The following is a 288,358-nucleotide window of genomic DNA, read 5'->3' as shown; positions in this document are numbered from 1 at the left end:
TTAATTTTTAATTATTAATCACTTCCTCTCCACCTAGAAGCAATGTTATTACCAAAAATAAATAAATTAATTAAATATCTCTAAATAGAGACAGATGGAAGAGCTATATGAAATATATCACTTAGGTTTAAAAAAGTTCATAAATTTTATGTTCTCAAAAACCCTGTATGGTCCCAGGGTCCTGGGATCGAGCCCCGCATCTGGCTCCCTGCTCCACGGGAAGCCTGTTTCTCCCTCTCCCACTCCCCCTGCTTGTGTTCCTGCTCTCGCTATCTCTCGCTCTGTCAAATAAATAAATAAAATCTTAAAAAAAAACCCCACACATTTTGTGTTCTCAAATAGCATTGTAATCTGGTATCCATTTCTTAGGAAGTCAACCTCGTAAAAGCCTGGTGTTTTATTGTTTTGAGGATTGATATATTTAATTTGAAAGATGAGTTATTTGTTTGGGTTTTGAAGAGATAGAAAAATGCATTTAAGGACTATGTTATTTGCACAAAAAACATGGGTGTGGGAGCAATAGGAAAGGACTCAAGACTTAGATCTCATTTTTTATATATGGTTGACAATCTTATTCCCTACAAAATGCTAACGTTTAGAGTGATATGCATATATACAAGTGTTTCTAGTAGTTTGATTTTTTTTTTTTAATTTTACTCAGTTAACATACAGTGCAATATTGGTTTCTGGAGTAGAATTCAGTGATTTATCACTTACATACAGTACCCTGTGCTCATCACAAAAAGTTTCCCTCCTTAATAGTTTGATTCTTTAAAAAAATAAAAAGATTTCATTTATTTATTTGAGCGAGAGAGTGAGTGAGAGCGAGCATGAGAAGGGGGAGCTGCAGAGGGAGAGGGAGAAGCAGACTTCCGGCTGAGCAAGGAGCCCGATGCGGGGCTCAACCCCAGGACCCTGGGATCATGACCTGAGCCAAAGGCGGACGCTTAACTGACTGAGCCACCCAGTGATTCTTAATAGCAGCATTTTCTTATACAATTCCTTTCATTCAGTCAAAAAATAGGTGTTTCATGATGCAATAGACCAAGTTCTCTCCTATGCATTGGAGCTAGAGCAGTGAATAAAGAGGACAAAGTCCCTACCTTCATGGACCACCTTCATGGACCTCATTCTCGCAAGAAAGAGGGGCACTATAAAATATATATATATCCAAATGTCAGTGACTGCTAAATATACCCAAGAGAGATGAAACAAGATGAGATGATAACATGATTAGGGCTATTTTTGATAGGCTGATTAGATAAGAGCTCTCTAAGAATTTACCATTTAGGAAAAGACCTAGCAAAAGTAACTGGGAGAAGAGGGCTTCTGTGGAGGGCACAGCAGCAGCAACACCAAAGTACAGTCAATCTGCGGATTCTGGAAACTTCAGGTAGGCCAATACAATTGGAGTACGAGAGGATAGGTGAGGATGTACTAGCCAATGTACTAAAGACTTACTACACATCTTACTTAAAGCTCAGTACCATCACATGTGATATACATTATTTTCCTCATTTTAAAAAAACAAAACATAACATTAAGATCAGAAATATGAAATAACTTGCCCATGATTGAGGAAGATCAACCAATCACTTAATTCCAGGAGCCCAAATCAATGTTTTTAGTTCCTATGCTATTTCGCTTCCAGCAAGGAACAACACAGACACAACCTATAGTCCTGGAAAAAGGAATCAGGCTGCAGATATTAGAACAGGCTGGTGGTGTAGGGTACAGAAAGCTTAAATTCAAGAGGCCTGACATTATTGCTACCCTACTGCAAGCAATCATTTAATCCTTCAATATTCCATCTGAACATTAAAATCCCTATATAATCATTCCTTTCTTTATTAATTCACTCTAAACATATCTATTAAAGGTCTAATATAGAGTAGGCCATGTGATTAAGAATTATAATGAATAATAATTGAATGTGCCTTCATAGATCCCTCATTCAAGTGGAAAGCAAACCTACGGACATATCATTCAAGATAATATAAGTTCAATAAATAAGCAGAAAAAGTGCTATGAAAATATAAAGCCAGGAAAATTCGGGAATGAAGATGCATGATCACACTGGGCCTCTAATATTTTATTCTGTCAGTCACTGCATAACATTCTATGCATCCTGTGAGAAAACAATATTGCAAAAATTCCCATCATAAAGTCTAAAAATATTTTGGCAGACATAAGGTTATACTGGGTTCTTCTGTCTCTCTTTCCTGTAACAATCCCTGTAATTTTAAATTATTTTTCTAATAATAAGTCATATGCTCAGAAATCTTCATAGGTCATGAATTTCTTCATTGATAACAATAATAATGGATGGAAATAATTTAACCTAGGTATATAAGCATGGCCTAGTACTCAAAAATGAAACATATGCATAGGGAAATTATGCATATTCTTCTTTCTTTTAACATTTAAAAAAAAAGTCAGGTTTTTACAGTATGATTGGAGGAAAGAAACTTGAAAAGCTCAAACTTAGATAAATGGCGACATGTGTCTTCATTAACAACTCCTCTGGATACTTTACAGCTGCACATTTAGCTTTCCAAGGTTTGAATAAGCCCAAGAATAGGAAAGGAGCCTGACCAGTGATAAGCTACGTGCTGAGGCTCACATGATGAAACTCTAGATAAGAGACTAATTGTAGGAGCAGGTCATTGAACTCAGGGGCAAATTAAGCTGAACCCAATAACCACCTTGAAGCAGCTTGGTCATTCTCTATACAGTATATGCCATCCCTTGTAAGGAATTAAAATCCTATTTCTCTATACAGTGCTGGTGAAACCAAGAAAACATGCAGAACTCAAGGAAATGAGTAATTCTGAGTCAAAAAATAAAAATTTTTGATGAATTCAAAAGTAAAATGTTGAATTTTAGGTTGCATCTATGATGTAAACAAACTTACCAATGTTCCAAATGGAAACAAGAAGTTGGTTCCCACAGGCTCCACCCTCCTCCACCTGAGATAATGTATCATAAAGACGGAAACAATGTCATTACCATTCTAATACAGGGAATCCGTAAAATCAAATGTTTTAACATAAATGCTTTGTTAAAAGGAGTTTATGATTACTTTATAATTACTGAATAACAAATCTTCCATTTGAACATTAAAATTCCATTTGACTGGTCATAGTTTAACCCTTGTTACAGTGACCAGTAGCCCAAATTTGCACAGGAGAATGACAATCTGACTGTTGCCCAAGCATAATTAATAATACCTTCCGTTGCTACTCTCAAAAGTTTCCTGATTTGGAAGATAAGTTATGTTTGGAATACTGTCACCTTTCTCAAGACTTAAAATAGTGTGATGGGGCGCCTGGCTGGCTCAGTTGGTAGAGCATGTGACTCTTGATCTTGGGGTTGAGTTCAAGCCTCAGGTTGGGCAAAGAGCTTACATTAAAAAAATATACATATTGTGACAATAACTAAATTTAATATCAGAGAGAAAAAGGGTAAAAAGTTAGAATTTATTTCTTTTGAAATAACATTTGATGAACCATTTCGAATGCTTTTTGTATCACTGATCCATTCTACTGTCAACCAAAACTGAACATTCAATTAATTAAGCTGAAATCTTATTGGTACTATGCTACACACTAAAATAAAAAGGACTTCAGAAATATGCCCTTCCTGGCAGAAATTAAAACCAAAAAGAAAATAAAGTGGCCTACCAATGGGCATATAGGACTAAAAGCGAACAGACCAGAAATATAAAAGCAACTACATGAAAAGACATACATATGCTAGGAAAATGCACTCATTATTTAAGTAACATGTCTATATAGAGAATAAATTCTATCTAAATTTAATTTAATCAGTTTTTCTTAAAATGTTAGTTCTTGTTTGGTTAACATGTTAGGCATTATTATTAACACTAGAAAATTAGAGGTTTAATAGTTAGAAAGTATAGTTTTTAATATTAACTTGATATTTGAATATAAACAAAAATATATGCCCAAACAAAATATATACTAATTATTGAAAATTTTGTAAAATATAGAAAACTATAAAAAAGCCCTATAATGTTATCATCCAAAGTACCATTTTGAATATATTCTTGTATTAGGTAGTTACAAATGTATGTATGTGTATATACATTATATATGTATACATGTGTATGCTTATATATACATATATTAAACGTGTAATATGCATTATTCTATGTAGTTTATTCTCTATTTGGAGTGTTTTCAATCTTTTATTTTTACACAGTATTATGTCCTGAGCATTGTCCTATACCATTATTATTTGAAAACATTATTTTAATGGTTGGATAATACATAAACTGTACTGACTTTGATTATATCGCTAATTATTTTAAAAGAGAAAAAAATCCTAGAAGTGGGATAATTTAGTCAGATGATATGAATACCTTTATAGATTTTGGCCCACAGTGTCAATGCACTCTCCACAAAAGTGGTCTTATTTTCATTATCCACTAGTGAAGAGCGTAGGCTTTGGAAGAGGAGTGCCTACAATGGAATCATGGCTCAAACACTAATTGCATACTGTAGTCTTTAAACTCTTTAAAACTTAGATATTCATGTGGAAAGTGGTGACAATAAATGCTCTGAGGTTGTATTAGAACCCAAGGATGTTGGACATATTAAAACTGCAACAATTATTACTGCACCCACTAGTAATGGTATAATGCCACCAGTGGATATTATATTTTTGTTCTTTGGTAATAATTATTTATATCATTTATTATAAAACTTAAAGTAATTTTGAACTTATTTGACTACAGTTTGGCAGAGACAACTAGCAGTTCCCTTAGATATGTTCCTCCTTCCATGGCAAGAGATAAGTAATTGGGCACTTTGGAATTGGGAGGTCATATTTCTCAGCCACCCTTGCAGCTGGATGTAGCCATATATCTACCTTTTCACCAATGGAATGTGATCATAAGTGATGCTTGCTACTGATGGGCCTAGGCTTAATATTGTGCATGAAATCCTCCATGCTCCCTCCTTCCTGCAAGCTGGAATACAGATGTGCTTCTGAGCAAGACAATGCCCTAGGGCAAGGGTCATAAAATGACAGAGCTGACTGTTTTGCAAATAAAGTTTTTTTGGAACACAGTCATACCCATTTGTTTATGTATTGTCTATGGCCACTTTCACCCTATAACTGCAGAGTTGAGTAACTGCAACAGACATGATATGACCCCAAATCCTACAATACTTGCTATCTGGCCCTTTACAGAAAAAACTGCCAACAGCTGCTCCAGGAGGCAGCAAAGCCATACAAGAGAAACAACCTGAGTCCCCAGAGGACCATGTGAAAAACAAATAATCATCATCCTAGACCAGGGACTTAGGGATTGTTAAGTGGGAAGGAAATAAACTTCTACTTTATCGCAGCAACCCTTTTGGGCCATTTAGTTCTAGCAGCATAATTTTCATCCTGACTAATACCACAGGAAAGCTGAGTTTTTATGAAGTTATGCTGTATAAGCATGTCATTTTTATTGAAGCTGGAGAATTTTTCTTCTTCATTTATGAAGTTTTGGTATGTTAGAGATTTAAAGCTATGTCTGTAATATTTACGGAAAATAATGTCCATAGATTATTTGATTTTTAGGTTAATGATGTTTCTATGTAATTTAAAAAATATTTCTCTTCTAACACATCTATCATTACTTCCTCATATGGTTTCTTATGTTGTTTTACAGTTATAGTTTTCCTTTTTCCAAGACCAGGTAGATATTTGTCTTTTTCGTTTTTGTTTTTTTTTTTGTTATTATATTTATATTTCACCCATCTTTTTTCATTCCAAATAGCATCTAGCAGTACTTATTGAATAGTTTCCCCTATAGATGTGTTATAATTACTTACATAATATAATTATATTCAGAATTATATTATATAATCATATATTATAAATTTATAAACATTACGATTTCAGAGCTTTTATATTGTTCCATTCTTCTATTCTTCTTTTCTGAAAGCAGTATCATAGAGCTTTAATTAGTATAGTTTTAGAATTCAATTAATATTCAGTATGTCAAGTCATTCTTATTCATTCATATTTAGTCTCTAACTTTTGGGGGAATGGGGGTGCTTTTTAAAAATTCTATTTTGTCATGTGAGAAATATAAAATAAATTATAATTTATTTAATTTATTTATCATAACTACAGAGAAAGATTGACATAGATGCATATTCACAATACAGATGGAAAAAAATCACAGTACAACATTACATATACCATATGTTCTCATTTACAAAGTAAACCTGAAAATAATCTAATGTCATAGAGTTCTTCATTACAGTAAGGCTAAGACAAGTAATTCTTATCTTAGTTACTAATACTATTGGTATTTTCATTTTAGATACTAGAAAATTGGAGAATACAGTTAAAATTATGAGGTCAATAGGTAGGAGAGCCTGAAATTCAGTACCCCTGCTGTCTGTCATGATTTCCAGTTACAGTGATCTGAGTATTAATTCTACAGTGGTCCTGGCCAACTCACTGAATGCAGGCATTTTATTGTATATTTTATCCTAGAACACCTTAAAAACCAAATTTTTATGTTGTCATGATCAAATCCTTATATTGAAACTAAGTATGCAATAATGACCTCCTATCCTTCGAGACCTTAAGATATGGATATTAATTTTTGAATTTTATTTTATTTTTCTGACTGGAATTGGAACAAATGTATAGAATTCATGTGAACTAGAAGCTTTATAATTCTGAGCCTTTCCATGCCTTTCCTTTCTTCCTATTTATTCACATCTCTTTACAAGTCTTTCAAAAAGTCCTATTTTTAGTCTTGCATATTTATAATTTTAATAATTTATTATGAAACCTCTGATATATACAAAATAACATCTAGTATCTGTTCAGTTTAATAATAATGAAACAAATATCCATATGACCGGTACTTAGTTTATGAAGTAGAACAGGAACCGTGACTTTGAAGGCCGCTGGATATCATTCCTTGATTGAATCCCACTTCTAGAGTTAATTACTATCCTATGCTGATAATTCCTTATAGTACTTTGAGTTTTACCACATATCTATAAACTAATAACAATATATTAGTTGTTTCTGTATGGGTCTTTATATAAATGAAAATATTACTATAATGTATTCTTCTTTTATTTTTTTTCAACTGAACTTTGTGTTTATGAGATTTATTTAAGTTGATGGATAGAGGAGTGATTTCTCTGTTTTATAATAAATCACCACGTGAACATACCACAATGCATTTATCAATTCCACTATTGATAGACATTTGGGGTATTTCCAATATTTGCTTTTACAAACAGTGCTGCCATAAATATTCTAGTATATGTTTCCAGGTGCACATATCAACATGTGGTTTGTGTACCCATGCCAGTCCCATGAATTGTTTGTTATAAGTCCATGATGGGATAAGTACAGAAATGGAGAGTAAGTATTTAGAAGCTTTAATAGTAAATGGATTTTGCTGTAATATCCGAGCTCAGAATCAGCCAACTCATCTCATTTAATAGGGCTTCACTGGTCTGATGGTGTTGAACTCATATAAGTCACACTACGGCAAAAACCACATATGAGTCACGTACAGTTACAATAGTGATATTTTTAGGATTACACTGGCAACTGTAATCCAAAACTGTATGAAAGTTGGATAAAATTTAAATACATATTTATTTTATAAATATCTGTACGTTCCTTTCATTTGTAAAGAAGCCTGTTTTTAAAATTAATCATTTAACATTATAGCTAAATTAGAGAAGTAAAATTTGTGTAATTTATTTTTAATGCCTAATTTATTGAGCGCAATATAAGCTTCAATCGATTTTTTGCTGTTAAGACAAAACATACCTTCAAAAATGTAGTAGTACCAGTAAGCAAAATAAAGACAAAAGACGTGATTTCAAATAAACGGAAACTAAAATATTGAAACTACCTATGTATTCAACCTAAGATGTTGAATATACTGTGATGCATTCACACAGTGGAGAACTATGTAAAAAAAGAATGAGGAAGGGCTTTGAGAAATGAACGAAAATCTCAAGAGATATCATGGGGGCTGGGAGGGGAGGAGAATAAAAATGCAGAAAGCATATATAATAACCCCATTTGTGAAAGAAGGAAAAATAAATTAATATACATATATCTTCTAATCATAGCAAAAAAAAAATCTCAGTGAAGTTGGTTACATGAGAAGGGTATAGAGTGGAAGGAATACAGGAGGGGGCATGGCTTCTGTAAGGAATCTCTTTTTATATATAGTTTTTACTTTTGAAAGCATAACATACATATTGGAAAAATAAAATAATTAAGAACAAGAAGCAGAAAAACAAAAAACAAACAAAAACCTACAAAACAAAAAATCCCTGAAAGCAAGGTGAAACAAATGTAGTTAAATTTTATTTCAAAGGAGCATCATAACCATATTGGAGGAGAAAGAAAGAAGGAAGGGAAGGGGGGGCGGGGAGAAAAAGGAACAAAGAGGGAAGGAGGGAAGGAGGAAAATTTCAAAACTAGGATTCCTTTGTCCTGGATCATTCAAGAAGCCCTGCTCTGAGGTACACTTGGCAGTGGAACTGCTTGCTCACAGTTCTTGCTGAATTTTACCATTAATTCCAAACAGTTTTCTGAAGCGTGGTACATCTACAGTATCTGCCAGTTCTAGTTGCTCAGTAATGCTAATATTGCCTTTTATTCCTGGAAATAAGGTGAGATATAACATTCATTGTGGTTTAAATTTGCCTTTCCAGTGATGCAGAGGAGTGTCAGCATATTTACAAAATTTTCTTGCCTATTTTGATTTCTTTTCTATGAAATGACTATGTTTTATCCCCACTTTTTTATTGGTTGCTTGTCTTTTTCTTATTAACTTACCAAGTGTTTATATATTTTAGATTCTAAATTCTGTTGATCATGGGCAATGCAAACATTTTATTCCAGCTTTTGGAACTGTCATTTCACTACTCTCCCAGTGCCTTTGGATGGAGGAAGCCCTGATTTTGAATGAAGTGAAATTTATCCAACTATCTCTAAGGTTGTGCTTCTTTTCAAACGTAATCCATTCATAGGAAGAGATCAGAAACATTCTATTATGTCCCCTTTCAAATTTAATTTATTAGTCCAATTGGAATTGATTTTTATGTTATGTGTGAGGTGGGGTCCAGTTTTATCTTTTTCATATTAATTGCTAATTTTCCCAATACTTTTTGCCAGAGGACTAAGCTCCCTCTACTGATCTACAATGCTAAGAGAACAAGTTTCCATATATGTGTGGGTTGTTTATAAGCTAAGCACTCTGTTCCAGCAATCTATTCCTGAACTAACACAGGTAATAATTGTAATAGGTTTAAAATAGATCTTGATATCTGATAGGCCAAGAGGTGCTTCCTTGTACTACTTTTTCAGCAGTGAATTAGCAATTCTTGTCCTTTTGATCTACCACATGAATGTTAAAATGAGGTAGTTAGATTTCATGAAAAGTCTTGTTGAGACTTGATAGGAATTGCATTAAATCATGCAACAACTTGAGGAAAACGGTCATTTTAAAAATAGCGTCTTCTTATCTACAGTGTGATTCTCCATTTATTTGGATGTATTTTAATGTCTTTCAATACAATTTTATTTCCATAAAAAATTTGCATGATTTTCATTTTTCTTACAAACCTTATAATTCATGTTGCTATTAAAACAAAACATTTTCCAAGTTAAAATATTAACTAAATATTAGTATTAATATATGGAATTGTACATGAATTTTGTTGGGGCGCTTGGATGGGTTGGGTCATGATCTTAGGGGTCATTAGATTGAGCACCATGGAGACGTGACAGGCTCCACACTCAGCAGGGAGTCTGCCTGAAATTCTCTCTCTCTCCTTCTGACCCTCCCCCCCACTCATTCTCTCTCTCCCTCTAAAAAAAATAAATAAATCTTTAAAAAAATGACTAATAATTTGTAGATTTTTTCCCTAAATGGGAAATCATGTCATCTACATAACAAATCAAAATTTGTTTATTTCCTCTCAAAGCTTAGTAACTTTCTTTCCTTCCCTTCCCTCCCTCCCTCTCTCTCACATTATCATTTCTGGAATATCTTATTGGTTATACAGGTCATGCTTATTCATTGGGAGAAGAGACTACACAAAGCCATGACTACCAGGAAACAAGGATCACTAGGGGGTCATCTCAGAAGCTGGCTACCACATGGACCAACATTTTTTAGAATTTTCTTTATCTGTTATTTAAAAAGTAAACTTCTTATATTTTTTTTGGTTATCAATTATTTGGTATATCTTTCCCAATTTTTATTTTCAACATTTTCTGTATTCTTCAGTTTAGGAGTTTTTCTATTAACAATAGAAACTGGGATTTGTTTTGTTTTGTTTTCTGCCCAATAATCTCTTTTAATTGGAAATTTTAATCCATCTATATTTATAATGATTACTGCTGTGTTTGGATTTGTTTCTACCATCTACTACTAACCTCTGTTCTTTGTTAACTTTTTTTTTGTCTTTCTTTGTTTTGATCAATGTTCAGTGATTTTGCTATAATATATTAAAGTGTTCTGTTGATTATACTATACTGTATTATTGGCTTGAGATTTGTTTTGCTTTGTGAATATGAAGATCGGTGTCTTTCATCAGTTTGAATATTGTCTCACCTCTATTTTCTCTCTTCCCTCTATCTGGCTGTCCAATTAGGTATATGTGACATTTTACCTTTTTATCCTCCACATCTCTTAAAGTCTCTTTCATATCTCCTAGCTGTCTCTCTGTTCTATATTCTCTGTATTTTCTTCAGATCTTTTATTTCAAAAAAATTCCCATTTCAGCTGTGTTTCCTCTGTTGTATAACCCATAAAAGGAATTTCAACTATCATTTGTTATTTTTTTTTAATCTCTCAAACTACTGTTTGGTTCTTTTTTCAAATGTACACTTGCTTTCAGTCTTTTGTCAAAAAAATATTAAATATAATTAATTTATATTTTATAAATGAAAGTTCCAGTAGTTACAATCTTTTTGGATTTGCTTCTTGTGTTTGTTTTTCCGAATAAATTTATGCTTTGTTCTACCTTATTTAGTGCTGATTTTTAATACGATCTCATGCCCTTTGAAATTTTATCTGTAAGAATTATTTAAGGCCTTGACTTAAGTGCTTTTCTTTTTGTGGGATTTTTGCTTGCTTCTGCAAAGTACTTGGGGAAATTATCAACCTTAAAACTGATTTTTATTTTTAGATGTGACTTTGAATTACATGAGGGTGAAGTTAGGAATTTTCTTCAATTTTCCTTTGCTTACACTGCACACAGAACCAAGACCAAGAAAAGTAATTATTCTTACTCTCCTTTAAGAGCATATTCATCCTCTCTCTCCCACCTCTTTCATATCTGTTTTATTTGTTTAATTGAACTCACAATAAGAGTTGCTTCCAGAGATCCTATTTATACAGAGGGTTTTCCAGTATAATCTAATCAATTTTTGCCAGCCAAAGCTGTTTTTCATTTATCAAAAATGTTCTCAAATCCTAAACTGTATACCACGAGGAACTGCCAAATATCCCAGAAAAAAAGTCTGTCTCGGTGCCTGCTAACTTCTCCTGATTTGTGATTTCATGGTGTTCGTGTACTCTTAAAATTCCCTTTACTTTCCCACCAACTCAGCTATATAATTAAATAATCTTTTTAAAAAAATAGATTTTTCAAAAACTATATTCTGTTGGCATTTTTTAGTTTTTACTAATGGGACGATTTCTCTAGATAGACAGTCCACCATATCGTCAGAAATTAAAAGGAAGAATGACTATGGGATTTCTGGTTTGAAGAAAACAATGAGACGTTATGATTCTAGCCTTAACGTCTTAGACTCAGGAAGGCCCTAATCAGCCTTCCCTATCCAAAGGGGACAGCACAGAGCTACTTTTCAAATCATTACACATATATGAAATGTCAAGATCTTCACTAATTCTGGAACAAGCCTAACACTAGACACCACTTGCTTCATTATTGAGAGAGGGTATTATTTTAACCATGGTAAGCAGCAAAGAACCAATAATCCTCCACTATGTTAAATCAAAAGTCAGAGATTCCTACGGTAGAAGGGAGAGGTGATGACTGGAAATTGAAATGCAAGAGAGAAAGAGACAAAAAGACTTCCTTTATATTCATATGTCTGTCTGTTGTCTAAAAAAGGAGGGAGAAAAAATTGGTCTTATACCATATTGAATATTCAGTTCAAGACAATGCAAACTGTATAGAAATACACTTTTGAAAGATGGTCTAAATTAGATCAGTATCTGCACTCAGAGGTCTAATATGCACACATTTAATATGTACAAATATGAACAGACAATGTAGAGTCTCTTTAACCTATGGTCTTCTTCCTCTATTCCCAATCTCAGTTAAGAGTACCACCAGCCATTCATTTAGGCAAGCTAGAAACTTAGACATCATTCTTGAGGTATCTCTTACTCTCTCCCCAAATCTACTTCATTACCAAATCTCCTACACTTTGTCTTCAAAATTTTTCTGAAATCAATCTATATTTTCTCATCCCCTCTACCAGTACCTTCATCCAAGCTTTCATAATGTGTTACCTGGACTACTAAAATAGTCACTCCTCCGGTCTCCCCATATCTACCTTTGTCCCTACCCAGCTGCAGCCAGAGTGATATATTCAAAATGTAAATCTGTTCGCATCATCTCCCTACTTCAAACATCTCTATAGTTTCTCATCACTCTGGGAAAAGACAAAAGTCTTAATATTAACTACCAGATCCATGTTTTGATCCCACCTACCTCTCGAATAATATTCTTCCCAATACTCGTTTCTCTCTTTGCACCAATACATTGTCCTTCTTTCTTTTCTTCATATTCACAGTGCTCCTTCCTGCACCACAAAGCCTAGATCAGTTTCCCTGTAAGAAATTCTCTTACCTTTCTTCTTTCTTCTCCAAGTTAGTTTCCACTCATTATTTAGATATTAGCTCAATTCCCACTTTCTCAGTGAAACTCCTTCTGCACTTCCTTGATTAGATCATATCGCCTACTGCAAAGCCTTATGGAACCACGTACTTCTCATTCAATAAGCCTAGAGTAATTGCAATTATTGAATTAATCTCTACCTTTACTCTAGCTGAAAGCTCCATGAATACAAGGATATTACCTAACATACTCGTGCCTCTAAGAAGCAGTTTATTTCGTTAAATTGTAAAATATATCAGAAAAGGAAGCATCTATATAATGTACTTGTACAGGTTAAATATTAATAATAAATGAAACACTGAATAACATTACCCAAGTAAAGAAAGAGCAAATTGAGAGCCTGTGGAAGTCTCATTTGTGCCTTTCTACAATCATACATCCACTTGCCAGGTATATGCCCAAATAATTAAGCATTAACATGAAATTTTGATCATTATTCCCACTCTTCCCTTCACAGAATATTATTAAGTGCATTAATATTTACATATTATGTAAAAAAAGTGTTTAGATTTTCTAGTTTTTGAAAATATATAAAAGAAATCATACTAAAAATATTCTTCTTTGATTTGCTTCTTTCACTCAATGATATGTGTCTGAGCTTCAACCACGTTGATGGCATACCTCAGGTTCATTCATTCTTACTCCCATATAATGTCCTATTGCGTGAGTGGAAAGCAATGTCTTATTTCTGTTCTAATGATAGACCTGGGGATAGTTTGTTGACTTCTGCTACTAGGTATTGCTGTACATGACTCCTCACACATACGTGCAAGTGCTTGGCTAAGGTATACTGCTAGGAAAAGAACTGCTGGCTTAAAGTGCTACCCAAACTTTCAGAGATCATCTAAATTAATAAATTGTGAATTATATTTTTTGCTATACATATGTATTTATTGAAGTATTATATAAATTTTCTTCATTCTCTACATTTTTTTCAATATACCTGTTACCTAAATCAAAGGATACGCTTTTTAAAAATTTTACCTCTTTCATTAATATATTCATTTATTCAACAAATACTTATTGAGACACTCACTATGTGTCAGGTACTATACTAGATGCCACAGTATTCTTAATTTTTTTTATAGTTATTCCAACAGTTAGAGTCTGGATGCTTGTTAGATGCTCAACACCACAGCCTACTCACGGTCTTCAGAAGGTAAGGTTCATTCTGATACCAAGAACCACAGTGAGAACATGAGTGAAAATACACCTGCAAAGAGCCAGTATGGGTATGTTGTCATTTGTTGCTAAAACTGTCCTAAAGAAATCATGTATTATTGCTTCACTTCCAATGTAATAGCAGTATCTTTAAACATTACCTCCCAAACTTCTTTTTTTCCAAAAGTAAAGTCACTTACATAACAATATGGAACGGAACACACAAATTTAAAATGTTGAAATCTGATGTTTGTCTTGCTTTTAAAATAAATCATTCTATTTCTCTCCCACCTCATCATGACCCCCAGGCCTGGAAATGGCTTTACATGATGGAGTTTTAACAGGTGACTATTACTCCTGAGGACTAAAATAAACATTAACATAGTTTGATCAGTGGCAGGGAGTTTCACAGTACTTAGCCAATCATTATCACTTCCCAACTACTCTTTTCACTTTACACCCTTTTATCTTCCAATAAATAAGAATTGCAATAATGGAAACATTGTCTGGTCTGCAGTTCAATGATATAATTAAGCTTCAACACGGGGCTATAATTTGGGTGTCCCAGAGAGAAGATATTTATTGCCAACACACCCTAACAAATATAAAAGCTGCTTAATGACTATGCATGAAAGCCAGTGTTAAAGGAATTTTTTGTGCTTACTTCCTGGTTGAGAGGTATAAGAGAAGATATAAAAGAATCATCCGATTTATTTAGAGAAATTTTTGCCATAATATGAGCAGAAGATCTAATTTATAAGAATAGCTTAAATTCTTTAAAACTCGTTGTTTTCATAACCTTACTTAAATAAAAAGCATGTTTTCAAAATCATATTCACCAACACACAGTAAAGCTCAGGATTTGTGTGTATGGTGTTTGTATGTGCTGTGCTTACCTAAACTATTTACATGATCTTTTTTTTTTTTAATGGATCAGTTATTTAATTACATTCTTTGTAAGAAATTTAGAACACCAATTTGTGAGGGTAAACTCCATTTGTGAGAGAAAACACAGAGCGGAGGTAGCCCTGAAGCTGAGGAACAGCTTTGATCTTTGGCAGAATTTGCGAGTCCACAGCTTTCTGATCAACCTTGCGCTGCTCTGTAATCTCGTATTTCTCTTTCTCGGTGTGGAAGATCTCACCCTCCTGGTGTCTGGGCTTGCGCAGCTTCTTCTTGAAGTAAGCATCAGTGAGATGTTTGGGGATTTTCACACTGCTGATATCAATTTTGGTAGAAGTAGCAATGACGAATGTCTGGTGTGTTCTATGCAGAGTTACTCGATTGAGGGACAGAGGTCTGGTCACAAGTAGCAAGCCACTGCTCAGTTGCTTCAGGAAAACTACCCTCTGCCTCTGTGGTGCCCAGTGAGGATGATCAAAATGGTCCCGGGAGTGGTACTAGCTCGCAGCTTTCTCACGTGCTGACTGAAAGGTTTTTTGCCGTGGCTCAACAGCTTTCGAGGCACATCTTCAGTAGGGTAATACCTAGGCATTTTGCGAAGTTTAACCACTCGGGTACCGCCGTTCTTGTCACCACCAACTGGTTTTGTGACAGTAGCAAGAACTTTCTCCTTCTTCTTTTCAACCCTGGATTTAGCTGCCGAATACTTCCTCTTGTACGTGGCCTTTCTGGAATACATAGCCGATCGGGAATATCTGCCAATTCCTCTGACAGGGACAGGGTTTCGGCTGCAGTGGGGCTTCCCCTTCTTTGGCGTTTTAGCCTTGGGGTTACCCTTCTTAGCCTTGCCACCGGCATCAGCCTTCTTAGCTTCAGGTTTCTTCTCTTTAGCATCCAGCTTCTCAGCTTTTTCGCCTGCCATCTTGCAAGATGGGAAAGAGAACTAAGATCCCCTACATGAACTCTATCTTAAACACAGTGCAAGGGTATGGTTTCATGAGGTTCATTAACATAAACAAATACCTACCTGTCAGTTGGTAGTGTGTATTCAGTATTTACTAAATGTGAGGTGATACACATGAGCAAATTCCATGAAAAGTAGAAGTACAAGGTGTCTACAGCCAAAGCAGTTACAATAGTTGTATGCCAATTACATCTCAATTTAGAAAATAGTTACTGCTATTTTTATTGTTATAAGAAAAGTTTAACAGTTTAGGAATATATTTATGGGGACTAATACTTACATAGCTCCATGTATGATAAATTTGTACAGAAAGAAAGGGGATCATCTAAGGCAGATGTAACTTGTTAGGTTTTGCCACGAATGAAACACAGTTTCTAAATACAACTTTGTTACTGCTTTCCTAAACTATTTAGTCTCTCCCCTTTTGTTTGAGGAGTATAATATTCTTACCAATATACAATATAGAAATATTTGTACTGGTATTTTAAATTGATTTTAAACCATAAAAAATTAATATTAGCTAAATATATGTATCCTCTATGATCCAGTAATCCTGTTCTTGGGAATATACCCATTAGAAATGAGGGCTCAGGTCCAATAAAAGACATGCAAAATATGTTCAAGGCAGCTTTATTTATAATAGCCCCTAACTGAAAACAACCCAAATGTCCATGGACAGTAGACTTAGTAAATTAATTGTTGTTTATTCATTCAATGGCATACTGCAGAACAATGAAAAAGAATTAGTTACTAATATATACAGCAACACAGTTAATAGGCAAATTTAACCTATGTGTGAGTAGGAGCATAATGGTTTTTTTAGGAAACTGGAAATACTCTGGGTGTCAATGGTTACATTTTACATATGTAAACCTTTGAGTGTATGCTTAATATTAGTTAAAACTCAATAAAAAAAACTTCAGTTAAAAGCAAAAGCAATACAACAATATGTGTCAAAAGCTAAAGAAGGCTGACTTGTTGACTTACTAAATTAAATTAGTAGGGAAAAATCAATTTTTTTGAAAAAAGCTGTGTTCATGTACAAACATTCATTACAAAATTATGAATAGGAAAAAAAATTAAAATCAACCTGTACAACAACAGGAAAATAGTTAGGTGGATTGTGTTATTTCAATTTAGTGGAATTTTACATGATATTACAAAAATAATTCTAAAAATGTCTCTAATAAAAAAATTTTAATTAAATAATCAGTGAAAAAATCCAAATACAAATTATTCATGGTGAATAAATATAAAACATATAAACATATAAACATGCCTATAAACACACTTACATAAAAGACTAGGTAGAAATGTTCAAAGAAGAAATGTGTGTGTGCTGAATAATGGAAGATTCAATTTTCATTTTAAAAAATTCTTTGAAGTTGTTATAACTCTGCTCTAATAACAGTAAGAACATGCATAAATATATTCAATATTTCAAGAACTAATTAATGTAAAATGTTACTAAGGGGCAGAAAAGGGATTATACTTCAGATAAAGTAAATGGCATAGAGAGGACATAGAGGAAAGCACAAGGACTAAATTATGCAAAAGGAAAAAATTCTAGGCAAAAAATTCAAATTCATGTGTAGCTGGGTGTAGATTTGTAGAATCGAAAATCAAGGAAGAGAGAATCCTGCCTTAAAAGAACAAACTAAGGCTGCGGAATATCAGATAAGAGTTTGAGATGATAAGTGTTTCAGAATACCACCTCTGCTATTAACTAGCTGGATAATGTCCCTCTAAAAATAAGAATAATGATAGAATCATTGGGTTGTTATCCTCATAACGAAATGAGTTAAAGCAGGTGAAACATTTAGAACAATGCCTGCCAATAATAAGTACTCAATAAATATTAGATAATGCAATAGGAAAATCAAAGCTGACAGAAGAAATAAAGATTAATTTCATTTGATTTTTTTCTAAATTTAGCCTTCAAAAATTTATCAACCTCACAGCTTTATCAAAGTTATATTTAGTTTGGTAATTATTTTTGTCATTACTCAGAAATTTAATATTAATTTTTGCAAATAGTGTTCGCAGAGGCCTGGTTCACACAATGGCAGCTTTGTAGAAATTCAACATGACACAGTAGGTACACAAGCATTACTCTTTTCATATAAACAATGGTACTTGTTTCCACGTGAGCCTCAAAGCTAATTTTAAGAATTGGAATGTAGTGGTTATTAAATGGCTGGAAAAACAGATAAATTACAGCAGGGGACATATTAGACTTGTGGATGAGTATTCAACAGAGCTATTACTGCTTCAGTACAAATCTATCACCTAGACCCAGAATATAGACTCTGTTCCCCACCCCTCAAAGCAAAAGTGATAAAACATAAAACACAGTCACCAGGGAGCTTGTATTGCCCCCCCCCCCATCTCTGTGGCATTTCTTCAACAATTTCCTGTTCTGAAATTTGTTATATGGTTCTCTCTTTCCTCCTCCTCTATGGTTCTTTTGCTCCTCTATTCTCCATATGAAATATAGCACCATAATGAGTGGACAGGTAATGTCCTCTATCTATCATCACCACCCCCCAACAAACAAACAAGCAAACAAACAAACAAACACAAACAAAAGTAGTGGTTTCCAAGGCCTCCATCAAGAACCACAGGAAGAAATGAAAGGTGCTGCTCAGGACAATCCTGACAAGCACGGTGCCTGAGGGCAGACGAGATGCTCTGCACCAGTAACAGTCCTCACCGGCTGCAGTAGCAGCACCTGGAGGCGTACTGGAAATGCAGATTCTCAGCTCCACCCCAGGATCACAATCTCTGGTGGTCCCAATAATCTGCATGGTTATGAGCTCTCAGGTGATTCTGATGCCCACTCAATTTTGAGAATCACTTGTAAATGCCATTCGGTATAAACTGCCTCACAACTAATTCTTACAAGTAGCGGAAAGCCTAGCAGAACCATTAACTCTTTGGTGTAAACTAACCCTTGTTAACTCTACTTATCCACAAACATAATTAAGAGAGAAATGATAGGTTTTTCATTTTCATACATGTGAGAAAATATTTTTCCACAAATCAATTAAAAAGTCTTTGAAAACAGAAATCTGACCTATCTAATCTGAAAAATCAATTCAAAGTTAGAGTGTCCCAAAATTAAATCAAAAAACATCCCAGACAATGAAAGAGTGTTATACTGAACCTCATGTGAATCACCAGTGGATTCTCACGCACTGAACAACACGATAGCCTCTGGCCACGTGTGGCTACTGAGCACTTGAACTGTGACTAGTGGGAATTGAGATGCGCTGTAAACATAAAAATGTACTAGATTTTGAAGGCTTACTAAGAAAAACAATGTAAACTATATCCTTAATAATTTTTATGTTTATATTGATTCACATGAAAATGATTACATTTTTGACATATTGGGTTAAATAAAATAGGTAATGACAATTACTTTCCCTTGTTTCAACCTTCTTGCCATGTGGCTATGTAAAAATATAAAGAAGTACACATGGGGTTGCACTGTATTTCTATTGCAGAGTTCGGCTGTAGAGTCCTAAACCAGCAGTTAGTAATAATCATAAAAAAAATTATGTCATGACATATAAGTTTTCAAGTTATTAAAGAAGTTTTCAAGTAGATTAAAGAATGTGTCAGACCTTCTTTACTTTATTAAATATTTAGTATTTCCTTTCTTCTCTTGCTCTCCTGGCCTTTTGTTTTATCCCTTTTTACAATGTCCACTCAAGTTTCTGCTGCTGAGACCTCTCAGCCAGCTGGGCTGACGTGATTATCTCCAAACAACAATAACTACATAAGAACGCACAAATCAGAAGAAACTCCTAGAACCCTCTCTGTGGAGGTGACATTTAAACTGAAGAGGAAAGGATGAAGACATTCAGGTCATGTTTATGTGTGGGAGGTAAGGGTGAGTTTGGAAGGAGTTCTGAATGAAAAGGGCAAAGTTGTGAAAAATAACTTGGCTTTTTTTTTGAGAACTGAGAAAACGTGGATGTGACCAGAGGTAAGAGAGTGACCAGGGGAGGCCAGAACATCAAATGCCTCAGAGGCTGCAACAAAGGGTCTGGCCTTTATTCCTGGCACAATGGGCAACCAACTGGATGGATTTCGACAGGGGGTGATAGGTTCTTATTTATGTTTTAAGATCACCATTGAAGGGAACACTATGGAAACTGAAAGAACAGTTAATGGACAGCTGGAGTTGTCCAGGTATGCAATTACTGTGGCTTGGAGGACACAACAGCAGAGAGGGGAAGGGGTGTGGAAACTGCAAGGCTCATTTGGAATAATATTGGCAGATCTCTAATTCACTGACAAATTAGATCGGGTGGGTAAGGAAAAGGCAGATATGAAGAATAACTCCTAGCTTATGGTTTAAGCAAAAAAAAATGAGGGTTTTTTTTCTTTTAAATATCTATTTCCAGGATCATAAGAGGAAATTAAAAATCATGGAGATGAAAAGAAAGGGTATTTCCATTTATTAAGTAACTGCCAAGTACTAGAAAATGATGCTGGGTGGTTTCTTCTACTGGTGTTGTCCAATTTAAGTTTTTCAGGAACCCTATGAAAGTAGGTAGCATTCCTCTAGATTAGAGATGGGCAAACTAAAGCACAAACAAGTTAAATAACTTGTCAAGGGTAACTCAGTAGCTTAGTCTACTGTCTAATTCCCTCTGTCTTAAATGCTTTACACATACCACCCCATACCAAGACTGATAATTTTCTCTAAATCAATGAACTACTGTTCCTAAGATATTTATTGCAAGATGGCTGAAGACATAATGCACCCAATCTTCCACAATTTTAAAACAGACCCACTGGAGTGAGCACACTGCTCCAAACACGTGTGATTTGCAATTATATTGTTAGTAAAACAAAAGTGTTTGTGAGAATGAATCGTGGCGCTTTTATTGCAAGCTGAGTTGTCAGGATTCTACCTGAGAAACTCTGAAACAATCTGTTTAATGCATAACTTCAAATACAGAAACTGCCCTTTGTACCTTAAAGGCCTTGTGTGTTTATCTTTCTCAACCAGGGAAGAGAGGATGCAGCCATGGATAGCGTCCCTCACAACTGGCCTGGCATTTGGGCACTTTCTCTACCAGCATCAATGGTGCTTTGCTATATGTCTCTTTCCCATTAATTCAAGAAATACACAGTTTAGCAGCCCTTGCATTATTGTATAGATTCCTTTGTACATCCAACGCTTCTTAAACTCAGCGCTTCTAAATTAAAGTGAGGCATATATGTCTTATATGAGGTCTTGGACACATTAGAGAGTGAAATCTGAAAGAAAGACGTATTTAAAATGTTTCTCCAAAATGCAAACACAGTACCTGCCCTATTTTGGAGTTCAGCTTAATTTGGCATTGCTCTTTAACTTCTCATAGTCTCAGTGATACACATATACATACCCACTGACTTTCCCTCTACTGGTACTTAATCAAAACACTGCACCAGTTACTCAAAGGCCAAGATGGGGAAATAGTAGTATGTACATATGTAGCATATAGAAATATTTAAAAAAGGATAATAGACTTATTATTAATAGTCTAGATTATTTATAGAAGATTCATCTTTCTATGCATTATTCAGTGATTCCAGATGGTATCCTCAAGCCACATCAATTTTTGCCATTTGTCCTAACCAGACAGGCTGGTCAAAAGGGAGGATGCATGAAGGCAAGAATGACAGTGTGGATTGGGGGGGTATTAAGAGAGAAGAAGGCTTTCTAGGTGTCAGCATGAATGGTTTGGTTGCGGACTGAACTGATTTAATTTATAGTCTAAAACAAATAGATGCATGAGCCATAAGGAGGATTTGAACATATATGTAGTAAGACTAACTCACTTTATGGTTACCCTGCTGTTTGTTATGTGATGAATTGTGTCCTCCCCCTACCCTAACTCCCAACCCTAACCCCCAATACCTCAAAATATGACTGTACTTAGAGATATGGTCTTTAAAGAGTAATCAAGGTAAAATGAGGTCATATGGATGGGCCTTAACATAAAACTGGTGTTCTTAGAAGAGGAGATTAGGATACAGACACTCATGAAAGGACGACCAAGACACAAGGAGAAGATAGCCATCTCTAAGCCAAGAGGTCTCAGAAGAAACCAAACCCACCATCTTTATCTTGAACATGTAGGCCCCACAACTGTGAGAAAATCAATTTCTGTTGATAAAACACCCAGTATTTTGTGAAGACAGCCCCAGCATACTAGCGCATCTACCTTAAAAAATATTTTATTCATTAATTTTCTTCAAGCAGAAAAAAAATTTTTTTGAGATAAGTTCTGCATACTTTCCCTATATCTGGAATACATTATATCAAAAAGAGGAGCTATACAATCTCTTTGGTGTATATATCTCTATAGAAATGGATTCATGTAATTCATTCATAATTCATATATATATATATGATAAATGAATTATATATATATATCATATATATATCATATATATATATATATATATCAGATCCAGGAATAAGCGATTTGTATATTACAACATTTACCATAAACCAACTTGAATGAGAATTATTTTTGTATTTATTTCTCCAATTATTTTGCTAGTTCCTAAACTCTAGGGATTCTATTTATTCCTTTTACCATTTAAGCCACTACATGTTTTGCACATAATATTCACTCAAAAACTCTTGCCTAATTGAATTAAAACCCTTTTTAATGAAGGATACATTTTTATCATAGCTACTTGTTTCAAATATACAAGTTATCAATTCAATTTCACCAAATGAAATGTCAGGTTTTGGACTCACTTGTAAGAAAAAATATGTGCTTTATATAGGTAGAAAATGACAACGTTATTCAAAATTGTTTTAGGCTTAAATAAAAGAACTACATGTTATGCATGCATTTTGTTTGTTCTCCTTTATAATTTAAGTGTTTAATGCAGTTTGAGGACATATATCAAAAATACTCTCTACTTAGATAACAATTACTCTGCGAGTTGTATAAGTTTCAACTTTCTGGGAATCAATGCATAAATAGGAGAAAAATATGACCGTTAAAATTCATAAGCCATGACAGGTAACAGAAAGTAGTTCTGTATATACTATATATGCTAGGTATAAATATCCTTACATTTCCCATTTAACGGATCCATAATTTCAGGTAGCAGGATTCTTTGTCCCGAAAGAAGTTGATGAACTAAACTAAGAAAGGAAAATCATCTTTTAAACACTCTAGGCCTTTTAAATTGTAAGCGTTCCTTCCTAAGAAGTTTCATTATCAAATAATCACACGTTAAGAGATTTTTCAACTAATACTTATCCCTGACTCCTGAAGAGAAGATAATAATGTACACACAATTACAATTAAGTTAATATTCAAAATGCTTCCATTCATTGTGCAAAACTAGTTAAAATTCTGAAAGTCCACCCCTTATGCCTCAGGTTTTACATCATCAAACATGTGCCTATTATAATTGTTATCCCTGATTTTAATAAATTAAATTTAAATATTCAATTAAAAGCTCCAGTTCAGTGCTTTTCGATCTATTCTAACCTGTCTCAGGCATCAGTCCACCATGGTGTTTGTTTACATATGAAGCATCAGGTAAGTTACTTTAACCTGATAGATGCTCAAATGGGCCCAGGGAAATCAGTTACATGCTTCATATAAATAATGATGGGACACAGAATATGAGGAAAATAAAATTACTTTATTTCATTTTTAGTCTTAAAAGATACTGTGAAAACTGAGAGGAAATTAATTGTGTAGCATCTCTATTAGAAGAGGAAACGAAGCTCTGGAGGCGAAGGGTCTCCATTCACCCCTGCCGCTTCCATTTAACTAGCTGTGCAGTTTCAGCTAGGTCTTTACCTCTTTGCCTCAGTTTCCTCATCTGCACAACAGAGATAATAATAGTTTATACCTTATGGTGTTAGTGTAAAGACTAAATGATTTATGTGAAGCACTGAGAGCCCAGCACACAGAAAGTGTTTAATAAATGGTAACTAGTCATAGTTGTTAATGGTGGTAATAAGTTATGTGTATGTGTTTATATCTATATTATGTATATGAAACCTACAGAAATAGGGATATATAGAAATATTAACTTGATATAGAGAGGATGCAAACGAGCACTTGATCTCAATATTTGCCTTGTGTCTGACTCTATACTGAACACTTTAAATGTCATCTCATTTAGCTTTTTTTTTGAGTAGTCTCTCTATGCCCAACATAGGACTTGAATTCATGACCCCAAGATCAACAGTAGCATGCTCTACCAAATGAGCCAGCCAGGCGCCCCTCATTTAACCAACACATTGTGCCCATGAGCAAAGCAGGGCTAACATGCTCATAGCCCCACAGGTTTGAATCAAGTCTGTTTGACTCCAAAGCCTGCATCTTCTTCCCATTGCCCCAAACTATCTAAATCATATACATTTGATGAGAAGGATTTTACAAATATGCTTTAAAAGACCCTCTGCCATTCCAGATTAATTGGTGAGAAAATAGCAGTCCCATGCTAAATCTGCATAGACATATTTCACAGTATTTGAGCAGTTCTTAAAGTGATTTTGAAATGATTACACAGAAGATATACAGATAACATACAGCAATGTGTATGGACACATTAAACATAAATTATTAATTTGTTTTTATGTACTTGGTAAGAGAGTATTTTGAATATGAATAAATCCCTCACTTGAGAGTATGAGTATTTCAGTTACTCTGGATTACCATCCCCTTATTTCTTTACCATGAAAAGAAGCCACAGAAATTAAAGATGGATGAAATTTGCAAAAAAGGAGCAAATGAGGAAATGTCAAAACTTCCAAGAGAAAAAAGAAAGAGAAAGAAAGAAAGGAAGGAAGGAAAGAAGGAAGGAAGGAAGAAAGAAAGTCCTAAATGGTAAGCTTGTTCAGCATGTAATTTTTTTCATGTTTCTGAAATTGATAAGTGGTGCATGTCAGTGGTATGGGGAAACAAGTCAGGGCCCTGAACAGCACAAAAGAAACAGAATATACTGAACCAAAGGATTATGTTTAAAAACTTCCTGTTATCTTTTAATTTCTCAAGAGAAACTAAAAAAAAAAAATTGAAATTAAAAAATAAAAAACTGGGTCATCCTATGTTTCCTTAGCAAATTAACTAACAAATACATATAATTTTACTTTATTCATCTAGAATCAGTTTACAAATAGAAGGACAATTAAAAACATTCAGAGTCTAGAAAACCCTCTGAGATTCTGGAATTTTTGTGAAATGTTCCACATTAACCGTAAATTGTCATTTTCAAAGTATAACTATACTCCCCAACCTTTACCAGGGTCTACTATGCCATTTCCCAGAACTCAGCAGGACACTATCCCCTGCCCTGCTGGGAGAGTGTACTCCCCAGCCTTGCAGACCAACCCAACTATCACTCTTGCATCACACATTAAACTTACACACACACACACACACGCACACACACACACACAAACTAAAAAGACATTGGCTCAAAATCCAAAAACCCATATTTAATACTGACTGCACGTGCCTCCAAGTCTTTGTCTTCCCATGGTTGTCAAAGGACTTAAATAAAATAATGTACAGGAAAGCACTATAAATCGTGCATATAAAAGAATTCTATAAACTGTAAAGCTCAATTATTAGTATCATCATTGTTACTAGACTGGTATTTATTAATGTTAGTGCTCACAAAAAAAGGCTAAATTCCATAACATGACATAAAAAACGTCTCTATCTTCAGACCTCTTCCTATTTTTGTAAACTCACTTTCCACCATCTTTTCCTATTTTACCACACATTGGGGTCTCATAAAGCCATAAAACTAACTTTATTTTTTTCATTTGCGTATGCTATTCTTTTTTTAAGACGGAAATATCATTTACTGTCTTCTTCTTTTGGTCAAATCCTAGCCCTTGTATAAAAATAAATTCATATGGGGGGAAATAAACTTCTGATAAAGGACTTGTAGCTATAGTATATATAGAACTCTTACAACTCAATAATAAGAAAACAACCCAATTTTTAAAAGGTGGGTGGAGATGCACAGGTTTTGAACAAAACTTCACCAAAGAAAATACATGCATATACATAAGCTCATGAAAAGATGCTCAGATTCATCAGTCATCAGGGAAATGCAAATTAAAACCACAATGAGATCTCATCACATACCTTTTAGAATGTCTACAATTAAAAGACTGGGCATACCAAGTGTTGGTAAGAATGTAAAGAAACTAGTACTGGTGAGAACGTAAAGTGGTACAAACAGGAAACCAGTTTGACAGTTTCTTCCATAGAATCCAGCCATTATACTTCTCAGTAATTACAGTTGACCTTTGAACAACACAGGGGTTAGGGACACTGACCTCACACACACATGCAGTTGAAAATCCACATCTGACTTTTGACTTCCCAAAATCTTAACTACTAATAGCCAACTGTTGACTGGAAGTCTTACCAATAGCATAAACCGTCGATTAACGCATAGTTTGTATGTTATACACTTTATATATTGTATTCTTACAATTAAGGAAGCTAGAGAAAAGAAAACGTTATTAAGAAAGTCATAACGAGGAGAAAATATATTCATAGTACTGTACTGTATTTATCAAAAAATCCACAAAAAAAGTGGGTCTGCGCAGTTCAAACCCATGTTGTTCACAGGTCAACTGTACACAAAACAAATGAAAGGATATGTCCACAAAGAGACTTTGTACAAGAATGTTCACAGTCCCTTTATTTGCAAAAGCCAAAACTGAAACAAAAATGACACAATCCAAATGCTCATCAACAGGTCAATGAATAAACAAACTGTAGCATATCCTTGCAGTGTCATGCTATTCCCAAAGCAAGCAAACAAAGAAGCATTGACAGATGCAACAAAATGAATGAATCTTAAAATAGTTATGCTGAGTGAGAGAAGCCAGACACAAAATAATACTGTGTGATCCCAAAGATATTAACTTCTAGAAAATACAAACTAATTTGCAGGAGCAGAAAGTATATCAGTGGTTATCTGAGGCAGGACCAGGAGGCAGGGTTTACAAAGGGCCTGAAGAAACCTTTAGGGGGGTTGGCTATATTCTACCTTTATGATGACTGTTTCACTGGTATAAACATATGTCAAAACTTTTTAAATCATGCACTTTAAATATGTGTAATTTATTGTATGTCGACTGCACCTCATATATCTGTTGTTTTAAAAAAGAAATAAGCTACTGATACATAAACAAGACATCGGAATCTCAAAATTATTATGCTGAGAAAAAGGAGGACACAAAAAGGAATATATGACACTATTCTATTTATATATCATTCTGGAAAAGTCAACACCGGAAACACAAATCACATCAGTGGTTGCTACAGAGCGGTGGAAGGGGCTGCCTGCTAAAGGGCAGAAGGGAATTTGGGGTAAAGTGGGCACAGAAATGTTCTACATTTTCATCATGGTACTGGTTGTATGACTACATACATCTGTCAAAACTCACTGAAGGGCCACCTGGGTGGCTCAGTCGGTTAAGCGGCTGCCTTCAGCTCAGGTCATGATCCCAGGGTCCTGTGATCAAGTCCTGTATCAGGCTCCTTGCTCAGCAGGGAGCCTGCTTCTCCCTCTCCCTCTCCCTGCCGCTCCCCCTGCTTGTGCTCTCTCCCTCTCTGACAAATAAATAAATAAAATCTTTAAAAAAAAAACCTCACTGAAATGTATGCTTAAAAAGGATGGATTTTATGCAATGTAAATTCTATCTCAATATAATTATCTCAATGTAATTATATCTCAATATCAATAAATTATATCCCTCTTGACTTAAAAATAAAGAATTCATATGTCATCTCTTGTAAAATCTACTCCAGGAAAAGTTAGCAGGCCTTCTGGTAGGTTTCTATAATCCTCCAGTACTCAACATTTGCACTTACCACAGTAATAGTTTTTTTATTCATAACTCCAACCAGACATGAAAAATTTAGGAGAGAATCATTTCTAGTCACTGTTTTACCCCCAATAGAGAATATAGTGCTTGAAAATTAGGTTTTTAACAAGCATTTTAATTCCATTGTTGGTATTTCACCTTCCTCTATTATAGTTGTTGGATTCAGCAAACACATTTTCATTAAGCTTCAGCTAAATGCCCAACTAAAGAAGTGGGCAAGAACAATGCAGTTCCTACCCTCAGAGGCCCAACAGTCAGCCTGGGAGAATGATCATCAAATATCCAACCACAATGTGTGATGAAGTTGGTAACTGTTATGTCAGGGAAGGAACAAGATATAAGGAAATTGATATATTGGATCAGGAGTCAGGAAAGATTTCAAAGGTGTTTTTTTGAGCAAAGACCTGCAAGGTAAGTGGAAGTTGGCTAGAATGATGGGGGGGGGGGGGGGGAAATGATGGTGATGGTGGGTAAGAGTGTCCGAAGGAACAGAAACAGTACTTTGAAGGCACACAGCAGGGTGCATTTGAGGAACTAAGAGATTTATTCCAGCTGAAGACTAAAATAAGGGATCTCAAGAAAAGAGAGATGAAGCTTTAATGGAAATCATGGACCAATTCACCTGGCACTTCATGCTAAGGGCATTAAGAAGTTAACAAATTATTTTAAATGGAGGGGGAAAAAACAAAAACAAACAAACAAAAAAACAATGATCCAATCTGTCTTCTCTACATCTGCCTACCTGCTCTCTGGGAAACTGACTAGAGGCTTGTAAGACTAGGAAAGGAGAACAGTTGGTTGTTGCAAAAATTCAGGTTAGAAATACTAATTATTTTGCTGAAAATTAGCCCAAAATGGGAAACAATATTCTCCCTATCTCCCCTCCTAACAATCTGACTCAAATGCTGCCAGTCAATCTTAGGGGGAAAAAAAGAGAACTTTCATAACCCAACCTATTTGTAGACTTTTGGTGGCTCTCCATTGCCTAGAAGACATAGGTCAATCTTTGGCACCCAGTCACAATCTGGCCCAGTGTTCCTTTTCCACGTCATCCCTTGCCATACCACCTACTCCAACTGTAACCTCTCCTTTCAGATGTAGGAAAGATCCCTACTCAACAACTTCTAATCTAAAGATCCCTACTCAACAACTCAAACATTAATTCTCTCTAAGCTACTCAAGCCAAATGTATCTTTTGTGTTTCCATTTTCCATGGTATTTCTACGTACTATACTAATAGAATAGTTGTCACCTTACATTATAGATGATTATATGTATTTGTCTTCTAAGTAGATTATTTGTGTTTGAGGGCAAGGACACTACTTTATTTATATTTGTATTCTAGGCACCTAGTACAATTTTAATTCCTGCTAAATTAATATATATCAACTTTATGTGCAACTTATAGCCATGATGTCTGAAACAAGAAAGCACAAAACAAATGAACAAATAGTGGGTCAGATGTCATAATCTTAAGTAAGCTAAGAGCACAAGCAAAACACAACACGGTTATGTGACCTAGAGGAACAATGCTCAAAGATTCAAAATATTAAAAAATACTAAATTACTGGGCCCAGATGATGTTATTAGCCAATACTTTAAATGAGATGGGGACATACTACCTAGATGTTTATGTTGACTTTTTGCTATCACAGATAAATGTGATTCTTCTATACTGAAATAGAGTATAGAAAAGTATCAAACATTCAACAGATAAAATGCTTAATATAAATAATATAAGAATCAATACACATATACTTTGTGAGTAATGACTATTATTCTCATTTTACAAGTTTTTAAACTCAGGCAAGAAACAATAACTTACTCAGGGATACACAGCTGGTAGAGAGCAAGGCTGAGATTTGTGCCCAGATCTTGATGATCCAAAGCCCATGTTCTAACCACTGAACATATTCCGGGCCATCTTTGTACACTGCTTAGCTAAAGAGCACCATGAAGTCAGGAGCTCTGTCTATCTTATTCATCATCTATCTTTGAGGCCCATTAGAGGGCTTTGCCAGGTCTCTAGAGCTCCATAAACTCTTGAAGACATACGTAATTTGTTTGTGTATGTAAATATAATTTCTCTAGAGAGAGGGTCAATAAAAACAGGTGACACTTATTAACAATTTACTATAAATCAAGTAGTGTTTTAGATGCATTATCTCATTCTATCAAAACAATAGCAGCAACACAGAATACGTATTGGGTACTTAATATATGCCAAATCATTGTTCTAATGTTTTCATGTATTAACATATATAATCAGCATACCAATTCTATGAGATATATATTATAATTCCATACACTTCAAAAATGAGGAGGGTTGGCTTGCCCAAGTCCCTTAACCCCTGCTCCCTTTTTAGTAAATGGTTGGGAAGGGATATAAACGTCTCCATGTGACAACAAAGCCTTCTTTCTTGGCTTATATGCCGTGTGTTGGTCATCCTCAAAGACCTTTATGTCCTTCAAAATGCTAAGAAAAATGACCAAAAAAAAGAAAAAAACGAACTCCTTATGCATTTTCCAGAAAACCATCTTGATAAAACCAATGGTTTTCATGGCAACACATCAGAGGCTATGAGCTAATTTTCCCATGCACAGATCATGTTTTAAATATATGTATTATTATAATATCATGTATTATATATGTATTAAAGATAAGATAAGGAGTATAGGCAATAAGGCAGATCTGTTCTTGAAGGTGTACCCATAATGAATGGGCAAGATAGTATTGAGCTGCAAAGGTACTTACTTACAAAAGCAAATGTGTATATATACAGATCCTGATACATCAGGAGCAGGGGTGCTGTGAGCCCTTACAGACAATTTGTGACCAAGAAAAACCAAGCCCTTACAGACAAGAGCAAGGGAACATAGCTTGGTCCGCACATGGGGGATCAAGGTTTCAGTTCTCACTTCCCCCTCAGTTTGTCACCCTTGTGCAGTGAGCAACCCGATGACCATGTAGAGTAGCCATGGTTACTCTCCTGGCCTAGAGCCATGGTGCCTAAATTTGAATCTCCAGTTTTTCACCCATAGATGTGTAACTTCAGTAGAGTTTTTAAATTTCTCTATGCTTCATTTTTCCCCATCTGAAAATTGGGAAAATATTAGTATGAACTATAGAAATTTGTTTAAAGAATCTAGAAGAAAAAAATGCATGTAAATGGCTTAGAACAGTTCAGGACGTATTAAGAATTCAGTAAGTATTAGCTAAATATATATATATATACACACACAAACACACACATATGTGTGTATATACATATATAATTAATATTCCTAAATAGGTTGTCTAGCTGTAAGAGTAAGTCATACTTGAAGAATTTCTTGTGTCTGTGTATGAGCTGATTACTAGCAATAGGTGACAGTTCCTACGCGGAGGGTGAAACAGAAGTGATTCTACATGAAGGTATCATTGTACACCAGGTTATTTTGTTTGCATCTATAGCTTAAGGATCCAAAGCTATGATATCTCATTTAAAATTGTGTTTTCATTCCCAGGAGGGTGAATCCTCTTTTATGAAGGTGGCAAACATGTAAGTCAAGAGCCAAAAATCACAACAGCAACTACTAGGCACACACATGTTTATAACATAGAAATTCTCACTTACCATGAACCAGTACCTCTAGCCATTTAGTAAATGGATAGATAGTAACTAATGCAATGGCATCCCTTACAAGCTCAAAATGAGACGGTATTTTGAAATGCATGTAATTCCCTTTCTACTTTATTATTTATTTTTTTGAATCTATTTATTTGAGAGAGAGTGCTTGTGAGTGGGCGGAGGGGCAGAGGGAGAGGGAGAGAGAATTGTAAGCAGGCTCCACACCCAGTGAAAGAGCCCAACATGGAGCTCAATCTCACAACCCTGAGATCATGACCTAAGCTGCAAACAAGCGTCTGGGCTTAACCAAGTGAGCCACCCAGGCGCCCCTCTACTTTATTATATTTTTAAAACAAAATTCTCAAGCTCTCTAAGTCAGATGTTCCGAGACTGTTCTACATAATTTCTAAATTATAAAACTCCAACAATAAGAAATCACTTTTTCAATCAGATTGGCAACACTTTAAACACATCAATATTATCCAGTGTTGGCAAGAGCATGGTAAATACACTGTGGGTACTTAAGAAGGTTCCTTGCAGTATCTATCGAATTTAAAGAGAACATCCCCCTAGAGCCAGCAATTCTCTTCTCAGAATAAATCTATCTCCTTGGAAAGATAATGTACACAGACATTTACTACATCACTACTTGTAAGGTCCAGGTTTCAGTCCTCACTTCTGCCTCAGCTGGCCACCCCTGTGCAGTGAGCCACCCTATGACCAAGTGAATATTCTGGGGGATACTGGCTGGCTACGTTGGGTAGATATAGTTAAAAAAAAAAATCTTCATATACTGACAGAGAAATATTTGATAAATACTAAATGAAAAATAAATTTCAGAACACTGGTATGATATGAACCATTATCCAATCTTTTGAAATAATGACAGAAAAATTCCTGTGGTTACACACATGAAGGGACACAAACCCAACCATCAGTGGTGTTTACACATATGAAGTGGAATAGGGAAGGGGGTTCACTTTAGATTTACTATAGTATTCACGCTGCTTTATTACTTTTGGAATTCACAGAAATAACAAAAATTTTCAAAGAAATGGGGCACTCAAAAACAAAATTATTTGCATGTGGGTATTAAAAAAAATCTTAGCAATCCCCAAAATTAATTTGCGCTGTTCCATATGCTTCGAATCACAGCAGCAGAATAAAAGGCTTATGAGATCTTAATAGACATATGTAGTAAGCGTTGTGCTACCTTCATAAAGCATGTTGAGAAAAATTCCATATTCGTAGGCCATAAATGGAGCTTAGGAGAAATGGAAAGAAGAGAACAATGGCTCTCAATTTCCATTCCACTTTTGTTTTTAAGATTTTTTTTAAAGTAATCTCTACACCCAACGTGGGGCTCCAACTCATGAACCCCAAGATCAAGATTCACGTCCTCTATGGACTTAGCCAGCCAGGTGACCCTTTATTCCATTTTGAAAAGAGAAAAATAGGTAGTTCACCACCACTCATACCACTTTCTCCCTCCACTCCCTCCTACAAATGGAACCAGGGAGCCGCCAACTCTCCTTGGCCACTGACTTCAAACACACAATAAATACATCAGGTGGCTTCATGATGTGTCCACAGAAGAGGAAAAGAGGAAGGTGTGGCGAGAGGGTGGGACAGCAGGATTATTATGTAAAAGTAGTGATAGCTGGAGAGGAAGAATATTTTACTGATGAATAAATGTTTGTGGAGAGAGAGACGATACATGTAAAACGAATGGAAAAGTGGGAAAAGGAACAAAACAAAAACAGGAAATGTTGCTATCAATGAGGTGGTTAGCTTTCAGGACATCCCTTTAGGTTTAGAGCTTCTGCATTCTGTACCCTCTAGCCCTTGGTGTCAAATCAAAGTTTACTGAAGACGGCATGTTGGAGAGGGGTCCTTCGACTCTGTTGTGGGCAAGCCTTAGAAACAGGCCCATCAGGTAGGAAGCACATATATTCAATTCAAAGATCTTATCAGGTGCTGGCTTAGTCCCCTTAGACATGGAATGATTATTGCTTAACTGGCGCATTGTTCAAACAAGCTTCCAAAGGACATCTCTTTCCAAAGGAAGCTAAAATGGTTTAAATAGAATTTTATATATTTATGTAACTATTATACACACACACACACACACACACACACACATATATATAGTTTGCTTCTCAAATAATCTCCCAGCAGCGTCACCGGAAGATGCCCACTCCCAAAATGTCTCTATGAGAGAACTGACAGAAGCTGAGACTGGAGCAAGGCGTCGGGGTGATGCTCCAGGACCAAGCATCTCCCCACAAACCTCCTTGGCCCGTAGATATCCATATGCCATGGCCTTGCCCCAGGCCACAAACAAAACAAAACAAAACCAAACTCCCCCAAAGCCCCCAGAAACCTGGCAACCACGTGACCCACCGACGGCACCAAAGCTTTCTCTCCCAAACAAATCCAACTTTTATTTTACTTTTCCTGGGGGAACGGCCTGCGCATGCCCCCCACTGCCGCTCCTGCAGCCCTTTCTTCTTCGCCCCACCGCAGGCTGTGGGAGGCCTCGAGGTATCTACTTTCATCCCTGCCTGGCGTAGGAATCCTAAGGCTCAGCCCGTCGCGGCCGGGCGGGGGCCCCTCCTTCAGCAGCCCAGGGGGCACCGAGACTCCTCCTGCCCGACACCAGCCGGGAGCCGTGCACTCCGGCTCAGCCCCGGATTCGGGCGCGGGCAGGAGAAACTTACCTGCGCGGAGGCGCTCCCGGAGCTCCCGCGTCGCAGTCAGCTGCGCCGCAGCCGCCGCATCTCCCAGCAGCAGGTTCCCCCCACCCACCCCAGCAGCGGTGTCCTGTGCCGCACTTTTCCGAGCTTGGGAAGTTGGCTGAAAGCGCGGAGGTGGGAGGTGGGGGTGGGGCTGGGTGATCTGGGAGAGGAGGCTTAAGGATTTTGTTGTTTGTTTGTTTGTTTGTTTGTCTGGGTCTCTAGCAAAGACTTTTGACCATATGCTGAAGAATATTAGTTTTGCTCAATGGCGACAAGGCAGCGGCCTGACTCTCACAGAACGATCGATTTACTAAACAAACTGAAACGTGGGTGGGGATGTTAAACAGTAACCAGCAGCCTCAATGAAAACTGAAAGCGGCGAGGCCGCCACCGCCTCAGCGCGCTCATTTCCCTGTTCCCAAGGCCCCAGGGCGACCGGCGGGCTGGCCAGCGAGTCCCAAACCCCGGGCCTCCCGTTGACCGGAGTGGCTCTCCAGGGCCTCCCCGAGGCCGCCAGGCGGTAACTGCCACACGCCACATGCCTAAATTCCCACCGTCAGGGCGAGGCCCTTTGAGGCTTGACCAGAGGGGCCCCGCCAGGTTCCGTGCCCGCGGCCTGAGGCCACCAGCGGCCCGCAACGCGGGCACCGTCCTCTTCTCCCGGTCACGCCTAGGCTAGGGCGGTCTCCACCCTGAGGCAGGACGTTTGTACCAGCCTTGGTGGAGAAAAGCCGCCTGACCCCAGAATGCAGATACAATTCCGAGCCAATGCGGTCCAGAAAAGGGCCGGAAGTATTATTAAAGGGAATTGAATCGGTTCCTAGGGACAGCGCTGCGGCCACACCGCTAGGGGAAGCCGCAACCATTTCATTAAACTGCACCTTGGCCGCTGGGGTTAACTCCTTCCCTGATGCTTGTGACCACCGAGAGTTAAGGGAAGAAGTGGTAGACTAGTTTCCCTTTCCCGGCCAACCATCCACCTGTGGCTTCAGTCATTAAGTACCTCTTTACATATGTATCTGATGGAAAGCTTGTTTCTCCCTCCCAGACCCTAGGCGCCTGCTCAAGCTTTAGACTTCAAGATATGATGCTCAGACCCGTTCCCGACGCACTGGTCATCTGGATCAGACTTTTGTTAACCAGGCAATATAGCCCAGAAGCTGTAGCTTTTAAAAACATCTCAACAATTTAACTTGGTGGTTTCGGGAATGAATGACTTCAGGTCAAACAAGTAATTATCCTCATGAGATAAATAGTTACTTAATCCTTAAGGTTTTTCTTTTCCGACCAGGGGTTGGCGGGTATTTTAAGACTGTAATAACAATGCCAGGGAGATCAAAGAGCTAGGTGTTTTTTCTTTTTCTTTTTAGATCGGGCTTACTAAACTTTCTGTTTCCTCCTTCTGAGTCTCTTGCTGAAAAGCTCTTTTAAAAACAAGTTGTTGGTCGTTCTCGAAATCAGAACAAAGGAGAGAAATAACATACTATTTTCTTTAAATCGACCTTCTTGAGCAAAACACATTCTTTGGGTCCTTGTTGCCCACGCGGTCTGCAAACCGAGTCAGGGAAGCGGCCTGTCTACGTGGGCTCCAGGAAACCGTCCAGAGATTTGAGGCTGAAGAGTAACGATTAACGGGTTATGCTTATTCAACAGATCTTCCATAGGTGTATTGTTTAAAGATCACCTGTGGACATTCTCCTTAAAAGTATTTCCAGATCCTTAGATAGTGAAGGTTGTCATATTATACACCGAAATATAGATATAATTCCCATAAAAAGTTAAAAGTCTGAAGACAAATTTTCCATCCCCATTCACGGAAGCTTTAATGCTACCTGACATCTGTTGTTCCCAGCACAGAAACCGCATTTTAGTTCAAGAGACTCAGTTTACTTCACTGTTAACAATTTACAATGTCAATGGGCTCGGTTTTTGGGTGATCAATTCATCATCGATGCGTGATAGAGTCACTGATCTACCAGGAAATGATCATCAACATGTTCTGTGTTCAAAATTATTTCAAAACCATATGTAGAACCTTTGCCAGAGAATTTTTTGTCACCACAAGGATTTTGACTAACGATGAGAGAAATGGTAGTGCAATCAAGGAAGTATAAACTCTGTTAAGACTTAGTTATTATCTAAAGGAATCACTGCATTTGTTTAATTTAGAAAAATCTCCAAGAGTTTATGTAACACCGCCAAACCTTCCTCTTCCATGGCAAGGAGGGGGTGGTTTCAGATGACTAAACAAACAAACAAACAAAAAAGGGACATTAAGAACTAAAGGAAGGTATGAGGAGTTGGATCGGCAGTTTTGTTTTTTTTTTTACTAGATCAACCAATGCCAACTGACAAAGCTTTAGACAATCACTTATATTTTTTTTTGAAGCTAATTTATTACAGTTCATCATGGCATGGGTTTATGATGCTGAAAATGAAAAATGTGTTCTACAGAGATTGTCCCCTGATGCACTGAGCAGGGAGGTGTGTGTGAGGGGGAACACAACGAGAAAGAAGAGATAAGGATAAATTTTTAGGGAAAGGTTCTCAATAAGAAAGTTCTGTTTCAATATTTAGTGTTTAAGGGGAAACTATATACATGCGTATTTGTCATATCAACTCTTTAAACCTAAAACTAAACAGAAAATGTAGAGTCAAAACCCCTTTACTTCACTTTCCTGTTAAATGTCTCATTTAGCCCGTTCTTTTCCTTTCTGATTTGATCATCTTTTTTACACCGTTTTTTTTTTCTTCTTCCCCACGCACCTGATCATCTTGATAAGAGCTCCGTTTTTCCCACGAGCGGTTCTGATACTATTAATTAAAGTAGAAGCCATGGGCAGAGCTCTCAGGAGGTGGGGAGGGTGCTGGCAGAAGCGGGGAAACTCGAGCGGAAAAATCTTCCAGATTTAAACACTCAGGGACCCCATTTCCGAGGGCAACTCCACGCCCCTGGCCCTGTACATAAAACCATCACAAGACGCAAACGGGAACTGTCCTTCTCCTGCTGAGGCGCTCCACCTCTGCTGACCTGGTCGAGCACCAGATAGTCCGCGATCGCCGGCGCACCCACACTGCGGCGGCCACCGCACGCGCGGGCGCAATCAGTGGGGATTACCAACCACCCTCACGAGCGTTTACACTCGGGGGGGGGGGGAGAAAGAAAAGAAAAGGAGAAATCAAAAACTCATCCAGTTCTCCACCTGCCAGTCCTTCTGGATTTAGGCAAAGCCCAGTGACCCCTTCCAAGGTCCTCGTAATGTCAAGGACCGCCGGCGGGAGGTGACCACGGGGACTCAGGTGAAATTAAGGTTCTGGAGCGGCGCTAAACGCGTCCCCCGACTCAACCGTTGGGGTTGTATATGACCCTAGGGGCTAAACAACGGATAAAGCAGCCTACGCCAGAATTTCAAAAACTCCCTGGAGGCCACTGAATGTTTTATGCATCAGAAGGGAAGGCCGGGATTCCGGTCACTAGGACTGGGAGAGGGGGAAGGGCTTTGCCAGCAAGGTTGGGGGTGGGGATGGAGGCGGGAACAGCCTGAAGCCTTCCAGGCCTCGCGTGCAGGGCCGCGGGCTTTTTCCTCCCACCGCCGCTCACTACCTCGCTGTCCTCGTCTCTTTTAATGAAAGAAGTCTTTTTGCTCCCTAGCGCAGCCCAAAGCAAGGGCACAGATTGCCAGAGCTATAAAGCTGCAGGCTGCCGCCCCTTGGAAGGGGGATGCCGAGTCATTTCATCTCCTCTGACCCTGCACAGTTAGCCTCCAGCTAGGTCTGCGCCTTGGGCTTGGCGCAGTAGCGGTCTGTGACTGCGATTCCAGGGCTTTGGTACCCCCGTCTGTTATCTGATTTGCCGGACTTTTCACGGAACACCCACCTTTAATGCCTGGAATTTAACGTGGTAAAACAAACAAAACCAGTAGAACAGGCAGATTGAATAAGGAGGAGGGACTGATTAGCATCCCCCCCACCCACCCACCCAGCACCACTACCAACACCGTGGAAATCCTCAAAAGCAACGTCCAGAACCTGGTCTGGCCCTTTTGGGGAATCAGGTGCTTAAAAACAGTTGGGAAAAGGCATGGTCTCCAGGACTAGGCACTCTGCTTCGTCACACACTGCTCCAGATTTATTTTATGCTCAAGTCACAGATTAGTAGTACCGGGAGTAATCTCAAGTTAAGGCCACAGGAATGTCTCCAGACTACTTACCTGTTAATATAAATAAAGCCAAAATTTCAGATTTAATGTCTAAATTGAAACTGCTCTTCATGTTACCAATCTGGCTGAGACACTATGAAAATCGAACATTAAATGATTCTCAGTGTCAGCGTGCAGTTCCTGTGCCAAAAAAAAAAAAAAAAAAAAAAAAAGCAAACTGCTCGGCTGGATCTCTTTTTCCCACCCCCTCTTTGTAGATTTCCTACTGAAGTATTGATTGCCAAGGTCTCTGCAAGATTTGCAAACTTTTACAGTCATTTATGGTGCATGCAATAAAAAAAGAAATGATATGAACATGCTAGTTCAAGGTGTAATGCAAAGATGTATTTTGTGCCCTTGGCAACTATCTATGGGACTTGTTTGTCTTTGCAGAACACACCCTTCTCTGCAATGAACCCCTCTGTGACAAAGATTGGCCCTTTACATTTCCAAGGCCTTGGCCCCTCAATGGAAAGGCACATGTGTTCAAATCAAAATATTCGATTATTTCGACCTCATTTTAAACAAGGAAAAAAAAATTCTAATCAAAACTGTGGAGACAAAAAGAAAAAGAATCTTTTTAAAGTTTCCTACATCCCTACTACCTCTTATCATAAAGGGAAAAAAAAGGAAATCAATTACTAAGTTATAATATAATCTCTAACTGCCCCTTGCCTAACAGGGATCCACTTCCACTGTGAGAAAATAAAAAGATTGAGATTATACAGAAACAACACACTATTTCAGGTTTTATATGCCCAAAGGAGAAAGAAAAAAAAAAAAAATCTCAAACGTTTTACATGAAAATACATGTCAAGTTAAATATAGATTTATTGTTAGATTTTAGTTTTATAATTTTTCAATAAAGAAAACAAACATGCAAGAGGGCTGTGTAACTGTAGATAGAAACTAAAAGCCTTATTAGAAACTTTATACCCCTTTACCAGTTTTACCAGTTTTTTTAAGGCTATGTGTAGGGATGGGGGTGGGGAGAGAAATAGAAAAAAAGGGACTAATTTCTAAAATTTCCTACTTTGAACCAAATCGGTTTTCTCATCTAGTGCTGCAAATAAGAATAGCTGATACATAGCTTCTGAAAGGTATTCAGAATCCTATACCTGCCATCTAGTGGTCATAAAAGAAAATGCTGATTCTAAACATCCTTTAAAGACTCCGTCTCTGTTTTCTTATTTATAAGCAAAACAAGTCTAAGAAATGAACAACAAAATTTAACTTTAAATCTGAAGGAAATGAAATAAACAATTGTGTTAGGGACTGTATAACAATCATTCAACTGAACTCCATTTTCTTTTGTTTTTAGTAATCATTAAGACTACTGAGCTTTGCTAAGATATCTTATTATTATACTCGTTTTTCTTCTGCATAGATTTTCACATAGGTTTTATGTTGTTTGGTTTTGTTTTGGATTAAACTCATTATCAGTTTGGGTTCCAGGTGACATTCAGATTTTAAGAAAATTGTAAAGGAAGCTAATATCTTTCCTATTTGGACTGGTAAATAAACATCTTCCATTTTGCAAGACAATGAGAAAGAGAGAAGAAAGGAACAAATAAAGGAAAAAATAAGGAAAGAGGAAAGAAGAGAGAGAAGATGCAGTTAATTATACACTTGATTTTGATGCCTTGTTACAAGTGTTTTACTCCTTTCAAAACTGACTTCATCGAGTATCAAAAAAAAAAGGATAAGTTAAAATCTATTTAGTTATGGCAATTTAAACTATATTTTCTTGAGGTTCACATTATAAAATTTTTTTTTTTTAAGATTTTATTTAGTTATTTATTTGACAGAGAGAGACACAGCGAGAGAGGGAACACAAGCAGGGGGAGTGGGAGAGGGAGAAGCAGGCTTCCCGCGGAGCGGGGAGCCTGATGCGGGGCTCGATCCCAGGACCCTGGGATCATGACCTGAGGTGAAGGCAGACGCTTAACGACTGAGCCACCCAGGCGCCCCACACATTATAAAATATTGAGCATATGCAGAAAGTTTGCTGAATGGAATAGTCATTAAATTTATTGATAGCTGATTTTTTTTTTTTTAGTGCTTACATTGTGCCAGGCATAGTTTTATGGGCTTTTAATCAGTTAACACATGAATATTTACAACAACCCTAGAAGATCTGTGTTATTAACACCCTTTTATAAGTGAGAAAGCTGAGGATCAGATTTATGAAGCTGGTAAGTTCCAGATCTGGTTCCAGAGTTAGGGCTAACATCTTCTATATCATACTGCTTCCCATAGGGAAAAGAGGGAAAAAGAGACCACTGAAATTCATGTTACGGGATACAATAGATATGAGATACATCCAAAAGTAACATTTGTTTGAATGTTAAAATTTGGCCTTCAAAATATCAGACATCCAAATGAAAAGAAAAAAATGACCATTCATAAAAATCAAGGACTAAAAAACATATGAGTAAATGATGTATTCCTTTACCTCATCTGCTTAGTATAATTTTTGACAGATATCATGTAAACCTTTTCCATAGGTTTGTCCTACAATTTATGTTCACTTGTACTTTCATTTTAAGTAATGAAGTTACCAATGCTGAGCAACAGAGTTCTTGAAAAGCCCTCCAACATACTGCCAAAGATTTATCCCTGAATTTTACTGGTGCTGTCAGCTCAATTATCTTCCCTCCTTGCCTCATTCTAATTTCAAATTTCATTTCCTAAACAAAATGTATATACATTCTGAACATATTTTTCTCTTTTCTAATTATGCAAAATATTTTCCTCTTTTCAGGGCAGCTACTTTATAAATATGATTTGTTCAGGAGTCAAGAATCTTAAATCATCACAATTAGATGTATTCAAATTCTCTGCATAAGGCTGTGCCATAAGAATAAGGCTTTCTCAGGCTCCTGGGTGGCTCAGTTGGTTAAGAGACTGCCTTCGGCTCAGGTCATGATCCTCGAGTCCCAGGATCGAGTCCCACATCGGGCTCCCTGCTCAGCAGGGAGTCTGCTTCTCCCTCTGACCCTCTTCCCTCTCGTGCTCTCTATCTCTCATTCTCTCTCTCTCAAATAAATAAATAAAATCTTTTTAAAAAAAAAAAGAATAAGGCTTTCTCTTCTGGAGGCATATTGGTAATTTTAGAAACTGTAGGGGAATGATTAGTCTTTGACCCAAAGTGTTTTTTGTTTTGTTTTGTTTTAATCCACAATATTTGAAATTTTAATTATTTAGTGGCACCGTATCACCTAGGTATGAATTTAAGAGTAGTTAGTGTTTTCCAAAGCTGATAGCAGCTGGCTTGGGATTCCTGCCACGGTTTAATACTCACAAATGAAGTTACCAGTTCTGCCTTCCTGATAGCTTACATACCTCCAATAAAGATCAGACATCAGATAAAAGCTAGAGACTACAGCAGTCAGGCCCTTTGTATCTCTCCTGTGTATCCATGTAGATCTAAGTGCACCTTCCCCTTCCCAGGTAGAAATACTGACACACTCACAGGAAGAAGAGATTCAGCCCCCGTTTAAGGTTAATCCCATCACCTGTGTTCATGATCCCATCCCTTCCTGCCTATGCCTGGCTTTGTTCTATCAATTATTTCTTTTTCTTATATCTTCAAACTCTCCCTCTCTAGTGGCTTCTTCCCTGCAGGCTATAAATATATTTGTCTTATCAACAAACTAAAAATTTCAAAAAGAAAGAAAGAAAGAAAAAATTAAAGGAAGGAAGGAAGGAGGGAGGGAGGAAAGAAGGAAGAGAGAAAGAATCTACTTGCTCTACTCTGTCCCCTTCTCACGTTGCCCTATTTTTTTGTCATTTGCAGACAAAAATCACTAGTCAAGGAAATCTATGGTCTGTTTATCAGCACCTTCTATTCACTCCTCCACACACCAACTCTGGCTTGCATTGGTTCCACTCCACAGATTCTGCTCTTTGGAAGGGCTGCAGTGGCCCCCTGGTTGGTATTCAGTTCATCTGCTCCTGTAGGTTAAAGTAATGGTTTTATTTTTCTCGTATAACCAAAAGTCTGGAGGTAAGCAATTCCTACCTGTTAGGGCAATTAAACAATGTTGCCAGGGCTCAAGCTCTTTCTGTGTTCCTGTCCTACCATCCTTACTGTGGGACTCACTTCCTCCTGGTTACAATATGCTTCCTTCATTTTATCTGCATTCCTGGAAGTAAGGAGAAGGAAGAGCAAAGAGCCAAAGGATCATGCAGACTATCAAAATCATCTCCTTTTAAACTGCTTCACTCTTTAAATGTCAGTTCATGTTTATACCCCATTGGCCAAAACTGGATCGCTAAGACAGTTTACAACTATACATTATAGGAAGGTATCTTTGGTAGCCAGATTACCAAGCAAAATACATCTGGGGTTTTGCTAGTAAGTATTAGTAAATTAAAGTTCACTGTATAATAAGCTACTTCAGAACTTAGTGGTTTAAAATAACAATGATTATTATGTCTCACAATTCTTTGGGGGTGGTTGGGCAGTTCTGACATGGTTCAGCTAAGGCTGGAGGATCTACACTGGTCTCACGCTCTTACCTAGGACCTCAGCTGGGTTGGCTGGGTCTTCTTCTCTTCCCATATGACCTCTCGTCCTTCAGGAGGTTAGGCCTTTTTCCCATGGTGGTCTGAGAGTTCCCAGAGGCAAATGAAGGCAAGCCCCAATGCACTTGTACTTTTGAAGCATCTGTTGTTATCATATTTGTTAATGTCCCATCAGCCAAAGCCATTCACATGGTTAAGCCAAGCTTTAAGAGGTAGAGAGAGTCTACCTCCTGATAGGAAGATGGTACAGTCACAGTGCTTTTAGGAATGGAAGGAACCTGTGGTCATTTTTTCCCAATCTACCACAGTAAGAAAGTACAAGAGAATAGGTACTGGGTGGGCCACAGTAGTGACTGCCTCATCTTACATATTTAAACCCTGTTTAATTTGTCAGTATCTTAATTAATACTACTTAAAAAAAGGTCTGTCCATTCTGTGTACCCTTTAACTTTCTAACTCTCTACCTCCAATTCTTTTTTAAAGATTTTATTTATTTATTTGAGAGAGCAGGCTTCCTACCGAGCAGGGAGCCCTGTGATCATGACCTGAGCCGAAGGCAGATGCCCAACTGACTGAGCCACCAGGCGCCCTTCCCCTTCTACCTCCAATTCTTAATTAACTTTCACACCCATTATTGTTAAATTGTCTTGGTTTTGGGTCACTGAAAATCTGATCAAAATTATGGTCTGTTATGGGCTGTTTGTGCCCCACCCCCACCAAGCCAAATTTATATATTGAAGCCCTAACCCCCAGTGTGGCTGTATTTGGAGACGGGATGTCTAAAGAAGTAACAAAGGTTGAAATAGGTCATAAGGGTGGGGTGCTGGTCCAATAGGATTAATGTTCTTATAAGAAGAGACACCCGAGGGCTTGTTCTCTCTCTTCATGTGCACTCATCAAAGAAATGCCATGTGAGGACAAAGCAAGAAGGTGGCTGTCTACAAGGAAGGAAGAGAGCTCTACCATAAACCACATTTTCTGACACCATGATCATAGACTTCAAGCCTCCAGAACTGTGTGAAAATAAATTTCTGATTTTTAAACCATCCAGTCTGTGGTTTTGTGTTATGAAAGCCTGAGTACACTGGTACATGGTATCTCTCCCAGAGGAAGTAAACAACTGTGCAATACACAGAACTTTATATGTAATGTCAGAGTGACTCTGGACACCTGGAATGCCACCTAGGAACCTTTGAGGCACTCATGCATCCTAGGCTACAAATCCCTGTTCCCAACAATATCAAGATAACTTTCAAAAATATTAACTTACTTGGATACCTGTTTTAAAGCTTTTAATAGGTTCCCATCAGCTCCAAACTGCTTAGTGTGGTCTATAAGGTCCTTACTAATGCGGCTTGGTTCTTCTCTGGTGCACTGATTGTCACAGTCACTCATACCTTCTTTCTCCTCCAGCAAATGACAGTAGTGAATTGGCTTCTATTCCTGAAGTACGCAAGCCTCCTTCTGTACTTTTATACCTGTTGTAACATCCATGTGGAATATCCCCCCTTTTCTATCTTTCTGGTGAACATTCACTCATTTTATGAACACTGCTTTTTCTGTAAATGAATCTTTAGCTATAGTCCCCCCAGGCCCCTCCAAAAGAGTTTCAGTTTTCCCTTCTGTGCTATATATATATACCATACGTGTCTTACTTCATCCTTTGAAGTTAATTGTTTTTATGTCTATAATTCTTGATAACAGGTTTTGTGAAGATGAACTAATAAATTTGGCTTTCACCTCAGAATGTTTTATTCTTCTATGATTATGCAATTTGAAGTTCTTTTTACATTTTCTTTCAATAAAATTTTGAGGTTGTAATAGAAGTTGTCTGCCTTTTGGCTGCCAAAGCCTTACTTCAGAAAGCACCTTATGCTCTCAATTTATTTATTCCTCTTAGTCCATAGAGATAAGCTGTTGATGGAATATGAAAAATAAATTTATAATTACTGATAGCTTAATGCTTTATTTCTTCCAAGGACATCTGCATTTTAATAGTGCCAGGCAAAGATTTTAAATCAAGGAAATAAATCTTGAATGGTGGAATTTCAGCCAAAACCAAGAGTCAGGGCAGTGGGATTTCTCAATGTGGCCCTTAAATTTTACCACATTTCTGTCTAACTCTTTCTTGTATGCCTAAGGTTATCAATATTCCAATTTATACATTGCAGACATAGTATATTAAAAAAATTAAGCAATCAGTGAATTTCTGTGGGGCTATTTGTCATTTTGTAGATGCATTTGTGATACTCTAAATATCATACTACTGCTATTACTACCTCTACACAATTACTAATAATGGTAACAATCATCAATTAAAAATGTTCATGTGCCAGGCACTATGCTAAGCACTTTACATATTATTCCATTTAATCCTCATAAGAGCCCTATGTGGAAGTTTTACAGATGTAAAAACAGAAGTATCAAGCAAGAGTTAAGTGAGAGGCACAAAAAAATGTAGTAAAGGTTTGAACCCAGAAATCTCACTTTTGTTTCTTTTAAACAATGATGTTATGTGACTTGCTCAAAACTGCCCTTTCTGCCAAACTTGGATTTGACTGTGCAACGTGGTGAAACACAAATCAGCTCCCCCCTGTCCCATGCCTATGGACTGAGGCAATGTTCTAGAATTCTCATCATGCTTAGCCAGCATTTTAATGTAGTTCAGAAGGATCTTCAAGCTGGTAGAGTCTCAGTTCTACCATGGCCTTCAGATACCTGATGTTCCTGTCTCTCAATTAACCAGCCTATTTTGCCTCAGTGGAATTCTTGCCAACCTGATCCACGGTGAGCTGTCAGGACTGCTCTCACCAACACCCTAGTCTTCTTAACTTCTTGGCCTTCGGCATGATGTTCACACCAGCTCACACAAAGTCCCTTCCACTCTCAGAACATCTCTTCCCCAGCCTCAGAGTTGGAAACACAGTCACAAAAGCAAGCTTCCCTTTCACACCAAAAACTGAAGCTTCAACAAAACCTTTGCAGGTGTGAATGTTTGTATTCTTTCTTTATATCTCTTGTTATTTAAAATGGCCATTCCAAATCCCCTCCAATCTTCTGAAATGTACGACCTCAGTGTGTGACTCAGTGATTCACCCCTGCAAGTATTTTTTTACTTATCATTTGTGCCTCACTCACCTTTAATCATGCTCCAAATCTCTTTGGCCTGACTTTCTTGAATTCCAACTTTGTATTTCTATCTGCTTAGAAACATCTTCATCTGATTGCACCCTACCATCACCTCAACTGAACTCATTGAAATATCCTCTCCCCCCAAAATTCTGATTTCTGAGAAAGTTGCCATCATTTTCTGTATCACTTTCACATGACACCTCAGAGTAATTTCCCTATTTCTTGTTTTGCATGGCCACTTAGTCACAGACTGCTGGTGTTTTTCTTTACAAAAGCTCTTGTATCTGTCTTTTCCCTTCCATTATATCAATGCAATAATACATTAACCGGTTTCTTTGCCTTTAGTTTCTTCCTTTCCCAAACCAACCAACGTGCTGTTAGTTTCATTTTTTTTTTCCTAAAACGAAATATACTTTGTTTATTAAACTTTGTGTGTCCAGTATTTTAAATGACATCAGAATAACTAAAGAGAACTATTAGAGCTTCTAACAGGAGCAACATTGATGTTCACATCTAGTCCCAACTTATTTCTACAGCTTTTTCCCCCCTATATTAATTAGATTAGGCTAGGCTGTGTGGCAGCAACACAAAAGTCCAAAATCTCAGTGGTATAGTTAAAAAAAAAAAGTAGTATACTTCTCTGGTAAAGGCTCCTTCAGTGAAGTTGTACTCTAACAAGTGACAATTATCAGTGCTACTTAGAACTTGTGGTTCTACGCTTCAGCAAGGCACCTCCGTATTCACTGCAGCATGAACTGGGAGAGACTGGAGAATCACCCAGGAGCTTTTCACTGCCTCAGCCTCAGACAGATACATGTCCCTTTGGATCAGACTTAATTGTCCAGAAATAGCTACACGGCCCCACCAAACAGTGAATAACAAGGAAGTGTAATTGTTGTGTGCCTAGAAAAGAAGAATATGAAATGGAACTTAGTAAACGTATAGCATTTGTCACTTCTTAAAAATAAGGCTTGGGACCATCCCTCCATTTATATTGGTTGTCTCACTCTCCTGGAGTATTCATTCCACTTCTATTTTAAGGCGTGACAATCAAAGCTCCATACATTCAGGAAAAACAAAAAGTGTTCTGATCATCATAATTCAGATAGCTTTCTATTTTCCTTAAATTCTTATAAAAACATTTTTTTTCCTCTGTCATTCTTTTGGTGCTGTGATAGTTCTTAATGATATCCTCTGAATATTTCCGATTCTCTGTCTTCTGTACTTCCTGATGGCTTCAGGTAGGTGGGACCGTGTGACTGGCTGGGAGCAGAAGCGGGGCCACATGTGGGCTGAAGCATTTAACTGATGCTACGACAATCTTAAGAGCTTTCTTTGTCTCTATCTTGGTCATTAGGCATGATGCAGATAGTGGATGCTAGGCTACAAAAGTGAGTGCAGTACGGAATACAATCTGCAGCTGTTCCACTAGGGATATTTGTGTAAGTGAGACAAAAATCCTTGTTTTTAAGCTGAGATCTGTGGGTTTGTTTGTTAATGTAGTATAATCTAGCCAATTTTAACTGAAATAAATTGGTACCAGTAGTAGGATGCTACATTACAGAGATATTAAGACTCTGTAAAATATGTGGCAATAGTTAAAGGGTTAATCATACATATGTGGTGAGCAAACTGGTTTCAAAAACTGGGATTGGGGGTGTCTTGGTGGCTTAGTCGGTTAAACGCCTGCCTTTTTGGCTCAGGTTATGATCCCAGGGTCCTGCCCTTGGGCTCCCTACTCAGTGGGGAGTCTGCTTCTCCTTCCCCTTGCTCTTGCACTCTTGTGTGCACTCTCTCTCTCTCTCCCTCTCAAATAAATAAATAAAATCTTAAAAAAACAAACAAACTGGGATCCATGAAATGTGTCAGTGAAGCATTTGGTAAACTGTAAGATTGTAATTAACTTGGAAGAGAGATTATATGCCTAGTTAACTTGAGTGCTAGGAAACACAATTGGAAAGTAGTCATTAGATACGATTCTTGTTGCTATTGGGTATGTTTGACAAATATTATAAGAAAAAGATGATTAAAAGGTGATTTTTCTGATTTAAAAGTGGAAGTGAAGGACAACAGAAAGGCTTAGGGAACTTGTAGACTCGGAAAATTCAAATATTTCTTAACTGCAAAGAGTAAAAGATAAACCTATTACACCCAGCACCTGGTAGGTGAGGAGGACACCATATTGTTGGTGGATGGAATAGAGATAATCACTGGCACAAAACGGCTGAACAACTGCCCAAGATTTCACCAAAGGTGACCTGGAAAAAGGTTTCAGTGGAGGGGAATGTTATGGAATAGATGATAATGATACAGGTATTTGTAAAAATATGGGGGGAGCAATGCCTACAAGGACAGCCAAGTTCACTTATTTCTGTATGACACAGGTTGTAGATTATGGTGGCCATGAGAATGTGCCTTACAGACCTCTGGCTACAACAGGGAACTTAATTGATTAAGCTGCTGCACTTTGATATCTATTACCATGTTTACCCTTGTATCACTCTTCCCATATGTTCTCACAGTTGGTGACTGACTCTACTAAGGTAGCCCATTTCTAGGAGATAAAGGATTACTCTGATAGCTGACTTTGGCTACAGAAACTCCTTTGACAGCATGGACATCTAGGATGCTTCTACCCAACCCTCCTTTCCTTTCTCCTTCACTCGGGGTCAGATTTACATCACACGCTGCTATCTCTCTTACCCTTCTTTGGATCCTTCCCCATTCTCTCTCATAGGTTTTTCCCCTTATAAAATAATTACACATTTATTCCCATCTTGGCATCTGTTTCTTGGAGGACCCGAAGGAACACACTATTCTTAGGGCATGGGGTCCTAATCACCATTGGTATTGGGGTGAAAATAACTCGTCTTTTTTTCACAGATGTCCAGATCAGGAAGAGCTACATCCAGACCTGCTATAAAGACTATCATACATCACCCCCAACTTTAAAAATTCTGATGCATCACCCAAAGAATGTGGACTTTGAGCTTGATGCCCTATTGGATGGGACTTTTGTTTTATTTCCCTTGGTTAGAGGGTGAGTATGTTTTGACCACATAAAGAAGAATGAGCCAAATATTTGATCATCAGATTCTGAGTTGTGGTCATCATAAAAGCTTTTCACTAACTATTTCTGAATCTAAACTTCCAGGGATATGTTAGATAGCATTTCCTGATGCTCTTGTCATGGGGTGGGACCAAGTGACAAGATCTGGCTTGTGAGTTCTAAGTAGGTGATAGCAAGTGTATATATTTAGGCCAGGACATACATTTAAAAAAAAAGTATCCTGCATGGGCAAGAAATAAACCTTTGGTGTTTTAAGTTATAAGAAGTTTATTATCTGAACATAATTTATCCTGGAGTTTCTCCAACTAAGTGTGCATCAGAATTACCTGGAAGATTTGTTAAAATACAGATTTTGGGGCCTTACCCTTTGAGTTTCTGATTTAGTAGATGTGGGGTGGTACCCAAGAATCTGCATTTCTGAGAATTTCCCAGGTGGTGGTGGTGCTGCTCCAATGATCACATTTTGAGAACCTGATCTAACCAACCCTGATGTATACAAGTATTAAACCTAACATTCTTTTGCAGCCTATGTAACTATGAGCATGAAGCTGTTTAAGGACAAGCTTAATGGAGGTCACTTTTCTACACAATGGGGATTCTATTCAACTCCTAAACAATTGGAAAATTGCTTTTCCCATCAATGGAAATGGGCAATAATCCCATATGTACTCTACAGTGTGGGCAATATACTGAGTCAGCAGTCAAAGCATATTCAGTGAAAGACAGAAAACTTTGGGACCATGCAAATATAAAAGAAAGCATTAGGGGTTGTACTGGTCAGCACTCAGAGAACAGAATCTACTCTAGTCAGTTTAAGTGGGAGTTGTTTTAGTACATAGTATCGAATGGCTTATAAAAATGTTAAGAAGGATGAAAAAACAAATTATAGGCACTGTGTCTGTCCTGTTCACTACTGTATATCTCTACTTTCTACGAGTAGCCCATACTTAATGTGCATGTTTGATTGAATAATGCCAAGAATTTATAACTTTTATTCCAGCCTCTTATCATCCTGCTCATTGTGCTTCATTATCAACAAACATGTGTAGATTATAGTTGGGTATAACTGAAAACTGTTTAACATGACATTATTTGACAGAAAATTTACTCTTATATTTACTCTTCATCTGTATGGCTATAGGTAAGATATGGACTCTGCTTAGTGCTCAGAGTAAAATTTCTCAAGAGGTGAGTTTAGAGATGTCACGGATCATTTTATAGAAGCAATCAACTCCTAGCTTTTACTGAAGCCACCTTTCAGAGGTTCACCAAATAAACCTTACTTTAAAATTGGTGTATTTTTGCTGAATTGTACCCTTCAAATAAATTCCATCATATGCCAATAAAGTTGATTAAAAAAGAAAACACATACAAAGATCCTGAAAATTAGGTGGAAGTGAACTAACCAAATACTAGAAAAAGAGATTTACTGACATCTAACAAAAGTGGTTTTTTATGATTTTTTTTCTGTTATGGAAACTGAGTCCATGTAGCCCAATCTATTTCTACCTTCTATGCATCTTATTTATCATATTACACCTCTCTTACAGAAAAACAAAGTTGAATTGAAGCTGGTATTCAGGAGTGAAACAACTATTTTGTTGCAGAATATTAATCTTTTAAGCTAGCAGCCAGGTATTTGAAATCTGAATGATTTGGAAGGAAACAGTTAAAAGAAAGATTATTATTATGAGGTCCATTTTTAAGCGGCTCTAGAACAATGATATGGGAAAGCATACATTTTCTTAATCTTCTTTATTTATGTGAGTAAACCTGTTCATGCAAACATTACATGTTACCAAGCACTGTTCTTATATCAGGCAGTATTCAGTACACATAATGTTAGCTCCTTCCATTCTCTGTTAACATCTGCAGAGCATAAATTGGTAATTGTGTGGTATCTATGCAATTAACTCATGACACCACTGTACCTTTTCATTAGCGTCACCAAGAGTAGTATTACCCTCTCAGTGACCTCGGTGTAAGTGATAACATCCTTAGCTGTTAAAGTGAAAAAAAAAAATTAAGAGAATTTAGTGTTGTGAAGGGTGATGGAGTGACAGCCTTGGAGACTGGATCCCTTTTTATCTACCTTGGCACAAATAGTGAAAATGCAAACCTCTCTAAGCAGCCTCATTAGTACATCTCACCTCTTTTCTCCAAGAACAGCGGATTTCTTACTTATTCTTTTACTTGCTAAGATGACTTGCAGAGTTATTATTGAGTTCACAATTTTTTTCATGAAGGTTAATGGCTGAGAGAGCCCTCCCAGTGTTACTGGTTTATTTGTCCTGCTTCCAGACAGTACTCAAGCTAACAAATACATTCACTGTATCTGTTCTTACAGCATGACTTTGGAAATCCTTACCATTAATTCTCATTTATTAAGTGTCTACTTCAGGTGTAAACAAAAACTATTAACCATCAAATTACTTTTACATTAAAAAAAGAAAAAAGGGGAGGTCTGGCTGGCTCAGTAGGTAGAGCATGTGACTCTTGATCTCATGTGAGTTTGAGCCCCATGTTGGGCATAGAGATTACTTAAAAAATTACTTTTACAGAAAATTCATTCAACGTTGGTCAGGTTTTTGCGCTTTCATGTTCTTACTGAAAATAAAATTTAAAACTGATGATATATTTAATAGTGTAGCCTTTCTTGAACTATGGGATAATGGAGAAGGGAACTTATGCTGGAGGGGGTTGTATTTCTTAGTGATTAAGAGTAAGGGCTTAGGGGGCGCCTGGGTGGCTCAGTCGTTAAGCATCTGCCTTCGGCTCAGGTCATGATTCCAGGTCCTGGAATCGAGCCCCGCATCGGGCTCCCTGCTCAGTGGGAAGCCTGCTTCTCCCTCTCCCACTCCCCCTGCTTGTATTCCCTCTCTCGCTGTGTCTCTCTAGGTCAAATAAATAAATAAAATCTTAAAAAAAAAAAAAAAGAGTAAGGGCTTAGAAATCAGATTCACCTGGATTTGGATCTAGATGTCCACATTTATGTTTAATGAGAGCATATAAGAAAAAACAAAGTATTAGGAAATGTTTCTCTGAGTTATCTGGATATGAAGGAGAATTAGAGTGATCTAGGCATAAGGAAGAATATTCTAGAAAGAAAGACTAAGAAACTGCCATATGAAATGACTCTATCATGAGAGAGGGCCCAGCATACCCACCATGACTTCTAAATGTGTGTATGGTGTGTGTGTGTGTGTGTTGTGTGTGTGTTGTGTGTGAATGTGAAGAAGAGAAGGTGGGAAATGCAAGGTAAAATAGAAGGATTTTCATAAAATATGCACTTTTGAAAAATCATACCAGTTGCAGTATAAATAACAGACAGGTCAAGAATCTATGTGAGTGATTAGCTAAAAGGTTATTGCAAGATTTCAGGCAAGAAATGAAAGTAGTCTTCAGTAGGGCGCTGGCAGTGGGGATAAGAAAGATGGATACAGATTAAAGAGCTATTTAGGAGACAAAGCTGAAGGGACTTGGATATTGGGAAGTGAGGAGAGGGAATATCATGGATGACTCCTAGGTTTTGGCTTGAAGAAGTAGATGGTCATTTCCTTACATGGAGGATGCTAAAGAAAACCAGATTTGTGTGAGAAGACCAGAGATTGATCAAGGTGACCTTCAAATCTCCAAGAGATCAGGAGTCCATAGCATTTCATATCTACCTTTTTAGTAACTTGCATCTACTTTTGTGTCTTCCCATACATTTTCCACAGTGAAGCCAAAACCATCTTATAAAATCCCAAATTTGATTACCACACTTCTCTTCTGCTTAAAACCCTTAAATTACTTTTCACTACACTTAAGATTTAAAACAAAAAAAAGTTAATAATCTAAAAAGCCTGTCTGATCTGTTCCCGCTTCTTCCGTGAGTATTAGATTATGGCACTCTTCCCCTTACTCATTATATTTCCTTTACCTTGGCCTTCTTTCATTTCTTGAAAGCATCATGATCTACAGTGACATGCTAAACGATCTTGGCTTATCTATCTTCCACCCATCCTTCAGTTATCAGCTCAAACTCTTTCAAGGAAATCTTTTCTGCTATATGTTCTTCCAGTCCTCCTGATTTTCTTTTATAACACTCATTACTGTTTGTAAATTTGTAACTGTGAGACTATTAAACTTCAGAGTCTTTATGGAAGCTTATATTTGGGTTGGTAGGATATCACAGTTTATTTGGATGCTGTGGTAGGCAAAATATTGCCCTTCTCCAAAGATTTCCATGCCCTAATCTGGAACCTGTGAACATGTTATTTTATATAGTAAAAGGGATTTTGTAGATTGATCAAGTTAAGGGCCTTGAGATGGGGAGATTATCCTGGATTATTTGAGTGGACCTCATCTAATCTCATGGGTCCTAAAAGTGGATAACATTTTCTGCTATGGTCGGAGAAAGAGGTGTGATGGCAGAAGCAGGTTCAAGGGATGCTACTTTACTAATGTAGGAAGAGGGGACACAAACCAAGAATATAGGCAGCCTCTAGAAGCTAGAAAAGACAACAAAATAGATTCTCCTCTAGAGCGTCCATGAAAGAATGTATTCCTGCTGCACCTTAATTGTGAGACCTGTGTTGGACCTGTGATCTAGTGAACTATAAGGTAGTAAATCTGTGTTGTTTAAGTCAGTGAGTTTGTGGTAATTTGTTACAGCAGGAATAGAAAACTAATGCAGATGCAACTATGAATTATGTTTGCACTACAACTAATTCCAAGTATAGTTCTGGTCCATAGGTTTCTAATTGAGAAATTACATTGTTTTATCATGATGCCAAATCTCATGAAAATATAGTAGTCTAAATTATCAATACAAAAAATTATCTTTAACTTTGATCTTCTTAATTGAATTCACAGTAGCATTCATAATAACATCAAATGTTTCACTTCAGAAAAAATAAACTTTCAAAGCTCTACATTGATCCCATAAATTGCATGAAGTAATTATTGTTATTATTAAAATTGGCTTATATAATTATTGCCCATAGCTCTGATATAAGAGAGTAAAATTAATTCAGAATAATGGTTTTTTGATCTATATGAAAAGTCACACATCACAGTGTGATAGGTAAATGTACCTTCTGCCAGCCAAGCTTGTTCAGTCTTTGTCTTCAAGCACCATCTTTTTAATGTAACTGCTGCTTTTTGAAATAGTTGTTAATGCTTCTTCATCAGGTTTGTTTCTTCTATTTTTTAATGTGGATAGTGATATTATTATACCCCCACAGTGGATGTGAGGGTCCGCAAATATTTTAAATCAGTTATATAGTCATTACCAACCCCCTTGAGAAACAAATTTCAGTACAACTATTTTTTACAAATATGATTGTTTTTGCTTTCTTGTTGCTATAAGTGTTTATTGAAAAAAATAGTATATTTTATGACATATTTTATAACATGATTGTTCATCTTCCATTTCACATTTCACGTAGGCCTAACCTTTAAGTTCCCTTGTTTCCCACTGGCCTATGGAACAACTGGCTGGAACACCAAGTGGCCACCAGAGAGAGCAGGGGTCAAATAAGTGAACCGATGGCCCCATCATCACTAAGACCAGAGGATTGACTGTCCCTAGCCACATGTGTGTATCTGTATGTCATGCAGAAGTTATACTCAAATTTCCCTGGACCGCTGTCCCTCAACCATCCTTTTACCAAGTTTGTGTGACGCTATTTTCTTTAGGATGAATTTCTGAGGAGTCTTTGTCCTTTGTCTCCTTTAAAACTGAGGAGTTTTGTCACAAAATACCACTTCATCAATATTCACTTCCTCTCAAGAAACATTTCCACTCCTGGGGTGCCTGGGTGGCTCAGTCATTAAGCGTCTGCCTTCGGCTCAGGTCATGATCCCAGGGTCCTGGGATCGAGCCCCAGGTCTGGTTCTCTGCTCAGCGGGAAGCCTGCTTCTCCCTCTCCCACTCCCCCTGCTTATGTTCCCTCTCTCGCTGTGTCTCTGTCAAATAAATAAATAAAATCTTAAAAAAAAAGAAAAGAAAAGAAACATTTCCACTCCTGATGCAAATACACCTCTAGCTGTTCCCTCTTGCCTGCAGTCCATACAGTGCTGGGCATGTCTGCTTTCACAATTTGAAGAGCTTAGGGCCTTGCTCTGGAACGCCTGCCATCTGCTTTTCTTCAACTCTCTGTGTTCTTAGATCAATTCCCATAGTAATAGAAACTCACAAAAGAAAAGTTTAAAGCCTGGAGTAACTGCCATCATTGTCTGTTTTCTTGAAACAAATTTGCTTTGCAAATGTATCAGATATGACTCTCAGTCCACAAAACCAGTTGTACTGGAAATGGAAATTTATATTTTGATATCAAACTTAAAGTTTATTTTAAGTTTCCAATTTCCATGACAGAAAATTAACCTTAGTGAACTCCAGGTGATCTTAGTTAATTCAGGATCCCTCTTCAGTCCTCTACTTTCACCTCATAAAAATTCTCAGTGGCTTTCTTAATGCCAAACACTAAGCAATAAAGACTCCCTAGTATCCATCTGTCCCTGCTGGCTTCTCCTAAGTTGCATACGGTACTGGAAGATTCTTGGTCCTTGGTCTACCAGCTGTTGTGTCATTGTTCCTGGATCCTGACTGCAGGCCTTCTCAAGATTCACCCTTCTTAGCTACTTCTACGCTTCTCTCAGGGGCACAAGGTCCATTTGGATCTCACTCTATGCCACTCTCAGGCAGCCTTAGGGCCAAATGCATAGACACACAGACCTTTTCTTCTGCCTCTACTCCCTACTGGTCAAGGGGAGTTCTGGGTTTAAGTCTCCCTGAAAAGAGTCAGATATGGCCAGTCACTATACCCCACCCAAAGAACTTGTGGTCTAAATGGTGCCAAGTAGAATCAGCCACTACCAGAGGCCATGCTTGGGCCTTAAGAGGAACCATACTTCTAAGTCAGAAAGCAGGCTAAATTTTACTAGTCTGCATTACAATAAAAAGAGCTGCTAACTATCTGTGTGTCTTTATTTTTAGTAATTAAATGTTTTCTGAGCTGGGATTTAAGATTAAGGCCAACTGTGTTCTTTCATCACTGTTATATTATTTTGTGTTCTTTCTCCTCTATACTTGGAACAAAAATATTATCTTTTTTTAATTAGTTTTAGTTCTTACAGAAGTGATTTACAGAACAAAGAATTATGTGATCTGAATTTTTTTTTTTATTTAAAGTTTTTATTTTTAATAATTTCTACACCCAACATGGGGCTCGAACTCATGACCCCAAGATCAAGAGTCTCAAGCTCTTCTGACTGAGCCAGCCAGGTGCCCCATGCGACCTGAATTTGAAATCATCTGAGGTGTAGAAGAAAATGATGCATGGTAGTTAGTGGGACATGGATTTGTTTGACTTAGTTATGTAAATTTAGAAATTTATCCAGTGTATTAGCAAGGCCACAGATGCAGGGTAGAGCTTTTATGAGAAAGAAAACCTATGCCTCCACCTTCATCTGAGTAAGGACAGACCAGTTAAAACCTCTTTACATAGGGCTAGTATTTGGGTTCCAGTCTCTACTATGTACTGCTGTTCCAATAATTGGGGCCAGCTCTCCTGCCCTGTAACTTTCATGGACTCTGGTAATAAATTCAACTGAGAAAAGGACCCTAACACAGATGCTTTCTCCGGGAAATATATATATTCTTTGTTCTACTTCAGGTAAGACAGGCAAAGTAGACTTTGGTCATATTTTGAAAGAATCCTTTTATTTTCAATTATTTATATCCTGTCGTTTTCTCCAAAGAATTTAAGATGAAGTCTAGAAGGATCTAAATTGTTGTTCCAGTCTGAATGGTGTAATAAGAGAAATATCTGGTCCCCTTATTATGTTGAAGACATATTTACAGAAGCCAGCAGAACTTCCCATCCTTTCCTCTACCCTGATTATACACTTATAGTGGCATAAATTCACCTGTCTATTAAGAAGACAGGGTTATGACATTAATCCTCTTCTTTTCCAGATCTCTATGAGGATGGTAAACATCTGGCATCCATAACAGTAAATATAAGAATGCATATTTTGCAGACATTATGCTTTTTTCTTAAACTACCTTCAAAGCAACAACAACATACATCCTACTGAAAGTTCTTGACATACCATTCTGATTCTTTACTGTTCACAAACATTACTATATAGACTTAAAGAGAAGCAGAAGGCATGCCATTTTCAATAGAAAAATCTAGAACCTAATTGAGACAGCCAAGACATATTTATAAGAAATGACTAAAGGAACTAAGCATCCCATTATTCTGTGATTTCAAATGAACGATCAAATTTCTATTTTGTGGCAATACAAAAATAAATAAGCAGAGTAGGATCAGTCAAAGGGTGGAATTCCACAGATTACCAAGATTGAAATGAGGGGCATAACTTATGCCTAGAATTACACATAAGATCTGGGGAGACAGAGAAAAAAATGTTATTCCAACTCTACAACTAACATAAATATATTTTCCTATTCTCTTCCACTGACTAATACAAATCTTAAACTGTCTGAATTCAACTTTTTTACATCACCCTCTAAACATTCTATCATTCTCTGATTTTTTTAAATACGATATCTAGCTCACCAATGTTTAAATAAAAAACAACATCATTTCAGTTCAGTTCAAATACAATTCCAAAACAAAACAAAATTTTTTATGAATATATTTTAAAACTCTACAGCTTTAATCAATAAACTTAGCCCACAGATATTTCCTATGATCAGAGGACCTCTGAAACCACTTTCTCTATTCACAAGAGAAGTAGAAAAAAATAAGACCCTAAAGGATAAGCTATAGTTCCTGCTTTCCAGGAGCCTGTTGTTTTCATCTGCCCAGAAATCCTCTTCTTTTCTGGGTAATATCAGAATATCCCCACATCTAACTCCCACACACTCATATAGACTTTGGGGCCTACTTCACAAAGCCCTAAGTATTCTCATAGGTTATGATGGGTTGCCAATCATAGTACTCAGCCCCAGCCTATACCATTCTCCAGCCAAAGAGAGGAACATATCTCAGGCTGAACTAATGATAGTTTCATATCCTCTTGGTCATAGTGTCCAAGAGGTAGATATGTGACCCAAACTGGGACAATCAGAGTCCTTCCTTGAATTTTTGAAGTGGATGGAAAATGGCTCTTTCCTCTAGAATCATAAACTGTTAAGATATAAACTCAGACAAGTTCCCCACTACACTGAAGTACCTAAGTCAAAAATACATTACTGGAAGTCAAGACTAGTGATGATTGTTGTGGCTGAAGAGAGAAAGCTGGAGGAAAAGGTATGAGAGACTGTTAATGCTATTTGAATTACAAACTCCAGCTTGTGTTACTGAAATATGCTCTACTCCTATCTTTCTACGGTTTGGTTATGTGAGATAATACATTTATATTTAAGCATTTGAGTTGGATTTCTGTCACTTGCAACTGGAAGTTTCATAATATAGAATTCAGGATGTGTGAATGAATTATAGAACAAGAGAATAATACATAACAAAATTATATAATTAAAATTCAATAAATAAGGGATATGTGTGGGACAGAGGGATATGTGTGGGACAGAGCCATAAAAGAAGGAAGCATGGAGTACTAAATCTTAATAATTTTGAATGGAAGATAAGATTTTAATGGCAAAAGGAAAGAGAATTCTTTACTTATGTAAGTACATAAGCAAAGGAATGGAGGCAGAAAGACTATCTAAAATACACATATAAATTTCAACTATATACATAACCTTTGACTGAGAAGCATTAGTTCATTTTGTCAAATAACTGAAAATTCATTAATAGGAGTCTAATCTGGGATAATAGGTCTTTTGAAAAAGATATTAAGGCGTTTAGAAGGTTATTAGTCACTATACTATGGCATAAATTAATGTGGTTATTTCATTTCTTCTTCTTTTAATTAATTAATTAATTAATTTTTTAATGTAGTGTTCCATGATTCATTGTCTGCATATAACACCCAGTGCTCCATGCAATACATGCCCTCCTTAATACCCATCACTGGGCTAACCCATCCCCCCACCTCCCTCCCCTCTAAAACCCTCAGTTTGTTTCTCAGGGTCCATAGTCTCTCATGGTTCGTCTCCCCCTCTGATTTCCCCCCCTTCATTAGCACTCACCATAGCACATACCCTACCCAATGTCTATCACCCAGCCACCCCATCCCTCTCACCCCCACCTCCAGCAACACTCACTTTGTTTCCTGAGATTAAGAATTCCTCCTATCAGTGAGATCATATGATACTTGTCTTTCTCTGATTGCCTTATTTTGCTTAGCATAATACCCTCTAGTTCCATCCACATCATTGCAAATGGCAAGATTTCGTTTTTTTGATGGCTGCATAATATTCCATTGTGTGTGTGTGTGTGTGTGTGTGTGTGTGTGTGTGTGTGTGCCACATCTTCTTTATCCCTTCAATTCTTCTTAAAATACAATTGTTATCAACCAAATTGAAGGAATGGGTGTTTTGATAAAGAGTCAAGAAGCCAAGAGAAACCATGACAGTGTTGAGGAAGAAAAAGGATGGAAAATTTGTCCTAACAATTATCAATACTTATCCTAAAGCTACACTGAGAGAGTGAAATATTTGTGCAGCAAAAGAAAGATAGGCACACACTAGGAATTATGTGTTGATTTAAGATATGTATTCTTTTTAAACTTTTATAAATGGAATTCTCTAAATTTTTATTGTACTTCACTTAAACTTGGATCTACATTATGCTGTGTCAAATATGGACTGCAGATAAATGGCAGTCCTCCTAGGATGCAGAGCTGTGAAAAAACCATTGCTTCTATAACAACAACAAGAAGAAAAACACAAAATTAAAAAAAATATATCCTATGCAACTAGTAAAGAACACTGAATACAAGGAGAGCTCAATGAATTGAATTCCAGACCAAACAGCCCTCCATATGTGAGCAGAGAACCACTACTGGAAGTGGGAAGCTAGTCTAGATAATGGTGAACAGAGGAAAGTCCTGCAATAGAAAGAGAATAAATAGGAAGAGAAGGAATCATCTAGGCCTTAGACAAGAGGGTGGACTGGAGAGATGAAATAGAATCTGAAAGAATCCCAAATATAAAACAAATTGCACTAACAACTGTCCCCTGCCTGCTCCCAATGTAAACTTAAATTTCACCCCTCACAAAAAAAAAGCTGGGTGGGCGGGGGGAGAAAGAAAGAAGAGAAAGAATGAAAGAAAGAAAGAAGAAAAAAGTGGTTTTGGCAAAAAGCAGAATGAAATCACAGAGAATCACATTTAATCATGGGTTGTCACGTGTATACCCAAGTTTTGGTTCAAAAATATCTGAAACTTCAATCCAGCCTCAAATAATAATATGATCAAAATGGTAGTAACATGGAAGATTGGGGATTACTCTGATCATGGGCAAATTCAATTGAATTTAAAGCTATAACCCAGCTCCCACTCAACTCAATTTTAGGAGGTACTAAATAATTAGCCCTTCACCCTAAATGCCAGGCAGAGAAAACAGCTTGAATTTTCTGAGAAATAAATAAAACTAAATAAAAGAAAATTATATCTTAATCTCCACTGTTTATACAATGTTTAATAACTATTAAAAGTAACAAAAGAGGGACACCTGGGTGGTTCAGTCAGTTAAATATCTGACTCTTGATTTCGGCTCAGGTCATGATCTCAGGGTTGTAAGATTGAGCCCCGCATTGGGATCCGTGCTGGGCATGGAGCCTGCTTAAGATTCTCTCTCTCCTTCACTCTCTGCCCCTCTCTGAGGAAGAAGAAGAAGAAGAAGAAGAAGAAGAAGAAGAAGAAGAAGAAGAAGAAGAAGAAGAAGAAGAAGAAGAAGAAGAAGAAGAAGAAGAACTAGAAAACATTCACGCATTCCTTATTTCACAATGAAAAAAAATATTACCAATATTACCTTACTACTAGACATTTTTCAATAAGAGATATTCATTAAGCAGTACAGTTCACATTTAGATTAGGAATATCTGACTCCAGAATCTTCATTCTTATCCATTTATTTTAAAAAGCACACAGCAGGGGTGCCTGGGTGGCTCAGTCATTAAGCGTCTGCCTTGGGCTCAGGTCATGATCCCAGGGTCCTGGGATCCAGCCCCACATTGGGCTCCCTGCTCAGCAGGAAGCCTGCTTCTCCCTCTCCCACTCCCCCTGCTTGTGTTCCCTCTCTCACTGTGTCTCTCTCTGTCAAATAAATAAATAAATAATCTAAAAAAAATTTAAAAAGCACACAGCATACACAAAAACAAATACAACCCATGGTTCTGAGTATAGTAATAAAGGCATAAACCTTTTGATATAGAACATTCACACCAATATTTTGGACAAAAAACTTAGGTAGGTGTAGGAAAATCTGTTTCATACATATGATTTCAGTTTTTCCCACACATATTTGCCTAATTTTTGGATCTTCAAAATTTGATGCTTCCAAAGGAGAAATCTAAAGAGAAATTAAAAATATTTTGAATTATTTAAAAGTGAAAACACAAATTATCAAAATTTGTGGGATGCAATAAAAGCAGTGCTTAGAGGGAACTTTATAGCATTTAATGAATATATTAGGAAAATAAGAGATCTAAAATCAATAATCTAACCCTCCATCTTTGAAGCTAGAAAAAGAGGGAAATGTTAAATCCCAAGTATGTAGAAGAAAATAAATAATATGAATTAGAGCAGAAAACAATGAAATTAAAAACAGGAAATCAATAGAGAAAATAAGTGAAACCAAAGCTTGTTCTTTGAAAAGATCAATTAAATTGATAATCCTCTAACAAGGCTAAGAAAGAAGAGGACATAGATATTAATATCAGTATTAATGAGAGAGGATAATACTATAGATCCTATGGATATTAAAAATAATAAAGGAATATTATGAATAACTATGTCCACAAATTTGTTAACCTAGATGAAATGGAACAATTTCTTGAAAGACACAATCTGCCAAAACTCACACCAGAAATAGACAATTTGAATAGGTCTATACCCATTAAAGGAATTGAATCAATTATTAATAACCTTCCAAAACACAAAGCACCAGGCCCTGATGAGTTCACTGGTGAATTCTACCTCATATTTAAGGAAGAAATTATAAAAATTCTCTATATTCTCTTGCATAAGATAGAAGCAAAAGGAATACTTCTTAAGTCATTTTCTGAGGCAAGCATTACCCTAATACCAAAACTGGACCAAGACGTTACAAGAAGAGAAAACTACAGACCAATGTCTCTCATAAACATAGATGCAAAAATCCTCAACAAAATATTAACAAATTGAATCCATTAATGTATAAAATAATTATACACCATGACCAAATGGGATTTATCCCAGGTATGCAAGGCTGGTTCAACATTAAAAAATCAATAAATGTAATCCACCACAGCAACAGGATAAAGGAAAAAAAAAATCCCACGATCATATCAACAGCTGCAGAAAAAGCATTTGACAAAATCCAATAGCCATTCATGTTAAATACTCTCAGCAAACTAGCAATAGAGGGGAAGTTCCTCAACTTGATAAACAATATATACAAAGACCCTACAGCTAATATCATACTTAACGGTAGAAAATAAAAGTTTCCTGTTAAGATCAGGAACAACGCAAGGATATCCCTTCACACCACTCCTTTCCAACATTGTAATGTAAATCTTAGATAAAGCAATAAAACAAAAAGGGAAATAAAAGGTATGCAGATTGGGAAGGAAGACATAAAAGTACCTTTGTTTACAAATAACATGATCATTTTTGTAGAAAATCCTAAGGAATTAACAGTAACAACAACAAACCCCTGGAACTAATAATCAAGTATAGCAAAGTTGCAGGTAACAAGGATAATATACAAAAGTCAATCACTTTCATATATTCCAGCAATGAACAAATGAAATAAAATAAAGTTAAAATAAAAGCATGGTACTATTCACATTAGCACCTAAAAAAAAAAAATGCTTAGACATTAACCTAACAAAACATGGACAAGATCAATATGAAGAAAACTACAGAATCCTGATGAAGAGAATAGAAAAACTGAATAAATGGAGAAAAATTCCACATTCTTGGATAGGAACACTCAATATTGTCAAGATGTCAGTTTTTCCCAACTTGAACGATAGACTCAATGCAATTCCAGCTAAAATCTCAGCAAGTTATTTTGTAGATATCAACAAATTGATTCTAAATTGTAGATGGAGAGGCAAAAGACCCAGAATAGCAAACAACAATATTGAAAGAAAAGACCAAATTTGGAGGACCAACAGTACTCAATTTCAAGACTTTAAAGTTACAGAATCAAGACAGTGTACTCTTGGTAAAATGGACAAATACATCAATAAAACACAATAGAGAGCTTAGAAATAGGCCCACATAAATATAGCAACTACTTTTTGAAAAAGAAGCAAAGGAACAATGATAGTGTTTTCAACAAATGGTTCTGGATAACTGGATACCCATATGCAAAAAAAAAAAAGAAAGGAAAAAAAAAAGATATAGACACAGACCTCCCATCCTTCACAAAAATTAACTCAAAATGGATCATAGACCTAAATATAAAATGCAAAACTATAAAACTAGAAGAGAACATACGAGAAAACCTCGATGGCCTTGGATATGACGATGACTTTAGATATAACAGCAAAGGTACAATCCATGAAAGAAATAATTGATAAGATGGACTTTATTGAAATTAAAAGCTCTCATTATGTGAAAGACATTGTCAAGAAAATGAGAAGATAAGCCACAAATAGGAGAAAATATTTGCAAAAGACATGTTTGATATAAGACTATTGTCCAAAGACTTTTTAAAACTCAACAATAAGAAAACCAATAACCCAATTAAAAAATAGACCAAAGACACATCACCAAGAAAGACACCCAGATAGCATTATAAGCATAGGGAAAGATATTCCATGTTGTACGTCATTGGGGAAATGCAAACTAAAACAACAAGATACCACTACACACCCATTAGAATGGCCAAAATCAAAAACAGGGAATGAATTAAATGATGGTGCGTCCAGACAATGGAATAGATTTCAGCTGTGAAAAGCAATGAACTATCAAGCTATGAAAGACACAGAGGAAACTTAAATGCATATTACTAAGTGGAAGAAGCTAATCTGAAAAGACTGCATACTATATGACATTCTGTAAAGGACAAAACTTGTGGAGACAGTAAAAAGATCAGTGGTTGCCAGTTGTTGAGGGTGTGGGGTGGGAAGATGAATAGGTGGGGCACAGAGGATATTATGGTAATAAAAATACTTGGTATGATATTATCACGATGGATACATGTCTTTATACATTTGTCAGAACCCATAAAATGTACAATATCAAAAGTGAACCCTTAGGTAAACTGTAGACTTTGAATGATTTGGTGTGTCAATCTAAGTTCATCAGTTGTAACAAATGTACCACTCTGGTGGAATATGTGGATAATGGGGAAGCTATGCATGTGTGAGGGCAGGGGGTTATGAGAAATCTCTGTACCTTCATCTCAACTTTTCTGTGACCTAAAATGCCTCTAAAAATAAAGTCTAAAAAAATTAATATTTCCATGTTTTTCTTGGCTTGAGAAGGAGAGGACAAACTACACTGAGAAGTCAGACACCGAGGAAACTAATCTTGATCAGTTTAGCTATGTGCTACTCCAACTAGAATGATTTTAAAAGTCACAAGTTTTAACTTACTCACATTATTCACATTAACATTTCTAGATTGAAATGTTAAAGTTGAAAAATAAGTGTTGTTGATTGTTTTAATGTTTTCCTTAGTTATCACTGTGATTGTATTCTAAATTTGCATCCTCACTGGACTAAGACTTTGTATATTGCTTCTCTAAGTTATATTGACTGAAAAACTCACTATTCATAAAATTGGCAATAAAATCATACAGAATAAATATATTATGCATTTGAAAATCAATCCTAAGCAGTTTTCACCTCAGTTATATGTGTAGATGAGCCTCCATATTTAAGTGAACATTACATTAAATTTCATATGGAATGATGCCACAAAAGCCTAGCAAAACACTCTGTTACCAATAAAATTATTGTATTATGCAAATGCACTGATAACCACATATACTTGTTTTATTGAACAATCTTTACATTTTAATATATTGAGAATATTGTTGTCTTTTGGAAAAATATACTACATGGATTATTTTTCATAATTTTAAGTTTATTTTTCATTCTTTTCTTTTTTTATATAGACATGAAACAAAACATTCCTTTAGTAAATTTACACATTTGTTTTGTCTCTGTGTACAAAACCTCACTTATCTATAATTTTTCTTCATTTCATCATGTTCATGTTAAGTTATAAACTTGTTTTTATTTCACTGCTTAGAAACAGCTACATTGAAAAGAAAGTCTTTTTCTAAAAGACATATTCAGAATTTTTGTAAAATTATGTAAATGATATATAGTATATGAAAGCATACATAGGTAGGCTTTTTTTGTGCAATTTTCTTTAGAATGGTATAAAGTCTCTCTGATTTTTTCTACTTTAGTGAAGCTTAACAGTGTTAGCATAGGCTTATCTATTACTACACAGATACTTTTTCATGTTATTTATAAAACGGGCTATGCTTTCCATATGATTATGAAACCTGGCATTTAATAGTATATATATACTTATAATATATATAGTAAATATATAATAGCATAAACATAGTGTATATATAATAGTATGTTATAAAAAGATAATCCATACAGTTATCCAACTTTAAGTCCTTAGTCTATGTGGGGATGATGTTTTAGAAAAGCTGTTATCTTAAAAATGTAACAATGAACTAATTTAGAATAGCAAAGAACAATGATATTAAAATGGGAAAAGTTTCATGCTTTGAAGAAAAATATGAAAGCAAATATAAATTCAGAAGTAATGAAAATGTTTTAGAGATCTTTAGAATCATACAAATACTAACTTAGTGTAAGAATAATTTATTTTCTTTAATATACCAATTTTCAAATATTGATGGGAAAAATCAGATGTATTTCCCTAAAAAGCCACCAGATGGCTATATGGGGCCTTTCTTGATTTTGAAGTTTAGTGGGGTTTTTTTTGTTGTTGTTGTTCTTTTTTTTTTTTTTTTTTTGCTTTTTTCCCCCTTCCTACAAAACTAAAGATTAAGCAATTCCTTACATAATTTTTATGGAGTTTTAAAATAACTGAAGTGTGATGCTATGATGGATATGAACGCAATGACGTGTGCGTGTAATTGTTTCTTCTGATTTTATTATAAGTATTAAAGAATACTGTGATGAATTTTAAGGAATGTCCAAATCATAAAACTTTAAACATTTAAATATTTAGCTCTTTTCTAGTCCAAACTCTTGATTTTATCAGTTGAGAACTTGAGATCTAAAAGATATGCATTTCTCCATCTTTTGGGCTTTATTTTCACTGGCAGGGTAGAGTCTAAGTGCATTCTCCAGATAATTAAAATACAGGATTGGGGAAAGGAAATCAGAAATACCTGTAACACTACTCTACAAATAAAAAAATAAAAAATAATAGGATAATTTCTTTAAATTACTCAAGAAATTATATTTATCCAAATTTTCACTTTGCTTTCATTCTGTCAATGCATTTTAAGGAAAATTAGGCAAAATAGAAGGAAGTCTACAAAATTTTTATGATTAAATCTTATCAGTATATTTTGCTCTGGAATATTATCTTAAAAATAATTAGCTTTATGTTACCATAAAAATAACTAAACTAAGAGTACTACAACCATGTCAAGTGGGCACGTACTGCATGGAGCACTGGGTGTTATACGCAAACAATGAATCATGGAACACTATATCAAAAACTAATGATGTACTGTATGGTGACTAACATAACATAATAAAATAAAATAAAATTTAATTAAATTTAAAAAAAGAAACAATTGATACTACAGCTCTAAAATAATAATAATAATAATAATATAATCAATTCTTAGAAAGCTTTGTAAAGGTACATTAGTTTAGCATATCTTTATTTTCCAAAAATAACATTCATCTTGATATAATTTTTCTGAACTATTTCTAAACCATTTTCACTAGTTTGTTTTGGTTATGATTTTAAGTATACCTTACATTTTTTTTTTTTTTTAAGATTTTATTTATTTATTTGACAGAGAGAGACACAGCGAGAGAGGGAACACAAGCAGGGGGAGTGGGGGAGGGAGAAGCAGGCTTCCCGCGGAGCAGGGTGCCCAATGCGGGACTCGATCCCAGGACCCTGGGATCATGACCTGAGCCAAAGGCAGACGCTTAACGACGGAGCCACCCAGGCGCCCCATGTATACCTTACATTTTTATAAAATTATATTTAAAATTGTATCCAATGATACTGAAATGGTTAGCATAATCAGCCTTTACTATCCTTTCTGTGTGAGAGCATAATTGTACATCACAATCATGGGATTTTACTCAGAATGACCAAGTTGCCCTCACCTCCCAAAATGCAACTGTTAATCTGAGAATGTTAATACTACCTTGCCACAGTCCCGCAGCCAAGAATGGAAGCCGAGCTTGGGAAATTCCAAGGAAAGTCTGAGTAATGCCATTTTAGTGGGGTCAGAATTTATATACTACAACTCAGACATGTTAAAATGCAGCATGATTTATTTTCTGTATCTGATCTCATTTTACTCTGAAGCACCCTTTCTCACTGATTAAGGAGAAGAAAAAAGAGAAAAACAAAATCAAACCTCAATATTAGTATGCCAATATTTATTCCTGTTGTTAGTGTCATTTGGATGGTCATTTCAAATTTCTTCCCATCTGAAAGGGTCTTCCCCTTTTCTTTACTAATATGGTATGACACAATGGAGGACAAAGAGCACCTGTCCTCCTGGTTGGGAAATAAAAGTCTTCTGGCTGGCCTGTTTTCTCAGTCTACGCTGTCTCATGATGATGTCCCTGGTGCCTTCATAGAACTGGTATCCTGTAATAGCGTCACTCTGGAAGTCATGGTCCACCAGATTCTCATCATTTCCATATCCTCCCTCCAATCCCTCTATGTATGCCAAATAGACTATGGGGAATTGGCCCACACTTGAAATTTCTATTTTCATCCTGCTTTGACAGAACCATGATGTTATGATGTGCCCTTAATATAGTCTTTGTTCAGCTTTCTAAATAGGAAGCCAGGCACAAAAAGAGCCTTTGTTTTTAGTTTCCCTATCACCTTCTTTGGGCTTTATTATTTCTTATCAGAACATCTTATCTTCTCTTTCAGGGTTTAGTTGAGTGGTTGAGTAAAGGGAAAGTTGATTCTGCAGCATGATGCCATCTCCTCCAAATCTTTCCAACCCCATCCCAACACCAAAAGACTATCCTTTCCCCTTTGATTTGCAGGGACTTTCCTTACATTGTTCCATCCTCTCTTCTATGTCTTTTTAGAAAAACTCTAAGCTCAGACTCTCAAGTTTTGCTCTGGCTTTGCAATGGGAAGTTTTGTGAATTGAAAACAATTTTTTTCTCTCTCTCTTTTTGAAACAAGATTTTATTTTTCAAGAAAGCCTAATGTTCAAAACTTTCATTCCTCTATGAAAGTATATTTTAAAAGTATGATACTCAAATTGTTGTCTTATTGAAGAATAATCACTTTAAGTTCTGTTCACCTTACCTCTATAAAATAAGAAATTAAAGAATTAAATGGATAGGGAGTCATGGAAAACCAGAATCTATAGTGAAAAAGAAACATACTGATTTCATATCTCAAATATATTGTAACAAATAACCCTAAATTTTGTGCAGAACTACACACACACACACACACACACACACACACACAACCCAAATAACAAAATTGATCTTGAGAAAGAAGAACAAAGCTGGAGGAATCACAATCCCGGATTTCAAAATATATTACAAAGCTATAGCAATCAAACTAGTATGGTACTGGCATAAAAACAGACATATAGATCAATAGACAAGGAAAGAGACCCCAGAAATAAGTCCATGCTTATATGGTCAATTAATGTAAAACAGAGGAGACATGAATATACAATGGAGAAAAAGACAGTCTCCTCAACAAATGGTTTTGAGAAACTGGACAGCTACATGCACAAGAATGAAACTAGACCACTTTCTTACACCATACACAAAAACAAACTGAAAATGGACTAAAGATCAAAATGTGAGACCTAAAGCCATAAGGCTCCTTAAAGAAAACATAGACAGTAATCTTTTGGACATTGGCCTTAGCAACATTTTTCTAGATATGTCTCCTTAGGCAAAAGAAACAAAAGCAAAAATAAGCTTTTGGGACTACACCAAAATAAAAAGCTTTTGCATAGCAGAGAAAACCATCAACAAACTAAAAGACAACCTACTGAACGGGAGAAGATATTTGCAAACAATATATCCAATAAGGGGTTAATATAAAAAATATATAGAGAACTTATATAACTCAACACCAAAAAAAACCCCCAAATAATCCAATTAATGTCTCAAATATACTATCACTGTTTCATTATTTACTAAATGATAAAAATTCTCATGCTTAGTCACTGTATTACTGATATTGCTCCATAATTCTCAGCAATAAACACTAAAGTGGCATAAAATTCGTATTTGACTGCCACTGTATTTTGTTCCTTGCCCATCTGGCAAGCCATGAGAAAATAAAAGAATGTCTCATATAAAAGCTCATTCACATACTCATTCATATATTCATTTATTCATTCATTGAGTGCCAGATGACTATGAAAAAGAACTACAACAAAAATAACAATAACAATACAACACTACTTTTAGCCCAAACGTAGTCTCTCTGTACCACAATGTAGCATTTAAAGAAGTCTTCAAGACATTAGAAGGGCAGAATCAGGGCATCAGTTTGTGGTTAATTTTTTTTATCGTGCAGTTAACTTGAGAGAATCCTCTGGGAAAGAAATTGGTTCTGTTGCACTTGTTATTACTTTTATAATCAGGAAAAAGAGCATCATAAAAAGATGATTTTGACCTCACCCTGGCCTAGAGTTTGGCAGCTCTAATTAAAAAGTGAATGTACCCAATGTCTTACAGAATAAAGCCCTTTTATAACAAATAACCTTTTGATGGAGAAACCACACTGTTTGTACACCAAAAAGCAATTTTAAGGCTTATCTTGAGTTAATGCCAGGGTAAATAGAAGTTGAAGCTTCTTGCCCTTCTTTTCTCTTTACCAAGGAATCAAAGCAGATCTATTTCAGCATTCTGCTTTTACAAATATACTACTGTAAATTTTATGCAGTTTGTAAGGACAAAATCCCTCCCAGTGACATTCTGGAACAAAAATGAAAATCCTGGATCTATGGCTGTGTGGTGACTAGAGTTTAACAATCTGTGCAGAAGAAGCCTTATTGTGAGGGAAGCCAAATTTCATAGTGAAATGTTCCAAAGAGTTGTCAACAGTTCATTTAAGGAAACATTAAGGAAACATCTCACTCTTGAAATTTAATTTTGACCCAGTTTATAAAAGTTGGAAAGCCAGAGTATTTATGCTTTAGTTAAGGAAGATTTTTTGGGAATCCAAGTTTAACTCCATAACTTAATGTATGGAACTGTGACTACATTAAAGGTAGGTTTGTTTGTATAGGAATTTCAAATTGGCTAGTTCTTAAAAATCCTCCAGTGAAAAGTTAACAGATAGAAGGAATTTCAACAATCACCAGAAAATCAGTTCTAAAAGGGCAGACTCTAAACTTCTAAACATTGATCATTCTCTTGTGATAATTAAATGCCAAACAAGATGGGCAATTTATAGCTACACTTCTTGTCCCAATAAACACTTGCAAACAAACTATCACCAATGAGTATGTATAGAGTACTAAGCTCAAGAGAACTTAAGCAGTTCTTCATATGGTACTTTGTTTAATAATGTCATATAATATCCCCATGCCCTTTATAATATATAAAATACTTTCATGCATGTTATCTTATTTGGTCTTCTTATAACGTGGGCTGGCTAGCCTTTTAAGATTTTTGTTTCCTATCATATTACAGATAAATAAATCATGAGAACTGAGTACCTTGGAAAAGGTTATGTAACTAAACAGAGGAAGAACTGGGATATAATCAAATGTAAGATTTCTGATTCAAAATTCTTTGCATTGGTATAAACATATCATTCTTAACTATAAATGTGTCTTCTTTATTTTCACTCAACATTTACAACACCGAGACATTACAATGGCTTGATTTGGTTAGTTGTTTCTAATGCACCTCTTCTTAGCCCTTAACCACTCCCATCAATCTCCCATTAGTCTTCTCCCATAAAAGGTATCTAGCTAGGAAGAGCAAACAAGATAGGGCATCTATCTAGAAGATTTCCAGCTTATGTTCCACATGTAAAAAGCCTAGAAGACACCACTCCATCCTAACAATAGGTCAATAGATGAACAAAATGAAAAATCAATAACTTTTCTGGATCCATATTAGAGTAGAGGACACAGGGCAAGTCACCGTTCCCAATATTGGAGAGACAGACAAGTGACCACAGGGAGTAAAAACTTAACCAGGATAGAGAATCACAAGCAGAAACTGCTTCTTGGACCAATACCAGGGTAAGAAAACCCAAACTGTAACTGAAAGTTTTTTGGAGGCTCAATGTGGACAACTCCGATAGTTAAAAAATCCAGGGGGATCCAGTTATAACAGGCCCATACTTTTGTAAGTTTTTGCTTAGGGAACCTGACCAGGCTCCCACAGTAATCCAAGAAAATCACCTCATGCTTCAGGTAAGAAGAGAAGAAAAGGAATCATTTTGTTGTATGCCAGAGTACTTTGTTTTTACCAAAGCCTGCCCTCAGGGGAAACTAGTTAGCCAGAGTCTAACCTGCTGAGATATTATCAGTCTAACTGACCTGAGGGAAGGGAAATATTCAATTATGGCCTATTCTAGCCATCCTATTCTACATAAAGGAAGGAGAAAAAGCCTGAGAAACTCTTGTGAAGTTCATAGCCCAGAGGCATAGACTTTAAAAGACTGAGACCTAATCACAAGGCTATAGAACTTCTCCCCTCACACACCTCACCTCTGCATTACTAAAGGCCTATTTACAGCAGTTCCTTTCAACCAGTACAGCCTGTGTGTCTACCAAGAAAAAATTAAAAGTCATACTAAAAGGCAAAAAACACAATTTAAAGAGACAGAGCAAGCATCAGAACCAGACATGACAGGGATATTGGAATTATCAGACCAGGAATATAAAATAATTATGATATACATGCTAAGTGCTCTAATGGATAAAGTAGACAGCATGCAGAAACAGAAAGGCAATATAAGCAGAGAGATGGAAATCATAAGTATAAAAAAGAAATGTTAGAGATCAAAAACATTGTAAAAAAAATAAAGAATGCCTTCAATGAGTTTATTAGTAGACTGCACATGGCTTAGGAAAGAATCTCTGAGCTTGAGGATATCTAGTTAGAAACCCCCAAAACTGAAAAGCAAAGAGAATAAAGACTAACAAAAACAGAACAGAATATCCAAGAAATGTGGGACAACCACAAAAGGCATAACATATGCATAATGGGAGACCAGAAGAAGAAAGAAAAGAATGTTAGATATATTTGAAACAATAATGACTGAGAATGTCCCCAAATTAATGTCAGACACCAAACTACAGATCCAGAAACCTCAAGGAAAAATCAAGTAGAATAAATGCCCAAGAAAACTAGATCTAGGCATATCATTTTCAAACTACAGAAAATCAAAGATAAGGAAAAAGTCCTGAAGGAAGCTAGAAGAAGAAATCTTCTTACCTACAGAGGAACAAAGATAAGGATTACATCCAACTTCTCCTCAGAAACTATGGAGACAAAAGAGCAGGGTGTAATATTTAAAGCATTAAGAGAAAAAAAACCCCACCAACCTAGAATCTGTACCCTGTAAAATTATCCTTAAAAGGTAAAGGATATTAAAGACTTTCTCAGATAAGAATTGGAATTTGTTGCAACTAGACCTATTTTGTAAGAAATAGCAAAAAAAAAAAAAAAATTCTTCAGAAAGAAAAAGATCTAAACTTAGATCTAAAGAAGGGAAGAGCATCAGGGAAGGAACAGTGAAGATAAAATAAAAACTTTTATTTTTCTTATTCTTAATTGATATAACAGATAATTTACTTGAAATAATAATATCAACAATGGTTTATATATAATCTGAATCTTACGTGCATATATTATGTGTAAATATGTATCTATGTTTAGCTTATATGTAAGTGAAATGAATGATAGCAATGCTAGCAAAAGATAGGCAGCAGGAATTGGAATTATTTTATCACTGTAAAGTACTCACACTTCCAGTGAAGTGGTATTATGTTATTTGAATGTGGACTTGGATCAGTTGTAAATGTATATTGCAAATTCTAGGGAAACCAGTAAAAAACATATGTTAAGAAAAGAGAAAAAATGGAATCATATAAAATGCTCAGCCTAAAACCACAAAAGGCAGAAAAAGAGTGGAAGTCAAAAATAGGAACAAAGAATGAGGCAACAAATAGAAAACAGTAACAAAAATGATAAATATTAATCCAACTATATTAATAATCAGTTTGAATGTTAATATTCTAAATCCACCAGTTAAAAGACAGATTCTGATGAATGGATCAAAAAAACAAGACCCAATAACATGTTGCTTCTAAGAAACCCTCTTTAAATATAAAGATGCATACAGATTAAAAGTAAATGGATGGAGAAAAATATACCATGCTAACACTAATCAAAAGAAAGCAAGAATAGGTATATTAATTTTAGACAGCAGACTTCAAAGCAAGGGAAGTTATCAGGGATAAAGAAAGACATTAAATAATGATGAAAGGGTTAATTTTCCAAAAAGACCTAATAATCCCTAATTTATATGCTCATAGCAAGAGCATCAAAATATGTGAGGGAAAAACTGATAAAACAAAAGGAAGAAATACGAATCCACTACCATAGTTGGAGACTTCAACACTCCTGTATCAGAAATGGATAGAGCTAGAAGGCAGAAAATCAGTAAAGACACAGTGGAACTCAGTAGTTTACCGTCAATCAATTGGATATAATTGACATCTGTAGATTACTTCATCCAACAGGACAATACAAACTGTTCTCAAGCTCACAAGGACTGTTCACCAAGAAAGACCAAATTCTGAGCCATAAAACACATCTTAACAAATTTGAAAGAACAGAAATCATACAATGTCTGTTGTCAGACCACAATGGAATTAAACCAGAAATTAATAACAGAAAGATAACTGGAAAATCCCCAAATACATGGAGTTTAATCAGTGCATTCCTAAATAACACATGGGTCAGAGAAGAAATCTCAAGAGGAATTTTTTAAAAACTTGAACTGAACGAAAATGAAGATACAACTTATCAGAATTTGTGAATTGCAGTGTAAATGGTGCTTAGAGGGAAATTTATAGCATTTAAAGCATATACTAGAAAGTTTTTAAAAAATCTGAAATCAATAATCTAACTCTCCAACTTAGAAACTTGGAAGAGCAAAGTTAAATTTAGAGTAAGCACAAGATAAGAAATAAGAATTAGAGCAGAAATCAGTGAAATTGAAAACATAAAATTAATAGAGAAAATCAAAGAAAGCAAAAGCTGATTCTTTGAAAGGACAGTAAAATTGATAAGCCATTTTTTGATAGGTAAAAGAGAGAGAGATCGAGAACATAAATTACTAATATCAGAAATTAAAGAGGGAACATTACTACAGATCACATAGACATTAAAAGGATAATAAAGGAACATTATGAGTAATTCTATGCCCACAAATTTGATAACCTAGATGAAAAGAACCAATTCTTTGAAAGACACAATTTGCCAAAACTTATAGAAGATGACACAGATAATCTGAAAATGCCTATATGTATGAAAGAATTGAATCAGTAATTAACTTTCCAAAACAAAAAGTACAAGGCCCAGACATGTTCACTGGTGAATTCTACCAAACATTTAAGGAAGAAATTATACCAATTCTCTATAATCTCTTTCCAAAGATAGAAGCAGAAGGAACACTTGCATACCTATTCTATGAGGTCAGCATTACTCTAATACCAAAACCAAACAGACATTCCAAGGAAATGTATCTAGTTTTGCTCACATTGAATCTCTGCACTAGTGAAATGACTGGCATATAGAAGATCCTCAATAAATTGCAGCTGAATAAATAAATATAGGCCACTTTTCATATAAAAGAAATAAATAGTACTTGTTTTCTCTGATGTTTGCTCTCAGCTCTAGTAGTGAATTATTGAACATTGGAAGACATCACAATATCCTCACAAAAGAACAGCAATTTTTTACTATAAAATTGTGGCTTCTCTGACTTTTTAACATGTTCATAGTAAGGTCCAAGGGAGCTGGCCTGGAAACTGGGGCTGTGGGAGCCAGTCTGAAACTGATGTTAGCCTGGAGCCTGCATCCATAAGAGCCCAACAGGAACCTAAGGTCATGGGTCCTGCTTGGTGCTGGGGTAGGCCTGGAACCTGATCGACAGGAGCATGCCTAGAGACTGGGGCACTTGGGTCAGCCTGGTGCTGGGGCAGCCTGGGATCCTGAGTTATATGAGCCAGTCTAGAGGCTAGGTCCATAGAGGTTGCCCTGGCACTGGGGTGGGCTGGGAGCCTGGGTCCCAGATTCCAGATCTGTGGGGGCTAGCCTTGGTGCTGATGCAGCCTGTGATCCTGGGTTCGTGGGAGTTCACCTGGAGCCTGGGCCACATGGGCAGGCCTGGTGCTAAGGTGAGCCAGGAGCCTTGGTCCATAAGAGCCATTCTGGATTTTAGATCCATGGGAGCCAGGCTGGCACTGGCAGAGGCCTGGTGTTGGTACAGGGGTTTGCAGTGAAATTGGGTGCTCACTTCACTCTTCTTCCTCTATTCGGTTAGGGAGAGTATTTCTCTTTGTGCTGGGCTGCCTGGGCTTGGGGAAAGGAAACAGGGATAATGTGAAACTGTCTTTCCTACCCTCCTCGATGTATCTTTTCTTACTTTTGTGCTCTACCCAGGTGCTATAATTCCTTACCTGCAATCTTTAGCTTTTGTGAAGGTACTTTTGTGCATGGATAGTTGTACAAATTGATGCTTCTGGGAAGGGACCAGCACTAAAAATTCCAATACCGTCATCTTGCTGATGTCACTCCCACATTACAGTTGTATTTTTTAATTCATTTTTATTTTTATTTTTTAACTAAAATCCATACTTTATTCACATTTCCTTAGTTTTTAGAACTTTTTTGAGTATAGTTGACACACAATATTACCTTAGTTTCAGGTGTACAACATAGTGATACTTCCCTACACCATGCTCAACTCAAGTGTAGCTAGCATCTGTCACCATACAACACTATTACAATAACATTGACTATATTCCCTATGCTGCACATTTTACTCCCACGACTAATTCATTCCATAACTGGAGGCCTGTATCTCCCACTCCTCTTCACTCATTTTGCCCATCTCCCCACTCCCCTTTCTTCTGGTAACCATCAGTTTGTTCTCTGAATCTATAAGTTTGATTCTGCTTTTTGTTTGATTATTCATTTTTCAGATTCCACATAGGAGTGAAATCATATGATGTTTGTCAGTCTGACTTATTTCACTTAGCATAATACCCTCCAAGTCCATCCATGTTGTTTCAAATGGCAAGATCTCACTCCTTTTATGGCTGCATAATATTCCATTGTATAGACTTTTACCACTCCTTCCTTATCCATTTGTCTATCAGTGGACAGTTAGGTTACTTCCATATCTTGGCTACTGTAAATAATACTGCAATAAACATAGGGGTGCACTTATCTTTTCAAATCAGTGTTTTCATTTTCTTTGGGGAAATACACAGTAGTGGAATTATTGGATCAAATGATATTTTTACTTTTAATTTTTTGAGGAACCTCCATACTGTTTTCCATAGTAGCTGTACCAATTTACATTCCCACCATCAGTGTACAAGAGTTCCTTTCTCTCCATATTCTCTCCAACATTTGTTATTTCTTATCTTTTTGATTTTAGCCATTCTGACAGGTGTCAGCTGATATCTCATTGTGGTTTTGGTTTGCATTTCCCTGATAGTGATGTTAAGCATCTATTCATGTATATGTTGCCATCTATATGTCTTTGAAAAAATTTCTGTTCAGGTCTTCTGCCCACTTTTTAATTGGATTGTGTTTTTGGTGTTGAGTTGTATAAGTTTTTCATATATTTTGGATATTAACCCCTTATCAGACATATCATTTACAAGTATCTTCTCTCATTAAGTAGGTTGCCTTTTCGTTCTGTCAATCGTTTCCTTTGTTGTGCAAAAGCTTTTCATTTTGATGTGGTCCCAATAGTTTACTTTTGCTTTTCTTCCCTCGCCTTAGGAGACATATCTAGAAAAATGTTGCTATATCTGATGTCAGAGAAATTACTACCTGTGTTCTCTTTTAGGATTTTTATGATTTCAGATCTCACATTTTGGTCTTCAATCCATTTTTAATTTTTGTGTATGATATAAGAAAGTGGTCCAGTTTCATTCTTTTGCATGTAGCTGTCCAGTTTTCCCAACACCATTTATTGAAGAGACTGTCTTTTCCTCATTGTATATTCTTGCCTTCTTGGTATAAATTAACTGACCATCTAAGAGTGGGTTTATTTCTGACTCCCTATTCTGTTCTATTGATCTATGTGTATATTTTTGTACCAGTATCATACTGTTTTGATTACTACAGCTTTGTCGTGTATCTTGAAATTTGAAACTGTGATACCTCCAGCTTTGTTGTGTTGGGTTTTTTCTTTCCCCTCAAGAGTGCTTTGGCTATTTGGGGTATTTGCGGTTCTACACAAATTTTAGTAGTATTTGTTCTAGTTCTGTGACAAATGCTGTTGGTATTTTTATAGTGATTGCATTGAATCTGTAAATTGCTTTGGGTAGTATGGACACTTTAACAATATTAATTTTTCCAATCCATGAGCATGGAATATCTTTTCATTTGTTTGTGTCAACTTCAATTTCTTTCATCAGTGTTTTATGGTTTTCAAAGTACAGGTCTTTCACCTCCTTGGTTACAATTGCATTTTTTAACAGTCTCACCAGATTTTTGAAACACATGGATGTTTAAGAACCATTGCTTTAAAGAGTAACATCCATAATCCAAGCAGGGTATTCCATGTTCTTAGACATTTGGATCCATCTATCATCTCATCTCTGCTCTACCTTTTATTTCTTTTCATGTGACCTCTATTCCAGTCAAACCAAATTGCTTGCCATCTCTCAAGTTCACCAAATTCTTCCCTCTCTTGAATCTTTTTCTTTGTTCATGCAGTTCAGTGTGCCTGAAATGCCTTACATACTGCACAGATTTCTTTCAATTAAGTAGATAAATCAGCCTTTCCCCAGTACTTAGTACATCCTAAAGGAGACATAGTAGAAATGTAACTATTGAGTTTGAGTCATTTCTCTCACTATGCAGACTTCATACATGTTTTTCTTTTTGAAATTAAGTGAATTGTGGAACTTATATCAAATAGTTGCACTTAATTATATACTTTAATGTATACATGTCACTTCCAGACACAAAATATTTAATACAAGAGGTATTTAAAATAAGAAAATTTATTCTTTATTCTTTAATTCAACAATTATTTTTCAATATTTATATGTGCTTAAAAGATATGAGTGCTTTGCTTCTGCCATAAAAAAAGAGCTGAGTACTATAATTATATCAGAGAATAGCCAATGATGTTTATATTGATGATGCTCATTATTAAGAACCATTTACTTATATTAAATTTCTTCTTTTTATGGAATCAGGAAATTGTTCAATAAATTTAAGAAAGATATATAATTGAAGTTGTTTAATTAATAGTGAATACTGAAATTCCTCTGTCAGTTTAGACTTTTCATATTTGTTTTATGTGTGTAATGGTCTTATCCACCCAATTACCTAAACAGTCCCTGATGGTGTCTATTAGACTTCTGAAAGACCAGCAAGGGCTGGGGACATATTAGGCAACCAATATATACTTTTCACTGATTGCTGGATTATTAGGGGCTCTGAGCATTCAAAGGTACATTGAAAATATTTTTAGAATGTTAGTTGGATCAAGAGAATAACCCAAATATACTATTCTGCTCAACCCTTTTAAATGAATGGGTAAGATGTAGTCATGTCCTAAATGATTTGAACCAATATCTACATTAAAAAAATATACAAGCAAAAAAGCAAACAATCAACACCCAGAGCAAACCCATGTATCCCTGGTATTATTATGGGGTTAATTCTCATTTTTCCACTTTAGTCTTCTTTTCAATTGACCGGATTTGTCAGATCATATTTTGCTTCTGTGATTTATCTCCTTTGATTTCTAACTTGTTCTAGACTTTGACTTTCTGCATCTTTTCCAAATACGGCCTTTATCCCCTGTATAGATCAGAAGCAGTTCACTCCTAAACCTCATGGAACCTACAGCAGCCTCCTACCTCCTTCATTGCTCACTGCAAGCTTCCTCATTTCCCCACCTCCTAAATGACCAAGAAGAAAGACTGAGGAATGAAGAGTTTTGGCTCTGTCTGTTAACCAGAATATCCCTTAAATATACTTTATGTAGTAGTCACTTAGTGGTGTAATTATTATATTTAAATAACAATAAGAGCAAAACTAAAATAAAGAAAAAATAACCCAAATTATCTATTTACAGCATACCATTTGCTTGACACACTGTGCACCTGTAATAATTTTTGTGCATTTCTCAATTTCTTCTTCACAACCCTATGAGATATATATACTATGTCCACTCCCCAAAGAAGTGTCTGAGGTGTAGAAAAATTAAGTAATTTCCCAAAACTCTCAAGTGTCAGTGACAGTTTTGAATCTGGGTTTGTTAACTGTAGGACTGTCCTCTATCATTACTCATTGCAAGTTCTATTAGCACCAAGTGAATCAATTTTCTGTTCATTTTTCTATTCTATTCATTATGTACTCAGTAGTAAGCACTGTGGATATAAAAAGCAAAAGAAAGCATAGCTTTCCAAAAAAGGTACAAGTTGTGATATAGATATACATGTAAATAAGCAAATATAATGTGGGTGACAAAGACTAATGGAAGTTACCGAGGATCTTAGAACATGCTGTGGGAATATGGAGAGGAAAGGCTCGAGCCTTTTCCTGAAGATAAGGATCTAAGTGATGATATCAAACATTCCAGAAGAAGTCGAATCTTCAGCTAAGCTTAAGGTTGAGGATGAGATTGTGAGGTGATGCCTGATGTCAAAGATGATGCATACTTGTAAGGACATTTCAACCTCAAGCTTAAAAATTGAATTAATTTTAAGAAGGATTAAGAATAAAAAAGCTTAAGTATGTGTTACGCAGTCTAATTACGTGAAAGTTAATTTTGCATTTAGTATGTTAATGGTAAAATTCCTTTAAGAACTATTTTTGTGATTATAAAGAGACTGGATCTACCAACAGCAAATTTTGGAATAAGGAAAACTTTTCACAATGTAAAAGATTATCCTAAACATACCAGAGTTTCAAAGTAATGAGATTTTGTTTTATAATATATCTAAATGTTATATTTTAAAAATAGGGATTGGGAATTCTTAAGCATGATGCCAGTAAAAATAATAAAAGAATTAAGACGCAGATGAGATTTTTTTTAAAGATTTTATTTATTTGACAGAGAGAGACGGAACACAAGCAGGGGGAGTGGGAGAGGGAGAAGCAGGCTTCCCACAGAGCAGGTAGCCCGATGCGGGCCTCGATGCCAGGATCCTGGGATCATGAGCTGAGCTGAAGGCAAATGCTCAACAACTGAGCCACCCAGGCGTCCCGATGCAGATGAGATTTTATGACAAAGTTTAATTTTGAAAAGTTTTAACTTGAAATTAGTTTTACAAAATAAAACACATTTATAGTAGAATAAATACTGTAGTAATATGTAAAACTGTATGAACTTACATACTCATTTTTTTCATTTTTTTAAATTTAAATTCAATTAGCCAACACATAGCTCATTATTAGTTTCAGGTGTAGTGGTCAACAATTCATCAGCTGCACATTTCACATCACGTGCACCCCTTAATCAAGAAATGGGCAGAAGATGTGAACAGACTTACATACTCATTTTAAAAAACTTACTGCTGATGGAACACCTGGGTGGCACAGTCGTTAAGCATGGTATTCTTGGTTTTGGCTCAGGTTGTGTTCTCAGGGTCATGATATCAAGCTCTGCATGAGACTCCGCGCTCAGCAAGCAGTCTGCTTAAGACTCTCTCCTTCGCCCTCTGCCCCTCCCCCACACGCTCCCTCCATCTCTCTCTCTCTAAAATAATCTTTAAAAAATTTAACAAAAAATAAAAATCTACTGCTGATAATTAACTTCAAAAGAGAACACACCAGTGTACTGATACAGAAAGCTGCCTTGATTAGTTTTACATATAAAACTTTATCTTTCAATTGGTATACAATGAGATTTTACATGTGTGGAATTATAAATAATATAGAAAGAAAAACAACAAAATGCAGACTTTGTTCTTGAGAGATTACAATCTCATAGTTTAGAAAAGACATTAAGTACATAATTAACAACATCAACAAAGAAATTAGGCAAACATACATACCTAGAAAGGTGTGATCATTTAGGATTAATGGTTATGAAAGCTATTATAGAAGAGATAGCATGTGTTCTAGGTCTTAAAGATTTGCTGACATTTAGATAAGTATAAAGAAGGGAGAAACAATTGTAGACAAAGAAGATTTTAATATAAGGAAATACATGAATTAAGGCTGCCTCAAACTAATAACTCTACCCTTTGCCAACATTGCTGACAGCATTCGTCCTCTTTCAGAGAAGTCTTTGCAATCCTCAACATAGCTAATATCGATCAATCATCATTGCCAAAAGGGGTGAAGCCAATTTGCTACTGTTAGAAAAATATGTGCAAAAGTAAAATAGGGGTGCAAAGGTAAAATAGGGAAAAGAGGAAAGGTAATTTATAATAAAGGAAATTTGTAATAAAAATAGAGCAGCTTAGTTAAAACAAGTTTTTATAATAACAGTAAGGGGTGGGAAGATATGTAGGGGTCCCAAATGGCTCATAAGATTTTCTATTTTTTATATTATACAGGCATACCTCAGAGATATTGTGGGTTCCACTGTAGACCACCACAATAAAGTGAATATCACAAAGCAAGCCAAATGAATTTTTTGGTTTTTCAGTGCATGTAAAAGTTATGTTCACACTAAAAATTATGTATACATTACAGTAAATAGTGTGCAACAGCACTATGTCTAAAAAAAGAATGTATATACCTTAATTAAAAAATACTTTATTGCTAAAAAATACTAACCATGATCTGAGCTTCCAATAAGTCATAATCACTGATCACAGATCACTGTAACAAATATAATAATAATAATGGAAAAGTTTAAAACATTGTGTGAATTACCAAAATGTGAGCAAATGCTGTTGGAGAAATGGCACTGGTAGACTTGCTCTATGCAGGGTTGCCACACAACCTTCAATTTTGTCAAATATATAATTATCTGTGAAGCACAATAAAGTGAAGTACAATAAGATAACATATGCCTGTATTTATATTTTTGTATTATCTATATATTATTTTTTCTTTGCCTCAATATTTGACACAATAATGCTGGCATTCTTATTACTTTTGGAACCTATGAATATTTCTATAGTCTCCACTCAGTTTTCTTTATTGGATATTCAAGATAAATACAAGTTTAGCAAACATGTATTAAGTGTCCACCATGTGTTGAACACAGTACCAGAGACTGGGGATAGAGCCATGCAGTACATATAGGGTTTCTATTCTCCTGAAGCTAATGATGTAACATACAACAGAATTAACTAAATGATTACATTCTGAGAAGCTTTGTTTTGTTTTGTTTTGAGAGAGAAAGCGTGGACGAAGGGGGGAGGAAGAGGCAGAGGGAGGGAAAGAGAGAATCTTAAGCAGGTTCCACGCCTAGCATGGAACACCACGTGGATCTCATGACCCTGAGATCATGACCTGAGCCAAAATCAAGAGTCAGATACTTATAATAGAGAAAGTACAAGGTATTTTGCTCATATCCAAACTTCTTAAGATTGTTTTATCCTGACATTTACTTATTCCTTTATTTATTTATGATTCCAAAGAGTTCTTAAAATCTTCATAATTTTCCTGCTTTTTTTACTCATTTTTTGACATTCCTCTAGTCCCAAAATATATAACCACATAATTATGATGGACATAAATACATCTTTTTGATCTTTATGATAGTTCTTAAGATCCCTATTCTTGTTTAAAAAATACTAGTATGGGGGCGCCTGGGTGGCTCAGTCGTTAAGCGTCTGCCTTCGGCTCAGGTCATGATCCCAGCATCCTGGGATCGAGCCTCGCATCGGGCTCCCTGCTCGGAGGGAAGCCTGCTTCTCCCTCTCCCACTCCCCTGCTTGTGTTCCCTCTCTCGCTGTGTCTCTCTCTGTCAAATAAATAAATAAAATCTTTAAAAAAAAAAAAAATACTAGTATGCTCCATTCCAATTGTATTCTCCTAATAGGGTGATAATTCCAGCACTTGTGCATTACAGTCTTGCTCAGACTGACGGGAAAATTACATATCAAAACCAGGTCCTTGTAACCATGACTTATGTGTGGGAGTACTTTAGGAAACAATAGTAAGACAGCAAGTGACCTGACTACATGAAAACATTCATGTTCCTTTGAAAAAAATTGTGTGACAATATACTGCCTTTTTCCATCCTATTCATGAATTGGCTATGGGTATAAGATAAACTTTTGGGCATTTCTGAATGTAGAAAAAAAATTTCACCTCTAAGAAATGAATGTGAGATTGGGGATTACTATCTTATTTCCATCCATATTTCAGACCATGGTTTAATTTTTATGTATTACTAGACAGAGCAGGCAGTACCTTGAGAAATATGAATGTAAGTGAAATCTACAAGTAAACATAGGTAGCAAGTGTTTTAGTACCCTACACAACTTTATATGAAATTGCATTTCAGAATATATTTAATACAAAAAACCTGATCCCTTATTATCATGATGAGACAAGAATAGAAAATGGCAGGGACTACAGGCAATTTATTTTCATGACAAGCCTGCAATCATGAAGAATTGTAAACATAAACCATTCTCATTGCCATTTCAAGACTATAATCTTGTCCACCAAAGATGTCACACCTGGGCCTCAGTTGTTTTAAATGACTCATTTCATATTTCTAGATATTCTTGACCAGTCCAGTTATCAGATACAACCACTTCTAAAACAAATGTGTATTATTCTTGTCTACTCTATTGAATAAAATTATGCCAACGCAGAATGCGAGGTTTAGATATTTATGAACCATCTAAGCAACTTGATAAGAATTAAAGTGATTTTGTTAAAAGTATACTTTTTGAGTTCACATTTTGATGTGAATATAAATAAGTAAATTCTAGAGAAGATGTTATTAAATGTGCTTCTTAAAAAATGAATCAGACATTAGAGATGTTTGTGTGTGGGCATGTATGTGTTCGCGTGTGTTTGTGCCTGTGTCATAATTAGAGCTCTTATGACTGCAAGTGCCTAAATTACATTTGCTGACATGCCAACATAAGGCCAAGTAAGTGTTAAGAAAAGGATCATATAACCCCACATCAGAGACTTAAATACATTTCGTAATTCAAAACAAATACATACTCATTATCATATGTATTCTATAGGAATTACAGAAAAAAAAATTTCAATTTTAACGAGGTGGAGGATCATCCTGGATTTCAGTAAACCTATTGTTATGATATACTGGCTAAACATACTGACCTTGATCTAATAACACATATTTTTGTTGTGTTACATTCTTTGAGGTATATAATTTTAATATTATATTGAGATAAATACTGCTATATGCCTATACATTTCTAGATTCCATTTATTATTACAACTTAGTGGGGATGATTAATGAATGAATTATGATTTCATTTATTTCTGATTGGTGAATTTACTTATTCTCTTATTACCAATTCAAACACTTCTCAGTTAAGACAGATGCTTTGTCAAATCAAAAATATTTATCGGATTCCTAACGTACAACGAGAAGAATTACAAAAAAGTACACTTTTAGGTAACTTAGAGAACAACACTTGAAACTCTTTAGAATAGTTTGTAACCATTTTTTTGAAACACAGACTACTTTCAAAATCTGATGTAAAGATGGAGATGTTCTACCTTGAAAAATCTAACCAGATTCTTCATGGAATTTCATGGGGTTCAGAGATCTCTTGAAATTGAAGTTATATCCTGGTTATAAAATCCTACAAAAATTATGTTGAACTAGCTGTATAACTATGGGAATGTTAATTAAACTCACCATGCTTGTGTCCTCATCTGTATGTTCTGAAAAATTTTAGTACTTATCTTTTGGGATTGTTGCAAGGATTAAGTGGATTAATATATGTTAAGTATTAAGTTCAGTGCTTGGTTTCAAGTTGTATTATATGCATGCTTGTTTTTATTGTAATTATTGTAAAATATTTTAGGTAGGCCAAAGGGAAAGTAAAACTCAATTTTTTAAACCTCATTTTATGAATATATTGAACTTTGGCTAAGTTTTCAGATTATTTTGGATTGGCAGAGAGGGAAGCCAGTTGTTTTCAAAAACTGTGAATATACCTTTAAAAGTAGAAAAATTATATGGTATGAATCACTGAAATACATTCAAAAGCAGATGGCTCTGTTAATGGAAGCCAGGGGCAGCTGGCAGAAAAGGTGAGAGGCCCTCATCTTTTGATCCCGTGCTAAGGAAGTTTGACTGGATAAGTCAAAGAGGATCTATGTCTCTATCACATGCCTTCCCATCTTCAACCCCCTTTATTTTTGCTTTGTACATGTCAAACAATGGTAACAAGGACAAACAATACTTAAGCACAAACAGCTAAAATTAAATGGCAAAGAAAAATTAATATTTTCAAAGCAGCATCAATGAACAATTTTACAAAAACATTAAGACATGACAGAGAAGCAATGGTGGATTCAAGAAAGAAAAAATAAATAAAAGATAAAAAATAGAAAAATTATTTGGCCTTAAAGGTGGAAATATGTAAAGTATAGGAAAGTACTCTCTGATGCTAATGGAATGCATTAAATTCCTATGAATTTCATTGACATGAGGTGACATTTTGAAAAACATTAAGTCTATTTCTCTTTTTCCTTTGAGGTGACCTTCAGCTTGGCAAGCCAGAGGTGTTTGTCCATCTATTTGGTAGAGGTAAGTGAAAATGGAGAAGCATTATACTTTGCTACATAAGGAATGAAGTTATGTTCAGGTTTTGATATGCAAAATAGAATTCTCTAGCAAGACTACAGCTTAGAAAGAGGATTTCTCATGGTTCCTGTAATCCTTCTCCCTGTTTAGCATGTTTTAGGGAAGTCAGAAGGAAGCAGCTCTTAAGAGTTGCCCTGCAAGGTGGAGATAAGGTAAGGGACGTAGTGAGAGTAGAGATCCTGTCCTAGCTTCTTCTTCTTCAGTTCCTTTTGAAGTGGCCATATTTTAAGTTTCTTCAGGTACATATCAATGGACTAGGGGCTGTTCATTTCTTGGGGGAGAGTGAACTCTTCCTAGTATTGTTCTAATGATCAGATGAGAGTAGGATTTAGATTAGATTGGCCTTTTATTTTCTTCCCGTTAGCAAGTGAGTAGAATCATAGGAAGAAAGCCTAATTACTTAAAGATTAAATAAAAGTGATTACATTAATTTCCTGCATATTTGATTATTTATGTGAGTTAAACCCTTTACTCGATATATTTTATATGCTTGATCTTCACACTTACCCTCTGCTATGCTCCAGTGTACCAATGTCTCTAGGGTTGGGAATGGGGAGGTTTTACACATCTGGTGCCCTGGTTTTTGTGTCTGGTTACTGTGGTTTTTGCAGCTGTTGCTCAGGGGACATCCCTTGATTGCCTGGCTCTGGTGGCTCATGGGGGCTTTCATTCTTGGGTCCCACAGGACTGTGGAAATTGGAGAGACAGTTCTTGGCAGGCTGCCACCCCCAGGCACTGTGCAGACAATGGGCTAAGGCACACTCCCCAGTCTTTCTGTGAAGGAAGCCACTTTGTCCCAGAACTTTGGCCTCAGGGGCAGACTTTAGGTTTGGCACATGTTTAGTGGTCTATGGAGCTGCTCTCAAGGAATATAGGGTATGGATGCCATCTTGGTGCTCCCCCTCTGCCTTGCTCCAGTTCACCAGTATCACTCAAAAAAGAGTTTATACCCTAGCTTCTCCAGCCCCAATTTCTGCAACTGCTGCTCAGGGGACACCTCCAGATCACCACACTCTGGGGGCCAGTGAGGCTTATGCTTGTGGTTCCACAGGACTGTATGTATTTGTATACTTTTAAAAGCTGATGCCTTTTAAAAGCTGAGGCTGCTTCCAGTCACCCAGAATCTAGATGCTAGGTCCTCCCCCATGATGAGTCTTGGCACATCCTCAACTACTAGGAGTTATTAATAATATAATATTCTGCTTGCACAAGCACAGAAGTTTGAGAGAGAACCAGGAACTGAGGCAGGGTTGAAGGACACTCCTTCAAGAGTGAGAGAGAGACTGGTTATTTCACCTACTGTAAAGGAACCAAGGTAGAGAGTCAAACAAAATGAACAAACAGAGGAATATGTTCCAAATGAAAGAAAAAAATAAAACCTCAGAAAAAAAAACCTTAATAAAATGAAGATAAGTAATTTACATGATAAAAAGTTCAAAGTCATAGTCATAAAGATGCTCACTGAATTGGGGAGAAGAATGCATGAACATAGTGAGAACTTCAACAAAGAGATAGATAATATAAGACAGTACCAAATAGAAGTCACAGAGCTGAAGAATATGATAACTGAACTGAAAAATACATTAGAGGGGTTCAATATCAGATTAGATGAAGCAGAAGAAAGGATCAGTCCATTCAAAGACAGGGCAATGGAACTCATCCAATCAGAGCAGCAGAAAGAAGAAAAGAATAAATGATGTGCCTAAGGATTTGCCCTCCAGGACATTTATCACAGTATTATTATTTTTTTAAACATGAAGTTGAGGAATGTCAAAGAAAAAATGTTTAATTATACTTGTTAAAGTTTACAGTAAGGAAGGTTTTATTTAAAGGGGTGGAGTGCCACTGTGATAGGTATAGGGACTACTACAATGTGATTTTGCAGTGGGGAAGAGAGTTTGAGCTCAACTCTGAATACTGCATAGGCAAACAGGAATTTATAACCAAGGAACAGGGTGGAGGTCAGTGGACAGAAAATTACTAAGAGAAAATATTAGGGGTAAGGGGGATTCTGGCTTACCAAAAAGACAGATCAGTATAATCAGACATCACCTGGGGGATAATGGAAGATGAGGAACCCAATCAGATATTGAGGGTGATCAGATACTGAGGTGGGGGGGTTCCTGATAAATTGAGTTAGCAAAGTTCACACTAAAACTGGATTTTATAAGAAAATGCACAAATGAGCCTAGGAGAGGGTTCAGGAGCCTGACTAAAGTTTGGTCAAACAAAGAATCTTTGTCTGAAGCTTTATCCATATATATTACAATTATGAAGTTACTACATTATGTTCCACTTCCAAGACAATAAAATGAAACTGAAGTTCTAAAAGATAAATGCCTTCTGTCAGAAGAATTTTCTTTCAATACAATATGCTTAAGCAAAAAGCAAGTAATAATAATAAATATCTTCAGTTGTTTTAATTTCAAACCAATTCTATTTCAGCATTAATTATCTTCCTGTAGTCACAAAGAATTGAGGACAAAGAATAATACTATGTTCTATGGTTTTATTTTATCCAGATCTTCTACTTCAGGAAACAATGAAATTTTCTCTTAGTACTCATAATGTGCTCTACTTTCTCTAGGTAAAATCTGGAAAATTCTCTGTAGAAAACAATAAAGTCAAAAGCATTTTAAACATGGAATTTTTCACAAAAGAATACCAGAGTAAATTTAGTTCAGGTTATTGGGGGAGAGGGAGAGAAAAACCTCTGAGGTAAAATATAGATTGTGAATAGAAAGACTGCATATTAACCTCCCAGTTCCTTAATGAATAATTACACTGGAGAAAATTATGATTTTGTAAATGTATGAAAATAAAATAAAGACTGATGATTTGGATGTGGGAAGAATTCCAGAAATGATTGAAGGCTGTTCACACATTCTTTTTTTATAGCATTGCTTTTCACATAGTAGGTACTTAAAAAATGTTTTCTGAATGGATCAATTATCCTTTAAAACACCTGGAATCAGTTAACCTAATACATTTACCTGGAATACAGAGTGCATTTTTCCAGAGCTGAAGACTTGTCTGCAGCACATTTGAATAATACAGCCATTTCATTTCCTCCATCTCATTTCCCTTCACCTTCAATCTTGGCTTTCCCATAAATGCCTTCAACTGTGCTGAAAATTTCACCACTGACTATTCTGTGCCAGTGTAGGGTCTGAGCGGTGGTCCAGACCCAGACCAATGGCCCCTGGGTATTTCCCTTAAGTAGCTCGAACATTCAGTTCTGGAGTTTGTATTTTAAAATACCTGCCAACAATATGCCAGCAGTACAATGAGCCTTTGGATTTTTCTTTCTTTTTTATTGAAGTGTTTTTTTTTCATACACTAGTTAATATTTTTTAAGAGTTTGCACTCTTTTCAAAATGTTTCCTAAATGAAATTATTTTATTTGACACGACTTAGAAGGAACTCAATGACAGGGTGGTTATAACATTTTATTTTATTTTATTTTAGCTCCTGTTGTTTCTAAGGAAGAGCTCCTAATTTAGTTGTATATGTGTGAATTATCATACTGAAATTTTAATTAGGGTGTGTGCATACAAAAATGTCTTCTCTCAGTTCCTCTATTTATTAGTTATAGACAGTTTACAGTTTAGGAGTCAAAAAACAGTTTAGGGGTCAAAAAAAAAAAACAAACAAACCTAATTCTGAATCCTAGCACTCTTCTATAAAAGCTGTGGCTTGGGCAAGTCACCAGACCTCTCCAAGTTTTTGTTTCCTTATCTTTATAATGAGAATAATATGATTAAATGAGGTGCTGTGTCCAGCATACCTTGAATATCTATAAAGATGAGTTTTACTCTATCTTCTCACTTCCAACTGGGAGACCCCAGGTTACTCTTTGTGCTTCTCACAAATTACTCTATCATCTTTATATAGTTCAGCAGATCTACTGTCCTAGACCATTTCCTAGTGTAGAGAATCAGAGGCAAGGATGCTAGTGGTGATGCTTTACTTGGGGGGAAGTACAAAACCAGAAGAGCAAGAATGAATGTCAAGGGGAGTGAGGCAAGGAAAGATGTAAAGCCATGTGAAGCACATTACTGTGCTTACTACTGTTTCATTATGAGCTGTGAAGAGTCACAATGTCATTCTGTGTGCAGGATTTTCTGGATGGGTTGCACAGACATACTATCTCAGAGTAATTCATGGGAGGTAGGATAAAGGTGGAATTTATCTGCCTGGCTCCACTAACTCTTGCCTTCCCATCAGTCAAAGTTCAACCCATGAGGAATTAGCACTCTTACCTCACTCTTGGATGAGGCATTTGGAGGCTCCTTGAAATCCGATCTCAAGACCTGTAGTTGTTTCCTTCTAGTTCAGAAGTGGTGACAGGGGCTGGTTGACTGGGTGACAGGTGACTCTGAAGGACAGAAGGTCCAGCACCCCAACAGCAAAAATGGATTGATCCCAAGTAGGCCCAAGATTATCTCTTAAGAATATGCATATGGGGCACCTGGTTGGCTCAGTCGTTAAGCGGCTACCTTCGGCTCAGGTCATGATCCCAGCATCCTGGGATCGAGTCCCGCATCGGGCTCCCTGCTCGGCGGAGAGCCTGCTTCTCCCTCTCCCTCTGTCTGCCGCTCTGCCTACTTGTGCTCTCTATCTCTGTTAAATAATTTTTTTAAAAAATCTTTATATTAGATGCAAAATTCAAGAGAGATCCAAGGTCACCTGTTTATAACTTGTCAGCAACAGTTTTCATCTGAAGGGCAAGGAAGGTGTACACCTTCATTCCCTTTCGCTATTGCCTTCCTTATGGGATGGTTCTGCATCACCTCCACAATCCCCACACAGAGTGCTCAGTTATTGCAAATTCAATTCCCCTTAATCTCCATTATTATAAGAGAAATCAATTATCTGCAGACATACTTTAGCATCTGAAAATAACTGTGGGCATGTCCTACTGTAAGTAGACTCAGCTGAGTGTGCCAACAGCACAGGTAGTCACTTTCTGGTTTTCAGGGTTTGCATCTTCACAGCAATGTTGTTACATCCTTCCTGAAACTGAGGGACACATGCCTTTGTACATCACTCTATCAATGGGCAGCCCTTCAGTGATGATTTCCTTCTACTGTATGTTGCAGGAGTTTTTTGTTGTTTCCTCAGGAAAATCAAGTGGAATTAATGCCTCTGTTTCTTCTATTTTTTACAAAGATTAATAAAGTTCAGTACAAAAATGGGCATGAGATAGTATTAGTCAAAGATAATAGTTATCACGATAGAAATGGAATAAATTGGGTTTTTGAGACTGAAAGGCAGGTCCAAATCCTGATTCTACAATTAATTAACTAACCATGAATACACTGTTTAATCTTTCTGAACTTCTAGCTTTTCATCTGTAAATGATAGTACTATCTCCCTTACAAATTGTTACATACAAAATGAAAAGGTTTATACATTGTTTAGCATGTGTTAAGCTCTTTCCATGTAGTTCTTAATATTAGCAGAAAACTTAAGAGTTATTATATGTAACTCTCTCATTTTCTAGTTAGGAAACTGAAATCTGGCAAAACTAGATGACTATCCTCAGATTGTATGATTACTTAATGACAAAGACTGTTGTATAATCCATTTCTCTTAACAAAATCTAATGTCCTTTTTAATTTAAAACAATGCCATCTTCATTATGAGTACTACCAAGATTATATTTCTGACCTGGAGAAATGATTGCATTTCTCATCGTGATAAGAGCATATTTTGGTAATCTTGTTTTATATTAGGTATTTATATTAGCATCTTCTTTTGTCTAAAACAAAATTTTGTACAAAAGCAAATGCATTAGTAAAGCATAATTTATTTAATGACCATATAACTAAGTTCAGAACAACTTGATTTCCCTAGTGTACACTCTGAACTTTAGCAATCAAGGATAATATATTTAAATCATGATTTAACAGTACATAGTTGATATATTATTTAATGTATTGCATCGTGTTCCTCCACAATTTCACCATTATACTGAAAAAGCAAGTGTAATGCATAAATGCTATGGTTTCAACTACTTCTTTAGTAGTAGAATACAGTTTTCTCATTATTCATATCTATTTCATTTTATACCATGCTAATTTTGAAATAAAATGCCATCCCTTATTTTCCTGTATATAAATGTATATTTGTATCATGTCCAAAGTAGTCAAGATGAAATGGTGCTTACTATAAAAGTCCTTTCACGATCAGAAGAAATGGTTTTGTAGAATGAAGGTCCAAACTGAAACCATAGCACTATACATGTGATGGCCTAATGGCTTTCTTAAAAATATTTCTGACAGGGTCAATTTTGTTAAAAATAACCCTGCAAAACTAACTTCACTTCTGAAAAAAAAAAAAAAAAAGAATAATAGTTCTAAGGTACAGAACCCATGGTAAATGAAGCTTTTTGGCATAATGTTTCTGTGGTTAAATATTTAAAATCAAATTATGATAGTCATTGGTGTACTTGGTACATTAGGATCTTCTTACACTAATTCGCCATTGTAACTTTGAGCAAGTCACTTAAACTCTCTGAACCTATGGTTCCTTTCTCACTAATCGTAAACAGTAATTGCTGCCTAGGAATAACGAGATATTTAAATTTCTGTCATCCTTGGAAGAAAGCTATGTCAAATTCATTTTCATCTCTGGGTCTTGCTCCATCACTTACATTCTCTTTGCCTAGCAACTTCAAAATTGCTCTTTGCCTTGTCCCCTTTAATCAGTGCATCAAACCATGACCCTAGTCTCAGCAACACTCCTCCACTAACCATAACAATCTTTTCCACAAAAAGCTAATTTTCTTCAGAGAGTTTTCTCACTTTCGATGTAATCATATTTGAGAACAAAGAACATTAGTAAAACTAAAACTTGGCTAGTGTGCCTGGAGTAGAAGTACAGACAGATAAAGTGAAGTTAAAAGCATAATCAGAGGGATTTCCAGATTCCAGTCTAGCATGGAAGGAACTTAGAAATCATCACTCTATCTTAACACCAAGTAAAAAGCTGAAAAACACTGAAAAAGCAACAGCTCTTCTTAGATCTTCTTAGACGTGAGGTCACAGGACAAATTGCTGCCCTCATAACTGGAAAGACAGGTTAATACAGAGAATCACAACTTACCAGAGCAGTAACTCTCTGGGCAAAAACCTGGGCAAGAACCACTGCTGGGGTAGGAAAATGTGAATTGTAATTCTACAAATTGCTAGAAGCTCGGAATGAACAAATCTGAGAGTTAAAAACTCCAAGGTTGAGCACTCACAAGGGGCTCCCATATTTACGTGAGTTTGACCTCCAGAAATTTAACCAGATTTTTACAATGAATATCAGAGAAGAATCCCTTCCTGCTTCCAGCAGAAGGAGGAGCAAAAGAACCATCTGGAAATATTCTGTAGCAGTCTGTTCTTTAAAAAAAGAAAAAGATAGAGGTTTATTTCTTATTCACAAAATAGCCCAGATGTCAGTGGCCCAGGGCTGACAGGGAAGCTCTGTCACTATCACCCTTGGCTTCTGTGTCTGTTACCGAAGTGGTTACTCCAGCTCCCACCATCACATTTGTATCCTAATTTAGCAAAGACCATGCATACTCATTCTTTTTTTTTTTTTTTTACTGAGGTATAATTGACAAATAAAAATTGTATGTATTTAAGGTAGATAACATGATGTTTTGATATATGTATACTTTATGAAATGATTACTACAACCAGCCAATTAACATATCCATCACCTGATATAGTCACCTATTTTTTTGTTTTGTTTTGTGGTGAGAACACTTGAGATCTACTCTCTCAGCAATTTTTGACTGTATAATACATTATTATTATTGAATAAAGTATATTATTTATGATATAGTATATAAAATATTGTATTTTCTTTCTTTTTTTAAAAGATTTTATTTATTTATTTGACAGAGAGAACACAGCAAGAGAGGGAACACAAGCAGGGGGAGTGGGAGAGAGAGAAGCAGGCTTCCCGCCCAGCAGGGAGCCCGATGCGGGGCTCGATCCCAGGACCCCGTGATCATGACTTGAGCCGAAGGCAGACGCTTAACGACTGAGCCACCCAGGTTCCCCAATATTGTATTTTCTTGTGTGTGGTGAGAGCTCTTGAGATTTACTCTTAGCAAATTTCAAATGCACATTATTATTAATATAGTATATTGTACATAGTACATCCTATAATATATTGTGTATTGTATATAATCACCATGCTGTACATAAGGTCTCCAGAATTTATTCATGTTATAACTGAAAGTTTGTACCCTTTGACCAATATATCCCCATTTCCTTTATCCTCAACCCTTAGAAATCACTGTTCTACTCTCTGTTGCTATGAGTTCAACTTTTTAAGATTCCACATATAAGTGAGATCATACAGTTTGTCTTTCTGTGTTTGGCTTTTCTCACTTGGCATGTCTTCCAGGTTCTTAACAAGGCTTTCACTCAAGAGAAACTATTTTATCATGGTCTAAACTACTGGGGTTTCATCACAGCCTAATCTACCTTGGGGAAGAGAAATACACAATTCCAGCACACTGTAGCCATCATGTCCCATATATAATGGTAAGGAGAAGAGGGAAGTTCACAGTTGAGGGGCACAGGTTCATTAAAAGACTGAGATCTAATTGTAGGACTGTAAAATGCTTCCCCCATACACACACCTTATCACCACTTTGTTAAAGGCCTATTTATCATAGTTCTTTTTAGCCTGTACCTTATGTGTGACTATCAAGAAAAAATTACAAGGCATACTAAAAAGCAAAATATTTATACAGTTTGAAGAGACAAAACAAGTACCAGAATCAGATTTAGGTTTGGCAGGGCTATTGGAATTATGGGACCAGAAATATAAAACAACATTTAATATAAGAACTCTAATGGATAGACAGCATGCAAGAATAGATGTGCAATGTAAGCAGAGAGATGGAAATTCTAAAACAAATCAAAAACCAATTCTAGAGATCAAAAACATTGTCACTGTAACAGGAATGAAGATCTTTTGATAGGCTCATTTGTAGACTGGACATGGTTGAAGAAGGAATTTCTGAGTCTGAGGGTCTCTCAATAAAAACCCTCAAAACTGAAAAACAAAGAGAACAAAAACTGAAAAATAAGAACAAAATACACAAGAACTGTGGGACAACTACAAAAGGTGTAACATATGAAAAATGGAATAGCAGAAGGATAAGAAAGAGAGAAATGAAAAACAAACTATTTGAAGCAATAATGACAGAGAATATCCCCAAATTAATGTCAGACATCAAACTGCAGATCCAGGAAGCTTAGAGAAAACCAAACAGGATAAATGCCAAGAAAACTATACCTGGGCATATCATTTTCAAACTACGGTAAATCAAAAATGAGGAAAATATCCTGAAAGAAGCCGGGGGCCAGGGGGGGGAGCACCTTACCTACAGAGGAGCAAAGATAAGAATTATGTCCAACTTTTCAGAAACCATGCAAACAAGAAGACAGTGGAGTGAAGTATTTAAAGTGTCGAGAGAAAAAAATCACCAACCTAGAATCTGTACCCTACAAAATTATCCTTCAAAAGTGAAGGAGAAATTAAGACTTTCTCAAACAAACAAAACTTAAGGGAATTTCTTACCAGTAGACCTACCTTTCAAGATACATTAAAAGACAGTCATTAGAAAGAGAGAAAATAATATAGGTCAGAAACTTGATGTATATAAGGAAGAACATCAGAAAAGGAGTAAGTGAAGATAAAATAAAGATTTTTACTTATTGATCTTATTGATCTAACAGCTAACAGTTTATCTAAATTTTTAAAATTGTATTTATTTTTATTGAGATATAATCAGCATAACATTGGGTAAGCTTCAAGTTTACAACTTGTTGATTTGATATATTTATATATTGCAATATGGTTACCACCATACTATTAGCTACCACTTTTTTGTGTCACATTATTATTATTATTATTTTTATTTTTTGCAGTGAAAACAACTGAGATGTAGTCTCTCAGCAACTTTGAAGTTTATAGTATACTATATATATGTATATAGTATATGCTATATATATAGTATTATTGACTATAAGCTGTGCTGTGATTAGATCATCAGAACTAATTTATCTTCTAGTTACAAATTTGTACCCTTTAACAAAATCTCCCTAGTTCTCCCACCCTAATATATAAACATAAATTCTTCCATACATAAGAAATAAATATGCATCTGGAATCTTCCTGCACTGTATTCAAAGAAACCTTCCTTGCCTTTCTGGAAGAGAAATTTGACATATGTCTGTGTTGAATTATCTGGTTAAGAACAATTATTGGGTTGAGAACGGTGGACTATATGAATAAACACATTTAAAAAGAATGGCTTCCTCATGAGCTGCCATTCAGTAATAAGGAATAGAGATATTAAAAGGTCTTAGAGAAATAACTAAAAAAGATTATCACAGCCTCCAATGATTGGGAATACCTAGTCTTCCTAGCATCTCCTTTGTGGTGAAGCTTTCTATTTCTAATTTAAAAAAAATAAGATACTCTATAGTTAAGAGTCTGCTTCTTGGTTTGTCTCTCTCTCTTTTTCCCTATGCTTGTTTTGTTTCCTAAGTTCCACATAAGGTGAAATTATATGTTATTTGTCTTTCTCTGACTTATTTCACTTAGGATAATACTCTCTAGCTCCATCCATGTCATTGCAAATGACAAGATTTAATTCTTTTTTTATGGCTGAGTAATATTCTATTGTGTATACATACCACTTCTTTATCCATTCATCAATCAATGGACATTTGGGCTGTTTCCATAATTTGGTTATTGTTGATAATGCTGCTATAAACATCTGGGTGCTTGTATCTCTTTGAATTAGTATTTTTTTATTCTTTGGGTAAATACCTAGTAGTACAATTGCTGGATTGTAGGGTAGTTTTATTTTTAACTTTTTTTTTTTTTTTTTAAGATTTTATTTATTTATTTGACAGAGAGAGACACAGCGAGAGAGGGAACACAAGCAGGGGGAGTGGGAGAAGGAGAAGCAGCCTTCCCGCAGAGCAGGGAGCCTGATGTGGGGCTCGATCCCAGGACCCTGGGATCATGACCTGAGCCGAAGGCAGACGCTTAACGACTGAGCCACCCAGGCGTCCCTATTTTTAACTTTTTAAGGAACCTCCATACTGTTTTCCACAATGGCTGTACCAGTTTGCATTGCCACCAACAGTGCAAGAGGGTTCCCCTTTCTCCACATCCTTGCCAATACCTATCGTTTCTTGTGTTGTTGATTTTGGGCATTCTGTTGATTTTAGCCATCTGACAGGTATGAGGTGGTATCTCATTATAGCTTTGATTTGTATTTCTCTGATGATGAGTGATGTTGAGCATTTCTTCATGTGTCTGTTGCCCATCTGGATGTCTTCTTTGGAAAAATGTCTATTCATGTCTTCTGCCCATTTTTAATTGGATTATTCATTTTTTGGGTGTGGAGTTTTATAAGTTCTTTATATATTTTGGATACTAACCTTTTATCAGATATGACATTTGCAAATATCTTCTCCCATTCCATAGACTGCCTTTTAGTTTTGTTGATTGTTTCCTTCATTGTGCAGAAGCTTTTTATTTTGGTGGGGGGATGGGTTAAATAGGTGATGGGAGATTAAGGAGTGCACTTGTGATGAGTACTGGGTGTTGTATGGAAGTGTTGAATCACTGAAACTAATATTACATTGTATGTTAACTAACTGGAATTTAAATAAAACTTTAAAAAATAAAATTATAATATAAAAGAATTAAAGCAGATTATTTTGAGACAAGTGAATAAATTATTCACAAAGACAGATAGTTAAGATAAAAAAATCTAATTGTGGGAGATATGGTTGAAATTTGAAGAATAGGACATAGGATGTTTTTAAGTTTACCTCTATGTTATAAACAAATTGAAACTAACTGGAGATTCATTTTTCTCTCTTCATTTTTCTTTGTTTAAAAAATGATCAATTCACTCTTGTTATTAAGTTAAAAGAATTTAGAAGTATATATAATAAAATATGAAAGGTTCCTTTCATTTTCACTTTCCTCACAACTTAACTCTACAACAAAAGTAGTGAAATGTTTGGTTTGAATTATTCCAGAATGTTTTCCTATAAGTCCATTTGTAATTTATTTGGTATATACATGGCTTATACACATTACTCCACAGCTTTTTTTTTTTAATTTGAAAGAATTTCATCAACATCTTTTCATGTCTGTGTATTTAGGTCTCCTCTGTGCTTTTTAAATGCAGTGTTAATACTCCACGGGGTAGATAGGCCATAATTGTTCTATGTACAATTAAGTTGATTCCACTATTTTGTACAGTTTTTAACTTTTAATTTTGAAATAATATCAGAGTCCAACAAATTTATAAAGCTTCCATAAATTTTAACATCTTAAATAACCATAGTAGATTAATCATAATTAAGTCAATATAATACTTATAACCCATCAAGGAACTTCACTCAAATGTTTCCAAATTGAATTTGAATTTGGATTTGAATTGAATTAGTGGAATTCTTCTAATGCCCTTTTTACTAATTCATACCTAAATCTCAAATCAATCATTGTGTTTAGTTGTCATGTCTCCTTAGTCTCCTCCATTGTGGGACAGTTCTGCAATCTTCTTTGTCTTTCAGACCTTAAACACTTTTGAAGATTACTGGCCATTCATGCTGTAGAATGTTCCTCAACCTAGCTTTATGGCGTTTCTCCATAATTTAATCCAAGTTATGTATTTTTGGCAAGAACACTACAGAAGCAATGTTGTGTCCTTCTTAATATATCATTTCCAGAGGTATATGATGTCAGTTTGTCTCATTGCTGGTGATTTTAAATTGGTCACTTGGTTAAGTTGGAATTTTAAAAATAGCTTTTAAAATATTTTTTAGAGGTTTTACCACTGTAAAATTACTCTTTTTTCCTTTATAATTATTAAGTAACTAAGAGAGAATATTTTGAGAATAAGAAAAATCCTAGTTCTTATCCAACTTTTGCCCACTAAGTTTAGCATCCATTGATGATTCTTGTCTGCAACAATTATTAGTGGTTTATTTATTGATAATTTTCTTTTTTTCTTTTTTTTTTTTTTTTTTTTTTTTTAAAGATTTTATTTATTTATTTGAGAGAGAGAGAGAATGAGAGACAGAGAGCATGAGAGGGAGGAGGGTCAGAGGGAGAAGCAGACTCCCTGCCAAGCAGGGAGCCCGATGCGGGACTCGATCCCGGGACTCCAGGATCATGACCTGAGCCGAAGGCAGTCGCTTAACCGACTGAGCCACCCAGGCGCCCTATTTATTGATAATTTTCTATTTTTATCATTCTGTTTACTAATTGAAATTCTATTGTAATAGAAGGTTATCCATTCTCCTTCAGTTATTTATTTATTCTTTGAATATTATATAGGTTATAGTCCATTACTATCAATATTTATCTCTTTGCTCAACTTGCGCCATATTTTTACATTGGGAGCTCCTTCAGGTTCTTGTCTTCTGGGTCTTTTTGACATGACTTCATCATTTTTGAGTACTTTCTTACTTCCTGCACTTCCCATGACCCAGAACTAGAATCAGCCATTTCACCAAGGAGCCCCAGTATATATTTATTTACTCACACATCCACACACATCTGTTTCTATTTCTATATTATTTGTGTATGTGGGTATATATGTTACACACACACAGACACACAGACACACACACACATACACATATATTAAAAGTTCATACTTATATCTTCAATTTCTACCCAGGAACATAGTGTTCACTCTAGCCTTCTACTTTCTCCAGCAGTGGGTACCCTGGTTCTCATTATTCACATTATATTTACTTATTTGTTTAATCCTAGAATATACATGAAGGGTTTTCAGAATTGCTAACATATAATCCTGTGAAACAAATTTACTAACTAGAACTATATTTGTATATTTTTGTTTTAGTCTTATAGAGTTGAAATATTATTTTCCAAAATTACTTAAGTTAGTGTTTTTCTTTATCACTCCCTTCAGTGTGGTGTGTTACTCATTCATATTGCAGTTACCTTCTATTTTACTGTTTGCATCCCATTTTGGGTTTTCTCACATTGGGTTGATTTTATGATCCCACTATTTTGATATTACAAACAATGCTGCCAAAATACCTTTGTTCTAACATCTTCATGTGCATCTGTAAGTATTTCTACAGATAGATTCCTAAAAATGGAACTTATAAGTCAAACACATGCACATTTAAAATTTCTATATACATTGGCAATTTTTTTCATAAATGTTAATACTATTTGTACAATCCAATTACTTCTAACACTTCTCTGTTGCTCATACAGATCAACACTGAATTTTATAAATCTTTTTAAATTTTGCTAATTTCATTAGCAAAAACTGTATCACTTGTTATTTTAATTTGTTTTTATTTGCATAATGTTAGAGTGCAATATCTCTTAATATATTTTATTTGAATAATTCTAGAGTGGAGTATCTCTTAATAGTATATAATTTGTTTTTATTTGAATAATGCTAGAGTGGAGTATATTTTAATATATTTAATATCTCAATATATTTATATTTTTCTGTGAGTTGCTTATTCATTTACTTTGCCTATATTACTACACATTTTTCTGTACTTTTCTTATTAATTTTTAGAGGGTTTTTTTGCTTGTTTGTTTAATATAATGGATGTTAACCCTGCTATTTGTTACATATGTTGCAAATATTTTTTCCCAGATGATCACTTAACTTCCCGGTTTTTGGGTGGCTTTTGCCATTCCAATGTTTTTACTTTTTATGGCGTGAAATCTATCAATATATTCCTTTATGAATTCTTGTTTTCTTATGTGGCTTAGGACAGCTCTCTCTACAGTAAGATAATAAAAATACACACAAAATGTGTAAAATAATTCCTCCTCACTGATTTGAAAACATTTATACCATATTCTAAATTCTTATAAAAACTTGAACCTGTGCCTGCATGCAGAATTCTGATAGTTTTCAAAGATGGCCTGTGGACCCCTAAAGTCCATAAGACCTTTTAGCAGATCCATAGATCAAAACTATTTTCAAAATAATACTTCAATGCTATTTATGTCTTTCACTCTAATTGTTTCATGAGTGTTCAGTGTTTTCCAGAAACATCAAATATCACATGTAATATGTCAACAGATTGAATGCAGAGGCAGATATGAGAAACTAGTTGTCTTCTACTAAACCAGTGGTATGTGTAGTGCTACTCCTTTAACTGAAAGAGGTTTCAGTTTAATAAATATAATTTCTATGAGTCAGAGAAATATTTTAAGAGTATATAACATATATGATTTAATGACAATATGCTCATTGACAAAACATTTAGTGGACTGGGCAAAATTCCATTTTTCAAAATGCAACCACAGATTAGCTACAGAAACAAGAGTTCCATAAAAATCACCAAAACAGTCTGTAAAAATCAATTGCCTATATATAATTTAGTTTTTAATTTTTAATTTTTATTTGTAAATTGTATACAATATATCCTTTATATTAGCGAAGTTTATATTTAATGTATATGTATATATTTACTACACATTTTTTTTAATTTTTATTTTATTTATTTTAGAGAGAGAGAGAGAGTACATGCAGGAGCAGGGGGAGGGGCAGAGGGAGAGAAGAGAGGAAGCAGACTCCCTGCTGAGCTTGGAGCCTGACTCAGGCTCCATCCCAAGACCCTGAGATCACCTGAGCTGAAATCAAGAATTTGACGCTTAACCGACTGGACCTCCCAGGCACCTCCACACAAACATTTTTTTAAATTAAATGTCGGGGAGAGGGTCACCTGAGTGGCTGAGTCAGTTAAGTGTTTGCCTTTGGCTCAGGTCATGATCCCAGGGTCCTGGGATCAAGCTCTGCATGGAGCCCTGCATGGAGCCCCACATTGAGCCCCATATGGGGGGGGCTCCCTGCTACTCCCTCCCCTGCCCCTCACACCCTCGCATATGTGCTCTCCCCCTCTTTCTCTCAAATAAATAAAGTCTTTTTAAAAAATTAAGCGTCAGGGAGATATAAACTAAAATTATAACAAATTCTACTATGCATACATAGAAATAAAATTTTAAAATATAAAAAACAGTTTATATCAAGGACTGGTGAGGATGTGAAGCAACTGGAACTTTCATATGCTTATGGAAGGACCATAATTTGGTAAAATCAATTGAGAAAAATATTTGGAAATACCTTTCAAATTAGACATAATCATACCTCTGACTCAGCAGTTTCACTCTAATTATGAGCTTTATAGAACTGTAAGCATCTGTACACCAAATACATGTATAAAAATTATTATAGTTACATTCTTTATAATAGCTACAAACTGAAAATAACCTAAATGAACATTAACAGCTAAAATATAAATATTTTCATGTAATCATATAGTCTAATTATATAAGGCAATGAAGGCAAATAACCACTTCTATATGAAACCACATGGCTGAAACTCATAAAATTGAGCAAAAGTAGCTAAGAACGAAAGAGTGTTTACTCTATGATTTTATTTATGTACCTTTTTTAAAAGAAAGGCAGGAAAAACTAAACTACAATGTTGAAAGTCAGAATAATGGTTCCCTTTGTGGAAGTAGTTACTCAGATGGGGCCTGGAGGAGATTTCTGGGTGTTAGTAATGTCCCACTTCTTGATATGTGTGTTAGTCACATAGATATATACATTTGTCAAATTTCAAGATTTGTATGCTTTACTATGCATATGTTATACATTATTTTATTTTATTTTATTTTAGAATGCATCTTTTTTTTTTTTTTTTTTTGGATGTCATTACTGAATATATTCATTTATTAGGACTGCCATAAAAAAGTAACAAAGACTCAGTGGCTTAAATAATACAAATTATTTTCTCCCATTTCTAGAAATTATAAATCCAGGATCAAGGTGTCCAAGTCCAAGATTTAAAGCTTCTCTCCTTGGCTCGTAAATGGTCATTTTCTCCCTCTGTCTTTGCATTGTCTTTCTTTCTTCCACGTGTGTCTGTGTTCTAATATCCTCTTCTTTTTTTTATTTAAATTCAATTAGCCAACATATACTACATCATTAGTTTTTGATGTAGTGTTCAATGATTTATTAGTTGCATATAACACCCAGTGCTCATCACATCACCTGCCCTTCTTAATGCCCATCACTCAGTTACCCCATCCCCCCACCCACCTCCCTTTCCACAACCCTCAGTTTGTTTCCCGGAGTCAAGAGTCTCTCATGGTTTGTCTCCCTCCCTGATTTCTTCCCAGTTTTCCCTCCCTTCCCCTATGATCCTCTGCGTTATTTCTTATATTCCAAATATGAGTGAAACCATATGATAATCGCCTTTCTCTGATTGACTTATTTCACTTAGCATAATACCCTCCAGTTCCATCCATGTCGATGTAAATGGTAGGTACTCATCCTTTCTGATGGCTGAGTAATATTATTTTAAAATAAAAATGAGACTATAGAAGATTTGAGTAATACAAATAAAAAGCTTGAGCTAATGTGTATTTATAACACCATATCCAGCAACAGTAGAATACACATTTTTTAAAAGCATATATAATAGCCAACTTACAAAATGTCCACCAATTATCATTACCTCCTGATATTCACTGCCCTTGTGTAGTACCTCCCATATGTAATAAAGCTGTCATATGTAACAAATAGAATATTATGAAAAAAACAGAGTATGACTTTCAAGGCTAGGGCATAACAACACTGGGGTTTCTCTCTCTCTCTCTCTCTGTTAGATAATTTACTCTGGAGGAAGCCAGCTGACACTTTGAAAGGACACCCAAGGAGTCCTATAGAGAGGTTCATGAGGCAAGACAATGAGGTCTCCTATCAACAACCAGCATTAACTTGCCACGCATATGGGTGAGCTTTGGAAGTGGTTCTTCAGCTTTACCAGTCTGGATTACTGTAACCCCAGTCAACATTTTGTCTGTAATCATTAAAGACAAGCCTTGAAATTTTTGCAAGTTTTTATAACAAAATATATTTAACTTAAAAGTTTTAAAACTAATCTTCATTCTTTCTCCTTCTGATTAATACAGAATATAGTATGCTTTAACTCTAATCAACCTGTCCCATTTTATATTACGCTTTTGTCCAGTATTTTAGTTCTGTCTTGTTTAATTTTAATCCAACAATTTAGATATAGCCCATTTATTTAGATTCACCCATATATTTACATTTAACCCCTTCTTGCATCTAATTCCTTATGATGGTTAGCAAATGCTAATTTTACACTTCCATCATTCCTTCTACGATTTATGAGTTGGCATTCCACTTCAAGGAAGAACATTCCCTATTCATTCATCCATTTATTCATTCACTTATATCAATGTTGACTCATTGATTCTTAATTTGTTCAATATATCATAATCTCCAAATATCATATTTATTTTGATGTATAAATTATCCCAAATTTGGCTAGTGGTAACCCCTTCAAGATGACTTCTATGGGGCACCTGGGTGGCTCAGTCATTAAGCGTCTGCCTTCGGCTCAGGTCATGATCCCAGGGTCCTGGGATCGAGCCCCGCATTGGGCTCCCTGCTCTGCGGGAAGCCTGCTTCTCCCTCTCCCACTCCCCCTGCTTGTGTTCCCTCTCTCGCTATGTCTTTCTCTCTGTCAAATAGATAAATAAAATCTTTAAAAAAAAAAAAAAAGATGACTTCTATGACCTTTTCACATGTCCCCATCATTCTTTGGGTACTTCTCATATTTTTGCAGAAAAGATGTTTCAGGCTTATGTTTTTTTTTTTCTTTCTTCTTTTCATGTGCCAGCTATATAATTGACCAAGGAGCTCTGATTCTTTTGAGTCTAACTTACTTTTAATACCATCTTTGATGTATACTAAGATACCAGGTATATTTGTGTTTGTTTCTTGGTTTTTTGCTCTTTGGCTACTCTCCACAATTACTACACTGACTTAAAGACAATAGATCTATAATTAGTTTATTCCACAAATATTAATAAAGTGTTATCATGTGCAAGGGATATAGCAATGGGGTGGGGAGACAATACTTCATCCGGAAACATATATTTTGTTTGTAAAAGAAAGAGGAAAAATAACATAAAATATAGGTATAGCAGATGGTGATAGGTGTACCTTATAAGGATAGCTCTTTATCCTTATTTTCATTTCTGAACTACCTAGAATATGTCTGAGCCCACCCCATTCTATAAAAATTTTAGAATTAGTTTTTAAGCTCCATAATATGTTGAAAGAATATCTTTAGAGTTTCTGTGACTATATACAATAATTTGTAGATAATTGGCAATATGATGGTATCTAGTTTTCATTTCCATATCAAGGCATACAGCTAGATTATTTAAAAGAAGCATTATTTCTCAGTCATTAATAAACCTCATTTGAATTATTTTATAAACTCTGCGGGGAGCCTGCTTCTCCCTCTCCCACTGCCCCCCTGCTTGTGTTCCCTCTCTCACTGTGTCTCTCTCTGTCAAATAAATAAATAAAATCATTGAAATAAATAAATAAATAAATAAATGATCATACCTTTAAAAAAAATTGTTTTGCTGAAAGCCTCCTGTGCTATATAACTTTCTAAAATATTAATATATGTATAGTCATTTTCTCACACATACACACAAAATTTGTCTTGCCCAATGATTGCGGAAAAGTATGACTGAGCATATGGTTAAATAATGAGGCAGGTAACAGAGAAACTGTTATATTGATGGGAAGAAGAAGAAATGAGAGAAATGAGAAAAGATCAACCAGCAGGATGAATTAATGAACTCTAGCAGTCTGGTGTGGGATAAGAATTTAGGAATTTTCATCTGGCATTGTAAAGAGTTTTTGAGACAGTTATGATGCATGAGATACTAAGGAAAAGAGGAATAAAAATGTTGAATTTCAATCATTTTGGCATGGTTAATGGAAACCGTAGTTTTTTTTAGAATGATTTCAATTCCATTACCTTTAAAAAATAAAACTTTATTTTAAAGTTTATTTATTTAATTTTTTGAGAGAAAGTATGTGTGAGTAAGTGTTGGGGGGAGGGCAGAGGGAGAGGGAGAGAGAATTTTAAGCAGGCTCCGTGCCCAGTGCTGAGCCCTACATAGGGCTTGATCTCACAACCCTGAGATCATGACCTGAACCAAAATCAAAAGTCAGAAGCTTAACCAACTGAGCCACCCAGGCACCCCCAAATTTTATTTTAAAGTATCACAGGGTCACTTGTTTAAAATTGGTTCTCCTTAAATTGCAGTGAATCTTCTTTCTGTACAACTCTTTTTTCCATTCTAATTTCCTACCAAACTTAAACAAACTGACCAAAAATACTAAATATTATATATACCATTTTTATTATTCAAGGTAATCTATCTTTATTAATGTACATATAAGCATTCTGTATAGTTATAATTAACCAATGTATTACTTGGTCTTAAAAATATCATTTTATGTTCCATTTTTCTTCTTTAATGTAATTTTATGTAAACTATGTTATTTTATATCAATCAAGATGAGTCACAGAGCTGTGGTTTCAGTAAGTTTTTAGTACTGAATTTCCTTTTTTTCTTTTAATCTTCTGATCACCTTCACCCATTTCTCCCCCATCTCCCCACTCCCTGCTCCTGACAACCACCAATCTTCTCTCCGTATCTATGAGTTTGGTTTTGTCTTGTTTTGTTTTAGATTCCACATATAAGAGAAATCATGTGGTATTTGTCTTTCTTTGTCTGACTTATATCACTTAGCATAATGCCCTTGAGGCCTGCTCACGTTGTCACAAAAGGCAAAATGTCATTCTTTTTTATGGCTGAATATTTCATTATATATTTTGCCCAGGGCCATTCATTTGGAACATTATTGCTTCCTTCTTTATTTTAAAAAGCTCCTTTTTAGGTAAGCATAGACCCTGCTGTCTGTAGATCTTTTGAGACACACTACATAAACTGATATTTAGTTGATTTAGCTATAGTAGCACAATGATTAGGAATGTAAAAATATTAACCTAAGGAACATAGGGTGGGTTTATCAAAATATCAAGTAGAATTTTTTTCTAAAGCATATTTAATTAATATGGATAACCTAAAGAATGCATTATCCATCCTATCCATCCTATCCATCTTGTTAAAAACAAGATAAAACAGGCACACTTGGGTGGCTCTGTTGTTAAGTGTCTGCCTTCCGCTCAGGTCATGATCCTGGAATTGGGCCCCACATCGGGCTCTCTGCTCAGCGGGAGGCCTGCTTCTCCCTCTCCCACTCCCCTGCTTGTGTTCCCTCTCTCGCTGTCTCTCTCTCTGTCAAATAAATAAATAAAATATTTTTAAAAAAAGAAGATAAAACAGATTACCAGCTTTCCCATTCCACACCCATTTATTGTTAAACTTTGGGTAGAGGATGGCTCACTCCTTTTGGACTAAATTATAGTTGTTATGGTGAGTATGTATTTACTGCAGTTTTGCCTAATCTCAATCATTGTACCTCCCTCAATTATTTTTTTCTAAAGTCACAAATACATACACACACACACACAACACACACACACACAACTTATTTACCATTTATCCATCAATGAACACTCAGTTTGTTTCCCTATCTTGGCTATGTAAATAATGCTGCAATAAACCTAGAAGTACATATATCTTTTTGAATTAGTGCTTCTGTTTTCTTCAGGTAAAGACACAGAAGTGGAATTACTGGATTGTATGGTACTTCTATTTTTCGTTTTTTAAGGAAATTCCAGACTGTTTTTCAGAGTGGCTGTATCAATTTACATTCCCACCAACAGTGTGCAAGGATTGTCTTTTCACCACATCCTTGCCAACACCAGTTATTTTTTGTCTTTTTGATATTACCCGTTCTAACATGTATGAGGTGATTTCTTATTGTGGTTTTGATTTACATTTCCCATAACTAATAATGTTGAGCATCTTTTCATGTGTCTGTTGGCCATTTGTATGTCTTCTTTGGAAAAATATCTGTTCAGATCTGCCCATCTATAATAGGATTGTTTGGGTTTTTTGCTATTGAGTTGTGGGAGTTCTCTATATATTTTGGATATTAGCTCTTTATCAGATATATGATGCCCAAATATTTTCTCCCATTTAGTAAGTTGCCTTTTCATTTTGTAGATGGTTTCCTTTGCTGTGAAGACATTTTCAGTTTGATGTAGTTTCACTTGTTTATTTTTGCTTTTGTTGCTCTTACTTTGGGTGACAGATTTTTAAAAAAATCATCGCTAAGATCTATGTCAAGGAACTTACCTAGAAGAAACCTATGTTTTCTTCTAGAAGTTTTATGGTTTTAGATCTTACGTTCAAGTCTTTAATCCAAGTTTAGATTTAAAAAATAGTTATAATAATAGTACAGAAAGGTGCTATATGGCCCACATCCAGTTTCCCCTCCTGTTGACATCTTATATTACTATAGTATACTAATCACACCTAATTAATCCATATTGATACATTATTAGTAACTAAACTCCAAACAACTCAAAATTCATTAGTTTCTTCATAATGTCCTTTTTCTGTTCCAGAATCCCATGTAGGACTACTAGACAGTTTGCTTTAAATTACTCTGTTGCTAATGCCAGACTCATAGTTCTTTTGATAAAACTCTATCTTAAGGCTGACTTCCAGACATAAGCAAACCAGTCTGGCTGCATGTAGATTATACTATGACCTTACAATCAAATCCCCTTTATGATTCTTTTGCTTTATGGTCAGACTAAATATCCATTAAATTTAGATTTTAGCTAATTTTCCTAGAAGACAACAAATTTTTTTAAAGGCGTTAGGATGTGGGACACCTGGATGACTCAGTCGGTTAAGTGTCTGCCTTTGGCTCAGATCATGATCCCAGAGTCCCAGGATCGAGTCCCACATTGGGCTCCCTGCTCAGCAGGGAGGCTGCTTCTCCCTCTCCCTGCTGCTTTCCCTGCTTGTGCTCTCTTTCTCTCTGACAAATTAAAAAAAAAAAAAAAAAAAAGGTGTTAAGATGTACCTAAAGCTATTGAACATGAGCAATGAATGTGAGTGCAGTCAGAAAATTTACCAGGAAAGCCACTTCTGTTGACCTGTGATGCCACTCTGCTTTCTTTCATTCTGTAGTTGCTCAAGGGTTTTGGATAGATCTCTAAGTATGAGTGTAACTTCTGTTACTCCTGAATTTTTGGTGAATAATGTGAGGGGCTCATGAATATCAAGTATCATGGTTTGAGTGCTAAAACTAAGAATCAGAAAAATCTGAAAACTGCCTTGGGACAGTGAATCATGACTCATCTATATGGCTGCACTCAACAGTAGGGAACTAGAAGTACTAGCCCTGAAACCCATGACTGACTGAGCTGTTCAAGTAGTTTTTCAAAACTGGTCCAATACACCTGTGGTCATGTGCCCAGAGCCTAGGAAAACATTTCCCTGAGGATGGATGTTCAGGGTAATAGAATATTTAAAAATAGAAAGATAATAAATAAATTTCCCCAGACTTTTCTTTCAACAGTCTCCAAATGTTTAACTAATTTTAATTCTAACTATATATGTATGATTTTACTTATTAAATAAATAATTATTTAAATATTAAATATTTGGAAAATTAAATATATATTTAAGATTTTATTTATTTATTTGAGAGAGAGAAAGAGACATAGCAAGAGAGAAAACATGAGTAAGGGAGAGAAGGAGAAGCAGGCTCCCCACTGAGTAGGGAGCCCGAGATGGGTTCCAGGACCCTGGGATCATGATCTGAGCTGAAGGGAGACACCACACTAACTGAGCCACCCAGGCACCCCATATTTTGGAATATGATAGAAAGTATGCTTTGCCGGTATTAAAATGTTTGATGATTCATAAGATTTATTCTATTCATTCAAATATGTATTGAGCCCCTAATATGGGCCAACTACTGTACTAAGTCTTGGGGATACAATGGATGAATTACCATAAGGAAAAAAAAGATAGTATCTACCCTTATGGAGCATATTTTCTGGTGAGGGAGGGTTTTTAGTTAAATAGAGAGATGCACATAGCATTTGTATGCCTAAGAAGAGCATAAAAGTCGGGCATCTGGGTGGCTCAGTTGGTTAAGTATCCGACTCATGATTTTAGCTCAGGTCATGATCTCAGGGTCCTAGGATGGAGTCACATGTCGGGCTCTGCATTCAGCAGGGAGTTTGCTTGGGATTCTCATTCTCCCTCTCCCTCTGCACCTCCCCCCAACTCTCTCACTCAAATAAATAAATAAATCTTAAAAAAAATAAAATAAGAGCATCAAAGAATTTTCAGAAGGGATGGTTGCCCTTCTTGATTTAAATCCAAGTAATTATGGTCATTCTCAGTATATTATAGATTTTATTTAAAAATACATTATGAATTCAGTACTCATTTATATTTCATTCTTTTTGTAGCCATATATACTTACAACATTTACAAAAACTTTTCTTGTGACAATGAGCTTCTTTATAATCTAATTATATTAACTGCCATAAGTTCTCAAAGAGTGCTTCATAGTTATACTGTAAGGGAGTTTAATGAGCAAGTCATTGTTTACCCTATAGACAAGTATTATATCCTGGCAGTATGTGTTTCTAAACTTCAGAATATGGTGAGGAAATATTAGGTGATATTACAGGTCATACAGCAGATAAGTAGATAATTAGACTAGTTTAAAAATCATAACCAAGCAAGCAAAATCTTGCATATTTGTGCTGGTTATGTGCATACTGGCATGCTATTTAGATTCTTCCATTGATAAAGAAAGTACTTTTAAAAGCATTGTAAGGCTGGATTACAAGTTGAGTACATTTTTGAAGAGTGCATTTTTTTTTCACTGTATAAAATTCTGTTCATGGAAAAATGGGGCCAATGGATTTACAGTATAAGTATACTATTTTGGAGATGGTTGAACCCATAATAATATGTGAGAGTACCGTGATTTCAGAAATTTAGAGGTTTTATAATGTTTTTAAAAATCTGTAGATGTATTTAATACTGCTTCCTATCAACATTTCTTAATTGTATCCCTCTTTAAAAAATTGTATATTCTCAATCTGTAAAAGGAAAATTTCATTTTATTTGTTAAATTTTATTTTGAAGAAGTTGAAATGATATAAAGGAGAAAATTAAAAATATTAGTGCCACATTTAAAATACTAAAATCTCAGAATTTAGTAGCCTCAAATACTCAGAATTTAATATGAAAAGAAAAAACTAAAGGACACCTGAGAAATAACCCAGGGGTTTATACAGATGCAAACTAAAACTCCACTCGTTTTTTGGCATACCCAACATTACATTAATCTACTTGCATATTATCCCAGACCTCAAGAGTTCAAGCACTTTAATAACATTTGTAAATATTTTAAAACCTTAGTTTGAAAACGACCAATCAGCATATGACCACAGAAATCGTATGCTTTAAATAATGGAAATCTTACTCTCAAAACCAAGTAATTTTAACAGGCTGGTGTCTTGGCATTGTCCCTTGAGTTCTACAGAATCAGTGGTTTGCCTCACAAGGTGAATTGAGCAGTGAGTGTAAGGAATACTAAGACATTCAGAATAAACATGAATAAACCTAAGAACACCACAATGAACAAATACATTATCTGAATACATTGCTCTGAGATCATCTTTTTTCCTAAATTCCCTCGACTACTCACAACAGATTTGCTTTCTTCATCATTGTGACCTCAATCACCGCCCCATCTCCACTCTGTCCAATTTTCATTCTCTTTTGCCAGTCTTGTTTCCAACTCCCCTTACAGGCCAGCTATCTATCTCTTTTCACTGTGTGCTTGGGTGGTATGACTTGGCTTAAGTTGAAGGGCACTCTCTTACATTATTAATGTTGCTGCAAATGTTCTTTGTACTCACTATGTTAAATGAAAGGTAGACCTTCTTCACCACACATCCTACATTCCTCAAAAACCTAAGCAAATGACACTTACTCTTTTTCCTTCCTCTCCACTTCCTACTTGCCAAGTCCTGGAGAGAAGCTCAAATCAACACTGGCCTGCTTCTATCAGTTATTCTCAGACCATTGCCATTTTTTCAATTAAGAAGCAATGCCAACAAATGTCAGTATCCTTCCACTAATCCTGTGCTTGTTCTGTGAAATGCAGAGACAGCTAGTTGAGGAGCCATGTGAAGCACTCCATCATGGCCTCATAGAGCAAGACAGGTATTCTGGGCACTTGTGATTCTCTCCCTCTATCTCTCTGTCTGGAGGTCCTCTTGCTGCTGCCGCAGAGAACTTGTCCCTTCCTGTTCTGAGCACATGGTATAATTTTCTAATTCATTCAAAGGCTTTCTGCAACTCCCCTTTTTTCTTCAGAAAAAAAAAATTATTACCTTCACATTTTTGCTTTTCCTCTAGTCACAGAGGAGAATTGGTATTTATTTTTAAGCTTAATCATGCTACTTATGCTCACAATCAATTGCTTCCTTTTCCTTCAAAAATATGTTCTAAAAGCTATCAAATTCTTGTTTTGTGTTACTGCTCAGCCTAAAAATAGTCCCAATATCTTTTCTATAAAAAAATATTTTTTGGCTAATTGAATTTAAATTAAAAATAAATAAATAAAATCACAAAAAAAGTTATTTACTTTTTTCTTTCCATGTCTTTCTGTACATTCAAGGAATAATATCTTTAAAAAGAAAGTTTGAATTCATTACCTTAACAGTCACTACCTATTCATACTTTTAAAATTTGGTTTCTATTTCCTGTTAAAACTACCTCTTGAGAGTCACCACTGACTTCAGTCACCAAATCTACCACCTCTTTTTTAAAAGCTCCCATGTTTCATTACTTTTCTTCAGCAGCTAACATTTTTCAGTATCTTCGTTCTCTGCAATGTCTTATTCAGTCCCAGCTCATTGATTCAATAATATTTTCTGAGACCTAGCATGCAGCTGACCCTGTGCAGGTGCTGTGGACAAACAGTAAACAAAACAGACCAAAAGCTTGCCTTCATTGAGCAGATGTTATGAGATAAGTGAGTTATATAATATGCTGGAAAGTGATAAGGACTATGTAGAAAAGTAAAACAAGGAAAGGGATAGAGAGTGAGGGGCGAACGAGTTTGCAGTCTACAATTTCCTTAACAATGGTTAAGAAAACCTCCTCAGGAAGATGCTATTTGAACAAAGATTTAAAAGAAACAAGGGGATGAGCCAGATGGAAATCTGGCAAAAGCATCCTCCAAGGAGGGAACAAGTCAGTGTCAAAGCCTAAGACAAGAACATAAGGGCAAGTGTGGCCGATATAAAGTGAGCCAGGGAGAAGGAAACATGACGTGAGGTCAGAAAAATAAAGAGTGATACAGATCATTTATTAGAAATCTTGACTACACAGACAGGGCTCACCTGGAGGAGACAGTTCAATTTTGTTCTGAATGATAAATAGGAGCATACTGGAAAGAGAGAACAGTATGTGCGATGTGTCAACATGTCACATTTGGGGGACTGCAAATGGTTTTAGGTAACTGGAGCAAGGGTCCTTTAGAGGATGAGAAGATGAGATGAGAAAGCAAGGAGCCAGATCATAAAGGGATATGAGCACAAGGGTAAGGCAGCTGAATTCCGGTCTACAGCCAATAAGGAGTCAAGGCATGATGAGGTAAGGAGAGTAGCATCCATGATATGAAGAAAGAAATGTGAACCAGGTACCAAGGCTCTCCTAAAGGCAACAAATCTCCTGACCTCTTGGATTTCCTTAGCACCCTTTTCCAGCCTCCTTACCACATTTCCCAATCCTTGCACACACCCAGATGGTCTGCCCCAGTCATGCAGCATGTCTTTCTTATTCAGTTGGTTCCCTCTAACTTTTTTTGCATTGGTTATTAAGCTATCGTCTCCCATAGTCTCCCATATTCTGTTCTGTGATTCTGTAGTTAAAACTCAGCAAACTACATTTTTGCTTAGCCAGCGCTTTCCTATTAGATCCTGCCAATGAAGAGAGATTGGAAGGCTGGAGGAAGAAGGGAAATGCTCTGTTCTTTTTGCTTGCTCTTCCCATCTGTGTCACCTGAGGAATGACTCTTAATCCCTCTCAGACAACAGCAGTTGGCTCAGTGGTAATGGGTTTACAATTTTCACTTTCCTTATTTGTTTTACAACCTAAATAGCCTTATCAGAGACACTAGCACCAGTGGCCTGGTGCTCAGCTTCTCAGAGGTGTAGACTCAGCTCCTTGGGGTTCCTCTTCAGAAGTTCTGAGTTACCAGCGTCAACAGGATAGCACTTCTCCTTAGAAGCTGTGGGTGTCAACCCCATGGGAAGCCTACTCCAAGCTTTTAGAGTCTAATGACCAATTCCTCCCTTTTGTTCCATTAGCCCTACAGATGAAAGCTTCCCATTTAAATTACTATCTGTTATCTCAATTGTGTTTGTTTGTTGTCTTTGTAGTCCTCCAGTCCTCTATTAAATTTTCTCCACTAAAATAGGTGGTGCTAAAAGCTGTTTTCTTGACTAGATGCTCACTGATACATTTCTTTATTTTCCTTCTCACTCCAAACATTCAGCTGAAAACACTTCATAGGCCTTTGTTCCTATTGAATCTTCAAGAGATTCTTCTGTTTTATATGTTTTTACTTAAAAACTCACTTCAAACTACTGAACAAGAATCTGAAAGCCTGCAATGTTCAAGATCTTGTTCTAGACACCATAAGGGGTACATAATATTAGTAGGAGCAGTGGTGTTCTCTTGATAGATGACAGCGAGAAAGAATGACTGAAAGACAGATATTTATATATATATATGTATATATATATATATACATACAGATACAGATATATAGATAGATATCTGAGCTAAATAATAACAAAAGAACATATTGTATTCTACTCTGTCAACAACAACAACAACAAAAAAGCCACCATTTATATTGTTTCAATAATTGGTAAATTTTAAAGAACACCATTCTTCTTGGTATATTTGTCTTATTTCTTAAGATTGAAATAATATAATCTTTGCACTTATTTTACATGGATAGTTCAATTTCCTCACATATACACTGGAATAGCAAGAACTTAATATTAAACCGGTTCAATTATAACCACTCTCCTCATGCAAATGTACTTTAGAATCCATAGTTTTCTCTACCTCTTTCCTCCATGCCTTCCCTTATTGACTAGACTGTGCAGGGGGAAGGGGGGGAGGTAAGAGAAGGAGAGTTGGTAAGGGATTGTTCATTTGTGTAAACAAAGCAGCAGCCGTTTAAAAATTGGATGAGAAAAATTTGCAGGCCCAGAAGGTGGAAAGAGAGGCAGCTAAAACGGAGGAGTCAGCAACATTGTAAAGAAGGAACATTGGCTCTAGTTAGAAGCCTAGAAAATCAAATAGCAGTTTAAAGGCAGTTGGTACATTGGGCCTCTTAAGAAGTAAAGAAGACACATTTCATAACCTTTGTTTGAGATGAATGAAATCTCAAGCTGCTAAATTTCAATGAACTGAAGGATACATTATTTGTGGAATATGTTTAAGAATTCCTAAGAGTGCTAGATCAACAGGAACTGGCATAATTTATTATATTCCAGCTGACAGAGTGAAGAATAAAGACAATTCTGTGTAGGGGTCACATGAAAAAGGAAGTCAAGTGTAAAAGAAATCGGATCTTATTTTTTTCCTGATCTCTAGCCAAACATTCAGTTAAGAGGTGAACTTTTCTTCCAGCAAAGAAATGTCGCTTGGCAAGAATGTGGAGGTAAGCTATCTTATTCCAGGCCAAGCTGGGAATGAATTATGAAAGCGAAACTTATATCTTTTGGGAAACCAGATCAACGAAAGATCTGATGCAAAATGTTAAAAGGAATTGAATTCAGGAAGATCTGGATTCTAACTTAATCTCAGAGGGAATTCAAGGATTTTGTGGTTTCCTCCTCCTTGCCCCCCCCAGCCCCCAAATCAAATTTTATAGCTCTTATACTTATAGAAAAAATATATAATGTTTTCTGAAGTTTGTGTATGCTTTGTGGGGCCTTTAAATTGCTAGTTCATTTAAACAGCAGCAGAATGTGCATTTAATTTATGACACTTCTGTATATCATGTGGGGCAATGTTGTCCTTTAAATGTTTCTCTAGCATCACCAACAATTCCTCTGGCCTGCCAAACAACATGTCCTTGAGGAAAAATTATCAATGATTAAAATCAAGCAAAATGGTGCTATCTTTTGATAGTAAAAAATTACAGAAATAATGACATACTCATAATTTGCATGCATTAACTATTCAAAGTTACTTTTATTATTTATGTTCAAAGGAGAAAATAAATCACTACATTTGACACTTGTTTACAATATACATTCATTTGTAATTGGCCAGTACTGGATTCTCTTGAAGCAAATAAAGCAAATAAAGGAAACGTCATGTTTCCTTCTCCCTGAGAAAGAGCATAATCTAATGTAGACAATATATTTGTAAAATATTTAAAAAGGCATAAAGAATTTTATAGCATAATTTATAATAATAAATAATGTGGAGTGTTGTTTAATTAATATAATGTATGACAAATAATTATTACTTCCCCTACATTTTGTAAGGTAAAGATACTATATCCATTCACTGTTAGACTATGTTTTACAAAATTATTGTCTGGATCTAGGTTTCAATAAGAAAGAACGGGTATCACCTTATAAACCAATCTTCTTTAATATGAGTTTTAGATACATTTTTCAGTGTACAAAGTTTGCATCTATATGGCAGAAGGCAGAAACTCTGTGGTGTATTTATTTCAAGACCATGTGCAAATCAACAATTTCTAAGTGGTTTTTTGTGTGTGTGTGTGTGGAAAGTAATGCAAATACAGATGAAATGCCATTAGAACTGTTTCTTGATTTCAAGAATATTTTGTTGTAGTAGAACTTTGTTTAAAACATTCCACTGTTAAAAACCACAATGGCATATCATGAGTCCAGCAAGAAAAAAATAAATTTGGATCATTTTAGCAATTTTCTTCACTGGGTATGTTTTGCTTTTTTCTGGTTAGAGTGTTCATGATATTTGAGATAAGAGTTTGAATAAAAAAGTACAAGACACTGATTCTCCTGTTGAGAGAGATTATCACAGAGATAGAAACCATTCAGCAATATTTAGTCAAAAATACTGTATATAAAATATAGTGGTAGATACAAATATATCGAGAATTAAATATATTTTGCTCAATAGTATGTAGGGAAGTACTCTAATAAAAAAGAAGAGTGATTAAGTGGCACAAAAAGGAAGCCAATCAACTAGGATAGCCATTCAAATACCAACAAAGAAAGGTTTGTATTTCCTAAGAGAAACAAGAAAAGGGTGACAGTTAAGGAGGGTAAGGGGAGATAGCATCTAATGATTCTTGCCTCTAAATATTCATATCCTTATGTAATCCCCTCCCTGTGAGTGACATTCTACTAAGGGACAGAATACCATAAATGGATGTCACTTCTGAGATTACATTACAAAATGACACTGGCTTCCATCTTGCTCAGTCTCTCCAGCTCTCTCACTTGCTTGCTCTGATGAGCAGAGAGGCAAAGAACTGAAGGCAGCCTCCACTCAAAAGCCAGTAATAACCCCAGGCCCTCAGTCAACAGTCCACAGTGGACTGAACTTTGCCAACAACCACATGAGTGAGTTTGAAAGTGATTCCCTTCCTAATCAAGCCTTGAGATAACTGCAGCCCTGGTTGACACCTTGATTACAGCTTAGTGAGAGACACTGAGACACAGGCATCCATTAAATTATGCCCAGAGTCCTGATGCAAAGAAATTATGAGATAATAATTATTAGCTGTTTCAAGCTGCTAAGTTTTGGAGTAATTTGTTACACAACCATAATTACTACAATAAGGAAAGCCATGAAAAAAGAAGAAAATTTCAGGTAAATAGACTTAAATGAAGGGAGATTAAAGTGTATTCCTTTTTTGGGGTGCCTGAGTGGCTCACTCAGTTGAGCATCTGACTCTTGGTTTCAGCTCAGGTCATGATCTCAGGGTCATGAGACTGAGCCCTGCTATGGGTTCTGCACTCAGCGGGGAGTTTGCTTGAGGATTCTCTCCCTCTATCCCTCTCATGAGCTCTCTTTCTCTCTCTCAAATAAATATTTTAAAAAGTGTGTTCTTTTTTTAAAATGATTTTATTTATTTAGAGACAGAGAGAGAGAGAAAGAGAGTGTGTGTGTGAGCAGGGGGAGGGTCAGAGGGAGAGAGAGAATCTCAAGCAGACTCTCTGCAGAGCACGGAGCCCAACATGGGGCCCAATCTCACGACCCAGGTGTTCCTAAAGTGTATTCCTAATGGAAGGAATAGCATAAGAAATGCAGAGAGGTAGGAAATTTCATGCTGTGTTTGAGGAAAAGCAATTATTTAAATTTTCTGGAGGATAATGTGCATAAAGATTTTGCAAAGGTTAGAATTTAGAACAGTACATTGGAGTCTCAACATCATAGATGGTCTGGAAAGTCAAGTTTAGGATTTATATTTTATTTAGTTGAGTTAGGTACATGAAGGGAGCCAAGCAGTACTTTTGGAAGTTTTGCTGAGAGTAATGTATAAGATGAATTAAACGGGAAAGACTTCTAAAATGTGCTATTGGAAGACTATATAAAAGTACAGGAGAAAAATAATGAGGAAAGGTGATCGAATAAAGATGTGAGAAATTAAGGTAAAGGGATAAGTGACAGAATTTTTCTTCTTTTGTCAACTGACTTTATTTGGGAATCTTGAGGAGAGAAATAAGATACTTGCATGGATTCAATCTTGGAATACTGGGAAAATAGTGAAACAACATCAGAAATATTGAATTCAAGAGGAGAAGCATGCAAAGACAAGTATTGTTTTTTGACCTTTTGAGTCAAGACAGGAAGAAAACACTGTGGTGACAAATCAAAGCCAGCGGTGAACATTTTAGGATAAAATTTGTATATAAGTTATATTTAAAAATGTGTGAAATGATCCAAGTCAGAGTCTAGGGAGAACCTTGGAAAAGGCCCACATTTATACATGAATGAAAAAGCATAAAAGAGCCAGAGAAAACAGGGCATTAGTAGAAGAAAGCATTTGGTATCATCGTAGATGCAGGTAAGTTCTTATACAAATAGGAGATCAAAAGCCAGTGTTTTAGGGCAAAAACTGTAATCAAACTTACTTCTCATCCATTCAAAAATAAATTTCAGAAAAGCTGCCATATAATCCCTACATTTTGATATGGAATTTGCATGTGTGTTATAGCTAATTTTTATTGTGCTTTTCTTTTTTTCTTTTTTTCTTTATTTTTTATTGTGCTTTTCAAAACAAACCAGTTATAAATGAACCTAAGTAACTGTACTACTTGCTACACGGTATTTTGAAAAGTAAGTATCTTTTCAAAACAATTACTTAGATTTTAGGTCCTTCTTTATGGCAAATAAATAAAAGCATCAGCTGTGGACTTATTTACTTACTTAACAAACCTGCATCTCCTACCTTCTACAGGCAAAGCAGCATTCTAGGTGTTGGGGGCGTAACAGTAAATAAGATGAATATAATTCTTACCCACATGGAGCTTACATTTTTAACAGGTCACTTCAAGTTTCTAAATAGAATGATGACTTCCATAAAAGGGGATGCTTAACTGTATATTCACTTGTGAAAAGGGCATGCAGTGACTTGTAGCAATTACAATAGCAGGAGTGCTACCATGTAAGAGTCACTTTACTATCATGTATTTGTTGGGAAACGACTGGGATTGTTTTCAGTCCACTTTAGCATTATCCACTTGATAGCTGCTGCTCTTGAGTTGTTAGCACTTCCTATTTCACTGTTTACTTCACTTATGGCTGGTCTGGGATTGGAACTCATGAACTCATGTTCCCCTTGGTACTATGATAATCCACATCCCACTCACGGGATTTGGCTTCGATCTTAATCCAACTCTCTTCTTCCCCTTACCCCGCCAGGAAGACCAAAGGACATAGGACTGTTTAGCAGTACATTTCTACACACATGCCTTACTAAGTCAAGAATAGCCCCATGACAATGGTAGTCATAGTGAGGCAGGGGGGTAGTCAAAGATGGAGTGCTGATCTGAGCAGGCCAAACCAAGTTCTCAGAGTTAGCATTCCAAGGTCAGGAACTGTCCAGTTTTGTTACTGACACTCTTAGTACCTGCCAACAATTGAGATGTGATAAATAGCACCCCAAGTCCAATCCCCGGGTAAGATTTCCCATCTGCATATAAGCAAAACAAAGTCTGGGATATTAACCTGTTTAGTAATGTATCTAATCTTTTAAAACAATATGTAGCATAAGCAAACAATAACTATTGTTGAATGAATGAGTATGTGAGGATATAACTTTATCCATTTTTTTCTGAAAGTCTCACTATTTCACTGTTAATTCTTTTTCTTATGCATACACATACACAAAACCCAGAGGCACACCTTAATTTTTCTAAGATACCACAGTATAAACCTATAAGAAGGAAGAGAAATATTTTCCTGTCTTATATTTTGGAAGAATATTCCTTTTTATGATGGGTTCCATATTTGTATCATTATGCAACACAATGGTACTTCTTTCTTATGAAATTTTATATAAAAATCCATCTCTCTTTTAAAAGATGACTCTGGAAAAAAGGAAAGTATCTTCTTAGGCTCATCATTCAGAGTGCTTTTTCAAAAAGTGGCCTCCTCAGAATTATGAATTCTACCCCTGCTCAAGAGTGTTTTATAATCCCCTAAACACAGAGATTTCAATTCTTACTTGTCTTGAAAGGAAGGGATAAGATATTAAATAACTACTATGGACTGAATGTTATGTGTCCCCCACCCCACTTCATATGTTGAAGCCCTAATACCCAATGTGATAGTATTTGGAAGTGGGATCTTTGGCAGGTAATTAGGTTTAGATGAGATAATGAGGGTAGAGCCCCCATAATGGGATTAGTGCCTTTATAAGGAGAGGAAGAGACCAGAACTCTTTCTCTTTCTCTGCCCTGTGAGGACGCAGCAAAATGTTCATCTGTAAGCCAGAAAGAGTGCCCTCATCAGACATGGGATCTGCCAGTCCCACAACCTTGGACCTCCCAGCCTCCAGAATTGGGAGAAATAAATTGCTATTTAAGCTACCTAGTTGATGATATCATTTTTTTTTCCCCAGAGCCCAAGCTAACATAATAGTATAGATAGATATTCTATTTACTTAAATATATCCTAACATGATTGTTGGTTGGATGATACATAAGTACATGTTTATGCTACTCAACATTACATATTTAGAAAAAGAGGCCAAATGGAATTGTGCTTTTTGTCTTTCTCTTGTGAAGGTCAGTGCATCTATATATTTGTGGTAATCAAGTAGTTTTCTATGGAACTTGGTGATAGTTAAAAATTCCATTACTGTCATAAAAAAAGTGTAACACTCCCTAATAATAACTATATTTGCTCAAATGAGTAGAACTAATTGATATTTAGTGTATCTGATGATAATTTATCTGTATAATATTTTTCATTTATTGGCTTAGAGCATCTTATAAGAACTTGAAGACATGAGATTGAGAATAGCTGAATGATGTTGGTCAACATCCCCAAGAATTAATATTTCCTTCATTTTTGTGGGAATTCTTTAAGATTCTTACATGACAATACAGTTGAATAGCAAGTAAAGGTTTTTTTTTTTTTAAAGATTTTATTTACTTACTTGAGAGAGAGCACAGAGAGAGAGAGAGAGAAGCCGGCTCCCTGCTGAGAGAGAGTCTGACACGGGGCTCAATCCCCAGACCCAAGATCATGACCTGAGCCCAAAGGCAAACACTTAACCACCTGAGCCACCCAGGCGCCCCACAAGGAAAGGGTTTTATTAAACCTTCTTTTTCCTTGTAAATCTACAAACTTACAGAAAATGTGAATTTACATTTCTGAAAATCTATAGAAAAAGATAAGAAATAATATTATCAATGCCATGTATCCAAGTACATACAGTATTATTTGTCCCATGATTTATAGTGGGGGCTTCTGGCTTTGATTTTAATTTGAAATATTTTAGGTTAATATACACTTCCTCATATTAGACCACATTGAGCTTAGAAGCTCCAAAAAACGTAATTAACACAGGGCCACCTGGGTGGCTCAGTTGGTTGGGCGACTGCCTTCGGCTCAGGTCATGATCCTGGAGTCTCGGGATCAAGTCCCGCATCGGGCTCCCTGCTTGGCGGGGAGTCTGCTTCTCCCTCTGACCCTCCCCCCTCTCATGCTCGCTCTCTCAAATAAATAAATAAAATCTTAAAAAAAAAAAAAACGTAATTAACACAATAACTGTTCTTAGTCAACTTACCTACTGAAGTTATTTATTTAGTGTGCTTTATTTTTGGTGAGTCCTCTTAATTTGTGCTGCAATTGGTTGTCTGGTTAACTTAGTTCTAGAAAAGTGATACCAAAGGGTAAGTCCTAAGTTTTTTCCACATTTGAACTGATTTGCTTTATTCAGTTCTATAGCTCCAAACCATAACTCCAGCCATGGCCAGGATGCCAACAATTAATCAATCAACTAGCAGACCCTTGCTGAAGACCTACTACCATGTGTTCAAAATTGAGGAAGTTTCAATAGGCCTTAATACAATACACTTCCTGATGAATCCATGCCAGAAGGGACAAAGAAGACAAAGAGTCAAGCAAAATACTAATTTAGCAGGATTAAACTGGAGAAAACTGGAAAACCAAGGAGTCAGAAATTCCATCTTTATTAAATGAGGTCATTATCTTTTATAGGTAATTCTACCCAAGTGGTAAACATCTGAACTTTATAATGATCGACATTTAAGTGAAGCAGAGCATTGGACAATTTCCAGCAAGTTGGGAAATTGGGAAGGGTGGGCAGCACACTGTGGACTACTTTGGTTCAATTAGGAAATTTTCCTTTTCTATTCTTACTTTGTCTCTTCGACATATTGGTAAAAACTGCTGTAAAGGTATAATTTTACATAGTGACAAGGTCATTGGTTTTACTCTTGCTGCTGCCATCTACTCTACATTTTTTAAAAAGTTAACAGTGATGATAGGGGAAAAAAAGCCCTATAAGCTTCTCTCTCTCTTTCTCTCTCTGACTCATAAGTAATCACCTTTCTCCATCTGAAACAAATTAACTCCTGGGGAGGAGATGTTCCAAGAGCTTTCACATAGTCGTTTCCAAGGAAACAGCTTCTTTTGTCCACATGCGTCCTGCAGTTCAGACAGTAGATTGCTTTGTATCATCAGACAAGAGTCTAGAGAAGCCAGCTAGTTTACATATATCTTAAAGTGTCAAAATCAAACTAATGATCCCATTGTAATCAGTACTGGATTACCATTTTAAAAAGTCTATTGAGACTGTAGGGGGTTGTAGAAAATGCTATGGGTGGAGTTTCAAAATATTGTTTACTATGTTGGGCATAATCATAAAATGGCTTCATAAGAGGAACCTCCTCTTATCTGTGGAATGTAACATCCTTCAGTCTTGTGGAGCCCTCTACTGGAAAGCTCTGTGTATCAAACTCAGAAAAAAGGTATTTTGTTTTCCAAAATCAACCAACTGAGCCACCCAGGCGGCTGTTAATTACGTTTTATGGAGCTTCTAAGCTCAATGTGGTCTAATATGAGGAAGTGTATATTAACCTAAAATATTTCAAATTAAAATCAAAGCCAGAAGCCCCCACTATAAATCATGGGACAAATAATACTGTATGTACTTGGATACATGGCATTGATAATATAATTTCTTATTTTTTTCTATAGATTTTCAGAAATGATTTCCAAAATCCATCCATCCTATCATCACTGTTAACTTTTTAAAAAATGTAGAGTAGATGGCAGCAGCAAGAGTAAAACCAGTGACCTTGTCACTATGTAAAATTACACCTTTACAGCAGTTTTTACCAATATGTCGAAGAGACAAAGTAAGAATAGAAAAGAAAAATTTCCTAATTGAACCAAATATAATAATTGGTAAATATTATTTTACTTTTTCTTATGAATTTATCTATATTTAAGCAGTTCAAAGTTACTTTATCTAAACAGCTGCTCTTAATTTGCTTGCTATTGTTTTCTGTCTGGAGCAGACAGTGTTGTTGAAGGCCCTTGATCTACATTCTTCCACATTGACAAAAAAGATTATTCTAACTGAATCTTTTTAACCTGAGGAATTGAGTAAGCTCTTTTTGACTGGAAAGTCTTCAAAAAACAAGCAAAATTCAAATTATGTGTTTCATTTTTTTGTTAATTATCTTGAGTTCTACTTTTAAAAACCTTATATCAATATATTTAAAATATATGAAAATAATAGAATAAGAAAAGATAATACTATCTTTAAAGTGACATGATGAAACTTTAAGTGTTACAAGATAAGAACTGTATTGACTTAGGCAAGAGGGATTACAATATCACCATGTAAAGAACAATGCCAAGGGAAAGTTCAAAATTCAGTATAAAGTCAAACAAAGAGTAATTTTCTGATTGTGAAAATTTTAAAAATATAAGATTTTATTTTATAAAATGTATCACTAGGGATAGGTTACCATAGGTAACTCCATATTAACTATGTAGTACAAAATTTACGGTAATGACATTTGAATAAAAATATACTACATTTAAATCATATTTATATAAGAATATAGGGATGTGAATTAGAGTTCTTTATAATTTATGGTTTCTGACTTTTTTCTGGTGTAAATTAACCTAGGTACCTACTAGAAGAGTTGTAGAATACAGGAAACACTTTGTAAATGTTTCATCACATTCAGAGGATGGCTATCTCAAAGATTGACTTTGAGACTGCGATATTTGTATGAGTGCAAGCAGAGTCTGTCACTGGTAGCAGCAACGGTAGGATCCAGCTTCTAGGTTTAGTGAGAAACATTAAAGTAGGGTGTTCATATCATTCATTGTCCAAATGAGAGTAAAAAGTATTGAGTATGCCATGGCAATAGCACAAATCAAAACTGTCTTGGGCTGACACCTATAGTCACACAATACGCAACTCCAAATGTGTCTGTTGAGTGAAGGCTTAGTTATTTGGGGCTGAAATAAAAGATAATATTGGAAATAATGATTATCCTAGGTGTAACAATATTTTTCCATTTTTTCACTAAATGGTTTATATATAAGCCACATATCTAGGGGCTCCATATTTTGAAATATGACTATACCAAAGGGCTATAATAATTCTGCTTACTGTTATGTAGCACTGATGATTACCCAAAGTATTCATTAATATTAAGAGAATAGTATATATTAAGAACATTACCTTGAAGTCAAATTGGATTTGAATCCCACCTCCATGACTTAATGTTTGTCATTTAAGCACACTTTTCTCCACATATAAAGTAGATGTACTGTCATATTCATGTCAAAAGATTGTTATGAGGATTTAATGAGATAATAAGTATAAATAACAATAAAATGCTGGATATATCACAAGCACTCCAAATGTGAAAGATATTATTATTTATTAACAGGAGCAACATTTATTCATTTAGTGCTTTTGAGTTTTCCAATAATCTTCATACACATGTTTTGAGATTTTCCCTTATGACTCTGATGTTTATATTATCTATTTGTATTTTACAAGTGAGGGCACTAATGTTCACAGAGATCATGTGATTTAACCAGTCTAGGGTCATATCATGAGATTTAAAACCTGGCAGCTATTTAAGGAAAGGAAGAGCAGGAAAGGTAAGTTGACTAGTTAGATGCACAACTAGACTAGAGTTCTTTCAAAGGTGTTTCAATATTTAAACTCATCTTTGGAGAAGGGATCAGAGCCTCTCTTTAAAAGAGGGTAAAGGTTCCTTAAGCAACTAATTGTGCCACTTACATACTTGGACTAGAATTAGGCTTCCCTACCCCTTCCCCTCTGAAGTATAGAACACCTGCTCACCAAAGGTTTCTATGAAATCCTGAGTAAAGTCTGCAGCCTGCACATTTGGAGGTGCAGTTGCACCTCTTAAACTGGCATTGACATTTGTTGGGGAACATTTAAACCACATAAACCTGCTATGCCTGGTACTGCTGTAATCTTGTGCAGTAACAAATTGCAAGCCAAAACGCAAGTCCTTCCGGTCTTTATCTTGCTTGCATAACTGAGTTCCTAAATTTGTCATCATCTTCTCTCTCCTGACCTGCATCTTTCCATCATTATAACATAGCGGTTAAGAGTATGCTCAGGTACCAGACTTTCTGGCTTGAATCATTGGTTTTGCCTCTAACTGCCTTCACAAGTTTGGGCAAGTTGCTTAACCCTTTTGCGCCTCTCTTCTCTTATCTGTAAAACAGGCAAAATAGTATATACTCCATGGGTTCTTGTGATGATTTAAAATGAGATAACATTACATTTATGATTCTTGCAAGTATCTGGGTGATAGGAAGGATGTAAAACACTAAGTTTCATTATTATTGATACTCTTTCCACCTCCTAACAATTTCCTGATTTGATCCCCTTCCATCTGAGCCAGATATAATTTAATTTCATGATAAAGAAACCAACTATTCTAAACCAGTTCAGTCTTTTGTTAAGGTCAAAATCTGACCATGTGAAGAATTCTGCTTCCCCTATTATATTTTTAAATGGGGATTTACTTATTGTCCAAAATTCTGTACTTTGCACGCTAGGAGGAAAGAGTGTTAGAATTCTACTTCTTTCCTCCAAAGACAGTATTCCAACCCACTCATAGAAAAATGTCTTCTTTCGGTTTTTGGTGTTCTGCTGTTCTATCTTCCATCTCAATGCTGGGATCTAAGGCTTCCGGGTCAGATGCTATTGGTTGTACCTGGCTCGTCTTCTTTCACCTCTAAATACACTATCATCCAAGTTAGCTTCAATATCTATGCCGATCTATCCAGTATTCTTGTATCACAATTTATTGCCTTTCTTAATGTCAATCACCTGCACCTCAATTCTACTGTAGCCAACCACACGCATTGTCATAACTTGGAACTGGTCACTGCTAAGAATTAGCCAACATTCCAAAATATACTCTACCACAACTTCCACCAAGCTCTTTCACATTTTTATGCTTACACATCTTTTACCTTTTGGAGATACTTAGTTCATGATTTCCTCTCTTCTCCCCACTTTCTTCTTCTCTCTCTCTCTCTCCCTCTTTCAGTCCCCTAAACCCTCATTACATAAACCACTAGATTGCTAATATCTCACTGCCTTGTCTATTTTTCTTCTAAACAAACTTAAAATTCTGTATTACCCCCTGAAAACTTTCTAACTCTGAATTAGTCTACTTATTCAGCCTCTCTCTTACACCCTGTCTGCCAAGAATTTCTATACAGACAATAATTTGAATTGGCATCAGGATAGATTCATGGTCTTTAGTCTCAGCTGGAAACCCAATGCTGTCTTACTGAAATTTCTTAGGCCACAATAGAAATCCAGCTTCCATTTCTCAAAAGAGCCACTTTTAACCTTCATTACTCTCATTAAAATTCTTTTGTATAACACTGCCACAATCACACTAAGCAGAAAATTCTGCCTCCTAACTCAATAACTAAGTAAAGGCTGACAGGAATTCTTTCAATTCTTGGCCTTCCCTCACTAATAAACTCATCTACCTGGTAATAAATAATTTGAGTCAAGAATAGGAGTTTCTCGTGCAGGCTCAGAGCTTGCAGAGATGGGTTCTTTGTTGCTGAGGGGTTCTTTTTGTTCAATAACACAACTCTTACTGTTCCCTGACCACAGATGACTGTATCAGCGTATAACTCAAGTTGGGCCAATTAGATTATCTTTTCTGGGAATTTGAAATTTGGTTTCAGAGATCATAGGCAGTCTTGGATGAATGTTTGAACTGCCATATGTAAATTCAGGAGCCATATGCACACAGAAAGGCAGAGAAAGTAACATTGAAGCAGAGATACCAAAGGAAGCAGAGATGAGAGAACTACAATCCTGAAAAGAGTGATTTTGGTTCTTGATGAGATTCTGATTTCTCTTTCCAGTCCCTAGTGAGGTGGGTCTCCTGCTTTGAGATTCTAGCAGATACCTCTGAAGCTTCTATCACCCTCCAGCCCCCTTTGTTTAAACTAGTTTGAATGGGTTGCAGTTACTTGCAACCAAAAAAATTTCTACTTAAGCAAATGTTCACATCAATTCATTCTCCTTCTCTCCAATTTCATAGAATAGTTTTTCTTCTATCATAGGTGAGTCCCTCTATATGTGCTCTGGATCCACTCTTCTCTTATGCCACTGTTCATCAACACTCTCTCCCCTATGTCTTCAGCCTCACCTTTTATCTCTTTCCACTCAGAATATAAACATCCTTCACCACTACAGCCTTGAAAACAAGAAGCATGCACATGCATAGGGGGAGGGGCAGAGGGAGAGGGAGAGAAAGAATCTCCAGCAGACTCATTGAGAGCTCCCCCTATGTGGGGCTCGATCTCACGATCCTGAGATCATGACCTGCCCCGAAATCAAGAGTTGGATGCTTAACTGACTGAGCCACCCAGATGCCCCAACAACATATCTTTCTTGAACTCTTGCTTCTCACAAACACTGCCATATTGTCACAATTACATTCAGTAGAAAACCTTTTTCCCTCCACTGCCAAACTTCTGGGAAAAGCAGTCTAATCTCACAGTTTCCAATTACTTATCTTCTATTTATGTCTCAGCCACTGGCAATTTTTTTTCTGTTCTCAATGCTCTTCACTGGCAATTTTTAATTCTTAATTTTTTTTCTGATATTTTACAGCATTTGACATCGGTTAACTCCCCTTCTCTTAAAACCAGCTCTTTCCTTGTTTCTGACATATTATAGTCTATACTACACACATTCTTCTTTGTGAAACTGATCCTTACTAATTTTAATGACACAGAATTGTAAATGTAGAGCTCAGATCTCTCTTCTAAATTCTAGTCACATATATAAATATACACATACATATATTTCTCGCATACAAGCCAGAAATCTCAATGTCTTCCAGGAGCTTGGGATTGCTAAAAATTCTTCTTAATTGATCTCTCTACCTTTTGTTTAATTCTCCTCTAATCCAGGATTTAAACTGTTGGCAGATAACCTTTCCATATTACATATCTAATCACCTGTGCTCAGACCTGCTGCTAACAGTATTAGGTTCGGAACAAGAGTGCAAATGGGGGCTCACATACTACATGTCTAAATATTTAAAAGTGATTGACAACTATAACAAAATGTTAAATAGAATAAACTATATCCTCCTACCTTAAAAAATATGCTTTCATTGCAACAAAATCACAATATATAGTTCAAAGCTATTTTTTCTATCTAATGTTTGGCAGATTATCAGAAAACTGAATGAATCATTACTGCCTGTGTCTAGGTTTTCTGATGTTGGGATGATAATTTTTATGTAAGAAATAAAAGCATACAAAATTATTGTATATTTTTTTCAATAAATTTTATGTTTCTTGACTTTATTTTGGCAAAATCACAAATTATATTATTAGCAGGATTTTCTCATAATTTGTGTGCTATTGATAGTAATACCAAATTAGAAAGCTTCCTTTGAATTGCTATAGCTCTTAAATAGCTTTTTATTAATGATTGGAGAAATTTCTCTCCTGAAACAATAGCAACTGGAACTGTCAATAAAATTCTGAAAGAAATACTTAAATCAGAGATGAACAATGAATTTTGCATATAATATTCAAACTCTGAAGTGGGATTACACATGATAAATTATTATTATTGCAGTAACTATTACAAAAATCTTAATTTTATTTTATAAATATTAATCATATCACATTTTTGCCTTCTTTTAAAGCAATATCTACACATTAATATAAAACTTTGTATCACATGCATACCTCTTTTATGGTGTATCACTTACTTCTTAGCCAATTTTAAAAGTTATAAATTGCTTAATAATGCAAAATGCTCCTCTGTTGCTATATGCAACTATTGCATATATCATATTATTTTGTGAGTACTTCCATACCTTGAATTGAAATACAATAAGCAAGAAAATGGATGCTTAGCACAACTGGAAAGCAACAAAATAATTCCAAGTATTCATTATATTTATGATACCTGAAGGGAAGGATTTGACAAGTTGATGAAAATTTGCTTTTTTTTTTACCTAAATATTTTTACAGCTCCAATTCTGGTCATACTTCAAAGTAGTGTCTACCTACAACATTAATAATAGCACAACCTATAATCCTCCATGGCTTTTAGATGTGGTCACCTTTCATTTTGAGAATGTGTGGGAAAAAAAATATGTAAAGAAGCACTTTCCTGGAGCCTGAATGGGTGTAGTCACAAGAGTAGAAGTTCAGTTCAGATTACAAATAACAGAAGTTAAGGTGACCAAACTTTCTGATTTGCCCGGAACAGAGGGGAATTCCTGGGATATAGGAATTTCAGTGCTGAAATGAGAAAGTTCCAGGCAAATTAGGATGAGTTGATGACTCTACTAGAAGGTCCATATATTTTAAAATAAAATTTGTGTATGTTTGTAATACGTGTTGCTCCAGGTTAGCGATCCATCTTGCCCATGTCTAAGAGTGGTACTGTCTATGTCACTCCTTTGCTGGAACTCTTTGGTCCTTCCTCATTTACAACAGGATGAAATCCAAACACCTAAGACATTAGGCATGACTCTTCCCGCTCCTTCTCATCTTTCTAGAGTTATGTCATTGCTCCTTCAATCCATACCTTTGCTGTATGCTAAACTTCTCATACTTCCTAAACCAGTTACGTATTCTCATACTCCCATATCTCTGCACATGGTCTTGTCTTCTGGGAATGTTCTTTCTCCAATTTATTGCTTGGGCCATTTCTACTTACTCTTGAAATCCCTTATCAAACATCACCTCTTCTCAGGAAACAATCTATAATCACCCCCCTGGTCTCAGTATAGCATAGTGCTTAAGAACATGGGTTCTGAAATCAGCCTGCCCACATTCAGATCCTAGCCCTACCACTAACTAGGTATGTAACCTTTGGCAAATAATTTAACCTCCCTGTGCCTCAAGCCCCTTGTCTGTAAAATAGAAATTGGAATAATACCTACTCATGCAGTTGTTGTGAGGATGAAAAAAAAAAAAAAAAACCCTGAGAATAATCCTCCTAATACATAACACATATTAAATAAATGTTAATTCATTATAATGCCATCCAGACACTATGATTGACTCATAGTGGATAATCAATACCTATTTTTGAATGCCTGGGAGAAGTTTCTGCTTTCTAGAAGATTCACATGTCACAATGGAATAGAAACAAGGGAACTGATCTAGATGTAAAATTTTACCCCAGAGTCTCCAGTGATCAGGCCATTGGTGTCCAGATGACCTGAAAGTTAAAATTAGGACTCCGGAAATAGTCTAAAAATACAAATATTTCCATTTAGAATTTGGAGTACAACTTTAGAGAATTCAGGAACAGTTATCAGACGAATGAATGGGTGTCATTTAAAGGATACATCCTGTAAGTTAGGAACTCAGACCCTAATTTATGAGGGAAAGGAGTCAGTTTTAGGGAGGAAGACAGAAAAAAAAAAAAAAAAAAAAAAAACAGGGTAGAGAGTCCCATTATCATTCACAAATGTTGATTGCTATTGTATTTTAGAAACTATGCCAGAGTTGAAGTTTCATTAGATGGAAACTGTAGTACTCATTCAGAGGGTTGGTTCAAGTTTAGAAGCACTGTGACTTGAAGCATATCTGCCCTGGCTATGATAACTGGTAATGCTATTTACTAGACCTCATTTGCAAGGAGGTAGACAAACTGAACAATGTAGGAGCCCAGCAGATGTCTGTGAGTCACTGGATTTGAGGAATAAGAATCTGCTTTTGGCTGTTAGACTGTTCCACATCTCAGCCAAGATTGTCTCTTAAATTGGATTGTGCTAAGTATAAGACGGAAGGGCATTACTAAGCCCACATGTATGGAGCTAGGTATTGGCAAAGTCTCTGGAAATGAAGCAGAGACCTTTTAAGTAGCTATGTCAGGACTTCAATCCAGTTCTGAATTTTGAATCTTGTGCTTTTACCATTTTAAAACATACCAGGCATCATTATTTACTGGAATAAATGTGTTCCAGGGAATAAAAGTGGAGTAAATTGTGTTTCTACTAAACCCATTTTCAACATTTTGTCTTATAAATGTGGTGACATGTTTCTACCAGCACAGAAAGGGAGGACATTTCAGCATCTACATTTAAATGTAGATAACAGTTATTTCATTTTAACCTTACAAAATCCTGAAAGATAGGGAAGGAAGCTATATATTTTTTCCTCCTGTTCTCTGGGTAGAAAGGAAAATGAAGCACATTGGGGTCAAGTAATTTGTCAAAGGTCACCAAGTGAGTTGGTGAGACTAACACTCTTCCAATATGCTTTCCACCAGACCATGTTAGACCTAAAAGGTCATGGATACACACTTGTTTCCAAGTCTGAATTGCATTTTGGAGTGTGGATCCAGGTGACTAATGGAGAAATAGTGTTTGGATACCATGTTGTTGAGCTTGGAAGAAACAGTCCTATTTAAGCCAATGACTGAAACTGAGGGAATAACCTGATGGAAGACTTAATGTTCCAAAGCCAAGTGTTGCCCGCCTATGTCAAGATACATGCAGTTTTACCTCTGCACTAAAGAGAGAAACATCTGTTACAATGGAGCTACTCCAGTGCAAGGGAGATGAGAAAAATGTTGATTAGAACACTGACAATAGGCAGCTAATTTCATAAAAACGCACTATTGCATAAAAACAATTTGCCAGGTTATAAAAACTGCTGGATTAACCAGGTGGCATTGTTGGATGCAAATCTTGCTTTTCCCTTTGCACAGTAGATATTTAAATGTCAACAGATGATTCTTCCAAGTCCCTTTCACTTCCGTGGTTTATGGAAATCTTTAATTAGCTTTATTGACATTCCATCACCAAACCTGCTAAAGTTGGAACTCCAAACATAGTAAATTTACAGAGGGATATTTATTATATATATATATATATATATATATATATATATATATATAGTATCTTTATGAAGAGTGATAATGAATATACCCTTTCAATTTTCACCTCTTAATCTAAGTGCATTTTTCTATCTACTTGCTTGGATCAGCAGGTAAACTTGTTTTGGGAAGACTTCTTTGTTGACTAACCCAAGAATCCTGAATAATTTATCTATGTAAAGAGGTAGAGTTCACAGGAATGCCACCTCTCTTTCCCCACTTGATGTCTTGTTCCTCACTCATGCCTGCACTAGTGTCTGCCTCACGAGGATGGTGAGCACTGTGACTGCACTGACTTAATATGTGCACTTTGCTCCCTTCCTCTCCACAATGAGATGCTATATCCTGTCAGGGGACTTGGTCCATGTCCAGCATCAGAGTGTGGCACTTGAGCTCCATCCCAAGTTTTCTCTGAATTAGGTCTTCATAGTTACTTTTTAAAAATAAGTTTGAAATAAAGTACTATGACATCTCAGTCTTTTAAAAAAATGTATATTTGCACATTAAGTAAAAAAAGTGGGTTCCAAACCCAAAAATAAATTACTTTTGTATTTTCATATCATTATAGACTTCCATTTTTGTAAATGGTTGAGAGATGATTTAGGTATTCATATGTATTTGTGGTCTAATCTAGTAAATTATGCTTTTTACTGAACCTCAAGTCAACTACTAGGATCCATCAAAATAGATTATGTATATATAGGAAGGAAATGAGATTAGATGAAAATGTTTTCATTAAAGCTCATAGCCAATAGTGACATATTTGACATCATTAAGGTTATATACACAGAGATTTAAACAAGCAAATGTTTGCACAACCAATGCATGTAAGAATATGCATACATACTGGAGAAAATAGGCTGAGAACCTGGAAGAAGACATGCTATTCAGGATTACTTGGGCACTGATTCTTATTCCCTTTCCCACCCAGTAATGACAAGATTTTTTGATGCTGTGCTTGTCTCAAAACCTAAAAGAACTCAGAATAAATGTTTCCCTAAACAGAAGCACTCAATTATTATAGTCTTTCACAACAGTGGTATAGGCTCATAATAAGCAAGGATAATACAGTGGCAAGTACTGAGGTATGTTCTGGATGTTGTTAGACCTCACCTCCATGAGACAATGACTGGCAATGGAGTGCTCCCATTAAGGACTCTAGGGACTGAAGGAAGCTCTCTTGATCTTAATTAAATTCTTTTTTCTTGGCTAAATGAATTTTATCTCAATCTGATATTCTACAGAAATGTTGTATACATCACACTGAGATATATAGGTCAACAACTGTGGGTAGGTTGCTTATAACAGTAAATGAAACAGCACAGAAAAGTTTCTCCCACTGCCTCACATTCATATTGTAAAAGGCTGAAGGCACACCTGTTTCCAGTTATCTGTTGGCTAAACACTAAAAGGAAAACCACATAGTTTTTCTCATCTTTATTACCTACCTTTTGCCAATCAATTAATAATAAATAAATCAAACCTGCAAAAGATTATCAGTTTTAGACCATCAATAAGATACATTCTTTCAGTAGAACATAAAGAGGATTTGTGCTTTAATTTAGTTGTTTACATATCAGATAGGCACATCACTATAGTAATGAGAATTTCTATAGACTGGTTCACCTTATACAACATTTTCACTCCCATCAATACTATGAGATCATTTTCACTATCATCACTTTACAGATGAGAAAACCAAAGCTCTGAAAGTTAACTGATTTTTCAGAAGTAAACAGCTTCTTGAAACTGAACAAAGTGGGACGTGAACCCCGGTACACTGATGCCATATTCCATATGCCCTCCACTATACTATATGCTTATTATATACTTACTAATTTTTTTTAAAAAGATTTATTTATTTATTTGAGAGAAAGAGAGCGCAGGCACACTTGAGAGTGGGGGGAGGGGCAGAGGGAGAGAATCTCAAGCAGACTCCCTGCTGAGCACAGAGCCTGACACAGGTTCGATCTTGCCACCCTGAGATCATGACCCCAGCCCAAATCTGAGGTCAGTCCCAAGAGTCAGTCGCTCATCCGACTGAGCCACCCAGGCACCCCCCTACTCATTAATTTTTGTATCTGTATTCTCAGCTACAAAAGATGTGTCATAGGGTGCCTGGGTGGCTCAGTCATTAAGTATCTGCCTTCGGCTCAGGCCATGATCCCAGGGTCCTGGGATCGAGCCCCATATCAGGCTCCCTGCTCCAAGGGAAGCCTGCTTCTCCCTCTCCCATTCCCTCTGCTTGTGTTCCCTCTCTCACTGTGTCTCTCTCTGTCAAATAAATAAATAAAACCTTAAAACAAAAACAAACAAACAAAAAAAGATGTGTCATACTGTGTATTGGTGGTGATATAACTTCTAAGAGAAAGAAACACCCAAAATAGTGGTTTCAAAGACTGGCAAAAACAGTTCATGGCCACACAAGCTATTTATGAATATAGCTTTCATTTGGGGGGCCATATGCTATGGTCAATAACAGATTAATAAAAAAAGACATAAAAATAGATATTTGCCATATAATGGGAAATAATTTTTGATTCTTTGAAGGGTGCCTTAAGAGTCCCCAGTTGTGTATTTAATACAATTTCCAATAAAAGGTCTTAAAACAAAGATGGAAAGAAAAAAAGATTTGCAAAGTCTATTTTAAAATTAAATTATTTTAAACAATAATTTCAACACGGGCTATTTTTAGTCCCCTGGAGTTTACTTTGTTTTTCCTTATATATTGCATGAGTTTAATGGGCAGAGGGTTATTTATAACATCTATTTTAATTTTTATATGGTTTTTAGTTGAAATTCATGATTATCTGAAATTTAAGTAAATAATTTTAGTGCTGCTAAATGTGCAGATGTGAAAAAACAAAAAATGATAGTGGCAATTTTATATTCTGCAAATGTATTGATAATTGGCTTCAAAAAAAGTAGTGAAGATAGGTCTTTGTTCATTTAACTGGAATATCTAAATGAGTTATACTCTTGGAATATCTCTCAACCATCAGAAAATATTTATGGTTGGAAAGGAATGCCTTGTCAATGGGCCATAACCAGGTTAACTGGACATGCATTCTTTTGGGATTCCTACATTTTTCTCTTCAATGAAAATACAGAGGCAGAATAGTATATCGATGTCAAATGTAAGGTATTTTACATTCCTCCATCTCAAATTTGTCTTCACATGATTAGTCAGAAAACAGATTGAATTTTTAAGTAATAAATTCCTCTGAACCACACATTTTCTGTTTTTGTTTTTGTTTTTATGGCACAAGCCAGTTTTCTCTGCATGTGTTTTTCTTTTTGTATCAGTCCAAAACCTTACTTTTTAGCATCACTTTAACATCAAACTACAGGGATTTTCTGACATAGACCATGGGCAAGATTCTGAGGGAGCAAGTTCAATATTAATGTTAAGATTTAAATTACATTTATTCCAGTTCTAGTTTTCTTCTCTTAAAAATTAGCAGTTATCATAATTGCCTCAGAATGTATATACTTTAATTTCCTCTAATGATTCCTACTCTCTCCCAGTGCATCTTGCTCAATTATTTATGGTAGAATGATATTGGATATAATTGTCACTTAGACTGAAAATTGTACAGGGGATGCAGGCATCATGTGATCTGTAAATTGGGATTTGAATTTAAGGGATGTTATTAGAATGTTTTGTCTTACTATAAGTTTATTTGAGGCCATACATCCTGTTCCAGGCTTATTAAATTTCTAGAGTAGTCAAACTTAGAGAGAAGGGGTAGCTTGTCTTGGACTGATCTCTAGTTAGATGGAATAGGGAGAAGGTGAAGAAGAAGAGAAAACAGAAAGAGTTCCAGGTCCCTAACACCTCTGGAATTGGTGTTTCCAGAATTGTCTAGTTGTGTTTTTAGCTGCTGTGTATTTATATTATTAAACATACTAATACTTAAATGTAAACACAAAACTGTATTCTAAAGCCATATTTTCCCCCTCTAGTCTATTCTCAATGCAGCTGCAGAGAATCTGTTTAGAATTTGTCCTGCCATTCATCTGCTCAGAACTCTGCAACAACTCCTCACTTCACTCAGATAAAAAGCCAAGATTCTTATGATGGCCGAACATCCTTCTCCCGCATATGAACGCCACCACCTCCTGACCTCACGTCCTTTCTTCTCCTTTACTGACTCAACCCCAGCTACATTCACCTCTTTGCTATTATTTGAACATAGCCAGCATCTTTCCATTTTTGGGCCCTTGTTTTAGCTCTTCTCAGCTTAAAAAAGGTTTTCCCTCAAGTAAATTTACTTATTTCACTCTTCATTCTCTTCCTCTTCCTCAAGTTCCTGCTAACTATCACCTTCATAATGTGGCCTTCTCTGATCACCTATTTAATTTACTCTCCACCCAGGCCCCTGACAACCTCTTTACCTTGCCTTTGTTTTTTAAATAGTACTTACCATCTTCTAAAATGCTGTATAATTTACTTTTTTACTCTATTTATTAATTTATGTGTTTATTGTCTTTTTCTTTCCTATAATATAAGTTCCATGAGGACAAGGATCTTTGGCTTGTCCTCTCTGTATCAAAAAGGCCTTAAATGGTGCCTGACATATTGTGGATGCTCAATATAAATGAGCTGAATGAATATAACCACTTTCCACTCCTAAATACCCTGCTCACTCTCTTTGTTTCTTTATTACTACCTATTTCTTCCTTTCTCTGTCTCACACATGCACACTCACACACATTAACTCAAAAACATAGCAGCTCTTCCATTCAATATCTCAGATCCTAATTAAATGGATATATGGCTAGAAGTAGCAAATGGATACCGAGCTCCACAACAGAACTCTCCACTATAGAGAGTCTACTGTGGAAATAAATGAAGACCAACCAAATGAGCAGAAGCAAAAGTTTTTCAGAGTTATAGCAAGGAAATCAGCCATCATCACTCATCACTTATGGGGTTGGCAGATTCAAAGGCAGGCAGAGGAGTAGAAAGAAGGGAAGGCTTCCATCCTGAGTGGAAGCTGTTGGCAGGGAGAAGCTGTAGATGGGCTAACTAGAAGTGGGGCATTTTATGTGATTGCTTAGGGTAGGGGGGAGTACACATTTGCTTTCTCTGGTTGGTAGAAAGTCAGACAAAAATTATGAAAGCTTTGAGTTACTAATTCAGTCTAGTCTTTTTTGTTTAATTGTTACTATTTGGCTCTTGGACTGTTACTAGAAATCATGGTGACTTCATACAAATTTGACTTAGAGATAGCAGACTGGGTTCCTGAAGGGCTGGTTACTGTACATAATGGATTTGTTTCCTCAGCTGGTTGTTGCAGGCTATGGGTCAGAGTTCTATATTATATATGGTCTTGCTGTTGTCCATTTGTATGTTCAGTCTCACTATATATAAAACAAATGGATACACAGAACAGCTTTTAAAAGATGGAAAACAGTGCATATCTATACATCTATTAATGAAATTAAATTTTAAATGGTCTCTAAATAATCTTTTTTAACAACCATTATCACTTCTCCAAATTCTCTTGACTTCCAGAATCTCAGTGAATCACTTATTAGGCTGGAATTTTTTAAAAATCCTAAATACAATCCTCTCTGGTCCCCACTGGGATTCTTCTTATTTGGTTATAAACATTTTTGTGTATGTATTTGGGGATGAGGTAACAATCCATTGATCATGTAGGCACTGGGCTGAGAGACCTATATTTATTGGCTTCCACCATCCATTCTTACTGGGCTCCAATTTGGTTTCCATACTGCGACCATCAAAATATGTAAAATCTAGAATGAAGATCTTATTAAAACATCATCTCATTTAGTCCCCTCATCTATTTATTATTGCTCTGAGGCTAGAGTTACAAGACCATCAATATGGCCAACAAGACCCATAGATGGTTGGCTTTACCTCCCTTTTCAGCTTCTCCTCAGCCCCAGACACTTGTTTTTGTCCTAATTACTCTAGGAACAGCCCCTTGTGCCAGCCATGTTCCCTCTCACCATATAGGATTTTCCTGCACTTTCTCAATTCTTAAAGCTTCTCCCCATCTCACCCCTGCCATCGTTTTGATTAGTTAACTTATTCTCATGCTACAGATGTCAGCTCAGGCTTTAACCCTTTTGCTAGCTTTGTATCTCCCTTGTTTATATCTACCATAGCATCTTAACACTTATCAGTTGTTATTAAGAATCAAACAAATAAATGTTATGTTTGTCTTCTCCATTAGACTGAAGCTTTGGAAAGAAGGCAACCATTATATTTTCAACACTATTTTCACTTTCGTGCCTAACACAGTGCCTGACTGTGTTATATAATACTCAGTGCCTGACTATGTTATATAATATTGACTGAGTAATAAATACTCAACAAATAATGATGAATGAAGGAATCAATTAATTAGAAGACGGGGCGCCTGGGTGGCTCAGTTGGTTAGGCGACTGCCTTCGGCTCAGGTCATGATCCTGGAGTCCCAGGATCGAGTCCCGCATCGGGCTCCCTGCTGTCAGCAGGGAGTCTGCTTCTCCCTCTGACCCTCCCCCCTCATGCTCTCTCTCTCTATCTCATTCTCTCTCTCAAATAAATAAATAAAATCTTAGAAAAAAAAAAAGAATACACACAAGAGTAAAACAGGGACAGTAATTTGAAAGAGCTTACAGTCTAGACAGTAGTACAAAGTAATCTACAGAGTACTATGAAATAATCATAGAGCAGGGGACAATTAACTGCAAGAAGAAGGTCAGCTGCCCAAACAATATGCTCCTTCAATGGGGTTAGAGTAGGATTTTTTCAGATGTTGAAGAAGTGAAAATCAGTGACACCCTCTTATCTATGATCGCAGTAACACAGACTTCATACATAAATTTTTTTTTAATTTTTGGATCTGCAACTATTCCTGATTATCCACAATAGTGCCCCTCTATTCATTGGGCATGATGATTTATAGTTGAGTCATAAACTATATAAAATATTTTGAAAAGAAATAATGACATTTCTTTTAAGAGGAATTAAACAGCAATTTCCTTTACTATTCTTAGTGTAAATTAAAAAGGGGAAAAAGGAAAAGAATAATCTTCCATAATGCTCATAAATCAGGTTATTCAAAGCTATTCTTTGATGGATAGGGAAATATTGAACTAGGCAAAGTAAGATCTGAAAACTAAGAAAAAGTTTTCGTTATGAGACAGGGCTTTATTAGGTTTTTCCTACAGCACTCAGTCACCCTTGCTGTTCTCAGTTCAAGAGGAAAAAACAACACCCTGTAAGTCATTGCTGAAAATACAAGCTTTCCTTATTTCCAAAATATTTCTTCTTTGAAGAACTGTATATTTAAAAGCCAACAGTCTCATACTCTTATTAAACAGCGTTGCCTTTTCAAATAGTAGCATTTATAACAGAGATTCATTTGCCCCGAATGTTAAATATGTCTAAAGCTTTCAGGAGTCGATATATTTTAGATAATTCTGTACTCAAATATAAGTCTTTAACTAACACATGATATCTCTTTTTATATGGTGCAAGTGTAGAAAAGTAGTAATGTTTCCTGATCCACAGATTTGCTCCTGAGAAACAACAAATTCCATTAACATTGCAATGATGATCTAGTACCAATAACTGTATTTTAGAAGACCCCTGAAGAGAAATACAATGTAATGAGTTCCCTTTAAATCTTTACTTACAGAGAAAATATAATATATTCCTAATCCCATCTGAATATTCAACAATTTTTCCAATAGTTCTACCTTATTAAATTTCAGCTGAATGTACTGCAGAGAGTAGTATTTGCAACCTCACTGGAAAAATTGAGGCAGATGTTGAAACATAGATTGAACAAAACTGGCATTTGTAGGTTTTTCAAATTTTTCTATCTCTAATATTATTGTCATGGAAATGGGAGAAGGACTGATGACAATGTCTTTTTAGTAAGAGTCCAGCAGCACTCTATCTGATGTGCTAATCAAGAGCTGAGACATCTAAATATCTTAAGCCCAGAGGGTTTGTGCTTCCTTTTTATCTCCTTTAATGCCTAGTCATATATTAACCTTAATCAACTTTTTATGTGCTGATAAATGTCAAATGTGTCTGTTGAGTGAAGGCTTAGTTATTTGGGGCTGAAATAAAAGATAATATTGGAAATAATGATTATCCTAGGCATAACAATATTTTTCCATTTTTTCACTAAATGGTTTATATATAAGCCACATATCTAGGGGCTCCATATTTTGAAATATGACTATACCAAAGGGCTATAATAATTCTGTTTACTGTTATATAGCATTGATGATTACCCAAAGTATTCATTAATATTAAGAAAATAGGGGCGCCTGGGTGGCTCAGTCGTTAAGCGTCTGCCTTCGGCTCAGGTCATGATCTCAGGGTCCTGGGATCGAGTCCCACATGGGGCTCTCTGCTCAGCGGGGAGCCTGCTCTCCCTCACCCTCTCCCTCTGTCTGCCGAATAAAATCTTTAAAAAAAAAAAAAAAAAATTAAGAAAATAGTATATATTAAGAACATTACCTTGAAATGAAAAAAATCAAACCTTCCACTTCAAGATAAATAAGTTTTGAGTAGGCTATAAATTGAACATATTGATACTATGTGCAAAGGCTTTCTACAGGGATAAATCTTTGAATGGAAGCTTAATGCCCCTGGTATTGCTTTTTAGTGCTGTCTCAGAGCCAACTTAGAAGGTTGTGTGAATACTTTCCCATTCCCTGCAGAGATGATCTACTGATATATTGTAAGGAAGATAGATCTGTATCTAAATCTAAATCTATCTATAAAGTGTTTTAATTGCCACATTCATCTCTAGTGTACCAATTGTTGATTGTGCACTCAGTGAAACTAAGTAGAATGATTAATTTTTACATTTTCACATACTTCGTATTATTGACTTGTGGAAAAGTTACTTTTAAAAACAGACTTACTCATCCAAACAAGTGCCATTCTTAGTGTTTAATTGCTATGACTTACATGTATTAGCTGAGTATGTGACCTATTTTTTATTTATTTATTTTTTTAAGGAACTTCTGAGTAAGAACACCCACAATGATGGATGACCTAACTTGACTTTCTACCCAGGTCCACAGTCAAACATTTCTTAACAGTTCTCTGTGAACATTAGGTGTCAGCATAGGGCAATCTACTGCAATTATCCCCAGCATGCCATTTCCTAAATTAGTAGAGTCATTCAAATTCTATTTTTTGCTTTCTTGATTAATTACCATCTACAATAGTCTCCTTGTTAATTTCTCATCCTTTCTTTGCCTCTTTTATATTTTATAGTGCCAGCTATGATGTCAGAGGCAGAGTCAAATTACTGGGGGCCTAATTTTCTTTTACTTAGAGATAGAAATGGTCTATTTACATAAAAAATAATAGAAATGTTAGAGAAGACCAATGAAACTACTTCCTTAGCTATGATGATATATACATATATACATATATATATATATACTGTATGCTATATATTAGTATATATATTAGTATAAATATTTTAGCTATATATATTGCTCTTCATTAAAACATTTTTTGGTTAGGTATATATTAAGTATACATATTACAGCATTCCTTAAGTTTATTTTTTTAATCAATATTAAATGTACACATATTAAAAATAAAATAATTCTAAAAGGCTTTTTATGAAAAACAGGAATCCCTATCCTCCTTCTCTCTCTAATTTCCTTTCTGCAGAGGCATTTCACTTTTTCAGACTGATGGCATTTACATTTATAGATCTAAGTAATGTACTTATAATTTTACATCTCAATTTTTTTTCTATTTTCGACCCTATTAATTAAATTCCCATAATGAAAGAAAAGGATTTCACTCTCTCCCATTCCCTCCTCCACTATACCACATCTTAGATTTTCCCTCCCATTATAATTACTCTTGAATCACAATTCATAGCTAAGTCATGTTTACTCTGTAGTATGTCCTTTCTTGTACAAAACTGTATTGTCCCTGAAAGTAACGAAGATCTCTTTATTTCTTCATTTGCTCAGGTCGATGTAACTGTCACCATTTCATCCCCAAATTCCAATGTAAAGTGTAAAACTCTTCTTAACACATTTTAGTTCAGAAATATCTGACAGTTTTATTAAGATATAATTCATATACCATACATTTCACCTATTTAAAGTGTATGATTCAATGGCTTTTAGAATATTCAGATGTATATGTCCATCACCACAATCTATTTTAGAAGATTTTCATCACTTCAAAAAGAAATGTGATACCGGGGCGCCTGGGTGGCTCAGATGGTTGGGCGTCTTTCTTCGGCTCAGGTCAAGATCCCAGGGTCCTGGGATCAAGCCCACATCGGGCTCCTGGCTCAGCGAGGAGCCTGCTTCTCCCTCTCCCTCTGCCTCTCTCCCTGCTCATGCTCTCTCTGTCTCTCTCTCTCTGTATCTCTGTGTCTCAAATGAATAAATAAAATCTTTAAAAAAAAAAAAAGAAATGTGATACCTCCTAGCCATCACTCTCCAACCCCCATTGCCCCCAGCCCTAGGCAACTGTTCTATTTTCTGTCTTTATAGATTTGCCTATTCTGGACTTTTCATATAAATAGAATAATGCAGTATGTGGTCCTTTGTGACTGCTTTTTTTTTTTTATATTAGTAATGCTTCCACTCTCTTTTTTTTTTTTTAAGATTTTATTTATTTATTTGACACAGAGAGACACAGCAAGAGAGGGAACACAAGCAGGGGGAGTGGGAGAGGGAGAAGCAGGCTTCCCGCGGAGCAGGGAGGCCGATGCAGGGCTGGAGCCCAGGACCCTGTGATCATGACCTGAGCCGAAGGCAGACGCTTAACGACTGAGCCATCCAGGCGCCCTCCACTGTCTTTTCTAATGTAAGTTCTCTCTCTCTCTCTAGTCTAGCTAAAAATCTGTCAATTTTGTTGATGTTTTCAAGAAACCAACTTTTGTTCTATTGTTTTTCTATATTCTACTTCTTTTATCTCCACTGTAATTTTATTATTTCTTTCCTTCTGCTAGCTTTTAGTTTAGCTTGCTCTTTTCTTTTTATTTCTTTTTATTTTTTTTTTAAGATTTTATTTATTTATTTGACAGAGAGACACAGCGAGAGAGGGAACAACAAGCAGAGGGAGTGGGAGAGGGAGAAGCAGTCTTCCCGTGGAGCAAGGAGCCCGATATGGGGCTAGATCCCAGGACCCTGTGATCATGACCTGAGCTGAAAGCAGACGCTTAACGACTGAGTCACACAGGCGCCCCCTTTTTCTTTTTATTTACAGTTTAGCTTAGGTTCTTGATTTGGGATCATTCTTTTTTCTTTTTTTAACATAAGCAGGTATAGCTATAAAATAACCCCAGGGCACTCCTTTTGCTGAATCTCACAAGTTCTAGTATATTAGGTTTTCACTTTCCTTCACCTCTAAGTATCTCTTAATTTACCCTATGTCTTCTTTGACCCACCGGTTAAGAGTGTGCTGTTTAATTTCTACACATTCATACATTTCTCAGTTTTTCTTCTGTGATTGATTTCTAGTTCAATTCTATTGTTTTGGAGCAGATACTTTGTGTGATTTCAGTCTTTTTTAAATGTATTGAATACTCCGGTTTCTCTTCAAAACGCATAAATCTTCCGCCTTTTAAATGTATTGAGACTTGTTTTGTGGCTTAGCATACAGTCTACCCTAAGACTATTCCATGTACACTTAAGAAGAATGTGTATTTACTGTTGTTGGGTAGACGATTCTATACATGACTGTCAGATGAACTTAGTTTTTGGTGTTGTTCAAGTCCTCTATTTTTTTCACAGATCTTCTAATTGTTCTATTCATTACTGAAAGTGGGGTATTGAAATCTTCAATTGTTATTTAAGAACTGTCTATTCTTTTAATTTTGTCAAGTTTTGTTTCATATATTTTAAGGCCCTATTACTAAGTACATTTATGTATATAATTATGTATTTTTGATAGATTGATCCTTTAATTCAATATATAATGTCCTTCATTGCCTCTTGTAACAATGTTTTACATAGTCTGTTTGTTCTAATATTGGCATAGCCACCCCAGCGCTTTTTTATGGTTTGCATGGAATATATGTTTCCATTTTTTTCTTTCCAACCTATTAGTTTCTTTGACTCTTGTAGATAGCACATAAATGGGTCTTGTTTATTTATCCATTCCTCTAATTTCTGTCTTTTATTTTTTTGTTTATTTCTTCTTGTCATATACCATTTTGATTCCCTTCTCAGTTCTTTTTGTGAATATTTTTAAATTATAACCTTAGTGGTTACCTTTGAAGTCATAATTAACATCTTAAACTGGCAACAACCTAGTTTGAAATTATACCAACTTAGCTTCAATAGTATACAAAACCTCTGCTGCTATACATCTCTATTCTTTCCTTTTTATAGTGTTATTTTCACAAATTACAACATTATATGTGCCTACTAACATAGGTTTATAATTATTGTTTTATGCATTTGTCTTCTAAATTGTAAAGAAAAAAGAGAATTTACAAATAAAAAATACAATAATACTGGTTTTTATATTTACATATTTAGTTACCTTTACCTGTATTCTTTATTCCTTCATATGGCTTGAGTTATTGTCTAGCATCCTTTTATTTCACCCTGAAGGATTCCCATTAGCATGTTTGCAAGGGAGGACTACTAGCAATGATCTCTGTCAACTCCTGTTTCTCTGGGAATATTTTTTCTTCAAGTCTTTAATTTTTTTTTATTTTATTATATTATGTTAATCACCATACATTACATCATTAGTTTTTGATGTAGTGTTCCATGATTCATTGTTTGCGTATAACACCCAGTGCTCCATTCAGTATGTGCCCTCATTAATACCCATCACCAGGCTAACCCATCATCCCCCCCCTCCCCTCTAGAACCCTCAGTTTGTTTCTCAGAGTCCATAGTCTCTCATGGTTCATCTCCCCCTCCGATTTCCCCACCTTCATTTTACCCTTCCTGCTATCTTCTTTTTTTTAAAACATATAATGTATTATTTGTTTCAGAGGTACAGGTCTGCGATTCAACAGTCTCACACAATTCACAGCACTCACCATAGCACATACCCTCCCCAATGTCTATCACCCAGCCACTCCATCCCTCCCACCCCCCACCACTCCAGCAACCCTCAGTTTGTTTCCTGAGATTAAGAATTCCTCATATCAGTGAGATCATATGATATATGTCTTTCTCTGATTGACTTATTTCGCTCAGCATAATACCCTCCAGTTCCATCCACGTCATTGCAAATGGCAAGATTTCATTCCTTTTGATGGCTGCATAATATTCCATTGTATATATATACCACATCTTCTTTATCCATTCATCTGTTGATGGACATCTTGGCTCTTTCCATAGTTTGGCTATTGTGAACATTGCTGCTATAAACATCAGGGTGCACGTACCCCTTCGGATCCCTACATTTGTATATTTGGGGTAAATACCCAGTAGTGCAATTGCTGGGTTTATGGTAGCTCTATTTTCAACTTTTTGAGGAACCTCCATACTGTTTTCCAGAGTGGCTGCACCAGCTTGCATTTCTGTGGGAATATTTTAAATCTTCTTTCATTTTGCAGGATAGTATGCCAGATATAAAATTCCTGGGTCACAGTTTTCTCTTTACTTTTTTCTTTGCTCTTCTCTCCTCTCCTCTCCTCTTCTTTTCTTTTTTTTCTTTTCTTTTCAGGGCCTGAAATATATCACCCTACTGGCTTCTGACCTCCATAGTTTCTGATAAAAAATGAAATGTTAATCTTGTAGATTTCCTTTTATGTTATGACTCGCTTCTCTTACTTACGAGGTTTTCATTCTTGTTGTCTTTATCTTTTGATAGTTTGATTATAATGTGTCTATACATGGATGTCTGTTAGTTCATCCTACTTGGAATTCATTGAGCTTTTTGGGTGTCTAGATCCCTAATTTTCATCAACTTAGGAAGGCTTCTGGATATTATTTCTTCAAATATTTTTCTGTCTCATTCTCTTTTTCTTCTGGGTCTCCTATTATGTGTATGTTAGTGTATTTGATGGTGTCCTACAAGTGCCTTAGGCTCTGTTCAATTATCTTCACTCTTATTTTTTTCCCATGATACTTCAAAGTACAAATTAGACAAATTAATTGACCTATTAATTAGACAAATTAATTGACCTAACTTTAAATGTGTTGGTTCTTTCTGTGGCTTGCTCATATTTGCTTTTGAACTTCTACAATGAATGCTCCATTTCACTTACTATGCTTTTCAGTTCCAAAATTTCTTTTTGGTTCCTTATTGTAATTTCTCTCTATAGATATTCTCTATTTGCTGAGATATTGTTCTCCTGCTTTCTTTTACCTTTCTGTCCATGGTTTCCTTTATCTGTTTGAGCATATGTAAGATAATTGATTTAAAGTCTTTGTATTGTTTGTGTTACATCAGGGACAGTTTCTGTTAATCCCCCTCCCCCTTTTTATTTCCTGTGAATGGGTCACACTTTCTTGTTTCTTGGAATATCTCATAATGTATTGTTGAAAACCGGACATTTTGAAGATTTACCTATTTATTTGAGAGAGAGAAAGAGAGAGCAGGGGGAGGAGCAAAGGGAGAGCGACAATCAGACTCTGCACTGAGCATGGAGCCCAATGCAGAGCTCCATCCCAGGACCTGAGATCGTGCCCTGAGCCAAAGCCAAGAGTCAGATGCTCAACCAACGGAGTCACTCAGGTGCCCCCAAAACTGGACATTTTGAATGTTATGATATAGAAACACTGGAAATCAGATTCTACATTGTTCTAGAATTTTTGTTTATGCTTTATGTGGGGTTGTAATTGTTTATTTGTTTAGCAACATTTCTAAACTTTGTTTGGTAAACATTGTATGTTTTTATCATGTGTGGTTTCTGAAGTCTCTCTTCTTTTAGCTTGGTGGTTAGCTATTGGTTTGACAGATATTTCCATAAATGCCTTGAGCCAAAAACCAAAAAACCAAAAAGAAGTAAGAGAAATTTAAAAATCCTTCTTGGTGAAACATTCTTTAAGCATATGGCCAGGTAATTTACAACTCTGCCTTAGCTTCATTTCCTTTTTTTTTTTTTTCCAGGTTTACTGAGATATAATTGCCATATAACATTGTGCAAGTTTGTGTACAACATGATTTGATACACATATATATATTGCAAAATGATTACCACAATAAAGTTAGTTATTAGATCCATCGCCTGACATAACAACAATGTTGTCTGTGTTGTGTGTGTGTGCGCGCAGATGAATGTGCTTTGTGGTGAGAACATTTAAGATCTAGTTTGTTAGCAGTTTTCAAGTATATAATGTTATTGTTAACCATAGTCACATGTTGTACATTAGACCCTCAAAACGTATTCAACTTATAACTGGTAGTTTGTACCCTTTGAGCAACATCTCTCCATTTACCCATCCTACAGCACTTGGCAAGCACTATTCTCCTTTCTGTTTCTATGAATTTGGCTTTAGAGTCTAAATATAAGTGAGATCATGTAGTATTTGTCTTTCTCTGACTCATTTCACTTAGCATAATGCCCCCAGAGTCCATCCATGTTGTTGCAAATAAAATAATTTTCTTCTTTTTCATGCTTTTTCTTTTTTCACATTTTCCTTATCCATTCATCCATCGATGGACACTTATGTCATTTCCATGTCTTGGCTATTGTGGATAATGCTGTAATGAACATGGGCGTGCAAAAATCTCTTCAAGACAGTAATTTCCTTTCCTGTGGATACATACCCATAAGTGGGATTGCTAGATCACATAGTAGTTCTATTTTTAATTTTTGAAGAATTTTAAAACCGGTTTCTGTAGTGGTTGTCCCAATTTAAAGTCCCCCCCAACAGTGCACAAGGGAACCCTTTTTTCAACATGCTTGCCAACACTTATTTTATTTTTTGATAATAGCCATTATTATGAGTATGAGAAGTTATCGCATCATGGTTTTGATTTGCATTTCTCTGATGACTATAAATTTTGAACACCTTTTCACCTATTGGCCATTTGCATGTCTTCTTTAGAAAAGGTCTATTCAGATTCTTTGCTAAATTTTTAATCAGTTTTTTTAACCACTGAGTTGTGAGTTTATTATATATTTTGGATATTAATCCCTTATCAGATGTATAGTTGGCAAATATTTCCTCCCTTTCCATATGTTGCCTTTTAATTTTGTTGATTCTTTTACTGTGCAGAAGGTTTTATTTTGATGTAGTCCTACTAGTGTATTTTTACTTTTGTTGCTTGTGCTTTTGGTGTCATATCCAAAACATTGTTGCCAAGGACAATGCCAAAGAGCTTTTTCCCTGTTTTCTTCTAGGAGTTTTATGGCTTCAGATTTTACATTTAAGTCTAATCCATTTCAAATTATTTTTTGTGACTGATGTAATTAGGGGTCCAATTTCACTCCTTTGCATATGAATATTCAATTTTCCCAACACCATTTATTGAAGAAACTATGTTTTTCCCATTGAGTATTCTTGACTCCCTTATTATTTATACATGGGATTGTGATTGGGCTTTTGATTCTGTTCTATTTGTCTGCATGTCTGTTTTTATGCCAATACTATACTGTTTTGATTACTATTGCTTTATAATAAAGTTTGAAATCAGAATGTTTGATGTCTGCAGCTTTGGTCTTCTTTCTCAGGAATTTTTAGCTATTTGAGGTCTTATAATTGCACAAATATTTTAGGATTTTTTCTATTTCATGAAAAATGCTTCTGAAATTTTAATAGACATTGCATTGAATGTGTAGATGGCTTTGGGTAGGAAGGACATTTTAACAATATTAATTTTTCTTATCTACAAACATGGGATACCTTTGCACTTATTTGTGTCTCCTCCAATTTCTTTCTTCAATGTTTTATAGTTTTCACTGTACAGATCTTTCACTTCCTTGGTTAAACTTATTTCTAAGTATTTTTTTAAGTTTCCTTTTTTTAAAAAAGATTTTATTTATTTATTTGAGAGTGAGAGAGAGAGAAGGAGCAGGGGGAGGGGCAGAGGGAAGGGAGAAGCCAGACTCGAGCCAGCTGTGGGGCTTGATCCTGGGACTCCAGAATCATGACCTGAGCTGAAGGCAAACGCTCAACCTACTGAGCCACCCAGGTGCCCCAGTATTTCTTTAAATTTCTGATGCTATTGTAAATATAATTATTTTCTTTCTTTCTTTTTCAGGTAGCTTACTGTTAGTGTATATAACACAACTGATTTTTCTATGTCGACTTTGTGTCCTGCAACTTCACTAAATTCATTTGTTAGTTCTAACAGCTTTTTGCTGGAGGCTTTAGAACTTTTAATATATAAGAGCATATCATCTGTAAATAGAAACACTTCTACTTTTTCCTTTCTAAATTGGATGTCTTTTATTTCTTTTTCTTGTTTGACTGTTTTGGCTAAGATATCCAGTATTATGTTGAATAGGAGTGGTGAAATTGGTCACCCTTGTTATGTTCCTGATTACAGAGGGAAAGCTTCAACCTTTCATTGATGAATATGATGTTAGCTGTGGGCTTGTCATATTGTCATATTGTGGTGAGTTACATTCCATCTATACCGGATTTGTTGATAGTTTTTTTTCATGAAAGGATGTTGAAATTTGTCAAATGCTTTTTCTGCATCTATTGAGATGTTCATATGATTTTTATCCTTCATTTTATTAAAGTGATTACATTTATTGATTTACATATGTTCAGCCATCCTTGCATTCCAAACAAATATCCCACTTGATCTTGGTGTATAATCCTTTTAATGTGCTATTGAATTGGGTTCACTAGTATTTTGTTGAGAATTTTTGCATCTGTATTCATCAGGAATATAGATCTATAGTTTTCTTTTCTTGTAGGGTCCTTATCTAGTTTTGGCATCAGGGTAATTCTGTCCTTACAAAAAGAGTTTGGGAGTGTTTCCTCCCCCTCAATTTTTTTGGAAGACTTTGAGAAGGATTGGTATTAATTCTTCTTTAAATATTTGGTAGAATTCACCAGTGAAACAATCTTTTCCTGACCTTTCTTTGTTGGAAGGTTTTGAATTACTGATTAAATCACCTTACTCATTCTTTTCAGATTTTCTATTTCTTCATCATTAAGTCTTGTTAGATTGTATATTTCTAGGAATTTATCCATTTCTTCTAGGTTATGTTATTTATTTTGGTGTATAATTGTTCATGGTATTCTGCATTCAGAATTCAGTATTCATGATCCTTTGTATTTCTGCGATATCAGTTGTAATGTCTCTTCTTTCATTTCTGATTTTATTTGAGTGTTGTTGCTTAGTCAGTCTAGCTGAAGCTTTGTTATCTTTTCAAAAAACTAGCTTTTATTTTCATTCTTATTTTCTATTGTTTATCTGTTCTCTATTTCTTTTATTTCTACTGACTTTTGTTATTTCTTCCTTCTGCTAACTCAAGGCTTCCTTTGTTCTTTTAGTGATTCCTTTAAGGATAAGGTTTTCCATATGAAATCTTTTTTCTTAATGTAGGTGCTTATCACTCAAAACTACCCTCTTAAAACGGCTTTTGGTGCATCCTAGAAGTTTTGGTATGTTTTATCCATTTTTATTTGCTTCAAGATGCTTTTTAAATTTTCTTTTTGATTTCTTCTTTAACCCATTGGTTGTTCAGTAGTATGTTGTTTAATTTCCAGATTTTGTGAATTTTCCAGTTTTCTTCCTGCTATTGGTTATTATTTCATATCACTGTGCTCAGCAAAGACACTTGGTATGATTTCAATTGCTCCTACCTCCCAGTCATCAGCACACCTCAGTATTCTGGATGGGGTGAGAAAGAAATGGGTCTCTTCCCAGTGTTCAATACAGCTGAGAAGCCAGGTGCTCACTCACATGCTCTTATTTTTCTACATGAGAGTGTTTCTCTTGGCATTGGGCTGTACCATCTAGGGAAGGGATTATGCAGGTAAAGTAAAACTGTTACTCCTAACCCCCTCATGCATTTACTCAGGGATTTTTTTTCCTCTAACGTATGCTAGAAGTTCTCCACTGGACTGTTAGACTTTCACAAAGGCACTCTCAAACATGGATGATTGTCAAAATCAGTGCACTTGGGGGAAAAGATGGTAGAAAACTCTTAATTCTCTATTTGATCCTTTACTTCTTGTTTGAATTGATCATAAAGATCAGCCAGAAGTGAAAGCACATGCTCTTCTTTGGTGTTTTCTGAGCATGCATACTGCCCTGTGCATGCACATGGTTTTCTAGATTCCCCAGTGTATGCAGAAGCTTTTAAAATCCTTATGCCCCAAAATATTACATTCTCCAGCTTCTCCATCCAGGCCTTCAGCATGTTTATTGTTTTCTACAACTGTTATTTTATTCCCCAGGCAGAACAAGTTGTTCATTTGCCTTTCATTTGTGTTTTTGATGAACATGCTCCACATAGGCACTTCTCTGCACTTAGTTCTGAGTTAGGTGAAATGAAGGTTAGATCCTTGCATCAGGCCTCCATGGAACCTAAAGACAGGTCAAAACAGAAAAACACAATTCCTTGGGAACAAGGTCCATTCTGCTCCTTTTGGAACCAGGTACCCACACCAAGAACATGGGCTGCAGCTTTCAAGACTGCTAACATCCTGGACAGCAGGATAGAAAAAAGGTAAGTTAAAATGCCCAAAACCTCACCTACCATGTTTCAGTGGCTTTTCTCCCAGTTAAACATTCACTTGTTTGCTTTAAACCTTTGACTATCTTCCAGAATTCCTTATAAGGTTGAATCTGACAGATTTGCCAGTTTTTCAGTGTTTCTGGTCAGGGACAGCCCCTGGAGTTCATGCTGCTCAATTTTTGCTGACTTAACTCCTACTATGTTTTATACTCTATCATGTTAAGCATTTTATATTTAAATTTGCAAAGGTCAAGAAACAGACTCTTAACTATAGAGAACAAACTGATGGCTACCAGAGGGGAGGTAGATGGGGGGGAAGGGTTAAATAGGTGATAGGGATTAAGAAGTACACTCATGATGAGCATTAGGTATTGTATGTAGGTGTTGAATCAGTACATTGTACACCTGAAACTAATATTACACTTTATGTTAACTAACTGGAATTTAAATAAAAACTTAAAAAAATAAAGCAAAACCCAGCACATGAAAAAAAATAAAATTTTCAAAGGTCATGAAATCTGGAAATGGCTAAAGTTGTTATAAGAAGTCAACCTCTGGAGGTGGAATCCCTGGGGCACCTTACAAAAGTAAACACAAAACTATTCTAGAGTTTTATTCTGTGTACCCCCAACCCTAGCTTTATAGGATTGTTCAACATCAAGCCTCACCGAAGATTAGCACACATTTGAAAGTCAATAATAAATAGACACATGAAGGAAAGTCTACCATAAATAAGATTTAAAAGACTCAACTATAACAAGATTGGATAATCATGATCCTTATAAAATAGAAATATTGCTTGAGTGTTTTAAATTTGATTTATATGATGACATTAATTATACAGATCCAGATGATAAGATCTCAAGACTTCAAGGTTTATACATGTTAATCTTTAAATAAAGTCAATAATATGAAATAGCAGTAGAAACAAAGTGTAGACAAACATTAAAGAGGTCTGAGACTTCCCAGTGCAGCTCCCAGGATCCTTTCTCATCAGACAGGGGACAGTAGAATACATTATTATTTTTTTTTTTACTGTCCATCATTCATTGCTCAAATTCTTCATGGCTGCTCATCTACTATAACAAAGAAGTCATCCAAAGACCAAATGTGGTTATGCAATTTCTGGTTCCAGTTGTCTTTGTTTATTTGTTTGTTTATAAATTTATAAGTATTTTTGTTTGTTTTTTTCATGGGCTTCAACGTGCTACACTTGGACTTTCCTCCTTTTTTTTAAAGATTTATTTATTAGAGAGAGAGACAGAGAGCATGCCCATGAATGTGAGCACACACGCAAGCAGTAAGAGGAGCAGAGGGAGAGGAGGAGAAGCAGACTCTCCGCTGAGTGCAGAGCCTCACACAGCTCGATCTCATGACCCTGAGATCATGATCTGACCTGAAATCAAGAGCCAGAAGCTTAACCGACTGAGCCACCCAGGCACGCCTGGACTTTCCTCCTTCTTAAGATTTTCTATTATGTAGCACCCGATGCTAAGGAAACTCTTATGTTCCAGTCTATAAGCTCATTTTCTGAACCATACTTCTAGTTCATTGGTTTTTATCCAAAAATCTATAAAAATCCATATCATATCCTTATTTTTATGACCAGTTCCTTTGACACCACAAGGAACACAATTTTTAATTCTACCCATTGAGCAGACTTATCTTTACCTTCTTTATTCAAAGTAATAACCAATTATGTGTCACAATGCCTTCCAGACTAAATGTTGTCCTTCCAGCTTGAAACTACTATCTGTAAACCATGATGCTTGTTAGGCATCCTTGAGAAATAATCATAGGGTGTGGGGCCCTTCAGCTATGGGGTTAGATAACTCCTCAGGGGGATCTAAGAAAGGGCCCAAAGTCATGGAAGCCACATTTTTATGTATTGCTGTGGTCCATTTCCATTTGATGAGTATCTGTTGGATTTCTTTCCTAGAATGTTGTTTTTACATAATGCATGCCATGATGTGTATTTCAGATCTCAAAATAATTTTACATCTTTCTGTAATAGAAGCAGGTTTAACTAAAGCACAGTAACAGGCAAACGATCGTCAGAGACTAGAGCTGGGAATTGCATTAGGAAAATTTCAAGTCCAAAATCTCAGTGGTTACCACTGGGAGGCAGTAACAAGCTTTTGGCCAAGACCTCAGCAAATATGGTTGGAGTTGCTGACACTCCGATCGTTTGATCATCATCGAGGTTGTATGACTCCAGAAGTATCTATTAGGTCATGGCTTTTTGACACTGCATGGTAGGCTACTGCTGTTCAGAGCCCCATTCAAATTCAGCTTTTCTTTTTTCTGGTAACTTTGTGAGTGGGAGCTAATTTTACAAAACAAAACAAACCAATTAATTTTTGTTGCAATTTTTGAGCTGGCAGGAACAGTAGCTTATTTTTGGTTGTTTGAAGAATGTTGCTAATGTCTCTGGCCCAAGTAATTCTTATGAATATTACCACGTATTCTTGAACCTACATTTTTAGCTGGCTATAGCTGGTCTCTGGTAGTGATATGATCAATCAGAACTTTTAATTGCTTTAGCATGATCTTCAGATGGAGATCAGCATTCTATCATCAATAAAATGTATAACTGCACATTTCAATTGAATCAAATTGAACCGGTTATGTCACTAAGCAGAATTTAAATATCCCTATGGAAGCTCAGTAAACCTGTATTGGATTCTGTCCAACATAAAGAGACAATGATTTTTTTTTAAAGATTTCATTTATTTATTTCACAGGGAGAGAGAGAGAGAGCACAAGCAGGGGGAGTGGCAGGCAGAGGGAGAGGGAGAAGCAGACTCCCCGCTGAGCAGGGAGCCTGATGCGGGGCTTGATCCCAGGACCCTGGGATCATGACCTGAGTTGAAGGCAGTCGCTTAACCAACTGAGCCACCCAGGTGCCCCGACAATGATTTTTTTTTAATTGAAGTATAATTGACACACAATGTTACATAAGTTTCAGGTGTACAACACAGTGATTCAGTAACTATATGTTATTCTCACCACAAATATAGCTACCATCTATCACCATGCAATGCTATTATAATACCATTGACTATATTCCCTATGCTGTACCTTTTATCCTGTGACTTACTCATTCCCTAACTAGAAGCCTGTACCTCCCACTCTCCTTTGCCCCTTTTTGCCCATCCCCCCAACCTCCCTCCCCTATGACAATCATATTTGTCTTCTATATTTATGAGTCTGTGTCTACTTTTGTTTATTCATTTGTTTTGCTCCACATATAAGTGAAATCACAGGCATTTGTTTTTCACTTATTTCACTTAGCATAACACTCTCTAGGTACACCCATGTTGTTGCAAATGGCAAGATCCCATGCTTTTTTTAGGACTGAGTAATATTCCATCACATATATACCACATCTTCTTATCCATTCACCTATTGATGGATGCTTATATTGCTTCCATACTTTGACTATTATAAGTAATGCTGCAATAAACCTAGGGGTGGATATATCTTTTCAAATCAGTGTTTTCATTTTCTTGGGGTAAATACCTAGTAGTGAAATTAGTCAATCATAGTGTATTTCTATTTTTAATTTTTTTTAAATAGCATCCATACTGTTTTCCACAGTGGCTGCACCAATTTACATTCCAACTAACAGAAATGCACAATGATTTTGACTTTCTTCCACAATTGAAGTTAAAAAAGAAATTGTTAGATAAATCAATCACAGAATACCAATCCTTCTTAGCTTGTTGCAAATGTGAAGTGTTACACTGTTAGGCATGGCTGATGCTGTTGGAGGAACCATTTTTTTCAGTCCTCCATAGTCTACAATTAACTTCCAAGATTCCTCAACTTTTCTTCCAAGCCACACTGGATTACTAGAAAGGGTATTCTATGGGTGATAATATACTTGTGTCTATCATAACCTTAGCCAAGTCAGGAATTTCTTAATAACCCCCAGGTGTACTATACTGTTTTCCATTAATCACTTGAGTGGGTAAGGTCTTCCTAAGGATTTCCATTTAGCTTAACAATTAAAATAGTATATAGAGCAGATTTTTAGATCCCTTTCTCCAATTGTTTGAGGGAAGAGCTTCCCATCCCTCCCATTCAAGATATCACATACTTTCTAATAACATATTCTGGCAAAGTTGGTACACAACCATGAGTAATCTTTGTTCATAAATTTCTACTTCAAGCCATATTTTCAATTTTAAGTCATTGACAATATACCACAACTCCATAATTTAATTATGTTGCCTTTTTGCTTTTTATTCGCAGATCTGACAGTAAACTATGAGCCACTGTAGAACAATTCCAATAAAATTTCTTCATCATGTCCATGATATTCCACACACACCAATGCAAAAGGTCTTGGACTCCCTGCTACTGATGGCACCGACACTTTCCGCCCTGGGACCAACCTGATATATTCTTTACCTGGCATTGTTTTAATCAGTGTTGTTTATGAGGATCCTTTTTTTTTTTTTTTCTATCACCATAAGATTTTTAAAAATTCACTATGGCTAGGATAAACTGAACAAATCTTTTTTGTAACTTTTGGAGTTGGTGGTGCAGATGGACCACATAATCTCTCCAGCAATCTATTAAAGTTTTAGTAGTTATTCCATCTATTACTTCCTTTTTCAGGATATTTTTAACTAACTATCCCAACCTGTTTAATTGTCCTGAGGTTTTTTCATCCCTTTTAATCTCTTTTTAAAAATATGTTATTTTTTTATTTGAGAGAGAGAATGAGAGAGCATAAGCAGGGGGAGCGGCAGAGGGAGAGGGAGAAGCAGGCTCCCCGCTGAGCATGGAACCAGATGCAGGGCTCAATCCCAAGCCCTGAGATCATGACCTGAGCTGAAAGCAGACACCTAACTGACTAAGCCACCCAGGTGTCCCTATCCCTTTTAATCTTAATGGTCTTTTTTCTCCTAAATATTTCTAACATTTTTCCCATCACTTAACCCTTTTGGAGTTGAGCCAGTAGGTCTGTGACAGCTTCTCTCATATCCTTTACCTCCCAACAGGAGGGTCACACAAGAATCCCAAGCATTTGAACCCTATTTATCACATAAATTATTTCTTGGGTGAAAAGCCTAAAATTAGAGCATATTTTGTCCTTATATAATCAATCTGAAGGTGCTTGTACTTCCAACATTTCAGCACCCTCAGGATTGTTCAGCTTTGTATGAGAGTGGAGTTGGACTATCCCCCCTCTCAAGCTATTTTCACATAACCCTGCCTTCCACTGGCTCAAGAGATTAGGATATCCACATTTCTGCAAAACATAGACTGCCTGAGCTCTTTGAATATTCCAGGTTTGGGGCATCTCTTGATCCCCACTTTCCCCTTCACCTTGTCCAAAGCCTGTATAATCTTTTTAGTGATTATCAGTTAGGCAGGGTAACATTCTGATCAAAAGAAGTACTTGTACTACTCCCTGATTTCATCATGTCCCTTCCTGTTAACACAGAATCAATGGTGGTAACCTGGCAGACCTGAAGCCTCGTGTTTTTTCTTAGTTACTCTCATTTTTGCCAAAGCAGCTAACAGCAGCCAAGGCACAGAATTCTTGACTGACTTCCCTCCTGTCTGAATTTCTTTTTTCATCCATTTAGGTATTTCCCTCAGCTCCAGATCTATCCATTTCTAAGTTGATGTGTTTATTCTGCTGTCAATGGTCACAATACCACTGAATTGAAGGCTAGCCTAGCGGAGCTAGCTTGGCATCAAAGGTCCTTCATATCCCATTTCCTCATCTTCCTTTCTTCCAAACTAAGCCTTATCCATCATTTAATTATACAGCCAAGGGCCACTTCAAGCATCCTGCTCAGAGCACCAACTGCAGCAAATTACACAGGGTCAGATAACTGAAAGAACTCATTAAACCACAGGGTACACTGTTGGTGGAGGTCATCAAGATGACATGACTGCCAGTTGACCTATGAGGTGCACCTTGGCAATAAGAGGCTCCTCACCACCTCCCCTATCCATGGAATATGGGTTCTGCTTGCCTTCCCCACTCCCAGAGGCTGCCCCAAAGACATAGTAGACGAGATGGTGCTGTGGTGCTGAGACCGTCTGGACAGTATACAGCCCAGTGCGCTGAACCCAGGCAAGGACTCTATATACACTTTTAAGATTTGGTGGGCGGGTGCAAAGATGTATTTCCCTTGTTGCTGCCCAAGACAAGCCCTGTATGTAGGTTGCCTTTGCTCACTGAACCTGCCACCTAGCAACCTGGAGTGGCCTACCTCTTTCTTCAGTCTCTCCCTCCCCATAGGGGCTAGTTTTAGATTTCATCCAGGAAGCTCCTGAGGAGGTTATGAACCAACATACACTCATATAAAGCTTTAATAAAGGTAAAAGGATAAAAGCATAGACAACCATGAGAGAGAATGGAGATTCCTAGGCACACTTCCAGACCATTTTCTCAGATGCAGGACATGCTTCATCTCTGGATCATGACCACCAAGATAAGTGTGGGAAGTCATGATTCAGCACAGCCAAGGTATAAGTTCCCTGGATGGGTTTTTTGTATTCTATTGGTCAGGGAGCTAAAGCAGACTGGTTTTAAACAGGTGAAATAGATACAAACCATTAATCTATACATTTTTGATTAAAAAAAAAGTAGACATGCTGGTACAGAGTACCTCTATGGACGTTTTGGACTTTAAATAACACATTATAAGTTACTAGCTAGTACATTTAATCCCCACTTGGGCCAGTGTCAGTGTCATGGTGAACCTGGACATAAGAATAGAGATACCACAAACTAGCTTTTAACTTTTTCAACAACTTTCAAAAGTATGTGTCAAAAGGTTTCTATTGTTAATACATTAAAAAAATGGAAAAGCATAAACTTTTAGGATTTTGAATCATGTAATGTTTAGAAATTCATATTAAACTGCTATTATATACCACTTAAAAAATACACATATAGCCTATTGGTTGTTTTAAAACAAATGATTTGTCTGGCTGGATCCTAGTAGAAACCCTTTTGGTGATTGCTAGGTAAGGCAAAATATTTCCTTATATGCTAAGCCATTTAAGTGATAGGGAAAATATTCATAATTAAACACAAATATCAAATGCTTTGAGATGAAAAGTATATTCCTTAAGCATTTTAAAAACAGAAATATTAAAACTGGGGCACTTGGGTGGCCCAGCTGGTTGAGTATCTGCCTTCAGCTCAGGTCACGGTCCTGGGGTCCTGTGATGGAGCCCTGCATCAGGCTCCCTGCTTGGTGGGGAGTCTATTTCTCCTTCTGCCCCTCCCCCCTACTCATGCTTTCTCTCTCTCTCTCCCTCTCTCTCTCGAATAAATAAATAAAATCTTTTTTAAAAAAGAAATGTTAAAACTGAAAATAAACAAACAAAAGAAATGAGCTATTAAGCCATAAAAATATGGAGGAAACTTAAATGCAAATTACGAAGTAAAATAAGCCAATTTGAAAGTGCTATCTATTATATGATTCCAACTGTATGACATTCTGGAAGAGGCAAAATTATAGAGACAGTAAAAAGATCAGTGGTTGCCAGGATTAGTGGGGAGGAAGAAATGAACAGAGCGCTGAAGATTTTTAGGGCAGTGAAATAATCCTATACTATACTGTATATACATATATAAAATATGTAATTATGTTGTAATAATTTGGAATTGTAATATATGCAATTATATATGTAATGTATATATATTATACATACAATATATATATTGGTAGATACATGTCATTTTACATTTGTCAAAACCCGCAGAATGTACAATACCAAGAGTGAACCTTAATATAAACTTTGGACTTCGGGGATAATGATATTTCAATGTAGGTTCATCAATTATAACCAATGTACCTCTCTGGTGGAGGATGTTGAGAATGGGGGAGGTTGTGGAAGGGAAGACAGATGGTATATAGAGACTTTCCATAATTTTCACTCATTTTTCTGTGAACCTAAAACTGCTTTAAAAAATAGTCTATTTGAAAGAAAAAAAAAAGGATGGATGGAAAAAGATACACTAGGCACATTATAACTACAAGTAGTCTGTTATTACCACCAAGACATGGATACTAGGATCTTTACTCAGGATAAAGATATTTACTACAGTTAATAAAAGGCAAGTTTACCAGTTGACTGCTATATCAACTATGGGCTTTAGCTTAACTTTTCAGCTTCTGAAGACTGCCTATATTCCTTGGGTTATGATCCTTTCTCCATCTTCCAAGCCAGCACTGTTGCATCTCTCTGACCCTTCTTCCCCTCTCTCTGTAACTACTGAAAAAAGAAGTTGGGAAAAGTTAGGAAAAGTTATCTGCTCTTAAATCTCCTATCATTAGATTGGATCAACCTGGATAATCCAGGATGTTCTTCCTATCACAGTCTTTACCCTTGATCACATCTGCAAAGTCCCTTTTGCCATGTAAGGTAATACATTCACGGGGTCTAAGGATTAGGATGTGAGCATATTTGGGATCATTATTTTGCCTACTATAGCTTCCAAGTTTAAGTTGTTGGCTAAAATAATTTCCTTCTGACTGTACAGCTAAAGATCCTGATTTTTGCTGGTTATTGGCTAAAGGCAGTCCTAAGGTCCTGGAGGCCATCTGCTGTTTCTTGTCATATGGGCTTCTCCAACATAACTGCTGATTTCATCATACGTGTGGGTAGAATATCGGCTCCAGTCTGCTGTGATATAGTCATATAACATAACTTACTCATAGAAGAGCTATCTCACTACCTTTGCCATGTCCTATTGGTTAGAAGCAAATCACAGGGGTTTCTCAGTCAAGGGAAGTGGGTTACACAAATGTGTGGACACTAGAAAGAGGAAAATCTCTGGAGCCCACCTTAGGGCCTGTCTCCTGACTAGTAATTGCACTTCTTAGTATACTCTGAGATAATCTCACAGGAGACACATAAGCACTTATATGAAATATTAATTGCAGTATTATTTGCAATACTGAAAAAGTTGAAATAAATTAGCAAAAGAACGGAATAAGTTGTGGTATATCCAAACAATGAAATACTAAACTAATTAAAATGAATCAATTAGAGCCTCGTGTATCAACATACATAAATCCCAAAAATGTCCTTTTTAACTCAACAAAATGTAATTTATAAAAAATATTGTACCATACACTTAAACTTAAAAACAAGAAAACAAGAAAAAGGATATAATGTAATATTTTTATTAATACAAATCTGTGTTTAAAATTTCTAGAAAATAGGGGCACCTGGATGGTTCAGTTGGTTAAGCATCCGACTCTTGGTTTTGGCTCAGGTCATGATCTCAGGGTCATGGGATTGAGCCCCATGATGGGTTCTGCGCTCAGTGTGGAGTCTGCTTGAGAGTCTTTCCCTCTCTATCTCTCCCTTCCCATTTGCCCCTCCCCCCACTTGCACACGTGCTCACTCACTAGAACAATGGGACAAGAAACTCTTTATCAAGCATATTAAAATACTCATTTATCAATTCTATCTTCAAATAATATGCACACTTCATTTTACCTGTTCAGTGTCTAATGATAATTCTGATCTTGCAAAATACTTTGCAGAGCTGCTCTTCCTCATTCAGTGATGTTGAATCAATCAACCATCTCGTATCATTTTCAAAAGTTTGGATGTATTTCAGTCATCTCTTTGATCATCCTTCGAAGGGTATCAACACACACACAATCTTATCTCTTCTAGTAAAAGATAGGGTGTGGGTTTTTTTTTGTTTTCTTGTTTTTTTGTAGAAATATAATTTTATACCTTATTTACTAGCCAGATAATCTCAAAGGCTTTCAGTAGATAAAGATAAGTTTAACATCCAAACTTGTGAAATGCATTGACAAAACCCCTGCAAGATATAAAGATATACTTTGTGGCCACTAGAGGGCATACAACATCTGCCACATTTTTCATTAAAACTAAGGACTTTTGACTGTAGTTACATTTTGGCTAAAAAGTAAGAAAATGGAGCCCCAGTTATATTTAAATCACTATCATTGAAATACAAATATTAACTTAATTAAAATGAGTGCATTCACTGAAAAGTCATTTTTTTAGCCAATTTTCAATATTTAGGAATTTTTTCCCCAAGACCAGATTTTTAAATATAGCAATGCATTTGATTGTGAATCAATAAGTAAAATAAGTAAAACTATATTTTAAGTTTTTTAAAGGTAGGAATCATACTTTATTTATCTCTGAATCCTAATACATTTACTGATGGTCATGTTTTAGAAGCATATATGTTTTTTCATTATGAAATTCAAAGATTTATATTAAAAACATTAGGTACTTTACAAAGGTATATAATGCAATTCCACAGATGTAACTTTATTAGACATAAAATGAGGTGATAGGGTCAGTCAAATCATATTCTCTAAGAATTCAGGGCCAGGTGACAGCCTTGTGGTATATCAGAGGTAAAGCCCATCAGCCTAAAACTATTATCTCCATCTGCCTGTTGGTTGTTGGGAAATTCTCTTAGGATCTTCTCTTGATTAACTCTCAAATCCATTTCTGCTTTTAAGCATTGGGTACTTTGCCCCCAGAGTCCTTCTTCCCCAAACCCCTAGGGATTCATCTTATTTTTCTTTTCACAGACTGTTGCTTACTCCATTTCTTGCAAATGTTACCTACCATGGAGTAGATGCTAGTTCTTGACCTATGTTTCCCCCAAACCATTTTTTTTTCTCTTTAAAGGTTTGCATTTAATCTCAGAGAACCCTACTGGATTGACCTTTTCTGCTTCAGACACTGACACATACAGACTGGATCCATTGCTAGGTCTGATGTGATTTCATGCCTCATAGATTATAAATACAGAGTCACAATGATTATTTCTTCTTTCTTTTCATCAGGTCAAAGAGTTATGAAAACCTATAAGTATTTCCTTTGAAAATTATTCATATTCATTCCTTTTCCTCTGTTTTTACCACTACCTCTTGAGTTAATCTCTCACGGCCCTGCATATGAATTACTGCAAGAGTTTCTTAATTGGCATCTCTTACTCTGTTTCCATTTTTTAATCTCTTTCTATAAAGACACTAGAACAATCTTTTTAAAATGATTTCATGATGGTTCTCCCAAGCAAATACATCTCTAGTAATTTTTTACTACCATGTCAATGTGAAAGTCGTCTGCCTGATATGTAAGCTCTCTCAGAATATGATCCTATCCATCATATCAGAACTTAACTTCCCTTGACTCCCACATGCATCCTTACCTAATAAATCAAGTCTTTTTGTCACAACAAAAAGATGACTTTCACAACACAGAAACTTTAGACTTTTCAATTTTCATATATTTTAATGTTTAGCTTCTCTCAAGCTTATTACCTCTTATTACATTTGTATTTTCAATGTTTTCTATAAAGCCAGACCCTATAAGAAGCACAATCATTACTGGCTGAATGTATGAATCTATAAAATGGCATCCAGGATATATCCCTTCTATTTTTTTCACTGCTTCACCATATTTAGGTGTGGTAGAGTAGATAGCATATATGACTTAGACAGAAGCCATAGGTTTAAATTCTTGATCTTCCATTTAATAGCTTTGGAATATTGGGAACATCTCCAACCTTTTCTGAAATTGAGAAAAAAATTAGTATGTCCCATTGCAAAGATAATATAGATAGTACAGAGAATTTGGGGGAGAAATTAAGAAAAATTTTACCCCTAAATCTGTATTTTTCATTCCTATTGCTGCTATAAAAATTACCATAAACTTAGTGGCTTAAAACAACACAAATTTATCATCTTTTGGTTCTGTAGGTCATAGTCTGAAATGGATCTCATGGAACTGAAATCAAAGTGTTAGCAAGACCACATTACCTTCTCGTAGCTCTAAGGAAGAATGACTGTGGGCTTTTGCTTGCTTGCTTGTTTGTTTGTTTGTTGCCTTTTCCAGCTTTTAAAGACTGCATTTCTTGGATAGTCAGTTACCCCTTTTCATCTGCAAAGCCAACAGTGGTCAGCTGAATATTTTTCTCATTGTATCACTCTGACATTGACTCTACTCTTCTGCCTCCTTCTTCATCATTTAAAGTTCTATTGGAATTGCATTATTGGATTATTATAGATAATCCAGAACAATCTCTTCATCTTAAGGTTCACTGACGAGAAACCATATTATATCTGCCACTTTAATTCCCCCTTGCTACTTAACTTATTCACAGGTTCTGGGTATTAAGATATGCACATCTTTCAGATGAGAGCATTATTCTGCTGATCACAGCCTACCCTCTGGCCCTGACTCAGATTCAACATATATTAATTCCTTTTTAACATCCTTCAAAGTCTGGATCAATTACAGCATCAACTCAAAGTTCAATATGTTATCTAAATACCATCAGTTCAAAAGCCCCAAATCTCATTATCTACATCAGGTATGGCTGAGGCTCTGGATATAATTCATCCTTAGTCATAATTCATCTCCAGCTATTCACCAGTGAAACTCAAGAAACAAGTTATTTGCATACAAAATAAAATGTTGGGCAGGTATGGGATAGTATTTTACAGACATTCTCATTTAAAAGGGGAGACAATTTTTTTTAAAAGTGTCATTGGTCCTAATTTGATATCAATTTTTATAACATCTGAGAGAGCTCCATTCGGTTTCAAGTCTTAGAAATAATCCTCTGTGCCTTGTGATTCCACTTTCTGGGCTCCTGATTCTGCTCTAGGAGTCCTTTCTTGCTCTTCAAAGATAGAACATGTTTTCAGTTAATTCATTTTATCACCCTATTGGCAATGTCTCTTTTAGACCAAGATGACAGTGTTTTTTGCTGGTATAACATTGTTAAGAATGTTAAGAATATTGTTAAGAATTGTGGATCTCCATTGTATGTTATGGGAATTCGCTCCAGATAAGAGAGTTCTCCACAAGTTTCTCTTGGATAACCACATTCCTGGCTTCTGCTGATATGGCCAAGGAGACCCATGAACCACATGCTTATCTCTTCAAAGAGTCCTCTGTGCAACTGAATACCCTGACCTTTTTATCCTTCTGAGCCGCTAGACAAACATTTTCCAGCCACACCCTTGGCTTTCTCTTAAGAGCATGCTTTCCTGACAGCAAATCTCTTGATTTTTGCATCTTTTGCAATCTAGAAAGACGAGAATTTCCAAAATCAAGTCCTAGTTCCTTTCTGTTTACCAGTTAACAGTTCACTTACCTTTTTCCTCTTGATTATACTATAAGCAGCAAGAAGAAACCAGGCTGCACCGTTCATACTTCGCTTGAAAATCTTAGTAAAGTATCTAAGTTCATCACTTAACAAGTTCTGCTTTCCACGTAACTAAAGGACACAATTCAGCTCAGCTTTCTGCCATTATATAGCAAGGATTTCCTTTTCTTTAGTTTCCAATAATGAGTTTCTCTTTTCCACCTTAGCCCTTATTAGCAGCTCCTTTAATTCCCATATTTCTACAAATGTTTTGTTTATGATGACTTAGGTATTCTCTAAGACAGTATGTTTTCTTTACCATGCCCCTTGTCCTCACTAGGAGAGTTGTTAACATCCGTATTTCCACTAACAGTCTGTTCAAGGCAAGGTAGGCTTTTTCATTTATACTTCTCAAAATTCCTCCAGCCTCCACCTATTACCCAATTCCCAAGTCACTTCCATATTTTGAGGTATTTGTCACAGCAGCAGTCTACTTCCAGTTACCAAAATCTCTGTCAATCAAGGTTCAACCAGAGAAGCAGAATCAGCAAGAGATATATATTGAAAGATTTATTGCAAAGAACTGACTTACATGATTGGGGAAGCTGGCAAGGTAAGTCTAAAATCCATAGGGCAGGACTTCAGGAAGGGCAGGCTGGAATTCCGTAGGGCTGAAAAGGCTGTCCATAGATGGAATTTCCTTTTCAGCGTACTTTTAAGGCTTCTCAACAGATTGAATCAAGCCCTCCCAGAATATCTAGGATAATCTCTCTTACTTAAAGTCAACTGATTATGATTTTAATAACATCCACAAAATGCCTTCACAGCGACACCTAGGTTTGTGTTTGATTAAATAATTGGGGACTCCAGCCTAGACAAATCAAACATATCACAAGACTATATCATGTACCATTACTCTAACATAATTATGACTTTGTATATTTCCTTTTTTAAAAATGTGCCACTATAGCTAATTATATTCATAATGTACACCACTTTGATATCTACTTGTTTTGTGTAACATACTATCATAGAATTTTATAATTCTATAAATAAAATTCTAATTACTGAATATTTTTCCTAGTTAAAATAGTTAATGACTGCATAACATTCAGTCCAGTTCTTATGTCATAATTAACAAATTCCTTCCAGTTTTTACCATTGAAAATTGTACCACAATTAATAATTGCATGTTAATGTTTTTTCTATATTTTTATTTTTAAAGACGTATGCCCCAAAATATAATTAGTTCAAAGAATATGAATACATTGATGGAAGCTATGAAGTTACCACATTATTAAATTGGAAAAGTAATAAAATCATCTTTACCTAAAAGATATAAATTATGGCAAATTTTTAATAAATTGTAAAGATCTCTATAAATGTGAATGAATTATTTTTTATAATACATTGTGATATAAAATGGAGACTTAATCAGGACTCAGTCAGACAGTAATATTATAGGTTTTGTGGGCCACATATGGTCTCTTTGCACCCACATGACTCTGCTACTGTATTGTGAAAGCCACAGTCAATATGCAAATGCACCAATAAAACTCTATTAAAAAACAAACAGCCAGATTTGACTCATGCCTTAGTTTGCCATATTATGGTATAAATTATTGATTAGTCATTTGGTCAAAAGATCATTTGAAAATATTTGCAATATTTTGAATTAATAAATGAATGAGTGAATGAATGAATGACTCTTCCAAAACCCATATAATTCTCCATTTTATCAATGTATTTTACTTTGTGAATATCATTAAAAACATTATTTATAGTTTCTGCATCATTATTACTACTGCATGTCAGAACCTTTCATAACTTGCAATTTGACTACTTTCCATCACATCTCATCCTTTGCGCCTTTTGAAAAATTTTATTGTTGCTGATATAAAGACCGTATCCCTATAATTGTTGCATCTTAAAGTGCTCTGATATTAGAAAGAAGACAGAAAACAGTCTGGCCTATAGATCTTCATGCCCACTGTGTCTCTACCAATATTTTATATACTGACATTTTCTGGTCTCCTAATTCTCTCCCTTATAAGACCTAATAATCCTAAAGATATAGATCCTTAAGAAGCATAAGTGAAATAGAGACCTGGAACATCTTGTTTGTCCTCCCATGTTCTTTTTTTCCTATGACACATGCTCTTTGGCCCAGAATAATAGATGAGATCTCCAGGTGAAGTGAGATTTCCTTTACTCATCAGGAAACATTTAAGTTACAAAACATCTCCATTTTATACTCCAGAGAGGTGTATACCTTATATGACATTTTCCAGAGACCTATACTTTCATAAACCCATAGACTTCAGGTTTATTTACTATCAGTAATTTTTAGCCAGGAACATTCTGTTAAAATCATTCTATAAACAGCTCTTTCTCTTTAGGAAATTTCACTCAGTTTTTGTTGTTGTTGTTGCTGTTGTTGTCTGTTTGTTTTACCCAGAGGTCCAGCTGAAAAGGAGATAGGGCCAAGTCATCTACCTTCTCCCTTGCTCCCTCACCACCACCCCAGGAATATCCTTCTGGAAAAGGGAGCAAATGGATCACAGCCCAGCTGCCTTAACTTCTTTCGTACTCACAATATACTGGAGAATAAAGAAGGTTATGTTTTTTTCCTACTGTATGTGCTCAGACAAGTTTTCTCAGAAACTTGTATAAATAATAAAAACTATATAAATGCCATGGAAAATATATGTTTCTCTAAAAAGTGAGATATTGTCATTTATTATAGAATATTGTAGCAGACCTGTAATGGCTCAAAAGGATAAATATAGGTTACTGGGAATAGGATCAATCAAAATACAGGAGAAATTAAACGCATTGTACTTTGGCTCTCTTTTATTAAAGTACTCTTTTTTAAAAAAGATTTATTTATTTATTTGAGAGAGAGAGAGTATGTGAGAGAGACAGGACAAGCAGAGGGAGTTGCAGAGGGAGAGGGAGAAACAGGTTCCCTGCTTAGCAGGGAGCCTAATGTGGGGCTCGATCCCAGGACCCTGAGATGATGACCTGAGCTGAAGGCAGACGCTTACCTGACTGAGCCATGCAGACACCCCTAAAGGACTCTTTATATAACAGCAGAGTCAAAAGAACACTGTTGTGGAGTGATAATCATCTATATGTCTTTCCCCTTTCCACTACTTTCTGATTTCCTTAATGGCTCACCTGTTCACCATTTTATATCTGGAGCTGATAAAACAGTAGATAATCAGTAAATATTTTGAATTAATAAATGAATGAATGAGTGAATGAATGAATGACTCTTCCAAAACCCATATAATTCTCCATTTTATCAATGTATTTTACTTTATGAATATCATTAAAAACATTATTTATGGTTTCTGCATCATTATTACTACTGCATGTCAGAACCTTTTATAACTTGTGGTATATGAAGGAATACTTGTCTTATAAACTATGCTCAGTTTAGGAAAATACATACTCTAAAAGTCTAAAAAAACATTAATTATCTTAAGCAGACATTTCTGAAAATATGACAAAAGAACACATGTTCTCCAAATTGTGCTTAATATTTGATTTATAATAGAAGCCCAGACATAAGCTTACCACTGAGTCTACCTTAAAATATTTGAAAATTCTGGGTGAGCCCATACAAAATATCAATTTTCCCAGAACTATTTCTCAGTTATGATATTTGACACTCGAAATAACACCTTTCTTCATAGGCTTAATCAGTGAAGAAACAAGTGAGTAGGCAGATGGTACCACTATAGCCATGAATTCCTCTTTATTCAACATCTTTAATGCTTTTTTGTCATTTGGAAAATAAACCTTAGTTTATTTCATAATATAACTATTTCTTTGAACTTAACTTTATTTTCTGCTTTAGAGAACAAACAACTCCTGGTGTGAAATGAAAACATTATTTATTAACTAAGAGACTGGAAACTGTCAAACTGAAGGGAGAAAGGAGATTTTAACATGCTTATGGGACTCTTCAGTTGTTAATATTAAGAAAGTGCCACCTCGGGCCACTTGAATGGCCCAGTCGGTTCAAAGTCTCACTCTTAGTTTCAGCTCAGATCATGATCTCAGGGTCCTCAGAAAGGGCCCCATGTGGGGCTCTGCACTTAGTTGGGAGCCTGCTTGAGATTCTCCCTCTCTCTCTCTCTGTCTGCCCCTCCCCTCACTCTCTCTCTCTCAAATAAATAAATAAATCTTAAAAAAAAAACACAGTGCCATGTCATCATTCCATTAATTGGGGAGGAACTATGCTGGAAGAGCAGGGATATATGAACCCTGCATTTTGGAACATGAACCTTGATCCAAATAAGTCCCTGATATTATAATGTTTGAGTCCACAATGTGACATATCAATAAATCATGCATCAAGAGACAAAAATCAAAGAATTTTTTTAAAAACTTACTTTAAAATTTTTTAATTAATTTTCACAGACATCTTCTGTAGTTGTAAAGTACCTTGAAATCATCAACTGTTAAATATGTGGTGATTGGAAGTTCTGTTAGCTTTCTCCCACATTCATGAAACCTATCAGGAGAGGAAACAATTTTCTCTATTTTCATTTTTAGGAGCCTCCCTTCATTTTCTCTTAAGACCTTCTTTCTCACTATTCTTGATCCAAATTAATGTAATCAGAAGTCCAGTTTCACATGAAAAAAAGTACTTTTATTCACCACTAACTCTTCTCTTAATATTCATGCAATTGGGATTCAAATTCTGTTTATTTGGCCTCAGAAATGATTCTCAGTTCAGGCTTCTCCTCTCCTTATCATGCCAGTTCTTTAAGGCACAAACTCATCATCATTTTCATAGGCCAGGGTTTCTCAATCTCAGCACTATTGACATTTTGAGCTGTATAACTCTTTTATCAAATCAGGAGGAGCTGCCTTGTGTACGATGTTCAGCAGCATCACGGGCCTCTATCAACCAGATGCCAGAAGCCCTCTACCTCCACTACCATCATCCAGTAGTGAAAATAAAGAATGTCCTAGATAGGGGCGCCTGGGTGGCTCAGTCGTTAAGCGTCTGCCTTCGGCTCAGGTCGAGATCCCAGGGTCCTGGGATCGAGCTCCATATTGGGCTCCCTGCTCGGCGGGAAGCCTGCTTCCCCTCTCCCAATCCCCCTGCTTGTGTTCCCTCTCTCGCTGTGTCTCTCTCTGTCAAATAAATAAAATCTTTAAAAAAAAAAAAAAAAAAAAAGAATGTCCTAGATATACCAAATATATACCTTGCAGGCCAAAATCACCTGTAATTGAGAACCACTGTCCAAAAGTAGACACTGATCTGGCCCTGCATAACAAAGCTTATAAGCAAGACCCAAAAGAACTAAATTATTTCCAAGAACACAGCACAAGAATATTTATAAAAATATAAACACAGACAGCACTCAAAGTAAAAATGACAATGTCTGGAATCTAATAAAAAATTACCAAACATTCAAAGAAACTGAAAAATAGAACCCATTATGACATGAAAAATTAATTAATTGAAACATACTTTGAAATGATACAGGTCACAGAATTAATAGACAAAGACAATAAAATAGTTATTATAATTGTATTACATATGTTCAAAAAGCTATAGGAAATATGGGATATATAAGTAGAAACATGTGAGAAAAGACTCAAACTTCTAGAGAAGATAAAAATCAAAATGTTTGCAACAAGAATACATTAAACAGGATTAACAGATAAGACATTGCAGAAGAAAAAACAATGTTGAACTTAAACATATAGCAACAGAAACAAACCAAAATAAAATACAGAAAGAAAAAAAATCTAGAAAAAAATATTGGACAGAGATTTAGAGAACTCAATATAGTCAAATATATGTGCAATTAGAGTTCCTGAAAGAGAGGAATGAATAGAGAAAAGAACAAAAATCCTTAAAGAAACAAAGGCCAAACATTTTCCATATTTGATGAAAGGTATAAATCTACAGAATCAAGATGCTCAAGGAACCCCTAGCATGGGAAACAGAAGAGAACTACACTATGGTATATCGTAATCAAATTAATTTTAAAAAGTGATGAATAAAAATATTAAAAGCAGCCGTAAGAAAAAGACATATAACATAAAGAGCAACAAAGATTAAGTTGGCACTGCTGCGAACGTTTTCATTGTAAGCACAGCAAGTGAAACTTACAGAGAAACACCATTTTTACAGTATTTTTAACCCTTTTGAAAAACAAAAGAAAAATAAGCTTTTCTAGATTTTATCACCAGTAGACATGCAATCCGATATATTTTAAAGAAAACCCTCCAGACAGAAGGAAAATAAGGATAGAAATAAGGAATATCAGAAATGGCAACCATCTCTATAATTGAGACTTTTTTTCTTACTATACTTAAATCTTAATAAATGATTATTAACTATTCAAAGGAAAAATAATAAAAATGCATTGTGATATATATAACGTATATAGAAGTAAAATACATGACAAAAAATAGTACAGAGGTCAAGGGGGCAAAAATGAAACTATACTGTCATAAGTTTCTTATAATCTATGTGAATTGATATAACATCAAATGAAGACAGAATGTAAAAATGAAACAAGTATACTACAAATTCTAAGGCAAATACTAATATAACAACAAAGAGTGATATCTAATAAGCTAGCAAAGGGGATGAAATAGAACCATGAAAATATCAAATTATATAAAAAATAGGAAATAAAAGAAAGTAAGCAAAGAACAGATGGGATACACAGAAAACCAGTACTCAGATGAAAGATTTAATTGCAACTATATGATTAATAACAGTAAATATAAATGATCTAAATACTCCCATTAAAAGTCAGACTGTCAAGTTAAATTTAAAAAGAAAGACCAAGTTATATATTGCATATAAAACTCCTTTAAATATAAAAACACAAATAAATACATTATAAGTAAAAGCATGGAAAAACATATATTCTACTAACTAATCAAAGTAAAGCTGGAGTGGCTAAATTAATATCAGAAATGGAGATTCAGAGAAAAAACATTACTAGGAATAAACTAGGTTATTTCATAACAAGAGGTCAATTCTTCAAGAGGACATAATAATTATGTTTATATACTAATAACACAGTTACAAAATTTCTGAATCAGGGGCACCTGGGTGACTCAGTTGGTTAAGCGTCTGCCTTCGGCTCAGGTCATGATCCCAGAGTCCTGGAATCGAGCCCCGCATCAGGCTCCCTGCTCGGCGGGAAGCCTGCTTCTCCCTCTCCCACTCCCCCTGCTTGTGTTCCCTCTCTCACTGTCTTTCTCTCTCTCTGTGTCAATTAAATAAATAAAATCTTTAAAGAAAAATTTCTGAATCAAAAGCTGATTGAACTGCAAGGAGAAACAGAAAAATCCACAATTACAGGTACATATGTCAACATCCCTTTCATAAAAATTGATAGAACACATAGAAAATAAGTAAGTTTAGGTAGTTTAAAGTGCACATAAAACATTTAATGATACCGCTCATATTGTGAGTTATAAAACAAATCTCAATAAATATAAAAGGATCCACGTTATACAAAGTATACTATATGACCACAATGCAAATAAATGAGATAATAGTAACAGAAATATACGAGGAAAAATGCCTAATTTTGCAAACCAAATAACAATGTATACATTCAATCCAGTGCAAAGGGGGAAGAAAAGAAAAGTATTCAAACTATAAAGGAAGAACTAAATTTGTCTTTTTTTTTTAAAGACTTCATTTATTTATTCGTCAGGGTGGGGGAGAGAGAGCACAAGCAGGGGGAGTGGCAAGCAGAAGTAGAAGCAGGCTCCCCACTGAGCAAGGAGCCCAATGTGGGACTTGATCCCAGGACCCTGGGATCATGACCTGAGCCGAAGGCAGACGCTCAACTGACTGAGCCACCCAGGCATCCCCTAAATTTGTCATTATTTGCAGACAACATGATTGCCTATGTACAAAAGCATAAAGAATCTCTAAAAAATCTTCTAGATATAATAACTGAGTTAATCAGGGTGGGAGGATATATGGTCAATAGACAAAAATAATTTGTACTTCAGCAGAATAGCAAAGAACAATTAGAAATGGACATTGTAAAAAATTTAAATTATAACACCAAATATATGAAATGCTTAGAAAGAAATATGACCAAACATGACAAGACCTATATACTAAAATTGACAAAACTTGTTAAGAGAATTTCTAAAAATATAAATAAATGGAAACTTACACTATGCTCATAGATCAGAAAATTCAACACTTTTAGGTAACAATTTATCTTATTGATCAATTCATCATATCAATGCAATCCCATTCATAACATCAGCAGATTTCTTATAGAAATTGACAAACTGATTTTTTTTTAAGAGTTTATTTATTTATTTGACAGAGAGAGACACAGTGAGAGAGGGAACACCAGCAGCGGTAGTGTGAGAGGGAGAAACAGGCTCCCCACGGATCAGGGAGCCCCAATGTGGGACTCAATCCCAGGACCCCAGGACTATGACCTAAGCCGAAGGCAGATGCTTAACGACTGAGCCACCCAGGAGCCCCCAAACTGATTCTAAAATTCATATGAAAATGCAAAAGACTGAAGATACAACTCTGAAAGAGAAGAATAAAGTTGGAGGAGTTTCACTATCCAATGTTGAGTTAGTATAATGCCATATAATCAAGAAAATGTGCATAAAGGCAGACAAACAGATCAATGAAGCAGAATAGAGAGTTCAGAAATAGACACACCTATAGATAGCAAAGGTTTTCTACATAGTCTTTTCAGCAAATTTTGCTGGAACATTTAGCTATCTATATCAAAAAATTGTTTTATTTTTGTGTTTTAACAAAAAACAACTTTGATCCATGCCTTGAACCATATAGAAACATTAATTCAAAACATACCAGTGATTTAAATGTAAAACCTAAAAATTTAACGATTTCTCAAAGTGCAAAAATTAAAAATAACTCCAATTTTTTTAATGTACAATTTTTTTTTGTTTCAAGTTTTTATTTAAGTTCCAAATGGTTAACATAGTGTAGTACTGGTTTCAGGAGTGGAATTTAGTGATTCATCACTTAATTTTAACACCCAATGCTCATCACAATGAGTGCCCTCCTTAATACCCATCACCCATTTAACTCATCCCTTCACCCACCTCCTAGTTTGTTCTCTATAGTTAAGAGTCTGTTTTATGGTTTGCCTCTCTCTTTTTCTTCCCCTACATTCATCTGTTAGTTTGTTCTCTATAGTTGAGTTTGTTTTATGGTTTGCCTTTCTCTTTTTCTTCCCCTACATTCATCTCTTCTGTTTCTTAAATTCCACATATGAGTGAAGCCATATGGTATTTGTATTTCTCTGACTGACTTATTTCACTTAGCATAACACACTCTAACTCCGTCCATGTTGTTGCAAATGGCAAGATTTCATTCTTTTTTATGGTGAGTAATATTCCAGTGTGTGTGTGTGTGTGTGAGTGTGTGTGTGTGTATACATATACCATATCTTCTTTATCCATTCATCAGTCTATGGACATGTTGGGTCTTTCCATAATTTGGCTACTGTTGATAATGCTGCTATAAACATCAGGGTGCATGTGTCCCTTTGAATCAATTATTTTTGTATCCTTTGGGAAATATCTAGTAGTGCAATTGCTGGGTCATAGGGTAGTTCAAATTTTAACTTTTTGAGGAACCTCCATACTGTTTTCCAGAAACTGACTGTACCAGTTTGCATTCCCACCAACAGTGCAAGAGGGTTCCCCTTTCTCTACAACCTCACCAAACACCTTGTTTCTTGTGTTGTTGATTTTAGCCATTCTAAGAGGTGTGAGGTGATATCTAATTGTAGTTTGGATTTGCATTTCCCTGATAATGAGTGATGTTGAGGATCTTTTCATGTATCTGTTAGCCATCTGTATGTCATCTTTGGAAGAATGTCTATGCATGTCTTCTGCCCATTTCTTAACTGGATTATTTGGTTTGGGGTGTTGAGTTTGATAAGTTCTTTATATATTTTTGACACTAACCCTTTACCAAATATGTCATTTGCAAATATCCTCTCCCATTCCATAGGGTGTCTCTTAGTTTTGTTGATTGTTTCCTTCACTGTGCAGAAGATTTTATCTTGATGAAGTCCCAATAGTTCATAGAATTTATCCATTTCTTCCAGATTGTCTAATTTGTTGGCATATAATTTTTCATAATATTCTTATAGTTTTTTGTATTTCTGTGGTGTTGGTTGTGATCCCTCTTCTCTCATTTGTGATTTTATTTGGGTCCTTCCTCTTTTCTTTTTGAGAAGTCTGGCTCGGGGTTTATTAATTTTATTAATCCTTTCAAAGAATCAGCTTCTGGTTTCATTGATCTGTTCTACTGTTTTTGTTTGTCTGTTCCTGTATCATTTACTTCTGCTCTAATCTTTATTATTTCCATTCTTTGGCTGGCTTTAGGCTTCATTTGTTTTTCTTTTTCTAGCTCCTTTAGGGGTAAGGTTAGATTGCATATTTGAGATTTTTCTTGCTTCTTGAGGTAGGTTTGTATTGCTATATACTTCCCTCTTATGACTGCTTTTGCTGCATCCCAAAGGTTTTGGACTGTTGTGTTTTCATTATCATTCTTTTCCATGTATTTTTTTTATTTCTTCTTTAATCTCCTGGTTGACCATTCATTCTTTAGTAGGATGTTCTTTAACTTCCATGTATTTGTGGTCTTTCCAGGTTTTTTTTGTGGTTGACCTCAAGATTCAGAGTGTTATGGTCAGAAAATATGCATGGTATGATCTCAATATTTTTGTACCAGTGAGGCCTGATTTGTGACCTACTATGTGATCTATTCTGGACAGCATCCCAGGTTCACTTGAAAAGAATGTGTATTCTCCTGCTTTAGGATGAAATGTTTTGAATATATCTGTTAAGTCCATCTGATCCAGTGTGCCATTTAAAGCCACTGTTTTCTTGTAGATTTTCTGCTTAGATGATCTGTCCATTGGTGTAAGTGGGGTATTAAAGTTCCCTACTATTACTGTATTCTTATCAATAAGTTCCTTTATGTTTGTTATTAATTATTTTATATATTTTGGTGCTCCTGAGTTGGGGCATAAATATTTATAATTGTTGGATCTTCTTGTTGGATAGACCCCCTTCTTCATCTCTTGTTACAGTCTTTGGTTTAAAATCTAGTTTGGGGGCGCCTGGGTGGCTCAGTCATTAAGCTGAGCTGTAAGTCTGCCTTCGGCTCAGGTCGTGATCCCAGGGTCCTGGGATCGAGCCCCGCATCAGGCTCCCTGCTCCGCGGGAAGCCTGCTTCTCCCTCTCCCATTCCCCCTGCCTGTATTCCCTCTCTCGCTGTGTCTCTCTCTGTCGAATAAATAAATAAAATCTTTAAAAAAAAAATAAAAAATAAAATAAATAAAAAAAAATAAAATCTAGTTTGTCTGATATAAGTATGGCTAGTCTAGCTTTCTTTTAACGTCCATTAGCATGATAAATGGTTCTCCATTCTCTCACTTTCAATCTTCAGGTGTCTTTAGGTCTAAAATGAGACTTCTGTAGGAGGCATATATATAGGTCTTATTTTTTTATCCATTCTGACACCCTATGTCTTTTGACTGGAGCATTTAGTTCATTTACTTTCAGAGTAATTATTTATTAATTAAATTTAGTGCCATTTTATTACTTGTTTTGTCATTATTTTTGGAGATTTTCTCTGTTCCTTTCTAGTTTTTGTTGCTTTTGTTCTTTCTTTCTCACTCAAAGAGTCTCCTTTAATATTTCTTGCAAGGCTGGTTTAGTGGTCACAAACTCCTTTAGTTTTTGTTTATCTGGGAAACTCTTTATCTTTCCTTCTATTCTGAATGACAGCCTTGCTGGATAGACTATTCTTGGCTGCATATTTTCCCCATTCAGCACGTGGAACAGATCATGCCACTCTCTTCTGGCCTGCCAAATTTCTCTGTAGAGGTCTGTTGCTAATCTTATTTGTCTTCCCTTGTAAGTTAGCGACTTCTTTTATCTTGCTGCTTTTAGGATTTTTTCTTTATCTCTCTGTTTTGCAAATTTCCTACAATATGTCTTGGTGTTGGCCTGCTTTTGTTGATTTTGATGGGAGTTCTCTGTGCCTCCTGGATTTGGATGTCTGTTTCCTTCCCCAGATTAGGTAAATATTCAGCTATAATTTCCTCAAATAAACCTTCTGTCCCCTTTCCCCTCTCTTCTTCCTGGGACTCCTGTGATATGTTATTGTGCTTTATGGAGTCACTGAGTTCCCTAAGCCTACATTCATGATCTAATATTTTTCTTTCCCTCTTCTTTGCACTTATTTTCCATAATTTTATCTTTTATATCACTTATTCATTCCTCTGCTTCTACCATCCTTATGGTCATTACATTCAGTCAGTTTTGAATCTTGGTTATTGCATTTTTCATTTCATATCCTTATGATTGTTGCTTTAAATTCTATATCAGGCTTATTACTTATATCTGTTTCAGTTAGATCCCTGGCCATGACCTTTTCTTGTTCTTTCTTTTGGGATGAATTCCTCCATATTGTCATGTCATCTAGGTCTCTGTCTTCTTTTGTGTGTTAGAAAAGCCTGTTATGTTTCCTGCTCCTGAGAGTAATGTTTTTATATAGAAGAGGTCATATACTGTCCAGGGCCTTGTGATTCAGGAAATGTCTGTGTGTGTGCTGTGTGCACTCTGCTGCTATGTTTTACCAGCTATTTCCCTCAGGTCAGTCTTCTGCAGAGTTCCTCCTTGTGGCAGTGGGGAGTGTTTGGACCGTGGCCAGAGTGGTGAGTTTTAACTAAGTGTGATCTTGTCTGCTTGTTAAAAGAGACCTGATGCTATTTCCAATAGAACTGAAGCTTTGCAGAACTCTATGGTCAGTAGATGTGGTGCATGCAGGGAGGTTTGTTCTGCTCTTCTAGAGGAGGGGCCTGCTGCTCTGGTTGTCAGGCCCACTTGTCCGAGAAAAGCAGCACCTACAGAGTGCAGTGGGGTGGGCCTGGTATAAGCAGCTTAGCCCGCCACTGTTGGCGCTGTGCTGATACTGAAGTTAGTGTATGTTGAGGTTGGGGGGGCAGAGGGGAGATAGAAATGGTGCCAGCCTCCTTCCTGGGCCTTGGAGAGAGGAGTTTGCACCTGCCAGGGAAGCCCTCCCAGCAGAGTGAACAATCTCCCCTCATGTGTCCCATGTGTCCCTCAGATCCCTGCCTTCACCTGTCTGTGTTTGGGCTGCCTGCCCACCTGGCACTGCACTGCACCTGTGTTCCATCCAAGGTAGGCTGGCTGAGTTTTAAAACTTTAGGGACCTGGTGTGGTGTGGACCCACACTGGTCCTCTGGGAGTCTCACCGCATTGGGACTGATGCAGCTTTGTCCCAGAAGGGCATATGCACCAAAGTGCAGGGGTGGGGATTTTGGAGTAAAGCGCAGCAAAGAGCTGATGTCCAAGTAAACGACCATCAGCAGGTGTCTCTGTGCCTATGCTGAGGGACAGGGGAGGGTAATGGCACCCACTAGCTCTTTTGTTCCCGGAGAGGCAATGTCACCTCTCCCAGATACACTCCAAGGAGGAATCGCCTCTCCCAGTGCATCCCAGGGGATCCTCAGATTGCACAGTCTGCCACCAGGCTATCTGCCTCCTTCTCCATAGGCACACTGCAATGCACTCAGGCCTCTACATCAGCCACACCATGGACCTCTAAAACTCTAGTCTTTGATGGGGTACCTGGGTGGCTCAGTCGGTTAAGCGGCACCTGGGTGGTGCAGTCGGCTAAGCAGCTGCCTTCAGCTCAGGTCATGATCCCAGCATCCTGGCATCGAGCCCTGCATCGGGCTCCTGCTCAGCAAGGAGCCTGCTTCTCCCCGACTTGTGCTCTCTCTCTGTCAAATAAATAAATAACATCTTAAAAGAAAAAAGAAAACCTCTAGTTTTTGAGTCCTGCTGGTTGTAAAACCTCACAAAAATCAGCCCCTTGTTTTCCCAGTCAGTGATTTTGGGGAAGTGTTTTCCTTGTGCGATCCCCTATGTGCTCCTTTCTCTCACTTTCTCCCTCTCTTCATGACCAGGGCTCCCTCCTCTCCACAGCATCTGAGATCCGTTTCTCCCCCAAACCACACCTCTGCATCTCCTACTTTCCACAATGCGGCCTCTCCCTTTAGTTGTGTGGTGGTTGTTTTTTGTTTTTTGTTTTTTTCTGTCAACCCTCAGATTGATTTCTTGGGTATTCAGAATGACTTGATATTTATCTAGCTATGTTTGAGGGATGGCTAGGGTCCTCCTAATACTCTGTCATCTTAGCTCCTCCCAAACATACAAATTATTTTAACAGAGAATTCACTGAAGTATATCAAAGCATTGAAAAGTTGAAAAGATGCTCAACAGTATTAGCTGAGCAAAGGAAAAGATGTCAACATCATTAGTCATTACATAAAACACAAATTAAACCCTCAGTATGATACTACACATTACCACCCATATTTAAAACAGGTTTTCTTAATCTAGGCACCACTGACATTTTGGTCAGGATAAGTCTTTATTGTTGGAGGCTGTGTTTTGCATTGCAGGGTTCAGCAGCAGCCTTGGCCTCCAGATATCAGCAGCACACTCCCCCTCCAACATTAGCCAGTCACTGACAAATGCTTCCTGGGGACAAAATCACCCCAGGTGAGAACCACTGACCTATACTACTTCCAAAATGTTCTCACTGTTATTAGTCTTGCCTCACTTCCCCCTGCCCTATACAACCACCCAACTTATCCTCTAAAAACCAATCTGATTATATGAATCTGTCCTTTTAAAGACTTCTGGTACTTAACTGCCTTTTAGGCACAAGTCCTATATTTTTTGCCTCTTTGCTTGTTTACTTATATATCTTCTTCACCTTCCTTTTCCATGACTTCTCATATATAGACTCTGGGTTATAATAAGTGAGAGCTCCTTGCTGAGTATATGCATCCTTTTGTGCTTTTGCAGTTCAGAGCACTTGGGCATAGTGCTTCTTCCCCACAGAATACTGTCCTGTCACTATATTCATTCTCATTGGGAAGAAATCTCTGCCTGAAATCCTGCATTACTTAGAGTACATCTCTGTGAAAACCTTACTCCTTACTACAAAGCAGTATTATATTCAGGTTCTCAGAGTGCAACTACCAGAATATAGGTGAGAAAAAAAAGAAAGCTTTATTTGTTGTTAGCATGAGGGTCTATCTGAAAGTGGGAGTGTATGTGCTCTCTGGCAGTGAGCAAAGGTTTATGTGTTACCTGCACATAAGGGGGGTGCTAAGATTAGTTCATTGTTCTCAGTAATCACTAAAAGATGTCCTCAGAGAATAAGCAAGTCCAGAAAAAATACATTGGGTGGTCTTGGACTTTTCAAAAACACAGCAATTTAGGCCCTAGGCTTCCAATTCTTTGTTACATAAGAGTTGTAGAAATTTGTTAAATCTAAGTTATTAGCTTCATATGATGGGTTTCCATAGCACATATTTTTAATATAATAGTTTTTTCATACATTCTTATCTCCCCAATTCAGTTATGAATTCCTCAAAAGCAAAGCCAGGGTCCAATTTGTTTGTTTTATCCTTAGTGTAGCACTGACCATGTATGGCTGTATTGTGCATGCTGCTCAAAGACACTCAGGCAAGATGGTCACTGGTGGCTGAAACCCAATGTGTGTGCCCTACTGAAGAGCTGCTACCACTAGAGGAGAAGGGAAGCCTTCTCTGAACTGTAAAAAGGCACTAATGAGCTAATCGTGATGCTGCTCTATGTCTAGTGTAGCTCATAATAGTTACTCAATTAAAGCTTGTTTAAATTCAGATTCCTCTCTCGGACAAATGAAAGATTCAGGGCTATGTCCAGGCCAGCCATCTCAGAACATCATGCCTTAAAGTGGCAGGTAGAAAAGTTAAAACAGATATAAAAATGAGGATTGATATGTAAGGTCAGGCATGGAGAGAGTGGTTCAGAAGGGTAAACTGGATGAAAAGTCAGGAAACATTACAGAGATACTGACGTACAGAGAGGTAACACTGATGCTGGTAGTAATAGTCTAAATTAATTAACTTTTCTTCTGTTGATTAATAGACCTAATATACAACTGACCTCAAAGACTTTAATATAAAGTACTTTAATAGCTATTTTCATAAGAACACAGCGACATTAATTAATGAAAAGCAATGTGCAAAAAGAAATTAAAAAAACACTTTTTAGTTAAAGAGATGAATAATATAAAGATAAAATAGATGTGAAAAATTTCATTTAACTCTAAACTTTAAAAAGGGAATAATACAGGTTTAGACCAAACGTTTTGGCAAAGCTAAAATTTTAGTGAAATCTGATAATGGCCAAGTATTTTATGTTTTTGCAAAGTCAATTGGCTAAGAATCAAAACAAATTTTCACTTGGAAATTGCAGTCTTTATAGTGAGGCTACCTCTTACCAAACATCATTTAATTCATTGAATACAGTTCCATAAACTTGAAAAGTCTAATAAAGATTTTGACAAACTCTGGGAACAGTGAGGAAATACTGGGTCATCAAAACCCTAGAAAGGATTATTCTTGATTTTACCTTTTTTAAAAAACAGTATCATATGGGGTTTTCTAAAAAATAATTGTTGCATAGAGAATGTCAGATTATATTCCATGAATCCTAGATTATATCCCAGGTAGGCTATATTTGGGGTAGACATGAGTACATATTATTTTCATGTTTGATAATAAGAACAGCCACCAGATATCTTGTCACTTGTGTGTCAAAGAGGGTCCCACCAAGAAATAAATGTCACACATACATTTGAGGAAATGTTTTTAAAAAAAAATGGGTAGGTTTTAGGGAAAACACAAGGGATAGTTTGTATCGATCAGCAGCTATTTCAATACATTATCTCAGGTTTTTGTGAATCTGAATTACATGGAAACTTCAGCATTCAGGTACATGTATGCCTTGCTTCTGAGAGCCTATCACTGGTGGTCTCAGAGCCAGGAGAAATTGCCTTACATGTAGAATTTCCCTGCCAACATAAAAAAAAAAAAAAAAATGTTACATTCTTCCAACTTAACAAAGAAAATGACACAAGGTATCTATCACAAGAACTACTTCAATGTTGTATGTCTAATGCATGGTGAGTCCTGCTAATATCATTGAATAGTTTTTCCCTAGGGCTTCTTTTTAGTTGGCTATGAGATTTTAAAACTCTGAAGAGATATATTCTACATTGTTTATGATACCAGCCCCAATAAGTACTGACAGCCTCATCATGTTGACTTTTAGTTCCAAATGGTTCTATCCCAAAACTTCTTAGTTTCTTCTACAAAGGCAAACATCAGCTGCTATACTACTTGTCACAACAGTCATATATTATGTACTTTAAATAGTTTTTGTAGGCCATAAATTAAAACAAGATGCCTAAAGTTTGAATAAAGTTGTACATGTGCAGTACCATATGGTAAAATGCACTCAGGATGGATTTCTCAAACTTGGACCATGTGTCCTGCATTATCCAGTAAGGATCATTCTCTCCCATAAGGCTAGGGTGTAGAAACTCTAAAAGGACACTGTCATTGGCATCACTGGGTGTTAGAATGCATATACCTTTACTTAAGGTGGTCTTTAACTTAACGTCATATTATCATGCAGTCTCTTGAAGTTACTTTGTAGTGAATCCCAGCATTGCTGACTCAGAAGTGTTCAAAGATGGGATAATGAAAAACACCAATTTTTACTCACAAGACTTAGTCATAATAGATTTCTTAAGAGAGATCAAAATTAATGATTTTACCAATAACATGTATCCATTCACTTATTTATGTCATTTCTAGAGTATAATTCAGATCCCAGCTTTCAGTGGCCCAATTATATAAAGTTTCATGTAATATTTAAAGACTAAGTTCAACTATGCCTTTCCTTAAGTAAGTAATGGATTGAAATGCCATGTCACTAAATACCTTCCTTTTCTTTATTGATCATATTCTGCCAAATACCTTTACAAAGATACTCCAAATTTGAAGACTGCCATGAATATAATAATAGCATTTAGATAAATTATTATATATATATATGTATATATTTACATTATTTTCATTTATTTCATCTTACACTGAGAATTCCCTGCATTATTTGCCATCAGTTTGCTACAGGTCTCTGATCACTCAAAGAGAATGATTTAATTACTCATGCAGACCTATATTTGATAGGAAATAGGCTTCTATAAATATGAAAAAAATATAAAGAGGGATGAGATTTCAGATAAACAGACTGTCTTCTCTGTCTTTCATTGCTTACATAAAAAAGATTAGAACTTGAGCAGCCTAGTATCTCTCTACTCTTCCTGACAGACCAACAAGCAGCTATATTTTGAAGCCTTTATCAAGCTCCTGAATTCTGGTCAGCTGAGCCACAAAAAGTATGGAATTATGAGCAATAACAAGAGTCCAGTATCATTTTAAAAAGTTAATGAATGAATTAAGAAACTGAGGCTGTTTGACATTTCTTAAAATATTTGTTTGGGGTTTGTCATTATTATCTTGTAAACGAATGAATGCTTCTTTGCAAATTCAGTACATAAAAACACTTCAACCTACACCAGTGCTAATGATCATGAGAAACATTTTGACTGTTCCTTTTCAAAGTGACCATTAAGAAAAACTAGAGAACATGAGATGCCTCCATTCTAAAAGGATATCAAATTTAAAAAATATAAAAACACTAAATAACAACAACAAAATAATTCTATATGAAGGTGTGGTTTTCTAGATTGATATTAGATTAAGCTCTCTGCTATTACCACAGTATTTATCAGGAAACATATTATATTCATGAGTATTCCAAGAATGCATCTATATAGGGATTCAACTCCTTTGTTTCCTGTCTTTGCTTTGATCTCCTCCAGCATTATGATTTAATTTAATGAAATTTTTATTTGGGGGAGCAGGAGATGTTTTGTATATCAAAACAAGTTTTCTGAATTAACAAAACAGTACTTTTTTATTTTATATTTTGATTTTATAATTTCACTTCCTAAGCTCTTCAAAACTAAGATTTTACTTATAAATAATTCTTTTAAATCAACATGGAAGACTTCATACACTGTTTCTTCATTTTGATGGCCAGGATTGTTAAAAAGGAAGATGTACAGCACCCATTTTTATTATGGCCATAAATTTAAATTAGACTTTAGAAAAAAAGGCAAAGAACTGTTAGTGGGAAAACCTGGCCTGGCATCCCAGCCACCTCTCTGGAAATGCTGATTCCATCTATTAAAGGCATTGAAGAAAGGACTCCTGAGAAGGAAAGAAAGAAAATGAACAAACACATCCAATAGAGCACATACTTTAGGATGGGGATATGACAAGGGGTAGTTTTTGTCATGTGGAATTTGAAGCCCTGTGGAGATGTCAATATGCTGTTGGATTTGGATGTCAGGAACTCAGGAGATGATTCTCAGTTTGGATATGCAGATTTGCCAACCATTTGACTACAGATAGTAATTAAAACCATGAAAGTATATTAGTTTGCTATTGGAGAATGGAATGAGATGAAAAGAGAGCCTAAGAGAACATTTAAAAACAGGGCAATTTGAAAAATAAATTTGTCAATACAGACTAAGAGTTATATAAACATTCATACTTAATGCAAAAATATAACTTAGGAATTTATCCGCAAAACTAATCCTTCATTCAGAAATAATCCGATGTTTGAAAAATAATTTAAAAAATCAATTTAAACAAAAATAGAGGAATGGTTACAACTGATATTATATCCATTTAAAAATATAATATATATATAGTCATTGACTTTTTATAAAAGTGTTTTAGTAACACAGACAACTATCATAATATAAATGAAAAAAAGACTATGAAATCACTCATGAAATTTGAGCCCAATTAGCTAAAATACATCCACACACATATGTACACAAAAGAAACTCTTAAAAAGTGTTCCCAGTGTTTCTCTCTCAGAAAAAGATCTTAGTTATATTCTAATCAATGTCAAATTTCCTACAAAAATCCCTATTTTTATTTTGACAACCAAAATGTTCAATATTTTTATAGGCAGTGCCTCTCTTTTTCTATGGTGTTCATTTTGTTTTAATTTGTGATGGGCTCTCCTGGTCTACAAAAATTTGGTTATATACCATAAGCTAACTGATCAGAATACCCCATTTACCTGAATATGGATATTGGAGTATAGATGGGCATATAATTAAACTAGAACAGTCATCCTCGGAAATTTTACTGGAATAATTCAGAAATGGCATTCTATTTGACTTGGGATCATTAACTCTAAATGTGATGTAAGTCTCGAGCTGGTGATCATTTTTACTTGAAAATGAAACCAACATAAACGAATGCAGAGTTTAGAGCTCGTGAAAAAGACCTGTTGTTTGAAGCCCTGAATCCTGCCATGCTGAAATGAGTCACCCGTACCTGTTTCTGTTATATGGGGTAACAACTGAGGGATAGGGTTGTAAGCTAGTTTGATTTTCTATCATTCACAAAAGAAAAATCAAATGATAATACACCACAACGATCATAATAAAGGTCAAACACTGATGAACCTACCCTAGAGAACCTCTCTCCCCAAGTCTGATCCAACGATCTTGAAGAGAAGACCTGATGGAGAGTAGAAGGCACTGGAGGAGCACAACAGCAGAACTGAAATGCAGAAAGGGGGTTGGATTGCTCCATTTACACCTTACTTGTTGAGATGATGCCTGATAGCCATATTATCACAAATATTCTCTGTCCACACCACACTTAACCCCAACCTCAAAACAAGAGATTGAAGAGGACACCCAGTGAAGTCAGATCATTAGATGAAAGGAGTAACAAATGTTGTATCCATTTGCCAACTCTGTCTATCCTAGGGTTATTCTAATGACTAGGAGTGAAAGACTAGACAAGTGATAGATGATGGATGGCTCTCATTATTTCACTGTTTCCTTTTTGTGTCATAGCCTATTTAGGACTTTTTTTGTTTTAAATGAGTAGGCTAATAACACTCATTTTGGTTAATCCTAATTTGTTTGTACTGAAAGTAGTGGTGATTTTTTTTACAAGTAATTTCCCCCTGATTTCTAGAGCCAACTCTGAAAATACATGGGCAACAGCATTACCATTTAAAAAAAGGCAAAAACAAAATAAAGAAAAAAGTGAAGTAATGAAAGCATATCTGGGGCAGTTACTAGAACCCTGAATTAAGGAGACATATTGTGACTGAATAAAAAGTTAACTTCCTGGCTAAAACAAAAATTGAATAGACTTTTTTCTAATGATGTATGGTTTATTTTCCACATGTGGTTTATGTTTTTATAGACAGGTATTTCTTTTCAAGATTTACCATCATAATATTTGTGATTTTTCATTATTTTTGAGAGTCCTTATTGTTTTACCTAAACTGCATATGGCTTTCACTACCCACCTTGTATGGATTTTCTTAAAGCATTATTAAAAATCTTGGCATTTGATTGTCAATGAAAAATGCAATTAAGAAAATTACTAAATTGTCTAAAATGTCTAAATGGTCTAAAATGTCTAATATGTTGAAGAGAAAGGCTGTTAGTAATAACCAAATTGTTTAAAAATTCAATTAACAATCAATATACTAGAGATAAGATCATATTGCCATATAGTAACACACTAAGGGGTGACATATGAATTGGATTCAAAACATGTAACTTACAGCCAAAGTTCCATATGCTGTTTACTTCACAAGTTAACCCACATGGTAATATCAGAAAAATTTGAAACCTACACTAGTAATAATGCTGAGTTTAACTGATTTGGTCAACAAGGAATGCACTGATAAATTTTAGGGAAACTATTCTTACAAGTCACTAGTATCTTTACTGAGAAATTTTATTTTATTTTTATTTATTTATTTATTTATTTATCTATCTATCTAATCTATCTATCTATCTATCTATTTTTTGAGAGCCAAAATTTTCACTCACGTTTTATTGACCAGAACTAGTCACAAGACTGAGAAATGTAGAGAGCTCATTGATAGTCATGAGTACCCACAGTCTCTTCCACAGCAGTCATTTTGAGTGCTTTGGAAGGCAACAGCCCTAAACATATCAGTTATAATCTGCTGTCCCCTGAAACTCCCAGTCCCCTGCAATTCCGTAAAATATGCCACGAAGTATAAACTGTAACATATGCCAAATAGGAAGGACTCAGGATAGCCCCCATTCTACAGTATTGGCCCTAATTTTATGAAAGTTAAGAGGTTAAAATTTCTTTTCTCTTGATCCCCTTCACCCATTCCTGCCCACCCCTCTACTCCACTCCCCTCTGGCAACCACCAGTTCTCTGTATCTATGAGTTTTGTTTTGTTTCTTTTTATTTGTTTTTTTAGATTCCACATTTAAGTGTAATCGTATGGTATCTGTCCTTTTCTGTTTAACTTATTTCCCTTAGCATAATACCATCAAGGTCTATCCATGTTGTTTCCAGTAGCAAGATTTCATTCTATGTATGGCTGAACAGTATTCTGTTGTATACATATACACCATATCTTCTTTATCCATTCATCCATTGATGGGCACTCTGGTTGTTTCCATATCTTGGCTATTGTAAATAAAGCTCCAGTAGATATAGGGGTGCATACATTTTTCTTGAATTAGTGTTTTCATTTTTGGAGGATAAATACCTGGAAATGGAATTGCTGGAGCATATAGCAGTTCTCTTTAATTTTTTGGAGGAACCTCCACATTTTCTACAGTGGCTGCCCCAACTTACATTCTCACCAACAGGGCATGAGGGCTCCCTTTTCTCCACATCTTTATCAACACTTGTTGTTTCTTCTTTTCTGATAATAGCCATTCAGACAGGTGTGAGGTGATACCTCATTATGGTTTTGATCTGCATTTCCCTGATGAGGAGTGATGTTGAGTATTCTTTCATATGCTTGTTGGCCATCTTTTCTGAAAAAATGTCTATTCAGATCCTCTGAGTTTTCTTTTTTTTGTTTTTGTTTTTGTTTTCAGGGTTGCTATGGGCAATTTCTTTTTTTTTTTATTATGTTATGTTAATCACCATACATTACATCATTAGTTTTGCTATGGTGAGTGCTGTGAATTATGTAAGACTGTTGAATCACAGACCTGTACCTCTGAAACAAATAATATATATTAAAAAAAAGAAGAAGAAGAAGAAGATAGCAGGAGGGGAAGAATGAAGGGGGGGAAATCGGAGGGAGAAATGAACCATGAGAGACTATGGACTCTGAAAAACAAACTGAGGGTTCTAGAGGGGAGGGGGGTGGGAGAATGGGTTAGCCTGGTGATGGGTATTAAAGAGGGCACGTACTGAATGGAACACTGGGTGTTATATGCAAACAATGAATCATGGAACTTTACTGAGAAATTTTAAAATCAAATGAACATAAAAGGTTGTTTCTTCTAGGTCTACTTTCTAATAGCGAATGCACTTTGAAAAACAAATAACCAAAGCCCTTTTACTCTGTTTAAATTGTGGGTGTTTACTATTCAAAAGTAGAGAGATTTCATTTATTTTTCAGTCCAGGAAAAAGAATCACAGCTTGGCTGTCAATCATCAAAATTTATTCAGTTTTCAAAACACTGAAAAACAAATCCAGGCTCTTGGTGAATTAAGTTTGGCATATACAGTATAAATACTCTGTGGCCAACAGGAGTGTTTATAAAGTAGTGGAAAGCTTAAAGAGCATAGTAGTACTAGTTTAGAATTCTAAATGAAAACTTAGCAAATCCAGTGATTTCAAGACATGGGCACATGTTCCCAGGAACATATTTTTAAGATAATTAGATGCCAATTACTAGTTACTTTACTAAATAAGTAGAAGTAATTTTCTATCAATGCTAGTGGTTGAGATTTAAACATGGGAATTTTGCTGAGAGTAAAGAAGTCAGTAGAAGACACCCTCTTTGCATTTTTCCTTTTCCATATAAAATTACCTTAAGTAGGTAGTAAATTATAAAGGTTAGCCCCTTACTTACCTTTCTTTCATAATGACCTTAAAAGAGTAAGCAGACTTTATTCATGTTATTTCAAATACATTGTTATGAAGAATGCGATTTACCTTACAGTTGGTACATTAATGGTTCTGGTTCCATTCACTTAGCTGTAATTAGGTTCAAAATGGTTCCCTGACATTGCCTGGTCAACTATTTCAGTGAGCATATGTGATGTAAAGGAGTGAGGAATTAGAATCAGATGGACAGAGTTTACATTTTTTTACTCTGGATAATCCAGGAAAAATCAGTCTTCGTAAAACTTCAGTTGACTCATTTAAAAACTGTATTTAATAATACCAACTATGCCTGATTGTTGAGAGGATAAAGGAATATATCAGAGTTAAATACATTCATCATGCTGGACACATAGACCTCAGTGAAGGCAATTCTCTTTTGTATTTGAAATACCATTTCCTCTGCCATCCACCTATGTTCCATCAACTGGAATTAATCATTTCTTATTCAACACTACTGCTGTGGCACTGCATTATATCTAAAAACATACCTTGACCATCATTTGGAGCTTTCCCACCTATCATAGAAACTATAAAATTGTGAAGTTTTACACTAACTTTAAAAGATGAGAATAAGTAGTGTTAAAATTATAAAGCAAAACCCAAGATTAGAGTTAGAAGATAAAAATTTTAAAATCAGAAGAGTAGAAAAATATTAAAGCTTAAGTATTAAAGTATATAATTATGGCAAAGCCAAAATTATAATATGGCAAAAATGTATGACTACTGAGTTTGTGACTGTAAAGGAGCCTAAATAAAAGGGATAAGGCAAGAAATAACAGGGGCGCCTGGGTGGCTCAGTCAGTTAAGTGTCTGTCTTTGGCTCAGGTCATGATCCCAGGGTCCTGGGATCAAGTCCCGCATCGGGCTCCCTGCTCAGCGGGAAGCCTGCTTCTCCCTCTCCCACTCCCCCTGCTTGTGTTCCCTCTCTCGCTGTGTCTCTCTCTGTCAAATAAATAAATAAAATCTTTAAAAAAAAAAAAAAGATCAATACACTCAAAATGAAGCTCATCATTCCAATTCTACCTCCCCCTCCAAAATACTAGTCCATCAATGTTTTCACTTCAATAAATGGTACCAGCCAGAAACTGGGCATCATGCTTGAACTTTAGGTTTCCTTTTGGGAAGAGAATTGTTATTATTTTACAAGATATCTTTATGGTCTAACTGAATGTTAAAAGATTACTCCAAATTACAATCTAGAAATAAGAGGCAGTACAAAGGAAGGATGGAATTGCTTGCATAAAAATATTGAGAAGAATTAGTTTTAAATTATTATTTTCTTTTAAGAAAGCAATGTATAGTGTGTGAAAGAAAGGTTATATGTAAGAACGAAAAAAGTAAGGCTGAATTACATGATTTAGGGACATAGCCTGTGGGATAATGACAACCAGAGATAAACTCATAATGGCAGAGAAGACTAAGGAAGTCTTAAGACAAAGGATGACTAATACTTTAAATGTGATGCATTTCTATTACATTCTTCTGTGACTCCCCATTTTGAATAAAAGTCTGATAATGCTTTATTGTATCACTAGCTACTAGAAATAAAGAAATGAGTTTTATGACATATTTAAGGCAAGGTGGGACAGAAGGTCACAGGACATGTATCATGTAATAACCACTGAGAATTCAGAAGAGACAGGATGTATCAGATCACTAAGAGACATACTTACATATGACTCTTGCAAGATACTGTAAGCAGAAACAGGGAACTAGATTTGTCAGTTTTGAGAAATGGGACTTACAGTCAGTTATTTTAAAAGTTCAGTGGTGAAGGCAACTTCAGAGGGTTTTAAGATTTAGGAGTACATGGGCTTCTGATCCTTGGATTATACAATGAACTATTAAACCTATTTCCCAAGTATCTCCTTAAAATATCTATTCTTTTCCATTTTCATTCCCACCATCAATACTGAAATGTTCTCTGAACTTTTCTTGCCCTTTACACTTTTTCTCCCTTCTAATCCATCTTCACTTCACGTCACACATCTTCCCTTTGTAATGCTAACCAGAGTGAACACTCTAAAATATTATCTGAGATTTTCAGTCTTTTAATAGGCAAAAATAATATTCATGTAGTTTATGACACATTTGGACTTACTTCTACCATATTATTAAGATTTTATGTTTCTTATCTTATTCTTTGCTTATTTTTTTCTCTTTATTAACAACAATCTATTAACAACAGATTGATTTAAAAAATGTTCTTATATTTTTACTTCAATCTTATAGTTCTACTATTTTAGGGGTAGTCCTCACATTTTAGTATGCATGCCCAAATTTTCTTTTCTTTTAATTTCCTAGTTAATTTGTATCTTTACCTAAGTCTGCAGAACTATGAAAGAATAAGTTTGTTGTTTTAAGCCACTTACTTTGTGGTACTTTGTTACAACAATCCTAGGAAACTCATGCACACCATTTTCTTATTAAACTCAGGTTGTTCTTTCTTCTGCTTAAAAAATCTGCACCCAGAACTTTTTATTAACCTAGTTAACTACATCTTTGAAATTTTATTTCAGCTAAATATTACTTTCTCCCTGCCCTCCTTCACCAAGTAAGATTACGTTATATATTCTCATTGAGGCCTGCATTTTTTATATATAGCATTTCCCACAAATGTAATAAAGCTTTAATATAATTATTGTTTATTGTTTGTCTCCTCCACTAGAATGAAGCTCCAGGAGTGCACAGATACATGTTCACCACTACCCCTCAACATCTAAGACTATACCTAGTCCATGGTAGATTTTAAATAAATATATGTTGAATTAAGTAATTAAAACACTGATAGTAAGGCTAAATTTCAGAATACTGACATTCCTAATTTTGAGAATATATCTACTCAGGTCTAACAAGTTGAGATATTTTTAACTTTAGAAGACCCCCAAATGCTAAATACACATACTATTGTAGGTTTAATTTTAAAAAAAATTCTTATTATAGGGGCTCCTAGGCGGTTCAGTCAGTTGAGCGTCAGTTCAGGTCATGATCTCAGGGTCATGGGATCCAGCCCCGCATTGGGCTCTGCGTTCAGCACAGAGTCAGCTTGAGATTCTCTCTCCCTCTGCTCCTCCTTCTGCTGACTCTCTCTCTCTCTCTCAATAAATAAAATCTTTTACAAAAATCTTATTATAGTACATTCTTTGAAAGGGTTTACTTATAGTTTCCATTAATGTCAGCCATCCAGTAGAGCAAAAGTCATATCATAAACAACAATTAATATCACTGCTCAAGTCTATTTCCTTCATTGACAGAAATCTCATTTTTGTCCAACTTCAACCTGAGTGTTTCTTCTGACATTTGCCTAAAGCTATTCTTTATACATATAAACACAGAACACAGAATTTCCTCAAGTAATAGTGAAGAAAGGCAAGTGTTAGCATGTCAAGAGAATAATCACATTAGGTATCAAAAGGTCTCCCTGGTTCTAGGAAAATGGCCTGGAGATAGTTGCTAACAACCAGGAAGCACAGAGAATATCATAAACTGAAAGCATGATTCTGAATGAGCATAGCAATGATTCCATAGAATGGGATTGGGGAGAGAATCACAGACATATTTATGAGCCAGAGCACTCACAAGCAGAGAAAACTTGGTCAGATGAACAAAAACAACGGCACCTTCTGGTTTACAAACAGAATTTTGGAAAAAACGTGTTCTGTCACTGCTGCAAAATTGCCTTTGCAGTGAGGATTCATTATTTTTGGTGATCCTTACTACTTAATGGAGACAGATTACCATAACTCTATCCAAGCATAGCTTTTCCTTGGTGCTAAGTATTTAAAGCTCTGATCCACCAAATGAGAAGGAATACACAGAGAAATAAATCAGTGATAAAATAATAAGAGTTTTAAAGTAGAATAGGTGATAATAAAAAGTTTATCTTTCAAAATGTAAAATCAGTAGGCCATAAAGACTTTTTGGTGGCCATAGACATGAGGAATATCTCCTTAAATTTGAAATGCTTCCATTTAATATGCAACAATAAATCATTTCTATAATTTCTTTTATCTCTCAGTAAACACATGCTCTTGAGACCCCCATCAGCTAAAATAAGCACATCTTTCCTCTCCTGCCACACCAGATCTTGTAAGGACCCATGTGAAATGGCAATGTTGAGCTCTTCAGTGGATGAGGTGTTCCATACGGACATGTATTGCTTTTATTCATAATCTAAACCATGTTTTTCAAGACTTTTAAAATAAACACACTTTCATTGAATGTTTTAGTTGCTTTTCAGTGGGTGGTTAAAAATATGTAAATCTATGGGGCTCCTGGGTGGCTCAGTCATTAAGCATCTGCCTTCAGCTCAGGTCACGATCCCAGGGTCCTAGGATCGAGCCCCTCATTGGGCTCCCTGCTCAGCGGGGAGCCTGCTTCTCCCTCTCCCTCTGCTATTCCCCCTACTTGTGCTCTCTCCCTCTCTGTCTAATATAAATAAAATCTTTAAAAAATATGTAAATCTAGGAGAATGAGTTATTCTTAACCTTTTAATTTTCTAAGAAATTGAGGATATATCTTGTCATACATCAAAATTTTTATATTTTTACTTTTAGACCACATTTTCAGAGTTACTGGTAATTAAGGTAATTGAGTTTCTGAAAAGGCATTAAAACAAAAAGACCTATTATGAGTTAAAGACATGGAATTTAGTAAATGTGAATTTGTGATGATTACTTTAGTTAAAAGTATATAGCACCAATAAGATATTCTCTATATTAAAATATCACAAATGCAGGAAAAAAGCATTCTCCTCATAAATAGTTGCCACTGTCTCTGACTGAAAATTGGCTGAGCCACTTTCCTGATAGCTGAGCTTGCTTTTGTTGCTCATTCTCAGTTGGGAATCACCTAACCTAGGCTAGACTATGCCTCCAGTCTCAGGTTTTAGGTCAGACATGTAGCTCTCTCTCAAGTATATCTCATCTCCTTGGACTACAGAGCTAGCTGCAATATTCTTCTCTTTTTTTTTTTTTTTTTTTAAGATTTTATTTATTTGACAGAGAGAGACAGTGAGAGAGGGAACAGTAGCAGGGGGAGTGGGAGAGGGAGAAGCAGGCTTCCCGCTGAGCAGGGAGCCCAATGCGGGGCTCGATCCCAGGACCCTGAGATCATGACCTGAGCCGAAGGCAGACGCTTAACAACTGAGCCACCCAGGCGCCCCTGCAATATTCTTCTCTTGAAGGGAGACATGCAAGAGAGCCAGTCCATTCATGCAATTGTTTTCTGTGGCTTTGGTCATGTCACATTCACCAATATCCACATTCACCAATATCCACAAGCCCAAAGAGCGATAAAAGTATATAGCCCATCTTCTGTAAAAGGACTTGCAAAATTACATGACAAAGGGTATGAATACAAAGAATGGTGAATAATTATGATACAGTAATTTAATCTGCCATAGGCATATTTTTAATTTTACAGATAATTTGATTCTCAATTGTCCTTCAGTAATAGAAATGGTTGAGTAATTAGTGTGTTGGTTAAGACTGAAAATTGGCTACATATCCTTAATTTGTTCTACTTTTACTGTTTTTCTAAATAAGATCATTGTTATAGATATGCATCATGGGCATGCAAAGTAGAAAATGTAATATCAGAAAGTATAGTAATTATAATACTTTATAATTAATAAAATAGCAGGTAGATAAGAATGATTTTTAGTGTTCCTGAATACATGGGAATACTGAAAACTAAGGTTTGGCTTTACACAGAAAAGCAAATTAAAAGATCTACACTGCCTAAGGAAAACTACAGTTCTTATAACTCAAGGGTTGAAAGATTTATTTCCCCACGGACCAAGCTTTTAGCAGATCAACTAATAGAGGAAGCTCTTCTCTTCTGCTGCCGTGTGCAGGAAGAAAAATGTGTCGATTATGCCATCTCAGAGTACTGTATACACAAAGTCAACTTTATGGGCTGGTCTAACCTACAGTGTAGGACTCAGAAATTGGGAACCAGAAAATAATCGGTCGCTGTCCACTTGGCAGGATGAACTATCATGAAGGCCAGTGGTTGGCAGGCAGGATCTGGAGCCCCAAGTGGCTTTGGCTCTACAGCTTCTGATCAAAGGAATGAAGCTCCTAAAACTCAGTGCTAAGTCTGAGAATCAAATTACTATGTAACATATGCTCTAAAATTTACAAAAAGCTTAGACCAATGTAATCCTCCCCTTCTAGGTGAGGAAATGAACACCATTAATATGTTTAGGTTTTACAATACCGCAAAGAAAGGAAATGCCATTATATCATCAAATCAGCCATAATGGGTTTTCTTTCAGCACAGGGCTTTTGGCTTCTTCCCCTACAGAATGACTTTTCTGTTGAATGAGCCTCTGTTAGGTTAACAGAAGAATTCTTGTGTAGTAAAGCAATAAATCAGCCCCTTATTATTACCTGGCTTCCTTTAATTTCATGATTTTTTGAATGGTATGAAATGTATCATTTTTGGAATAATTTCTATGTATTCAAAAGACCTATCAATTCTAAAATACATGGTTAGGTAAAATAATACCTCATTTCCAATTTGACAGGATAACTTTGCAGATGTATCATTGTGCCTTAATACTGACAGTAACCTTGGAGACGCTAAATCCAACTTTACCCTGTGGTCGGAATCTCTTCTAAAATATCTCTGAAAGAATGCCATCCACATTCTGATGGAGCACTTTTAGTAAATGAGACTCTTACTAAGAGACAGAACAAATGTGGCAAGAAGCCTAACAATATCCGTCAAATTGCCCACTGGTCATTTCTTCAGGTCCATAAAATAAGCTGTAATACAAAACAAAAAAGAAAGGTAAAAATAGGAATGAATAGATAAAAATTTTAACTGCTGAATAAGAAATTTAAGGTATTTTCATTTCAATTTTTAATATTTTAATCTAATTTCATTGTATATTTGTATCTTCTCCTCCAGATTGTAATTTTGAAGAAAGGAGAGAAGATGTGAGAAATGAATAGTCAACTAAATTTATGGTGAAGAATTTGGTTTTCTGGAACAAAGCCTGTGATAGCAGAACAACGCCTGGCAAGAAAAGGTTATGTTTGGCTAGAGAGTCACTGGCACTATCAAGAAATATTAAACTATATTTGAGAGAGGAGCAAGACCCAAGCAAAACTACAAACCAGGTGGAAGAGAGAGAGCAGCAGGACAATGGAAATATGGTCTATGGGTCAAGAGAATTAACACAGAATTTTGCGTCTCTTTTTCAGGTCATAAAACTCATGTTACTAGTCTTCATTTTTCACTCAAATCAAGGAATCAGGAAAATTTCTCAAGCTTTACAGGTGGACGTATTTGCTACTTTTTTCTTTTTTTTTAATGGGACCACAATTTTTTAATTGAGATATAATTCACATAGAGTGTTATATTAGTTTCAGGTGTACAATAATTCAATAGTTCTATACATTACTCAGTGCTAATAATGATAATTGTGCTCTTAATCCTCTTTAACTACTTCATTCCTCCACCTATGCACTTCCCCTCAGACAACCACCATATTGTTCTCTGTATTTTAGAGTCTATTCTTTTGTCTGTTTTTTCTTACTCTGTTCATTTGTTTTGTTTCTTAAATTCCACATGAGTGAAATTATGTGGTATTTGTCTTACTCAGTCTTTTTTTGTTTTGTTTTTTATTTTATTATGTTATGTTAATCATCATACATCATTAGTTTTTGATGTAGTGTTCCATGATTCATTGTTTGTGTATAACACCCAGTGCTCCATTCAGTATGTGCCCTCTTTAATACGCATTACCAGGCTAACACATCCTCCCACCCCCATCCCCTCTAGAACCCTCAGTTTGTTTCTCAGAGTCCATACTCTCTCATGGTTCGTCTCCCCCTGCGATTTTCCCCTGTTCATTTTACCCTTCCTGCTATCTTCTTTTTTTTTTAACATATAATGTATTATTTGTTTCAGAGGTACAGGTCTGTGATTCAACAGTCTTACACAATTCACAGCGCTCACCATAGCGCATACCTTCCCCAATGTCTATCACCCAGCTACCACATGCTTCCCACCCCCCACCACTCCAGCAACCCTCAGTTTGTTTCCTGAGATTAAGAATTCCTCACCAGTGAGATCAGCATAATACCCTCCAGTTCCATCCACGCCATTGCAAATGGCAAGATTTCATTCTTTTTGATGGCTGCATAATATTCCATTATATATATACACCACATCTTCTTTATCCATTCATCTGTCGATGGACATCTTGCCTCATTCCATTGTTTGGCTATTGTGGACATTGCTGCTATAAACCTCAGGGTGCACGTACCCCTTCAGATCCCTACATTTGTATCTCTGGGGTAAATACGCAGTAGTGCAATTACTGGGTTGTACGGTAGCTCTATTTGCAACTTTTTGAGGAACCTCCATACTGTTTTCCAGAGTGGCTGCACCAGCTTGCATTCCCACCAACAGTGTAGGAGGGTTCCCCTTTCTCCGCATCCCCACCAACATCTGTTGTTTCCTGACTTGTTAATTTTAGCCATTCTGATTGGTGTGAGGTGGTATCTCATTGAGGTTTTGATTTGGATTTCCCTGATGCCAAGCAATGCTGAGCACTTTTTCATGTGTCCGTTGGCCATTTGGATGTCTTCTTTGGAAAAATGTCTGTTCATGTCTTCTGCCCATTTCTTGATTGGATCATTTGTTCTTTGGGTGTTGAGTTTGAGAAGTTCTTTATAGATTTTAGATACTAGCCCTTTATCTGATATGTCATTTGCAAATATCTTCTCCCATTCTGTCGGTTGTCTTTTGGTTTTGTTGACTGCTTCTTTTGTTGTGCAAAAGCTTTTTATCTTGATGAAGTCCCAATAGTTCATTTTTGCCCTTGCTTCCCTTGCCTTTGGCGTTGTTTCTAGGAAGAAGTTGCTGTGGCTGAAGTCGAAGAGGTTGCTGCCTGTGTTCTCCTTTAGGATTTTGATGGACTCCTGTCTCACATTTAGGTCTTTCAACCATTTGGACTCTATTTTTGTGTGTAGTATAAGGAAATGGTCCAGTTTCATTCTTCTGCATGTGGCTGTCCAATTTTCCAATACCATTTGTTGAAGAGACTGTCTTTTTTCCATTGGACATTCTTTCCTGCTTTGTCGAAGATTAGTTGACCATAGAGTTGAGGGCCCATTTCTGGGCTCTCTATTCTGTTCCATTGATCTATGTGTCTGTTTTTGTGCCAGTACCATACTGTCTTGATGATGACAGCTTTGTAATAGAGCTGGAAGTCTGGAATTGTGATGCCACCAGCTTTGCTTTTCTTTTTCAACATTCCTCTGGCTATTCAGGGTCTTTTCTGGTTCCATACAAATTCTAGGATTGTTCCATTTCTTTGAAAAAAGTGGATGGTATTTTGATAGGGATTGCATTAAATGTGTAGATGGCTCTAGGTAGCATTGACATCTTCACAATATTTATTCTTCCAATCCATGAGCATGGAACGTTTTTCCATTTCTTTGTGTCTTCCTCAATTTCTTTCATGAGTATTTTATAGTTTTTTGAGTACAGATTCTTTGCCTCTTTGGTTAGATTTATTCCTAGGTATCTTATGGTTTTGGGTGCAATTGTAAATGGGATCCACTCCTTAATTTCTCTTTCTTCTGTCTTGTTGTTGGTGTACAGGAATGCCACTGATTTCTGTGCAGTGATTTTATATCCTGCCACTTTACTGAATTCCTGTATGAGTTCTAGCAGTTTTGGGGTGGAGTCTTTTGGGTTTTCCACATAAAGTATCATATCATCAGCAAAGAGTGAGAGTTTGACTTCTTCTTTGCCGATTTGGATGCCTTTTATTTCTTTTTGTTGTCTGACTGCTGTGGCTAGGACTTCTAATACTATGTTGAATAGCAGTGGTGAGAGTGGACATCCCTGCCATGTTCCTGACCTTAGGGGCAAAGCTCTCAGTTTTTCTCCATTGAGAATGATATTCGCTGTGGGTTTTTCATAGATGGCTTTTATGATATTGAGGTATGTACCCTCTATCCCTATACTCCGAAGAGTTTTTTTTTTTTTAAAGATTTTTATTTATTTATTTATTTGTCAGAGAGAGAGAGAGAGTACAAGCAGGGGAAGCAGCAGAGGGAGAGGGAGAAGCAGGCTCCACACTGAGCAAGGAGCCTGATGTGGGACTTGATCCCAGGACCCTGGGATCATGACCTGAGCCGAAGGCAGACGCTTAACGACTGAGCCACCCAGGCGTCCCTCCAAAGAGTTTTGATCAAGAAGTGATGCTGTACTTTATCAAATGCTTTTTCTGCATCTATTGAGAGGATTTTATGGTGCTTGTTCTTTCTTTTATTAATGCATTGTATCACATTGATTTGTGGATGTTGAACCAACCTTGCAGCCCAGGGATAAATCCCACTTGGTCGTGGTAAATAATCCTTTTAATGTACTGTTGGATCCTATTGGCCAGTATTTTGGTGAGAATTTTTGCATTCATGTTCATCAAGGATATTGGGCTGTAGTTCTCCTTTTTGATGGGGTCTTTGGTTTTGGGATCAAGGTAATGGTGGCCTCATAAAATGAATTTGGAAGTTTTCCTTCCATTTCTATTTTTTGGAACAGTTTCAGAAGGATAGGTATTAATTCTTCTTGAAATGTTTGGTAGAATTCCCCTGGGAAGCCATCTAGCCCTGGGCTTTTGTTTGTTGGGAGATTTTTGATTACTGCCTCAATTTCCTTAGTGGTTATAGGTTTCAGGTTTTCTATTTCTTCCTGGTTCAGTTTTGGTAGTTCATACATCTCTAGGAATGCATCCATTTCTTCCAGATTATCTAATTTGCTGGCATATAGTTGCTCATAATATGTTCTTATAAGTGTTTGTATTTCTTTAGTGTTGGTTGTGATCTCTCCTCTTTCATTCATGATTTTATTTATTTGGGTCATTTCCCTTTTCATTTTGATAAGTCTGGCCAGGGGTTTATCAATCTTGTTAATTCTTTCAAAGAACCAACTCCTAGTTTTGTTGATCTGTTCTACTGTTCTTTTAGTTTCTATTTCATTGATTTCTGCTCTGATCTTTATTATTTCTCTTCTCCTCCTGGGTTTAGGCTTTATTTGCTGTTCTTTCTCCAGCTCCTTTAGGTGTAGGGTTAGGTTCTGATAGTAAAACTTACCAGTCTCAGAGACAAAGAGAAAATCCTGAAAGCAGCTCGGGAGAAGTGATCTGTAACCTACAATGGTAGAAACATTAGATTGGCAACAGACCTATCCACAGAGACCTGGCAGGCCAGAAAGGACTGGCATGATATATTCAGAGCACTAAATGAGAAAAATATGCAGCCAAGATTACTATATCCAGCTAGGCTGTCATTGAAAATAGAAGGAGAGATAAAAAGCTTCCAGGATAAACAAAAACCAAAGGAATTTGCAAACACGAAACTAGCCCTACAAGAAATATTGAAAGGGATCCTCTAAGCAAAGAGAGAGCCTAAAAGTAACATAGACCAGAAAGGAACACAGACAATATACAGTAACAGTCACCTTATAGGCAATACAATGGAATAAATACATATCTTTCAATAGTTACCCTGAATGTAAATGGGCTAAATGCCCCAATCAAAAGACACAGGCTATCAGATTGGATAAAAAAACAAGACCCATCTATATGCTGTCTGCAAGAGACTCATTTTAGACCCAAAGACACCCCCAGATTGAAAGTGAGGGGGTGGAAAACCATTTACCATGTTAATGGACACCAAAAGAAAGCTGGGGTGGCGATCCTTATATCAGACAAATTAGATTTTAAACCAAAGACTATAATAAGAGATGAGGAAGGACACTATATCCTACTTAAAGGGTCTATCCAACAAGAAGATCTAACAGTTGTAAAATATCTATGCCCCTAACATGGGAGCAGCCAATTATATAAACCAATTAATAACAAAAGCAAAGAAACACATCGACATACAGTAATAGTGGGGGACTTTAACACCCCCTCACTGAAATGGACAGATCATCTAAGCAAAAGATCAACAAGGAAATAAACACTTTAAATGACACACTGGACCAAATGGACTTCACAGATATATTAAGAACATTCCATCCCAAAGCAACGAATACACATTCTTCTCTAGTGCCCATGGAACATTCTCCAGAATAGATCACATCCTAGGTCACAAATCAGGTGTCAACCAGTACCAAAAGATTCAGATCATTCCCTGCATATTTTCAGACCACAAAGCTTTGAAACTAGAACTCAATCACAAGAGGAAAGTTGGAAAGAACTCAAATACATGGAGGCTAAAGAGCATCCTACTAAAGAATGAATGGGTCAACCAGGAAATTAAAGAAGAATTAAAAAAAATTCATGGAAACCAATGAAAATGAAAACACAACTGTTCAAAATCTTTTGGATGCAGCAAAGGCAGTCCTAAGAGGAAAGTATATAGCAATACAAGCCTTTCTCAAGAAACAAGGTCTCAAATACACAATTTCTTAGTCTTTCTTGTAGCCTCTACGTCCATCCATGTTGGTGCAAATGGCAAGATTTCATTCTTTTTTTTTTTTTTACAGCTGAGTAATTTTCCATTCTGTATATGTAACACATCTTCATTTATTCATCTATCAAAGAATACTTGGGTTGCTTCCATAATTTGGCTATTGTAAATAATGCTGCAATAACATAGGAGTACATGTATCTTCTTGAATTAGTATTTTCATTTTGCCTTGGGTAAATATCCTGTAGTGAAATTACTGGATCATATGGTAATTCTATTTTTAATTTTTTGAGGAACCTCCATACTGTTTTCCACAGTGACTGTACCAATTTGTATTCCCACTAATAGTGCAGAAGTTTCCTTTTCTTGCCAATACTTGTTATTTTGATTCTAGCTATTCTGACAGGTGAAGGTGATATCTCATTGCAGTTTCAATTTGTACTTCCCTGATGATTAGTGGTGTTGAGCATCTTTTTATGTCTCTGTTGGCCATCAATATGTTTTCTTTGGAAAAATGTCTATTCAGTTCTTCTGCCCATTTTTAAATTGGATTATTTGTTTCGGGGGGTTGAGTTGTATAAATTCTTTATATATTTTGTATATTAACCCCTTATTGGATATATCATTTGCAAATATCTTTTCCCATTTAGTAGGTTGCCTTTTCATTTTATTCATAGTTCCCTTCACTGTGCAAAAGCTTTTTATTTTGTATAGTCCCAATAGTTTAATTTTGCTTTTGTTTCCCTTGCCTTAGGAGACAGATCCAGAAAAATGTTTCTACAGCCAATGTCAAAGAAATTACTGACCATTTTCTTCTAAGAGTTTTATGGTTTCAGGTCGCACATTTAGGACATTAAGCTGTTTTGAGTTTAATCTCATGTATGATATAATAAAGGGGTCCAGTTTCATTCTTTTGCATGTAGCACCCAGTTTTCCCAGTATCATTTATAGAAAATTGTCTTTTCCCCATTTTATATTCTTGCCTCATTTGTCATAGATTAATTAACCATACAAGTGTGGATTTATTTCTGGGCTCTCTATTCTGTTCTGTTGATCTGTGTATCTATTTTTGTGCCAGTACCATGCTACAGCTTTTAGTATAATTTGAAATCTGGGATTGTGTTAACTCTAGCTTTGTTCTTCTTCAAGATTTCTTTTGCTATTCAAAGTCCCATACAAATTTTAGGATTATTTGTTCTAGTTCTATGAAAAATGCTGTTGGTATTTTGATAAAGATTGCATTAAATATGTAGATTGTTTTGAGTAGGATGGACATTTTAACAGTATTGGTTCCTCCAGTCCATGAGCATGGAGTACCATTCCATTTGTTCTAAATGTTAAGATATGAGAATTTTCCAGCAGGGTCCCAAATTTAATACAAACATATAAAAAGAAAGCAGAAGTTTCCCTGGGCTTTTCTCCATTTGAAGGTAATAGATTGTCAACTGGCATAGAGAGGTTAGTCCTAAGAAACTGATCCTCCCATAAATAACAGCCATAAATCTAGACAATGAACAACAACAACAACAACAAATACCTGAAGCCTCTGGAGATTGAATAAAAGCAGGAAATTTGTGGAGTGAGGTCAAAATTTGAAGCAAACGTTCAACAGAGTAAGCTTCTTTTTTCTTTTTTTCCCCCCTGTCTACTGTGGGTATATGTAGTTTGACCTTGGCTGTAATGACAGGTGACTCAAATTCTGATAGAAAATTTCACCATCTTTCTGGAACCAGAGGCAGGACTCCTGGAGCAACAATAGCCTCTAAAGATTTAGAAGGAAGCTCCAGAAAAGATATCCAAAGATACCCAATTTCATGCATAAATTCACCTTAAGTCCATGCTATTCCCTGAACCATGTCTGTCTGGCGCAAACTACAAGCAGCTAACAATTAAGGTTTGATGAACGGAACTGATATCTGAATTGCTTCCCAGATTTGTGTCTATCCAAGTTAACTGCCTGACAAAAACAAACATATCAACACTATGGAGCTTACCGCATAATCTGGAATCCACACATCATATTCCCAATGTTAAGAATATGCAAAAAAATCACTTAGCATAAACTGAACCATGAAAATGGGACATAACCTGAAGGGAAAAGACAACCAAAATATGTCAACCCCCTCCAATCCCCCAAAAATATATCAACCCAAAGGTAATAGAGATGCTGAAAATTATACGACAAAGATTTCAAAACAGCTATTTTAACTCTGCTTAGTGGAATAAAAGCACATGTACTCATGATGAATGAAATGACAAAAAGTCTCAGCAAAGACATGTAAATTATTAAAAATTAATCAAGTATAAATTTTAGAATTAAATATATAATATCTAAAAATAAATTCACTGGACTGTCTCAATAGCAAAATGAGAATGATGGGGGGGAAGTTAATGAAGATCAATCAAAATTATACACTCTGAAAGACAGAGAGGAAAACAGATTGAACAAAATAAATAAATAGATCCTCAAGATTTATGGGAAAATTTCAAAAGCCAATTAAATAAGCAATTGAAGTACAAGAAAAAAAGGAAAAAGGAGTGGGAAAAATTTTGAAAAAATTATGTCTGAAAACTTCCAAAATTCAATGACAGACATACATTTACAGATTCAAGAAACTCAGCAAAACCCAAATATGACAAAATCAAAGAGAATCTTACCTAGGATTATCATATTTAACCTGCTGAAAATCTTGAGAGCACTCAGAGAAACATGACACATTAATTATAGAGAAGAACAACAAATTGAACACCAGCAAACTTCTCATTAGACCCGAGAAACAAACTGAGGGTTTTAGAGGGGAGGCGGGTGGGGGGATGGGTTAGCCTGGTGATGGGTATTAAAGAGGGCATGTTCTGCATGGAGCACTGGGTGTTATACACAAACAGTGAATCATGGAACACTAAATCAAAGACTAATGATGTACTATATGGTGACTAACATAACACAATAAAAAAAATCATAAAAACTACAAGACAGTGGAGCACCCTCTTTAAAGGGCTGAAATAAATATCAAAGTTCTATATCCAATGAAAGTATTCTTCAAGAATGAAGGCATTCTTTTAAAAAATTAATTGAATGTTTGTGCTTTGGTCTACTTCTGAACTCTGTGTTTAGTTCCAGCTATCCACTGATGTGTCTTTACCACACAGTGGATTCCAGCATATTTACAGTAAGTCTTGAAATCAGGTAGTATAAGTCCTCCAGATTTGTTCTTTTTTTTTTAAAGATTGGTAAAACTTCCATGATATTTTTGTAATTCTCAATTACACCATCATTGCTAGAAATGAAGTTTGCTTGCTGATAATCTAAAAACAATATTCAACATATTCACTATAATTTTATGACCCATACAAATTTTAGTGCTCACCTCTTCATCTGTTTGTAATGTGGATACAGAGTATTCACCTCCCACCAAATGTTTCATGCTTAATAATCTTAGATTGTTCTAAAATCAAAATTACAATAATTGTCCCAAATCTGTTTGCATCTTTGTGGAAGTTTATTTACAATTATAAAGAAAACACTTTGTTTCAGGTATAATTAATAATTGATGTATACTTCTACAAAATAAACTAGTTTTTACTGAGGTTTTTAACCTCATGGGAATAACACCATGTTTTGTACTATTATTAGGCTAATTACAAAAAAGGCAGAGATAAGCTTAATATGCAAAAGAAGTTTTGTGCCAAATCAAAATGATTTCATGTACTGTATAAACAAAGATTTTATGTTTCAGGTAGATACAATGGTAAGAACCAAGTCAATTATAGTACAGGTGCAGTATATTCATGACAAAAATGTCTACAGCAGTCAGTGTTAATAATATATTAGCTCTTGACAGTTTCTTGGTTTTTATTAAAGAACATACAATTTATTACATTAAAATATAAGTATTGTGAATGTTAAATATTTTGTAGTTTTATTGACTTTAATTGCATCATGGTACAAAACATGTGCATAAATGCATGTGTAGCTAGTTAAAATATTACATACATAGTACAAACAAAACCATTCTAGCCAATATTGGTATCCAAAGAATTTTTTCTTAAAAGGTTTTCACTTGTGTTTGTTGTTGCTAAAGTTTAAGAAACACTGATTTACAACCACAAAATTGGGAAAGTAAACTCTTTTCTAAGAACTATACTCTTAACTTTATTCAAAAGAGAAATGTTCTTGGGCATAAACTATTTTGGAGAAGTGAACCTGAACTATTAAATATAAATCCAATAGTGGAGGGAAAAATACTAATTTTCAAAGTCATCACAGTTTGCTGAACTATGAGTTATAATTTTACAGAAAACCCTTTTAGTCACCACTATGTGTGGGGTCTCTAATGAATTTCAGTCTGTTAACTAATTGACTATAATTTCAATCACAGGGTATTTTTAAATGAAGCAATGATTATACTTTACACATTTCTGTCAAAGGGTAACAAATCAGTTAATGAGAGGCCATGTAACCGCACTAAAACTTAGATTATAAAGTATAAATGCCAGAAATTTGAAATTAGTCTGTGTTTTAAAATAGTCACAAATAAAACCTGGTGCCTCTACTTTATAGCATCAAAACTCTTTGGACTGCAAGTGAAATACATCTAAACCTGATCTAACTTAAGCAAATAAACGATCCACTGGCTTATGTAGCCACAATAAAAGCAGAGAGAAATTTACATTTACAGTAGAATTTGCAATGTCTCTCATCTTCGGTTCTCTCACTGGGTTATATTCAATATCCCCTTCTCACAGGATGTGAGAAGTTGCAAGCTCATATCCTCCAACTTCTGAGAAGAGAGGAAAGGGATTTTCCTTCTCTCACTCCAATTTGAAAATTCCCAGGAAGGAGTGTGATTGCCCAGACTGACTCTCTTGCTCATTCCTGTGCCGATTGCTAAGACTAGAAGCTGGAGATATTCTAAATGTAATCATACACTTCCATGGCTCATGACTCCACTAATCACCATAAATATGCAGAAAATTATTTAAGAATTGGTGGCTTCTACTCAGAAATTTGGAAGTGGGATATGTGATGGTACAAAAGAGAATAATGTCTCAAAAGAGAGGAGGTATTTTTCAAAGGAGACCAAGAGGAAATGTGCTTTACAATCAACCTTTGGTTGAACACACTCCAGACACCTTTCACATACACTATATCCTACCCAATCCCGCCCCCCCCCCGCCTTCTTTTCACAATTCTAATAAGGTCCCTGCATTAACAAAATCCATCAGTAGTCTTTTATCCATGTAATAGTGGGTTATTTTTCTCACACAATGAAGAATATAGAGTTAGACACGTCAGTGCTAATACAGTATCTCCATGATGTCACCAATGTCTTGGGCTCCTTCCATATTTCTCTTTACCATCTTTAACATACAGTTTTCATTCTCATGTATCTGTAAATTAAATCTCTTGAATCTGTAAATTGGCTTGTACAACTTTAGCCTCACAAGCACATGCTATTAGGAAAAAGAAAACAAGTAAAACAGGGGTAGGGAAGGGGAGCCAATATTAGAAAAGCTAAATTGTCATGGAAAAAGCTATCAAATTTTAGCTTACATTTTTTTGGTTAAAGTGTAACATAAGGTTATAAGTTCTACAAAGAAAGCCTGAAATGTTTTCTAGCTGGGCAGCTTGCTACATTATATAAAATTCAGATAAGAATTTTTATTTATTTATATTTATTAAAGAATATTTTATTTATTTATATTTGTTAAAATATTTATTTTATTAATAAAGAAGAATTTTAGCAACTGAAATCTCCACCTAGCTCTTCCCTTTAACAACAAATTCAGGATTTCTTAGTAACTTTCATTTCTTTCAACTATTAGACTTAGCTCTACAAACCTGTGTGATTAAAAGCAACTGTAATCAGTCTTAACACACGTACAATGCCTGAAATCAAATGATGTTGAAGGTAAAACTAAAAGAAAAAAATATCTTTTTATTTTAGAAAAAGTACAAAGGTAAACCAATATACAGTAGTCAGTAATTCATGACATACCCCACATCCCAATGGACTGGCTAGAAAGGACTCATTCCTTGGAATTGGACAGACCTCCCTGTCAGTCACTCAGCTCATCACAGGTTCTGCCTATTATAGGAACTTATCTAAACAAGCTGTCTCTGCAACTGTGATTGGCACAAGTTGAGCAGCCTACTTCCTGTTTGTGGGGTCCCTGAAAATTGTTTCAGGGCTTGAACAAACATGGCCTTTTCCCCACACACACATATCCTTTGAAATCAGGCACAATAAAAACCTACAAAAGTCCTTTAAGATCTCAGTTGTCTGTCAATTTTATTCAAAGGGGATCAATTAATAACCAATACTAGGAATAGTGTCAGATCTGGGCCCAATATTCACCAGGGCTGCCTATCCCTCTAGGGTTTTACTTCTTAACCTTGGGGAAGTTCAGACATTGTATAAAGTGATTTCAATCTGTACCAATGAGCTAAAGCACAGTAATATTACTCCATAGACGGATAATGACTATTGCTTTAATTCTTGCTTAAAATAGCTTTCATATGAAAAGTGTACATGGAGGCAATCAAATACAGTGGTTGATACACAGATTTGATGTTGAATGGTACTGGGTTTGAGACACAACTTTCCCAATTGGTAAATGTGTGTGACCTTGGATAAGTTATATATATGTTCCAAGATTAATTTTCTCACCTGGTACATTAGGAATATTAGTATCTATATCATAAAAATATTGTTAAAAAGTACTAATACATAGTAAGTGCTCAGTAAATCAGTTATTATTATTATTTTGCCATGATTATGGTTCAAGTATATTTATTAAGGCAAAGGTACACTATTCTATGAAATCAGAAGCCCTTTCAATGCAGAACAACACTATCAGAATATTGGATTTATATGCAAAGGATTTATATCCCCTCTACTATGGTAAATCTACAATGGTCTAGAAAAATTTGGGTGAATGAAGTGGAAAAAGAAGAGCTTGCTCCAGTTCCTCCCCTGTGTGCCTGGCACCCAGATCTGGATTAAACATTCCTAGTACTGAAGGCATTTAGGAATCTGGGGGCCCCTTGAGATAATTGTGAGAAAATTCAAAAGTCCCTTGATACATTGAGTCTGTGGACTTTTTTTTCTTAGTAACACCCCTATAATCCTAAAACATTTAAAACAGAACTAGGCTTTAAACAAGCTAATACCATTCTTGTCAAAATAGTTTGGGACAGTCTATAAAATAAGCTTACAGGAAGAGATGAATCTCTGTAGAAAGGGAGCTAAAGAAAAATAGGAAATTCTAGCAAAAACTTAGAGATCAAAAGCAGCAAATGTTTGCCTGAGCAGATGCCTATAATATAGACAAAGGCTTAAAGCCAGAAATGAATCAGTCAAAACTTGCTTGGGCTATATCAGGAGTAGATGAACTTTTTCTGTCAAGGGACAGGTAGTAACCATTTTGGGCTTTGCAGGCCAAGAGGAAAAATCAAGAATATAATGTAGGTAGCTTTATAACAAGAGAAAAAACAAATTCCACAAAATTTTATTGACAAAATTCACAATATAAAAGTAATAATTGAGTACAGTTTCTTTTTTTGTAATAAAAGTCTAATGAAAAAAATGAAGTTCTTTTCTTGAAGGGACAACATTTTTCTTATTTAGGGTTTAAAGTCAGTATTCCCTATTATCAAGTTGATTGAAAATTTTCATTTGTGTTATGAATTGTGCTCATTTCTGTACTGAATTTCATCTCTTCAAAATTCATATGTTAAAGCCATAACCCAGAATATGACAATATTGGATATAGGGTTTATAAGGATGTAATAAAGATTAAGTGAGGTTACTCTTAAGTGGGGCCTTACTCTGACAGGACTGGTGTTCTTATGAGAAGAAGGAGAGACACAAGGGACCCATGAGCATATAAGAAAGACCATGTGAGAACACAGCAAGAATGCAGCTGTCTATAAGCCAGAGTCCACACCAGAAACCAACCCTGCCAAGACCTTGCTCCAAAGTGCCTCCAGCACTATGAGAAAATAAATGTCTGTTGTTTAAGCTACCTAATACAATCTGTAAAAACCATTCTTAACTCAGTAGCCATACAAAACAAGTGGCAGGCAAGAGTTTGCTGATCCTAAGCTAAATGATCAAGAAAGGAACTATTTCCTTGAATAAAACCAGGAAAGTAAAGTAGTACATTCTAGCCATGTGGATAAGATCTTACTCACTCTGGAATCAGGAGCACTGAGGGCTCTAGCAGGTCCTCAATGAAGCCTTCTCTGGTTAGTCACTGTATAGGAACTGTATTCCCTCCTCCAAACTCAGAGATCATACTGTTTGTGTTTCCCATTAAGAACTTACACCATCAGTCTTATTATACTTACACTGCTCTTTCATTGTCACTTAACATTTTTGGTCTTCTCAACTACCATAATCTTCCTAAAAGAAAAAGCAATGGTTTACAAACATCTGTAAATAAGTTAATTATTAAATGGCCAGCTCTAGAGAGATTTCAGAATTTGGATCTACTCCTGGGATGTTCATATTCCCTGGTGTTTAGAGATGGCTACTGGCTTTGCTTTACAACATGAACATGCGATGGGTATGTCTCAAGTTATCCTAATTTGCACAGTGTTTAAAAAAGGAACAAACCCATTTGTATGTCTTCTTTGGAAAAATGTTTATTGGGGTCCTCTACCCATTTATAAATTGCATTATTTGCGGGAGTTTTTTTGTGTTATGTTGTATAAGTTCTTTATATATTTTGGATATTAACCCTTATCAGATGGATCATTGGACCTAGAGAGTATATACTATGTGAAATAAGTCAGACAGAAAGACAAATACGATATGATTTCACTCATATGTAGAATTTAAGAAACAAAATAAGTGAATAAAGGAAAAAAGAGACAAACAACAGACTTCGAAATACAGAGAACAAACTCATAGTTGCCAGAATGGAGGTGGGCGAGGGAATGGATGAAGTAGATAATGATCATTAAGAATACAATTATTGTGATGAGTACTGAGTAATGTATAGAATTGTTGAATCATTATATTATACACCTGAAACTAATATAAAACTGTATATTAATTATTCTTCAATTACAAAAAAGAGGAACAAATCTGTTTCAAATATTTCTAGGTTAAATAGACACATCTAAAGATTTTGGTTTTTTTCTCTCATCACCTCTTAACTCTGAAAAGAAGGGGGTTGATGAGGAACAGTGGACAGAAGGTGGGTAGGAGTCCCTGGATAGAGGTCCCATCCTAGTGTCTCATCATTTTGGTGGTATAGCATTCAGAATAATGGTGGAAGGGAAAGAGAAGCTCACAGATATAGGAATATGTTAGGTCACTTTCTTCTATTCTGTCAGAACGTCCCTACCCTTGCAGCAGTGACACCTTGGCCAAACAGTGTTCCTTCAATAGGAAGCTGCTCTGGAGGCTGAATGCATCCCTTTCTTGAGACACTAACTAGGGTATAATATCATAAACTATCATATGATATACCTAACTCTCCTCACCTCACCACAGCCAAACATTTATTCAAAATCCAAATCCACTTTATGTCATTCTAGGAAAATATAACATTATAACAAAATTTTCTGTAACTCAGCAGACCATCTAAAGGATTTCTCATAATAAGATGCAATAATTGGAGGAAAACTAAGTCAAAGGGATTTTCTTGGTTGTATCCTACCCTAAAAAACAGTATTTTTAAAAAGATTATTTATTTATTCATGAGAGACAGAGAGAGAGACAGAGGGATACGGAGGAGCAGGCTCCCCAGAGAGCACGGAGCCAAAAGTGGAACTCGATTCCGGGACCCTGATATCATGACCTGAGCCAAAGGCACTGAGCCTTCTGACGAACCAACTGAGCCACCCAGGTGCCCTAAAAAACAATATTTTGAAGTGGTATAACAAAGGACATTATTTGTACCTCAAATCTATTTTCCTCTTCTTCCAAATTAATAAAATTATTACTATTTAAAGTCTTTATTTCTCAGCCTCCTTTGCAGTCCTGTGTAATCATTGGACTTAGTGGCCAATGTGATGTGGACAATAGTAATATGTGAAAACTTGTAGTCCCCACAAAATGGATAAGTAACATATAGCCAGAGGATCTCAGTAAAATTAAAATTTTAAGATTCCAGACAAGTCTGGACTTTAGCATCCAATCTGATCTATACCACTGAGAAGACCAATAGAAAAGGGCATCCATTCAGTTCACAATTCCCTTTGTGTGGTCCTCGTACACTTTGTCAACAAGTTCATCCCAATGTTTGGAAGTCCCTTGCCAGCTCCTGGAGGAATTCACCTAAAAGTGGGTTGAGAAAAGATATCTCCATTCACAGTATTACATGTGAAATTACAGCCAAATGATCTATACAGCAGAAAAAATATGGGCATTAATGAACCATATAATATAGAACTCAGAATCTCTTTGTGCCAACTGGCAAGTTGTGGGACAGTCTGCAGAAGAGGGGATGAGAACCAATTCTCAGAGACCAAGGAATTATCATGGGGGAAAGAAGGCTAAAGTACATGAAAATGGGTCACACTCAACAAGTCCCATTTATCAATGTTCCCAAAGACCACTAAAAGGCCTCATTGATAGAGCTCAGTGTGCTTGAGTCAGAGTCAGAAAAGATCAGTGAAGGCCAAGAATCTGAATTCTGAGAATCAGCTGAAGATAATGTCTCTGCCAATGTCAGCACGGGATATAACTACAGGGAGGAAGAGTAAGTTTTTGTTCAGAAATCATGATGACCCAAGAGGAAAAAATGGAGTTTCAGTCAGTTTTGTAGTGGTTTTATTCTTGGAAATCATCATTTCATTAGAACTGATAACTCTGCATAGTTAATTTTAACAGCTGAAAAAATTGTCTCAAATAATACTCAGTTTCAAATCATTGAACTAGAAATGTCAATCTCTGGAAGGTATTTTGGTTTGTTTCTCAAAGTCTAACTTCTAAACTATTCTACTTTACTTAGAAAGCTGAATGATACATTTAAGAGAAAAATACAGTTTATTCAAACAAATTACTTAAATATATAAGCCATGGTGAGAGTTAACAACAGCATTATAGCTAGAAACTTTTTCTGGAAATTGATTTTTTTTCTTGTTAAGTCTTGAGTTTTATCCTATTCAAGAGTGAGTTTTCACAGATTTTATTTTTATCTCATAAAACAGGAAATTTTCTTCAACATAATGAGCATATAGCTACATAAGAAGTCCTCTCTTTGAATGCAGTATAAATTGTATCTGCTAAATTATTTTTAAAATATTTTACATATGACTTTATAAGTTGTGTTTTATAGGTTCTATTTTATCAGTAAGTTTTATTTATCCTATTTAGGCAAAAATTGTTTAAATTGAATACTAAAAACAATACATACTTGTGAAGAATCTCTCCCATTTGGCTCAGAATTTAGCTTCTTTTCTAAATGCTTTTCAGTTATACAAATAACCATTGCTTTTAGGAGGTTTTAGAAATAACCGAGTTTTTTCTTAAATATAATTAGTTTTATAATGTGTGATATTATTTTATTTTAAAATAATTTTAAATTTATTTTAAAAAACTGCAATATTACTACCAAAATGTTTTTTTTTTATTTCCTAAATCATTTGAGAGTAACTTATCAGTAGAATGGCCCATATTCCAAATGCTTCAATGTGCACTTTTTACCAACAAGGATATGCTCTTATGTAACCACAATACAACCAACACTGATATATCACTACCTCTAATCTATAGAGCCCAGTCAATTTTGCCAATAAAGGCCTGGACTCCACTTGCCTAGGATCACTTTTCCATTTAGTTGCCATGTCTCTTTTAGTCTCCTTCAATCTGAAACAATGTCTTAGTTTTCCCTTGACTTGCATGTTTTTGACCTGAGATTACAGGTCAGTTATTTTCAAGAATTACTCTCAATTTGGACCTGATGTGTTCTCATGATTAGATTTAGATTTTACAAATTTTAGTGGCAATTTTACTGAAGTGATGCTGTGTCCTTCACAATGTATACTATCAGGCTGTGTGCAATATCCACAAGTTTCATTCTTGTTTTGTTTTTTTTTTCCCCTCTACATATTTGTAATTCTTGCCTTCAACAGTAAAAGTCCCTTCCTGCTCCCGATCTGCAATTTGCTGACTAGAGATGATGCTTTGGTTCAACCAGTAATGATAACAAAAGGAAAATTTAATTAAAAGGCCATTTTATAATTAACTAAGTTACCTGAAATGGAGATGAAATAACTCAAAAATTCTTCCTTTTTTAAAAACATTAGAAGCTTTTTCAATCCATTGTAGTTACCTTGGTCTGGATCCTCAGCTACAGGGTCCTGGATACAAAATAATGGAGGACTGTCTGAAAATTGACCCAATGAGGATTAAAAGCTCGGGGGACAGTTATTGCATGTTAGGAGCCATGGGCGTGTCAAAAGACTGGGTAAAAATGGAAGAAAAAGAGCAAGTCAAACTTTCTGATACCAATTTTATGTCCTTTGGGCCAGAGTCTTCATTATTAGTGCTTTGAATTTTCTAAACTGGAGCTACCCAAAGTTGTCATTTATTGCACTTCTATTGTGATTACTTCATCAAAAAAGCTTAGCCCTTCAGTCAATTTCATAATTCATGGTCACTGGGCATTAAGGTTATATTATCTCACAAATATGCCTGGAAACTTTCCAAAACTAAAGAACATTCAGAAAGAAAAGAAGGGTAAGGCTCTGTGTCATGATTTTGGAAATTCTGCTTCCAGTATAACTGCTTTCTCTTGTAATTTAATTAATCTTATTTGTAGAATCCTTGAGAATTGTTTTCCTTTATCTTTGAAGTTTAGTAGTTTTATTAGCATATTTCTCAAGGTTGATGATTCCAGATAATTTTCCCAGCTTCCTAAAGGACCCTTTCAATATATGGGTTCAGGCTTTCTATTTCTGTAAATATTTCTTCAATCACAATGATAAATATTAATTTTATGCCTATGTGTTGTTTTAATCTTTAGGGACTCCAATTATACAAATATTATGCCTTCTTTGCCTGTCTTCCATTCTACCATGCTCTTATTTGCTCTTCTCAGTTCTTTAATTTTTGTATTCTTGGTTGTTCCTCTGCTTTTCTTAAATTATTATTATGAGGTTTTGTTTAATTTTATTATCTCATGCAGTTTTTTTTTATTTCTGAAATAATTTTTTCAATGCCTTCCACTTCTTTACTGAATTTAATCCATCTTTCCTTCTTTTCTCTGACCTTAATTTTTAATTTATAATTCAATGTTTTTTTTGTTTTTTGTTTTATTTTTTCACATCCCTAAAAGCCTGTTTGAGTATTTAACTAAATTTGAAGTGTTGTCTCATGGTCATTTTTTACTACATGTTTTTCTTGTTATTTTTTGGAAAGATGAAGAGTATTATCAAAGCTCACTAAGTTTGTTTTCTGATTTTTATAAGAATTCTGTGTAGATTTATTGAGTTTTCTTTTGTTCACTGTTGTGAACTGTGGGTGTTTTACAAAACTTCTAGTTCAATGGCATCCCCTTTTGTCAATTTATCAAAATAGATAAAAATCTAGACCTTTAGTAGTATTTTTTTTTTTTTTTTTATGGTTAGGGAAGAGGTTGTGTGTCTCTGCCATTTGATTCTCTGTTATCTGGTAAGACCCTAATTTTTCCCCTTTATTACCCAATGGCCCAAAAAATCCTCTCAATTTTATTTTCCCTGCTGCTTTTCTTGGTCAGTTCTTGTTCACTGCAGTGGTGCTATCATGTGAAGATTGTTTTCTTGGGATTTGATGGTTTTCTTTTTTTATTTACTGTTATTTTGAAGTTCAGTCATTCTTTGTTTTCAAGTCATGTTTAAGACAATTTGTTAATTGTTTTTTTGCTATTATTTTTGTTGTTGTTTTATGCTGCTTTTCTTATAGTTTTGAATTGTCTGGGTTGGATATATTGAAAGATGCAGACTTAGACAGTTGTTTTTGTCTTTAGCTACCTGGAAGTTCTTTTTCTTTTAAGTTTTGGGTTTTTTTTTTTTTTTTTTTTGGCTTATGCACTTTAAGCCATGCTATTTAGACTGACTTAAGCTAGTAAGTTATATTATTTACTATTATTACCATCTCCTCCCGTAATCAAATACACACATTATGATAACAAGGATGAAATTTAAATTGTTAGTCATGCACTGTAACCAATAAAGTGAAACTTGAACAAAACAATATCCAATCCTGAAGTTGGAGAGGTAGATGTGCTGTATAATCAAGGAGAGCATTTTATATTACCAAATTATACTCCTGTTGTATCTGTTACGTAGTTATAGACAAAGGAGTTCAGTTTTATGAATGTGAACTGGGTAGTTTTTACTAGTAATAAATTAAGTTTGAATACATTAAAACATTTAAATGAAACTGCACTATATTACCCAAAATGAGGTAGGTGTAGGTCATTAGAGCATAAATTATTACCCATTTTAAAAATTGCTAGTTTCTTGTTCTCTGGCAAGAAAACAGTGAGCCATTTTAGAGACTTGGCAAAGCCAAGTGTATTTTAGCACAGTTTCAAGATAAAAACAACTTGTCATGTCAATAGCTGAGGCAAAGAAGTTAATGAGATGTAGTTTAGTACCAATATATCCTATTTTGCCCTGCAACTGAAAAAAATAGTGAGAGGTTTGACTCTACATTTCACTTCACCAGTTACAAATTATAGTGATTATTGGAAATAATCCTTATCTAAATAATAAACAATGTTCTATTTTAAAATTTGTTCTCACTTGCACTCAGCTTCTTCTTTCTAGTATCCTTATCAAGAAAAACAAACATCATTTTCCTCTCTTCCAAATGTCTATACGATGCTTATGTTATTTGGAATTTACATGATGAATTGTTACTAAAGATGTTCAAAGTCCTTTCATATGCATTGCCCCAGGGCCCATCTTCAACCATATCACAGCCATCTCCTCCTTTTTTTCTCTTTCTCCAGTTTGCCAAAGGGACTCATTTTTTTATTTCTACATTTGTGGTTGCAACCAACTAATCTATCCTTTGGGGATTTCCCTTCCCCAAAACTTGAAGTCAAATGGGGATGCTGTCTCCCTTGTTCTTTCTCTTCTTTCTTGCCACTAAAAATAAACAAGCCAGTGGCTTTTACTGCTAATCACTAAAAGGAAAAAAACAAGACTTTACAAAATTAAATACAAACAAGTTGCCAAAATTATAAATTTCCTACTTCATGGTTCCTGGAAAATGATTAATTTTCCTTTCTAAAATTAAAACTTGAGGCTCCTACACAAATTTGTCTGGTTATTAATTTTTATTCTTTAGATAGCCTTCATCAAACAGATCAATATTCTTTGTATTTTTGTCTTTAATCAATGCACTGTTTGAAATGTTCTTACAAAATATCCTACCTCCCAATCAGAAAACATCCAAAAGTCCAGGTAATAAGTTACTCTTTTATTCAAGTGGACAATTTTCATGTCATTAAGCTTCAGACTAAGCCAAAGGTTTTTCTTCTAGGTATCTTCTTAACATGAGTCACTTCTTTGAATTTCAGCTTGGTCATTTCAGTTTGGTTTCTTCTTCTTTTTTTTTTTTTTTTAATAGAGTTTACTTTTATAGCAGTTTTAGGTTCATAGAAAAATCAAGTAGAAAGTACAGAGAATTCTCATATGCTCCCCTGTTTGTACAAGTGCATAGCCTTCTTCATAATCAACATCTCCCACCAGAGTGGTACACACATTTGTTATAAATAATAAACCTATGGTGACACTACATTATCATCCAAAGTCCACCACTGACATTAGAGTTCTTGGATTTGCACATTCTATAAGTTTGGACCAATGAATAATGACTTGTACCCACCATTATAGTATCATATAGAATAATTTTACTGCCCTAAAAAATCCTCTGTGCTCTTCCTATTCATCCCTCCCTTTCCTCTATCCCCTAGCAACCAGCTTATTCTTTTACTGTTTCCATATCTCTGCCTTTTCCAGAATGTCATGTAGTTGGAATCATGGGTTTTTTAGTGTATAGACTTTTCAGATTGGCTTCTTTCATATAATAATATGCATTTGTGTTTACTCATGTTTTTCATTGATTTGATGACTCATTTCCTTTTAATAGGCTTTATTTTTTAGAACACTTTTAGATTCAGTTTTGAGCAGAAGGTAGAGAGGTTTCCCCAACACCTGCAGCACACATGCACAGCCCCCTCCATTATTGATATCCCTCACTAGAGTGGTAATTGATGAATCTACATTGATACATCATAATCATCTGAAGTTCATAGTTTATATTAGGGTTCACTCTTGGTGTAAATTCTATGGGTTTAGACAAATATATAATGACAAGACCTACCATTATAGTATTATACAGAGCAGTTTCATTGCCTTAAAAATCCTCTATGCTCTGCCTATTCATTTCTGCCTCCCCACTAATCCTGGCAACCTTGAGCTTTTTACTCTCTCCATAGTTTTGCTTTTTCCACAATGTCATATAGTTGGAATCATATAGTAGGTAGCCTTTTCAGATTGGTTTCTTTCACTTCTATTACGGATTTAAAATTCCTCCATATATTTTCATTTCATTGATAGTTAATTTCTCTTTAGATACAAATAGTATTCCATTATCTGAATGTATCAGTTTATTTATTCATCCATCTATGGAAGGGCATCGTGGTTGCTTCCAAGTTTTGGCATCACTTTATTTCTTTTTATTATGCATATTTAATAACTTGAATTTTTAATTTTTTAATATGGATAGATGCAAACTCTCTAGTTCTAGGAATGTTATCAGATGGTGAGTTGTAGGATGCTTTTCAAGCTACTTATCCTTGTGACATTCCATAGACACAGTATTGATGTATTTATTTATCCCCATCCAGGAGCATATCTCTTCCATCTCTAAAAAAAAATAGTGCCTAGGAATATTCCAAAATCAGTCATTTGATAATAGGTTGACATTTTTTTTAAATTTCTTACATCACAAACTGAATGTATTTCCTTTCCTTTTTTTTTAATTTATAAACACAACCAGTACATGACAGAGTGAATTCCTTTCTACACCTTAACAACACTACCAGTTTTGAAAAAAAAAAAAAAAAGAGATCTTTTGAAATAAGGGGAACTAATTTGAAAATTGGTTTATTCTAAATTCTTTTCTCTAGTACCCTTAATAGGAAAGAACACAATGAAATGTAGGCATGAATTTCTTTTAAGATTTATTTATTTACTTACTTACTTATTTATTTAAAAGAGAGAGCACAGGGGGAAGGTCAAAGGGAGAGGGAGAGAGAGAATCTCAAGCAGACTCCTGGCTGAGCATGGCGCCCAACATGGGGCTTGATCTCAGGACTCGGAGATCATGACCTGAACCAAAATCAAGAGTCAGATGCTTAACTGACTGAGCCACACAGGCACCCCTACATGATTTTTATTCAAAGAAATTGTATTTAACTATTTTTTTTAAATTAATCTTTTATCTACTGCTGGCTCAAATAATCTAGTAGCACTGAACTGTCAAGACACCAGAAGGCTACATACTCCTTCCCAAAAGATCTGCATCTTTCAAGATATCATGGGTTAATTATCTACTGGTTAATATAGATAGACTATTCCCTGAGGCTGAAGACTGAAACACCTGGAGGAGAGTAACTTTGGGAGTTGATATTTTGATGAACAGCTCCATGAAAATGCTCACATAGAAAGGTGCACTTACTTGCAGTGCAAAAGAATGTTCTTTCTTTTTCTACACTGATATTTTATATACAAGGGATTTTTCTATCATTTTATTCCTTTTCTCAAACTGGAATAAGAAGAGGAACCCTGTCTTGTATCCTTTGGGTGACAAGGCTTGTTTCTTGCCTCACTCTGGTCAGTCTATTTTCTAGATCCAACACTAGTAAATGTTCTCATACTTTGTCTCTTTTCAGATGGTTTCTCTGTTTTGTACCTCAGGCTTTGTCTTATCCTCTTCCCTTACAATGGAGATTTCCTTGAATATTTTTCTGTCCATATAATCTAGTGAAATAACATGACCTAAAAGAAATACCAATACGAAAACATAAGATACTACAAATAGTGCAGTGTGCAGTTAAAGAGAGGTTGGCCCTGTGAAGAAACTCAGAGAGAACATAAATAATGTGTGAAATATATTCACAGGAATTTTAGTATTTGTGTTGCAAAAGTCAGCATATAATTTTGGAATGCTTCACAACTTCACTTTTGACCTGGGTACATGAGCAATGCACAATTAGACCTTCTTTGTCCTGAAAGATTAAAGCAGACAAACAACAGGACACCAACAAGGTATTTCTATGAATTTCCTAAATCACAATGAACATTAGATTTTATTTTACTACATAAATAATTTCCAAATAGTTTATCTCATTTGCCTCTGAGGTAGTTAAGATTAAAGCAAATAATTCTAAGATCTTGCAAGGAATTATTGAAGCTGACAAATGTTGTATGGAATTTCACAAGCTTCCTTTTCTAGCAGAGAAAGCTGAGTGAGCAGTACTTGAGGAATCAGGAAATAAAGACACCTGGTTACAATTTATCACCATTTTCTTTGGCTAGACTGACCTTCTTGTCTTGTGATCTTTTATTGCTCTTGACTTCCCTCATTAACCCTTTCAAATACATTACTGCATTATGCTTTCAAAGTTCACAAAGGTGCTGTAGATATGGGACTTAAAAACACTGTATAGTATATAGAGCAGAAGCTTTGTGTTGTTAGACCCCAGTATTAAGCAACAACAGTTATCCTGTGTGAGTTTAGTTAACGTTTGCTCCCTTCCCTTTCCTACCACTCATTGTTGCTTTGTAAGATTTCAGGGGAAGGCATGTTAAGAATTGTTTCTGTTTAGTAAAAATCCTGTGGTCTATTGGCCTTGCTTTAAAAAAAAAAAATCAGCAGTAAAGTAGACTTTGCATCTATAATTGTCCTACTTGGTTGACCAGAAAATCTGGCCTCAAGCTACACCTACCCACAAACTGTTTGAAGCTTTCTTTCCAAGCCCAACATCCCCAGAATTTCTGTTGAAATGAATAGATTCATTGAAATGCATCTGTATATGTAATATTAAGAAACTTTTAATATTTGTTCATTTTCCCTCCTACAATGTCACCTTTAGTCTATGATTATAGTACCTCCACAATTTACTGAAGAAAGCTCATTCTCTTCTGTTAATATGTTTAAATCACTAACTTTAGCCAAGAAAAGTCTCTTGGGAACTAGATCCATATATCCAACTATTTACTGAACCTCCACTTGTAGGTTCCATAGTCATCTAAAACTCAACATTTCAAAAATTCAACTTGCTATCTCTTCCCAGCTTTCTCAGTCCCTCCCTTACCTTCTTCTATTGTTTTTTGATACCAAAATGATTGTTATAACTATGCATGCAGTTGACCTAAACAAAAACTTTGAACTTTATCTTGGACTACTACATCTCACTCATACCCAATTTCATCCAGTGTTAAATACATTGATTTTATCTTCAAAATATGTCTTAAATCTATCCATTTCTATTACAAATATTGCTTTGAACAAACCAGCATCATATTTTAGTACCTTAATTTAATTCCTTTTTCCAAGTTTTATACATTCTCTAATCCATTATTCGTATTAGAGCCACAGTATCTTAAAACAATCATCTTGTCCCTTTAGTAATTAAGTCTATAAACACTCCTTTCTTCTTAGAAATACATCCAAATTAAGATATCTTACAAAGTCTTAAATGATTTAGTGCCTGATATTTCTCTAGTTTCATTTATTATCATTTTTAATTAAGCAAGCTTACATCATTTAAGTCATCATGAATTTATTAACATAGAGCTATTTAGCTCCATAAACTGTTCTTAATTTTTTTAAGTTGTTACATTCTATAATGAAGAATTATTAATTTTAATGGTAGGCACTTATCTCTCAAAAAAGATCACACACTATTGCCTAACAGCAAATCAACTAATATCAACTGTACTAAAAGCTGAAAAATATTGAAGGTTTATTTAAATATCTAATAGTTACTAGTTAAAATGAGAAAAAAAAACTAGTGAAGGTGACGCTGATTAATATAAAGTCAAGATTTAACAGGTACAAAAATGTATTTTATAAAAAAATTTACAGAAGAAAATATTCTTTAACTCAGGTATAGGGAAGGCTTTCTAATTATGACTAAAATTCCAGAAATCCAGAATGACTACTTGGCTATATCTTTTTTCATAGCCATGACAAAAACACTATGAATGAAATAAAAATGTAACTGACAAACTGGGAGATAATATTTGCAGCACATATCACAGAACTGGGCTAATAATTCCAATATATATAAAGAACTCTTAAAAATTGAGAGGAAAAATTACAAAAGCCTGGAAGCATAATAGACAAAAAATAGTGATGGATAACTCTTGAACAAAAGATTAAAATATTATCTTTAAACATATAAAAGCATGTTCAACATCAAACATAATTAGAGGAAAGCAATTTAATACAACACTGAGATACTATTTTTATCTACCAAATTGAAAAAAAATTAAAAGGTAAACAATACATCTATTGGTTGGACTTGGGGAAACTGACTTTCATATATTACTGGTGGGAACACAAATTTATAAAATCTTGTGGAGGAGAGTTTGGCAAAACCTACCAAAAAATACATATTTACTCACTGATTCAGTAATCCCAATTTTAGAAACTTATCAAAAAATACATCTCCAGCAATACTAAAATACACATGATATGCCCAAGGATATTCACTGCAACTTAATTTGTTACTGCAAAGTTCTGGACACAATATTAATGTCCTTAAATAGAGGAGTGATTGAATGAACTCTGATACATCTATATGGTGTATCTGATAGAGTACTATGCAACTGTGAAAATGAACTGATATGGAGCAATTTCCAGAATATTTATTGTTAAGTAAAAAAGGCTGTCAAGAAGGGTATCTTTAGTATGTTACCTTTTGTGTAAGAAAGAGGGGAAAATAAAACATGTATAAGAAACACAGAGGGACAGCTAGATAGTAATAAAATTGGCTACTTTCAAAAAGTGGGTATAAATGGCATATTTGCCCTGCTATCCAAAAGTAGAGCATCCTTTTGAAACCTTTTGTAAACCACAATAACCTAAGGCAAAGAATATCCCCCATTTTCCAAAAATTCACATTATACCATTTTGCTTTCACAAAAGACCTATATTAATACCTGTTTTTGTTAACTGAAAGAGATCCAAAGATTTCCACTTTAAAAAAAGTCTTTACTGTACTAATGCAGATCTTTTGTAAAACTATGAAAATGGTAAAACTAAAGCTGGAGAGGCACAGAAAACTGAATCTGTAGATAACAAGGGAGAATGAAATGTCATGAAAATTTTGGATTGATTTAATGTACCTCATGGGACAACTTTTAAGTTATTTTTAACAAGTATTTTGTAAATGCTAATTTTTTAGGCTTCTACCTGTTGGCATACAAAAATATATAAGGATGGACATTCTGCCTTCTCATAGTCATGCTTTTTGGAAATTTCCATCATCCTCAAGCAAAATAAGTATCAGTTTAATATTGGAAGCTATGTGTAAGATTGATTCAGCATTCCATGCACTGGCTTTAAAAATTCAGTACTGTGCATATTGTGGTGTTTTTACTGTGAATATTTAAATTTTTCACGCAGTTTTTCTACAGCCAATAATCAGTGGTGCTTTTGTACCTAAGTTTTATGTGATTTTAATGAAACATGAATAGTTGTAGCCACCTGATATTTGTGGTTTAAAATAAAAAGTTTTCTTGCCTGCAAAATAAAATAAAATAAAGTGACTTAACATGAACTTTTGGAAAGCAGAAGATACCTGTATTCCTTTTTCTACACATCTGAATTTCATAGTCATGTTAATATTTCATATATACAAAAATCTAAATAAAATCCACAGAACTCTAAAACTGAATACAAACAAAAATATATTAACTTAAATGTGTTCAAATGAACAACATTACAACTTGAAGAGGAGAGGGTTGACACCAAAATGGAGTCACTTTTAACATCGTGGTTAGATAATACACCCCCAAGTTAAACACAAAAGAAAAAAGTACTTTCTAAAAACACTCATAATAAATTGAAATCCAAGTAGATGGTTTCTTTATGACAAAAGCATGAATAAGTAGTTCAAAAATCACTTTCTATGCTTTCTAGAACTGAACACATATATAAAAATTTGTAGAAATGGGAGACAGGTTTCTCAACCAGAGAAGAAAGAAACAAATATGGAAATTAAAAAGATAGAATAAGGCTCATGGATTTGGATTGGACTTGGCAACATCAGTGTGATACCTATCTGTTTTTGTACTCTAAAAACATAAAGAAGCAATGGCTCCCCAGTGGCAATGAATAAACTTAATAATAGGATTTTGATTTCTAAATACCACTTTTTTTTTTCAAGATTTTATTTATTTGACAGAGAGAGCACAAGCAGAGGGAGAGGGAGAAGCAGGCTCCCCACTGAGCAGGGAGCCCAATGCGGGACTCGATTCCAGGACCTGAGCCGAAGGCAGCCGCTTAACCGACTGAGCCACCCAGGAGTCCCAATACCACTTTCTTCTTAAAAAAGCCAAGAATTCTTGGGAAAATGGCTGATTCCAGAACTGGGGTAGGGAAACATCAAGATAATCCTGGAATAATTCTGAGCCAGAATATAAGCCAATGCACAAAGAATGATGGAGGAGTGTCAAAGGGGCCTGGAGTCAACTTAAAGGAAATAGCATTATAACTTGAATATCAAAATAAAGTAAAAATTATATTCAGCAGAATAGGAATCTACAATTCATACTGATATAAATAAGTAAATATATAACTGGAAAGAGGACAAATTACTTCTTTTCAGTAACATGCTAACTAATAAATGTATAAGAATAATGGCATTTGAAATCACCATTTGCCAACCACCATTATAATATCTTTTCCTTTTTTTATTATAATAATTGATTCAGTCAAGAATCATCAAAAGATGCTAACAATTAGTCCAACAAGAGTAAGAAGATATTTATAATATCTTTGCATATCTCATCACAAGGTACTTAATAATCACAATATGTAAAATAGTAACATTACAGGGGAGAAATTTGACAGAAACCAAATAATCTAATTAGCATTGCCAGTAATGAGACAAATCAACAGCAAGTGCTAACAGCTATAACATACTAAGAACTCAGCATCAGTTCTATGGCATTTCTACCCAAAGTGCATACTCTCAATATAATCATGAGAAAACACCAGACAAACTCAAATTGAGGGATATTGTAAAAAGTATCTTCTATTCTTTAAAACTATCGACATAAAATGCAAAGAAAAAAACAAATTAAAGGAAACTAAAGTGATATGACAACTGAATATAACACATGATTTTGGATTTATTTTGCTTCAACCATCATTAATATAGATATTGGTGAAATAACAATAAATCTTGCATCAACATTAATTTCCTTCTTTGAAAACTATACTATGGTTATGTTCTTGGGAAATAAATATTTAAATGTTTATGGTAACAGACATCATGTCTATAACTTATTCTTTAATGGCTTAGAGAAAAATTTTCTACCTATCTACCTATTTATCTAGAAAAAGTGATAAAGAAAATCTGATAAGATGTTAACATTTGAGGACTCTTGGCAAAAGGTGTCCAAGAATTCTATGTACTACTCTTGCAATTTTTCTATAAGTCAGAAATTATTTTGAAAAAACATTTAAATAATAATGGGCTTAAGTTAATCATAAATAGTTTTCTCAGAACTACACTAGTTTCTTTTCCACTAATAATTATCCACATTTCTTTAAAATCTGTCTCTGTATTTTTTTCTTCCATTTTGGATTTTGTTTAGTAGAAGATGCCAGCTACTAATAGTCTGCAATAAAATGGTAAACATTATAATAAATAGAATAAGAAAGTATTTAAGACAAATTTTAAAAAAGAAGTCAAGGCTATTCAAAAGTAACAGGAATAATATACTCATAATTAAAGATATTTATATCTAAAGTAGTATTTTTACTTACATTCACTACTATAAAATGTTTGTACTATAAGAGATCCATGGCATTTTATACAAAAGGAAACTAAATTATTGACAAGCTGAGTGTCCAAGTTCATAGAATTGGGAAATGGCAGAGTTGGAGATACTACTCAGATTTCTTGACTGTACTGCTGTGGTGGTTAGGATTTGACACTTTCCCTATTATTGGCTGGGTCTGAGTCCATGACAGGGAAATTCTTTCTTGAGGAAGTATAGTTCAGTGGTCTCTGAGACCAGGACAGGGACTAATGAGACTTGTATATTAAAATCAGCTCTGTTGCTTACTAACTATGTAACTTTGGGGAAATTTCTTCCAGTTCTAATTCCAAGTGTAAAGATATTTCCCCAACATTAATTTATTAAAATAAAAAATTAATTAAAAGCTTAACATTAAAAAATAAATTTTAAAATAAAAACATCCATATCCCACAAATACAGCTTAGATAAGTACTGAATTTTTCAAAATCAATTCATAATTGAATGTTGAATTTGCAGATAAGCAAACAATGCTGATAGGAAAATAAACTAGAATATACTTTTTGAAGGATGATATAACAATACACATTTAAAGCTATAGTTATTTGTATACACTTTCTCAAAAAGTATACCAACAGCAAGGCACCAAGGAACAGTAGAGGAAGATAGCAACAGACTAGGAGAGCCCTAGGCTTGCCTGGGCCCATGAATACAACTAGATAACTACCAAATCATCCTAAATACTGCAGAAATTGACCTGGAGACTGGCAGAACAAATTCAACAACTAAAAATAAGAGACGAGGCTACATCAAAGAAAGTAGGAAGTGCAGAGATGGGGCTTGGAAAAGAAATGGACCATGGCTCCAGTGGTGGGAAGGGAGCCTCAGTTGTAGAAAAGGGCAAGAGACAGACTAGAACACAGGGGAGCATGTGGGAAAAACGAATCCCCATAGCAACTGGCTTGGGAGCCAGAGGGCACGAATTTTGTGAGTTCTTACAACCAGTGGTGTTTAAAGCCTGGAATTTTAAAGGTCAGCATGCTTGGATCTGGGAGAGCTTGCAGGGCATTGGAGCTACTCTTGCAGAAAACAAAGGGCAAACGACCCGCAGACATACTGCGTGAAAACAGCCATCTAAAGAGTGCCTGGGGCACACAGTCAGGAGGTTAGCTGCTCATCTTGGACCATGTCTCAGAGAGGTAACATTCACAGAAAGACCCCTCCAGGAACAAATAAACTGGCAGGTACCATTTCCCTGCCCTGTCCCTCAGCATAAACACAGAGCCACCTGCAGGAACCAGCACAGTGCCTGTACTCACTACCTAACTTGCTTACACTACACCCTGCACCACTGTGCTCCAGTGGAACCACCCCTCTCAGCCATACTTATCTCAGTCCCAGTGTAGCAGGCCACCTTCCCCAGAAGACTGGCCCAAACCACTGCCAACACTGCATCTCCCTACCCAGGAGTTTTGTAAGGCCTCGGTTCAGGTGGTGGTGGAGACAGGCCTCAAATCACAAGCAGACCAGGGTACACCTTGGTAAAATGTGCCAGATTCAGGCCAGAACCAAACACTGCCCACAACAGGCAAAGAGAGCCTCTGCAGACAACTGGCCTGATGCATAAAGTGGCCAGGCCACAACAATAGAGCAAATGTAGCACACACTGGAGACACTCATGGAAGCCCAGGCCCTAGGGAACATGGGACACTACACTGCAGGGTACTATATGATCTTTTCTTCATAAAGCCATTACCCTCAAGAACAGGAGATATAACTGACTTTCCTAACACAGAGAAACAGGCAAAGAGACTTAGACAAAATGAGAAGGCAGAAGAATTTGTCCCAAATGAAAGACAAGGATAAGGCCATGGCTGGAGATCTAAGTGAAACAGATATAAGTAACATGCCTGATGGAGAATTTAAAGCAATGATCATAAGGATACTCACTGGACTTGAGAAAAGAGTAGAGAACATCAGTGAGACCGTTAAGACAAAGATAAGGAATAACATAGCAGAGACAAAGCGCTCAATAAACAAAATAAGAAAAACACCTAATGGAATGTAGAGCAGGCTGGAAGAAGCAGAGGAATGAATTAATGACCTAGAAGACAAAGTAATGGAAAGTAATCAAGCTGAACAAAAGAGAGGAAAAAGGATTATGCAAAACAAGAATAAACTCAGGGAACTCAGTGACTCCATTAAATGTAATAACATTTATATTACAGGGATCCCAGAAGAAGAGAGAGAAAAGGGAGCACAGAATTTATTTGAAGAAATAATAGCTGAAAAATTCCCTAATCTGGGGAAGGAAACAGATATCCAGATCCAGGAGGCACAAAGAATCCCCAACAAAATCAACAAAAGCAGATCCACACCAAGACATTTTGTAATTAAAATGGCAAAATAGGGACACCTGGGTGGCGCAGTCAGTTAAGCATCTGCCTTCAGCTCAGGTCATGATCCCAGGGTCCTGGCTCAAATCCCGCATCAGGGGTCCTTGCTCAGGGGGGAGTCTGTTTCTCCCTTTGCCTGCTGCTCCCCCTGCTTGTGCTCTCTTTCTCTCTCTCTGACAAATAAATAAAATCTTTAAAAAATAAAATAAAATGGCAAAATATAGTGATGAAGAAAAAATATTAAAAGCAGGAAGACAAAAGAAAACAGTTACATACAAAGGAAACCCCAAAAGCTATCAGCAGATTTTTTCAGGAGACACTTTCCAAGTCAGAAAGGAGTGACATGATATATTTAAAGTACTGAATGAGAAAAGCCTGAAGCCAAGAATACTCTATCCAGCAAGGCTATCATTCAGAATAGAAGGAGAGATAAACAAAAGGAGCTGTGACCACCCTAACCAGCCCTGCAAGAAATATTAAAGGGGACTGTTTGAGTGGAAAGGAAAGACCAAAAATGACAGTATGAAGGTAGGAAACACAAAAGCAGTAATGAATATTTCTGTAAAAAAATCAGTCAAGAAATTCACAAAGTAAAAGGATAGAAAATATGACACTATATACCTAAAATGTGGGGAGGAAAGGAGAATGGGTTCAAACTTAAAAGACCAACAACTTATTATATACTGCTATATGCAGATGATGTTATATAAACTTAATGGTAACCACAAATCAAAAACCAATAAATATACAAAAAAAGAAAGAAATCCAAATATGTCACTAAAGAAAACCAGTAAATCATGAAAGAGAGAAAGACATCATCAAAGAAAATCTTCAGAAACAAACACAAAACAGGTAATAAAATGGCAATAAATACACATCTATCAATAATTACTTTCAATGTAAATGGACTAAATGCTGCAATCCAAAGACATAGGGTGATAGAATGTATTAAAAAAAAAAAAGATCCATCTATATGCTGTCTACAGGAGACTCATTTTAGACCTAAAGAAACCTGCACATTGAAAGTGAGGGGATGGAGAAACATTTATCATGCAAATGGAGGTCAAAAGAAGGCCAGAGTAGCAACATTTATATCAGACAAAACACACTTTAAAACAAAGACTATAACAAGAGATAAAGAAGGGCACTATATAATAACAAAAGGGGCAATCCAACAGAAGATATACAAAGTCTAAACATTTATGCACCCAATACGGGAGAACCCAAATACATTAAACAGTTAATAACAAACATAAAGGAATGAATTGATAATAATACAATTAATAGTAGGTGACTTTAACGCCCCACTTATGTCAATGGACAGATCATCAAAACAGAAAGTCAAAAAGCAAAGTAGGTTAGAGGGAACATACCTCAACATAATAAAGCCATATATGAAAAACCTACAGCTAGTATCATCCTCAATGCAAAATAACCTGAGAGCTTTTCCTCAACAGTCAGGAACAAGACAGAGATGTCCACTCTGACCACTTTTATTTAAAATAGTACTGAAGAGACTTGTCTTTTTTCCATTGGACATTCTTTCCTGCTTTGTTGAAGATTAGTTGACCATAGAGTTGAGGGTCCATTTCTGGGCTCTCTATTCTGTTCCATTGATCTATGTGTCTGGTTTTGTGCCAGTACCATACTGTCTTGATGATGACAGCTTTGTAATAGAGCTGGAAGTCCGGAATTGTGATGCCACCAGCTTTGCTTTTCTTTTTCAGTATTCCTCTGGCTATTCAGGGTCTTTTCTGGTTCCATACAAATTTTAGGATTATTTGTTCCATTTCTTTGAAAAAAGTTGATGGTATTTTGATAGGGATTGCATTAAATGTGTAGATGGCTCTAGGTAGCATTGACATCTTCACAATATTTGTTCTGCCAATCCATGAGCATGGAACATTTTTCCATTTCTTTGTGTCTTCCTCAATTTCTTTCATGAGTATTTTATAGTTTTTTGAGTACAGATTCTTTGCCTCTTTGGTTAGATTTATTCCTAGGTATCTTACGGTTTTGGGTGCAATTGTAAATGGGATCGACTCCTTAATTTCTCTTTCTTCTGTCTTGTTGTTGGTGTACAGGAATGCCACTGATTTCTGTGCAGTGATTTTATATCCTGCCACTTTACTGAATTCCTGTATGAGTTCTAGCAGTTTTGGGGTGGAGTCTTTTGGGTTTTCCACATAAAGTATCATATCATCAGCAAAGAGTGAGAGTTTGACTTCTTCTTTGCTGATTCGGATGCCTTTTATTTCTTTTTGTTGTCTGATTGCTGTGGCTAGGACTTCTAATACTATGTTGAATAGCAGTAGTGATAGTGGACATCCCTGCCATGTTCCTGACCTTAGGGGGAAAGCTCTCAGTTTTTCCCCATTGAGAATGATATTCGCTGTAGGTGTTTCATAGATGGCTTTTATGATATTGAGGTATGTACCCTCTATCCCTATACTCCGAAGAGTTTTGATCAAGAAAGGATGTTGTACTTTGTCAAATGCTTTTTCTGCATCTATTGAGAGGATTATATGGTGCTTGTTCTTTCTTTTATTAATGTATTGTATCACATTGATTGATTTGTGGATGTTGAACCAACCTTGCAGTCCAGGGATAAATCCCACTTGGTCATGGTGAAGAATCCTTTTAATGTACTGTTGGATCCTATTGGCTAGTATTTTGGTGAGAATTTTTGCATCCATGTTCATCAAGGATATTGGTCTACAAATCTCCTTTTTGATAGAGTCTTCATCTGGTTTTGGGATCAAGGTAATGGTGGCCTCATAAAACGAGTTTGGAAGTTTTATTTCCATTTCTATTTTTGGAACTGTTTCAGAAGAATAGGTATTAGTTCTTTAAATGTTTGGTAGAATTCCCCTGGGAAGCCATCTGGCCCTGGGCTTTTGTTTGTTGGGAGATTTTTGATTACTGCTTCAATTTCCTTAGTGGTTTATATGTCTGTTCAGGTTTTCCATTTCTTCCTGGTTCAGTTTTGGTAGTTCATACATCTCTAGGAATGCATGCATTTCTTCCAGATTATCTAATTTGCTGGCATATAGTTGCTCATAATATGTTCTTATAACTGTTTGTATTTCTTTAGTGTTGGGTGTGATCTCTCCTTTTTCATTCATGATTTTATTTATTTGGGTCATTTCTCTTTTCCTTTTCATAAGTCTGGCCAGGGGTGATCAGAAATCATAGTTATTTATGACCTGAAATTTTTAAAGAAACTATTTTTTCTTAGTTGTGAAAAGTAATGTAATGTTTCAAAATAAAATTCTAGTACACTTGGAAAAATAAATAAATAAATAAAATAGTATTGGAATAGGGCATCTGGGTGTTGCAGTCAGTTAAGCTTCCAACTCTTGGTTTTGGCTTGGGTCGTGATCTCAGGGTTGTGGGATTGAGCCCCGTGGCAGGCTCCACACTCAGTGCGGAGTCTGCTTGGGACTCTCTCTCCCTCTGCCCCTACCCGTCCTCATCTAAAATAAAGAAATACATATTTTAAAAATATAAAATAAAATAGTACTGGGGAGTCCTAGCCACAGCAATCAGACAACACAAAGAAATAAAAGGCATCCAAATCAGCAAGGAAGAAGAGTTTCAATGTTTGCAGATGACATGATACTACATATAGAAAACCTGAATGATTCCACCAAAAAACTGCTAGAACTGATACAGGAACACAGTAAATTCACAGGATACAAAATCAAGGTAGAGAAATCTGTTGCATTTCTATACACCAATATTGAAGCAGCAGACAGAGAAATTAAGGAATTGATTCCATTTACAATTGCACCAAAACCCATAAGAACCTAGGAATAAATGTAACCAAAAAGATAAAAGCTCTGTACTCTGAAAATTATAGAATACTGATGAAAGAAATTAAAAATTAAAGACACAAAGAAATGGAAAAACATTCCATGCTCATGGATAGGAATTCCAAATATTGCTAAAATGCCTATACTCCCCAAAGCAATCTACACATTTAATGCAATCCCTATCAAAATGCCAACAGCAGGGGCGCCTGGGTGGCTCAGTCGTTAAGCGGCTGCCTTCGGCTCAGGTCATGATCCCAGGGTTCTGGGATCGAGCCCCGCATTGGGCTCCCTGGTCTGTGGGAAGCCTGCTTCTCCCTCTCCCACTCCCCCTGCTTGTGTTCCCTCTCTCGCTGTCTCTCTCTCTGTCAAATAAATAAATAAATAAAAATCTTAAAAAAAAAAAATGCCAACAGCATTTTTCACAGAACTAGAACAAACAATCCTAAAATGTGTGTGGAACCACAAAAGACCATGAATACCCAAAGCAATCTTGAAAAAGAAAATCAAAGCTGGAGGCATCACAATTTTGGACTTCAAACTATACTTAAACGCTGTAGTCATCAAGACAGTATAGTACTGGCACAAAAACAGACATGTAGATCAGTAGAACAGAACAGAAAACCCAGAATGGACCCATAACTATATAGTCAACTAAACTTTGACAAAGCAGGAAAGTATATCCAATGGAAAAAAGACAGTCTCTTCAACAAAGGGTGTTGGGAAAACTGGACAGCAACATGCAGAATGAAATTGGCCGACTTTCTTATACCATACACAAAAATAAATTCAAAATGGATGAAAGACCTAAATGTGAGACAAGAAACCATCAATATCCCAGAGGAGAACACAGGCAGCAACCTCTTTGACATTGGCTGCAGCAACTTCTTACTAGATATGTCTCCTGAAGCAAGAGAAACAAAAGCAAATATGAACTATTGGGACTTCATCAAGATAAAAAGCTTCTGCACAGCAAAGTAAACAATTAACAGAACTAAAAGGCAGCTTACAGAATGGGAGAAGATATTTGCAAATGACATATCTGATAAAGGGTTAGTGTCAAAAATCTATAAACAACATATCAAACTCAACACCCAAAAAACAAATAATCCAGTTAAGAAATAGGCAGAAGACATGAATAGACATTCTTCCAAAGATGACATACAGATGCCCAACAGACACATGAAAAGATGCTCAACATCACTCATCATCAGGAAAATGCAAATCAAAACCACGATGAGATATCACGTCACACCTGGGAGAATGTTTAAAATTAAGAATACAGAAAACAAATTATTGGCAAAGATGTGGAGAAAAAGGAACCCTCTTACACTGTTGGTGTGAATGCAAACTGGTGCAGCCACTCTGGAAACCAGTATGGAGGTTCCTCAAAAAGTTAAAACTGGAACTACCCCATGACCCAGCAATTGCACTACTAGACATTTACCCAAAGGATAAAAAAAATACTGATTTGAAGAGGCATATGCACTCTGATGTATAGCAGCATTATCAATAGCCAAATTATGGAAAGAGCCCAAATGTCCATTGATTGATGAATGAATAAAGATGTAGTATATTTATACAATAAAATATTACTCAGCCATCAAAAAGAATGAAATTTTGCCATTTGCAATGACATGGATGGAGCTAGAGTATATTATTCTGAGAGAAATAATTCAGTCAGAGAAGACAAATACCATATGATTTCACTCATATGTGGAATTTAAGAAAGAAAACAGATGAATATAGGGGAAGGGGAAAAAAGGGGAAGCAAACCATAAAAGACTCATAACTGTAGAAAACAGAGGGTTCATGAAGGGGAGGTGGGTAGGAGATGGGTTAAATGAATGATGGGTATTAAGGAGGGCACTTGTTCTGTTGAGCACTGGGTGTTATATGTAAGTGATGAATCACTAAATTCTACTTCTGAAACCAATATTATACTATATGTTAACTAACTGGAATTTAAATAAAAATTTGAAAAAAGTCAATGTACAGACATCTGTTGCACTTCTATATACCAATTATGAAGCACCACATAGAAAGATTAAGGAATCAATCCCATTTACAACTGCACCAAAAACCATAAGATATCTAGGAATAATCATAGCCAAAGAGGTGAAAGTCCTGTACTACTCTGAAAACTATAAAACATTGATGAAAGAAATTGAATACAACACAAAGAAATGGAAAGATATTCCATGCTCATGGATTGGAAGAACAAATGTTAAAATGTCTATACCACCCAAAGCAATCCACACATTTAGTGCAATCCCTAACAAAATGCCAACAGCATTTTTCACAGAACTAGAAAAAACAATCCTAAAATGTGTATGGTACCACAAAGGCCCCAGATAGCCAGAGCAATCTTGAAAAAGAAAATCAAAGCTGGAGGCATCACAACTCTGGACTTCAAGTTATATTACAAAGCTATAGTGATCAAAACAGTATGATACTGGTAAAAAAAAATAGACACACAGATCAATAGAACAGAATAGAAAACCCAGAAATAAACCCAGAATTATATGGTCAATTAATCTTCAACACAGCAGGAAAGAATATCTAATGGGGAAAAGACAGTCTCATCAACAAATAGTGCTGGGAAAACTGGACAGCAACATGCAGAAGAATGAAACTGGACCACTTTCCTACACCATACACAAAAATAAATTTGAATTGGATTGGAGACCTAAATGTGATACCTGAAACCATAAAAATCCTAGAACAGAACACAGGTAGTAATTTCTCTTACATCAGCGGTAGCAACTTTCTTTCTAGATAGATACCCTGAGGCAAGGGAAACAAAAAGAAGAATAAACTATTGGGACTTCATCAAAATAAAAAACTTCTGCACAGAGAAGGAAACAACTGACAAAACTAAAAGGCAATGTGTGGAATGGGAGAAGATATCTGCAAATGAGTTATCGGATAAAGGCTTAGGATCCAAAATATATAAAGATCTTATAAAATTCAACATACAAAAAATGAATAAATGGGCAGAAAACATGAACAGGCATATAGATGGCCAACAGACACATGAAAAGATGGTTATCAGCACTTATCATCAGGGAAATGCAAATCAAAACTACAATGAGATATCACCTCACACCAGTCAGAATGGCTAAAATCAACAACACAAGAAACAGTAAGTGTTGGCGAAGATGTGAAGAAAAAGGAACCCTCATGCACTGTTGGTGGGAAAGCAAACTGGTGCAGCCACTTGAGAAAACAATATGGAGGCTCCTCAAAAAATTTAAAAATAGAACTACCCTACAATCCAGCAATTGCACTACTGGGTATTTACCCAAAGAATACAAAAGCACTAATTCAAAGGGATCCATGCCCCCTATGTTTATAGTAGCATTATTTACAAAAGCCAAATTATGGACAGCCCATGTGTCCATCAACTGATAATGAAAGGATAAAGAAGATGCAGCTAGCGCGCACACACACACACACACACACACACACACACACACACACACAGGAATATTATTCAGCCATAAAAAAGAATGAAATTTTGCCATTTACAATGACATGGATGGAGCTACAAAGTATAATGCTAAGTAAAGTAAGTCAGTGAGAGTAAGACAAATACCATATGATTTCACTTAAATGTGGAATTTAAGAAACAGAACAAATGAGAAAAAGAAAAAAAGAGAGAGGGAAACAAACCAAGAAACAGACTCTTATTTATAGAGAACAAACAGATGGTTACCAGAGGGAAGGTGGGTGGGGGAATGGGTGAAACAGGTGATTGGGATTAAGGAGTGCGCTTGTGATGACCACTGAGTGATTAAAATTTAGAAAAACAGAAAAACCCCCATAAGAAAATAATCAAGTAAGTGTTAAAATTTATAAATCGGAAGTTATCCTATATTATGGAAATACAAAAAACCTGAAACAATGTTGAAGTCTAGTAATAGTGGATTGATCAAATATGCCATGTCTATAGAATGAAATAAAATGTAGATATTAAAATAGAACAATATTTACCAAACTTGTATTAAGAAACACTAGTACTTGGAATGTATTGTATAGAAAAATATTTGGAATCTGTAAAATTATATAAAGTTAGGGGTCTTTAATTCTCAAATATGTTAATGTTTTAACATCCATTGTGTTTCTCCACATAGAAGGATGTAAGAGATATTTATGTAATGTGTCTAAATTTAATTCGATCCTAGAACCCTATTTTTACAGATAATTTGTTAAGATCACATAGAATAATGGTTAACAGAATACTGTATGATAAATACTGTTGAAGAACATTTAATGTTGTGGCAAATATTCAAAATATATAACTAATTTAAATGTATGTCATAAAATACACACAGATTATATATAAAACTATATGAGATAGTGTGTGTGTATGTATGCATACATATGTCAAAAAATTAACAATCTTGGTTTGAGAAATGAGAAGTAAATAACGTGTTTCTCATGTTTAATTTGAAAATTTTCTATAATGTAAATAAATTACTTACTTTATTCAAAATATTTCCTTCATATTACCAAATGTTGGTATTTGTATCTTTCTGCCCTATGGTTCTTTATTCTTCCATCCCTATGTTGTTGGTTGTTTTTAAAAAGACTCTACATCCTAAAATTCACCACTTAGTATTATTTTGGACCCAAACTGAAAATATTCTGACAATGTTTCTTCCTTCATAACATCCTCTTCTCCATTTCTACAGTGGCATCCTGCACATCTGGTAGATTTCATCTCCCAGCTTCCACATATGTAGTCTCACCTCTCCTCCACATTTTTGTGTTTCCGTAACATGCAGCCAGACACTTCTGCCAAAATCATCTCTCAAATGCACTGCTTTGCCCACATCACTTCCTTCTGCAAATCCTTCAAAGACAGTGTTTCTTTGCATATGAAATTCAAATTATTCATATACATTTTCAAACAGCCTTTATCTGCACATACATATCCATGAGATCTCTCATCTATCCTCTCCTGCATACTGATCTTTGTTGCTTAGTATACAAAATAACCATGTTCATGTTAACATTATCTAAACATGGTTTTTATATGTTTCTTTTCTTTTCACTAAAGTATTTCTTCAACTTTTATGTTTCCTGAATGTTTACATAAAAGAAGCACGAAATTACTCTAACATTTATTACCTATTATACACAGAACACTGAACAAGTTGACATATTCCATATCATCTTTTAAAATTTAATTGGAAATTAAGTAATTCTAAGTCAATGTACAATGATTTCATGAACTAGGAATTAAGAATGTTCTGCCAAGTTGTACCTTGTACCATTTTCTTCCTTCCTGAACATTCTGACTATCATTCTACTGCCAACATGTTTTTTCTCATTTATATCCCTGGTAAGTGGGGTAAGGAGTAGGGAGCAATGTTTCTTTTTGTTTCCAAAGTGAATCCACTAAGTTTTTTTATTGTTTGTTTCTTACAGCCAACCTCTGTAGAGAATTTTGTCCTTGCTTCCTAGGTAGTTAAATTTCTCTTCCCAATCCTGACAGAGGGTTACAAACTTGTTATTTTATTAAGTAAAAGAAAATAACATCAATGAAAAAACAAAAGGTATATCATCTACAATCAGCATCACATAACAACAACAACAAAAAGATATTTTAATATCAAAAAAGTAGAATTACAGGTTTAATTCCCTAAACAGAAGCCTGCCATTTTCCTAAATGGGCAATTTGCTATCATACACTGACATATCCAAGAATCAAAAAGTGAGGGAAAAAATCATGATACATGTACATAAGTACACGCATATGCTCAATAAAACCATAACCTAACATTTTATTTTATCATATTACATCATATTTAATTGCTTTCTTGATATGTTTGTGAGCTTGATGATCTCTATTCTATAACAGATACAAATTTGAATCCCAATTATTCCAGGATTTTATTAGTCATTGAAAACCCAGTCATACTGATGTACTAATTTGCCTGGGCTGCCATAACAAAATACCAGAGACTGGATGGCTTAAACAACAAAAATATATTTTCTCACAGTTGTGGAGGTTAGAAGTCTGATCACAGTGTCATCAGGGTTGGCTTCTCCTGAGGCTTCTCTGTTTGGTTTGTAGATGAACACCTTGTCACTGTGTCCTCACATGGTCTTTCTTTTGTATGAATGCATCCCTGGCTTCCCTTTGTGTCCAAATTCCTCTTCTAAAAGGACACATACCAGATTGGATTTAAGTCCACCCTAATGACCTCATTTTAACATAGTTACCTCTTTAAAGGCCCAATCTCCAAATACAGTTAGTTACATTCTGAAATACTGGGGCTAGAGTTTCAACATAAGAATTTTGGGAAGACACAATTCAACCCATATCAACTAGCAATACCACTAAAAATAGAATATCAACCTAACTAAAATTTGTACTTTCTCTGAGATTAAAAGATAATTTAGTCCAACTGATAATAAGATTGAAAAATCTATCATGTTATGTACATGTTATGTATGAAATCTGAGGGCAAAAATATGTTTAGTCCTTCCACAAACTATATTTTTAGTCCTTAAATAGTAATTACCAATTCCTCTGATATTGAGAAATTAATATGTGTTTTTCTAATTTTTCTTTTTTAAGACAGTGTTAGTCACCTTAATTTAGTGGTTTTCCAACTCCAGCAATAGCAGTCAAGTGACACCAAGATCGACACAATGGTTTTCCCTTCACATCTCTCTTACAACATAAATCTAAAATGGAAAACTTGAAAGCTATTCAGCATGGAGGGAAATGGGAAATTCTTAAAAATGTACTTGCATTCTTGGTTGATAAGTGAACTCATCTTCATGCATGGAATTTAAAAAAAAAACTTTTGACACCATTATAATACCCGTTTGTTTAAACATAAACATAATATGTATTCAAGATTCCATTTCAAAGTGAAATTTTCACTTTTCTCTATATTTTTGCTCTAACACATGCTTAAATAGGCTTTTTTGGCTTTTGGGGGGTATTTCATTCACTTCGACTGTTTAGTAGATTGAGATCAGACTTTTTGGTTGCAAGCAACAGATAGGAACTCTGAGTAATTTCAACAGAAAAGTTATTTAGTTAGGTCACAGAACTGAGGCTGAAAAACTTGGCTCATATATAGGACAATTCAAGGGGTTGCTGTTCCTGGCATTATGCAGCCAATTTACTGCAGCTGCTAGCACTATTGAGACTCTTGCTGCTACCAAAAGTGTCCGTGGTACCACCAAACCTGCAATGATCTTACCCCCTCTATTTGACCCTACTTGGAACCACATGTTCAATATCCAAAGTCCATAGCAAGTGTCTTATTGGTGGAAATGCAGACATGTATTTGCAACCTAACTAAAGTTATAGCCTCTTCATTCCATAAAAGGAAAGCACTCTATGAGCTGGGGGATGGAGAATCACTACATTTGTCACATTGCCTAATAAGTTCTCATGCGGGCCTAGGGAACATGGAAGGAAAATCCTTTATGTGTGTTAAAATCAATCAATTTCAAACCAAAATTTGGGGAAAACTCCAAATCTTAATTTACAGACTAAAAAAAAGGGGGGGGGGTTAAGTGTTATTAGGCATTTAAAAATAGCAGTAGCTCCTTTAGTAATTTCTGAAAAATAAGTTTTCCCTCAAGTAGTAAGTAGAGTCTAGATGCAGAATAGTATATTCATAGAAGGAAAAGGCTCATGATACTGTCTTATTTGAGCCAAAGTTTCAAAGAATCCTTGAATCTATATCTGGCTTGATCACTAAACTCAGTACTCTCATATTTGAATTCAGGTCTAGAAGTCATGGATAAAGTGACTTGAAGGTCCTGTCATCCCAAACACATACAGGCTTAAAGAACAGCTTCAAATTTTGCTATGTAAAGCCTGATTAATAATAATTTAAAAAGGGGATATGTATCTTTACTTAAATAATGAACATTTTACTAAATTAATTTCCTGGGTTATCTTGTCATTGTTGAGAAATTCTAAAATGAATAAACAGTCCAAGAAAATATAATGCATAACCAATTATCCACCAACCAGAATTTAAAAGTGTTATAATTTGGTCATACCTGTTTTATCTGTTTTTATATAATCACTAACATATATTATAGCTAAATTTGAAGTCCCTTCCCCTATGTCTAGTCACTTTCCCTTCACTGGAGATAAATATTATCATGAACTTAGTATATATGCTTGCAATCTTTTTAACACATTTACATATACATATGTATGTATTATTGAAGAGCATATAGTATTTTGTGTTTTTTATAAATGTATCATATATTTTTATATAATCTTATAATTCTTTTATCATTATGTTTTGAGATTTATTTTTTGATACATTATTTTTAGTTCATTTACTTTAACTGATATGCTGTATCCCATCTTATAAATTTGTTTTATCTACGCCTACTGATGGACATTTTGTTTGTAACCATTCTTTTTGTTTTTACCAGTAATGCTGCAATGAACATTTTTGTACATATCTTTTTGTGCAGTTTTTCTATAAATGGAAATTCTGGGCTACAAAGGCATGGGACAATTTTCATTGTGCTAGATGACTGAAAAATTTTTCATCCTGTATTATTTTTTAAAAAATTAAAAAAGACAACCTATATTTTTTTACCAATCCCTAAAATTTCTAGACATACCTTCTTCTTCTTTTTGCTTTTACATCACAGAGGTAAATCTTTCTAATAAGATAAAATGGGGTAACAACATAAAATGACTTTTCTCAGCATTACAGTTTTGGGTAATGATTTAATTTGCCAATGTGTTCATTTTTCCTTGCAAAATAATTTTGTTTTATGACTGGAGTCCCTTTTCAAAGTCCTGGGAAAATGCTTACTCATGAAAATTAAAGACAGACTTTCTTTTGGAAAAAGTATCTCCATTTACCAGCACAAATTGGCAGAGCCAGGAGTATTTCTATAAAGTTTTGGGAAAACAAAACCTAATTAAAATTACTAAAATTAGACAAATAAATATCCCTTAGTCAAGAGTTTTTTTAAAAAACTCTTACTGAGTTTTGAAGATTTTAATAGGATAGTTTCATTATACAACAAATCATTAGATTTGAAGAGAATTTTTCACAATGGCTGTTACATAGATATATATTTATGAATTTCCTTTTCATCTATTCAAGTAAAGACTTTCTATTTTGTCCTACTGTTTCCATCTGTTTGATCAAGAACTGAGGAACAGTAGCAACCTGGATTTACCAATGTTTCTATTGGATTCTGAAAATAAAACAAGCTATTCTAAAACATGGGTGACTTGTCATGGTGAGTTTGATTAATCTAGTAAAAGATGCTGGGGGCATTCTTTATTATTGGGTCTCTGCCATCAATTAGGATTTATTTTCCATCTTTCCTTGTTTCTCAAGAAATTATTTTCTAAATATGCAGTTTATAAAAGCAGAGGGGATAAGTTAATTCCCACATCCCTCCTGACAACTTGGGCTGACTTTGTAAAATTAAAGTAGGGAAGTAAGTTTAAGAGTGTGTGTGTGTGTGTGTGTGTGTGTGTGTGTGTGTTAAGGTAGGTGCCCTGCTTCTCTCATTGCTCCCTTTCTGAAAGAAAGGAAATGCCCCCTTATAGTGCAAAGATCCTATCTGGTTACCAGCCAAATATATTCTGCACTCTCAGACAAGGGGAATATTTGAGGTCTAGAGGTAGACAATCTCTGGGGAGAGTGAAGTGATTTTGTTAATGTAAAGAAAAATAAATTTGCTTGAATATTTGCATGCTTCCACTTAGGCGGTGTATTGACTTTCCTTTCAGCTCTGCAGAGAATTTGGGCAATGTGAGTGTGAAGTTCCTGAGAATTGAGTTTTCTGGAGATAAAAATGGAATTTCTCCTAATTTACTACTTCTTGTCAATGCTAGTATACAAGCACAGTCTGATTATCTGTTATGACTGGTTGGACATATGACTGCTTTAACTGGACAACTGACCTATGTCATTTTATAAGACATTTCTAATATTAATGTGTTATGATTCTATCAATTTGAAAAAGGGATAGATCTGTTTGGTTCAGTAGCTGGGAAAAGCATCAAAGGAGGAACAGCTTCTGAAACATGAAAGTTGGGTAGAATTTTTATGTGTGATGACATATGTGAAGGGTAGGTCAGACAGAGAGCAAACTTGAACAAAGATATAATGGTGACGGTCATGCCGATATATGAAATTGCTCTAGGTCAAAGAAATGTTTTGCAGCAGCACTGAGATTAAAAACCAAATTTCTCCACTTCTGAGTGATCATTCTATTTTTTCAGCAGAATGAGAGAAAGTTATTGTCATTCACAGAATTTTAGGCAAGTTATCTATCCCTTATAAGAAACAATATATATTTATATTTATAAAATATAATATATCATATATTGTATATATAGAGAATATATAGAAAATATAAAATGGGAATAAGAGGGTTTTTTAAGGAATAGATAATAGTATAAATAAAATATAATGGGAAAATGTGATTTTTATGTTGGCATTTTAAAAATTAAACAAATAACCAGAGTATGTATCTCCAAACTCTGTTACCTATCCAACTGATAAGAACAAACACGTTTATTAGTTCAATTTAGGGATACAAATGCTTCATGAAACTCACTATGCTTAAAATCCTCATCACTACAAAAACATATTTATAAGGTACATAATTCAAAGTAACAATTTGTCTAAGGGTTAAATGTAAACACCTTAACCAAATTATGATTTCAGGCAGTAGCAAATTAACAGTTATCTTTAACCTGGCAAAATCAGAAACAAAGATTTAGACACTTATACACACACACACACAACACACTTACTGAAAAACTAAGCTTTCACCTCTAGGGCAAGTCTGGTGTTAATGTACTTTACATCCTTCTAACTGCAATCTAGCTGGGGCCCCCTTGCCTTAAGTAAACCACCTCTTTTCAGCCAAAACATTCATTCAATTTCATGGTGTTTCAACATGTACCTTTTAGAAATGATGAAGTAAGGGAAACTAACCCCAAATCAACTACAGAAGCCCATTAAAGTGGGCTTATTTGCATACTTTGGCTTTATATGGAAAACATGCTCCAGAGAGCTGCATGAACTTCTGGGCTGAATGAGATACAGGGCTGTGGCTGATGTTTTCTTGTACAGACCATTCAGAACTCACATGGTAGCTAAAGTGTTGTTGATGAGTCTGTCATAGATCAGCACTTCTTGGTTATTTGAGCAGACAAAGAGGTTCAGAAGTATTGAATCTGGAAACTTCAAGGAGTTCAAGGCCAATATGAGTGTGCCATTTAGAAAAATGCATCAATGTAGGTTTGGGTTATTGGTATTTTAATTAGTGCTCTTAAGATTTCACTCCTCTACCACATGATCCACCTTTCTGATATAAAAGTAGGAGACTTTATAAAATAAATATTGACGGTTTATTCAGTGTAGGATTTCAGCTTGTGAGGGCTAACAGAGGGCCAAACAACCCAGAAGAAGTGGATTTTGGCACGAAGAACAGGGAAAAAAAAAGGTCTGTTGAGTGACTGACAGGTCAGATTCTGAGGGGAAAAAAAATCACTCCAACTCCAACACAGATAATAATGTACTTCTGAATATTTAAGCACATCCTGTTATTTTAAAGTTTAAATAAAAAGTCAAAGAATCACAAAACTAAACTTAAAAATACAACTCAAACCAAGATAATCAGGATTTTTAACACTGAAGTTACAGTTCTACACTATCAAAAGTTATATTTCATACTTGAAAAATTTCAAAGCTGTGTGTTGTCTAGTCCAAGGTCAGAAATCTTTGACAAGAGCAAGTTCTGAGTGCCAGGATTATCCGTATTGTTCCTCAGTTTATGTATATTGCAGTACAGAACAGTTAACATTTGAGAATTTCTACAACTTGATGAATAACAAATTAAAGAGAATGTGTTATTTGATGTTTACCAATATAAAAAGAGAAAATTTATGAAGCATTATCTTTTTTGGACAACTTGATTTTAATGCTATATTCATATATGTATATATATATGAATAAATGGTATATTCACTTTGTTCAAATGTAAAATAACTGCATTTTTGTCCATGCACTGGACCCTATTTTACATTGCTATCATTTGAAAAAATCCAAATATTCAAAATGATTTTATTGTCAGAAATATGTGAGAAAACACTATTTGTAAAAATAAATTACAAATAGAAAATGCTTAAATTTACCATGCAATTTCAATACCCACTCAAGATTCTATATTTATTTTTTGCTTAAATAACAAACACTTCTGTAGCACTTACTATGGTTAGACCCTTGAGAGATGATAGTATATATATTGGTCCTTGCCCCCAGTTCCTGGCACAGAGCTCCAAACCCCTTGTAATTATCTTGTAACTACCCCTTGTAATTGATAAGAGCTATGAGCATCTTTTGTTCTAATATTTGGTTTTTGATCCTGGTTCCTGACACCAAACTCCTAAGTCCTTTGGAATATCCTCAGTGATAGCAGTGTCTCTTATTCTAATGAGGCTATGCTATATGGGCTCCTAGATGGGAGCTGGTCATCAGAGAGACCAAGCCATATTTAGAAGCTTGGATTTTCAGCCCCACGCCACATTCTCCAGAGAGGGGAGAGGAGCTGGAAGTGGGGTTAATGATCTATCATGCTTACATGATGAAGCCTCCATCCCAAAAGCACAGTTTTGGAGAGCTTCCATGTTGCTGAACACATGGAGATGGGGGGAGAGTAGAATGCCTAGAGAGCATGGAAGCTCCACGTCCTTTCCTTTTCCTTTGCCCTATGCATCTCTTCCATCTGCCTGTTCCTGAATTACATCCTTTCATAATAAAACAGTAACCTAGTAAACTAAACGTTTCTCTGAGTTCTGTGAGCCATTCTAGCAAATTACTGAACCCAAGAAGGGAGTCATGGGAACCCCAATTTATAGCCAGTGGGTCAGAAGTACAGGTGATAACCTGGAACTTGCGACTGACATTTCAAACGGGGAAGGAAAGTCTTGTGGGACTGAGGCCCTTATTTGTAGGATCTGATACTAACTTCAGCTAGTGTCAGAATTGAATTGAATTCTAGGATGCCCTGCTGGTGTCACAGGGAACTGCTTGTGTATCTCCCAGCACACACATTTGATGACCAGAAATGCCAAAAGTTAAGTGTTATATATGTGAGTAGTAAAAAAAAAACATACAGGAGAAGTGAGTTTTCCTACTGAACACTGTTCCATACATTTTATTAATAATTAATTCATTATTCGTCATAAGACCCCTATGATGTATTATCTCTGCTTCACAGATGAGGAAATTAGGCTGAGGTTAAGTTATTTATCCAAGGTGACATAGCTAGTAAAGGGCGGGGTCCAAGTTCTTAAACCACACTATATGACCTATTCTTCACATGGACCCACTCAAGAGAAGACTATGCGGGATTAGAAACTGAGAAAAGAGGAAATACTATCAAATTTGAATCACCAAAAATATCTAACAACTGTTGTCATTCTTTAATTTGTCAGATATGGAGACAATCATTGAACATATTGACATCCAGTTTAAATTTGCGTTTCTGATGGGATTTCCATTGCAATGGTTAGAGGTATGATTTACAACTATCTCAGTTATTTTTCAGGAAAGAGGGACATCTTTGTCAAATATTTAGTTCTAAGAGAGTTTTTCCATCTTACTGAAAATGAAGACATTTATCTCCTGTGACATGGTAACATTGTTACAATTTTTGGAGAGGCAAATTAAAGTTGTTCAGTTGTTAAATCAGAAAAAAAATCCTCAAAGTATTATATTTATTTGACAGATACTCAGCAAATACAGTCTATTTCTCAAAATACATATAGTTATTTATTGTCTCAGTTGCAGTATTTGTACCAATATCTCACTTTGGCAGAACATTATCATGAGAACATATATTTGCATTTTACTTGTCATTGAACTCCTCATCACTGCAAGTTAAGCATCTGCTCAGAGTGGATACATCCAAACCCTGCCTGGCATTTCACAAAGGGCAGTGCACATGTCTGTGATATAGTAATGGACTCACAAATATAGGTAGGCCTGAAATGAAAGGCAAGAATCAGTGTATTGCTACAAATTTAATTGATGCTTTTTGTTTTTAATCAAGAAATCCAAATATATTTTTAAAATTAAATACAATTATTTAAGGACTACATAAAAATGAATCTACATGATCATCCAAGTAAAAAATTTTATGTTTGGCTATTGTGGACATTGCTGCTATAAACATCGGGGTGCACGTACCCTTTCGGATCCCTACTTTTGTATCTTTGGGGTAAATACCCAGTAGTGCAATTGCTGGATCATATGGTAGCTCTATTTTCAACTTTTTGAGGAACCTCCATACTGTTTTCCAGAGTGGCTGCACCAGCTTGCATTCCCACCAACAGTGTAGGAGGGTTCCCCTTTCTCCACATCCCCGCCAACATCTGTCATTTCCTGACTTGTTAATTTTAGCCACTCTGACTGGTGTGAGGTGGTATCTCATTGAGGTTTTGATTTGGATTTCCCTGATGCCGAGTGATATTGAGCACTTGTCCATCAACAGATGAACGGATAAAGAAGATGTGGTATATATATACAATGGAATATTATGCAGCCATCAAAAGGAATGAGATCTTGCCATTTGCAACAATGTGGATGGAACTGGAGGGTATTATGCTGAGCGAAATAAGTCAAACAGAGAAAGACATGTATCATATGACCTCACTGATACGAGGAATTCTTAATCTCAGGAAACAAACTGAGGGTTGCTGGAGTGGGGGGTGGGGTGGGAGGGATGGGGTGACTGGGTGATAGACACTGGGGAGGGTATGTGCTCTGGTAAGCGCTGTGAATTGTGCAAGACTGTTGAATCTCAGATCTGTATCTCTGAAACAAATAATGCAATATATGTTAAGAAAAAAAAAAAAGAAGAAGAATGTAGCAGGAGGGGAAGAATGAAGGGGGGGAAATCGGAGGGGTAGACGAACCATGAGAGACGATGGACTCTGAAAAACAAACTGAGGGTTCTAGAGGGGAGGGGGGTGGGAGGATGGGTTAGCCTGGTGATGGGTATTGAGGAGGGCACATTCTGCATGGAGCACTGGGTGTTATGCACAAACAATGAATCATGGAACACTACATCTAAAACTAATGATGTAATGCATGGGGATTAACATAACAATAAAAAATTTTTAAAAAAATTTTATGTTATTTTATTTGGTCTTTGGATATTTTTATGAAATATAATTTAGAATGGGTACTTTACTATAGTTTCTTTACCAATTTAAAATAACTTAAAAAGTATAAAAATAATACAATTTGTTCCCATAATTTATGGGAGATACTGAAGGATCTTCTTAGAAGTGGACCCAGGAAAACATTGTCTAAAGGAAATCACTAAATGATCCCTTCCAATTCTAAAGGTTATTTTCCAAGAAAGATCCAGTGGACATCCTAAATGCAGATTACATTACAACGCAAATATTTAGACATAACCCTTTAAAATCATTATGACTACTCCAACATGCCTAACATTTTTCCAAAATAAAAAATTCTTTTCTTGGAGTTATCTATAAGGAATATTGAGTCATAGATACGACACATTTTTATAATGTCACATTAGAAATTCTACAAACAGCTAAAGATTGTGTTAAAAAAGTTTTAAGTGATAGTATAAATGTTGGACATGGTAAAGACAGAAACACTACTCTGCTCTAAAACCTCACTCATCTTAGGGAGATGAGGACATTTGGTCCCCCTAGTTAGAATATTTCTGTTATACTAGCTCTATGCGTCAGACACAGTTATAGCCCTTTGTAAATACAGATTAAAGAAAAAATATAGAGAATATCTGTTGTACTTATCTGGCATACAAATCTAGAAAATTTGAAGCTTGATCTGAAGTACTATGATATCTATCAGAGGCAGTAGGTCTCAGTGTTTATAGATAGAGGGTGATGGGAATAAAATGCCAGGAGCTTCTAAGGACAACATAGGTTATCAGATCTCTCAGAACAAAAGACAAAGTGAGCAATAGCAGAATCTCTAGTTATATAATATAAAATTCTCTACATTTGTTGTTATGCTACTGGATATTAGATTTATTAAATTATGTTGTCTCTTTGTTTATACTTCATTATAATCTTTTTGAACAGACACAATTTGGAGGTTTGCTTCACTTCATATTATTACAACTGCTATGTATGGAATCTAGAATCTTGTTAAAATCCAACAAGTCTTTCTTGAATCAAGCCCTATTTTTTGAGACCCTGAAACAAATTCAACATAAACATATTTACTTTTACTATACAATATTAATTCTACTAAAAGCACTTATATTACTTTAAAAATATTACTTATTGGGGTGCCTGGGTTAGCTTAGTCAGTTAAGCATCTGACTTGATTTCAGTTCAGGTCATGATCTCAGGGTCGTGAGATCAAGCCCTGGTGGGCTCCATGCTGGGTATGGAGCCTGAAAAATAAAAATAAAAAATAAATACATAAAAATAAAAGTATCACTTATTACTAGAGAAACAGATGCTTATAATTAACAGAGACTCTAATGTTAAATTTCTCCAAAGAGCCTAAAACATTTATGTATTGTGACTGAAATAAGAATTTGTTAGTTGATTTTCTTCTGTTTGGACTGTCAGGAAAAGGTTTTGAAATGAGAAAAGAAAATAGCCTGAATTTGTTCTTGCCACAGCAAATTTTTCTTCTAAAATAGGAAAGAATCTCTACAGTTTAACTTTAAAATATAGTCAAGAGAATACAAAAATGGATTTATCTGTAAGAGAACTACATATCCATGGAAAGGAGTAGGTTTCACATATCCTCTTTTCAGCGTTAGCTTTAAAAATTCCATGAACTAACTGTCTCTCTCATGAGTCATTTAAAATTAATAATATTTTACTAAATATAAAATCCAAATTATTCTTTTGGTCTCTGGAATGACTAGTTAGCATTTGTGGCACATATGTGTATATATCATTTAAATTCTAATTCATGTATTCATTTATTTATTTATTCATTCAAAACATATTTACTCAGCTTCCATCATGCCTGAAACGTGCAGGGCATTGATTAGCACTGCGTAATAGATTTTGTGGTTCTTTTAAGGTTCAAATTAGTCAAAGCAAACATTCTTAAAAGTAGAAATATGATTATTATGATACTAACAAGATTCACTATTGAGGGTCTCATTCTCCCCATATTGGTATTATCTATAGGTCTCTCATTCTTCTCCATTCTCTTAGAATGCTCCTATTATGAATTTTTTTAAATGTATCCATCTGCCTAGTAGTTCATTAACTATAACATGTTTTGGAGCTGTTCTTATAACAGTCTTTGACTGAGTTAATAATCATAAAGACATAGTTGTCTGTCTTTACTATACTTCAGATCACCAGGCATATACCATGAACAAAATTATAGTAAGCCTTTATTGTTACCTTTTCCATTCCCAATCCTCCTTTTTGTCCGTTCAGCTCTGCCCAGAGACTGACACTCTCATGGTGCCTTTGCCTACTGTTATTCTCAGGTGTCTTCTCTTGACAGATACCCTGATCAACTTCCTCCTTCTTTACATCCCCTGGCTCTCATCAAAATTTACTGGTTCTGAAAGCAATAACATACTCCTCTCTAATTCCTAAGGTAAGAACTTTTTAACCTAATAAACCCAAAGCACTGTTTCTATGAGATGAGTTCATTATAAAGAGCAGAGCTCTATGCCACAAACTCTAAAGTTGACCGCATCTGCTTTTTAACACTGATTTCTTGAGATGATTTTTGTACCTTGAACTGATAAGTATCCCTTTTTAAACTTTTACCATGAAACTTTTCAAATATTCACAAAATTAGAAAAATAACACATTGAACTCCCATGTAGCCATTATTAATATTTTGCTAATTGTATTTAATCTATCATCCCATCCCATTTTTCTGGAGCATTTTAAGGCATATCCCAAATAACTCATAATTTCACCTATTATAAATACTTCAGAATATAGTCCTAAATAATAAATATATATAACATAACCACAATGCCAACATCACCTCCAACAACTGACTAGTTGTTTCTAGTTGTCTCAAAAATGTTACTTTATAGTTGGCATGATCATATCAGTACCCAAAGAAGCTCTGCATATGCCAAAGTCAATATTTTAATGGTTAATATTTCTGCTTAGATAGAAAAGTTATGTCTGTACCACAGTGCAAGATAAACACAATGGAAGACTGTTTCCTGTAGTAATTAAGTATCTTAGCTCTATAGTCACAGTTTGGGCTCCGATCAGGGGCTGTGTTTACAAGCTGTATGATATTGGATAAATTCGTCTCTCTGAGCCTGTTTTTTCAACTGTAAAATGGGAGTTATGAGCATTTAAAATGGGTGTGTATATTATTTATTTTTAATTTTTTAAAAGATTTTATTCATTTATTTCTGAGAATCAGAGAGAGCATGAGCAGGGGGAGGGGCAAATAGAGAGGGACAAGCAGACCCCACTGAGCGGGAGCCTGACACAGGATTCAATCCCAGGAACCCGGGATCATGACCTGAGCTGAAGTCAGACACTTAACTGACTGACTCACCCAGGCACCCCTATATTTAAAAACAGTTTACATGGTCCTCAGAAATAGTCTTAATAAATGCATTTATTTTATTAGTTAATGTAGGTGGTTTTTCCTTCCTTTGCGTGTGTATGTGTGTATATGTTTACATTTTGCCTTAGAATATGAAAATCTTAAGGTATTAGGCTGTCAAAGAAAAATAATCACAACAGACTTAATTCTTCTTGAACCTTATTTAAAGAAAGGAGACCTTTCCAGGTAGGAGTATAAGCTAGGATTTTAGAGATACAGACAAATTATAACTAATTGATGCCAGCCTTTCAACATAACTGAGAAACTCTATTGGTGAATTTCATAGTAGATGCAGAGTGTGTGTGTGTCCTGAGTACTTATTATGCATATTCCACTTACATAAGAATATCACAGAAACAATGTTCTAGAGTGTCAGATATTTCTATGAAATCCAGTTGATTAAAGGTTCGAACAATGGCCCTAATTTGTTTGAAAACAATGAAAAGTGTAATTGTGTTCATTTAATCAAGGATACTAGAGTGCCATCTAGTGCCCAAGTTTCATGAACTGTAGATACATGGCCCTTAGGAACCCAGTATATAATGGAATAGGCATATACTACTCATACAAAGTATACAGAAGTAACAGAAAATATGACATTTTCTCATTTTATATGATATTCTTATGGAGCATAATCTGATGTTTATTTTGATGCCACAATTTAGGTTTTTAAAAATTAGATTTTTTTTTCAGTGATATAAAACTACCATTTTTTTATTATGTTATGTTAATCACCATATATTACATCATTAGTTTTTGATGTGTTCCATGATTCATTGTTTGCGTATAACACCCAGTGCTCCATGCAGAACGTGCCCTCTTTAATACCCATCACCAGGCTAACCCATCCCCCCACCCCCCTCCTCTCTAGAACCCTCAGTTTGTTTCTCAGAGTCCACAGTCTCTCGTGGCTCATCTCAACCTCCAATTTCCCCCCCTTCATTTTTCCCCTCCTGCTATCTTCTTCTTTTTTTTTTTTTTTTAACATATAATGTATTATTTGTTTCAGAGGTACAGGTTTGTGATTCAACAGTCTTACACAATTCACAGCGCTCACCATAGCACATACCGTCCCCAATGTCTATCACCCAGCCACCCCATCCCTCCCACCCCCTACCACTCCAGCAACCCTCAGTTTGTTTCCTGAGATTAAGAATTCCTCATATCAGTGAGGTCATATGATACATGTCTTTCTCTGATTGACTTATTTCGCTCAGCATAATACCCTCCAGTTCTATCCACGTCATTGTAAATGGCAAGATCTCATTCCTTTTGATGGCTGCATAATATTCCATTGTATATATATACCACTTCTTCTTTATCCATTCATTTGTCGATGGACATCTGGGCTCTTTCCATAGTTTGGCTATTGGGGACATTGCTGCTATAAACATCGGGGTGCACGTACCCCTTTCGGATCCCTACATTTGTATCTTTGGGGTAAACACTCTCAGTTCTTCCCCAATATCAGCAGTATATTCTATCAGTTTTTCCTAAGATTTTGCATATCATCATAAAACACCCAGTAGTGCAATTGCTGGATCATACAGTATCTCTATTTTCAACTTTTTGAGGAACCTCCACACTGTTTTCCAGAGTGACTTCACCAGCTTGCATTCCCACCAACAGTGTAGGAGGGTTCCCCTTTCTCTGCATCCCCACCAACATCTGTCGTTTCCTGACTTGTTAATTTTAGCCATTCTGACTGGTGTGAGGTGGTATCTCATTGAGGTTTTGATCTGGATTTCCCTGATGCCAAGCAATGTTGAGCACTTTTTCATGTGTCTGTTGGCCATTTGGATGTCTTCTTTGGAAAAATGTCTGTTCATGTCTTCTGCCCATTTCTTGATTGGATCATTTGTTCTTTGGCTGTTGAGTTTAATAAATTCTTTATAGATTTTGGATACTAGCCCTTTATCTGATATGTCATTTGCAAATATCTTCTCCCATTCTGCCGGTTGTCTTTTGGTTTTGTTGACTGTTTCTTTTGCTGTGCAAAAGCTTTTTATCTTGATGTAGTCCCAATAGTTCATTTTTGCCCTTGCTTCCCTTGTCTTTGGCGATGTTTCTAGGAAGAAGTTTCTGCGGCTGAGGTCGAACAGGTTGCTGCCTGTGTTCTCCTTTAGGATTTTGATGGACTCCTGTCTCACATTTAGGTCTTTCAACCATTTTGAGTCTATTTTTGTGTGTGGTGTAAGGAAATGGTCCAGTTTCATTCTTCTGCATGTGGCTGTCCAATTTTCCCAATACCATTTGTTGAAGAGACTGTCTTTTTTCCATTGGACATTCTTTCCTGCTTTGTCGAAGATTAGTTGACCATAGAGTTGAGGGTCCATTTCTGGGCTCTCTATTCTGTTCCATTGATCTATGTGTCTGTTTTTGTGCCAGTACCATACTGTCTTGATGATGACAGCTTTGTAATAGAGCTTGAAGTCTGGAATTGTGATGCCACCAGCTTTGCTTTTCTTTTTCAACATTCCTCTGGCTATTCGGGGTCTTTTCTGGTTCCATACAAATTTTATGGACAATAAACAAAAACAAAAACATTTGTTTTTGTTCCATTTCTTTGAAAAAAGTTGATGGTATTTTGATGGGGATTGCATTGAATGTGTAGATTGCTCTAGGTAGCACTGACATCTTCACAATATTTGTTCTTCCAATCCATGAGCATGGAACGTTTTTCCATTTCTTTGTGTCTTCCTCAATTTCTTTCATGAGTATTTTATAGTCTTTTGAGTACAGATTCTTTGCCTCTTTGGTTAGATTTATTCCTAGGTATCTTACGGTTTTGGGTGCAATTGTAAATGGGATTCACTCCTTAATTTCTCTTTCTTCTGTCTTGTTGTTGGTGTACAGGAATGCCACTGATTTCTGTGCAGTGATTTTATATCCTGCCACTTTACTGAACTCCTGTATGAGTTCTAGCAGTTTTGGGGTGGAGTGTTTTGGGTTTTCCACATAAAGTATTATATCATCAGCAAAGAGTGAGAGTTTGACTTCTTTGCTGATTTGGATGCCTTTTATTTCTTTTTTTTTTTATCTGATTGCTGTGGCTAGGACTTCTAATACTATGTTGAACAGCAGTGGTGATAGTGGACATCGCTGCTGTGTTCCTGACCTTAGGGGGAAAGTTCTCAGTTCTTCCCCAATATCAGCAGTATATTCTATCAGTTTTTCCTAAGATTTTGCATATCATCATAAAACAGCATCAACATCTGGGGAAATCTGAGTAAACTGCAGGTAAAATCCTAATAACAGGTCAAGGGAACTTACATAGTGAGTAATAATAATACAATTATATTTTAGGAGATTGCTATATGTTAATGTGCTTTGTTCTTTACCTTTATTATCTCTAATACTAAGGAATTCTATGAGTGAGGTATTATAACCATTTTACAGATGTAATTAAATCTCAAAGAGTAATGTTTGCAACACTGCCTTGCTGGAAAGTGTAGAAGACTGTATGGTAAGTGTGACTGATCTTCATGAGATGACCCTGTGCTAGATTATATGCCATCGAATTCCATAGTACTTTAATGATGCCAATTATCAAACCAAAGCACAAAAATGACTACTGATTGAAGATAATAAAATATGTCATTGGTCTACTTATGACCTTATAACTGAAATCACCTCAAATATCTATGTCACAACTGTAGTTGTAATAGAAACTAACCGAAAAATCAGATAATCAGATTATCTAGAAATAAGTTTTGCTCATGAAAGAACATTTATTATTTTTTTTAAATGTCATTAAATTATAAAAGAAGTATTGGTATCTCTTTCACTCTTATCAGAGTTTATCAATTATTAACTTTGGCATTATCAACATTTTGGGCCAAATATTCTTTTATGTCAGGGGCTGTACTTCAAATTATAAAGAGAATACGGTTCCCGAACACCTACACCCAGTATCAGAATCATGAAATTTGTGTGGTGATTCTTGAGGAAGGCCCTCTGCTAATAGTTCCCACCTTCTTAATTTTATATATATACTCATTCCCAAAGAATGTTGAAAATAATTAGACTTGTATAGGTAGTAGAGCAGAACAGTTGTGAATAAGACCAGGTCTCTATTCTGTTGTGCTTAATGTCTAATAAAGTGAAATATTACTTTTAGTCAAAGTTTAAGAATTACCTCACAGCAGAAATTAATTTCAAAATTATATCCTGACAGATATAGGCTCTGGTAGGACCTTTTTTGCAAGGCCTGATCCCAAGACTTTTCTATTTGCAAAGGCTAATCATGTATATGATGAAAGCAGTATAGATTTCCCATAATTTTATGGTTTATCTTCATTTGTTTCATATGTTGTTTATAGAAAATTGATATCTAATTTTAGGTGGGACATTTTAATGAACAGACAAAAAATAAACAAGTAGTTCCATACCACCTCAATATAAGGCAATTCTCTCTCCTCTTCTCTGTCTCTCTCTCTCCCTCTGTCTCTCTCTGTCTCTCTGTCTCTCTCTCCCTTTATATATGTATGTATATGTATATAGTTAGGTGGTAGAAAGAAGTTAGAAGTAGATTGAAAAATGAGCGAAGATAATCTAGATGGTAAAAAAAAATGGAAGCAATATGGCATAGTGAGGAGGACTTGACAGACATTTCAAAGATAATTTTAGTATAATTTTTAACTAGTTTTATGACTGGATAAAGCTTCATAAATATTTTTTGAAAAAAATAAAAAGATGAATAACTGAACTGTCAGAGTCTCATTTTCCTTCTATAGAAAGAAAAGGATTATATATACTCTTCATATCACTCAAGAAACTTACAAATATTAAGTGAACTAATGAGGTCAGAAGTACATTATTTGTAAAGATCAAATAAGATGTGTATTATAAAGATCTCCCCAATTTCCCATTAAAATTTCCAAAAATTTATAAAATGACAACAATTGTTAATAGCACTGTAAGACAACATTAAGTCATAGCCTGGGCAAAATTTCAATTAAGTGCCTAGTCACTCCTTTTCATTTTCCAAATTATTATTATTTTATTTTATACGCAAACAATGAATCATGGAACACTACATCAAAAACTAATGATGTAATGTATGGTGATTAACATAATAAAATAAAATTTAAAAAATAAATAAAATAAAAAATGACATTCAGATCTATATAAAGAAAGGAAGAGCATTTTCCAATTATTTTAACAATACTTTACTAAACATGGGGTTCAATTTTTCTATTTGAAGTTCTCTTCTACCAGTATAATTTTTTTGTTTTTTTTGCATTTGACTTTGTCTTGGTAATATCAACAATAATTCCTGAATTCAATAAGCACTTTTTAGTGGTTAGAAATTATCATTATCTTTGGATGTTCTTTTAGCAAGCTCATAGTTCTTTCACATATATATCTGTGATTTTTCCTCATCTTTGTGAATAACAAAGTAAGTAAACAGAATGTAAATGAAGTAAATTGTATGGAGAATTAATTTAGTGGGCATGTACAATTTTGCCTACAAACAGCTGGCTCAGTGCTAAGCTATTGGAGATAGGTTACCGGATGTGATATGTTAGAGTCCTAGAAAGCTATGTATAAGTTTAAATTCATTAAGTTTAACACAATTTCCCCAAGTAATAAAAGAATCCTTCACAATGAAGCAACAGAATTAACAAAAAGGCTTATATAAATGAAGTTGACTTACATATATATACAGGTAGTAAGCTATATATTTATTCTTAGTTCAATTTTTGAGAAAAAAATTGTATCCAATCACATCAAAATATGTATATTAAGAACAAAACACTAAAGTAATAGAAGATATGGATAAACTTTATAATAAAGTTTTTAAATGTGCAAGGGATGAACCAAATATCAAAAGGAAAACTGGAGTATTCTTTTAGAAAATGAAGTTACTTCTGTCAAGTAAAAATTCACCTTATTTCAACTGCTTTGTATGTTCATGTTCTGGCATATTGGGTTTTCTTCAAGAGAAGCACTAATTTACTTTGTAGTGTGGAGAAACTTTCTATTAGTATTTACAAGTTCAATGCTGCCTTGTCTTATGAAACATGTTATTAACTGTTAACCCACACAACACCCCTTGTTAAATACCTCATTATTATTATCTTCACTTTCCAGCTGAAGAAACACACCAAGAGAGGTCACAGAGTGAGTCAAGGCCAGGATTAGCAATGAAAAGCACCCAGTTGTTGGTGCTTTCCTTGGTCTACCCGGCCACACTAACTAGGTGAGATGGCCTGCCTGGATAGCCACAAAGAATGGGAGCTGACCCAGAGCTTGTGTAACCAAACTCCTAATAAAGACAGCCTGTGTAGTCCTTGCCTTGGGACTTCATACAAGTTACCTTAAATTTGAATTGGTGGGGCCCTCACTAATATTCTTGACCTAGATCCTGAACGTTGCCCTTACTATTCCTCACCTCATGTCACCATCACTACTGAAACCCTAAGAGTTTAACTGTGGTTTGCTCTACTCTGAACCCATTTCTAAGGAGAGAAAAGTAAATAGTGCTGAGGGCATTTTACAACCTAGGTGATATTTCTGGAGGGACTGCAATCTGTATTAATTCTCTTAAAAAATGAGACCAAATTTATAATCTTTGTGGGTTTTTTTATCTAAATGTTTGAAAAAATAAATGCACATGTAATAAAAACTAATTGAAATTCTAGAGAGTGGCTGGGGTAGAAGCAAGAGATACCGTATATTTTATGAAATACTGACAATGAAATATAGACAGTGAAGACATGAATTTTCTAAATAATTAACTTACTATTGTTAAGAAGTCTTTCACAGTAGCAAGCACTTTAACCTTAAAAAGAAGTATGATCAAGGAAATAGAAAAGAACTCTTAAAACCAACTAATAGCAAACAAAAATACTGGGGCTTTATTGGAACTACATAGCTTTTACGGTTTTTGAAATGTGGGGGATATGGGTTACCAATAATGTTTATCAAAAACATATTCTTATTTTAATTAATCTAATATCTCATTAGGAAATAAAGATAATTGATCAAAGAGGCATATAAAGGTTTACCTATTGGTAAAATATCCTACTAATATTACATAGTATTTAATATATTTGATGTAACTGAGGAAATTTATAAAATGTTTTGCTTTGTATAATGAAATACAGTCCTAAGTTATTTTTTCTTTAATTTAAATGAAATGAGAAAAACATTCCCCAGGATGGGGGGAAATAATAAAATATGTTAAAGCTGACAGGATAAAACAAAATAGAATTTCAGATTATCCCATTATTTACTAAAACAACTGAATATATTATCGGTTTCCATACTAAACAGTCACATTTCAAAATCTAGCCCAGATGACTTCACTATTGAATTCTTCCACACATTTAGGAAGAAATAATAATTCTACACAACACTTTCACCGAAGAGAAAAACAAGGAACAGTCTCCAGCTCACCTTACGGGATCAGCACAGCCTTTACTCTAAAATTTTAAAAGGGCATAACGAGAGAGGAAAATTACAGACAAATTTCTTTGGAAAACATAGTTGAAAATTTCTAAATGAAATATGAGCAAATAAAACCATAAAACAGATAATATAACAACATTAAGTAAGGTTTATTTTAGATCTGAAGAGAAGTTTAACATTCAGAAAGCAATCAATCTAATTCATCACACTGACAGAATAAAGGGGGGAAATGGCATAATTATATCAATAGATACAGGAAAAGCTTTTGATAAAAGTCAGTATTCTCCCATGATAAAAACTTTTAGCAAACTAAAAATAGAGGAGAATCTTCTTAATCTGGTAAGGGATATCTACAAATGGCTACAGAATACATTATATTTAATTAAGACATATCAAAAATTTCCCATCAAGACTGGGAACAAGAAAGTCTGATATCATCTCTTTCATTTAACTTTGCACTGGATGCCCTAGCCTGTACAATAATATTATCAAAAGAAATAAAAATTATAAAGTTTGGAAAAGAATAAATAAATGGACACTGTTTGCAAGTGGTATTATCATGTATACAAAATATCCAGAAGCATTCATAAAGTGTTAGAATCAATAAGTTAATTTAACATGAAAATAAAAATTTTTTTAGAAGATAAAAATTTTAAAAGAAGGTATTAATTTTAGCATCAAGCACATAAAATTCTTATATATTTAACAAAAATTGTGCAAAATCTTTGCACATAAAATTATAAAATATTACTTAGAAAAATTAAAGGAGAGGTAAATAAATGAAAGAATTTATTAAAGATTGTAAATATATTAATTATTTCCCAAATTACATAGATTTTATAGGTTCAATTCAATCCCAATTAAAGTCAAAATTTTATTTTATAGATATTAATAAGTTTATTTTAAAATTCAAATCAAAATGCAAAAAGGTCAAGATGAGGCAAGGCGATCTTAAATGAAAACAATGTCAGAGGAACTATGAGAGACTATGGACTCTGAGAAACAAACTGAGGGTTCTAGAGGGGAGGGTGGTGAGGGTTGGGCTAGCCCGGTGATGGGTATTAAAGAGGGCACGTACTGAATGGAGCACGGAGCACTGGGTGTTATACGCAAACAATGAATCATGGAACACTACATGAAAAACTAATGATGTACTGTATGGTGATTAACATAACATAATAAAATAAAATTTAACAGTAAAAAAAAAAAGAAAACAAAGTCAGAGTATTTACATTACCATACACCAAGACTTTCCAAGAGATCATAATAAGTAAGATTTTATGATATTGACACAAGAATAGAAAATCTGGCCAATGGCATATAATAAAGCATCCAGAAACAGAATCATATAAACAGCCACAGACTTATGATAAAGGTGACATTGCTTTGCAGTGGGGGAAAAATGAGATTAATAAATCTTAATCTTTATGTCCTAAATATACCAAAATTGATTCCAGATGAAGTGTAGATCTAAATGTGAAGTACAAAACAATAAAGGTTGTAGGAGATAATATACGTGAATGTTTTCATGACCAAAATAATAGCTTTCTTAATGAGGAAACAAAAGGCATTAGCCAAAGATAACACTAATAATTTGTGCCTATTTATCAAAATACTCCATGAAGACATTTTAAAAGGCAGAATGAGAAAAAACATATATATATATATGTATATATATGATACACACACATATACACACACACAGACACATACATAGATACATATTATATACAATGTTCAGGAAAAATAAACAGACTACATTAAAAAACTTCTACAACTCAAGAAACATAGATAGATGACCCCATAAAAAAAGTAGGCAAAACATCTGGACAGGCATTTCACAAAGAGGCTATCCAAATGGCTAATAAACACATGTAAAAGTTATCAACACCATTAGCCATCAAGTACATACAAATTAAAACCACAGTGTGACAAATATGTCTAAGATCTACAAGAGGAAAACTATAAATTTCTGATGAATGAAATCAAATAAGAACTAAATAAATAGAAAGGTATTCCATGACCATGAATAGGAAGGAAGACTCAGTATTGTCAACATATCAGTAGTTCTTGATCTACAGATTCAGTACAATCCCAATCAAAATCTCAGCAAGGTATTTTGTGGCTATTGATAAACTGATTCTAAAGTTTAGAGGGATGAGCAAAAGAACCAGAATAGTTAGCGTAATATTGAAGAACAATGCCAGGGGATTCACAGTACCTGAATTTGAGACTTACTGTAAAACTACAGTAATCAAGACAATATGATATTAGTGAAAGAATAGAGAAGTACATCAATGGAACCAAATAGCAAAACCAGAAATAGACCCATGTAAACACAGTCAATTGATTTATGGCAAAGGAGCAAAGGCAATAAAATAGATCACAGATAGTCTTTTCAATAAACGTTATGGAACAACTGGACATACACATGTTGATGAATAATGAATCTAGATTCATCAAAAAAAATGAATCTAGATAATCTAGACAGACTTTATGCCCTTCACAAAAATTAACTCAAACTGGATCATAAAATTCAAAACTATAAAACTCCTAGAGGATAACACAGGAGAAAACCTAGATGACCTTAGATATGATGATGACTTTTTAGATATAACACCAAAGGCACAATCCATGAAAGAAATAATTGATAAGCTGGACTTCATTAAAATTAAAACTTCTGTGAAAGGCCATGTCAAGAGAATAAGAATAAAAGCCCACAGACTGGGAGAAAATATTTGCAAAAACACATCTGATAAAGGCCTGTTATCCAAACTATACAAAGAAGTTTTTTTGTTTTTTAAGATTTATTTATTTATTTGAGACAGAGAGAGAGAGAGTGCCCGCACATGAGTTGGGGGAGGGGCAGAGGGAGAAAGAATCCTCAAGCAGACTCCCCACTGAGCACAGAGCAGGGCTTGATCCCAGGACCCTGAGACCATGACCTGAGCTGAAATCAAGAGTCGACACTTAACCAACTGAGCCACCCAGGCACCCCCAAAATATACAAAGAACTCTTTTTTTTTTTTTTTAAAGATTTTATTTATTTATTTGACACAGGGAGAGAGACAGCTAGAGAGGGAACACAAGCAGGGGGAGCAGGAGAGGGAGAAGCAGGCTCCTGGCCGAGCAGGGAGCCCGATGTGGGGCTCGATCCCAGGACCCCGGGACCATGACCCGAGCCAAAGGCAGACGCTTAACGACTGAGCCACCCAGGTGCCCCTACGAAGAACTCTTAAAACCCAACAATAAGAAAATGAACTACTGATTTTAAAATGGGCCATATGATTGCATTTGTTATTAATTGGCTTATATAATTGGCTGCTCCCATGTTAGGGGCATAGATATTTACAACTGTTAGATCTTCTTGTTGGATAGACCCTTTAAGTAGGATATAGTGTCCTCCCTCATCTCTTATTACAGTCTTTGGTTTTAAAATCTAATTTGTCTGATATAAGGATTGCCACCCCAGCTTTCTTTTGGTGTCCATTAGCATGGTAAACGGTTTTCCACCCCCTCACTTTCAATCTGGGGGTGTCTTTGGGTCTAAGATGAGTCTCTTGCAGACAGCATATCGATGGGTCTTGTTTTTTAATCCAATCTGATAGCCTGTGTCTTTTGATTGGGGCATTTAGCCAATTTACATTCAGGGTAACTATTGAAAGATAGGAGTTTAGTGCCATTGTATTGCCTGTAAGGTGACTGTTACTGTATATTGTCTGTGTTCCTTTCTGGTCTATGTTGCTTTTAGGCTCTCTCTTTGCTTAGAGGACCCCTTTCAAGATTTCTTATAGGGCTGGTTTCATGTTTGCAAATTCCTTTAGTTTTTGTTTGTCCTGGAAGCTTTTTATCTCTCCTTCTCTTTTCAATGACAGCCTAGCTGGATATAGTATTCTTGGCTGCATATTTTTCTCATTTAGTGCTCTGAATATGTCCTGCCAGTCCTTTCTGGCCTGCCAGGTCTCTGTGGATAAGTCTGTTGCCAATCTAATATTTCTATCATTGTAGGTTACAGATCTCTTCTCCCGAGCTGCTTTCAGGATTTTCTCTTTGTCTCTGAGACTCGTAAGTTTTACTATTAGATGTCGGGGTGTTGACCTATTTTTATTGATTTTGAGAGGGGTTCTCTGTGCCTCCTGGATTTTGATGCGTTTCCTTCCCCAAATTAGGGAAGTTCTCTGCTATAATTTGCTCCAATATACCTTCTGCCCCTCTCTCTCTTTCTTCTTCTTCTGGGAACCCAATTATTCTAATATTGTTTCATCTTATGGTATCACTTACCTCTTGAATTCTGCCCTTGTGATCCAGTAGTTGTTTATCTCTCTTTTTCTCAGCTTCTTTATTTTCCATCATTTGGTTTTCTATATCACTAATTCTCTCTTCTGCCTCATTTATCCTAGCAGTTAGAGCTTCCATTTTTTATTGCACCTCATTAATAGCCTTTTTGATTTCGACTTGGTTAGATTTTAGTTCTTTTATTTCTCCAGAAAGGGTTTCTCTAATATCTTCCATGATTTTTTCAAGCCCAGCTAGTATCTTTAAAACCGTCATTCTGAACTCTAGTTCCGACATCTTACTAATGTCCGTATTGATTAGGTCCCTGGCAGTCAGTACTGCCTCTTGTTCTTTTTTTTTTTTTGAGGTGATTTTTTCTATCTTGTCATTTTGTCCAGAGAAGAATAGATGAATGAGAGAACAAAATGCTAACAGGGTAACAACGACCCCAGAAAAATATACACTAAACAAATCAGAAGAGACCTGAAACCGGGGTAAAAGAAAGAGAAAGAAAGAAAAAAAAAAAAAGAAAAATATTAAAAAAAATAGAATATGATCAAATATGATCAGGCTGGTGCATAGATCAGTGTCACACACTAGATTTTGGGCTTATTTTGGTCTGTTAGAAGAAAGTGCCTCCCAAAATTTTAAGGTGATAGACACTGGGGAGGGTATGTGCTATGGTGAGCACTGTGAATTGTGTAAGACTGTTGAATCACAGACCTGTACCTCTGAAACAAATAATACATTATATGTTAAAAAAAAATAAGAAGAAGATAGCAGGAAGGGAAAAATGAAGGGGGTGAAATCAGAGGGGGAGACGAACCATGAGAGACTGTGGACTCTGAGAAACAAACTGAGGGTTCTAGAGGGGAAGGGGGTGGGGGGTGGGTTAGCCTGGTGATGGGTATTAAAAAGGGCACATACTGAATGGAGCACTGGGTGTTATACGCAAACAATGAATCATGGAACACTACATCAAAAACTAATGATGTAATGTATGGTGATTAGCATAACATAATAAAATAAAAAAAAAAGAAGATAGCAGGAAGGGAAAAATGAGGGGGGGGAGGAATCGGAGTGGGAGACGAACCATGAGAGACTATGGACTCTGAGAAACAAACTGAGAGCTCTAGAGGGGAGGGGGTGGGGGGATGGGTTAGCCTGGTGATGGGTATTAAAGAGGGCACGTACTGAATGGAGCACTGGGTGTTATACACAAACAATGAATCATGGAACACTACATCAAAAACTAATGATGTAATGCATGGTGATTAACATAATAAAATAAAATAAAATGGGCCAAAGATCTAAACAGACATTTCTCCAAAAAAATATGCAGAAAGTAAACATATGAAAAGATGTTCTACATCATATGTCACCAAAAAAAATACAAATTAAAGTAACAGTGAGATGTTACTACATAGCTATTAGAATGGACAAAATTTGGAACACTGACAACACCAAATGTTGGCAAGAATGTGGAGCAATGGGAACTTTTATACATTGCTAGTGAAAATGCAAAATGGTACAGACACTTTAGAACACAGTTTGGTGACTTCATACAAAACTAACATATTCTTACCATATGATCCAGCAGTAACTCTCCTCAGTAATTACCTAAAGGAGTTGAGAACATGTCCACACAAAAAACCTGCACACAAATGTTTACAGAAGCTTTACCCAGAACTGCCAAAATTTGAAAGCAACCAATATGTCCCTCAGGGGGTGAATGAATTAATAAACTGGACTACAATAGAAAATTATAGAATTCTAGATTCCAAACAATAGAATATTATTCAGTTCTAACAAGAAATGAGCTATCAAGCCATGAACAGACATGGAGGAACCTTAAATGAATATTGTTAAGTCAAAGAAGCCAGTGTGAAAAGGCTACATACTCTATGATTCCAACTATATAACATTCTGGAAAGAAAAAATTGTGGAAACAGGAAAAAAATAATTGGATCATTGCGGGCAGGGGATGGGATAAATGGAGCACAGAGGATTTTTAGGGCAGTGAAAATTCCCTGTATCATATTATAATGATGGATACGTGTCATTACACATTTGTGCAAACCCACAGAACGTACAACAGGAAGACTGAACCTTAAAGTAAACTATGGTCTTTGGGTGATTATGATGTATCAATGCAGATCTTCGATACTAATAAAGGTACCACTGATGTGGAATGTTGATAATGGGGGAGGATGCATGGGTGGGGAGGGAGGGGACAAATGGGAAATCTCTGTACCTTCCTCTTGGTTTATTATGAACCTAAAACTGCTCTAAACAAATTAAAGTCTTTAAAAAAAAAGATTACATAAAACACACAGAGACATACACACACACAGTGACACCACTATACATCTGCCAGAAATGCTGGGGGGCAAGTACTGCCAGTGAGAATATGAATAAGTACAATGTTTCTGGAAAGCTGTATAGCAGTATATCTCCTAAAGCAAAACATACCAATATCTTATGACACAACAAATACGCTATTGAATATTGCAAATGTGAATATATATGTTCACTTAAAGACATGTCAAAAAATTAACAATTTCATTACTTGACATAGTGAAATTCTGGAAGCAACCTAAACATCCATGAATAGAAGAACGTACATAATTTTAGAATATTGATATTCTAAATGGAATATTGCATGACAATGAGAATGAGCAATCTATTTCTACAAGCAACAACATGAATAGTCTCACAGACATAGCACTGAGTGAAAGAAAAGACATATACACAAAAATACTATATGATTACATTTATATAAATGTCCCCAATAGGCAAAACCAATCTGTGTGATAGAAGTCATAACAGAGGTCTCTCTGGGGATGTGGGAGGAGCCAAGTCAATGTGAGTTGGCCAAGCAGAATAATATTGACGATGTTCGGCCAGATCAAAGAATGGAATATACAGCTGGTAGCTAGGAGAGTATAAGGAAGCCTCTAATAATATTGTATATCTTGATCTGGGAGGTAGTTACAAGGTGTGATTAATAGATAAAAATAATTGAAATGTACTCTCAAGATCATATATCTGTATTTGTTATGCATTATACATTCTTAGAAAATTAAATAAAAAGCAGAGATCACTTCAAAGACAAAGGGTATAAAAAATTTTCTTTTTTTTTCATAATTGTATAACAATGACTAAATTCAAGTAACAAATCCAAGCTAAACAGATCAAGATAAGGCTAAGGGGAAAAACCACTGCTTAATCCTGCAACCAAAATTCAACAATTTCTATTATTTGTCAATAGATATTTTCTCATTAAGCAGCCATTGTTCATACATGTCAATTGTTTTCAGATAAGATAAATATTTCCTTCCGTAGGTATATATTGCCTTTCTTAAATCCAGGCACTAGTGCACAAATAAATTCTCAAGTCATAAAGGAGATCAGTTCAGCCAACATACCACCACTATTAAAATATAAATCCAAAGTACACATTTCTCTTGCCATGAACCAAATTCAAAATGTTCAGGTTATCTGTAGTGAAGCCTGAGTATGTTTTATTCCCTTCTTGATTCAAAACACCAGAGAGATCCTTCATGCCAGCTGGTTGCAGCAGAAGCCAAACAGAAATGAAACAGCACATTATAAAGCCACCAGTGCTGCCTCCCACTTAAACACCCTGCCCTGTTATCAAATGTCATACTGGTCCTCATTCCAGCATCCTCCCCTTGGATTGGCGACCTAGCATTTTAGTTTTAAGCACTCTATCCATAATAATAATAAAACAAAACAAGTTTTCTAAATCTACTCCCTAGATGCAGGCACAGACACTCTTTAGCTTTGCATACTATTACTCATGTCCTGAGATAACTTTATTATGGTTACTCTGATTATTAATACTTTCCTGGCTAATCAGTGTCTTTGAGGCCCCTGCACATTTAGCCACAGCCATTCTATTTCAGTCCCTCACCCACCCCATTCCTTTAGCAAATTTAGGATGAAAGACAAACAGACCAGGTCCTAGGGGCATTATCACTACCCATGCTGCTCTGAGCACCCTGAGACTCAGGTCATACACACACCCCATGACAGCTTCATTATCATGGGTTAAAGAGGTAATATGTGTTCCTAAAGAGAAGCACATTCATTCATTCATATTGGAATTAGGGCATTAGAAATTTCCCTTTTATTTCAGTTTACTATTTCATATTGTTGAGGCATAATGTATATAGCAGGACCTGCTCTGATCCATACATATACTGTCTTTGTCTAACAAAAACAATTCAGTAAATACAATCCCATATTCTAGCATCAACTGAAAGAATTACAAAATCTTAGCACTGAACAAGATAAATCAAATTACAAAACAAATTTATAGATGAAAACATGACTAGGAAAGACCCATGACTTGCTCAAGATCACACCACTACTCATGTGGTATTAAGTAATCTGCTTATATTTTATTACTGTGTGACAGATGTAAACAGAGAAATAAATGGAGTAATTTTCTAGCCTCTGGAAAACTGGGTAGTAGAATATTCTCAAAAATATGTTACTGATGGGGGTGCATAGTAACAATTTTTGAGACAACTGACTTAGGTAGGCTATACTCCTTTGCTAGCATGATATTTAGTAGGATATATTTCATTTATATATATGTATTATATGTATATACATGTATTGTGTATTATATATGCACACACATAATATATGTATATATATGCTATATGTATATCATGCATGTACATATATTACCACTTTTTGAGAACTGAAAACTCAAAATCCTCAGAAATTTAAGAAAGCATGTGATTGTAGACTAGAACTTCTTAAGCCAAGACTCAAAGACTTTAAGAGATCTCAGAAGTTCAAAGGGTCTATGAAGCGGCTGATATTTGTAAAGTATTTGTATATGCATATATGTGTATATTTCAGCATGTCTGGAATATGTGTTTATAGCTTTTACTAGATTCTCAAAGGGTCTATCACTAAGAACAGTTTAAGCATCAGTGTTCTATACTCAATTTTGTATTATTTGTTCAGGTTCACTCAACCAAAACAGCTGCTTTCCTTTGAACCTCTTAATAGAATAATCCATATTTTGTACCCTTCAGTGTTAACCTAGTCACATCTGAAATCTGGAGAGTGTGAGTTAGGTCAAGTCCTAATCAAGTTTAATTTTCATAACATGAATATTCCAAACTTAATGGATCAGTTTTGCTGAGTCCAATAGAATCCTTTCAAAAGTGGTAGCACACATCTAAACTCGCACACTGTCTTTCAGGATCCCAAATCAATTCATGCAATGACTGCCAAATGGTGTATTTCAATAACTATATCACATTGGCACTATTATATAAATTCCTGTAAGGAATAGACTGATGGATCCCAATTACCAAGGGAAATTGGTTGCTGGTATGGTACAAGCAAGGAGGACTATATTTGGAACCCAGGAGATTTTCTGATGTTCTTTTTAGTACTTCCATGCCAACAGTAAAGATTAATGGAAAAATACAGGAACCAGAAAAGGCAGATTGAGGATTCAGAACTTTCAGGAAAGAAAGAAGATTTGGATCTACATCACCAGTTCCAAGAAACTATGATTCTACCTTACATTCTTTTAAGGTCCCATAAGAATCTGTAAGAGTTTTAAATGCTACCAAACTGGAACAGGTATTTGCAAAACCATTCCTTGCTTCCCTGGATGGTCACTGAGATGATGTCAATGCTTGGCAAGGCATCCAAAGAGCCTGGCTATGGTCCTTTCTGGAGCATATGATGGAGAGGTTAGAATTTGGAACTTGACAAATGAAAATGTATCTGTACAATACAAACACATGAGGGTTTTATACAAAGAACATGTACTCATTCATGTGGGACTTTTTTTTTTTTTTTTTACTGTTGGTGATGACAAAACTGTGAAGTAGTGGAAAATGGATGGAGAAGAGGAGGAACCAACCATCGCATACAATATTAGGAAAGGGAGTATATACAGGAATTGATCATCACTGGAAAGAAGCTGTTTTTGCCACATGTGAACATCAAGTAGACATTTGGGATGAACAAAGAACCAATCCTATATGTTGCATGACCTGGGGATTCAACAGTATAAACAGTGTTAAATTTAACCCAATTGAGACATTTCTCTTGGGAAGTTGTGCTTCTGACAGGAATATAGTGCTTCATGATATGAGGCAAGCTACTCCTCTGAAAAAGGTCATCTTAGAGATGAGAACAAATACAATTTGTTGGAACCCTATGGAAGCTTTCATTTTTACTGCAGCAAATGAAGTTACAACTTATGTACTTTTGATACGCATGCACTGTACACTCTTATAATGGTACATGTGGATCATGTATCTGCGGTGCTTGATGTGGATCACTTTCCCACTAGGAAAGAGTTTGTGTCTCTTAGTTTTTATAAATCTATTTGAATCTTTCCTGTGGACAAAAATAGAAGCAGGGAAGTCTATCACACAAAAAGAATGCAACACGTTATCTGGGTAAAATGGACTTCTAACAGCAAATATATTATATGTGGATCTGATGAAATGAACATTCGTTCATGGAGAGCTAATGCTTCTGAAAAATTGGGTATACTTGCATCACGAGAAAAAGCAGCCAAAGATTATAACCAGAAATTGAAGGAGAAATTTCAACATCATCCTCATATAAAATGCATTGCTTGTCACCAATATCTATCAAAATCTATCTACAGCCAGATCCAGGAACAGCATATCGTGAAAGAAACTTGTCAACGAAAGGAAGTGAATCATCTCAAACACAGAAAGCCTGGATCTGTGTAGATTGTGTCAGAAAAGAAGAAATACATAGTGGCAGTTGTGAAATAACACTTGGTATTCCTACCAGTCCTGACATATAATTATTTGTTACATTTTTATTTGCAAACTCAGTAAAAAAAACATACTGGCTCTAGAATAATAAATTCAGCTACATGTGTAGAACACTACCCTGAAATTTTATCCTCAAAGGTCGCCTGGTTGATAAGACTATCCAATATATTATCCTTGATCTGCTTTCTTATCTCATTGAGGAATACAGCATTTGCCAACTTACCTACTTTTACTGTTAGAAAATGTAGATACACTTTCACGCTGATCTATTATTGTAGATATATTATACATTTGAATTTACATTTAAGATCAAACATCTTTTTGTTAACTTTAATATTACTTTGGGTAATTATTGCAATGATTCTTCCTATGATTACCTATAACATGTGGAAGAATTATGTCAGAACTTTTTCAATTCAATAATTTTCTGTGCTTTATTTGTATTTGGCTTTTTGATACTTTAAAGATGATCACTTATATAACTTTTATAAATAATAATTATAATTTATAGTCAAGTCAATAAAACATCCTTTTTCTCCAAAAAAAATTCCTGTAGAGAACAAATTGTGTTGACTGTTTCCAAACCTAAGCATTTTTCATTATTAAAGTTTGCTGATCTTCTAATAACAGCATTTAGGAGTGTTATTGTCTGCCATATCTGTTTATTTTTTGTCTTACATTTTCTCTAAAATGTAAGCCTGGTGAAGGCAAGGACTGGCTCATGCTTCATCTGTCCCAACTTCCTTCTGGGGAGACTTCCTGTACTGCAAAGGCCAGAAAGCTAAAAAATAACCTTTTCCTGAACAGATTCCAGGTAAGTTTCCAGAGGTGACTTGTATTCTTGAATCATATACATGCATCTATTCACATGTGGAATTATGTTAATGTGGGAATAAGCACAGTTTATACAAGGTATCCATTTTGCTGGTGCAAATTTATCAGGTCTGATGAGGCTTTGGAAACTAGGGTTCTAGAAGCTGCTCTCTGATCTTGGAATGGCAGCTAAAGTGCTAAGATCTACACTCACCAACTAAACAAATCTTTCTGATTCTCCATCTCCTCTCTGAAAAACTTTTTAAAAAAAAATAAAAATTGTATATATTTAAGGTGTACAACATGATGACTTGATTACCATCTTTTTGATTGTGGCAGATAATGCCAGTCAGTTATGGAGGTCCAGCCATTTGAATGGTTTGGAAAAACCCAATTCCTTATATAAAATCCATTTTTGCTGAAAATAAAGTGGTTTCTGTTTTTCACAATCCATTTCTGACTGATAAATGGGCACTCAGTTTTTGTTGACTGAATGAATGCATACAGTTCTAAGGAGGCATAAAGTACATTGAAAAAGATCTTTTCTGCATGTGTGTTATATTTCACAATTTTTTAAGGTTAAAAAAGCAAAGGATAAAAATTCTATAAAGTGAAAAAAAAAAAGAAAACCACACTACAAAGGAAGTTCACTTGTGTTTCTGGGGAGGCAGACTCTAAGACAGCGATTTGCACACGGTTAATTCATGGGCTGGTGTTTTCGGGATCAACACCTGGACTGGGCAGTGAAGGAAGGTTCTTTGAATTTAAATGAAAGTAAACTATCCAACCTTCTTTGTATGATGCATTTCCAACAAAGGCATCAGCAATCATACCAGGAAAGCTCTCGAACTAGAATGGTTTTTATGAGTTTTTCAGAACTATGAAGAGTGACAGACTTTTTATACCCTCGCATCAACTAGTAATTGGATGTGAATTGACATCTTCCCAAAGGGTGTGGTCATGGGCTAGGCAGTGCTCTTCTTGGGTTAGGGCAATTCCTAAAGATAACTTGCTGACTCATTTGAGAGCTGTCACCCACCAATCCTCCCAGCAGCTGGGGAAATGAGTGGTTTCATTCTAAGAGGGGGAAGAGGAGGATCTGAGCAGTGCGCTGTGTCATCCACCTCACAAAAGATAGCATTAAGGAAAAATAGCCATGTGACTTTGAACCAGAAAACCTGGATTTGAGTACCATTTCTTCCACCTACTAGCTGTGGGAATTTGGACATATAATTTAACTCTCTGATTTTGTTTCCTCATCTATAGAAATATAATAATATTATTATGTAATAATAATAACACATGTTAAAGGTTTATTGTAATATATGCAAAAGAACATGGCAATCTGCAGATCTTTCAAGAAGGTAAATATAAACTTAGTAGCTACAACAGAATTCATACAGGTCTTAAAACTGCTTACTGAATTCACTGAGCTGTACATTCCTAACATGTACACTTTTCCACATTTTACTTCATAACAAGAAATAAAAAAAGCTCACCTAGAGGGTAATCAGAACGAGAGAATTTAGAACACTATTCACTAACCAGTGGTTGGCCACCTTTTAAGAGAGGTGTGTCATGGGTGTAACCTGAGGATGGTTTATTTATTTATATTAAAACTAAAATCTCAGTTATTATTTTGCAGGAAGTGTTGCTCAAAATGACATGGTCTGTTTTTAAATCAGTGCTTGATTTAGCCATATGCACACTATTGGAATAATATAGAGAAAATTACAGAGAAAGCAAATCAAAGAGAAAGAAAGAAATATAGTACATTTAATTCATTCATTCATTCTTACATTTATTAATTTATCAAATGACAGGTTATTGTGAATACACTTTGTGGAAAGATTCAAATATCATTAGGACATGCATGTCATGACAATGACCTTCTTTGAATTTAAATGAAAATAAACTATCCAACTTTTGTGCCAGTGTTATTATACCTCGACAGGCCTGGAAGGGCATTCCAACTAAAAGTTATCAAGACCTAGGTCTTCAAAACTAATCCCATACCCCACTAAACTTTTCATCACAGTTACGTAGCATGTCATTTTCTTTTTAAAAAAAGACATTAAATTGAAACCATGGTGCCCTGTAAACTTTTCAACATACAATCTCCCACAGTTCCACTTATATTTTAGGATTCAATGCAGTAATCAAGGCCCTATGATGTATATGCCAAAGACAGCATGGTGATGGTGGAGGGGGTAATATATGGTACCACCTACACAGTTCCCTTTATATTTCTTGTGACAGCTCCTGTCATTAGGAGTACTGATGGTCACATATTCTTTACTTTCTGTCAAGACCCAGTTTGGTTGCCTCTTCTTCCTCAAGTTGGTGAATACAAAAATAAACCATCCTCAGGCTAAAACCATAACACACCTCTCTTAAAAGGTGGCCAACCATTGGTTTGGTGAAGAGTATACTAAATTTTCTTGTATCTGATTACCCTCTAGGTGAGCTTTTGGCTTTTTATTTTTATAAAATAAAATATGTAGAAAAGTACATAAACTCAGATTTACTGAATCAGATTCTCCAGGGACAGGGTCCTATCATCTCTGCTTTAATACATTACTCCACTAAAATGAAGAAACATGGGACTAAGGAAACTGGGATATGCTATTGCACTGATTGTTTTAATGCAGGCAGGCAGAAAACACTAGTTAACTTGCTAGTGACCCATATGTATTTACTACTAGAAAATAATAATTAATTCCTTATTTACTAAATAAAGTAAACCATCTTTTTGTAAAATATGTAAACTTCAGGTTGTCCTGTCTCTTAGGTAATGAAGTTAATAATCACATCTCCTGGATTCAATGAGCAGTTACGAGAATGTCTAGGAGGTTTCCTGATGACAATTTTCCTTGCTTTAATTGTTCTGTAAATATAATGGCTATAATGAGTAAACACAGAGAGAAGCCAGCTGAAGGGAACACTGTGTTTTTTATAATCCTCTCTCCTGACTTCCATTTACTTGGCTTTATTTTCCAATTGGAAATGGTGAAGTCCTCAATATTTTCTGAAAGCCAGAAACAATGTTTACATGACCTACATAATTTACATGGTAAATTCCACTTCATGAGTAACTAAATTTTAACTTCAGAAACAATATTACCTTCCTGAGTTTTCAAACAAGAAAAGCCACCTTTAAACATGACTAAAGACAGCAGAGTCTTTCAATCTTGAAAATTAACAGATTTTTAAAAAATAATGATTCATTTTACATGTTGATTTAAATAATGATTCATTTTAAGTTTCAATAAGCCTTTGATTATCTGCTACGTACCAGGAACTGATTCATGTCATCAGTGAAACCAGAGCACTTTTTTCCCTTTCTCTGTGGTGTATAAATCTGACCACTGTACAACTCTCATTACATTCAAAAAAAAAAAAAAATGGGGATGTGTGAATTTCAAGAGAAATTGGAAGTATGATAACAGATAATATGGGGCATTGCAACCCAGGAAAATTAGCATGTAAGAAAGTAGTTTGATCTAAAAGAAAATTAGTAGACAAATATGAATTTATCTGAAAAAATTTTACTTCCATTAATTTTGGTCTTCTGATGCTCATACTCTCACATAGTTACTAGGTTAATATGAGTCATTACTAAACATTATAGAAAAGAAAAACCCTAAAACACTTGGATTCCAATAAGCACAGTGGTAAATGTTAAAGAAACCAACCATGTGGTAACTCCTCTTAAAATACATAGAAGGGGCAGCAGAGTATAATGGACATAAGCTTAGTGTTTGGATTTACACTGAACTGAGTTGATTCCAAAGTCAACCCAAGCATACCAACTTTGGACAGTTTACTTAACCTAACTGGATACAACTCCAAATTTAATTTCAAGTTCTACTACCTCTGACAAATTAATTGTCAAATTGGAACAGGGTCCTCATTTATAAGATGATTTTTAAAAATATCTATCTCGTAGAGTTTTATAAATAGTAAATGTGATTGTCTTAGGATAGCAGAACAGGATCCCTGTGCTATGTGCCCTTCACTTCTATCCTCAACTCTGTTTGGCTGTGATGTATGAGAGGTGATCAATATTAGCAAGAAAGAGGCCCTCCACACAGAAGACTCCCATTTTCCTCCTGTAATAGAAAGAAGTAAGATTATTTCCCTATATCAGATACGGAAGTCAGTCTCCCCCCTCCATCACAATGGATATCTAGATACTTATCTTAGCACCAAGTAGGTCTGAAGGAAATCATATTGGAAGAATAACAAAATTCTAAGACATTCTTTGTATTCCACGTGCATTCCTGATAAGCTAAATGGTTGTGTTCTGTTTGATAAGGTGTTATATTTACTTGCACACCCATTCAGATGGAGCAAGGACACATGTTAAGAAACCACATTCCAGCACAGTGCCAATCATAATATAAACATTCAATAAAGGAGTTGGTCATGTTGCAGCTGACTTTATAGACACAGGGGCTGGTCTGGCAGAAAGAGAGAGAAAGTATTGCTTCCAAACATGTTTCTTTCTCAAGCACTGGGGTGCAGCACAGACAGATCCTGAGTGAGACGGAAGATGAGGAGAGTGAATAAATAGAGAAAAGTTCTCAAGATTTCTCATGAGCCCCTTATAAATATGGCAAACAGATAACTTCTGCTTTCCTCCAAAGTAAAAGGAGAATTCATTCTAGGAAGCATTTTATACTGAAAACTTTTATACTTCAGAATTATTATTAATTGCTCTTTTGCTCTGACAAAGACATGAACTAAATCCGTAAATCCATAGTATGTTTTGTCTACTAAAAAATGTTCTAAAGCCCAAAGCGTGAGGGAATAACAGTTTGCAAGAGTCTCACAAGTTGTGTGCCTTCTCATAGGAAGTTCCCAACAAATCATAGCTCTGATAGCATAGAGATATCACACTTCTATATCACACCTTAGGCAAACTACTTATAATCTATAAGCACCAGTTTCCTTACCTTAAAACTGAGAATAAAAAAGACAATAAAACCCACTTTATATCACAGGGAGGAAAATATGTGATTTTTAAACAAAAGAAACTTACTCTGGATTCTGCCTTCCAATTGGCTGGCATATTTTTTGTGCCTGAGAGAATGACACCATTTCTAAGAATTTACTTATTTTAGAAAAAGCTTTAATTTTAATGCTTCTGGGAATGCTTTATGCCAACAAAGTGTGGAAAAACAAAGAAGTGCTTTTTGTTTTAGAAAGTCCCTAAAAGAGTTTTTTGGATGTACAAAATAGACCGTGAAATAGTTTGCAGTAGAGAGTTAAAAGCTTAAATTTAAGACCAGCTACTTCAAACCTCCATGTTCCAGTATAAGAACAACCAAAATCAAACCGATTTAAGAGTAACCTTATAAGGATGCACATGTTCCAAAAATAAGACCACTGGCTGTTCTAGAAAATCCCTCATTTATAAGATCTTTCTTCCTAACTTCTGCCCTAATGCCATCCAGTAATTAATACCTCAACCCTCAAAGCCCTATAAAAACCCTTCCCCAACTCTGGCCTTCTGAGATACTCCTTCAAACTGATCCTCTCTTTGCTCTGGGAGTTTGGAAGCAAACTACTTTCCTCAGAGCTGGTTTTTACAAATTCTAGATGAGAAAAAAATAATTGTTTAACAGACAGTGGCAGAGTAGATGAAAGAGAAGGGAATCTAGGAAGAAACACAGAGTCCATTAACATGAGGGGTGCAAGTAGAGACCCACTAAGAAATTCCCAAAGTTGGAAACAAGCAAAGACATTTTCCAATCAGCAAACTAATATTAAATATTTTATACGTTGCTGGCTTGTAACATCAACCCACTCTTTTACTCCAACCTTTGGGAAAGTTCTGTTATGCACAGTACTTCATGTTATTGTTAAGTTACTTTCCAGATAAACTAAATAGATAGTAACTAGGGACAAGGTGGGGGGGCGGGGTTCTTTGTCTTAACATTTATTTTGACATAGCCCAGAGAGAAAAGAATTGTAGCCCCTGGGAGTGAAATTTTCTCCAGTGCTACTGAGATATAATTATTTAAGTTTAACATATACAGCCAGATGATTTGATACATGTATATGTTGTGAAGTGATTACCACAATAAGGTTAGTTAATACCTCCATCCGCTCACATACTTACCATTTTTTTTTTTTTAAAGATTTTTATTTTTATTTATTTGAGACAGAGAGAATGAGAGAGAGAGAGAGCACATGAGAGGGGGGAGGGTCAGAGGGAGGAGCAGGCTCTCCGCCGAGCAGGGAGCCCGATGCGGGACTCGATCCAGGGACTCCAGGATCATGACCTGAGCCGAAGGCAGTCGCTTAACCAACTGAGCCACCCAGGCACCCACATACTTACCATTTTTGTGTGTAGTGAGAACATTTAACATCTACTCTTATAGCAATTCAAGTATCTAATACAGTTTTGTTAACTATGGTCACCATGCTGTACATTAGATCCTCAGAACTTATTCATTTTATAAGTACAATGTTTGTATCCTTTGACCAACATCTCCCATGTACCCCATCCCCTAACCTCTGGCAACCACCATTCTACTCAGGGAGCAAGATTTTAGGAGGAAATAAATAATTCAGCAACAAACAAGCATTAATGCAAAAGACAATTAAAATTCCCTGATAACCCACAAGAATATTGAAGAGAAGTCTGTATTTTTCAAATTACCAGGATCATATTCCATAGCCAATTTATTTCAAATATTAAAAGAAAGGGTAATTCCAGAAGATCAGAGACTTTAGAGACACCCAGGCTGCTGAGATCTTTGCCACTGCCACATAAACATTCAATGGGGTGACACAAGCAAAAAATGAAAAATAAATGTTTGCTGTTATTTCAAACATTAATAATTACCTGGCCCTTAATGCCGAAGTATTTGAGTGGATTAGTAGAGAGGAGTATGGTAAAAAAGAATAAAAAGAAGGAAGATATATTAGTTTCCTACTGCTGCTGTAACAAATTACCACAAACTTAATTTCTTATTTTACAGGTCTGGAGATCAGAAGTCCAAAATCAGTTTTACAGGATTAAACTCAAGGTGTCAGCAAAGCTGTGTTCCTCCTGGAAACTCTAGTGGAGAATCTTCTTCTTCACCTTTTACCAGTGTCTAGAGGTTACCTGCACTCCACAGCTCATGGTCCCATCACTACAACCTCGGCTTCTCTGAGTCTGATACTGCTGCCCCTCTCTTCTAAGGACACTGGGCACCCCCTGGATAATACAAGATAATCTTCCCATCTCAAAGATCCTAATCATATCTGCAAAGTCCCTTTTACCATGTAAAGTAACATATTCACAAGTTCCAAGGATTAGGATGTAGACGTCTTTAGGAGGCTATTATACTGTCTACTGCAAAAGGTGTCTAAATGATTGCATAAAAATAATATGAAAGGAAGCATGAAGGCATGTGAGAAAAGTGGCAGGTATACATCTGTGTGCATACTCAGGAAGAGTAGGGCGATGGAATTCTTACTGATGCTTATCTTTTCATTCAAGAGGCAGGGTGTAGTAAAAAGTGCTTGGAATTGGAAGAATTGCTTTGAGTTTAAATCCCACCACATTCTGGCTTTGTGGTATTGAGCAAACAAATTACCCTCAAGGAAAAATCACAGTAAACTTTTCTTGAGTGAGTACTAATTGGAGCCACTGTACCAATAAATGCTTCACCTGCACCCTCTAAGTTACTCATTGTTCCTGTAAAGGTTGGTCCCCCTGTAAAATGAAGAAGCTGAGACTAGATTAGCATAGTCATCCTCAGTCATCCTTAAATTAACCTAGTTAATAAACTGACTCTAAGTTTATCATTAAAATAAGGGTATGAATAGTGCCTTCCTCATAAGCTTGCTGTGAAAATATGTTTCAGGAGTACTCTGCAAGCTGTTATAAAATTAAATGGTGATATAAAATTACAGTATTTAACCTGAGGATTAAATGAAACAACACATGTAAATTATCCTAGTTGGTGCCTGACAAATAGTAAGTACTTAAAAAATATTATTTCCTTCAGCCTCATACTTTATTCTTAGAAAAAGATTATTTTCAGGGTGGCAGATGTGTGGGACCTTGGAGTGGCATACACAATTTCACATTCTTCTTGCCCAAATCTGAAAGTCATATGTAGCCTCTCTAGATACAGTATTTCTCCCTTTTCTATATCTCAAATTCTTTATTTCCACCTGATCTTTCCTATAGCCCTAAGGAATTAGGAGACTATAAACTTAGAGTACAGGGCGAGTGTATGTCAATAAAGGAAGACTTAGAAGGAAAGAGGGAGGCTGAAAATTCCAGGTCCAGGAATCAGAAGGTCAGAAGAAGAACCCACAATTAAAGTCTCCCACTTAGCAAATGAAATCACTTCCACTGCCTTACTTTCCCTGTGTTTTAGGCATTTGTGCTTTCATGATAACATGAAATTACCAAATCAGCTATTTACATCATAAGGCAAAAAGGTTTCCAGTAGAGAAATTTATTTTTAAAAATTCCAAAGGAAGAGAAGCAGAGATGGCCTAAATTCTGCTTTGTACTTTTGCAATAGTACCATCAGTTCCTTAACGGATCAACTAAGTTTTTATGGGTTAGTCAAGGAACTTAGTCTATTTTGGCAATACTTCCTCACTAACATCACATGTATCATTGTTATAATAACTTAATAATTTACTGTGTCCCCAAAACAGAACCAGCACTTTGTAAATAAAAACACAAAACAACTCTATGAGGTACCATTATCTCCAAATTCATGCCTATCATCCAAGTCAATTGCCTTAATTGCCAAAGTTTTTACTCTGACATTTCCCTAGTGAGTTGACACTGCTAGCTAAAAATGAGAATACATATGTTACATAACATCATGTCGGCCCCAAAAATCGTTAGTCTAGAATTTACTTATTTTATTCTTCTCATTTGGGCATAGGCAACAGCATTCCTACTTGAGATTAAATTTATATTTAGTTTTAAATCCATTAATTTGGATAGAATAAGGTAGCTTCCCTTTGAAAAAAAGCATTGGGTGGAAAGGATTTCAAGATCAGTTCTTTCTTGGTTTTCTGGTGGCATAAGAGTAGTTGTGGTTTGAAGTTTCTGTTTGAAAAAGGAAGGCTTCCATGGAGATAGACACAGAGAAAGGCATGGAGATGAATGATAAATTTTGAAGTTCAGAAATGTGGAGCCCACCCTTGAGAAGTGCCACAATGACACCCTAGGTCTAAAAGTTCCAGGTCCAGGAACCAGGTCAGAAGAAAGAACCACAGAGATGAGCACCTTGAGAGCAGTGAAGAGAAAACGGACTCCAACTCTAGGGACTGTAAGATAATTCGCCTGGACAGGCTGCCCCCTGGGCAAGAATAAATACTCTCTTACATATGCTTTATGGCATAGGGCAGCAATTGCCCTGAAATCCTGAGTGTAGAAGCCTCATTTTACCAGTGCTTCAAGTCTCTGCCCTCTTAACTATTTGGCCATTCTGTGGATGTATTTCCTTTTCTATTCCTGGGTCCAGAGGGCACCAAGGGACATCAGTTGAAGCAAGAAGGAAGGCAATTCTTTGTGCATTGAGGCTGATCTGAGACATGCTAAGGCACCCTGAGCTGGTATGGGAGGGGAGTGGACACAGACACCTGTCATCATGTAAAAAATATTGGTTGTTTTGCCCTTGGGCCTTCATCACCCCTCTTTCATTGACAGGAAACTGATTTGCTTTGGGGGATTACTCATTCCCTGCCCAACTGTCAGATTAGAGAAAGTGATAAGGGCTAAAAAGACCCTAAATGATTAACAAAAGGAAAACAGCAACTAAAATCATCCTACATTGGATAAAAGTCAAAGTCTGTTCAAGGTTCAAAAAAGGAAACATTTACAAAAATTTATCATTAATATGATAAAGCATATTTTATAAATAAAAAGTATCTACAACAACAACAAAAAAACCTTCAAAAAACATAATACTAAATGGTGACAACTGAAAATTCTCCTCATGATCAGGAGTGAGACAGAGATTTCCATTACCAATGCTTCAGTTCAACATCGTACAAGATCTTATTTTATATTCTGTATTTCTATGTAATACATTTTAATTTTTAGAGATTTTCTTTAACAAACTGTCTAAATTCTTACTTTAATAAAGAGACTTCATGTTACAAAAGATCCACAGTGACATTTATTTAAGCCTCTAATTTACGACTTATCAAAAACTAGTCTTAATCCTGAGCTTTCGGTTAATTAAACCAATAATTTCACTTTTAAAGTCAGTTTGAATTGTTTTTTCTGCCATTTACCTCCAAAAGAGATTCTGCACTGATACAGATAGCATTTCATTTCATTTTAGTTATTAAATATCACACTCTTGAACAGTCCATAAGGGTATATGTATTTTAGAACCTGAACTTTGCAAAGGTCTACCTTTTAAACACTGGAATCCCTCCAAACACAATGCCTCAATAAACACATAAAATATAGGCAAAAGCAAAAATTTTGTTCCAGATAATTGCCCAGAGTCTATTCACCTCTCACTGTCCTTGTATATTGCTTTGAACTCTTTTCTGCCTTGGCTCTTTATACCTTTGCTTTCTGAATCTGCTTTTGGTGGCTAATTTGGCAGCTTGTTAATCCTCCCTCTTTGGCTTAGTTCATTTTTGAACTCTGAATGTATTCATGGAGTGTCTGTCTGGGAATTAAATTCCTTCTGCTGGTTTTGGTGTAGCTAATGTCCAATCTCCTCATCCATCGCCCCCTGACTATCAATAAGAAACCCTTCCTAGAGAGGAGGATTTTTTCATTGAGTCTTACAGGTATGTCATTTTTCTTATGGAAAGACTTCATTATTAACTTAGAAATATGCAATTTTATAATGCCAAAGGAACCTTTAAGATCACTGTATACATTTCTTATATTAATAGAGAAGAATCCAAAGTCCAGAGCAATTGTGTGGCTTGGTGCGATCACAAAATTAGTTATATGTATCACAGATCAATACTACGGACAACTGGGTAGTGGTTGGTTGAGTGTCCAACTCTTGGTTTCGGCTCAGGTCCTGATCTCAGAGTCATGGGATCAAGCCCCACATCAGGCTCCATTCTCATCTCGGAGTCTGCTTAAGATTCTCTCTCCATCTCCCTCTTCCCCTGACCGCCCCGCTACCCCCCACCCCACCCAGGCTCTCTCTCTCTCTCAAAATAAATAAATACATCTTTAAAAATATCAATACTAAAAGTGGTTTGATTGTAGTTAAAATGTCATTTATGTCCTTTAATAACAATATAAACAACAGTGAAGTACTAATAGAGAACAGGGAACTTTTCTGTCCTATATATACCTGTGAGTGAATAACTGATTGAATCATCTCTAAAAGTGGAAGCTCTTTTGTTAAAACTTTCTAATACCATCTATTCAATGTTTTGATAGAGAAATTTAGTGATATTCAGAACTGGTTTAAATAATCCAAGCTTTAAGGGTAATCTTGTTACGATCTTCTAACTAGTCTCCCACTTCTTGCTGCTTATATTATTTTTTGCCTAAAATAAGGACGTTATAAGTAGGACTGACTTGGAACTGTTCAAGTAATTATCACTTCTTTCTCTTCCCTTAATATCAAGTCTCTATTTGAGCAGAACTGTTAACTCACCAAAAACAATTTTTTTCCCATATTTATCCACACTCCATTTCACTTTTTGGTTCATTTATAAGAGCCTCTGAGGAATAACAGGTGAACTAGCTCAGAAAAAAAAAAAAATTCTGGCCATATTTATGGAAAGTGAGGGAAAAGTGTGGAAATGTGCATCACTCCATCAAAGTGAATTTATCCCTTTTCTGATTAAAACCTGGGGCAAATCTTGTCCTGGAAACTTAAGAATTTTATTTCTGACCAATTGTTCCATTTGCACCCTGAATTACCTCCCAATCTCTTATCAGACCTGGAGATAATTCCTTTCCTGTGTCTTTATCTCTCGTTGCTTACTTAATTCTTCCAATCAGCGCTTAAGTGGATCAACCTTCTAGAATCTAAAAAATAACACACTTATCAAAAAAAAAAATGAGAAAAAAAATTCTCTTTCTCCAGTTATTATCCCTTGTATGCTTTTTTCCCTTTACAGCCAAACTTCCTGAAATAACTATGCATACTACCCAATCTTCACCACATACTTACTTCTCAATACACTTATTTTTTCCCCAAAATTTTTATTTAAATTCTAGTTAACATACAGTGCAATATTAGTTTCAAGAGTAGAATCCAGTGGTTCATCACTTATATACAACACCCAGTGCTCCTCATAACAAGTTCAATACACTCATTATTGAATTCTATCTCCATCACTCCCTGACTTCATGTCGCTAAAGTCACCAGTGACCTACCTATTGCTAACTGTTATTACATTTTTGTCTGCATATTATGAGAGTTCTTAAACTACATATTGTACAGTTGGTCACTTCTTCTGGGACATCATGCTATTTTGGTTTCTTCCTTATATTTCTGACAGTTCTTAAGTCATCTTTGCTGGCCAATATAGATTCATGGTACTTTATAAAATGGCAACCATTCCATTTATTTACTAGGATTATTTTAAGAAATAAAGAGATATTATACAGGAAAGCCTCTATCACAAAATCACAGAATATAACAGATCCTCAAATGTTATTAAAACATGTTTAAGTAGAAACAAAGATTTATTATTTTATGATGATGTAATTGTCAAGACCATCCATTTTGCAAACTCTTGGTCTAGAGACAGCCATTCTCTATGATTAATACAAATATATAGTCAGAACTAACATATTTTGATCAATTCAAACATTTCAGGACAGATGAATGGTATGCCTTTCCAACTGTAAAAACTCATAAATTGGAGTCAGGACAAAGTTCTTTAAATAATAAGTTCTTTGTGAATTTAAAATATGTTTTTTTGAAAATTGATATAAATAAAATTAGTTTTGAAAAAAATAGGTAAGACCTAATTTTGGACTTACGGAGTTCTAGGGATGGAACTACCATTTTTTCTCCACAGAAAAATGTTTTTACTTCTTTGGTAACATATGCTGCCCGTGTGAACCCATAGGTAGGATAATCAACTCAAGCTTCAGCAGTTTTAGATTATAATCCCCCTTATCTTCAAGAGTGGTTACAATAGTCCAAATGGTACCAATCAATTATCCCCATTCCTGGTTTTAATATCCCTGTATCATTCCCTCCCCTTAAGGTTGAGAAGGAACTATGACTTGCTTCTAAACAAAAGAATATAACAAAGGTGACAGGATGTCACTTCCCTGATTATATTATGTAAAATTATAACTTCCATTTCACTAGAAAACTCTCTCTACTGACTCTCCCCCTCACTGGCTTTGACAAAATAAGCCACCACACAACAAGGCCCAAATGGCAAGGAAGTACTCTGAGTATTTTTAAAATTCTCCTCTAAGAGGACTTTGAGTTGGATAGGTATTTAGTCTGGATTTAGTGGCACATATATGAAAGAAACTTAATTGAGGTTTCCCAAAGTTGACAACAATTATAAAATTTTCTATGAAATTATTAAAAATGATGTATGAGGCCCAAATAAACTTTTCTAAATTATCAATAGTAATATTTTAAAAATTGATCCACTAGGCTAGAGGAAAAACACAATTATATTATTTTTTCCTCTACTCAGAATATTATAATTGTTATATAAAGAGGCTATCAAAGTGTATAGTCAAAATGTAAGGAAAATATTATAGAAGTGTGTTGTTCAATTAATTATGAAAAATGTTATTTTTCTGGATTTTTGGAGTGTTTATGGCATTTGTAAGCTTTTGGATTTATTTTAACATAATTTTATTCTTTTTTTAATGTATTTTTCATTATGTTCAGTTAGCCACTGTATAGTACATCATTAATTTTTGATGTAGTGTTCAATGATTCATTATTCTATATAAAACATTCACTTCTGTATTTAACTTTTGCACCCTTTATTTTATAGAGGCAACCCAAATAGCATGTACTTCAGGTTCCACAAAGCCTAGGTTTTGCCCCTGTTTGGCATATAAAAAATACTCTGTAAATATTGGCTGAATATTTTTAAATGAGTAATTGTTAATGTTTCTGTATTATGTATCTAGGACACTACATTTCAGGATTTCACATAAAAGAATTATCTGGAAGTCCACAGCTACTGAAACAACTGGGCTTTTCCTTTTTCCAAAATCAGTACTCATAATGTAACTTTGTTTTAAAAAATTACTTAAGATTTAGGTCAAAGATGAAGTAACCACATTAGAAGCACTGAAGGAAAAATAAAATAGAGAAAATATCCAAATGTTTTCCATTTATGTGAGTGGTAGAGGTAAGGTTAGGGTCCAGATTTTAGTTCTCAAACTATTATCCAACAGCTAACTTTTGCTTTAAAAAAAAAAAAAGAGTAATGCAATAGTTGTGAAAATGACAGAAAATTGCTGGTCTACTGAAACCTGAGTGATTGAAAAGCTTATTAAGTAAGCAAAAGGAATAGCAAAAAAAAAAAAAAAAAATGAATAGTTTTTACTAATTCAACAAAGAGTTCTATCAATATCACTTATTCTTTTCCTACCTTTCGGTAAAAACACGTCTACCAACTTCTTAGACTATGAAATAGACGTGCTCCCCAAGAACGCTTACTCAGATCAGATAAAGTGTACTTCCACTTCTTGTCCCTAAGCCTCCCTCTGAACTAGCTGCTGGCACTTATGCCGGTCAATATTACAGTGTGTGCCTTATTGTTGACCTTAAGATCTTGCTATTTCTCATTATGAAAAGGAATATAAAATGGTCATTATGTATAGGAGCAGAGTCTTAGTCCAGGATAATTCCACTGTCCTGGTGGGGTAAGGAAATGATGGGGAAGAAGTTATGATGGGACTTATCATTCAGACCAGACCTCATCAAAGGAATCCTAAGCTTTGCTATAGTATATTCATATGTCAAAGTATAAGAATCATTGTACAAAATTGGGTCATGCACAAGGAAGAATCATGCATAACAGAAGTATCGGTCTACTATGAGAGACTAATTTGCTTGAATTAATTCAGGTGGTCCAAAACCAGGTAGAGACTTTATTTCATCAAAGGTCAATTCAAGAAGCATCAGAGAAGTAATCCACTACTCTGATAATTGCCTTTTTTTAAAAAATGCATAATATTTCAGGGCATCAGATCCATGCCTACACCTCAGCCCAAAGAAAATAATAAATGCTGGTTAAACAGGGTGATTGCCATTGACTTGTTTTGCTTATAAAAACCTTAATCATAAGCTACATTAACATATTTCTGAGAAATTGGGTGAAGTAACAAATCTGAGAGCCTCTGATCCAATATTTCATGATAAGCATGCAGTGGGTTTTCAGAGTCTAAGAATAATTTATTTTTTTCCAGCTTTATTGAGATATAATTGGTATACAAAATCTGCCTATAATTAATGTATACAATTAGTGAGCTTGGACATATATATATACACTCATGTTACTATCACTACAGTCCAGGTAATAAACATATCCATCACCTCCAAAAGTTTCCTTGTGTCTCTTTGTTATTTGTTTGTCTTGTGGGAAGAACACTTAACATGAGATCTGCTCTTTTAATTTTTTAAGTACATAATACTTTATTGTTAACTACAGGCATTATGTTATACAGCAGATCTCTGGAACTTACTCATCTTGTATAACTGTAACTTTACAGCCACTGAACAAACATCCCATATCCTCCTACTCACACCCCTTGATAATCACCATCTTATTGTCTACTTCTATACTATTGACTATTTTAGATGCCTCATATAAGAGGAATCGTGCAGTATTTGTTCTTCTGTGACTGACTTAATTTGCTTGACATAATGTCTCCCAGGTTCATCAACAGATGCATAGATAAAGAAAATACATACATATACATGGTGTATACATACAATGGAATATTATTCAGCCGTTAAATAGAAGGAAATCCTGCCATTTGCCACAACATGGATGTACCTGTATGAATAAATACCTCAATAACACAAATCCATTGACACTGTGAATATCAAGTGAACTAAGACTTACATGACAGTCAAAATAAATTCAAGAAAAAGCACCTTTTTAGTTCTAAACTATCAGAAATAGAACTAGTTTTACATATGACTACAGAGAATATTTTTATATACCTGGACCTTCCTTTCTTCCTTCCTCCCTCTTCCCCTCTCTCCCTCTTTTTGTTCCTCCCTTCCTTCCCTCCTTCCTTCCTTCTTCTCTACAGCATGTTGGCATCCTTTGGATACCATTATTGTCAAAATCTGTACTGAAAAATAAAAGGAAACAAAATAAGGAAGCTAATATATTAGGAATTCTAATTGGATAAAGAAAATAAAAATAGCAATCCTACCTAAGAAACTTTGAGGTAGAATTTTCCTAACATGAATGAATAATAAAGACAAAACTAGTAAATGTTAGAGATAATATTTTGTTCCAATACCAAATTTCATTAACAGCTATAATTGGTTAAGAATTTAAAACTTGGTCAAAAGTAGTTAAAAGCAATCTGAATTTGGTGTTTTAAAGAAAGCAACAAGAAGAACAAAAATATATAAAACAACCCTTTTAAAAATGTATTTCATAAGTATTATAAAAGCTTTAAGTTAATGAAGGAACTTTCATTCAACGTGTAAGACTTTATTTGGGGCATAATGTTTAACCTCTAACTATTTAAAATGACTATGCAAAAAGAAGTCATAAATACATGGACCTCTTTTTTAAAAATTCATTTAAGAAATGCATCTACTTTGAACTACAGTTTCTAATTTAACACTATGGAAATGTAATGAACTCAACTGTTTCTTATATTCTGCAGATAAAAATGTATGTTGAATCATTTTTATCCCTCAAAAACTAGCAAACTATAATTTCATTCAAGTATGAGAAACATACCCATTTTCATAAATAAAAACAATAATCTCTTAACTGAGAGCTATGGGATTTGGGTTGATAATTCAAAAGCTTAGAGATATCTATTAAGATTTATATACACACACAAAAAAAGATATATGCACAAAAAAATAAATCTAAAAGTTTTCTGCTAGCTTTCTAAAATTTTGAATTGAGACTTTTTCATTAAAAAAATTTAAAAGTTACAGGAATTTATGCCTAAAATAATTCTCTGGAATAGAGTTTGGAAACCAGATTTAGCTGCTAGGTAAAAAGGAAAAAATGCTCTATGCTGCCAAAGGAAATAGAAATGATTATTAAAAAACAAAAAACTGGTGTTTGAAAACTTCCTTTCCTAATTAAACATGTGAATATGCCCCCAAACCAACCTCCAAATCCTGAATGAATTTTAGATATGAAATTTGCATTTATTATTTCATATTGAGCATTGTTCCTAGAGTAAAATAATCTGGCTAACTTTTAATTCCAAAGAAAACATTTTTTTTAAGATTTTATTTATTTATTTGACAGAGAGAGAGACACAGTGAGAGAGGGAACACTAGCAGGGGGAGTGGGAGAGGGAGAAGCAGGCTTCCCACTGAGCAGGCAGCCCGATGCAGGGCTCGATCCCAGCGTCCTGGGATCATGACCTGAGCCAAAGGCAGACACTTAACGACTAGCCACCTAGGCGCCCCTCCAAAGAAAACATTTTATTTCAGCAAATATTTAGTTATGCAAACTTTTCCAGCTTCTCTTTGAGATATATTCCTTATGTCCTGAGATACATGAACAAAATTTTTCTTAAAAAGTATAATCTTTCATCAATGTGAATAATA

At 35.5% G+C, this 288,358-nt stretch overlaps 2 pseudogenes; one reads left to right on the top strand and one right to left on the bottom strand.

Annotated features, from left to right (window-relative positions):
• Positions 1 to 15,032: 15,032 nt before the first annotated feature.
• On the bottom strand, positions 15,033 to 15,942 carry LOC116643167 (annotated as a pseudogene).
• A 108,253-nt stretch (positions 15,943 to 124,195) lies between these two features.
• LOC116643257 lies at positions 124,196 to 269,816 on the top strand (annotated as a pseudogene).
• Positions 269,817 to 288,358: the final 18,542 nt, after the last annotated feature.

Source organism: Phoca vitulina, unplaced genomic scaffold, assembly GCF_004348235.1.
Source record: "Phoca vitulina isolate PV1807 unplaced genomic scaffold, GSC_HSeal_1.0 scaffold25, whole genome shotgun sequence".
Lineage (NCBI taxonomy): Eukaryota > Metazoa > Chordata > Mammalia > Carnivora > Phocidae > Phoca > Phoca vitulina.
This window is presented reverse-complemented; position numbering and strand designations above follow the sequence as displayed.